At 47.6% G+C, this 286,112-nt stretch overlaps 4 protein-coding genes, 3 long non-coding RNA genes, 4 other non-coding genes and 2 pseudogenes across 17 annotated transcripts; 5 read left to right on the top strand and 8 right to left on the bottom strand.

Annotated features, from left to right (window-relative positions):
* Positions 1–42,160: 42,160 nt before the first annotated feature.
* SNAI1 (snail family transcriptional repressor 1) lies at positions 42,161–47,891 on the bottom strand. The gene is made up of 3 exons (XM_033186711.1): positions 47,715–47,891; positions 46,504–47,031; positions 42,161–43,190 (listed from the first exon to the last, which is right to left on the bottom strand). Exons 1-3 carry the CDS (start codon positions 47,794–47,796, stop codon positions 43,006–43,008), a joined length of 795 nt encoding a protein of 264 aa, XP_033042602.1. The 5' UTR covers positions 47,797–47,891; the 3' UTR covers positions 42,161–43,005.
* Positions 47,892–59,550: 11,659 nt separating this feature from the next.
* LOC117069188 lies at positions 59,551–59,657 on the bottom strand. Its single transcript, XR_004431433.1, has one exon. It is a non-coding gene; the product is annotated as a U6 spliceosomal RNA (small nuclear RNA).
* A 15,884-nt stretch (positions 59,658–75,541) lies between these two features.
* Positions 75,542–76,372, bottom strand: LOC117068907 (annotated as a pseudogene).
* A 2,493-nt stretch (positions 76,373–78,865) lies between these two features.
* RNF114 (ring finger protein 114) lies at positions 78,866–96,282 on the bottom strand. Its single transcript, XM_033186710.1, has 6 exons — positions 96,083–96,282; positions 91,246–91,396; positions 87,169–87,275; positions 86,105–86,219; positions 83,368–83,475; positions 78,866–80,676 (listed from the first exon to the last, which is right to left on the bottom strand). The coding sequence occupies exons 1-6, from the start codon at positions 96,220–96,222 to the stop codon at positions 80,611–80,613; spliced, it is 687 nt and encodes a 228-aa protein (XP_033042601.1). The 5' UTR covers positions 96,223–96,282; the 3' UTR covers positions 78,866–80,610.
* On the top strand, positions 82,450–96,991 carry LOC117068905. Its single transcript, XR_004431289.1, has 3 exons — positions 82,450–82,487; positions 82,973–82,978; positions 96,624–96,991. It is a non-coding gene; the product is annotated as an uncharacterized LOC117068905 (long non-coding RNA).
* Positions 92,241–92,345, top strand: LOC117069165. Its single transcript, XR_004431413.1, has one exon. It is a non-coding gene; the product is annotated as a small nucleolar RNA U13 (small nucleolar RNA).
* A 6,884-nt stretch (positions 96,992–103,875) lies between the features above and the next one.
* Positions 103,876–115,275, bottom strand: LOC117068906. Its single transcript, XR_004431290.1, has 4 exons — positions 115,098–115,275; positions 109,815–110,060; positions 109,194–109,405; positions 103,876–103,970 (listed from the first exon to the last, which is right to left on the bottom strand). It is a non-coding gene; the product is annotated as an uncharacterized LOC117068906 (long non-coding RNA).
* A 103-nt stretch (positions 115,276–115,378) lies between these two features.
* Positions 115,379–127,562, top strand: SPATA2 (spermatogenesis associated 2). Of its 5 annotated transcripts, XM_033186705.1 has the most exons (4): positions 115,379–115,611; positions 120,740–120,816; positions 122,435–122,872; positions 124,143–127,562. In XM_033186705.1, exons 3-4 carry the CDS (start codon positions 122,537–122,539, stop codon positions 125,367–125,369), a joined length of 1,563 nt encoding a protein of 520 aa, XP_033042596.1. In that variant the 5' UTR covers positions 115,379–115,611; positions 120,740–120,816; positions 122,435–122,536; the 3' UTR covers positions 125,370–127,562. The 5 variants fall into 5 exon arrangements, with proteins under 5 accessions (XP_033042596.1, XP_033042595.1, XP_033042598.1 ...); XM_033186704.1 differs by lacking the exon at positions 120,740–120,816; XM_033186707.1 differs by lacking the exon at positions 120,740–120,816 and having other exon boundaries at positions 115,379–115,736.
* Positions 127,563–137,864: 10,302 nt separating this feature from the next.
* Positions 137,865–218,305, bottom strand: SLC9A8 (solute carrier family 9 member A8). Its single transcript, XM_033186703.1, is given in 17 exon segments — positions 137,865–142,202; positions 143,122–143,268; positions 145,781–146,001; positions 149,105–149,216; positions 152,420–152,502; positions 155,715–155,831; positions 165,632–165,737; positions 167,410–167,548; positions 174,796–174,939; positions 179,606–179,640; positions 180,788–180,855; positions 180,858–180,888; positions 185,347–185,430; positions 192,041–192,099; positions 207,008–207,088; positions 215,824–216,005; positions 218,058–218,305. Coding segments are annotated over 17 exon segments (1,743 nt in total). The 5' UTR covers positions 218,084–218,305; the 3' UTR covers positions 137,865–142,094.
* Positions 185,380–201,131, bottom strand: LOC117068902 (annotated as a pseudogene).
* LOC117069142 lies at positions 202,461–202,522 on the top strand. Its single transcript, XR_004431393.1, has one exon. It is a non-coding gene; the product is annotated as a U7 small nuclear RNA (small nuclear RNA).
* Positions 218,306–235,471: 17,166 nt separating the features above from the next.
* Positions 235,472–235,575, bottom strand: LOC117069207. The gene has a single exon (XR_004431449.1). It is a non-coding gene; the product is annotated as a U6 spliceosomal RNA (small nuclear RNA).
* A 12,067-nt stretch (positions 235,576–247,642) lies between these two features.
* LOC117068900 lies at positions 247,643–260,864 on the top strand. Of its 3 annotated transcripts, none has more exons than XR_004431287.1 (4): positions 247,643–247,801; positions 248,722–248,862; positions 252,235–252,304; positions 260,690–260,864. It is a non-coding gene; the product is annotated as an uncharacterized LOC117068900 (long non-coding RNA). The 3 variants fall into 3 exon arrangements; XR_004431288.1 differs by lacking the exon at positions 260,690–260,864 and adding an exon at positions 254,250–254,298; XR_004431286.1 differs by lacking the exon at positions 252,235–252,304 and having other exon boundaries at positions 260,690–260,861.
* Positions 260,865–286,112: the final 25,248 nt, after the last annotated feature.

Below are 286,112 nucleotides of genomic sequence, written 5' to 3'. Positions count from 1 at the left end.
AGAACTTTGGGAGGCCAAGGCGGGTGGATCACTTGAGCTCAGGAGTTCAAGACCATCCTGGGAAACATGGCAAAACCCCATCTCTACAGAAAAATACAAAAATTAGCAGGGCATGATGGTGCACACCTACGGTCCCAGCTGCTCAAGGTGCTGAGGTGGGAGGATCACCAGAGCCCGGGGAGGTTGAGGCTGCAGTGAGCCGTGATGGCACCACTGCACTCCAGCCTGGAGAGTTTCACTGAAGAGGTGACATTTAAGCTGAAGCCTGAGATTTGAGAAAGAGCCTTGAAGTGTTCCAGGCAGAAAACACAGCCAGTGCAAAGGCCCTGAGGCTGGAACCTGGTAAACACAATCAAGAAAGAGAAGGAAGAAGCTTAGTGCAGTGTGTGTGTGTGCTGGTGGCGGGGGAGGGAGGAGTTTGCAGCCTGTAATCCAGGAAAGTGCAAGGACCCCACTCTGACACCCCAGAAGCTCTGATGAGTCCCTGGCAGGTGGCTTTCTCTCTGTCCCACCCAACAATGGTTACAACTGGAGTCTCATTCTCCCCTCCCCCTCCCTTCACCCCGCTCCCCCTTTTCCCGCCTGGCCTGGCAGAGCCGGGAAACAGTGACTCAGGAGTCTGGCCGACTCAGGCCTCCCTCCCCTTGGTGTCAGGCTGCTGGGCTGGAGCCAGCTTTGGCCTGACATCCAACCTCAGGCCTGACGTCCAGCTGGGCTCTGGCCAGGGGCGCCCTCTCCTCAGCATGGCAGACACTCCACGTGGCTTCTTACTGGCAGCAGGAATAAGAGTAACAGCCCAGATCATGTAAATATAACCTTCCCCACCATGTGCCGTGGCTATCCCCATTTTCCAGGGGAGGAAACTGAGGCTCGGTGAGGCTGTGACACTTGTTACACACCCTGGGGATGTGGTGCTGACAGTGGCGGTGCCCAATTGGCAAGTGCAGGGCAGGGGGCTGGTTGAGGCTGAGGGTTCGCCAGTGTAGACAGGCTGCAGACTTCCCCAGGTACCTCCCAGGCAGGAGGGACCCAGGGCTGCAGGCCTGGCCTTGGATCCTAACACTTCCGCAACGCCAGAGCTGGGGTCTCCCTTTCTCACAAACCCCACCCCACATACACTCACCGAGAAACAACCAGGCCAAGAGTCAGGGAAGGAAAATACCCAGCAAAGGAGACAGGGGGCACTTCCTGGGGGTCCTGGGCCCTCTCTGCATTTCTGCCATCAGTGACCTCCACCATCAGCCAGTGACCTCAGTTGAACATAGTTACTTCATTGTGCAGAACACTAAACCACATTTTTCCAGCCTTCCCTGAGAAAGACACACGTGGTTCAGAGTTTGGGCTCCAGTCAGATCCTGACTGTCTGGGTTCAAGCCCCAGCTCAGCCGCTTCTTAGCTGTTCAACTCTGGGCAATCGTCTCCAACTCTCTGGGCCTCAGTTTCCCATCTGAATAATGGGACTTCTAACAGTACAGCCTCCCAGGGTTGTTTCGTGCCTTGGCACACAGCGAGTGCTCAGAGAACGTCCCCGTTGCTCTCCACAAGCCCTGAATCTGTGCAAAGCCTCAGCAGAGAGGCTCAGAGACCCCCCACCCGTGTCCATGTTGAAAACTCACCTGTGGAATTCTCAGTAACCCCATTCCTTCTGACAGAGTTACAAATTCAGATTAGATTTTTATTCTCTGACATCTGCTTAACAGGCCACAGTTATTATTGTTTCTGGCCTAAAATACAATGTGGTTCTGGTGAGTTAATGGGTCCAGGTTACTCTCTCTCCTGAGGAGCTAAGGTCCCAGCAGTTCTGGAAAACTATGTGCTGTTTTCTGATCTGGAACATTCAGCTGTAGCATGGACATGGGACTTTGAGGTAGACGCTATTTCTACTTCTGGGTCACTCAACATTTCCAACCCTGGGGAGAAGATTCTGGGGGTCCCTGACTCCCTTGTGCCCCAGAGCTGCACCCGAAACAAGATCATGGGACTCTGGGGCTAGGGGGACCCTTGTGTAGAAAGGATAATAACAACATTGATAACCACAGCAGCAGGCCAGCCTTATTGACTTTTCTTCTTTTTTGAGACGGAGTCTTGCTTTGCTGCTCAGGCTGGAGTTCAGTGGCTGTGATCTTGGCTCACTGCACTGCAACCTCCGCCTCCAGGTTCAAGTGATTCTCCTATCTCAGCTTCCCAAGTAGCTGGGATTACAGGTGCCCGCCACCATGCCCAGCTAATTTTTGTATTTTTAGTAGGACAGGGTTTCATCATGTTGGCCAGGCTGGCCTTGAACTCCTGACCTCAAGTGATCCGCCCGCCTCGGCCTCCCAAAGTGCTGGGATTACAGGCATAAGCCACCACATCCGGCCTTATTTCCTTCTTATCCTCACCGTTTGAGGGAGTTTTTCTTCTTACCACCATTCACTGGGGAAACAGAGGCACAGAGAGGTGAACCAGCTTGCCCAACCTCACTCAGCCAGGATGGGGCAGGAGGGAGTTGGAATCCAAGCAAGTCTGATAGAGAAATTCTGGCTTGTACCTCTTTCCTCACCTTTTCCACAGATGGCAACTCAAGAGGCTAAGCGTGGACTGAAGTCACCCTTGTTATTGCTCTCACACTCTCTCTCTTTTTTCTCACACTCCCTTCCTTCTCAACTTGAGGTTCAAGCTGGTTCGGAATCTAACAGGCCTGACATCAGCATTTTTCACCAGGGTAACCTTGGCTCATGAATTCTGCTTTCTGAGCCTCAGTTTCCTTATCTGCAGAATGGGGGCAGCACAGAGCCTCCCTCATTGGCTTATTGCGAGCATTCCCCAAGATCATGAGTGTTTTAAACGGTGCTTAGGTCAGCTGAACTCAATGCTTCACACCTGTAATCCCAGCACTTTGGAGGCTGAGATGGGAGGACGATCACTTGAGCCCAGGAGTTTAAGACCAGCCTGAGCAACGTAGTGCGAGTCCCGTCTCTCAGCTTAGGTGGTAGTTCCTCAATAACTTAAACACAGAATTACAATATGAACCAATAATTCCACTCCTGGGTATATGCTCCAAAGAACTGAAGATAGATGTTCAAACACAAACTTGTACACAGGCCAGGCATGGTGGGTCACGCCTGTAATCCCGGCACTTTGGGAGGCTGAGGCGGGTGGATCACCTGAGGTCAGGAGTTCGTGACCACCCTGGCCAACATCGTGAAACCCCGTCTCTACTAAAAATACAAAAATTATTTTTTTGTATTAAAATTAGCCAGGCATGGTGGCACACACCTGTAGTCCCAGCTACTCAGGAGGGTGAGGCACAAGAATCGCTTGGACCCAGGAGGCAGAGGTTGCAGTGAGCTGAGATCCCGCCACTGCACTCCAGCCTGGGCGGCAGAGCGAGATTCCATCTCAAAAAATAAATAAATAACCCTTGTACACAGATGTTCATTGCAGCACTATTCACGATAGCCAGAAAGTGGAGGCAACCGAAACTGAAATGGCCATCAACTGATGCAGAAATAAAATGTGTACCTACATGCTACGTACCATATATGCACTACAACATGGGTGAACATGTGAAAGGCCACATAGTACAATTCCATTAATATGGAAAGGCAAATTCACGCAGATGGAGACTCAGTGAGTGGTTTCCAGGGGCTGGGATGTTGGAGGGATGGGAAGTGATGGCTCGTGAGTGCAGGGTTTCCTTTTGGGGTGGTGGAAATGTTCCGGATCTAGGCGGTGGTGGTGGTTGCACAATACTGCAGATGTACGAAATACCAGTGAATTGCACATGTTGAATAGGTTGCGTAGCAGTGCGTGCCATGCAGCAAGTACCCAGTGAAAGTTAGTCATGATTGTCATTGTGATTTTAGGGGAATCTTTTTGGGCTCAAGGCTTGGGTTCCAGAGTTGGCTTCTGAGGCTTAAGTTGAGTCAAAACTGCAATCCACAAAACACGGCACCGATTTTCCCTGCCATCCATCAATGGCACCCATGCTGGGATCCTTGCGGCCACATTTTCTGCACCACAGGGGAGTCAACAGGCAACTCATGAAAACTTTACCCAGCTGGCCTTGTAACTGTGGAGAAAGAAAGACAAGATATCCCCACACACCCAATAAACAGAGACTATGATGCCATGTACAGATAAGGGCAAGAGGTAAGGAAGGGCCTGGTTTAGCCAGGGTCATCAGGGAAGGCTCCTCAGAGGAGGTGACGCAGAGTCTGAACAAAGCGAAGGAGGAGCCAAGGGATCTCTAACTTCGACCTTCAAAGCTCTAGGTGATGCACCCACCCCCCCACCTCTCCCACCTCAGCCCCACCAGGCTTACTTTCTACGCATCCCCTGGACAGGCTCCTTCTTCTTTTTTTTTTTTTTGAGATGGAGTCTCGCTCTGTCGCCAGACTGGAGTGCAGTGGCACGATCTCAGCTCACTGCAACCTCTGCCTCCCGGGTTCAAGTGATTCTCCTGCCTCAGCCTCCTGAGTAGCTGGGATTACAGGCGCCTGCCACCATGCCCAGATAATTTTTGCATTTTTAGTAGAGACAGCGTTTCACTGTGTTGGCAGGCTGGTCTTGAACTCCTGACCTCATGATTCACCCACCTCAAGCGTGAGCCACCACACCCAGCCAGGCTCCTTCTTACCATCTGGGTCTCTGCTCAAATATCACCTCCTCAGGGATGCCCTCCCAGACTGCCTGGTCTCAGTCACACTCCATCACCTTCCCCTGCCTTGTTTCTATCTTAGCACTTTTCCCACCCACAATTATCTTCCTTATGTGTCTATGATCTGTCTGCCCCATCAGACCATCAGCTTTATGAGAGCAAGGCTTTCAGTCTGTCTCATTTTCTGGCTTGTCTTTATGCCTAGAACCTAACACATAACAGGTGCTCAAGAAATATCTATAGAAGTGAAGCACACATATATAAAGTGTGAGTAAGTGAATGAATGAATGCTTCTTTGTAGACAAGTGGAGGCTCAGGCCCTGAGAGGGGCCAAGACTCCCTCCAGAGACACACAGGTGGAAAGAGGGGTGTCTCCAGGGACCCTCTCTCTGCCCAGCCCCACCTGTGGTATCAGTGAGGCCAATTATTGACCAGGGGCTGTGGGGCAGGCAGGAAGCCATGTGGCCAAAGCAGGTTTGGGGACCACTGCCCCACCTATCTCCTTCCCTCTGATGCCCCCTCTGCCCCACAGCTTAGGAGTTCTGCCCGCTCCACTCCCTCGCCTGCATCCTGGCTACACCAGCCTCCAGCTCCGGTGACCCATAAGGACTTTCCCCAATGGGTGAGGGCTGGGGCAGGGGAAAGTGCCAGATGGCTGCCAAGACAGTTCTCTGTTCCCGAAACTGCCATCCGGGAAGTGAGCAGGGGTGACAGAGTGCCCACAATACTGGGACTCTACAGCAGCCCCCAGCTCAGCCAGAATGCCCGTCCACATAAGCCTGAGCAGGAGGACACACTTCGCTGAGCCTTCATTCCCTCACGGGCAATAACTCTCACCTCTCAGGGCTATGTGAGCAACAAATGGGGTTGCACAGGCAAAACGCCTCCCACGGACTTGCCCAAGTGTTGCATAGGGACACACTTTCACTAAGAGATAGAGTATGGGACATATCGATACCAAAAAGGTGTTTGCTGTTCATCTGAAATTCAAATTTAAGTAGGCATTCTGGGGTTTGTCGTTGTTGATCTTGCTGGGTTTTGTTTTGTTTTGACCCTGGATTTTGCTCTGTTACCCAGGCTGGAGTATAGTGGCACAATCATGGCTCATTGCAGTCTCCATCTTCTAGGCTCAAGTGATCCTCCAACCTCAGCCTCCCGAGTAGCTGGAACTACAGGTACAAATCACCATGCCTGGTTAATTTTTGTATTTTTCTTTTTCTTTTTTTTTTTTTTTTTTGTGGAGGTGGGGTTCTGTCATGTTCCCCAGGCTGGTCTTGAACTCCTGGGCTCAAGCGATCTGCCTGCCTCAGCCTCTCAAAATGCTGATATTACAGGCATGAGCCACTATGCTTTACCAGATCTTGTTGCTTTTGTTTTTGCTAAATTTTTTTTTTTTTGAGATGGAGTCTTGCTCTGTCACCCAGGCTGGTGTGCAGTGGCACCATCTCAGCTCATTGCAACCTCCACCTCCCAGGCTCATGCAATTCTCTTGCCTTAGCCTCCCGAGTAGCTGGGATTACAGGTACGTGCCACCATGCCTGGCTAATTTTTGTATTTCTAATAGAGACGGGGTCCGACATGTTGGCGAGACTAATCTCGAATTCCTGACCTCAGGTGATCCACCTGCCTCAGTCTTCCAAAGTGCCAGGATTACAGACATGAGCCATGGCACCTGGCTAATTTTTGTATTTTTAGTAGAGACGGGGTTTCACTGTGTTGGCCAGGCTGGTCTCAAACTCCTGACCTCAAATGATCTGCTCACCTCGGCCTCCCTCCCAAAAAAGTGCTGGGATTACAAGCATGAGCCACAGTGCCCAGTCTGTTTTTGCTAAATCTGACTATCCTAGTCTGGCAGGAAATAAATGTTTGATAATGTTCTCTAAATGACTGACTGAATGAATGAAACTAAAGTATATTAGCTGAAGGAATACAAAAATGAATGAGAAATTAAAGAAATCGCAGTATCTCCTTCCTTCCCTATTGTAAACTCTAATACGGTCTACTAGGTCCAAAATATTGGACACTGATACCATATAATTGAGATATGTAAGGTTTTTTACTTTGAGATAAGTAAAATTTGATAATCAGTTTTATTTTTAATGAATGAGAATTTTAGGGAAACTTACAATTTTTTTAAATGAGGGAAAACTGGTTTCTCACCCAAACCAGACAAGTGAAAGAATTCTTCACTATAAAATGAATTTTGTTTCATAAAATATGTATGAAAGCAAGTTACTAATATTCCAAACCATTTGAAAACTTCATACAAAGTTAATGCATCAATATTTTCTACAAAACAAAAGAGCATTTAATTCCAAATGGCCTAACCATACCATAGGTACAGAACTTCAGGGTCTACTCCAGGGACATAAGTCCAAATACTGTTGGAATTCAGAGATCCTGCAGACTTCAGGATGTATCAGTGACAAGTGAAAAGCTCATCCCATCCCAAATAGAGAGTGTAAGTTCAAAATTATGATACATTAAACAAAACATTTTAGTGAATGTATTACAAAATTAAACCCACATATGCCAAAGAACAGAAGCATAACAGATGAGAAAACCCAAGAATACTCTAACATATGTTTTGGTCCTCTAGCACTTTAATCAATTGAATCAACATAAATTTTAAGATTCCCAGTATTTCTCTGTGAATCTGACATCAAAAAGGCAGCTGGAGAAACAGCATCAAGTGACAATATGGAAGACATAAAAATGGACTCTTACAGGCCAGGCGCGGTGGCTCACACCTGTAATCTCGGCACTTTGGGAGGCTGAGGCAGGAGGATCACCTGAGTCAGGAGTTTGAGACCAGCCTGGCCAACACGGTGAAATCCCATCTCTACGAAAAATATAAAAACTAGCTGGGCATGGTGGCACACGCCTGTAGTCCCGGCTACTCGGGAGGCTGAGGCAGGAGAATTGCTTGAACCCAGGAGGCGGAAGTTGCAGTGAGCCGAGATTGCGCCACTGTACTCCAGCCTGTGGGGCAGAGTGAGACTCTCACAAAAACAACAACAAAAAAACAAAAACAAATGAATGAGTGATTGAAAGGCCTTTTGTACAGGCATTATTATTATGGTTATTACTCTTTTCTCACTTATGGTTCAAAAATTCCTGCTTTTGAGAACCATCTTTCTCCTTTTGTGGGCTCAAGACAGTGGGCTGGGGGAAGCCGAGGCTTGCAGAGCGAAGTGACTCACCCAAGGCCCTCCAGGCCTGTCTGCGTCTGAGGCCGAGGCCTTTTTACACTTCCAGGCAGCTCCTGCCCTCCACACAATCGTCACACCTGTCCTAGCCTCACACACAGGACTCCTTCAAATCTCACACAGCCCCACGGAACTGGAGCAGCTGCCAACCAAGAAACTGAGGCTCAGAGAAGTGACGCGACCCCTCCGAGCTCACGGTGGCATCTCCTGGATGCTGCGGTCGTCCAGGGGCCCTAGAGCTGTGGCTGGCAGAATTCCAGGTGTGGCTCTCAACCAGTGGATCCTGCAGCCCCACACCTACCTGCCCTGGCCGCTGCTGGACCAAGGCCCAGTGAGCAATTACTCAGCCCAGGCTGAACGCCATGGAGGAAAACCCTCCTTTGCAGTTGGCTCCCTTGGGCTCCACAGCCGGGAACTACCTCCCCCAAGGCCAGTTCATCTCCTGGCAGCGCTGGCAGATGTAGAAAACCAGGCTTGTCTGTGAGCTGGCAGCAGGTAGGAGGCGGATAGAGCTTGTGCCAGGCACCCCGCCAACGCAGCCAGTGCTGTGTTTCATTCAGTCACTCAACAAACATTTATAGAGGGTCTGCTGGGCCAAACACTGGGTCCTTTCCTTGTTGGCTGTTGGAAGAAGTAGATCAGATGATGAGTGTTTAAAAGGAGCCTAGCACACAGCAAGCACTCATGTAGCTATCCTTCTTCCCCGAGCACCTACTGTGTGCCTGGCACCGTGTGTGGCCCTGTTTGGCCTGAGAGGGAGACAGGATCAGACAAGGAAATCAGAGTAAAGAAGAGCCTGGGAAACTGATCAAACCTGTTATGGCTCATGGAGCGTATACTCCTGTCCTGGACGCAGCCCTGGCACTGTCTCACTTAAGTCATGACAGCCCTGAGCAGTGGCACTGCTACTATCCCTGCTACACAGAGTGGAAAGACAAGGCCAGGACTCTGCCACAGGATTAGCACTGCTCTAAGATCTGCCGGCCAGGTGCGGTGGCTCACGCCTGTAATCCCAGCACTCTGGGAGGTCGAGGCGGGAGGATCGCTTGAGGTCAGGAGTTCAAGACCAGCCAGGACAACATATTTAGGAGAGAATAAGCAATTGCAGAACACCTAATTGAGTCAATTCCCTTCATGAGCAATCTATCCATCCATCCAGTCATTCAATAAATCTGTATTAAGACCCAGCACAAGGCAGGCACTGGGGATGCAGCAGTGAATAAAATAAGCAAAACTAAAGCTTCCTACAGTACTGGTAAGAGCACAGAGTCTGGAGCCAGATGCCTGGGTTCAAGTCCCAGCTCTGCCACCCACCAGCTATGTGGTCTTGGGCAAATAGCTTGACCACTCTGAAACTCAGTTTCTTTTCTTCTTTTTTTTTTTTTTTGAGACAAAGTTTTGTTCTTGTTGCCCAGGGTGGAGTGCAGTGGCGCAATCTTGGCTCACTGCAACCTCCCCCTCCTGGGTTCAAGCAATTCTTCTGCCTCAGCCTCCCGAGTAGCTGGGATTACAGACATCCGCCACCACGCCTGGCTAATTTTTTGTATTTTTAGTAGAGATGGGGTTTTACCATGTTGGCCAGGCTGGTCTTGAACTCCTGACCTCAGGTGATCCACCTGCCTCGGCCTCCTAAAGTGCTGGGATTACGGGCGCGAGCCACCGCGCCTGGCCTGAAACTTTTATCTTCTGAAAAATTAGCAATAATAACAGTAATACCCACCTCATGGGGCTGAAAATTCAATAGATTTTTCCAAGCAAAGGGCTGAACACAGAGCCTGAGAGACAGGAAAGCTCAACATATATTGGGTGTTTTTGTGTCTTTTATTCTCCTTTTTGTAGAGAACAGGGTCTTGCTATGTTGCCCAGGCAAGTCTTGAATCCTGGGCTCAAGCAATCCTCCTGCCTCTGCCTCCCTAAGTGCTGGGATTATAGGCGTGAGCCACTACACCCGGTCAGTATTTTTCTTTTTAATCGCCATGTCTCAGAAAAGTAAAGCAAGCCTCAGAATTTATGGCACCTGCCCAAGGTAAAAAGCTAGTTGAGTTGGAACTTGAATCTAAATGTCTAAATGATTGAGAGGACCCCTCCTCGGGGCTCCCATTCTCAGCCCCTTCTAGCTCAGAGGGGCCCAGTTCCCCAGACCCCTCTACCTAAACAGAACTTTTTTTACTTTATTTCTTTTTTCTTTTCTTTCTTTCTTTTTTTTTTTTTTTGAGACAAGAGTCTTGCTCTATTGCCCAGGCTGGAGTGCAGTGACACAATCTTGGCTCACTGCAACCTCTTGCCTCCTGGGCTTAAGTGATCCTCCTGCCTCAGCCTCCTGACTAGTTGGGACTACAGGCATGTGCCACCATGCCCAGCTAATTTTTGTATTTTTTATAGAGATAGGGTTTTGCCATGTTGCTTAGGGTGGTCTCAAATTCCTTGGCTCAAGCAATCTGCCCGCCTCGACCTCCCAAAGTGCTGCGATTACAGGCATGAACCATCGTGCCTGGCCCCTAAGCACAACCTTTAACTTTGGTCTTCCAGGCCCTACAAGACCCTAGACACCCGGTGTCCCAAGAACCACCTGCATCTGAATGTCCACTGGGTGTTCATCTCCTCTGCCTTTGCCCCAAATATACAAATATGCATCTGCTGGTATGGGGCCCCAGGATCCGCATTTTACTTATTTTTTTTTTGAGACGGAGTTTCACTCTTGTCGCCCTGGCTGGAGTGCAATGGCACGATCTCGGCTCACTGCAACCTTTGCCTCCCAGATTCAAGCGATTCTCCTGCCTTAGCCTCCCAAGTAGCTGGGATCACAGGCGTGCCCCACCACGCCCAGCTAATTTTTCGTATTTTTAGGAGAGATGGGGTTTTACCACGTTGGCCTGGTTGGTCTCAAACTCCTGACCTCAAGTGATCTACCCACTTCGACCTCCCAAAGTGCTGGGATTACAGACATGTGCCACTGCGCCATGCCAGGGATCTGCATTTTAATAGGTGCCATTGGTGATGGCTGTACTGGGGCCCAACATGGAAAACTAGGCCTGGAACTGGGCAGAGATGCAAGTCATCCAGCAGAGGCAAGAGCAGGACCCAGGATGTGAGATGGGCTGGAGTAAGCTCTGGTTTATTTCAGACAGGAAGGAGAGTGAGGAAGGGGTTAGGAGGAAGGATGGAGGGAAGGAGTAGGAATGGAGGGAGGGAGGGAAGGAAGGAGGGAGAAGAGAAGGAAGAGAGAGGAAGGAAGGAATGGATGGAGGAAGAGAGGAAGGAAAGGAGGAGGTAGAGAGGGGGAGAACGAAAGAAAGAGGAGAAAGAGAGAAAGAGGAAAAATGAAAGAAGGAAAGAATTTTCATTTGTCCCAAGCTTGCCCAAACTGAGTTTGCAGCCAGACCACAGGGCTTTCATTTTCTCCCGATTTTTCTGCCAGAGGCAGAAAACATGCTCCCCTGGGAAGCTCAAAAATAGCTGAGCTCAAAAACTAGGCTGGGTGAGGATTTCAGCCTACAGGGAGGGATTTACACCAAAGGGCTCTGTAGAGTCTGGAGGTTAAGGGCACAGCCACTGGCGCCAGTCGGCCTGGGTTCAAATCCCAGTTCTGCCCCCCTCCTGGCTCTGTGACCTTGGATTTGGCCTCAGTTTCTCTCCCACAAAGCAGGAATCAACAACAGTCCCAGGCATGTTTGCATCTGGGCACCCACATTTCACTGGTGGGACTTGCCTCCTCTCCAACCTTGCAGCCTCCACTCAGCCAAGCCTTTCCCCGACAAGGCAAGATGAACCTCCACGTCCAGGCTTTCACCCAGCCCATTTAGCAACCCCAACAGAAACCAAGTGCCTCTTTCCCCATGGGTCTAGCAAAAATCCCAGGTCTGGCTCTCATTGGCTGAGAGGATGCAGTGTCCTGATTGGTCAGTACTGAGTGCATGCCCCACCCCTAACGATGGAGTCCACCCCACCCAAAACCCTCGGACTGAGGCACAGAGAAGGAGAGTCCATGCTGGGTAGGAACTTAAAACAGATGTCCCCACAAGGGCCCGCAAGGGACAAGAATAGGAGAGAGGCCATTGGCTGGGCACAGTGGCTCAGGCCTGTAATCTCAGGACTTTGGGAGGTCGAGGCGGGTGGATCGCTTGAGGTTAGGAGTTCGAGGCCAGCCTGGACAACATGGCAAAACCCCATCTCTACTAAAAATACAAAAATTAGCCAAGCATGGTGGTGGGCGCCTATAATCCCAGCTACTTGGGAGGTTGAGACAGGAGGATTGCTTGAACCAGGGAGGCAGAAGTTGCAGTGAGCTGAGATCGTGCCATTGCACTCCAGTCTGGGTGACAGTGTGAGTGAGACCCTGTCTCAGGGGAAAAAAAAAGAGAGAGAGAGAGGGAGAGAAGCCAACATATACTCCACCTTGAGTGACAGAGCGAGACTCTGTCTCCAAAAAATAAAATAAAAATACAAAAATTAGCCGGGCATGGTGGCCCATGCCTGTAATCTCAGCTACTCAGGAGACTGAGGCAGAAGGATCCCTTGAACATGTGAGGTGGGGGTTGCAGTGAGCTATGATCGCACCATTGCACTCCAACCTGGGTGACGGTGTGAGACCCTGTCTCAAAAAAAAAAAAAAAAAAGAGAGAGAGAAGCCAACATAGCACTGGTTGAGCACCTAGCATGTGCCAAGTGCTTTATTCACATGATCCTGTTAAGGTAAGCCAAGCCTCCCGACAAACCTGCCTGATGATGCTGATTTGGGAAACAGGAAAGGGAGCCTTGGAGGAGGTGAACAGACCAGGCCAAGGCCACCCAGAGCAAGCTCTGCTTCTGAGCCCTTCCCTCCACCCCAGCCCTGCCTGATCTCTACCTCCACGAGAGGGGAACTAACCGGGCCGTTCATAAGACATTCACCGCGAGAACAGTCACTGCCGTTTCCCATGGCTGAGTCCCTGCTGAGCCTGTCCCCGACATCCCTGAGGCTCTGAGCGCTCCAGCTATTTGCCCTGGGTCACACAGCAGGGAGAGGGGAGCCACGGTCTGCACCCAGAGCTGACTAAGTCTAATTAGGGCCTGAAAGGCAGGGCTGGCTCCCACCATCGGGGCCAGGGTTACAGTGGGAGGAGCCGGCCGCCTTTCCAGCGACCTCCTGGACCTTGTCTCAGCTGTAAGAGGGCCCCAGCCTCTGCTCTCATCTGGATGTGACAAGAAACAGCCCAGCAACTCGCCCTTGACAGGGCAGGGGCGGAGCTGGAGACGGTGGGAAGGGAGGCGCCAGCCATGCTCCCTAAAGAGTGGTGAGGAGAGCGGGCGCCAGGGATGGAAGGCCTGGGTTTGAACCCAGCTCTGCCCCTTAAATCCTGTGTGAACCGGCAAATACCTGACCTCTCTGGTCTCCTCTGCAAAGTATGTCCAGGCAAGGCAACCTGCTGGGGGTGTGGGAAACTCCCAGGAACTGGTGCTTGTAGCTAACATTTAGGAAGCCCCAAGCCTGGCCAAAACCCGGGATTGGCCCAGGATGAGCAAGCACTTCCTTCATCACTGCCTGCGGGGAGGGAGGTGCTCTTATTATTACCTCTACTTTACAGAGAAGGAACTGAGACACAGAGGAGGTGACTTGCTAGAGGACAGTTACACAGTCAGGAACTGTCAGAGCAGGGACTGGAACCCAGGCAGACCTGGCTCCAGAGCCCACCTCTTAGCCACTCCCCAGAGCCTGAATGCTGTCAAGTTCCAGGTTAGCAGCCCCTTACCCTGTTGCTGTTGACATTTCTAGAGTTAGGGTCTTACCCTGAATCTGGAAACGGAGGGTGGGGGGCGGGGGGGGGGGCGGGGAGGGGACTTCCCTATATTCCATCCCAAACAGCCACCCTGCTGAGGAAATGGGCCCGGAGAGGGTATGTGCGGCGCCCAAGGTTGCACAGCAGTCGGGTTAGGTGTGGCTTATCAGGGCAGCGTCTTCCCCGCCGGCATCTCCTGGATCCCCCTCATTTATACTCTCTCTCTCTCTCCCCGCTGTGGGCTGTGGGGCGGGGGCTGCCTCCGTGCCGGCTCCACGCTGACTCCACGCTGGCTGCAGGACATTTGTTACTGTGTCAGTTCTAGCTCCCACCCTGATGGGAGGCCGGCAGGCAGGGGGCTTCCTGGCGGCCCTGGGAGGGAGGAATGCGCCCCCACCCCCGGCCCCATATGGCCTCCTTCCTGGCCCATCTGCTTCCCATTGCCCTACGCGGCTGCTGCGGGGCCGCAGGAGCCCGCCCGCAGGGGTGTGAAGTTTATGTGGCTGGGCCTGGAGCCTGCGGTGACAGGGCCACACACGTTCACACAGACACACACTGGACACCCCCCACCAACCCTGCTGCATGTGTGCGCACACACACACACACACACCAGTCCACCCCCCACGTCCCCAAATACACCCACAATCTCACATTCACTCCCATCAACTAACACCAGAGACTTTCAACTCACATACACACCAGTGAACGCCATACCAAACCCTGACACACACACACATACACAACAACGCGCTCTCAGAACAGACTCCTGCTCACAAACACACACAGGCACACACAGATTCGTACACGTTGACTTACACCACCCGACACCCTTCCCAGATGTGCTTCTACACTCATACCTGCACGCACACACACACACACACACCAGTCCACCCCCACGTCCCCAAATACACCCACAATCTCACATTCACTCCCATCAACTAACACCAGAGACTTTCAACTCACATACACACCAGTGAACGCCATACCAAACCCTGACACACACACACATACACAACAACGCACTCTCAGAACAGACTCCTGCTCACAAACACACACAGGCACACACAGATTCGTACACGTTGACTTACACCACCCGACACCCTTCCCAGATGTGCTTCTACACTCATACCTGCACACACACACACACACACGTCCACCCTAACACACAAAGACACATCAGCTTACCCAGATGACACAAACACAAAACGGTGACTTCCACACAGGCCCAGACCTCGGAGAGGCCATTGGATGGGGAAGGGGCTCCCTCCAAGGCACAGGATGGCCTCTCCCCCAATTCCTCTATCAAGAGCCCAGACCCCTGTGCCAACACGGGCCACACGCTGTCCCCCCTCCTCCTTATTCAACCCTAGAGGCCGAGGAGGCCATTCCTCAGAGGAGACCTGGAGACCAGCAGCCACTGGCCGAGGTCTCTAGGGAGTGTGGGCAGAGACCGATTCCAACCCAGGCCACCTGCACTGGGCACTCAGCACTCCAGCTCAAACCCTTGAGGGAGCCCCCATCTGACTCCCCTCTGTCTAGGCACCTGCACCATCTGCAGTGAGATCCTGTCACTCACCACCACCTCCAGGGCCCTGGAGGAGAATTCAGGGATCTGTGAACTTGGACTGGGGGAAAAAAAAGGGATGTCCTGACTTTCACTAACCGCCAACTGGAATTTGGCATTTCCTTCCCTTATGAGCAGACATGGGAAACCACAGTGGCAGTAGCTGGACGGTGGCTTTGTCACTCAGAAATCCCTGGTCCATGTCTCCTTACAGTGTCACAGAAAGAGCATTCGTCCTCTTCCTCATTTCAAAATTACCATAGTTGGCTGGGCGCGGTGGCTCACGCCTGTAATCCCAGCACTTTGAGACCAGCCTGGGCAACATGGCAAAACCCCGTCTCTACCAAAAATACAAAAAATTATCCGGGTGTGGTGGTGTGGGCCTCTGGTCCCAGCTACTCAGGGAGCTGAGGTGGGAGGATTGCTTGGGCCTGGGTGGTGGAGGCTGCAGTGAGCCATAATCATGCCACTGCACTCCAGCCTGGGCAACAGAGTAAGTGCCTGTCTCAAAAATAAATAAATAAAAACAAAAAAGCACAGCTGTCACCATATCAAACATTCAGCTATTAAATATTTTAATGACTTTAGTATAATGTTTTATTTTAATGCTATACAATTTCATTTATAAAGGTAATCTAAGGCTGGGAGTGGTGGCTTATGCCTGTAATCCCAGCACTTTGGGAGGCTGAGGCAGGCGGATCATGAGATCAGGAGTTCGAGCCTAGCCTGGCCAACATGGTGAAACTTCATCTCTACTAAAAATATAAACATTAGCCAGGCATGGTGGCACCCACCTGTAGTTCCAGCTACTCAGGAGGCTGAGGCAGTAGAATCACTTGAGCGGGAGGTGGAGGTTGTGGTGAGCTGAGATTGTGCCACTGCACTCCAGCCTGGGCAACAGAGTGAGACTCTGTCTCAAAAAATAAATAAATAAATACACACACACACACACACACACACACAGATAAATCACATAAATCTAAATGTATAACAAAAACAAGATATATGGCACAGGAGCTGATCAGAGCCCTGAACTACGCCCAGGTACTATATTCTTACACACTTCTACTATTATAGCTTTTTACAGTGAGGACCACAGTACAGTTGGAATAGCTTGCCCAATTATAAATGGCTGAGCCGGGATTTGAACCCAGGCAGCTGGCTCACCCTTGAGCTCTAAGTTATTCTATCTGTGGGAACCCAGTGCCCAAGCCCTGCCCCCAGGAAGAGGATCCTGGGGTCTGGGAGGCCCCACCACATACACCATCCACCCTGGGGACCTGGGAACCTCCTGTCCAGCCCAGGGCGGGTCCACCTGGCTGCCCCAGCCAGAAGGGAGCCAGGGCGGCATTTACAATGTGTGAGAATTCTCACCACGCAGCAGTGGCAGTCAGAGCAGGCTCCCAGCTCCCAGGCCCCGGCTCTGCTGGAGGTTCTGCAGTAAGCTGAAAATGAGCTTCCTCTGTGGGGCCCCAGGAGGCAGGAACAGCTGGCGGGTCCTGGAGCCTTATCATCCCTTATCGTCGATTCACCTGACCTTCTGCTTGTCTGTAATTCAGGAAACCTGTCCTCTGCTAGCCAGAAACCAAGTCACCAGAAAGAAAGCTAAGGCTTGCTTTGTCTTCCACGGCCCGGCTTCGTCCATTCCTTCATTCACTGCTTGAGCATTTCTTTTTTTTTTTTTTTTTTTTTTTTTGAGACGGAGTCTCACTCTGTCGCCCGGGCTGGAGTGCAGTGGCTGGATCTCAGCTCACTGCAAGCTCTGCCTCCCGGGTTCCCGCCATTCTCCTGCATCAGCCTCCCGAGTAGCTGGGACTACAGGCGCCCGCCACCTCGCCTGGCTAGTTTTTTTTTTTTGTATTTTTTAGTAGAGATGGGGTTTCACCGTGTGAGCCAGGATGGTCTTGATCTCCTGACCTCGTGATCCGCCCGTCTCGGCCTCCCAAAGTGCTGGGATTACAGGCTTGAGCCACCGCGCCCTGCCTGCTTGAGCTTTTCTTGAGCACCTACTGTGTGCTGGGTTGGGGACAGAGGCTATAGCTGTGAACAAAGTCCCACCCTCACTGAGCTCACAGGCAGGTGGAGGAGACAAACAAGAAACAAGTGAACCAAAGGCATGCAAGATAATAAAAAGAAATAAGGATCTTTGCTGGGGGCAAAGAGAAGGGCCAAGGCAGCAGGGCTTAGACACATGGTCTGAGAAGGCTTCTTTAACGAGGCGATCTTCGTTGGGCGCGGTGGCTTATGCCTGTAATCCCAGCACTTTGGGAGGCCGAGGCAGGCGGATCACAAGGTCGGGAGATCAAGACCACGGTGAAACCCCGTCTCTACTAAAAATACAAAAAATTAGCCGGGCGAGGTGGTGGGCGCCTGTAGTCCCAGCTACTGGGGAGGCTGAGGCAGGAGAATGGCGTGAACCCGGGAGGCGGAGCTTGCAGTGAGCCGAGATCACGCCACTGCACTCCAGCCTGGGCGACAGAGCGAGACTCCATCTCAAAAAAAAAAAAGGCGATCTTCAAGCCCCAGCCTAGCAGAAGTGAGGGAAACAGCTGCAGAGACAACAGGGGTAAGAAACAGTGTTCCGGGAAGAGGGAACGGCAAATGCAAAGACCAACGCCTAGCTACCCTGAGCTTCACTTCTGCCTCCTCTGAGTCTGAGTCTGAAATTGGCCCTTTGGGCCAGGTGCAATGGCTCATGCCTATAATTCCAACACTTTGGGATGCCAAGGTGGGAGGATCACCTGAGATCACGAGTTCGAGATCAGCCTGGCCAAACATGGTAAAACCGCCATCTCTACTAAAAATACAAAAATTAACCGGGCATGATGGCGGGTCCTTGTAGTCCCAGCTACTTGGGAGGCTGAGACAGGAGAATCACTTGAACCCGGGAGGCCGAGGCTGCAGTGAGCCGAGATTGTGCCACTGCACTCCAGCCTGGGCAACAGACCAAGACTCCATCTAAAAAAAAAAAAAAAAAAAAAAGATAAAATAAAAAATAAAAGGAAAAAAAATAAGTTGGTCCTTTAGGGGTTTGCCCCTTCCCCAAGTCCCACATCTTGGAGGGTCACCTGCCTTCCCCTTCCTCCAGTCATCCTCTCATGCCTCCTCTCTCCTTCCAATCCAAGGCCCCAGGGTATTAATTATATACGTAATCTGTGCAGCTTTTCCCTTCCCTTCCCTGCCCTGCCCTCCCCTCCCCCACTCCCTTCCTCTCTTCTCTCTCTCTCTCTCTTTTTTTTTTTCTTTTGAGACAGTCTCGCTCTATCACCCAGGCTGGAGTGCAGTGGCACGATCTCGGCTCACTGCAACCTCTGCCTCCTGGGTTCAAGCAATTCTCCTGCCTCAGCCTCCCAAGTAGCTGGAACTACAGGCGCCTGCCACCACACCTGGCTAATTTTTGTATTTTCAGTAGAGACGGGGTTTCACCATATTGGCCAGGCTGGTCTCTAACTCCTGACCTTGTGATCTGCCCACCTCAGCCTCCCAAAGTGCTAGGATTACAGGTGTGAGCCACTGTGCCAGGCTCTTTCTTTCTTTCTTTTTTGAGACAGAATCTCGCCCAGGCTGGAGTGCAGTGGCATGATCTCGGCTCACTGCAACCTCCACCTTCCGGGTTCAAGCGATTCTCCTGTCTCAGCCTCCCAAGTCACTGGGATTACAGGCCTGAGCCACTGCACCCGGCTCTTTCTTTTTTTGAAGCAGGGGCTTGCTCTGTCTCCCAGGCTGGAATACAGTGGCATGATCACAACTCATTGCAGCCTCAATCTCCCAAACTCAAGCAATCCTCCCACTTCAGTCTCCTGAGTAGCTGGGACTACAGATGTGTACCACCATGCTCAGCTAATTTTTAAATGTCTTGTAGAGGCCGGGCGCGATGGCTCAAGCCTGTAACCCCAGCACTTTGGGAGGCCGAGACGGGCGGATCACGAGGTCAGGAGATCGAGACCATCCTGCCTAACATGGTGAAACCCCGTCTCTACTAAAAAATACAAAAAACTAGCTGGACGAGGTGGCGGGCGCCTGTAGTCCCAGCTACTCGGGAGGCTGAGGCAGGAGAATGGCGTAAACCCGGGAGGCAGAGCTTGCAGTGAGCTGAGATCCGGCCACTGCACTCCAGCCTGGGCGACAGAGCGAGACTCCGTCTCAAAAAAAAAAAAAAAAAAAAAAGTCTTGTAGAGACAGGATCTCGCTATGTTGCCCAGGCTGGTCTTGAACTCCTGGGCTCAAGCAATCCTCCTGCATCGCCTCCTAAAGTGCTGGGATTACAGGCGTGAGCCACCAGGCCTGGCTTGACTTTTTGTTTCTATGTACCTCTGCCAGGGGCATCTGTCTGTTGGGTTTCCTGGGATGGAAACCCAGGAATCAAGAAGCTGGTGGCACCTGCCCTCTGTGCTTCCTTGGGCTTCTGACACAGAGCCTGGCCCATCCCCACTTGACAGATGAGAAAACTGAGGTTCAGAGAGGTACCTCGGGGTGGCTCCAGCCCCACCATGGCAGCCCCAGGCTGGGCACCTGCAGGTCAAGGCCCTTAACTTTGATCTTATTAATGGCCTCCACTTTCAGGGGTCGCCCCAATTTCTAGTGTGGTTCAGGTATCCCCCTAGGCCATGGGGCACAGCCCTGGCATCTGAGTGTGCCACCGTCTCCTGAATGTCTCAGCCTCAACTTGTGGTCCATGGGGCGGACCATCCTGTTAATAGCATCCGTGACTGGTGTCGCCGGTTGCTCCCGCGTCCTGGGCCCCAGGCGGCGATTTAGTCCTGCAGCCCCAAAAGGGAAGGGCCAATTCAGCGGAGGGGGTCAATGAGGCCAGGGGAGCTTGGCCCTGAAGCCGTCCTCCCAGGGCGGGGACGGTGAGGGCGCCTTTTGCTCCTCCACCTGCCGGCCAGGGCGCGCGGTGGTCCCGGGAGGGCCGGGGAATGCGCGCGGGTTGCCGCCGCCCCAAGCTCTGCTCACGTTTCCGGCCCGGGCCGCACAGCTCCCGCCGCCCCCTCGCCGCCGCCGCCGCTGCTGGCGGCCCCCTCATGAAGGCGCCTCGCCTTCCACCTCCGAATTTTCCACGCAGGGTTAGCCTGGCGACGCGCTGTCTGCGGGCCCCATAAAGGCGGCCGTGTGCTGCATTCGTCTCGCTGGGGCCGCGGCCTGGAGGGGCGCCCGGGCTGCGAGGGGCCTCCGCCCGCGGCTGCAGAAAGGGCCCCCTTCTCGGCCCGGCAGGCGCAGCCTCCAGAACTCCAAGTTCAGAAACACAGTAAAGACAAAGAGCAAACATCGCAGCCGGCCTGCGCTGGGCCCCGCTAAGGGTGCAGAGGGGCTTCAGAACCCATGGCACCCTCTTACCCGACCTGGGTGGCAAAGGCTTCTCTGAGCCTTTGCAGGAGGGCAGAGGAGGCTCAGAGGTTGGAAGAAGTTGTCCAGGGTTGTGCAGGAGGAATGGGGTAATTACAATGAGTCAGGCTCCCAGCCCAGCTTCGTTGTGGAGTATTGCAGTGAACTGAGGAAACCTCCCTGCCCTCCTGGGGCTGACATTCCATCAGGGGAACCAGACATTGGCAAAGAAACCCCTGAAATAAAGTGTCAGGTGCTAGTGAGTGCGGGCGGGGCGGGGGTGGGGGATGGAAATAACGCAGGGAAGGGGGTTGGGAAGTGAGGGTGGTGGGCATGAAATGGCTCCTGGGATGGTCAGAGAAGGTCTTTTGTTTTTGTTTCTTTTATTTTTCATTTTATTTTATTTTTGGAGCCAGAGTTTTGCTCTGCTCACCAGGCTGGAGTGCAGTGGCACCATCTCAGCTCACTGCAACCTCCACCTCCCAGGCTCAAGTCATTCTCCTGTCTCAGCTTCCTGAGTAGCTGGGACTGCAGGCATGCGCCACCTGGCTAATTTTTTTTTTTTTTTTTTGGAGATGGAGTCTCACTCTGTCGCCCACGCTGAAGTGCAGTGGCGCGATCTCAGCTCACTGCAACCTCAGCCCCCTGAGTTCAAGCGATTCTCCTGCCTCAGCCTCCGGAGTAGTTGGGATTACAGGTGCCTGCCACCACGCCCAGCTAATTTTTGTATTTTTAGTAGAGACGGGGTTTCACCATCTTGGCCAGGTTGCTCTTAAACTCCTGACCTCGTGATCCACCCGCCTCAGCCTCCCAAAGTGCTGACATTACCGCTTGAGCCACAGGGCTTGGCTTTTTTTTTTTTTTTTTTTTTTTTTTTTTTTTGAGATGGAGTCTTACTCTGTCGCCCAGGCTGGAGTGCAGTGACGGGATCTCACCTCACTGCAACTCCGCCTCCTAGGTTCAAGCGATTCTCCTACCCCAGCCACCCAAGTAGCTGGGATTACAGGCACCTGCCACCATGCCCAGCTAATTTTTGTATTTTTAGTAGTGACGGGGTTTTGCCGTGTTGGCCAGGCTGGTCTGAAACTCCTAATCTCAAGTGCTCCGCCTACCTTGGCTTCCCAGAGTGCTGGGATTACAGGTGTGAGCCACTGCATCCGGCCTGTTTTTGTTTCTTTTAAATAAAGACGGGTCTCACTATGTTGCCAAGGCCGGTCTTGAACTCCTGGCCTCAAGCGATTCTCCTGCCTTGGCCTCCCAACGTGCTGGGATTACAGGCATCAGCCACCATGCCTGGCCAGAAGGTCTTTTTGAGGGATGGAGTCCTGTGGACATCTAGACCCTGCCCGCCAGGCCCTACTGTCCTGCTGCCACTGGTGATGCTGCTGGAAGTCCCCTCATTAAAGCATCTTCGTGGAAAAGTATCCCAAGAAGCAGAAATAGAATGCACAAAGGCCACCTGTGGCAAGACCATGCTTAGCTATCATTCCTTCCTCATTTACTATAGGTGCCTCTCATGCTTTCTTTCTATTCCATTCAACAACTCTGGCTGGGCGCGGTGGCTCAAGCCTGTAATCCCAGCACTTTGGGAGGCCGAGACAGGTGGATCACGAGGTCAGGAGATCGAGACCATCCTGGCTAACACGGTGAAACCCCGTCTCTACTAAAAAAATACAAAACAAACAAACAAACAAACAAACAACTCTGCCAGTCCAGGAATCTGTGGAATGTTCCTTTTCCAGCTGAGGGCACTGAGGCTCAAAGAGGTTAAGAGAGTGAACCAAGAGGTTAAGAGACCCCCTAGCAGGTCAGTAGCCAAGCTGAGAGTTGAACTAGGGTCTCTCCCACTGGTACCTTGATGTGACCAGGCAAGGTCAGATCTGATTCACCTCTGATCCCCTATCTTTTAGCACAGGGACTGTCCCGGGCAGCAAGGGAAGGACAAAAGAGAGGAGGAGTTTGAGAACAATGCCCACCTCCACACCCATTGGTAGGATTCTTCCTGGTGGCTCTTCTCTATGTGAAGATGCATGCAATAAAAATATCCTTTTCTTGGCCGGGCGTGGTGGCTTACACCTGTAATCCCAGCACTTTGGGAGGCCAAGATGGGAGGATCACTTGAGGTCAGGAGTTCAAGATCAGCCTGACTAACATGGTGAAACCTCATCTCTACTGAAAACATAAAAATCAGCCAGGCGTGGTGGCACACGCCTGTAATCCCAGCTACTTGGGAGGCTGAGGCAGGAGAAACAAAACAAAACCCTTTTCTGAGCCGTTACTCTTTACCAAGGACTTCCCATGCATTCATGTAAGTCATATATTCAAACCTCATATCTACCACATTACAGATGGGGAAACCGGGACATGGGAGGGTCTCTTGCCCAAAGTCATGCAGCCAGGGAGTGGTACAGCTGGGATTTGAGCCCTAACACTTGCACTGTAAGCCACATGTAGATACCTACAGTGGGGAAAATCACAGTAATAAAACTGCGGCCAGTGAGTGTTTCCAGCATACTCCATGCGGAAACTCACGTAAGCCGAGGCGAGTCTACTTTATTTATCCCCATTACGTGAATGAGCAAACTGAGGCTGTGTGAGGTGCAGTGAAGGGCAGAGATAGAATTTGTTCCTGGAGGCCGGGCGCGGTGGCTCAAGCCTGTAATCCCAGCACTTTGGAGGCCGAGACGGGCGGATCACGAGGTCAGGAGATCGAGACCATCCTGGCTAATACGGTGAAACCCCGTCTCTACTAAAAAATACAAAAAACTAGCCGGGCGCGTTGGCGGGCGCCTGTAGTCCCAGCTACTTGGGAGGCTGAGGCAGGAGAATGGCGGGAACCCGGGAGGCGGAGCTTGCAGTGAGCTGAGATCCGGCCACTGCACTCCAGCCTGGGCGACAGAGCGAGACTCCGTCTCAAAAAAAAAAAAAAAAAAAAAAAAAAGAATTTGTTCCTGGATTACACAATGTTTCTCTTTCCACACCCCCAACTCAACCTCCTGAGTGACGAAGGTGGAGTTCGTAGCTGGACATTGAAGATTGAAAGAAATACAGGCTGGGCGTGGTGGCTCATGCCTGTAATCCTAGCACTTTGGGAGGCCGAGGTGGGTGGATCACGAGGTCAGGAGATCAAGACCATCCCGGCTAACACGGTGAAATCCCATCTTTACTAAAAATACAAAAAAATAATTAGCCGGGCGAGGTGGTGGGCGCCTGTAGTCCCAGCTACTCGGGAGGCTGAGGCAGGAGAATGGCGTGAACCCGGGAGGCAGAGCTTGCCATGAGCCGAGATCACACCACTGCACTCCAGCCTGGGCAACAGAGCAAGACTCTTGGGAAAAAAAGAAAAAGAAAGAAGGAAGGAAGGAAGGAAGGAAGGAAGGAAGGAAGGCAGGCAGGCAGACAGACAAAGCCCTCTTAAACATCAATAAGACCGTTCAATAGCCCAATAAAAAACTAGGCAAAGGATAATCAGAAAAGCAATCCCCACAGACTAGAAATAAACCATGTGTCTGATAAGGAACCTGTAGCCGGGTGTGGTGGCTCATGCCTGTAATCCCAACCGTTTAAGAGGCTGAGGTGGGAAGATCGCTTAAGCCCAGAAGGTTAAGGCTGCAGTTAGCTATGATCTAGCCACTGCACTCCAGCCTGGGCAACCAAGTGAGATCCTGTCTCAAAAAAACAACAAAAAGAAAAACAACTTATCAAAGCCAGATGTGGTAGCACCTTGGAAGGTTGAGGTAGGATTGCTTGAACCCAAGAGTTTGATACTAGCCTGAGCAACATATCAAGATCCTGTATCTATGAAAAATAAAATAAAATAAAATAAATTAGCCAGGCATGGTGGTGTGTGCCTGTAGTCCCAGCTACACAGGAGGCTCAGGTGGGTGAATCACTTGAGCTCAGGAGTTCAAGGCTGCAATAAGCTATGATTGCACCACTGCACTCCAGCTTGGGCAAGAGAGCAAGATCCTGTCTCTAAAAAATCAAAAATCAAAATAAATAATAATAATTAAAAAGAAGCTAATTTGTGTGGGACTGAAATGTTTTGTTTCTTGATCTAGGTGCTGGTCACACAGATGGGTTCACATTGAAACAGGCATTGAGATGAACACTTCTGTTTTTTTTGTTGTTTGTTTTTTCTTTTTTTTTTTTTTTTTTTTTTTTTTTTTTGAGACGGAGTCTCGCTCTGCTGCCCAAGCTGGAGTGCAGTGGCCAGATCTCAGCTCACTGCAAGCTCCGCCTCCCGGGTTCACGCCATTCTCCTGCCTCAGCCTCCCGAGTAGCTGGGACTACAGGCGCCTGCCACCTCGCCCGGCTAGTTTTTTGTATTTTTTTAGTAGAGACGAAGTTTCACCATGTTAGCCAGGATGATCTCCATCTCCTGACCTCGTGATCCGCCCGTCTCGGCCTCCCAAAGTGCTGGGATTACAGGCTTGAGCCACCGCGCCCGACCATGTTTTTATTTTTCTAAAAAGCCTTTACTGGACACGGTGTCTCATGCCTGTAATCCCAGCACTTTGGGAGGCCGAGGTGGGTGGATCACTTGAGGTAAGGAGTTCAAGACCAGACCCCGTCTCTACCAAAAATACAAAAATTAGCCGGGTAGGGTGAGGTGCACCTGTAATCCCAGCTACTTGGGAGGCCGAGTCAGGAGAATTACCTGAATCTGGGAGGTGGAGGTTGCACTGAGCTGAGATTGTGTCACTGCACTCCAGCCTGGGTGACACAGCGAGACTCTGTCTCAAAAAAAAAAAAAAAAAAAAAGAAATGCTGCTGGACGCAGTGGTTCACACCTGTAATCCCAGCACTTTGGGAGGCTGAGGTAGGTGGATCACCTGAGGTCAAGAGTTCAAGACCAGCCTGGCCAACGTGGTGAAACCTTGTCTCTACTAAAATACAAAAATTAGCAGGTCAAGGTGGCGGGCGCCTGCAATCTCAGCTACTCTGGAGGCTGAGGCAGGAGAATCACTGGAACCCAGGAGGCAGAGGTTGCAGTGAGCTGTGATCATGCCATTGCACTCTAGCCTGGTCTACAGAGCGAGACTCCGTCTCAAAAAGAAAGAAAGAAATGCATTTCCACGTTTTCCTCCCTGTCTCTTCTCCTGGGCACCCAGTCTTGGTAGCGCCATCCCCCCCACCCCCCGGCTTTCATGAGGGCTGCAACCCTTCCCCAGCCTGATCCTTGCATTCACTCACTCTCCAACCCCACCCCGCCCATCCACAAAGACAGCTCCCACCCCTTCTTCCTCTCGCTGACCTGCCAGGGAAAGTCACAAGCTGCAGGTGCCCCCTCCTCCCTGGCCTCCCACTTCCTTCAGTCCCCACAGCCTGTTTCCCACACGCAGCCAGGGGGAAGTCGCTCCTCTGCATAAAATCCCCTGGTGTCTTCCCACAGCTTAGAATAAAATCCAAACGCCTGGCCCTTGGCTGTGGCCTATGAGGCCTGGGGGATGCCAGCCCCAGCCCCTGCCCGCCTTCCTCCTACCTCTCTCCCCCAGCCACACTGACCTCTTGCCATTTCTTGAACACCCCAAGCATTTCCCCACCCAAGGGCCTTGGCATTTGTCATGCTCTGTGCCTGCAACTTCCTCCCCCTCTTCCAGTTATCTTTGCTGGCTAACTCCTACTTCTTCCATCTCTGGGAAGGCTCTGCCTAATGTCCCCAAGTCCCTGACTAAGCTGGAACCCCCCCGTGGCTCTCCTATAGCACCCTGCACTCTTCCCGGGCAACATCACTCCCTTCCCTGAGAAATGGGTTCGAATCCCTGCTCAGCCATTATCACCTGGAAGGACCTTGGGCAAATCCCTCCTCCCTCTGGGACTCGGGCTTCCTCATCTGTCTGAATGGGGCTGTGATAGTAACAGCGCTGTGTTCTTCTCTGGAGGGCTGCAGGGAGAACCTATTCCTGGGCTCCAGAACCAGTTGCTCTGCCTCAGCCAGGACCCTGGACAGACTATGTCCTTCTCAAACAGCACAATTTTTTTTTTAAGACAGAGTCTCACTCTGTCACCCAGGCTGGAGTACAGTGGCCTGATCTCAGCTCACTACAACCTCCGCCTCCCAGGTTCAAGCGATTCTCCTGCCTCAGCCTCCCGAGTAGCTGGGACTACAGGCGTGCACCACTACGCCTGACTAATTTTTATATTTTTAGTAGAGACGGGGTTTCACCATGTTGGCCAGGCTGGTCTCGATCTCCTGACCTCATGATCTGCCCGCCTTGGCCTTCCAAAGTGCTGGGATTACAGGCGTGAGCCATGATGCCCAGCCCAAGGCTGTGTCCTTCTCAAGCCAAGGTCAATTGTCAGCATCCTGAGAACAGAGACTTGTCTGTTCCCTGTTGTGTCACTCCTGACCCGGCGACCTTAGGACTGAGTGCACATGTGGTGAATGCGGGAAGGACTGACCTATGATTGCAGGGGCTCAGAGCTGGATCCTCGAACCTTCTGCAGACTTGCCCCCTTCCCAGAGAAGAGAGTTGGGATGAGAGCCAGGGCTTAGCTTCTCCTTCCCAAGGCAGCAGACCCCACCAGCAGAAGTGATCCTGGCCCTACCACAGGACAGATCCCATTCAAATTTTGGTGCCTAAAGAGAGTTACTACGTGACCCAGAAATGCCACTCCTTTATTTCCCAAGAGAAAGAAAAAGTTATCAAATTTTGTACTTTATATATGGCACTTTACTGTTGATCAGTTACATCTTGTGAAAACTGTTATGCACACACACAGCTACTAAAATGGCTAAAAGATACAAACAGGCCGGGTGTGGTGACTCACACCTGTAATCCCAGCACTTTGGGAGGCTGAGGCGGGAGGCTCACTTGAGCCCAGGGGATTGAAACCAGCCTGGGCAGCATAGTGAGACCCTCATCTTTACAAAAAATTTAAAAATTACCCAGGCATGGCGGTGCACACCTGTGGTCCCAGCTACTCAGGAGGATGAGGTGGGAGGATCATTTGAGCCCGGGAGGTTGAGTCTGCAGTGAGCTGTGATCATACCACTGCACTTTAGCCTGGGTGACAGAATGAGACCTTGTCCCCAAAAAACAAAAACAAAACAAAACATTAAAACTGGGTCAGGTGCAGTGTCTCACACCTGTAATCCCAGCACTTTGGGAGGCTGAGGCAGGTGGATCGCCTGAGGTCAGGAGTTTGAGACCAGCTTGGCCAACATGGCGAAACTCCGTCTCTACTAAAAATACAAAAATTAGCCAGGAGTGGTGGCACACGCCTGTAATCCCAGCCACTAGGAGGTGGGAGAATCACTTGAACTCGGGAGACAGAGGTTGTAGTCAGCTGAGGTCGCACCATTGTACTCCAGCCTGAGTAACAGTCAGATTCCATCTCAAAACAAAAATAAAATAAAAATAAAACTGATAATGACAAGTGCTGACAAGGATGCAGAACAAATTCAACTCTCTCATACGTTGCTTGTAGTTCACACGCAAACCTGGACAGGAATGTTCACAGCTGCATTCTTCATAATAGCCCCAAAGTGTTTCAACTTATGAACCCAAATGTCCATCAGTTGATGAATGAACAAACAGAATGTGCTGTATTCATCCAGACACAAACATAATGAAGTTCTATTATGCACTGCAACATGGATGAACCTCAGAAACCTTATGCTACATGAGAGAAGGCAGACACTAAGGACCACGTGGTGACTTGTATGATCCATTACTATGATGCCATTTCTATGAAATGTCTAGGATAGGCAAAGCCATAGAGACAGAAAGCCGGGAGCTGAGAGGAGGAGGAAATGGGGAGTGACTGCTCATGGCTATGGGGTTTCCTCTTCAGGTGATGCAATGTTCTAGAATTAGATAGGGATGATGGTTGCACAACCTTGTGAAGATACTAAAGCCTACTGAATAGCCTTTAAGCGGTTGTAGACTTTAAGTGGATGAATTGTGTGGCATGTGAGTTATACCTCAATACAGCCATTTTTTAAAATCCTGGTGTGGGGCCGGGTGTGTTGGCTCATGCTTATAATCCCAGCATTTTGGGAGGCTGAGGCGGGCAGATCACGAGGTCAGGAGATAAGAGACCATCCTGGCTAACGCAGTGAAACCGCATCTCTACTAAAAATACAAAAAAATTAGCTGGGTGTGGTGGCAGGCGCCTGTAGTCCCAGCTACTCGGGAGGCTGAGGCAGGAGAATGGCATGAACACGGGAGGCAGAGCTTGCAGTGAGCCGAGATCACCACTGCACTCCAGCCTGGGTGACAGAGTCTCAAAAAAAAAAAAAAAAAAATCTGGGTGCCAGCCAGGCGCAGTGGCTCACGTCTGTAATCCCAGCACTTTGGGAGGCCAAGGCAGGCAGGTCACCGAGGTTGGGAGTTCAAGACCAGCCTGACCAACATGGAGAAACCCTGTCTCTTATTATTATTATTATTATTATTTATTTATTTATTTATTTATTTTTTTGAGATGGAGTCTCTCTCTTGTTGCCCAGGCTAGAGTGCAATGGCATGATCTCAGCTCACTGCAACCTCTGCTTCCTGGGTTCAAGCTATTCTCCTGCCACAGCCTCCCAAGTAGCTGGGATTACAGGCATGCGCCACCACACCTGGTTAATTTTGTATTTTTAGTAGAGACAGGGTTTCTCCATGTTGGTCAGGCTGGTCTCGAACTGCTGACCTTAAGTAATCTGCCTGTCTCAGCCTCCCAAAATGCTGGGATTACAGCTGTGAGGCACTGTGCCCAGCCTGATAAACCCTGTCTCTACTAAAAATAAAAAAATTAGCTAGGCGTGGTGGTGCGTGCCTGTAATCCTAGCTACTCGAGAGGCTGAGGCAGGAGAATCGCTTGAACCCAGGAGGTGGAGGTTGTGGTGAGGCGAGATTGCGCCACTGTACTCCAGCCTGGGCGACAAGAGCAAAACTCCATCTCAAAATAAATAAATAAATAAATAAATAAATAAATAAATAAATAAACAAACAAACAAACAAACAAACCTGGTGCCACCACTTACCTAATGGCTGTGCATTCTTGTACAAGTCCTTTGTCTTTTCTGTGCTCAGTCCCTGCCTCTCTCGAAGGGGCTGTCACCCCACCCACCTCATTCCCTGGGACGATTGAGTCACAGCAGTGAGCACCTGCAAGGTGAAGATTCGTGGTCTGGGTGAATAGCGGCCCCCAGGGTTGAAGAATGAGCTGTCCATAGATACCGAGGTGGAAGATGAGTTCAGTTCACTGGCAGTGCTCAGGGTGGGCACCACAGGGCACCCAAATGTCACTCCATGGTCCTCAAGATTGACAGGGTGGCCATGACTGCAGAGTGCCAGACCCCCTACGTCCCGGGACATTGCCAAGTGTTGCACATTTTTCTTCTGTGTGTGTGCTTCTGTTTAGAAAGAAAAATACATACTCCTTGCTATTACTATTTTTTGTAGAGGTGGGGTCCCGTTATGTTGCCTAGGCTGGCCTTGAACTCCTAGCCTTAAGGGATCCTCCTGCCTCAGCCTCCCAAAGTGCTGGAATTAAAGATGTGAGCCTGTAAAAACCCAAACCCCATGCCTGGTGCGTGCTCATTACAGAAATTCAGAGACCTATAAAAAAGAAAACTTAACCCCAGCCACCCCACTATCCAGACAGAAGCACTGTTGACCCCCAGGGCAGACAGGCACTTCCCTCTGTGTGAAGGCAAGGATGGATAAAGTTAGAGGTAAAATTTTACAGAAATGGGGCGTTGGCCAAGCACAGTGACTCATGCCTGCAATCCCAGCACTTTGGGAAGCTGAGGTATGTGGATCGTCTGAGCTCAGGAGTTCAAGACCAGCTGAGCACCATGGTGAAACCTCATCTCTACCAAACATTAGCCAGGCATAGTGGCATGCATCTGTGGTTCCAGCTACTCAGGAGACTAAGGTGGGAGAATTGCTTGAACCCAGAAGGCGGAGGTTGCAGTGAGCCAAGATCGTGCCACTGTACTCCACCCTGGGCCACGGATTGGGACTCTCTCTCTAAAAAAAAAAAAAAAAAAGAAATGGGGCCATACCATTTTTCCAGGCTACTTGGCAAACTGCTTTTCCTGCCTGTCAGCACCTTCTTAAAGCAACGCGTGACAATCAAGTTTGCCCGTGGGACTACTGACTGCTTGATTGTGAACTAAAAGATGCTCCCTACGGGGAAGCTGTCATAATACAGACGCAGAGAGGTTAAAAATTACCTCACAGGAAATGCCCTCCTCCTCGCCATTGCCTCAGCCTCCCCTCCCAGAAAATCACTGTGACTGTGGGTATAAACCTTCCAGATCCTTCCCTTTTTCCTTTCTTTTCCTCCTTTCCTTTCTGTCAACAAATATTCACTGAATACTCACCGCTCATTCGTTCAGTCATTTAATTATTCAAGAAACATTTTGCGGCTGGGCACTGTGGCTCACACCTGTAATCCCAGCACTTTGGGAGGCCAAGGCAGGCGGATCACGAGGTCAGGAGTTCAAGGCCAGCCTGGCCAACATAGTGAAACTCCATCTCTACTAAAAATACAAAAATTAGCCAGGCGTAGTGGTGCGTGCCTGTAGTCCCAGCTACTGGGGAGGCTGAGGCAAGAGAATCGCTTGAACCCAGGAGGTGGAGGTTGTGGTGAGGTCAGATTATACCATTGCACTCTAGCCTGGGCAACAGAGCAAGATTCCGTCTCAAAAAAAAGAAAAGAAAAGAAAAGAAAAAAACCCCTAGGCCGGGCGCGGTGGCTCAAGCCTGTAATCCCAGCACTTTGGGAGGCCGAGACGGGCGGATCACGAGGTCAGGAGATCGAGACCATCCTGGCTAACACGGTGAAACCCCGTCTCTACTAAAAATTACAAAAAACTAGCCGGGCGAGGTGGTGGGCGCCTGTAGTCCCAGCTACTCGGGAGGCTGAGGCGGGAGAATGGCGTAAACCGGGAGGCGGAGCTTGCAGTGAGCTGAGATCCGGCCACTGCACTCCAGCCTGGGCGACAGAGCGAGACTCCGTCTCAAAAAAAAAAAAAAAAAAAAAAAAAAAAAAGAAAAAAACCCCCAAAATTAGTTAGGTGTAGTGGTGCATGCTTGTAATCCCAGCTATTTGGGAAGCTGAAGCAGGAGATTGCTTGAACCTGGGAGGTGGAGATTGCAGTGAGCTGAGATGGCACCATTGCACTCCAGCCTGGACGACAGAGGGAGACTCCATCTCGAGAAGAAAAAAAAAGCATTTGGACTGCTAATCATGTACCAGGCTTATTCTTTCTCTGTTCATATGAGATACATATAATGGGTCGGACACGGTGGCTCACATCTGTAATTCCAGCACTTTGGGAGGCTGAGGCGGGAGGATTGCTTGAGCTCAGGAGTTTGAGACCAGCCTGGGCAACGTGGCAAGACCTCATCTCTACAAAAAATAAAAAATGTTAAAAAATAATAATAATACAAAAATTAGTCAAGCACGGTGGCAAGCACCTGTAGTCCCAGCTACTAAGGAGGTTGAGATGGGAGGGTCACTTGAGCCCGAGAGGTCAAGGTTGCAGTGAGCCGAGATCTCACCATTTCACTCCATCCTGCGTGACAGAGCAAGACCCTGTCTCCAAAAAAAAAAAATAGAGAAAAATATACATACCATGTATGTTTTAGGGATTGTATAATCATCTATAATTGCAAAGTTTTCAGAACACATCAGGACTCCAGGTAACATACACAATCCACTTGTGCTGGGCATTTAGATTGTTGATGGTGTTTGCTCTACTGAAACGTGCTGGCTAAAATGTGTGTGTTTATGTGCTTTTTATTTTGTTATTGGGTCAAAGGTTGAGCACATTTTGGTGACCTGCAAAGCGAAGCCTGGAGAAGGCAAGGACTCATCCAGGGTCACGAAGTGAGGCATTGGTGGCATTTGTACCTGCAAGCAGAAGACTGACAGCCTCGGGAAAGCCCCCTGCCTAGTGCTGGGTCTTTCCCTGGGGTAAAGATGGGTTTCTTTGAGGGATCCCCATCCCGAGGTCTCCCACGAGTGACACATCGGTTTCATTTCTCCTTGCTGCTCCCTTTTCAGCCCCATTAAAGCTTTAATTTCCGGCCATAGCTCCAGTTAAATAGAATTGAGTTTGGTGCCCTGGGTCCCCTAGCCTGAGGACCTTCCAGCTTGTACTCAGAGAGGACGTGTGCATGGCAAGTCTCCCGGCTCCTCCAGGTCCGGGCTGCCCAGTCCTGGCACTCAGGATTCCAGGGAATGACACAGGATGCCAGACCCTGGGATCTGCAGGACAGATCAGGTCCCCAGACTTTGGTAAGAGATGCAGAGTACCTGAAACAGTAGGATTATCCTCTAGATGAACTTGGAAAGCTTCGCTACTCTCCCAGAGCCCTTTCTTCATATACGTAAAATGGGTACAGTTACAGCCACTGTTCACTGAAGCTTACTCTTCCAGGCCTGAGGGGAAGCAATTTAAAGTTTTTTTTTTTTTTCTTTCTTTCTTTTTTTTTTTTTTGAGACGGAGTTTCTCTCTTGTTGCCCAGACTGGAATGCAATGGCACAATCTCAGCTCACTGCAACCTCCGCCTCCCGGTTCAAGCGATTCTCCTGCCTCAGCCTCCCGAACAGCTGAGATTACAGGCATGTGCCACCACGCCCAGCTAATTTTGTATTTTTAGTAGAGACGGGGTTTCTCCGTGTTGGTCAGGCTGGTCTTGAACTCCCGACCTCAGGTGATCCGCCCACCTCGACTTCCCCAAGTGCTGGGATTACAGATGTGAGCCACCGAGCCTGGCCAATTTACAAGTATTTACTCACTGAATCTCTACAACAACCCCAGGAAGGAGGGGCTGCTTGTCAGATAAGAGAGTGGACACTCAGAGAGGTTGAACAACTTGCTCTAGGTCACACAGCAGGTAGGCAATGGAGCAGAGACTGAACCCAGGAAGTTTGACTCTAGAGTCCCTAACCTCTTAGGACCTTCTCTTATACCCATATTGCCTCAGGCTGTGGTGAGGATTAAATTAAATAATCTGTGCAAACCCGGTAATGAACTGGCATGAAGTGTTTCTGTTACCGTCTTCGTCATTATTATTTGCCTGAGTGTTTGCTCTTTGCTTCCCTGGGTCCTTATTTCCCTCACTTGGTGAAAACTCCAGGCCCGGTATCATCCTTGTCTCCTCCCTCAGTCTGCTCATCCATGAGACGCCAAACAGTACCGCTGCCTCATCTGCCACCACCACAGGGCGGTGGCCACCTCCTCAACTGCTCTTCCTGCTGCCAGACCTGCTCCCATCACAGTGACCCCAGGGATCTTTCCAAAGAGTAAACCCACTCAGTCCCCTCCCTACCAGCCCCTCCCATGGCTCCCCAGTGCCCTCAGGATAAATCTGTAGTTCCCCCCTCCGAGGCCCGCATGGCCTGACCCTGATGCAAGCTGACCTCTCCCTCTGTGACTGTCACCCAACCCTGGGGTGCCTGCTCATGCAGTAACCTCTGCAATCCGGGCTTGGTGGAGCTTTGACCTAGGGCTCTCTCTCTCTTCCTGGAGTCACAGGCAGAATCCTACTCACCTCCCAAGTCTCCTCCTAAGGGGCCCCTCCTCCAGGCCACCTTCCTGACCCTCCTGCAGGGTTTGGTGAGTGAATAATAAGAAGTTCCTGGATCTGCTTAAGGCTAAGTGAGCTCTGATTGCACCACGGCACTTCCACCTGGGCGACAGCGTGAGACCGCCCCCCCCAACCCCACCACCTCCAAATAAATAAATAGACAAGTGCACCTGAATTCATTCCAGGCCCTGAGAAAGACTTGCCAAGCCTTTGGTTGTAGCCACCGGTACACCTGGGGTTGAACTGTAGACCCCAGAGATATGTTCAAGTCAGTTCCCAGGACTTGTGAATGTGACCTTATCTGGAAATAGGATCTTTGTGGATGCAATCAAGTAAAGATTAGGTCATCCTGGATTAGGGTGGCCCCTACATCCAATGACTGGTGTCTTAAGAGAAACAGAGACAGCCAACCAGGCGCAGTGGCTCACGCCTGTAATCCCAGCACTTTAGGAGGCTGAGGCGGGCAGATCACCTGAGGTCAGGAGTTCAAGACCAGCCTGGCCAACATGGTGAAACCCTCTCTCTACTAAAATCCAAAAATTGGCCAGGCATAGTGGCACACGCCTATAATCCCAGTTGCTCTGTAGGCTGAGGCAGGAGAATTGCTTGAACTAGGAGGCAGAGGTTGCAGTAAGCAGCCTGGGCGAGGGAGTAAGACTCCATCTCAAAAAAAAAAAAAAAAAAAAAAAAAAAAAAAAGAGAGACACAGAGACACAGAGAAGAGACAAGGAAGGAGTCTACCTAGAGTAGGTGGAGGAAGCACAGTCCCGTGGATGCCTCGATGTCCTGCTTCTGGTCTCCAGGACCACGAAGGAATAAACTTCTGCTGTTCCCACAGAGTTCATGGGAATTTGGTGTGGGTAGCCCTAGGAAACTAATATATCACCCAACTGTGGGTTTCACAGAAGAAGGAAGTCTAGCCAAACAAACTCAAAAACAAAAATTCAAAATGGGCCAGGTGCAGTGGTTCATGCCTGTAATCCCAGCACTATGGAAGGCTGAGGTGGGCAGATCACATGAGGCCAGGAGTTCGAGATCTGCCTGGCCAGCATGGTGAAACCGCGTCCTACTAAAAATACAAAAAATTAGCCGAGCTTGGTGACACATACCTGTAATCCCAGCTACCTGGGAGGCTGAGACATGAGAATCATTTGGACCCAAGAGGCAGAGATTGCAGTGAGCTGAGATCGAGCCACTGCACTCCAGCCTGGGTGACAGAGTGAGACAGCCAAAAAAAAAAAAAAAAACCTAGGTGAGGTGGCTCACGCCTGTAATCCCAGCACTTTGGGAGGCTGAGGCAGGTGGATCACCTGAGGTCAGGAGTTCGAGGTCAGCCTGGCCAGCATAGGGAAACCCTATCTCTACTAAAAAGACAAAAAAAAAAAAAAAAAAAAAAATTAGGTATGGTGGCAGGCACCTGTAATCCCAGCTACCCAGGAGGCTGAGGCAGGAGAATCGCTTGAACCCGGTAGATGGAGGTTGCAGTGAGCTGAGATCGCACTACTGTACTCCAGCCTGGACCACAGAGCGAGACTTCATCTCAAAAAAAAAAAAAGAAAAAGAAAAAAGAATGGTGACCACACAGTGTTTCTGAGAGGCACATGTAAACTCATTCATCATTCCTTTAGCAATGTTTCACTGAGCGTGTGCCTCCCACATGTGAACAGGACTCCAGGGATCACTGCACAGTGAACAAAGCAGACAAAATTTCCACCTGCATAGAGCTGACATTCTGGTAAGGGAAGACAGTCAGCAGAGAAACTCTGAACAGGGAAATGAGTGGTTGGTCACATGGAGAAAATAACAATAGGGAAAGGGGTTGGAATGAAATGGAGAGGGATGGGAGGAGAGTGGCCATGTGGCTCTCTGGGGGGCAGTGTTCCTGGCAGAGGGAGTGGCAGTGCAAAGGCCCTGAGGGGGCAGTGAGCCTGATGCACTGGAAGGAGTGAGGGGGGTGGTGAAAGGGATGAGGCAGAGGTGGTGGAGGCCCTTGTGGAACCAGGTGAGATGGAGCCGTGTATGCATGGGAATGTATTTGCTCTTTTTTTTTTTTTTGGTTGGGTGCAGTGGCTCACACCTATAATCCCAGCACTTTGTGAGACCGAGGCAGGTGGATCACCTGAGGTCAAGAGTTCAAGACCAGCCTGGTCAACATGGTGAAACCCTGTCTTTACTACAAATGCAAAAATTAGCAGGGCATGATGGGGGGCATCTGTCATCCCAGCTACTTGGAGGCTGAGGCAGGAGAATCACTTGAACCCGGGAGGCAGATGTTGCAATGAGCTGAGATCATGCCACTGCACTCCAGCCTGGGCAACAGAGCGAGACTCTGTCTCAAGAAAATAAATAAATAAAAATAAATAAATAAATAAATAAATAAAAGAAATATAGTTGCTCATTTTTTTAACTAACAAAGATGTAAACCAAGATCTCCATGGTGTCATGCTGGGACAGTAAAGGCATAAGGATAGAGAGTGTTGATCACATGCCACTTGAGCTTCACATGTCACCTTCTCACTCTTTTAAAGGAGGGAATACATTCCTGTAACATTTATGAAACTGACAATTTGGGCCAGGAGTGGTGGCTCTTGACTGTAATCCCAGCAATTTGGGAAGCTGAGGTGAGAGGATAGCTTGAGTCCAGAAGACCAGCCTGGGCAACATGACCAAACTACATCTCTGCAAGAAACACAAAAATTAGGCAGGTACTCAGGAGGCTGAACTGGGAGGATCTCTTGAGCCTAGGAGGTTAGACCTATAGTGAGCTGAGACTGAGCCACTACACTCCAGCCTGGGTGACAGAGTGAGACTCTATCTCAAAAAAAAAAAAAAAAAAAAAAAAAGAAGAAGAAGAAGAAGAATAAAGAAAAGAAAGAAAAGAAAGAAAGAAAACAGAAAAAAATAAACACTTCGAAAGCAAAGAAGAACAAGGACAGTCCTGATCCCTGTCTACCAGGAGAGGCTTGTCCCAGCTCAGGGGATATTCATAAGTAGCCACCAGGTCACTAATGCAGCCCAGATGTGCCCAGAGATGGCCTTGGCCCCAGACCTGCCTGCCTTGACACTTGCATGGAGACTGGCTTTATGGCCATTTTATTTCCTGGACTCGTTTTAAAGAAAATCCCCGGGGAGGATCTAATGGCCTGGCCAGATCCTGCTGCTCCCGGCCCCTTTTCTCCCAACCTGACAGCTCTAAGCCGCTGCCTTGACAGAGGGGAAGTCCTGCAGGAGAAAGCCAGCCAGTAAAGTAGAAGGAATGATGGGGTTAGAAAATCACCATTTGGTAACTACCATCGTAACATGTAATTGATTTAGGCAAAAAACCTGAAAGGGATGAAACTTGTGGATGGAAGTTTGAAGCACCATAGGATCACATGGTCCTTTCCATATCTTGTGAGGAGCTACTTGGAGACATCACATGGTCTCCAAGTATTTCCTCACAAGATACAGATTGAGTGCAAAGAGAAAAAGAGGAACTTCAGCAAGGAGGGACCTGGTGGGCACCACCTTAACCAAGCAGTCAAAGTTGATGTCAGTTTGGGATGAGCTGACATCAGGTGCTTCATGACACCTTGCACCAAACAAGACACGCGCTGCTGCTGTGGGTCTGCCCAAAGTGCATATCCCAAATGTAGTTATGAGAAAACATCAGGAAAAAAAACTGGAGGGCATTAAACAAAACAGCTGGCCTGTACTCTTCAAAAAACGTCAATGTTATGAAAGACAAAGAAAGGCTGAGGAGCTGCCTTGGGAAAAAAGAGATTAAAGAGTCAGGACAGGCCGCGCGGAGTGGCTCATGCCTGTAATCCCAGCACTTTGGGAGGCCAAGGCAGGCAGATCACCTGAGGTCGGGAGTTCGAGACCAGCCTGACTAACACGGAGAAACCCCATCTCTACTAAAAATACAAAATTAGCCAGGCGTGGTGGCGCATGCCTGTAATCCCAGCTACTCGGGAAGCTGAGGCAGGAGAATCACTTGAACCTGGGAGGTGGAGGGTGCGGTGAGTCGAGATCGTGCCATTGCACTCCAGCCTAGGCAACAAGAGCGAAACTCTGTCTTAAATAAATAAATAAATAAGAGTCAGGACAAATAACTGGGCATGTCTGTAATCCCAGCACTTTGGGAGACTGAGGCGGGCGGATTGCTTGAACCCACAAGAGTTTGAGACCAGCCTGGGCAACAGAGTGAGACCTTGTCTCTATTAGGAAAAAAAAAAAATTAAATTAATACATAAAAAAGTCAGGACAAGTGAATGCAGTGTGTGATCCTTGCATTGCATCCTGGTCATTTCTCCCCCAACTACACCCCACAAAATGCTGTGAAAGACATCACTAGGACACATGCAGAAATGTGATCATGACTATGGATTACAGAGTAGCATTGCACCAATGTTAAATTTCCTAATTTTGATCATGAAACTATGGGAGAATGTCCTTATCCTTAGGAAACGTAGCTTAAATATTTAGCAGTGAAGGGGCATTGTGTCTATAACTTACTCTCATATGGTTTAGGCCGGGCGTGGTGGCTCACACCTGTAATCCCAGCACTTTGGGAGGCTGAGAGGCTGAGGTGGGCGGATCACTTGAGACCGTAAGTTCGAGATCAGCCTAGCCAACATGGTGAAATCCCGTCTCTACTAAAAACACAAAAATTAGCCGGGCATGGTGGCACATGCCTGTAATTCCAGCCACTCGGGAGGCTGAGGCACAAGAATCGCTTGAACCCAGGAGGCGGAGGTTGCAGTGAGCCGAGGTTGCGCCATTGTGCTCCAGCCCGGGCGACAGAGTGAGACTCATCTGAAAAAAAAAAAAAAAATTTCAAATGGTTCAGAACTAAATAATGTGTGTATGTCTAGGGAGAGAGGCAAGATGTATACATGAGAAAATGTTAACATATTGAAGAATCTGAATGAATGATTCCAGTTTACTGTTTCTTGCAATTTCTGTCAGGTTGCAATTATTTCAAAGTAAAACGTCTTAAAAATCTTTAAAAGATGGCTCCTTTCCTCCCTCCCTCCAGTCTTTATCCACCCCAGTCCCACCTCCTGCAACCCCCTAGGGAACCACTTTTGTTAGTATATTGTCCTAACTTCCAGAGTCTCCGTATGCAAATACAAACAAGAATGAGCCACGTGTTGATGATTTTCACCCCTCTTCTGCCCACAGAAGGGAGCACATCTGCCGGTGATTTCATTTTCATTTAGTGATTTGGGGTTTGCTCTGGATCAGAATATAGAGGCTCTCCCCATTCTTTTTTCAGCTTCATAGTATCTACCCCTACTAGATCCAACATCCCCTTGGTGGTACGCTCCACCAAGCCCAGCTTTTTTTGTTGTTGTTGAGACAGAGTCTTACTCTGTAGCCCAGGCTGGAGTGCAGTGGCACGATCTCAGCTTACTGCAACCTCTGCCTCTTGAGTTCAAGCAATTCTCGTGCTCAGCCTCTCAAGTAGTTGGGATTACAGGTGTGATACCACACCCAGCTAATTTTTGTATTTTTAGTAGAGACGGGGTTTCGCCATGTTGGCCAGGCTGGTCTCAAACTCCTGGCCTCAAGTGATCTGCCCCACCTTTGCCTCCCAAAGTGCTGGGATTACAGGCGTAAGCCACCTTGCCTGGTCAATTTTTAAATTTTTTTGTAGAGACGATGTCTCACTGCATTGTCCAGGCTGGCTTTGGACTCCTGGGCTCCAGCGATCCTCACCCTTCAGCCTCTAAAGAGCTGGGACTACACACATGTGAACCACCATGCCCAGCTTCCCCAGATAATACTACTAAATAACTCTCACCCACTAGGGCTCAGGTGTGCTGGGTGGCAACAACTGCCACAAGTTTCTTAAATACAGGCTTCATCTCCAAGGCCACCAACACCCTGAGCCAGGCCACCATCCTCCCTCCCACTCCTCCCTCCCTCCCCTCTGGCCCTTTATTTTTTTTTTTGAGACAAGGTCTCGTTCTGTGGCCCAGGCTAGAGTGCAGTGGCGCGATCTCAGCTCACTGCAACCTCAGCCTCCTGACCTCAAGCGATTCTCTTGCCTCAGCTTCCCAGGTAGCTGGGACTACAGGCATATGCCAGCACACCTGGCTAATTTTTGTATTTTAGTAGAGACGTGTTTTTGCCATGTTAGCCAGGCTGGTCTCGAACTCCTAGCCTCAGATGAGGCCTGTCTCGGCCTCCCAAATTGCTGGGATTACAGGCATGAGCCAGGGTGTCTGGCCCCCTCTGGCTTTCTCATGGTCTCCCTGCCTTTGTCTTTCTTCTCCTGGACCCCTGAGATCCATTCTTCCCAGCAGCCACGGAGATCTTCGAAGGAAAGGTACAGCAGGCCTCAGCACCAGCCTGCTTTAGAGCCCCAGTGGCTGCCCTAGGGGCTTAGACAAAATTCCCACCTGCTGAGCACCACAAGTTCTGCAGAGCTGGGCCCACTCTCCTCTCCTACCCTGTCTTCCCAATCCCTCCGCCATCCTGGTCTTTCTCATGGGGGCAGCACATTCCAGCAGGCTTGCTATTCCCTCCCCCAGATCCTCCCCTGCCGGCATCTTTCTCCTTCTTCAGGTCCAGGCTGGAATTCACTTCTTTCAGGGCTCTCACCGCCTTGGCCTGGGGAGCCCCACCCCGTTGTTCTGTAGTGCCTGGCACTCTTTCATTCTGTCCTGGCACCATCGCTGTAGAAAAGCGGCTTGTTTATTTAATCGCTTGTTTGTTTTCTCTCTCCCCAACCAGAACATACGTCCCATGAGCATAGGGATGGCCTGTCTTGTTCACGGCTGTAACCCCAGGGCCTGGAACAGAGCCTGGCACACATGGTGCCCTCAAAACCCCTGAATGAATGAATGCCTCTGTACAGTCTCCGAGAGGAAGGCACTACTGTCACCCTGTTTTATAGAGGCAGAAACTGGGGCCCTCAGAGGGAGAGAGCCTTGCTCCAAGTGCCCTGAGAGTTAGGGGCGTGAGCCCAGCTTACCTAACTCCCAGGATGACCTGAGGGCTGGGCTTGATGACCTCAGGCAAGCCCACCTCTGTGCCGCATTTTCCGGAGGCCCGACCCCCAGGGATTATGTGAAGTCATGAAATCATTCACTCAGAGTCAGCACCTACTGTGGGTGGATGGAGACGACCTAGAGGGACCCGCAGGGACCCAGGACACAGTAGGCCTTCAGCTCATGGATGCCCAATCCCCATCCCCCCAACTCCCTAACTTCCCTTCAGGGAGGCAGGCCACAATTTGGCGATTGTTAGAGAAAGTTTTTTTTTTCTTTTGGGAGGAAAGCTGCAAGTCATTAAGGGCTGCTCCCGGCCTGCGGGTCACCATTTCCTGTTTAGAAGAAAGAATCATCTCTCCTTTGGAACATGAAGCTCCCCCACCCCCAGCCTGACTCTGGGGCTCCGAAGCTCTGGGACGCCTCAGCTCCTCGCAGGAAACTGGCACCTCCAGCACCTTTTGTGTTCAAAAAGGACACTCATTTTCTCCTGGCCCCAGGAGGCCCCCAGTGGTGAGGTCACCACCGTTGGCCCGGCCGGCGGGGAGTGAATTACCCTAGCCCAGGACGCAAGCTGACCGTCCCGCAGTCCTCGGAGCAGGAAGCTGAGTGACCCCTACCCTTTGGCCTGGCTTCTCACCCTCCTGGCTCCAGCCAGCCAATTTCCTTGCATCAAAGGCCATTTGGTACCCAGCAGCAAGACGGAGGTGTGGGACTGACGAGGAGGCCCGAGGGGGCCGGGAGCCCTTGGAAACAGGAAGGACATCCTCTGTCTCCTTGGTCACATTCCACTCGCATCTGGGGGAAGCGGCCCCGAAAGACCTGCAGTGCTGGGGCAGAGATGTGCAGCCTGCCTAGTTGGTAAGACCCAGGAAGCCAGCTTTGTACCCCGTGGGCCAAATTGGTTTCAAAATTCAAGAATGAGAAAGTAAACAAGAGCCACAGTGTACAGTGAAGAGCTTGTCTAGATGCTGCTGGCTCACCCAAACAGCAGCAGACAGAACACCCAGGACTCCAAAGCCCTGCGATGTTTCCAAGGACAAGATTTCAGGCTGCGTCAGAAATATCTAAGCTTCAGGAATTCCTGTCTCCTCCTCCCTTACCAAAGACCTTTTAAAATACCCACTCCTCTATTACACCAGACTCTTTTTAATATATAAATTAACTGCTTTATTGAATATCAATAAACTGTACATATAACTATACAAAACGTTTCCTTGATACAAAATGTTTGAAATATAAATACCAGTGTACCTTTAAAAATGTAAACATCTTCCTCCCGGGCCCACCTGTCGGGCCCCCAAAATAGTTCTGGGAGACACATTGGTCAGACCAGAGCACCCCACTTGGGCCCCCGACAAGTGACAGCCATTACTCACAGTCCCTTTTGAGACACTGTTAAATTGCCCGGGAAACAGGTGCCACCCCGCCAAACAGAAGGCTGAAATAGCTGCCCGGGCTGGGGCATCTCAGACTCTAGTCTGCCACCGCCTCCACAGGGCCCGGGGCTGCACCTGGGGGTGGATTATTGCATAGTTAGTCACACCTCGTGGAGGGTGGCCTGAGGGTTCCTTGTGGGGATGTTGTGTGAGGGGAGTGGGGTCCCCTGAGTGGGGTGGGAGCTTCCCAGGGAGTCTGTCAGCCTTTGTCCCGTAGCTCAAAGCAGCTGTATCCAAACAGCTCTGGATACAAAAACCCACGCAGAAAGGCCAGCTCAGGAATCCCCCGGGGGCTGGGGCTGCCAGCTGCCCTCTCTCCACAGAAAAGGCCACGGGAAGGCCTCCTCCAGAGCCCACTGAGGGACCCAGGCAGAGGAAACAGAACCAGAAAATGGTCTTCAAGGTCCTGTGGGGCTGATGCAGCCAGAAGTGGGGCACTCAGGAGGGAATTCCATGGCAGTGAGAAGGAAGTGGGGTCAGTCCTTCCTGCTGGATTGGGGGAAGGCTGTCGGGCAGGGGGCAGGTATGGAGAGGAAGAGGGAGCCTCAAGGGTCAGCGGGGACATCCTGAGCAGCCAGACTCTTGGTGCTTGTGGAGCAGGGACATTCGGGAGAAGGTCCGAGCACACGCCTGGCATTGGTACTTCTTGACATCCGAGTGGGTCTGGAGGTGAGCCCGCAGGTTGGAGCGGTCAGCGAAGGCGCGACTGCAGTGGGGACAGGAGAAGGGCTTCTCGCCTGGGGAGAGAATGCCAGAAAGGCCGAGTGAGCCGTGGGACAACAGATGGTAGTGATGGGAATCCCTCCCCGCATACCCTAAACCCTGAAAGAATCCCACGATCCCAGGAAAGCCAGGCCTCAAACACGCAGCCAGGGTCCAAAGGCGGGGACCTGACGGAGCTCTGCTGCTTCCCACTGTGCAACTCTGGGCAAGTTGTCTGGCTTCTCTGAGTCTCCATTTTTCCACCTGTAAAATGGAGCTATCCATCCCCTACTCATAGGGGTTGGTGGCAGAAGGTAGGGCACAGTACTCATCCACATCCCACAGAGACGTGCGAAGTGGTCAACGATGACCGAACATCTTTACTGATTCGTCTTACTGTCACTTGTCGGGGCCCAAAGCCAGAGTCAGCCTTAAGAGGCCTCCCCACCCCCACCTCCACGCTGGTTAGGCCACTCCTGGGGCCCGGCCAGCAGCCTGCTTTCCTCACTACCCCACCTCCCGTGCTGTAATCCCAAATCTCCTTGTCTGTTCTCCAATCAGGCTGAGTCCCATAAGGGCAGGGGCCTTCTTTGAGTCCATTCTAAGCCCCAGCCCAGGGCCTGGGCCCCTTTCTAACACCGAAGAGGCTACAGAAACCTGTGCCTCTGACACACCATCTGCCTGGCCAAGGCTGTGTCGGAAAAAGTCTTGCATATGGAGCTGGGTACCCAGTAAGTCTTCAATAAGCCCTTAGAGAATAATTAAGTCTGCTTTAAAAATTAAAAAGGCCTCAGAGGAGTCTGCCTCTCACTCATGCCTTGTAATAATCCCTGCTCCAACCAAAAGGCTACAGTTCCAAAAACACCAATAATGCTGTTTTGTTTTTTCTAGGGGATGCAGCATTTTCCACATAAAAGGTCATAACAGTAACTCATTAAACAAAAATCTATTGAAGCCGGGTGTGGTGGCTCACGCCTGTAATCCCATCACTCTGGGAGGCCGAGTGAGGCAGGAGGATTGCTTGAAGCCAGGAGTTTGAGACAAGCCTAGGCAATAAAGCAAGACCCTGTCTATAATTTTTAAAAAAATCTATTGATCTCCTACTATGTGCTAGATACTACTCTATAATACTGAATAGTTTCTTTAAAAAATATGCAATTCTCCAATCCCCTCACGCCCAGTCTGACATGCCCGCAAGGCCAGGGCCTGCCTGTGAAATCCCAGCACTGGATGGAATTTAAGAGCTGAGAGTGAATTCATTCCATCACCTCTGGGTGCCTAGGGTGCTACACTGAGCTACCAGGGTAGGAGGGAGTCCAGAGAATGATTCCAGTGGGACCCATGCATTCAATAGGGACTTATGGAGCACCTGAGAGCTGGACTCACTCTTATAGGGCAGAAATGGAAACTCGCCACTCCAAAGGGTGAGGGACATAGAGGACTGGGGGAGGGGTGCCTGAGCACTACTCCACTCTGCCATGACTCAGCAGCCTCCCCATGCCAGGCCTGAAGGGTTTGCTGATTGCATTCTAAGTCTTCATGTGAATGAGAAGGGTAAGTTCACCCTTGTGAACTAAGGGTTGACTCTGGAGATCTGGAAAAGGGGCTGGAATCCATTTGTAAGACTGGGGTTACAATGGCACCCGCGCTCACTTTCCAGGGCTGTCGGTGAAGTCCCCAGCACTACCTCCTGCACAGTAAGTGCCCTAAGTGTGATGAGACACAAATCCGAACAAAAGGGGAAGAAGACATTCTAGGACGTGATGGGCTGGAGGCGGGGGCTGCGCGCATATGCAGGGGGCACAGACCCCCACTCCTCAGATCCCTCGCCCCCCAGACGCCTTCATGGTACTCCTGGCAAGTGTGAAATCGGCACCAGGCCGGCGGGGACAAAGGGCGCCGAGGGGGGCACTGTATATGTGATACCCCCGGATTAAAGGGGCCTGCCACGCAGTGCGCCAGCAGCTGCGACTGGAACAGGTGCTGGGCACCCCTGCCCCATGCACCTGCTCCACCCCTCCCAGCCCCCACCTACTGGGCCCACCATTAAGGCACACAATGGGAGTCAATGAGGACCGCAATGATACATTTCAAGGGGATTTCTGTGCCTCAGCCATGCCTTTACATTAAAATAATGTCCGGACGGGAGGCTAGAGAGGCAGGCAGGAGAGCAGCATCCTGAGGGGTTCAAATCTCCCACAATAGAGCCCTGTGAGCTGGGCAGGCACAGGGAGGCCAGCAGTTGGATCTTTACATGTTAAAATCAGGGCTACTGGTGCAGGAAGGAAAAGAAATGGGTAGCCTTAGTCGAATAAGATGCCAATAAAGCCCGCGAAATGCCAGTCCTCCCAGTTACCTCACTGACCCTCACCGCTCAGAGGTCAGGCGCCGGGCCAAGAATGGTAGAACCTGGCCAGCTTGAACCCTGTGAAATCTTCTCCCTCAACTGTCACTCTCCAAAGAGCAGCTCCAGGCACAGTGGCTACCACTGTTCAAGTTCTAAAAAGTTCTACCTTTTCTCCATGTCCAGAAAGTTTTCTACATATTTAGTAAATTTTCGAAAGACGTGATTGTGTTTTCTGCCCCAAAATTGCTGTTTCCTGGTCTGTGTGCTAGGACTGTGTGGGGGTGGGGAAGCCGACCTGAGAACTATTCGGGTATAATAAATTACTATAAAGTGATTAGCCACCTTTACAGCCACTCTCTAAAACATATGCCATCATAATTCTCCCGAGTCTCAGAGAGGTTAAGTTGCTTGCCCAAAGTCACACAGCAGGGGAGCAGAGCAAATGCCAAGGAACCATTTCTGTGACAGTTTAGCAAGCACCCGGCACTTTGCCAGGTGACTCCCATATGCATTCCTGCATTTAGCCTGTACAGAAACCCCACAAGCTGTTCTCATGCTCATCTGAAAGATACAGAAAATGAGGCTCACAGAAGTGAAACATCAGCCTAAGCTTTGAGAAAGTTCTCAAAGGATTCAGAGCCAGGTGGGGGGTCTGACAACATCCTGTCTGGCTAGGGAGGGGCGGACCGGGAAAGGGTGGGGCTGGGTGGGTGGCCTCCACAGCAAGGTGTTGCTTGCACCCTTCCGATATCCAGCTCCAACCCATTTGGCTGAGAAACAGGCTGCAGGGATTGGGAAGGTGTCTGCTTTGCCCATCTGCTTAGCTGATAAAGGAACGTTTCTGCCAAACATTTCCAGAGAGTCAGGCCCCTGAACCTGAGCTAGAAGTTAGGAGACTTGGGGCCTCAGTGACCACAACTTTGCGAATGAGAACAGCAAGTCCAGATTCACAAAAGCTGCCACAGAAAGCGACGGTGGGGAGTGCCTGGAGGGGCACTTACCAGTGTGGGTCCGGACATGGCCTTGTAGCAGCCAGGGCCTGGAGAAGGCCTTCCCGCAGGTTCCGCAGACGCAGGGCAGCGTGTGGCTTCGGATGTGCATCTTGAGGGCACCCAGGCTGAGGTATTCCTTGTTGCAGTATTTGCAGTTGAAGGCCTTTCGAGACTGGAGATCCTTGGCCTCAGAGAGCTGGGCCAGCTGCTTGGGCACTTGGCCCAAGCCTGGGAAGGCAGCATAGGCCTCAGTCTCCAAGGAAGAGGCTGAAGTAGAGGAGAAGGACGAAGTAGCCGGTGAGGGTGGGCTGGGAGGCTGGGAGCCTTTCCCACTGTCCTCATCCGACAGGGAGGTCAGCTCTGCCACCCTGGGACTCTCCTGGGGCCGAAGGGAGGCCCAGGCAATTGGCTGGGCTTGGGGTGCCAGGACAGAGTCCCAGATGAGCATTGGTAGCGAGGCAGTGGGGTTGAGGATCTCTGGAGGTGGGATGGCTGCCAGCAGGTGGGCCTGGTCATACGGCTGCTGGAAGGTAAACTCTGAGGGAGAAAAAGCAGAGTCAGGCGTTAATTAAATCATTCTCAATCAACAAACATGAGCCCACCGCTGGCCAGGGGCTGGGTGGGGCTGATTCTCAACACATACTTAGATCAAAAAAATGATCCACAGGACAGACCAGGTTCCTGCCCTCCTCGCCCAGGTCACCCGATCTGAGTCTCTCACAGGTAGGACCCCCAGTTGAAGGGGGTCATTTCCAGATCTCCCTCTCCTAAGTCCCAAGTCCCCAGCCTGAGGCCAGAACCCCATCACCCCAGCCCTGGAGCCACCACCCTGCCCCAATCCCCCTCCTCACACACATCTCGTCTCCCCACCCCTTCCCTCAACCCTCTGGACTCCGGACTCTCCCCAGCAGCGTCCAGAGGGCCTTCCTGACACAGGCCTCCTCTCCCACTCTCGCGGAGCTCCTCCGCCTCTCGCCTGCTACAAAGGCCACCCAAGCCCAAGACCCCTGCTCTCTACACAGCACTCCCCCAACCACCCAGACCGATCCCCGGGACTGGGGACCCACCTGCCCGGTCTCCCGAGCCCCAGCCCGCAATGCTCCACAAAACACCCTGTGACTCGATCCTGGCTCAGACAGGCCGCCTCCCTCAGGTGGCCCCCACGCAGCCTTCGCGTGTCTCCCTCAAACCTCCTGTAGCCCAGCACCCCTCCAACACACCTGGATTAGAGTCCTGCAGCTCGCTGTAGTTAGGCTTCCGATTGGGGTCGGAGGGCTTCCTGACGAGGAAAGAGCGCGGCATGGTGGCCGAGGCACTGGGGGGTCGCCGAGTCGCGCAGGAGTAGCGCAGAAGTACCACTCACAAGGCCGGTCCGCGGCGCAATGAGCGCAGCCGCGCCGCCAACTCTCTTAAATACTCCAAGCTGCCGAGAGGGGAGGGGCCTCCTCTGCCACGCCCCTTTGTCACCTCCGCACCAATCGGAGGCCCGTCTCCGCCGAAGGCCACTCCCCGAGCAGGTGCGCCGGGGGCTGGCCGGGCTCGCGCCGCGTGGCGCTGGGAGCTCGGGCGGGGTCTCCTCCGAGGCGGAGTTCGCGGGCGCAGCGCGGGTCGTCCCTGATGCTGGGACTGTCCGGGGCGGGACGTCGAGCGAAGCGAGGCCCCTGCGAGGTGGGACCCCGCCACGACGCCGCGCGCCCACCCGCTCAGCGCCCCGTGGTCAGAGCGCTTCTGACGCCCCCTGGCGCTGCGCGCTGGGCTGGACACCTGCCCTTCCGACGTCCGCCCCCGCCTCGGGCTTGGGAGGGGGCGGAAATTTCCTCCGCCCGGCTGGCGCCTGGAGAGCGTGGCATTGACGAGGGAAATGCACATTGCTGGGGAGGAAGCGAGGAAACGGACACCGCACGTGGCTCCTGGCGGCGTGAAATGCTACGGCCTTTTTGCAAAGCAGCCTGGCCCAGCTAGCGAAGAGCGCCCGTTCCTTCCCTTAGCCAGTGTTTGCGGAGGCCCCAGCTGTACCTGAGGCAGGGCACAGCCCCGGACAGGACATTCAGGGCCTCTCCCGAAGGGTAGCTCCCGGTCCAGTGGGGGAGACAGACGAAGTAAACAGACAATTACAATGCAAAGGGAAGTGTGCTTTGGCGGGGGAGAGACGGGACGCGGCGACTGTTAAGAGGCGGGTCACCTGACAGGGGGTCGGGGTGACTTCCCAGAGGAAGTGAAGAATTATCAAGGGAAAAGGCCCGAGGGAAGAAGTGGCAACTACTTCAGAGTAACTCCTAGAGAGCAGCTCCCAGGGATAGCGTGGGGTGGGCAGGCCCCGAGGGGTCAGATGTGCCGTGCCCCAGGGCCTCGTAGGAGTTTGGACTTTGCCTCAAAGGCACTGGGGAGCCACCGAAGGATTTTCAGCTGAGGAGGGACCTGGTTAGAGTTTCATAGAAAAAGATCCTTGTAGGCCGGCGGGAGAAAGAAGGGATGGGCCGAGCGTGTCTCTTCAGCCCTGTGAAGATCCTCGATCCTGTGTCTAAAGACTCTAACACGGCTCCGTAGGGGCCCTGACTGAATGCATGTGGGGTGGGCCCAGGTGAGGGGCAGCTGCACCCCCACCCCAGCTTCCCTGGGAGGCATACCAGGCCCCGGGGTAGCGCTGAAATAAACCTCACAGGTCTCACCGTTCTTGTTTCCACCTGTGAAGGAAGACTAGAAAAACCTATAAGCGCCCCACACCACCACCAGCAACAACATGAAAGGCAGAACTACTGTCTGTTTTGGTCACTTGGTGCCGGATGTAACAGCCCTGAACAAAATCGTCTTCCCCTGTTTCTAGCTGGAGAGTGGGGAGTAGGGTGGAGGACAGAGGCAGGAAGCAGTTATTAGGCGGAATACTCTCCTTCCCGTGTCAATTTAGCTCCAATCAGGATCCTCTGCTCGAAGCCAGAGTGAGGCCAGAGCACCCCCTCCTCTGCTCAAACCCTCCCATGTGCCTGTCTCAGAGTAAAAGCCAAAGTCCTTTCCTCGGCCAACTCGGCCCCGCTGCTCTGACCCCGGCTGACCTTGGCTTGAGCCTCTCTCCCTCCCCCATGAACAAGGATCCCTCCCCCACCCTTCCTTCTGTTCCTCCAACATCCCAGACCTTTCCCACCTTGGCACCTGCTGCTCCTCCTCTCCCCTACGTCTTTTGCTCCTAGATCTTCACACTGGCTTCCTTTCATTCTTTGTTTCAGCAGCAACTTTACCAACTGCTCAGCCTCGTTTAGTAAAGAGAGAAATGGCAATTTCAAGCCACAGTGAGCTGCCATTTCACACCCATCAGAAGGACAACAAGGAAAAATTTGGTCACGATCAAGAGTTGATGAGGAGGTGAGAGCTGGCGAGAGTGTCGGTGGGCAGAGTCACTTTGGGAAAGTTTGGCATCAGCAACAGGTGACTCCTCTCCCTGTCTGTCCTCAAGCCAACTGCATCCCAGGGGCTGCAGTTGACAAGTCTGTCCTCAAACCAACTGCATCCCAGGGGTTCTCAGCTCTGGCAGCACATTAGATCCCCACAGGGAAGGATTAAAACACCTAAGCCTCGGCCCACCCCACCCCCACCCCCACCCACATATTGATTTAATTAGTCTGGGTGGGGCCTCTGGCATCAGCATTTTAAAAACCTCCCCTGGGGATTATAATGAGCAACCAAGCAAGGTAAAGAACTATTGTCCAGCCCAAACCCTCCCCCCAAAAAAAGGATATTCATTGCATCCTCTTTCCTAATAGCAAAAAAAGCAAAAGCAAAAACAAAACTGGATATAGCACAAATGTTTATAAACAGTAGACTGGATTAATGAACCATGGTGCGATCCTGTAATAGAATACTATACAGCAATAAAAATGAACTACAACTCCATGCAGCAACAGGGATAAATCTCAAAAACACAATGTCCAGCAGAGGTCACAAACAAATGCATAGTTATTTGGATTTATATGAGGCTCTGAAGCAGGCAAATGAAACCCTATATTATTTAGGGATGTATGTGGGGGTTGTAGAATTAGAAAGAAAAGCAAGGAAGTTTTTTTTGTTCTGTTTTTGAGACAGGGTCTTGCTCTGTCACCCACGCTGGAGTGCAGTGGCACGATCACAGCTCACTGCAGCATGGAACTCCTGGACTCAGCCTGCCAAAGTGCTGGGATTACAGAGGTGAGCCACTATGCTGGCTGCAAGGAAGTGTTTGGTACAAAAATCTGAAGAGTGGCTGGTGAGGAGGGGAGGCAAGAACAAGCTGCGCATGAAGCTTCTAGAATTTTGGTAATGATCTGTTTCCTAGCGGGGAGGGGTCTTTATTGTTAGTCTTTCTGCTGTACATAGACTTTATTTTACCATATCTTCATGACATTCAATGTACCGAGACAATTTAAACACTTTTAGGTATGAATAATACATTTAACACAAAAAATATAAGTCACTTCCTCAGGGGCGCCTTCCCTGATCACCCTAGCCAAAGTAGGACCCACCCCTGCCCCAGCACCCACCTTCTGTTTTTTTTTTTTCCCCCTTTTTTCACTGAGACGCACTACCATGCCTGGGTAATTTATTTTTTGTAGAGATGGGGTCCTGCTATGTTGCCCAGGCTGGTCTCAAACTCTGCGGCTCAATTGATCCTCCCACCTTAGCCTCCAAATTGGTGGGATTATAGGAGTGAGCCACCACGCCCAGCCCACCGTCATTGCCTTATTCCGTTTTCCTCAAAGCACATAGTGGGGGCCCAATCAAGTACTTGCAGGTAGCCACTGCCTGGGCCTCCCGCTTTCCACTTTCCTTCAGTGGTCGGGCACCTGCGCGGGGCATGGGGGTGGGAGGCAACGCAGAGGGGAGGGGCATTGCTCAGATCGGATCGAATTGTCCCCGCCGCCCCTTCCAGGCCCGCCCTTGTCCCGCTCCCTCCTGCAGGCGGCGGAGACCACGAGGTAAGAGGAGGCTTCGGGCCAGGCCTCTCGGCCGCGGATCAGCTCCCTTTGTAGGGGAAGGCGAGGTGACACTTTTGATACTGTGGTGTCAGGTCCTCCCGGAAATGGGGGACATCTGCGGCCCAGGTGGCCTCGGACCCGGCAGGGCCAGGCCCTCCCCAGCTCCCTGCACAAGGGGTCCCGCCCCAGGCCCGGGGCGCGGTCCTCTGGCGCCCTCTGCTGGCCAACGCGCCTCCCTGCAATCGTCGCGGGGTGCAGGGGGCACGTGCCTTTCACGGAGATAAAGGCTGATACGACTGCCGGGGGGGCAATCTGGGAATACCTAGTGTGCCCACGAAAGGCTTCTGGAAGGAGGATACATTTGAATAGAAGCCTCCATTTTCTGCAGGTGCCAATCTCCCACTAGAAGTAAAACCAATAGCTAAATAATGTGATTTACAATTACCCAACTAAAAGAAGAGTCTCCCTCCATTCCAGACCTCCTTTTCCCTCCCCAAAGCAACTTTTTTTTTTTTTGAGACAGAGTCTTACTCTGTCACCAGGGCTGGAGTGCAGTGGCTTGCAGTGGATCTCAGCTCACTGCAAGCTCCGCCTCCCGGGTTTATGCCGTTCTCCTGGCTCAGCCTCCCGAGTAGCTGGGACTACAGGGGCCCACCACCTCGCCCGGCTAGTTTTTTGTATTTTTTAGTAGAGACGGGGTTTCACAGTGTTAGCCAGGATGGTCTCGATCTCCTGACCTCGTGATCCGCCCATCTCGGCCTCCCAAAGTGCTGGGATTACAGGCTTGAGCCACCGCGCCCGGCCGCAACCTTTTTTTTTTTTAAACCAGTGTCTTGTATGACCTTCCGGGGATGGCCTATGTGTATATTAATATGTGCAGGGGCAGTGTGTGGTGGCTCACACCTGTAATCCCAGTGCTTTGGGAGGCCAAGGTAGGAGGATCACTTGAGCCCAGAAGTTTGAGACAAGCCTGGGCAACGTAGCAAGACCCTGTCTCAAAACAAAACAAAACAAACAAACAAAAGCAGGCAGGTTACCTGCCTGTTGTCCCAGCTACTCGGGAGGCTGAGGTGGGAGGATCGCTTGAGCCCAGGAGGTAGAGGCGGCCATGAGCCAAGAAAGCACCACTACACTCCAGCCTGGGCAACAAAGTGAGATCCTGTATTTTAAAAATATATAGCCGGGCGTGGTGGCGGGCGCCTGTAGTCCCAGATACTCGGGAGGCTGAGGCAGGAGAATGGCGTGAACCCGGGAGGCGGAGCTTGCAACGAGCCGAGATCGCTGCACTCCAGCCTGGGCCACAGAGCGAGACTCTGTCTCAACAACAACAACAAAAATTAATTAAAATAAAATAAAATAAATATATATGTACAACCCTTTATGTATTACAGATAGGAACCTCCGCACTAACTTACACCTTGCTATAATAACATTTTTTTTCTTTTGAATCGTCATTACATGGGTAATGCTATAACAATATTCATTGTTTTGAAAATCATTCCATATCATTACACGCAGCTCCCTTAATTTTCTGCAGGGGTGCAGACTATTCATTGTATGGATTATACCACAATCACAATTTACCTAATGAGAAGACTCATGATGGGCATTTAGGTTAGACTGCAATGTATTGGCTACTACCAATAATGTGGCAATTTCAATGAATGCCCTCTACACACACCATTGCACTCCAGATCAAATGCTATGTTATATAAAATGTTGATACATTTGTCTAAATGTCATCCAAAAAGATTAAACTGAATTATACTCCCACTAGCAGGGAGTTGAGGGCCCCTTTTCAAAAGTTGCCCAACACAGAGTATTGTCTTTTTGTTTTTCTTTCTTGAGACAGGGTCTCGCTGTGTTGCCCAGGCTGGAGTGCAGTGGCATGATAATAACTCACTGCAGCCTCCATCTCCTGGGCTAAAGTGATTCTCCTACTTCAGCCTCCTGAGCAGCTAGGACTACAGGCCTACAGGCATGAGCCACCACACCTGACCCTGTCTATTTTTTATTTTTTGAGACAGTCTCACTCTGTCACCCAGGCTGGAGTGCCATGGCACAATTCCTGCTCACTGCAACCACCGCCTCCTAGGCTCAAGTGATCCTCCCACCTCAGCCTCCAGGGTAGCTGGGACTACAGGTGCGAGGTATCACATCCGGCTAATTGTCTTTTGCATTTTTTTTTCTTTTTCTTTTTTTTGTAGAGCCGAGGTTTTGCCATGTTGTCTAGGCTGGTCTCAAACTCCTTGGCTTAAGTGATTCACCTGCCTCAGCCTCCCAAAGTACTGGGATTACAGTCATGAGCCACCTTGCTGGCCTTTAACTCTTTTATCTTTGCCTGTCTGATAAGGGAAAATGGGATCTCCTGTTGTCATTTGCATTTCACATGACTAGGGTGGAGCATTTTTTTTTTTCTGACAGAGTTTCACTGTTGTTGCCCAGGCTGGAGTGCAATGGTGTGATCTCAGCTCACCACAACCACCACCTCTCAGGTTCAAGAGATTCTCCTGCCTCACCCTCCCGTGTAGCTGGATTACAGGCATGTGCCACCACACCCACCTAATTTTGTATTTTTAGTAGAGATGAGGTTTCTCCATGTTGGTCAGGCTGGTCTCGAACTCCCAACCGAGGTGATCCACCTCGGCCTCCCAAAGTGCTGGGATTACAGGCGTGAGCCACCGTGCTCAGCCGTGAGCCACCATGCCCAGCAGCGTAGAGCGTTTTTTACATACTGCAAAGCCATTTCTGTTTCTCTGTGTTCTGAACTATTGCTTCACGTCCTTTGGTCACCAAATTGATGAACTTGATTTCTTTCCTTTTTTTAAATCCTGCATGTCCTTCCAGTGAATGAACTTCTTAATTTCTAAGAGCTCTTTATTAGGCTGATGGCCCCTGTTGATTAGATCATTATCAGTGAATGAATTGATCAGGAGTTGGAAAGTTAATCTTGACCAGGAGAAAGACATTGTCTACAGAAAGTTCAATGAATGAGTCAATACTCTACTGCCAACCTCATCCTGGATTTAACCTCTTCTGATGTCTCCCATTTGCCTAAAAACAGAGATTCAGCCGTGGGCCTTACCCAATAAGCCCTCTGTGAAGTCACCATTTCAGAATACAAATTGCTTCCAAGGGAAGTTTCTGGGTCAAGGTCTAAGTCTGTTGGGCATGACCCACAGTTGGAGGCTCCAATATAAGCTATACAAGTCTTTTAAAATTTGTATTTATTTTTTATAGTTTTAAAAATTAGAGACAGGGGTCTCACTATGTTCCCCGGGCTAGTCTCAAACTCCTGGGCTGAAGTGAACCTCCCACCTAATCCTCCCAAAGTACTAGGATTACAGCTAGCCTTTTCATTCCTATTACTGAACACCTGCTGGGTGCCAGGCTCGCTGTAGGAGGCTCACCTCAGGGATGTCCCCATAGCATCCCACAGTTGTATTCTAGGCTCCTGCATACAGGCTGAGGCCATGTGGGGACCAGTGAATACATTACCTATCTGCCCCGAAAAGAAGGAAAAAGCTCTGGATGTAATGAAATCATATCAAGATATTAAGTGCTAAAAAGCAAGGTGCAAGCCGCGCTCGGTGGCTCACGCCTGTAATCCCAGCACTTTGGGAGGATGAGGCAAGTTGATCACCTGAGGTCAGGCATTCAAGACCAGCCTGGGCAACATGGCAAAACCCCGTCACTACTAAAAATAGAAAAAAATTCCCCGGGCGCGGTGGTGTGCGCCTGTAATCCCAGCTACTTGGGAGGCTGAGGCAGAATGACTCAAACCTGAGAGGTGGAGGTTGCAGTAATCCGAGATTGCACCACTGCACTCCAGCCTGGGCAACGACTTTGTCTCAAAAAAAAAAAAAAAAAAAACAAGGCGCGAAACACCATTATACAGGTATTTCTTAGAGACATATAAACCATCTCTGCAGAGAGGGAAATGTGCCTGTCTCTGAGGAGTAGCTGGTAGCTGTCAGCAGGGGTGTAAGGAAGATTCTTTACTAAATATCCTTTCCCATGTCTTGATTTTATTTTTTATCATTTACAAATATTATCGGCATTATTATTATTATTATTATTATTATTTAGAGATGGGGTCTCACCATATTGCCCAGGCTGATCTTGAACTCCTAGGCTCAAGCAATCCTCCCTCCTCAACTGATCCTCCCGCCTTGGCCTCCCAAAGTGCTGGGAGTACAGGTGTGAGGCACTGGGCCCAGCCAGTTTTTTTTTGTAAGCATGAATTATTGTTATTATTATTTCAAGACAGAATCTCTGTTGTCCAGGCTGGAGTTTGATGGCACAATCACCACTCACAGCACCCTTGACCTCCTGGGCTCAAGTGATCCTCCCACCTCAGCCTCCCACGTAGTTGGGACTATAGGTGCCCAGGATTTTTCCTTTTCGGAGCAGATGGGTAATGTATTCACTGGTCCCCACATGGCCTCGGCCTGTGTGCAGGAGCCTAGAATACAAATTTGGGATGCTATAGGGACACCCCTGAGGTGAGCCTCCTGCATCGACACAGTCCTACAGGATTGGCCCCCTGTGGCCATTTGAGCTCCCCACCCTAGCCCCCATACTCACTATCGCCCACAAAGTATTGGAATTCGGGTGTGAGCCATGAATCTGGATAATTGGATTAATTTTTAATAGGGTAGCAAAAAGTTGTCCATGATAGAGGAACTGTTGAGTGTAAAACTGGTCCATCAATGGAATTTTTTACAGCTGTTAAAATGTTGATGCCCGGCCGGGCCTGGTTGCTCATACCTGTAATCCCTGCACTTTGGGAGGCTGAGGTGGGCAGATCATGAGGTCAAGAGATCAAGACCATCCTGGCTAACATGGTGAAACCCCATCTCTACTAAAAAATACAAAAAAAAAAAAAATGAGCTGGGTGCGGTGGCGGGTGCCTGTAGTCCCAACTACTCGGGAGGCTGAGGCAGGAGAATGGCATGAACCCGGGATGTGGAGCTTGCAGTGAGCCAAGATCACACCACTGCACTCCAGCCTGGGCAACAGAGTAAGACTCCGTCTCAAAAGAAAAAAGAAATGTTGATGCCTGGCCGGGCATGGTGGCTCACACCTGTAATCCCTACACTTTGGGAGGCCAAGGTGGATGGATCACCTGAGGTCGGGAATTCAAGACCAGCCTGACCAACATGGAGAAACCCCATCTCTACTAAAAATACAAAATTAGCTGGGCGTGGTTGCGCATGCCTGTAGTCCCAGTACTTTGGGAGGCCAAAGTGAATGGATCACTTGAGGTCAGGAGTTTGAGAGCAGCCTGGCCAACGTGGTGAAACCCTGTCTCCACTAAAAATACAAAAAATTAACTGGGTGTGGCAGCAGGCGCCTGTAATCCCAGTTACTTGGGAGGCTGAGACAGGAGAATTGCTTGAACCCAGGAGGTGGAGGTTACACTGAGCTGAGATTGTGCCACTGCACTCCAGCCTGGGTGACAGAGCGAGACTCCATCTCAAAAAAATTAAAAAAAAAAATAAAAAAAAGTTGATGCCCTTCTGTGGGTACATAAACCCTCCCCCATCCCGGATCTCTTGTAGGAAAAGCCAGAGCCTTCACCATGGCCCACAACAAGGTCCTACAAGATTGGCCCCCTGTGACCACTGGAGCTCCCCACCCTAGCCCCCATACTCACTACTGCCCACAAGGCTCTGACTACAGGGGAACCACATCAGCCATGCTCCTGCTTTGGGGACCTTGCATCTGGTGTTCCCTGTCTTCTCCCAGCTCTTCTCCCAGATAGCCACAGGCCTCACCCCCCATCGCAGCAAAGCCTCCCAGGCCACCATTTCATCCCCCTCTCCTCCCTTTCCCTCTGGCACTCCTTACCCTCTTGCTGCTTAGTTTTTCTCCACTTCGCTCACAATCTGGCATGGTATATGTTTCACTTATTTTGTTGATTTCCCTTTAGACCGGAGGTTGCCAAACTACAGCCCTCAGGCCAATTCTGACCAAGGTTTGTTTCTTATATGGTCCTTGAGCTAAGAGTAGCTTCTACAGATGAACACTGCAACCGATTTAATGATAGATCACACTAACTTGGAACCTCAATTAAGGCAACATGTAAACCTTCAAAATTCCATGCTTGCGGGACCTCGTGGTTCGTGCCTGTAATCCCAGCACTTTGGAAGGTGAGGCAGGCGGATTGTTTGAGCCCAGGAATTTGAGACTAGCCTGGGTAAAATGGCAAAGTCTCATCTCTACAAAAAATACGAAACTCAGCCGGGCATGGCGGCGTGCACCTGTAGTCCCAGCTACTTGGGAGGCTGAGGTGGGAGGATCACTTGAGCCCAGGAGGTCAAGGGTGCTATGAGCGGTGATCGTGCCATCGAACTCCAGCCTGGACAACAGAGATTCTGTCTTGAAATAATAATAATAATAATAATAATAATTCATGCTTACAAAAAAAAACTGGCTGGGCCCAGTGCCTCACACCTGTAATCCCAGCACTTTGGGAGGCCAAGGCGGGAGGATCAGTTGAGTCCAGGAGTTCCAGACCAGCCTGGGCAATGTATCAAGACCCTATCTCTATTATTTATATTTTAAAAACAAACAGGTTGGGCACGGTGGCTCACACCTGTAATCCCAGCACTTTGGGAGGCCAAGAAGGGTGGATCGCTTGAATTCAGAAGTTTGAGATCAGCCTGGCCAACATGGCAAAACCCCGCCTTTACCAAAAAATAAACACAAAAATTAGCCAGGTGTAGTGGTGTGTACCTATAATCCCAGCTGCTTAGGAGGCTGAGGTGGGAGGATTGCTTGAACCTGGGAAATCGAGGCTGCAGTGAGCCAATATTGCACCACTGCACTCCAGCCTGGGTGACAATGGGAGACCCTGCCTCAAAATAAAAAATTAAATTAAAAAAATGAAAAAATCATACTCAAATTTTATCATAATTTAAATATTGTCCATAAAAATTTTGTGGGAATTTGTTTTATCTTGTTATATGAGTACTGACGACATCCTTGCTATTTAAGTCTGCAAAACCTAAACATTCACTCTGTGCTCTAGACAGCTCCACACAGGCAGGAACTTTGTCTTGTCTGCTACTATGACCTGAGCACCAAGAACAGGGTCTGGTTCAGTAATTATTAGCTGAATGAAATGAATGAACTCATACACACACACACACACGTGTGTGTGTGTGTATATATATGTACACATACATATATGTATAATTTTTTTTTTTTTTTTGGAGGCAGAGTCTTGCTCTGTTGCCCAGGCTGGAGTGCAGTGGGATGATCTCGGCTCACTGCAGCCTCTGCCTCCCAGGTTCAAGTGATTCTCATGCCTCAGCCTCCCGAGTAGCTGGAATTACAGGCACCCGCCACCGCACCAGGGTAATTTTTGTATTTTTAGTAGAGATGGAGTTTCACCATGTTGGCCAGGCTGGTCTCGAACTCCAGTTCGAGAGTTATATATGCCCAGTCTGAACTCATATATTTTTAACTGAAAAAAATATCAGGTGTTGCTGAGCGTGGTGGCTCATGCCTGTAATCCCAGCACTTTTGGGAGGCCGAGGCGGGAGGATCACCTGAGGTCAGGAGTTGGAGACCAGCCTGACCAACATGGAGAAACCCTGTCTCTACTAAAAATACAAAATTAGCTGGGCATGGTGACGCATGCCTGTAATCCCTACTTGGGGGGCTGAGGCAGGAGAATCACTTGAACCCGGGAGGCGGAGGTTGCAGTGAGCCAAGATCGCGCTATTGCACTCCAGCCTGGGCAACAAGAGCAAAACTCCATCTCAAAAACAAAAAACAGGTGTTTAAAAAAAAAATCAAGCGGGCTGGGTGCAGTGGCTCATGGCTGTAATCCCAGCATTTTGAGAGGCCAAGGCAGGAGGATCCGTTGAGCCCAGGAGTTCAAGACCAGCCTGGGCAAGATGGCAGGACTGTGTCAACGACAACAAAATTAATAATTAGTTGGGTATGGTGGCACACACCTGTAGTCCCAGCTACTTGAGAGGCTGAGTTGGAAGGATCCCTTGAGCCCAGGAGTTGGAGACTGCAGCTAACTATGATCATGTCACTGCACTCCAGCCTGGGTGACAGAGAAGACTCCATCACTTTTTCTTTCTTTTTAATTAAAAATATGGAATGCTTTATGAATTTGTGTGTCATCCTTGCACAAGGGCCATGCTAATGTTCTCTGTATCATTCCAAATGTAGTGTATGTGCTGCCAAAGCGAGTGCAGGACTTCGTCTCTTAAAAGAATATATCAGGTGAACAGCATATATAATAGGCTGCCTTTTGTGCAGAAGTAAATAAGATAATATCTGTCTCTGAGAGATCCAAGAAGCTGGCTGCTTCAGAGCACGGGAGCAGGGCGGGGAAGAAAGATGGCTTCTTTCTCTACAAGCATTTTTTTTATTTTTGTTTTTTGAGATGGAGTCTCCTCTGTCACCCAGCCTGGAGTGCAGTGCCACTATCTCAGCTCACTGCAAGCTCTGCCTCCCGGGTTCATGCCATTCTCCTGCCTCAGCCTCCTGAGTATCTGGGACTATAGGTGCCCACCACCACGCCCAGCTAAATTTTTTATTTTTAGTAGAGATGGGGTTTCACGGTGTTAACCAGGATGGTCTTGATCTCCCGACCTCGTGATCCACCTGTCTCGGCCTCCCAAAGTGCTAGGATTATAGGCATGAGCCACCTCCCAGCACCTTTTTTTTTTTTTTGACATGGAGTCTGGCTCTGTTGTCCAGGCTGGAGTGCAGTGGCTCAATCTCGGCTCACTGCAACTTCCATCTCCCAAGTTCAAGTGATTCTCCTGCCTGGTCTCCTGAGGAGCAGCTGGGACTACAGACACATGCCACTGTGCCCAGCTAATTTTTGTATTTTTATTAGAAACAGGTTTTTGCCATGTTGGCCAGGGTGGTCTCGAACTCCTGACCTCAGGTGATCCGCCTGCCTTGGCCTCCAAAGTGCTGGGATTACAGGCGTGCGCCACTGTGCCTGGGCTCTAAAAATCTTTTTTTGTTTGTTTGTTTGTTTTTGTTTTGAGATGGAGTCTCCCTCTGTCACCCAGGCTGGAGCGCAGTGGTGTGATCTTGGCTCACTGCAACTTCTGCCTCCTGGGTTCAAGCGATTCTCCTGCCTCAGCCTCCCCAAGTAGCTGGGACTACAAGTGTGCACCACCACGCCCAGCTAATTTTTTTTTTTTTTAGTAGAGACGAGGTTTCACCATGTTGGCCAGGCTGCTCTTGAACTCTTGACCTCAGGTGATCCACCTGCCTCGGCCTCCCAAAGTGCTGGGATTACAGGCGTGAGCCCAGCCTAGAAGCCATTTGAAAGAATATGAATGTTTTATTTCAGATATGTATCACTATTTCAAATAAACTTTTCATGAAAAAAACTCAGCCACAAAAAATGAGACAGATACTGACAGCCTCTGAGACTCTTCTTCCTCTGTCCGACGGAGTAATATGTCTGGTGACCAACCAGCCCAGTTTGCCTGGCACTGAGGGTGTTCTGGGGCAATCCCGGACAAAGTGGGAGGAGGTGGTCACCTTGGAAAAAGGAAAGTTGTGGAAGCCTTCAAGGGTGGATGTGTGGGGACCGAGCTGGGCCCCGAAGCCAGGCCTCTCTGCACCTGCCCAGGTCCGATTACACATCTGCCAGAGCCCAGTTCCACACCTGGGAGATCGATGCCTCTGGAGCTCAAGGCCTGAGATAGGCCATTGGGATGTCCCTATAGTGCAAAGGGCACCTTCCCCGGTGAGTCTCTGGGCACTTGCAGGGTGGGCTGGCTCAGGGCCTCATACATGCACACTTGCTCCCACACTTCTCATTCAGACTGTCTCAGCCTTGGCCCCTTACCCATCAGACTGCACTGATAGAGCCCTGCTCTCTCCATCTGCCTGGCAGAAGGCTGAACCTGCCTCCAGGAAAGCCCCAGGGTCTCCTGGCTCCCCTACCGGCACCTACCTTCATACCTGTAGAGCTTTGTGCATCTTTGACCCACAGCAGGTGAGAGGTATTGGCAAGAGGAAAGTGAGAGCAAACTCTTTTGTTTTCTTTTTCTGATTTAGGGACTTGGCTGCCGCGCAGACCACAGTGACCTGGCTCTCGTGGCTGCCTGCAGTCTCTTTTTTCCCCAAGGATGCCTGGAACACCCTTCCCCAGATCCTCCCAGAGCTGGCCTCAGTTCAAATATTACCTTAGTGATGTTAATGCCATTTCCCTTTCCCATCTCTGTCACATTGGCCTTGCGTGGTAGGCAAGATTATCAGCTCCATTTTATAAATGAGGAAACTGAGGCTCAGAGAGATGCTGTACTAACATGCCCAAGGCGTAGTGAGCAAGCTGTGGCGGGTACCTGGCTGAATGGGCTAGGATACTGTGATAAACCAGCTGCGCAGACAAGGTTCCTGCACCGCGTAGCTCACAGGCAAGGGGGGAGGAGGGGTAACAGCTGGTTCAGTGTTCATGCAACTCTGAGGCACCTAAGGTGACTCAGAGGAGTGAGAGCCAGGCTGACTCCAGCTTGAGGTCACAGGCATGAGCAGGTGAGTGAGGGGGTTGGCGGAGGGTGGGGTAAGAGGACATTCCAGGTGACAGTGATAAAAAAGCCCAGGGGCAGATGAGTGTTCCAGGAAATGAAAGTGTTCAGGGAGGCCCCTTAGAGTTTCTGAGACTGCCAGTTTTTTTTTGTTGTTGTTACTTTATTTTGTTTTATTTTTGGTGAAACGGAGTCTCACTCTATCACCCAGGCTGGAGTGCAATGGCGTGATCTCGCTGCCTCCGCTGCCCAGGTTCAAGCGATTCACCTGTCTCAGCCTCCCAAGTAGCTGGGATTACAGGCGCCTGCCACTGCGTCCAGTTAATTTTTGTATTTTTAGTAGAGATGGGGTTTCACCATCTTGGCCAGGCTGGTCTTGAACTCCTGAACTTGTGATTCTCCCGCCTTGGTCTCCCAAAGTGCTGGGATTACAGGTGTGAGCCACCACACCCAGCTGAGACTGCCAGTATTTTTTTAAACCAGAAATGCTTAAATGGAGTTTAGAAAACTATGGTCTGTTTGTCATACTTTTATTGAAAACATTAACACTTTTAACACATATATACAAATCACTACAGAGCACGGAGCCTGGGGTGGAGCCTAGCCCTTCAACCTCTGCTTCTGTGACCCCGGGTCAGTCCCTTCCCTTCAATTGTAACCACACCCAGGACAGGAGCTGAAACTGACGGCCACCTCAGCAGCCCACACACACCCCCTCACCAAGAGCAACCCCTCTCCTGACCTCACCTGGCTTTTCTCACTTATCTTGGAGATTAATAGTTTCCAGATAAAATACAGATGCCCAATTACATGTGAAGTTTAGATAAACAACAAATAGGTTTTTAGTGTATAAGGCTGCATGAGACACATTCTTCATTTTAATTTCAATTTTAACTGGGCCTTCTGTGGTTTTATTTGCTATTATCTGCCAACCCTACTTGGAGATGGGCTCCTAGCAGCATTTCCAGCGCAATCTATAACCAGTCTCCTGTTGATGGGCAATTAGGTCGTTTCCCATTTTTTGCTTTCCAGGAACAATAGCCCCATGAAGATCCTTGCACAAAGGACTCTGACCTCATCTACGATTGTATCCGCTGGGTGTGTTCCTAAAAGTCGCTTAGTCACTTTCCTGACTAGATTCCTGTGGCCATGGAGACCCCATGGATCAGAAGAATTCCTTCTCAGTCTCCATCGAAAGCAACTCCCTGTCACTCTCCCAATCTCGCTCTCCATCAACCTTGCTCTTTCTCGTCTCTCTCCATCTCTTTTTTTTTTTTGAGACAGAGTCTCGCTCAGTTGGCCAGGCTAGAGTGCAGTGGCGCAATTTCGGCTCCCTGCAACCTCTGCCTCCCAGGCTCAAGAGATTCTTGTGCCTCAGCCTTCTGAGCAGCTGGGACTACAGTCGTGTGCCACCAAGCCCAGTTAATTTTTGTAATTTTAGTGGAGACAGGGTTTCGCCATGTTGGCCGGGCTGGTTTCGAACTCTAGAACTCAAGTGATCTGCCCAATTCAGCCTTCCAAAGTGCTGGGATTACAGGCGTGAGCCACTGCACCCAGCCTCTGTTTCTCTGCATCTGTCTCTTTCCCCCTCTCTCTGCTTCTATAGATCTCTCTCTCTGACTCTCAGTCTTTCTCTCACAATCTCCCCAGACTGTCAGCCTCTGTCCCTTCTCAGAGACTTTCTCCTTTTGACCCAGCAGCTCTACAAACAAAATAATCTGACAAGTTGGGGAAGATGTATTTTTAAGGATGCTCACTCTAGTACTGTCTGTAGGAGTCAAGCTAGAAACAACCTAAACACCTATTGCTAAACAAAGTATGCTCCGTCCCTATCAGGCAGCATCATGCGGCCATTGGAAATAATACCACATTAACATGGAAAGATGTTGACAGGTATCAGTGTGAAAAACACAAGTTATAGATGGACAGTAAAGCATTCGTGCATTTTTGGTTTCAATCAAAACTATAATGACCCGGGCCAGGCAAGGTGGCTCACGCCTGTAATCCTAGCACTTTGGGAGGCCGAGGCGGGCGGATTGCCTGAGCTCAGGAGTTCAAGACCAGCCAGGGCAATATCGTAAAACCCTGTCTCTACTAAAATACAAAAAATCAGCCTGGCATGGCAGCGTGTGCCTGTAGTCCCAGCTGCTTGGGAGGCTGAGACAGGAGAATCGCTTGAACCTGGGAGGCGGAGATCGCAGTGAGCCGAGATTGCGCCATGGCACTCCAGCCTGGGCAACAGAGCAAGACACTCTCTCAATAAAAATAAAAATTAAAAAAAAAATATATATATATAATGACCCAAAGACATGTAAGAGTTTCACTGCTGATTGAAATAGTCATCCTGGTTGTCTCAGGGACTGGGATGGGGGGGAGGGGGATGGGGCGGTAGGAGGAGGAGTGGCTTCCACTTCCTTCTTTATATTTGTCTTCCCTGTTATTTTTTTTAAACAAGGGGCATTATAATTTTTAACACTGTGCATTTGTGCATATTTGCTTTATTATACCCTACCTGTGTGTTCATGTGTGTGTATATGTATTTTTTTATATGCACATACACTATTATTTTCTAAACCATATCAGAGTGGATTAGAGATGTCATGCCCCTTTACCCCATACTCTTTACTGTATGTCTGCTAAGAATAAGGACATTCTGTTACATAACTGTGATATGATTATCAAAATCAGGAAATCTAACATGGATCAATTACTTATTCCTTATTCCATAGGCCATATTCAATTGGCCCAATAACATCCTTTATAGCAAGCCTCACACCCTCAAGGATTCAATTCAGGATCATGCAGCATTGCAGTTAGTTGTCAGGCATCTTGAGTTTCTGATCTTGACATTTTGAAAGATTTGTGGACTCCCCCAATTGGATTTGCCTGATGCTTCCTTATGATGACACTCAGCCTCTATGTTTTCCTTCCTGGAACGGCAGAAGTGGTGCTGCCTCTTCAGTACATCCCATTGAGTCACCTATGGTCTTTTCCATTATCTGTGATAGTAACTTTCATTGCTTAGTTAAGATGGGATCAGCTAGGTTTCGACACTAGCAGTGATTCTACAAAGTCACTAATTTTCCCTTTCTAAATAATGTATGCAATCATCTGAGACTATGTAAATAGACTAGATTTTTTTTTTTTTTTTTGAGACAGCGTATCACTCTGTTGCCCAGCCTGGAGTGCAGTGACGGGATCTCGGCTCACTGCAACCTCCACCTCCTGGACTCAAAAGATCCTCCCACCTCAGCCTCCTAACTGGAATTACAGGTGTGCGCCACCACACCTGGCTATTTTTTTTACATTTTTTTGTAGAGAGGGGGTTTCACCATGTTGCCCAGGCTGATCTCAAACTCCTGGGCTTAGGCGATCTTCCTACCTAGGCATCCCAAAGTGCTGGGATTACAGGTGTAAGCCACTGCATCCAGCCCTAGATGATTTTTATAATCAGAAAAGGTAATCATGACTTTAAATTCTTGCAACCTGTAAGGGCTGAGCTAATCCAGACTTCTAATCACCAGAAGTCTCCAACCCACCCCTGTCACAATGTGTTTAATGTAGCACTATCCCATCTTTTTTTTTTTTTTTTTGAGATGGAGTCTTGCTCTGTCACCCAGGCTGGAGTGCAGTGGCATGATCTCGGCTCACTGCACCCTCCGCCTCCTGGGTTCAAGCGATTACTCCTGCCTCAGCCTCCCGAGTAGCTGGGACTACAGGAGCCTGCCACCACACCTAGCTAATTTTTGTATTTTCAGTAGAGACTGGGTTTCTCTTGACCTCGTGATCCAACTGCCTTGGCCTCTCAAAGTGCTGGGATTACAGGCATGATCCACCACGCCCTGCCTTTCTGGTCTTACATTATATAAGGACTTTTGAAACCAGCCTACAGATGGATTTCACCTGAGGCTTTTTTAAAGATACAGATTCCCAGGACCCACCAATTAGAGTCTCTAAGGCAGGGGCCTGAGAATAGATTTTTGTAGCAAGTGCCTCCCAGGTAATTCATCTCTTCAGGCCAAATTAGGGAATCACTTCACTTCATAGTAATGTTTAGTCATCAAACATTAACAGCTAGCTGCTGGGGTGGGGTTGGGCCCTGGGAGGTCTCAGGAATGGATGAGACAAACAATAGTGACATTGGTAGCTTGCACTGATTAAGCACTTACATTGTGCAATGCTCTGGATTATTTCACTAAATTCCCACAACTCTATGAGAAAGACACTTATTAGCCCCATTTACAGATAAGCACAAACAGATTAGAATAACTTGTTCAAGGTCAAGTTAGTGAGTGGTCAGCTGACCCCTAGATTAGCTAGTGTGGATGCTGGGAATAGGAGACTCCACGCAGTCTGTGCTGGGGACTATACATCTAATCGCACCTCTGCACTGGAATATCAAGTCTCACTTCTTGTCCTGGGCAAATGACCTCAGCTTCTCTGGGCTCCATTCCCTAGTCTACAAAGGTAATGCTATTTAGTATCCCTGCACCAACGCTAGCTAAGATAATTCCATGAGATCCACTTTCCTGGAGAATCTGAATGCCTGGTTTTGATCACCTTTCAGGGCCTAAAGTGGGAAGGATTAAATCAAAATTACTGTCAGGAACCAGGGATGAAAATAATTACCATCATTGTCGCTTTTCTTTTTCTTTCTTTTTTTTTTTGAGACGGCGTCTCACTCTGTCGCCCAGGCTGGAGTGTAGTGGCCGGATCTCGGCTCACTGCAAGCTCCGCCTCCCGGGTTTATGCCATTCTCCTGCCTCAGCCTCCCGAATAGCTGGGACTACAGGCGCCTGCCACCTCGCCCGGCTAGTTTTTTGTATTTTTTTTGAGACGGAGTCTGGCTCTGTCTCCCAGGCTGGAGTGCAGTGGCCGGATCTCAGCTCACTGCAAGCTCCGCCTCCCGGGTTTACGCCATTCTCCTGCCTCAGCCTCCGGAGTAGCTGGGACTACAGGCACCCGCCACCTCGCCCCGCTAGCTTTTTGTATTTTTAGTAGAGACGGGGTTTCACCGTGTTAGCCAGAATGGTCTCGATCTTCTGACCTCGTGATCCGCCCGTCTCGGCCTCCCAAAGTGCTGGGATTACAGGCTTGAGCCACCGCGCCCGGCCGCATTGTCGCTATTCTTGTATTCATGGAGCCCAGCTGAGCCCTGCATGGGACATTCAGCAGAAGACACTGCAGAGAGCCAGGGAATAACAAGGGAGGAATAAAGGGATGACATTGAGGACCTGGGCAGGTAAGACCCCACCTGGCAGTAGCCATCTTGCCTGCCCACCTGTCTTGCCGCCTCTGCCTTCCAAGTTCCGACTTCATGTGCTTCGGTTTGAGGCCCCGCCTCCCCATGGTGATGGACAACGGGAGGCCAGAGCCAGGGGGTGACACTGCCCCCTTCAGGCTCTCCTTACCGCTGCACCAGACTCCTTCCAGGGTGGACAAGCTGCCACGGAAAGCAAGTAACCATCGGAAAAAGTCCCCCTTTTAGTTCTATTTCAATTCTAGGAACACTTATTGAAATGTCTACCCGGGGTCAGGCATGGAGGCCAGTGGTGCACAGGACAGACACAGCCATTACATTCAAGGGCTTAACTTCTTGTAATTGAACAAATAATTTAATGAGAAGGTGTCAGTCGTCTGACAGAGCTGATGTTCATTCAGAACGTTTATTCTGCAAACCTATGTTGAGTAGGGTTGCTAGAGTTAACCAATAAAAATACAGAATGCTCAGTTAACTGAATTTCAGATAAATAGCAAATAATTTTTAGTATGAATATTCCTGGCATTTACTTCCTGGCCTGCTTGTGCAAATTATTCACACTCATATGCAATATTTGGAAAATATTTATACTAATTTGGCCAGGTGCGGTGGCTTGTGCCTATAATCCCAGCACTTTGGGAGGCCAAGGCAGAAAGATCCCTTGAGCCCCAGAGGGAGAGGCTGCAGCGAGCTTGATGGTGCCACTGCACTCCAGCGTGGGAAATGAAGCAAGACCCTATCTGGAAAAAAAAGAAAAAAAAAAGGCAAATATGGGCCTGGGGCACTCAATATTTCAGAGGAAAGGAAATGTGTGTACTCCTTGAGGTGGGGAACATGACCCACTTGAGGTGCAGAAAGAAGACTTGTATGGGGCCGGGTGCAGTGGCTCACCCCTGTAATCCCAGCACTTTGGGAGGCCAAGGCAGGCGGATCACCTGAGGTTGGGAGTTCGAGACCAGCCTGACCAGCCTGAGAAACCCCATCTCTACTAAAAATACAAAATTAGCTGGGCGTGGTGGCGCATGCCTGTAATCCCAGCTACTCAGAAGGTTGAGGGAGGAGAATTGCTTGAACCTGGAAGGCAGAGGTTGAGGTGAGCCAAGGTTGCACCATTGCACTCCAGCACTCCAGCCTGGGCAACAAGAGTGAAACTGTTTTTTTTTTTTTTTTTTTTTTTTTAAAAAAGGCCCGTATGGTTGGAGTAAAAAGAGTGCAGAAGTAGATGTGAAAATATCAACCTAAGTAACAGAAAGAGGTTCTCTAAAAGAGGAAGGGTCCTCAGCCTCCTGAGTAGTTGGGACCACAGGGGTGCATCACCATGTCTGGCTAATGTTTTATAGAAGTGGAGTCTTGCTATATTGCCCAGGCTGGTTTAGAACTCCTGGACTCAAGCTATCCTCCTGCCTCCACCTCCCAAAGTGCTGGGATTACAGGTATGAGCCACTGCACCTGGCCATATACAGGATTTTAAGATAACAACCAGAATCATGACTGACAGAGTCACATAAGGAACATCAGGCATTCATAAATTGAATATAATCTGTAGAATATTCACATTAATTGGCCGGGCGCGGTGGCTCACGCCTGTAATCCCAGCACTTTGGAAGGCCAAGGTGGGTGGATCACAGGGTCAGGAGTTCGAGACCAGCCTGGCCAACATAGTGAAACCCCATGTCTCCTAAAAAATACAAAAAATAAACAAGGTGTGGTGGCGGGTGCCTGTGGTCCCATCTACTCAGGAGGCTGAGGCAGGAGAATCGCTTGAACCTGGGAGGCGTTGGTTGCAGTGAGCTGAGATTGTGCCATTGCACTCCAGCTGGGGCAATAGTGTGAGACTCTGTCTCAAAAACAAAAACAAAAAGTTCACGGCTGGGCGTGGTGGCTCATGCCCGTAATCCCAGCACTTTGGGCAGCCAAGGCGGATGTATCACGAGGTCAGGAGATCGAGAACATCCTGGTTAACACGGTGAAACCCCATCTCTACTAAACAAAATACAAAAAATTAGCTGGGCGTAGTGGTGGGCGCCTGTAGTCCCAGCTACTCAGGAGGCTGAAGCAGGAGAATGGTGTGAACCCGAGAGGCGGAGCTTCCAGTGAGCCGAGATCGCGCCACTGCACTCCAGCCTGGGCGACAGAGCAAGACTCTGTCTCATAAAAAAAAAAAAAAAAAAAAAATCACATTAATAAAATATCCATACACATTTAACTTTAGAAGAGATTAACATAATCAAAAGTATGACAGATAACGTTAGGAATCTATGGATTTATATAATTTTTGAAATATTTATACCAATAACATACCCATAAATGTAACTGAAAGATCTAGTAATAGAATCATTTATCACTTGACAATGCTTCCTGTACAACTTACCAGATAAATCTAATCATTTAATATCTCTACAAGTTGAGAAATACATCATTAGGGGCCCTCCATGGGCCCAACTGCAAAATCCCGAAGTTCATTCCAGTTCAAAAAGACTTAATTGGCTGGGCATGGTGACTCAGGCCTGTTAATCCCAGCACTTTGGGAGGCTGAGATATGAGGACTACTTGAGGCCCGGAGTTCCGGACCAGCCTGGGTAACATAGTGAGATTCCCGTCTCTACAACAACAAATAAATACAAATTTAAAAGAAAAAGAAAACCTGCCAGGCAAGGTGGCTCACGCCTGTAATCCCAGCACTTTGGGAGGCCGAGGCGGGCGGATTACCTGAGGTCAGGAGTTCGAGACCAGCCTGACTAACATGGTGAAACCCTGTCTCTACTAAAAATACAAAACTTAGCCCGTCATTGTGGCACACACCTGTAATCCCAGTTACTCAGGAGGCTAAGGCAGGAGAATGGCTTGAACCCGGGAGTCAGAGGTTGCAGTGAGCCGAGATCGTGCCACTGCACTCCAGCCTGGGCAACAGAGCAAGACTCCATCTCAACAACAACAACAACAACAACAAAATTAGCCAGGCGCGGCGGCGTGCCTGTAATCCAAGCTACTCGGGAGGCTGAGACAGGGCGAACTGCTTGAACCCGGGAGGCGGAGGTTTCAGTGAGCCGAGATTGCGACACTGCACCCTAGCCTGGGTGACAGAGTGAGACTCTGTCTCAAAAAAATAAAAAAGAAGAAGAAAACCTGGGCCGGGGGTGGGGTCTCACACCTGTAATCCCACCACTTTGGGAAGCTGAGGTGGGCGAATCACGAGGTCAGGAGATCAAGACCATCCAGGCTAACATGGTGAAACCCCATCTCCACTAAAAAATAGAAAAAATTAGCCAGGCATGGTTGTGGGGACCTGTAGTCCCAGCTACTCGGGTGGCTGAGGCAGGAGAATGGTGTGAACCCAGGAGGCAGAGCTTGCAGTGAGCCGAGATTGTGCCACTGCACTCCAGCCTGGACGACAGAGTGAGACTGTCTCAAAAAAAAAAAAAAAAAAAAGAAAAAGAAAAAGAAAACCTGGTTAACATAGGGGATATGAATTTTTTAGTTTTGTAGCAGTGTATTTTTAATATATCTTTAGAAAGACATATAAATAATTCCCTTCTAATTATAGCCAACTTGATCACACACAAAATGCTTTTCATAAATTCTCCCTTCATGAACATCATCATGACTTATTTGGACCACTGAAGATGTGCTTTGACTCTCTGCCCTGTCTTATACTTCCTCTTCGTTAAATACCAATCATTTTACTTTAGAACATAAATTTACCAAAGATTCTTCCCCATACAAAATTATTCTCTTTTCTTTCTAACCTTCCTTATTAAAAATATACTTCATATCCATAACTTTCTTCTTATCTCTCTCTCTCAGTTATTGGTTTCTTACTATCTTGTTTCTATTTCCTTCATAAGTCCATTTTTTCTTTTCTGTTTTTGAGATGGAGTCTCTCTCTGTCGCCCAGGCTGGAATGCAGTAACGCAATCTCGGCTCACTGCAAGCTCCTCCTTCTGGGTTCAAGCGATTCTCCTGCCTCAGCTTCCCATGTAGCTGGGACTACAGGCACGAGCCATCACGCCCAGCTAATTTTTGTATTTTTAGTAAAGATGGGGTTTTGACATGTTGGCCAGGCTGGTCTCAAACTCTTGACCTCAGGTGATCTGCCCACCTCAGCCTCCCAAAGTGCTGGGGTTACAGGCAAGAGCCACCACGCCCAGCCAGTCCATATTTTTTAAAAACGTACATAACCTCCAAATTAAACAAAATTATTATTTTATTTTCAATAAAGAACACATTTTTTGGTCAGGTGCGGTGGCTCATGCCTGTAATCCCAACACTTTGGGAGGCCGAGGCGGGCGGATCACGAGGTCAGGAGATCAAGACCATCCTGGCTAACACGATGAAACCCTGTCTCTACTAAAAATACAAAAAAATTAGCCAGGCGTGGTGGCCGGCGCCTGTAGTCCCAGCTACTCGGGAGGCTGAGGCAGGAGAATAGTGTGAACCAGGGAGACAGAGCTTGCAGTGAGCAGAGATGGCGCCACTGCACTCCAGCTTGGCAACAGAGCAAGACTCCATCAAAAACAAAAAAAACAAAAAAAAAAACAAAACAAAAAAAACCCAGTTTTGGCCGGGCACAGTGGCTCACGACTGTAATCCCAGCACTTTGGGAGGCCGAGGAGGGTGGATCACTTGAGGCCAGGAGTTCAAGACCAGCTTGGGCAACATAGTGAGTCCCTATCGCTACAAAAAAAAAAAAAAATACAAAATTAGGTGGGTTGTCTGGGCGCGGTGGCTCATGCCTGTAATCTCAGCACTCTGGGAGGCCGAGGCAGGCGGATCATGGGGTCAGGAGATCGAGACCATCCTGGCTAACACGGTGAAACCCTGTCTCTACAAAACATACAAAAAAAAAATTAGCTGGGCGTGGTGGCGGGCACCTGTAGTCCCAGCTACTCAGGAGGCTGAGGCAGGAGAATGGCGTGAACCCAGGAGGTGGAGCTTGCAGTGAGCCGAGATCGCGCCATTGTACTCCAGCCTGGGCAACAGAGTGAGACTCCGTCTCAAAAAAAAAAAAAAAAAAATTAGGTGAGTGTGGTGGCACATGTCTATAGTCCCAGCTACTTGGGAGGCTGAGGCAGGAGGATCACTTGAGCCCAGGAGTTCAAGGCTGCAGTGAGCTATGATTATGCCATTATACTCCAGTCTAGGGGACAGAGTGAGACCCTGTCTCTAAAACAAAACAAAACAGCCTCTACCAAAAAGAGGGAGGCTCAACCTGAGAGAAAACTCACCAGGACAGAAAAGGTGAACCATGGAAGCAGTGAGTTCAAAGGGCTCTAGTGTATACTGTACACCGGTTCCAAGAATCACTGATTTTTTCCAGTACTAATCTTTTTCAGGTCCCATTTCTGACACCATATATGTCAACCTAAATTAACAGAGAGAGGCTCTCTAGAAGAAAAAGGTATTTAGTCAGGAATAGAGCATTGCCATGGGAATACATGTCTCATAGCAAACTACTGTATATTCGGGGAGGTAAAGGAAGACAAAGGTTTTTGTTTTGTTTTTTGAAACAAGGTCCCCCTCTGTCGCCCAGGCTGGAGTGTAGTGATGCAATCATAGCTCAGGGAAGCCTTGGACTCCTGGACTCAAGTGATCTCGCCTCAACCTCCTGAGTAGCTGGGACTGCACGTGCATGCCACCACACATGGATAGACAAAGGTTGGTTCTTTTTGATGATCAAGTATCAACCAAGCTATGGAACAGACAAAGGTTTTTAAAGGATAAGGCCGGGTGCGGTGGCTCAAGCCTGTAATCCCAGCACTTTGGGAGGCCGAGACGGGCGGATCACGAGGTCAGAAGATCGAGACCATCCTGGCTAACACGGTGAAACCCCGTCTCTACTAAAAAAATACAAAAAGCTAGCGGGGCGAGGTGGCGGGCGCCTGTAGTCCCAGCTACTCGGGAGGCTGAGGCAGGAGAATGGCGTAAACCGGGAGGCGGAGCTTGCAGTGAGCTGAGATCCGGCCACTGCAGTCCAGTCTGGGCGACAGAGCGAGACTCCGTCTCAAAAAAAAATAATAATAAATAAAAAATAAAGGATAAAATGAGGGTTATGCTTTTTAAAAATTTTATTTTTTTGGCCAGGCGCGGTGGCTCACGCCTGTAATCCCAGCACTTTGGGAGGCCGAGGCGGGTGGATCACAAGGTCAGGAGATTGAGACCACGGTGAAACCCCGTCTCTACTTAAAAAAAACAAAAAAAATTAGCCAGGCGCGGTGGCGGGCACATGTAGTCCCAGCTACTCGGGAGGCTGAGGCAGGAGAATGGAGGGAACCCGGGAGGCGGAGCTTGCAGTAAGCCGAGATCGCGCCACTGCACTCCAGCCTGGGCGACAGAGCGAGACTCCATCTCAAAAAAAAAAATTTTTTTTTAAATTTTTTATCTTTGAGACAGGGTCCCGTTGTGTCATCCAGGCTGGGGTGCAGTGGTACAATCTTGGCTTATTGCAGCCTCAACCTCCTGGGCTCAAGCAATCCTCCTGCCTCAGCCTCCTGAAGAGCTGGGACCAGAGGCGGGTGTCACCACACCCAGCTAATTTTTTTTTTTTAAGAGGTGGGTCTGGCTTTGGTCTCAAACTCCTGGGCTGGAACTCCTGGGCTCCAGCGATCTTTCTATCTCTGCCTCCCAAAGTTCTGGGATTACAGGCATGAGCCACCGTGCCCAGCCCACGTAGTTGATTTTTTTTTTTCAAAGACAAGATCTCACTATGTTGGCCAGACTGGTCTCTAACTCCTGGCCTCAAGCGATCCTCCTGCCTCGGGCCTCCCAAAATGTTGGGATTATAGGTGGGAGCCATTGCGCTGGGCAGGTAATTATTTTTAAATTTATCTTTGGCTACAAAGATCATTAACAAGGGTGTCGGCAGTGTGAGGATGTACAGGCAGTTGCTGAGCAGATGTCCTTGTAGAAGTATTTTTTGTATAAAGTTGCATTCCGGGCTGGGTGCAGTGGCTCATGCCTGTAATCCAAGCACTTTAGGAGGCTGAGGCGGGAAGATCACCTGAGGTCAGGAGCTCAAGACCAGCCTGGCCAACATAGTGAAACTCTGTCTCTACTAAAAATACAAAAATTAGCCGGGCATGGTGGTACGTGCCTGTAATCTCAGCTACTAGGGAGGCTGAGGCAGAAGAATCGCTTGAACCTGGGAGGCAGAGGTTGCAGTGAGCCAAGATCACGCCATTATGCTCCAGCCTGGGCAACAAGAGTGAAACTCCGTCTCAAAAAAAAAAAAAAAAAGTTGCATTGTGATGGCCTTTGTGCAAGGTGGTTTTGTGATGTTTGTGAGTCTTTTGTGATAGTTTCTGTTATTAGGCATACAAGCATTCATTGCATAGCCTTCCCTGACTATGTGTCAGGGTTTTTTGGGGTTTTGAGAGGGAGTTTCGCTCTTGGTGTCAGGGTTGTTTTGTTTAACACTAGTGACTACGTTTTGATTCTGAAATGTAGAATCACAAGAAGCCGAGGTTGGAGAGGTAGGCAGGTGGCAGAGGTCACAGGGTCTTCAGGACCCTGTGGGGTGTGGGGCTTTGACGGTAACTGAAGCCACTGAAGGGTTTTAAAGGATATGGTCACATTTGGATTTTTGGAAGATCCTTCTGGCTGCTTGGTGGTGGGGGATTGGATGTTGGCTGGGCAGCAATGGAGAGAGGTCAAATGGAAAGTTGTGGCAATATTTCAGATGAGATCACAGTGGCTTTTAAGATGTAGGTGCCAGTGGGATGATAAGAAAACACAACTGTGTCTTTTGTTTTTTTTTACCTCTGAACTTTTTATTGACCTCCTGTTCCCCAAAGGGTACCCTGCTTCCACTGACTTAATGTCTCAGAACTTTGGTGTCATTGGTCTCAGACACCATTTTGCCATCCACTATCTGGTAGGTAGTGGTCTTTTGGATGGTTTGCATGGAGTTGTGGCTGTCCAGGGCATCACCAAGATTGAAGTCCCCGCTCTCTGCCAGCAGGCGGCAGTAGGTGGCGATCTCAGCTTCCAGCTTGACCTTATGTTCAGCAGGGCCTCCTACTCCTGGGCCTGGTGCTGTCCCTCTGCCTGGGTCTATGCCAGCTCTGACTCCAGGTGCAGCAGTATCCCGCTGAGCTGTTCCATCTGCAGGGTAGAGCAGGCCTCCACCTCCCTCAGGCTGTCCTCCAAGCTGGCCTTCAGATTTCTCATGGAGTCCAGATAGACCTCCAAGGACTGTACATCTCAGTTCTGTGTGAGTCATCTCAGCAGCTCCAACCTTGGTGGACTGCATGCTGACCACTGTGGTGCTCTCCTCAGTCTACTGAGACCAGTACTTGTCCAGCTCCTTTCGGTTCTTCTGAGTCAGCTTGTCACATTGGGCCCGGATGTCTGTCATGATCTTGCCGAGGTCCTGAGAGTTGGGGCATCTACCTCCACAGTCAACCCAGAGCTGGCAATCTGGGCTTGTAGGCCTTTTACTTCCTCTTTGTGGTTCTTCTTCTTGAAGAGCAGCTCCTCCTTGAGAGCCTCGATCTCTGTCTCCAGCTGCAACCAAGTGACATTGATGTCATCAGTGACCTTGTGGAGCCCATGGACGTTGCTCTCCACAGACTGGCACATGGCCAGCTCTGTCTCCTACTTGATTCTAAAGTCATCAGCAGCAAGACGGGCATTGTCGATCTGCAGAATGATGCAAGGATTGTCCACAGTATTTGCGAAGTTCTGAGCCCTCAGGTCCTTGATGGTTTTGAAGTAATCGCTCCAGTCTCTGACCTGGGGTCCCTTCTTCTCCAAGTGCTCCCAGATTTTGCTCTCCAGCTTCTGGTTCTTGGTCTCCAGGCTCCTCATTCTGTCCAGGTAGGAGGCCAGAAGGTCGTTCAGGCTTTGCATGGTCTCCTTCTCATTCTGGATGCCTCCCATTCCTGCTAGATCCCCAGCCATCCCCACGGACAGACCCCTGGACCCCATGCCGCCCCGGAAGCTGGTGGAGCAGGACTTGGAGATCCGGGAACCAGAGCCCCTGGCGCCTGCATAGATGCTGACTGGGCTGCTGACCAGCAAGGCGCCATAGCTGGGCATCTGGACAGAGCCCAGGGACCGGTAGGTAGTTGGTGGAGAAGGTAGAGTGAGTGGCGAAGCTCATGCTGTCCAGGGGGGAGAGTGAGAAGACAGGACTCAGGCTTTGCTGACATTATTTTTTTTATTATCTTTTTGAGACAGTGCCTCACTCTGTTGCCTAGGCTGCAGTGGTACAACTGCAGCTCACTGCAACCTCTGCATCCAGGGTTCTGTGATTCTCCTGCCTCAGCCTACCGAGTAGCTGGGACTACAGGCACCCACTACCATGCCCAGCTAATTTTTGTATTTTTAGTAGAGACGGGGTTTCATCATGTTGGCCAGGCTGGTCTCGAACCCCTGACCTCAAGTGATCTGGCCGCCTAGGCCTCCCAAAGTGCTGGGATTACAGGTGTGAGCCCCCACACCTGGCCCAAATGTGTTAAGAGCTAAAATTAACTTGAGACAACACAGCGAGACTCCTGTCTCAAAAAAATAAAAATAAATAAAATTAACTTGATTTGGTAATATGGGGCATGGTGGTGGACAAGGAATTAAAAGATGAGGTGTGGGTTAATTCTTGAACAATTACAAGGATGGTGGTTATGTCTGCTGGGAAAGAGAAGCCGAGCACACAGCGTGGGGTGGTAGGAAGGTGGTGAGTGAGTTCAGTTTGAGTCATGCAGAACTTAGAATGCCTTTATTTATTTATTTATTTATTTAGAGACAGAGTTTCGCTCTTGTTGTCCAGGCTGGACTGCAATGGCACAATCTTGGCTCACCGCAACCTCTGCCTCCCGGGTTCAAGTGATTCTCCTGTCTCAGCCTCCAGAGTAGCTGGGATTACAGGCATGTGCCACCACACCTGGCTAATTTTGTATTTTTAGTAGAGATGGGGTTTCTCCATGTTGGTCTGGTCTCGAACTCCTGCCTCGGCCTCCCAAAGTGCTGGGATTACAGGCATGAACCACCACACCCAGCCTCGGATGCCTTTAAATCACACAGCTGAGCAGGTCTACAAGGAAGCTGGCCTAGAGCTCCAGAGAGTTGTCAGGCCCAGGATCATCGTTCTGGGCGCACTGACACAAGAATGGTAATGAAGACCAAGGGCAGAGGGGTGAGTGGGTGAATCTGCCCAGGAAGGGAACATAGGGTGAGTGGGAGCAGAGCCTGAGGAACCCCACTAGCGAGGAGAAGGGAACCAGGAGGAGCAGGCTGCCGAGGAAACAGAATAGGAATATGGCAGAGAACTGAGAAGAGAAACCAGGAGAGCCTCCCAGCTGAGTAGTCAACAGAAGCAACTTCTGTGAAAAGAGGGAGGCATCAAGAGCGCCTTGAAGAGGGAGCTGGACAAGGACTAATGTCTCAGTTCAAATGTCATTTTCTTGACCTGTTTTGGCATGACACAGGATTTCATTTCCAGAGAATGTCAGACCTCAAAGAAACAGGCACAAATTGCAGTTCTCTGAGGTAACTGGAGTCCAGGACTCAACCAATACTTACAGACAAAGGCGGCCTGCATGGATATGGAGGAGGAAGAGGCCTCCCAGGTATCTGGCTTGGGTAGTTACCACTGCAAGATGGAATAATACAAAAGAGGGCATGGGTGAAGATTGGAGATGCTGGCTGTATTAAATATGAGGTTTCAGGGCCGGGTGCAGTGGCTCACACCTGTAATACCAGCACTTTGGGAGGCTGAGGCAGTTGGATCACATGAGGTCAGGAGATGAGCCTGACCAACATGATGAAACACCATCTCTACTAAAAATACAAAATTAGCTGGGTATGGTGGTGGGCGCCTATAATCCCAGCTACTCGGGAGACTGAGGCACGAAAATCACTTGAACCTGGGAGGCAGAGGTTGCAGTGAGCCAAGACTGCACCACTGCACTCCAGCCTGGGCAAAAAGAGCGGAACCCCAACTCAAAAAAGCAAAACAAAACAAACAGGTTCCAGGCCAGGCTCGGTGGCTGACACCTGTAATCCCAGCACTTTGGGAGGCCAAGGTGGACCACCTGAGCCCAGGGGTTCAAGCCCAGCCCGGGCAACATAGTGAGACCCCGTCTCTTACTAAAAAAGAAAAAAAATTAAGGTTTCTATGGGATTGGAATGAAGCTCAAGCAGCCAAACACTACAGTGGGCACCCACGATGCTGTGCAGGGAGAGCTCTGTATACTTTGCTCCTTGGATCCTAGCATCCTTAAGAGGCAGATAAAATTATCTCCACTTCATAGGAGACAGGTTCAGAAAATATTCACTAGATGCCCCACAGCTAACGGCAGAGTATGAACTTAAACACATCCAGGACCTGAAACTTGACTCTGCAGAGTCCTTTTACTACAAGCCCTCAGCACTGCTGCTGTTATGTGCACGTAGCGGAAGCCGCATGTCTAAAACCTTGCTATATGGGAGCACTGTCACTTCTCACCTCCCAGAGCCTCCCAACTGTAACAACTGTTTACAGAGGACAGGCACCATGAGGCCCAGCTGGTGGCGTCAGCTGAGATTAGATGCCAAATAGGACTCAGCAACAAGCAAGAACTTCCCTTCTAGAAAGGGTTAACAATCTCCTGGAGGTTCCCTAAGCCCATGCTGTGGAATGAAAACAAGAACCATAGCTTCCCAGTTACATTAAGTTATGAAATTTATTTATATTTGACCTTTTAAAAGCCAGAACATAACAAATCTCACTTTCTGGAAAGTCATCTTACTAGAAATACATACAAGAAGTGCACTTAAAACAAGGAAATAAGTTTCTTGGTGCCACCAGTGAGGTGGACATACACTCTTATCAGTTCCCTCAAATGAAGGTTTCGTCAGATTTCCCTCCAGACTTCTGAGATGATCTACATTCAGGAAGGTCTGAGAGAACTTTTTCCAGAAATTACAGTGAACAAGCTGACCTTAACTTTTGGGTCCTCCCGAGAAATACTAATGAAAGAACTATTTTTTCCAGTGGGCCCTGTCTTTGCTGGCTTCTCGGCATCTGCAGCTCTTCACCGGCAGGCATGGAGCCCCACAGCAGCAGTGTACAAGCACAAGGTCACTTGCAGCCCCATTAGAGACATACAACATCAAAGAACCAACCTAAACCCATATGCCTTTTGGTCAGAGGTTCTGCTCCTACAGATTAGACTGACAGCTCTTGGACTTGTATTTATTAATATTTGTGAAATATGAACTCCAAGCTTCTTGAGCTGTTACTAAAGCAAGTTTCCAGCAACAGCTTTTATTAACAACTGTTCATCATGCGATGTGCTGTGCCTTATGAACAATGTCTTGTCACAACAGACCGGGGGCGGTACTGGGTTTCCTACAGCTTCTCTCTGCATCTACAAAGCAGGTTTTCAAACACATTTTACATGTCGAAACCAGTGTCATAAGGAAAACATATGTGACAGAAAAACAATGCTCAGTTTAATCTAAGTTACCAAGCAGAAGGTAAAAGAACTAGTACCCGCTGAGTCCCCAAACTTCTTTCTTCTAATTCATCTGAGGATTCTTTTTTTGTGCTTCTAGAGTAAGAATTAGGCAGGCTCCCATATGGAGAGGTAAACACGACCGCATTGTTTGAAACTACTTCATTCATTTGTAAATCAGAACCAAAAAGCTCCGACCCTCCCACTTCTCTTCGCTGACCCTCCTCCCCACTTATGGATAAACAGACTTTAACTTTCCTAACCCGGAAACACTTCCACCAAAAATATATGGTTATACCTTATCCTAAAAAGGCACCATGCAGGCATTTAAGACTGAACCAGTGAACTCTAAGGATATGTAGTATTAGGAAAATATCACTAATCAAAACATCTAGCATCAGATGGTGCAAAACCCCAAGAGGACTGGTGACATGTACCCCAGGATGGCAACCCCAGCTTCTGGCAACCCCACAGCCCAGCGGAAGCTTCAGCTCTGGTCAGGTGCACGGCTGCCAGAGTCTGCACACCTCGGGGACAAAGAAAGGAGACATTTGCTTCATTGTGCTATTCATGACCCAGAAAAGGTCCTGGCTGGCTTGCAGGACCCGAGAGACAAACACTGGATGGGAGGAATGAGTGTGAAACAAGAGGTGGAGAAGCTAGATTCTCTTCCACAGGAGGCGGCAGAAGCTCCAGAAAGTAGCCGAGAACCAACACAAACTCAACCATGTGACAAACAAGGTTAACAGTAGGGGAAGACAGCTTTGGCAAGAGCCCAAAGGGAAGAGGAGGGCTGACCTGGGGACCCATTTCCCCTGTCAGAAGTGACCCTGTCCCAATGCCATGGCTCATTTTCAGGTCTGTTGAACAGGTAAGGTACAGGAGTCATAGGTTTCACGTTTAATATGTAATGGAAGCTCTGGCACATGAGACAAGACAGCAAGCACAGACTCTGCTCACTGGTCGATGATGGAGCGCTGCAACACCTGATTCATCATGTCCTCTTCATCAGCATCATAATCCTAAGGGCAAAAACAGACATGCAGCCTCAGCAACTCTTCCCACATGCAAAGACTGGCTTTCAGTAGAAGCAGGACAGCCTAGCAACTGGATCTGGAGCAGGCTGCCAGGGACTGGATCCCGGATTCAACTGTCTGTGATGCTAGCTATGTAACTTTGGGAAAATTAATCTGTCTCTGCTGCCTTATTCTTTTTATTTTTTTTTTTTTGATGGAGTCTTGCTCTGTTGCCAGGCCGGAGTACAGTGGCACGTCAGCTCACTGCAACCTCTGCCTCCCAGGTTCAAGCGATTCTCCTGCCTCAGCCTCCCAAGTAGCTGGGAGTACAGGCGTGCGCCACCATGCCCAGCTAATTTTTGTATTTTTAGTAGAGATAGGGTTTCACCATGTCGGCCAGGATGGTCTCAATCTCTTGATCTCGTGATCTACCCACCTCAGCCTCCCAAAGTGCTGAGATTACAGGTGTGAGCCACTGCACCTGGCCAGTCTGCTGCCTTATTCTTCAATGAAGATAAGGATGCCTCCCTTAAATGGAGATTGAGAGACCCACACAGCACATGAATGGAGCCTGGCACAGACCAAGTGCTCAGAACGTTTATAAGTTTGTTGGAACAGAGCACACAGATGCACTGAGCTGAAGAGTTGTTTCTGAGAGGTGGAATCAGTGCCCAGTACAGAATCAGTTTTTTAGAGCCATACAGTACAGCAGAAACTATAGTGCAACCAGCCCTCTTCAATGAGGCATTTTTAGGAATTACATTCATCTGTGTCACATTAACAAAAAGGGAGTTATTCTGAAGTCTGAGTTTCAGACACTGTCAGACTGAGAATAAATATTCTTTATGACAATTTAGGAAAGAGCTTTCTTTCTTAGATACTGAAATTCAGCCATTAAGACCGAACACCACTCTAAAATCCTAACCTGACATCTATATACGTAAGAGGTTTACCTGATATAGTTGGCCAAATTTACCTATTACTATAATGCCAAGACAACAGTGTGCCCCTTTGAAACCACCCAGCTCTAGGGAAAGAATATAAACCTGACAGCTGTATTTGGCTAGTGGATATATGCTATTTGACCTGAAGTACTTTTGAAGATAATTAAAACCTGTGAAACTTCCTGTGAAATTTTCCTGTCCTGCTTTGGGCACGGGGTGGGGAACGGAGAAGCTAGGCAATGCTGCGCCTGCATTTCCACAGGAAAACAAGGGGTGGAGGTGATGGCAGCATAATGAGTCAGGCACAACCCGGCTTGGAAATCCTCAGGAGGATCATTTCAATTATGGTCCCCATGGACATGTGAGCTTGAGCTTCCCAAGTCCAAATTTTTTTTTTTTTTTTTTTTGAGACAGGGTCTCATTCTGTTGCCCAGGCTGCAGTACAGTGGCATGATCTCAGCTCACTGCAACCTCTGCCTGCTGGGCTCAAGAGATCCTCCTGTCCCAGCTCCCTCAAAGTAGCTGGGACTACAGGCAGGAGCCACCACAACTGGTTAATTTTTGTATTTTTTGCAGAGACAAGGTTTTACCATGTTGCCCAGGCTGGTCTCAAACTCCCGAGCTCAAGTGATCCACCTGCCTCAGTCTCCCAAAACGCTAGGATTATAGGTATGAACCACTGCACCTGGCCCCAAACCAAGTTCTATAACAGGCAGAAGTTATATAAACCACAAGAAAAGTAGACAAAATTTTGGGGGCAGGGCTAGGAGATGGAAAGAGCAAGCATCACTGTCTCTGTCTCAAGACTGACCAAATCATCTTCTTGTTTTGTTTTGAGACAGAGTCTCGCTCTGTTGCCCAGGCTGGAGTGCAGTAGCGCAATCCTGGCTCACTGCAACCTTGCCTCCCATGTTCAAGTGATTCTCCTGCCTCAGCCTCCCAAGTAGCTAGGATTACAGGCACCCGCCACCACACCCGACTAATTTTTTGTATTTTTAGTAGAGACAGGGTTTCACTATGTTGGCCAGGCTGGTCTCGAACCCTTGACCTCATGATCCGCCCACCTTGGCTTCCCAAAGTGCCGGGATTACAGGTGTGAGCCACTGTGCTTGACCCAGATCATCTTCTTAAATGTTACTCTGGGCGGGGCGTGGTGGCTCATGCCTGTAATCCCAACACTTTGGGAGGCCAAGGTGGGCGGATCACGAGGTCAGGAGTTTGAGACCAGCCTGGCCAACATAGTGAAACCCTGTCTCTACTAAAAGTACAAAAATCAACAGGGCATGGTGGCATGCGCCTGTAGTCCCAGCTACTCAGGAGGCTGAGGCAGGAGAATCACTTGAACCCAGGAGGTGGAGGTTGCAGTGAGCTGAGATCATGCCATTGCACTTCAGCCTGGGCGATGAAGTAAGACTCCATCTCAAATAAACAAACAAATAAATAAATAAATGTCACTCTGGCCACCTGCCTGGCCCATGAATAGAAACTGTATAGTAGCTACAGTATACATACTGGAAGCCCATCTAGCTCCCCAGCTACAGCTGCCTGCTCACCTCTTTCACTCAGTCTTCTAGCATCCCAGATTTCTCTCTTGACAATCCCCTTTATCACTGTATCCAGTATACAGACTGGAAGCCCATCACAACAGTGACAAAGTTCAACACTGGGGGGGCCCCACTTCCCTTTTTGAGAAGAGTGAAGTAGCCGTGCCATTCCCCCAGGGGAGGGATCGGAGTCTAGGCTCCAGACTTACCACAAAAGTGTCGTAAGAAAACCGGTGCCGGCGTTGGATGTGCTCTCTGAAGTTGGCGCTGCGGTAGTTGGGGTCTCCCCAGGGCATCGAGGCACATATCGGACAAACCTTTCAACATAAAAGCAAGGTCTTAGGCACCCAATTTCCAAGCTTGCACCAGCCCTCTGTGGCCTGTGTCTGGCCTCCTTTCTTCCAGGACAGCTTTCCTGACATACTGTCCAGGGCCAGTAACTCCTTCCTGTGCACATCAGCAGCCCAGAAAACACTGCAAATTTCCTACTCAAGTCAAATGACACGTGGGAGTGGGTAAAGTTCAAATCATGATACCACCCTTTCTCATTCCCTACTGTAGGCAGAGAAGTGAGTCAGCCTGGTGGGGGGCCTAGACTGGCCTTCCAATCCAGCACAGAAGACAATCCAAAAGCACCAGGAAAACTAAGAAAATAGGCCAAGGAGTGATGTCCCAGGGAAGTAAAACACAGCCTTATATGCATCTTAACAAAGGAAATACTCAGGTAAGGGGGATGGGGCCAAAAACCCCTCACACAACAGGTTGATTTGGGTTTTGAAGATTGGGAGATATTTGGAAACGCAAAGAGAACATGATAGGGTGCTCCAGGCCAGGCACAGTGGCTCACACATGTAATCCCAGCACTTTGGGAGGCCAAAAGCGATAGATCACCTGAGGTCAGGAGTTTGAGACCAGCCTGGCCAACATGGTGAAACACTTTCTCTACTAAAATTACAAAAATTAGCTGGGCATGGTGGCACACACCTGTAGTCCCAGCTATTTGGGAGGCTGAGGCATAAGAATTGCTTGAACCCTGGAAGTGGAGATTGCAGTGAGCCGAGATTGTGCCACTGTACTCCAGCCTCCAGCCTGGGTGACAGAGTGAGACTCTGTCTCAAAAAAAAAAAAAAAAAAAAAAAATGGTGCTCCAGAAGAGAGGCAGCAGCACGGAGAAAAGGCCAGAAAGTGGCAGTTACTGTCAACGCATACAAACGACCAGGCCAGTGAGCATGGAAGACTCATGCCAGGGAGAGAGATGACCTAAGTGCCCCCACTTAAAGGTGCAACCCTACCCCACAGCAAAGAGGATACAGTGATAAAGGGGATTGACACGAGAGAAATCTGGGGTGGTAGAAGACTGAGTGGAAGAGGTGGACAGGCAGCTGTAGCTGCGGAGCTAGAACATAGGACGGGACTAGAGACTGAAAAGGAGATGGCTTCCAAAGGGAAGGGAGAAACGCAGAGTTAAGAACTTGCAGAGGAAGAGGAAGACAGAACAGAGGGCCAAAGGCTGAAGAGAAGGCCTCAACATAGACAACACAATCAGAGGGATTTCAGAAGCCAAAGGAGGGGAAAAAGACAGAAAATTAGGCTGCCATACCAGAAAAGTTCAGCAATAATGGTACCCAACAAAATTATGAGTGCAAGTAACATTTAACCAAGTCAATCTGTATCTAAGAATTTAGCTTATAAACATACATAGATACAGGCAAAGGTATGTTTCTCAAAATGGCCAGTTCTATCTAAAGATGAGCATTGATAGCTGCCCTAGTACTCTCACAAAAGCTCATTAAAATTCTAAAATCTCTGCACCACTGTTTACAGCAATGGAGCTGAAGGTTGCCCATACAACAGAGTATGTAGTTCAAGAGAAGCAGTATGAGATAAATGGAAAAATTAAAATAAAACTATAGAGGAAGTATACACCTAACTATAAAAAAAGACCTGGTCTGTCAATCACATTAAGAGAGAAAGGTAACACATTGCTGAGATGGAACAAATACTTTTTTTTTTTTGGGAGTTTCATTCTGCTGCCCAGGCTGGAGTGCAGTGGCACAATCTCAGTTCACTGCAACCTCTGCCTCCCGGGTTCAAGCAATTCTCATGCCTCAGCCTCCCAAGTAGCTGGGATTAAAGGCACGTACCACCATGCCTGGCTAATTTTTGTATTTTTAGTAGAGATGGGGTTTCACTATGTTAGCCAGGCTGATCTTGAACTCCTGACCTCAAGTGATCCACCCGCCTTGGCCTCCCAAAGTGCTGGGATTACAGGTGTGAGCCACCGTGCCCGGCCTATGTTTTTTTTTTTTTTTAAAGGAGACTACACATGCCAGTCAGTGATATCTAAGTAAAATGTCCAAGGATTGATAAGCCTTTTCCTAATAATTTCACCTAAATCCTCTTTCCCCACAAAGAAGTTACTTCCAAAAGCTTCATGGAGAAATCTGGTGGATACCAAGGGATCCAAGTTAATGTTACCAACAATAGACATCACATGACTTAATGCAGCACCCAGAGAACTCAGGTACCTGCCTCTGCTTTGGGGGGAGGGAAAATTGCTATGAAGGACATTACCACTGTTAATGAATTTTACGTTAGATATTAGATTGTATCAATGTTAAATTTCTTGAATATGATTAATTATACACACAAAAATATAATTTTCCAAGAAAACATTCTTGTTCTTAAGACATATACACTCCTGTATCAGGGTGCAAACTATTCAGGGTGCAAAAAGTCATGGTATCTGTAGCTTGTTCCCAAGTGGTCAGCAAAAAATGTGTATTATAGAGCATGGTTAAGCAAATACGGTAAAATGTTAACAATCTGTGAATCTAGGTGAAGGGCATACAGGAGTTCATTCTACTAATCCCGTCATTTTTCTCCAAGCTTGATCCTTTCCCATAATAAAGTTTAAGGGAAAAAAAAAAAAAAGGTTACTCTTACCACAGATTTGGTATCCGTGCTATGGAATAATTTGCAGTGTTCCACAAGTCCTTCCTGATCAAAGTTCTTCTCAGGACAGTAAGGACAAGGAAAGGTATAACGGTTTGGAACATTCCTGGAAGGTGAAAGACAGGAAAAAAGAAAATTTTTCTGTGAGTACCTTTCCATTAAACTTCAACCACAGTACACTCCCAAAAGGAGCAAAGCTCACCGAATGTGTAATGACAAGGACGCTGATGATCACTTTAGACTCAGATCAAGTGTTTTGAAGATAATAGCTCAGCTGGCCGGACATGGTGATTCACACCTGTAATCCCAACAGGCCAAGGCAGGAGGATAGCCTGAGGTTAAGAGTTCAAGACTAGCCTGGCCAACATGGCGAAACCCTGTCTCTACTAAAAAATACAAAATTCGGTGGCTCAAGCCTGTAATCCCAGCACTTTGGGAGGCCGAGATGGGCGGATCACGAGGTCAGGAGATCGAGACCATCCTGGCTAATACGGTGAAACCCCGTCTCTACTAAAAAATACAAAAAACTAGCCGGGCGACGTGGCGGGCGCCTGTAGTCCCAGCTACTCGGGAGGCTGAGACAGGAGAATGGCGTGAACCCGGGAGGCGGAGCTTGCAGTGAGCTGAGAGCCGGCCACTGCACTCCAGCCTGGGTGGCAGAGCAAGACTCCGTCTCAAAAAAAAAAAAAAAAAAAAAAATACAAAATTTAGCCAGGATTACTGGCAGGTGCCTGTAATCCCAGCTACTCGGGAGACTGAGGCAGGAGAATCTCTTGAACCCGAGAGGCAGAGGTTGCAGTGAGCTGAGATTGCGCCACTGCACTCCAGCCCAAACAGAGTGAGACTCCGTCTCAAAAAAGAAAAAAAGAATAGCTCAGCTAACATCTGAAGTGAACACCAGAGTCCTCCTTTGCATACTCCTCCCAAAATACTTGTATCAGCTTTAGCCAGCATAACAATTCATACAACTAAACCCCTGACCATGCAAGGTGTCCAACCTCTTTGTATTAATAGCAAGAGATGACCTCCACCTAAGAGGAGACTGAGTCATTTACCTTGGCTGAAGAGATACATCCTTAATGGTGGCCTTCACACCTTCCATGATGTAGTTCTGGTATTTGGAACAAGTAGCCACGTGGGACCGGATCTTGGATAGGAAGAACTCAAATAGGAAGAATCAGAGCCCACAAGTTAGTGAGGACCTTGTAACAGGCCAAATGTAGTCCCAAACAAGGGCGCAAAGAAAACTAGACCTACACTACCCTGGCAAATAATCTCACCAGACTCCTGACGATGCTGATGGGGCTGAAACCCTGATTATTGCAGATTTCCCATTAATAACAAGGCTGCTATTTTATTCAACTAAATCAGGATATCCGCTTCCACTCTAAAATAACTCTCCTAGAGGTTTGCTCCTATTCATGACAGGTTGTGTGCTTCACAGACAAGCTCCAAATCTAGGATGTTTTTAAAAGTTTTCTATACTAGCATTTAAACTAGTCTCCTTATAGCAAGCCAAAAAACCACATTCTGTTATGTGCAGCCGAGAAAAGCGATCATTTAGGTAAAACGTATAAAAGCCACCAACCCTGATTAAAGTATCAATCACCAGACTCTGAGAAATAATCTTTAAAATCTAAATTCTTGGCCGGGCGCGGTGGCTCAAGCCTGTAATCCCAGCACTTTGGGAGGCCGAGACGGGCGGATCACGAGGTCAGGGGATCGAGACCATCCTGGCTAACACGGTGAAACCCTGTCTCTACTAAAAATACAAAAAAAAAAACTAGCCGGGCGAGGTGGCGGGCGCCTGTAGTCCCAGCTACTCGGGAGGCTGAGGCAGGAGAATGGCGTAAACTCAGGAAGCGGAGCTTGCAGTGAGCTGAGATCCGGCCACTGCATTCCAGCCTGGGCGACAGAGTGAGACACCGTCTCAAAAAAAAAAAAAAAAAAAAGAAAAGGAAAAAATCCAAATTCCTTTTTTTTTTGTTTTTTTTTTGAGACGGAGTCTCACTCACTCTGTAGTCCAGACTGAAGTGCAGTGGCACCATCTTGGATCACTGCAACCTCCGCCTCCCGGGTTCAAGTGATTCTCCCACCTCAGCCTCCTGAGTAGCTGGGATTACAGGCGTGTGCCATCATGCCCAGCTAATTTCCACATTTTTAGTAGAGATGGAGTTTCACTGTGTTAGCCAGGATGGTCTTGAACTCCTGATCTCAAGTGATATGCCTGCCTTGGCCTCCCAAAGTGCTGGGCTAACAGGTATGAGCTACCATGCCCGGCCCAACCTTTCACATAAAATCTAGGCTGTGCAATAGTAAAACAGAGAAGAAAACCCAGAGAATAGTGCTTCATTACAGGTTTTCTAAAAAGAAAGAAAGTTTTAAGAATTGAAGAAAAGAGGGAAGGAAAGAAAAACATTTTTAGAGGCATGCCAACCATACAGTAACTAATCTTGAAAATGGAGAAAAGCAAAAGCACACAGTAAAACAAAAAGCCCATCATGGGCAGAGCATGGTGGCTCACACCTGTAATCCTGAGGGAGGCTGAGGTGGACTATCACTTTGCGCTCCCAAGTTTGAGATCAGCATGGGCAACATGAAAACTCTGTCTCTACTAAAAATACAAAAAAAAATTAGGTGGGCGTGGTGACACATGCCTGTAGTCCCAGCTACTTGAGAGGCTGAGGTGGGAGGATGGTTTGAGCCAGGGAGGCAGAGGTTGCAGTGAGCCGAGACCACACCATTGCACTCCAGCCCGGGCAACAAAGCCAGACTCCGTCTCAAAAAAAAAAAAAACCAAAAACCATTTATTATGCATGCATAAATAAAGATGAAGAGACCGGGTACAGTGGCTGACACCTGTAATCCCAGCACTCTGGGAGGCCGAGGCGGGCAGATCACGAGGGTCAGGAGATCGAGACCATCCTGGCTAACACGGTGAAACTCCACCTCTACTAAAAATACAAAACAAAACAAAAAACAGATATATACATATATATATGCATACAGATATATACACATATATCTGCACATGGTGGCGGGCACCTGTAGTCCCAGCTACTCCAGAGGCTGAGGCAGGAGAATGGCATGAACCCAACAGGCGGAGTTTGCAGTGAGCTGAGATCACGCCACTGCACTCCAGCCTGGGCGACAGAGCGAGACTCTGTCTCAAAAAAAAAAAAAAAAAAAAAAAAAAAGGCAGTAGGAAACTGTATTTCAGTATCTTGAGTTTCTAAAAGTAAACTTCAAAGGGGGAAAAATGCTCCAAGATTGGAGCTCCAGCTTACCATGATGATTGTCTCACCTCCAGCTAAAGAACTTGACTTTAAGCTACAAACTGAGGAATCCTCAATTTTTTTTTAAATTTTTTTGTAGAAACTGGGTCCACTATATTCCCCAGGCTGCTCTCAAACTCCTGGGCGCAAGCGATCTTCCCACCTCAGCCTCCCAAGGAGCTGGGACTACATGTAGACACCACTACACACAGCTAGTTTTGTTTGTTGGCTTGTTTTGGTATATACAGTGTCCCACTATGCTAACCAGACTGATTTCGAACTCCTGAGCTCACTCTTACCTTGGCCTCTCCAAGTGATAGGATTACAGGCATAAGCCACCATGCCCAGCCTCAATAGTGAAGCCCCCAATTAAGATATAGAAAATAGCCCTACTCAGCATTAAAATGGCCCTACTATGCATCGCTAATACTAAATCACTCTGAAAAGGAGATGGGAAGGTATATTCATACTATGGACATCCATACCGAAGTGTTAATGAAACTGACATGCAAGGCTGTCCAATACGTAAGAGAAAAAAAAAACCTGAAAGTGAAAAAAAGTTGGGAATGAATGTACATTTAAACAAGTGAAAAAAGTTGAAGAAACATATATATTATAGTGTGATCTCATTTTGCAAAAATTCTACAACTGGGTTGGTAAAAATTCTACAGTTTTTACCAACTTTTGGTAAAAGTTTGTCAAAGGGCAGAAAATGTTATGTAGCTTTCGAAACTGCATCACTTTTTTTTTTCTTGAGACAGGGTCCGGCTCTATCGCCCAGGTTGGAGTGCAGAGGTGAGAACTCAGCTCACTGAAACATCTGCCTCCTGGGCTCAGGCCATCCTCTCACCTCAGCCTCCTGAACAGCTGAGACTACAGGCACACACCACCATGCCCTGCTAGTTTTTTGTATTTTCAGTAGAGCCGAGGTTTCACCATGTTGTCCAGGTTGGTCCAGAACTCCTGGACTCAAGCAATCCACCCACCTCGACCTCCCAAAGTGTTGGGATTACAGGCATGAACTACCTTGCCAGGGCTTAAATTGAACCAGATTAAATTGAGAAATAATCTCTGGAATGAGGAACAAGTCTACATTATTGTGTATTTTTCTATGGTCTGCAATTTTAAAAATTTTAATGATTCTAAAATCAACAAGGCTGTGTATATCTCTTGGAAAATAAGACAACAGTATTTCTCCTTTCCAGTAGCAGTTACAACACGTATGAAAATATACTTGACTCTGATTATACAAGAGCATTTCAAATGTTAGCTATTGTTATTATAATCCAATGATTTCATATTGACTATTTTTAAGAGACAGGGTCTTGCTGTCAGCCAGGCTGGAGTGCAGTGGCATGATCATAGATTACTGTAATCCCAAACTCCTGGGCTTAAGTGATCCCTCCAGCCTCTGCCTCCTGAGTAGCTGGGCCTACAGGTACATACCACCACACCCGGCTACTTTTATTTTTTGTAAAGATGAGGTCTCACTATGTTGCCCAGTCTGGTCTCTTAACTCCTAGCCTCCAGCTCTTGTCTTGGACTCTCAAAGAGCTGGGGTTACAGGCATGACCCACCATGCCCAGCCAAAATTGATCTTTTATAGGAAAAAACTGGAATAACTCATTTCTATGGCTTTCAAAGCTAAAATATATACTTAACCAACTCTTAAAAAAAGTTATGAAACCAGTAGGTTATGAAAACAAACCAGCCCAGCCATCACCACAGGTAATTGGCATGCACGCGTGCTGTTAGTGACCTAGTCATGCTCTAACTTCAGAAACAACATGGTAGCTGTACGTTTTACCCCATCTTATCATGGAAAGACATGGACTCTTCCACATTACTTCCACATACATTCTTACGGCAGCCATGGCAAGAAGTCTCTGTGCTCTCAATCTGCCGCTCGAGCTCCATGGCTCGGACGCCAGGTGCCAGAGCGCTGCGACACACCCCACAGACAGGCTTCTTCGGCTTCAGACATTCCTGCAGGCATGCAGAGCAAAAGCTAGAACAAGACATACGGAGAACTTCTGTCACGCATCATGGAGACGAGAATGCAAATATGGATCCACTTTTAAAAAGACATCAATGGATAATGGAGTAAAAAACAACTTGCTCTCTCCTCCCAATTCAAATACTAAGTCCTTCCAGGCCAGAAGAACTGAGGGATAGGAGTTGACTACAAAGAACACACAACTACAGAAACAAATGCAAACTCCTGTGATACGCAGTGAAGGTGTTAAGGTTGAGGCTTCAAGCCTTAGGCCCTGCCACTGAGGGATCTCAGTGGGGTTTCTTGAATCTTCTTCTTTACTTTGTGAAATGGAGAGAGTAGTACCTACCTCTAGGATTGCTGGGAGGATACAGTTTGTATAGCAGACCCCTGGCAGAGTGTCCAGCATGTACAAAACACACCATAAAGGGGAGCTGCTATCATTAGAGGTGAAGGCAAAGCGCTACAGAAACATAAAGGGAAAAGCAACTAGTTGTGACCTGAGAAGGAAAGGGCTGGAAAGACTGCAGAGACAGCTGGGCGCGGTGGCTCATGCCTGTAATCCCAGCACTTTGGGAGGCCAAGGCGGGCAGATCACGAGGTCAGGAGTTGGAGACCAGCCTGGCCAACATGGTGAAACCCGTCTCTACTAAAACTATCAAAATTAGCCAGGCAAGGTGGCAGATGCCTATAACCCCAGCTAATTGGGAGGCTGAGGCAGAAGAATCGCTTGAACCTGGGAGGCAGAGGTGGTTGTGCACTGCAGCCTGGGCAACAGAGCGCAACTGTCTCAAGGGGGAAAAAAAAAAGACTGCAGAGACAGCATCTCTGACCAGCCTTAAAATGATTCAGCTGGATCCTTTTGTAGTTCATGGACGTGAGGACTGGGTGTTCATGCACATGTGTGAGATGTGCCACCCTCGAACCTTGTTACAGATGTTGGCCCATTACCCATCTGACATTTAAAAAAAGAGGTCAGCTAGCAGAGGAAGGGAAGACTATTCTAGGCCTAATTTAGGCTTAAAATTCATATATATCTGAGGAAATAAAAATCTAATAGACTTTTCCTCATAAGCAGTAGGGAGCCAGAAGTTTAAAGCAAGGTATTAACAAAACAAGACCAAATCCAGGTTTCAGAACAAATTTCTGTGCTATCACGGAAAACAAAGTTTTGTTGTTGTTGTTTTTGAGACAGAGTTGTGCTCTGTTGCCCAGGCTGAAGTGAAATGGTGTGATCTCGGTTCACTGCAAAATCTGCCTCCCGGGTTCCAGCGATTCTCCTGCTTCAGCCTCCCAAGTGGCTGGGGTTACAGGCACGTGCCACCACACCCAGCTATTTTGTATTTTTAGTAGAGACGGGGTTTCACCACGTTAGCCAGGCTAGTCTCGAACTCCTGACCTCTGGTGATCCACCTGTCTTGGCCTCCCAAAGTGCTGGGATTACAGGCATGAACCACTGCACCCAGTCCTTTACTTCTTTTTTTTTTTTTTTTAGGTGAGAAGGTGAGAAGAGACAACGTAGAAACCAAACAGATGGCTAAAGGCAGAGGATTGTGAGGGTCTGACTGAAGCAGTAGGGGATGAATTCAGGAAACCATTCATGGAGAGGCAGAATCAGGAGGACTTGACAACTTACTGACTTTGAAGAAAAGAAGTCAAAGATGACCGCGTTTCTATCCTAAAGCGTAGGCAGATGGTAATGCTGAGATAAGGCATACAGAAAGAATGGGGAAGACACCCTGGGCTACTTACCCAACCTGATAGATTAAGACAGTATAACCAAATCTGCCAGAAAGAACTAAGGATAGATAATGAAAGGCAATCTTCTGAACACTTGACCATTTTCTACTGCCTCTAAGAATCTCCTTCCTCCTTGTCACTAAGTTTGATGTTAATGCTGTTAGGCAAAATTCCAAACCAGGTACAGAGAAGGTAAGGGAGTCTATTCATTCACCACTAAGGGCAATGGAAACTTGACAAAGCCCTGTTCTCATGATGCTCACATTCTAGAGTGAAGGGAAACACAAATGTTAATTTCAGATAGTGATTAAATATATGAAGGAAATATGGCAAACAGACCAGCTGGGGGGGATCACAGAAAGCTGCTTCTGAGGAGTTGGCATTTGAGCTGGGTGGGCCCTGATTCCAAGGACAGCCACACAGATTTGGGTGCAGAGCTCCACACCAAGATGATGCCACACACAAATGAGGACTGGAAAGGAAGGCAGGCAGACCTTGGGGGCCACGATGCGGTAGACCATGGTGAGAAGGGCGAGCGAGCGAGAAGGCAGTAGACACAGGCAGGGCCTGTGGCCATCACTTGTGGTGCCTGTTCACAAATGCAGACGACAACAGGAACCCAAGAGAGCAGAGAGGGTCCAGTAAGTATAATGCAACCAAACCCAGCATGCAGGTAAAAGCAGCTCCAAGTCTCTTCACAAGCACACGCACACAGGTTCAGCTCATCTATCAAATGTTCACGAGTCACTTTGTGCCTGAGACATACACAAACTACCAGACTGCTTTTGAACTGCTCAAATATCCTGAGCTGGCTTTTCAGTTTCTATTTCCTATTTATGGGCCCTTTCCTAGTTCAGCCTTCTGATGCTCCACTCCGTCACAGGGCTAGGAAGAAATTCTCCTCTCTTGGGCATCCAGCCAGCTGCCTTTCTCCAGCTGTATTCTACTAGATTGGAGAACGCAGTCATTCAGGGCTTGAAATAAAGTTTTATAAAAATCCAGTGCCCCAGCCAGAGTTGCAGTGATGCTCAACTTTGCAAGCACAAAAGGTAAAAATCAAGTAGGCACAGGAGAAAGCATTCGGTTGGAGCTAAGGGCGACTCAGGCTGCCCACAGAGAGGTGCTTCCATCTGTCTTCAATTTGCACTGAACTGCTGAGCACGTGGGGCTAGGACGGTGAGGACAGAGAAGAGCCAAGGTCTGAATAACTACTTTTCCTTGCCCTCTGACCTAGGTTCACCCAGCTCAAGAAAATCTCAAATTTTGCTGCTCTTCATTTAGCAAACTGTGCTGGGTCTAGCCTTTTTACAAATGTTAATAGTAAATGAAATCCACTGAATTAATCCAAAATCAGGTAAACCTGATCCAAGGATAAGCTGATTCAATGAAAACGCTAAGGACCACTCAACTCTCGTGAAGCTTGCTTACACGACTTATTAGTTCATTACCTGATCATTCACCCCACGCACAGAGGTGTGATCCCTGAAATACCTTCCCACTTGCAGAATGAATTTTTACAATAGTTTGACAAGTCATTGGTACTTATTTATAATCAATCCACTGGACTGTAAACTCTGAAGGCAGAGTCTACCCCAAGATCTGGCACATAGAGGCCATTCCAGTCAGTTGAGGGGCAAAAAAGTTATGGCCACTCCATCATGAGCTGTAAGTTTTGCTCTATGCAAGCAAGGAGAAGGAAGTTAAGTCCCAGAAAGGAAGTGGGGGAAGTAATTTAGTTGGGGATGGTGTTTGGTGAGGTAACTTAACCAGGGACTTGAAGCCTGAAGCCTGAAAAGCGGGGGGGGGGGGGGAGTTCCAGGCTAACTGAATTGCAAAGAGGAATAGCCTAAACCTACATGATGAGGCAAAAAGCAGCCAGTCAGGTGCCAAGCACTGTTCTCTAGTCTCTAGACTATTAAAACGGTCACCTGCAGTATATCTGGGAAGAATTAGGCCACGGCGACCCTTCGACAGGCAAGCGTCGGACCCTCGGTGTATTTACCTGTAAAATGGCTGCCAACCCTCCCCCGCTGCAGGGTGGCTATAGAATAATGCCCATGAAGCGCAATGGCTACTGTGCCTGCCGACTAGTGAAGGGGTGCCAAGACCAATGCCAAAGTGATCCCACGATAAGCACTGAGAGAGACGAGAGGAAAAGCCAATTCTGAGGCAAGAAACAGGTGGCCACGTTGTCTACAATTCTTTCAACTCAGGTGTGTTTGTGCGTCTGATGGAACAAGGCTTAGATTCAAATCGACCAACCTCGAAAGCCCAGGCCACAGCCCAGGACTGGACATCTTTACACATATCTGCTTTAATCATTATAACCAGTCTATTCACAGTATTCAGGTCATGAAGGCTTAATTGAAAACTGAAAGAAACAAACCTCCTACACAGGAAGTAGAATGCTAACAATCCCATCTGCCAACTCCCACGCCCTTTCACAGCTAAGGGCAAACTGGCCAGATCCCCATAAAGACTTCCCTTTTGTTGTTTTAGTCTAGTTCAGCGTTTCTCCCAAGTTTAGTTCATATTAGAATAACTCGCTACAGCTAGACTCAATGCCAAATGTCCTATGCTTTAAGAGCGACGTGGTCTAGAAAGGAAACGTCGGCTCTCCAAGGGCGGACTTCCGAGCCTAAAGTCCCCGCAGGGCACGAGTCCACTATCACGTGTGGGAAGGAGACTGACAGGCCGCCTGGAACATCGCAGGCGCTCAACGGACAGCAGCTGCCCGGCTAAGACGGGCGGAGGGACGGGATACTTAGAAGTAAGCGGGGCGAGACAGAAGAACGCCCCGGCAGCTTTCACGGCCCTTAGGAGCCCCGGGAGACACCCCCGGGAGGCCCCTCTGGGTGGGTCCTCTGGCTCCCGCCCTGAGACGCATCTCGCTCCTCGGCTCCATTTCCTTCCCAGTCAGTTAAGTGCCTCCCGACCAGGCCCGGGATCGCCGCTTACACGTGTCCGCAGGGCACCTGTACCGGCTTCTCGTACACCTCTAAGCACACGGGACACGTGAAGCGGCCTAGGGGATCAGCCTCCGCCGCCGGCCCCGCCAGCTGCGCAGCTCCCCCACCGTCTTGCTGTTGCGCCGCCATCTTGCTGCCGCTCTGCGCCGCGCAACGGCGGCCGATGAGGAGAAGGCCGAGGGGGCGGGGCCCGCGGCCCGAGGGGGCGGGGCTCGCCGGGCGGTGAGCGGTTGGGGGCGGGGCTCGTAGGTGGGCCGCCCCTCGCGGCCCCTGGGGCCCATCTGACCCAAGCGAGCTGGAGGCCGAGGGAAATCTGGAAAACGTGGAAGCCAAATCCAAAGGCTGCCAGAATTGGGACGGGCTCTGCGCGTGGGCCGCTGTTTTCTAAATTTAAGTCGTTAGTTTGGCACCACTTGCACTTACCACTATTTATCTTAGAATCAAATTGCTTTTTCCTTAAATTTATTTATTTATTTAATCTATTTTGGGAAAAGGTCTTGTTTTGTCGCCCAGGCTGGTGTTCAGTGGAGCGATCATGGCTCCCTGCGGCCTCGACCTCCGGGGTTCAAGCGATCCTCCCACCTCAGCCTCCTGCGTAGCTGGACCACAGGCAGTCACCACTATGCCGGACTAATTTATTTATTTATTTATTTTGTAGAGATGGGGAAAGGAGGTGGGGAAGGGGCGGTGCAGAGAGCGGGTGGGTCTCACTGTTGCTGAGGCTGGCCTCGAATTCTTGGACGCAAGCGATCCGCCTGCCTCAGCAACCCGAAGTGCTGGGATTACAGCGGTGAACCACCGTACCCAGCCATTTCTTAAATTTAAGCAAATTTAATATCTAATTCCTGAGCTGCAAGATGAAAGTCAATATCATTTATTTATACAAAGGAGCTGGGCGCGGTGGCTTACGTCTGTAATCCCAGCACTTTGGGAGGCCGAGGCGGGCGGATCGCTTGAGCCTACGAATAGGAGAGCAGCCTGGCCAACAAGGTGAAACCCCGTCTTTACTAACAATACAAAAATTAGCCAGGCGTCGTTGCCCATGCCTGTAGCCTCGGCTACTCAGGAAGCTGAGGCAGGAGAAGCCTTTGACCTGTGAGGCGGAGGTTGCCGCGGGCCAAGATCGTTCACTCACTCCAACAGTCACTCAACTTCAGCCTAGGCAACAAGAACGAAACTCCGTCTGAAAAAAAAAAAAAAAAAAAACCAACAATAAAGCACATTCATTTCAAATTGTGCAATAATTACCATCAGCTATCTCTAGAATTCTGGTCGTCTTGCTAAACTGAAACTGAAACTCTGTCCCCATTAAACAATAACTTCCTGTTCCCTCCTCCCATCCCCATACCCCCAGGCCCTGGCAATTTTCTGTCTATGATTTTGAAGCACTTATAGCTATAAAATTTCCCCTGAGCACTGCTTTCACTGTGTCCAGTAAATTTTGGCATACTGAGTTTTTGTTTTCATTTGTTTCTCAATATTTTCTCTTTATTTATTTATTTATTTATTTATTATCTCACTCTGCCGCCCAGGCTGGAGTGCATTGGTGCGATCTCTGCTCACTGCAGCCTCCACCTCCTGGAGTCAAGCAATTCCCCTGCCTCAGCCTCCCAAGTAGCTGGGATTACAGGTGCCTGCCACCACTCCTGGCTAATTTTTGTATTTTTAGTAGAGACAGGGCTTCACAATGTTGGCCAGGCTGGTCTCATACGCCTGACCTCAAGTGATCCGCCAACCTCGGCCTCCTGAAGTGCTGGAATTACAGGCGTGAGCCATCGTGCCTGGCCTGTTTCTGAGTATTTTCTAATTTTCCTTGTGATTTCTTCTTTGATCCATTGGTTCTTTAAGAGTGTGTAAATTTCCACAAATTTGTGAATTTTCCAGTTTTTCTTTGATGTTTATTTTTTTTTTACCCCCCTCCCCATATTGATGTCTAGCCTTATCCAGTTGTGCTTGGAGAAGACATTTGGTATGATCTCTTTTATTTCTTCTTTCTTTCCTGTTTTTTTGTTTGTTTGTTTGAGACGGAGTCTTGCTCTGTCACCCAGGCTGGAGTACAGTGGCACGATCTCGGCCCACTGCAAGCTCCACCTCACGGGTTCACGCCATTCTCCTGCCTCAGCCTCCCGAGTAGCTGGGACTACAGGTGCCTGCCACCACGCCCGGCTAATTTCTTTTTGTATTTTTGGTAGAGACGGGGTTTCACCGTGTTAGGCAGGATGGTCTCGATCTCCTGACCTTGTGATCTGCCTGCCTCGGCCTCCCAAAATACTGGGATTACAGGTGTGAGCCATCCCCGCCCCCCGGCCCTTTCTTTCCTTCTTATCTTTCCCTCTCTCTCTTTCTTTTTTTCTTTCTCTTTTTGTAGAGATAAAGTCTTGCTGTGTTGCCTAGGCTGGTCTCAAACTCCTGGGCACAAGCAATCCTCCTGCCTTAGCCTCCCAAAGTGCTGAGATTACAGGCCTGAGCCACCACGGCTGGCTGATGTCTACCTTTTAAAATCTCTTGAGGCTTAATTTGTGGCCTAACATATGGTCCATCCTGGAGGCTATCCCATGTGCGCCTGAGAAGAATGTGTATGCTTTTGTTGGGTAGTGTCTGTATATGTGTTAGATCTGGTTGTCTTACTGTGTCGCTCAAGTCCTTTATTTCCTTACTTATCTCCTATTTGTTCTATTTATTCTTGGGAGTGGGGCATTGAAGTCTCGACCTATTATTGTGGAATTGTCTATTTCTTCCTTCAATTCTACCAATTTTTGTTTCATATGTTCTGATGGTCTGTTATTAGGTACATAAATGTTTATAATTGTTATATCTTCTGGCTGCATTGAACTTTTTATTAATATACAATGCCTTATTTATCTCTTGTAATCTTTTGGACAAGTAATTTTTCTTTTTTCTTTTTTTGAGATGGAGTCTTGCTCTATCGTCCAGACTGGAGTGCAGTGGTGTGATCTTGGCTCACTGCAACCTCTGCCTTCTGGGTTCAGGTGATTCTCCTGTCTCAGCCTCCTGTGTAGCTGAGACTACAGGCATGCACGACCACGCCTGGCTAATTTTTGTATTTTTAGTCGAGACAGGATTTTACCATATTAGTTAGGCTGGTCTCGAACTCCTGCCACCGTGCTCGGCCTGGACAAGTAATTTTTCTGATATTAGTATTGCCAGCCCTCCTGTTCTTTGGTCACTATTTGCATGAAATATCTTTTTCCATCCTTTCAGAGCCAGTCTATAAAGTGAGTTTCTTGTAGACAGCAATACAGTTGAATCATGTTCTTTAAAAAAAAAAAAAAAAAAAAGCTGGGTATGGTGGCTCATGCCTGTAATCTCAGCACTTTGGGAGGCCGAGGTGGGTGGATCACCTGAGGTCAGGAGTTTAAGACCAGCCTGACCAACATGGTGAAACCCTGTCTCTACTAAAAATACAAAAATTAACTGGGTCTGGTGGTGCACGCCTGTAGTCCCAGCTACTCAGGAGGCTGAGGCAGGAGAATCGCTTGAACCTAGGAGGCAAAGGCTGCAGTGAGTGGAGAACGAGCCACTGCACTCCAGCCTGGGCAACAAGAGTGAAACTCAGTCTCAAAAAAAAAAAAAAAATTCTTTTTTCCTTCCTTCCTTCCTTCCTTCCTTCCTTCCTTCCTTCCTTCCTTCCTTCCCTCCTTCCTTCCTTCCCTCCTTCTTTCCTTCCCGCCCTCCCTTTCTTTCTTCCTCTGTTTCTTTCTTTTTTCTTTTTTTTTGAGACAGGGTCTCTGTCACCCAGGATGGAGTGCAGTGGCGTGATCACAGCTCACTGCAACCTTGACTTCCCAGGCTCAAGTGAGCCTCCTGCCTCAGCCTCCTGAGTAGCTGAGACTACAGGCATGTGCCATTATACCTAGCTATTTTTTCTATTTTTTGTAGTGACAAGGTCTCTCTATGTAGCCTAGGCTTTTTTTTTTTTTTCTTTTTTGAGACAGGATCTGGCTCTGTTGCCCAAGCTGGAGGGCAATGGCACAGTTTTGGCTCACTGCAAACTCCGCCTCATGGGTGCAAGCCATCCTCCCACCCCATACTCCCAAGTAGCTGGGACTATAGGCGTGCACACCATAGCCAGCTAATTTTTAAATTTTTTGTAGAGACAGGGTTTCACCATGTTGCCCTGGCTGGTCTTGAACTCTTGAGCTCAAATGGTCCTCCTGTCCTGGTCTTCCAAAGTGCTGGGATTACAGGCGTCAGGCATCATTATTAAAATTTGTTTGCTTAAATTTAAGGAGAGGCTGGGCGTGGCCGCTCACGCCTGTAATCCCAGCACTTTGGGTTGCTGAGGCAGGTGGATCGCTTTTGTCCAGGGGTTTGAGACCATCCTGGGTAACATAGTGAGACACCCCACTGCCTCCAACTCCCTCCCCTGTATCTACAAAAAATACAAAAGTAAGTGGGAGGATCTCTTGAGGCCAGGAGTTCAAGATCAACCTGGGCAACGTACCAACACCCCGCTGTCTACAAACAAACAAACATAAAATTAGCCGAGTGCAGTGGCATGGATGTGCCTGTAGTCTTAGCTACTCGGAGGAGGGCTGCTTAAGCCCAGGAGTTCAAAGTGTCAGTGAGCTGTGATCTTGCCACTGCACTCCAGCCTGGGCAAGAGCAAGACCCTGTCTCAAAAAAATTAATGCCAGGTGCAGTGGCTCACACCTGTAATCCCAGCACTTTGGGAGGTCAACATGGGAGGATCACTTGAGGCCAGGAGTTCGAGACCAGCCTAATCAACATAGCAAGACCCGCCCCCCCACCATCTCTACATTAAAAAAAACTAGCTACATGTGGTGGTGCACGCTTGTGGTCCCAGCTACTCAGGAGGCTAAAGTGGGAGGATCGCTTAAGCTCTAGAGGTTGAGGCTGCAGTGAGACATGACTGTGCCACTGCATTCCAGCCTGACTGACAGAGACTCTTTCTCAAAAAAAAATAAAAAAGGCCAGGCATGGTGGCTCACACCTGTAATCCCAGCACTTTTGGAAGGCCGAGGCGGGTGGATCACAAGGTCAGGAGATCGAGACCATCCTGGCTACTAACACGGTGAAACCCCGTCTCTACTAAAAAATACAAAAAAATTAGCCAGGCGTGGTGGTGGGTGCCTGTAGTCCCAGTTACTAGGGACGCTGAGGCAGGAGAATGGCGTGAACCTGGGAGGAGGAGCTTGCAGTGAGCCAAGATGGCACCACTGCACTCCAGCCTGGGCAACATAGCGAGACTTCATCTCAAGAAAAAAAAAAAACAAAAACAAAACAAAAACAAAAAAACAAATTAAATAAAATTTAAAATTCTATTCCTCAGTCTTACCAGCCATATGTCTAGTGCTCAATAGCCACATGTGACTCGTGGCTACACATTGAAAAGAGCAGACATAGAACATTTCCATCGTTGCGGGAAGATCTATTGGACAGCGCTGCTATAGATACCCTCATGCGTGTGAGACAGCTACATGCACACAGATATTCAGGACAGTGTTGTCACAGTAGGAAGATACTGGAAGCAACCAGAATGATGATTGGGGGTTGATTAAATAAATGCAATAGATATCATTACTAGTATGTCAATTCCATGAGGTCAGAGGGTTTTGTCAATTTTGTTTACTGTTGGATCTTCAGCTTCCGAAATAATGCCTGGTGCATGCTAGGTAACTACATAAATATTTGTTAAATAAATATGAAGCTGATATTGAATCATCTCACATATACATATATATATATATATATATTTTTTTTTTTTTTTCAGACAGAGTCTCGCTGTGTCACCCAGGCTGGAGTGCAGTGGCACAATCTGGGCTCCCCGCAACCTCTGCCTCCTTTTTTCAAGCAATTCTCCTACCTCAGCCTCCCGAGTAGCTGGGATTACAGGCACCCACCACTGCTCCCGGCTAACTTTTGTATTTTTAGTAGAGATAGGGTTTTGCCATGTTGGCCAGGCTGGTCTTGAACTTCCGACCTCAGGTGATCTGCCCACCTCAGCCTCCCAAAGTGCTGGGATTACAGGCGTGAACCACCGCACCTGGCCCAAAATATATTTTTTAACTAAAACAGCACCAAGATGCCAAGTAATGCAACTAATATATGTGTATGTTTGTATATGATAAATAGATGCCTTTGGAAAGTAGGGTGACCAAGTGTCCAGGTTTGCCTGGGAGCGAGGGGTTTCCCAAGATGTGGGACTTTTTTTTCCCAGTTTTGGGACTTTCCCAAAACTGGGAAAGTCCCAGGCAAAACAGGATGAGTCAATTGCCCTACTGGAAAGATTTTTTTTTTTTGAGACAGAGTCTCACTGTGTCACCCAGGCTGGAGTACAGTGGGACCATGTTGGCTCACTGCAACCTCCATCTCCTGGGTTCAAGCAATTCTCCTGCCTCAGCCTCCTGAGTAGCTGGGATTACAGGTGCCCACTACCACGCCTGGCTAATTTTTTAGTATTTTTAGTAGAGATGGGGTTTCATCATGTTGGCCAGGCTGGTCTTGAACTCCTGACCTCTGGTGATCCACCCGTCTTGGCCTCCCAAAGTGCTGGGATTACAGGCGTGAGCCACCACATCCAGCCTCCTGGGAAGATTTCTGAGAATCTGGTACCAGTGGTTCCTATGAGAAAGGGAAACTGGCCTGGGCGTGGTGGGTCGCGCCTGTAATCCCAGCACTTTGGGAGGCTAAGGCAGGTGGATCACTTGAGCCTGGCAGTTCGAGACCAGCCTGGGCAACATGGCAAGACCCTGTCTCTATTTGATATGAAAAGAAAACAACAACAAAAGGGCATCTAGGGAACTGGGTCTTAGGTTCTGGGCCTGGAGAAAGACTCGTCCTTCTGTTTCCTTTTGTGTTGTCTGAATATTTATATCAACTTCATGTACCACTTTTTAATTAAAAATTTGGGACCAGGTGAGGTGGCTTAATCTGTAATCCCAGCACTTTGAGAGGCTAAGGCACTTGCCTGGAGCCCAGGAGTTCGAGACCAGCCTGGGCGACATAGCAATAGCCCATCTCTACAAAAAATACAAAAATTGGCCGGCCGCGGTGGCTCAAGCCTGTAATCCCAGCACTTTGGGAGGCCGAGACGGGCGGATCACGAGGTCAGGAGATCGAGACCATCCTGGCTAACACGGTGAAACCCCGTCTCTACTAAAAATACAAAAAACTAGCCGGGCGAGGTGGCGGGCGCCTGTAGTCCCAGCTACTCGGGAGGCTGAGGCAGGAGAATGGCGTAAACCCGGGAGGCGGAGCTTGCAGTGAGCTGAGATCCGGCCACTGCACTCCAGTCCGGGCGACAGAGCGAGACTCCGCCTCAAAAAAAAAAAAAAAAAAAAAATACAAAAATTATCTGGGAATGGTGGCATGCACATGTAGGCTCAGGACTTTGGGAGGCTGAGGAGGACTGCTTGATGCCAGGACGTTGAGGCTGCAATGAGCCATGATTGTGCTATTGCACTCCAGCCTGGGTGACTTTTTTTCTCTTAAAAAAAGAAAAAAATAAACAAACAATGATGCTTTAAGAACAGTTAAGATGAATCAGAAATAACTCCAGCCCTCAAATCCTGTAACTCTCAGGCGTCAGAGTTCTATCAGCCTCAGGCCACATGTAAAATTTATCGCTATACTTATCTAAGTTAGGCATAATTTACCCCATCATGTATTGCTACATATTTAAACCTGTGGGTAGATAATTTCATCTTGATTTCAGCTGATTCTTCAAGAGTGCCAAATTGCTGAGAGCCAGGAAGAATTCCTACTGACACCACCAGGGGGCGTGTGAGCATCTCACAGACTCACCTGGCTCTGCAGAGAACACCGGCTCCTTTATTCTTTCCAGTTCTCTAAGTATTTCCTGCCTCTGCCCATCATGGCTTACTGTACATTGCCTGAAAACAAAAATTAAAAAAAAAAAGACAGAGTCTCGGCCTAAAAGGAGTCTTAACAGAGGAGACACTGGCAGGTATTCATTCAACCAATAACCCTGTGTGCTAAGTGTCCTGCTAAGTGTTGGAAATATAATAGTGAATGATTCCATCTTAAACAAGAAAGCCACGCAGGAATGATCACATAAAAATGCGGCCCCTGGCAGGGGGCGGAGGCTAACGCCTGTAATCCCAACACTTTGGGGGGCAGAGGCCGGCATATCACTTGAGGTCAGGAATTTGAGACCAGCCTGGACAATATGGTGAAACCCCCGTCTCTACCAAAAAATTGCAAAAATTAGCCGAGTGTGGTGGCACATGCCTGTAATCCCAGCTACTCGGGAGGCTAAGGAAGGAGAATCGCTTGAACCCAGGAGGCAGAGGTTGCAGTGAGCCAAGACCGCTCCACTGCACTCCAGCTTGGGCGACAGAATGACAGCCTGTCTCAAACAAAACAAAACAAAACAAACTGCCTCCAGAAAATTGCATTCATTCGTGATCCCACCAGCTCATAGCATTTTACAGTTTCTATTATATCAAGGGTCAGCCACGTAATGGTAAAAACATAACGATCTCATAATATCTGACAAGAACTGCAACCAAATAATGAATACTAACAAGAAGACATTGAAATGGGGGATTTGAATCCACCTTCATTTACAGTAAACTGCACCTCATGTGTACATTGTGACTTGAGACACTGGCTGAGGATAGAACAAAGTCATCACAATTAACAAGACATTTCAAAACTAAGTATTCACATAGAAGTAGAATTTCCAGGTCATTTGGTAAATGTGTGTTTAATTTTTGTTTTGTTTTTGAGATGGAGTCTTGCTCTGTTGCCCAGGCTGGAGTGCAATGGCATGATCTCGGCTCACTGCAACCTCTGCCTCCTGCGTTCAAGTGATTCTTCCGTGCCAGCCTCCTGAGTAGCTGGGATTACAAGCACCTGCCATCATGCCCGGCTAATGTTTGTATTTTTGTAGAGATGGGGTTTCACTATGTTGTCCAGGCTGGTCTTGAACTCCTGATCTCAGGTGATCTGCCCACCTCGGCCTTCCAAAGGGCTGGGATTACAGGCGTGAGCCACTGCGCCCGGTCAATGTGTGTTTAATTTTATTAGAAACTGCCAAACTGAGCCATTTTCCAACTATTTCCCATTACCACTAACAAGGTATGAGTTGCTTCACATTCTCACCAACATTTGGTTGTCAGACACTTTTATTTTAGCCATTCTAGTGAGTGTGTAGTGGTATCATGCAGTTTTAGATTTCATAATGATGAATGCCATTGAGTACCTTTTCATTTGCTTATTGACCATTTGTATGTTTTACCTCTGTGAAGCGTCTGTCCAGATCTTTTGTTATTTATTTATTTATTTATTTATTTATTTTTCGAGATGGAGTCTCGCTTTGTCACCCAGGCCGGAGTGCAGTGGTGCTGGGATTACAGGCATGAGCCACTGTGCCCGGCCACACCATTCTTTTTTTTTTTTTTTTTTTTTTTTTGAGACAGAGTCTTGCTCTGTTGCCCAGGCTGGAGTGCACGGAGTCCAGTGATGTGATCACGGCTCACTGCAACCTCCACCTCCTGGGTTCAAGCAATTCTCCTGCCTCAGCCTCCTGAGTAGCTGAGATTTCAGGTGTGTGCCATCAGATCCAGCTATTTTTTTTTTTTTTCGCATTTTTAGTAGAGACCCGGTTACACCATGTTGACCAGGCTGGTCTCGAACTCCTGACCTCAAGTGATCCACCCGCCTCAGCCTCCCAAAGTGCTGGGATTACAGGCGTGAGCCACTGGCCTGGTCCCCCCAAAAAGTTTTTAATTGTGATAACATACATAACATAAAAATTGCCATTGTAACCACAATAAAGCATGTACTTCAGTGGCATTAATTACATTCACAATGTTGTGCAAACATCACCTCTGCTTCCAAAATTTTTTCAGCAACCTAAACAGAAACTCCAAATATTAAGAAATAGCTCTCCATTCCTCCCTCTCCAGTCACTGGTGACATCTAATCCTTTTTCTGTCTCTATGAATTTGCCTATTACAGACATCTGATATAAATGGAATCACAACAATGTTTGTCCTTTTGTGACTGGCTTCTTTCACTTAACACAACATTTTTAAGGTTTATTTATGATGTAGCATTGGAATTTCCTCTTTTTTTTTTTTTTTTTTTTTTTTTCTGAGATGGAGTCTTGCTCTTTTGCCCAGGCTGGAGTGCAGTGGCTCTATCTCGGCTCATTGCAAGCTCCGCCTCCTGAGTTCATGCCATTCTCCTGCCTCAGCCTCCCGAGTAGCTGGCACTACAGGCGCCCACCACCATGCTTGGCTAATTTTTTGTATTTTTAGTAGAAACAGGGTTTCACCGTGTTAGCCAGGATGGTCTCCATCTCCTGACCTTGTGATCCACCCACCTCAGCCTCCCAAAGAATTTCCTCCCTTTTTAAGGCTGAATAATATTCCATTGTATGGATGCACCACATTTTGTTTATCCATTCATCTGTCACCAAACACTTGGGTCGTTTCTACCTTTTGGCTAATGTGAATAATACTGCAATGAACATTGATGTACAAGTGTCTGTTTTGAGTCCTTATTTTCAATTCTTTTGGGCATATGCCTAGGAGTAGAATTTCTGAGTCATATGGTCATTTAACTTTTTGAGGAATTGCCAGACTGTTCTTTACAGCGGCTGCACCATTTTACATTCCCATCAGCAAGTACCATTCTTTACATCATTGCCAGCATTTGTTATTTTTCTTTTCAAAACATTTTATTATAGCCACCTAGAGGGTTTGAAGTAGAATCTCACTGTGGTTTTGATTTACATTTCCCTAATGATTAGTGATGACACACATCTTTTCACATGCTTATTGGCCGTCTGTGTATCTTCTTTGGAGAAATGTCTATTCAAGTCCTTTGCCCATTTTTTATTTTATTTATTTATTTATTTTGAGACAGAATCTCACTCTTTTGCCCAGGCTGGAGTGCAGTGGTGAGATCTTGGCTCACTACAAACTCCACCTCCTAGGTTCAACTGATTCTCCCACCTCAGCCTCCCCAGTAGCTGGGATTACAGGGGCCTGCCACCACACCCAGCTAATTTTTGTATTTTAATTTTTTTAAATTTTATTTTATATATATATATTTATTTATTTTTTGAGATGGAGTCTTGATCTGTTGCCCAGGCTGGAGTGCTGTGGCGCAATCTTGGCTCACTGCAAGCTCTGGTTCCCAGGTTCACACCATTCTCCTGCCTCAGCCTCCCAAGAAGCTGGGACTACAGGCACTCACCACCACGCCAGGCTAAGTTTTTGTATTTTTTAGTAGAGATGGGGTTTCACCGTGTTAGCCAGGATGGTCTCGATCTCCTGACCTCGTGATCCACCCACCTTGGCCTCCCAAAGTGCTGGGATTACAGGCGTGAGCCACTGTGCCCGGCCTTATATATGTTTTTTTGAGACGGAGTTTCACTCTTGTCACGCAGGCTAGAGTGCAATGGCGTGATCTTGGCTCACTGCAACCTCCGCCTCCTGGGTTCAAGCGATTCTCCTGCCTCAGCTTCCTGAGTAGCTGGGATTACAGGTGCCTGCCACCATGCCTGGCTAATTTTTCTTTTCTTTTCTTTTCTTTTTTTTTTTTTTAAAAGACAGAGTCTCCCAGGCTGGAGTACGATGGTGCTATCTCGGCTCACTGCAACCTCCACCTCCTGGGTTCAAGCAATTCTGCCTCAGCCTCCTGAGTAGCTGGGATTACAGGGACATGCCACCATGCCCGGCTAATTTTAGTATTTTTACTAGAGATGGTGTTTCACTATATTGGCCAGGCTGATCTTGAACTCCTGACCTCAAGTGATCCGCCCACCTTGGCCTCCCAAAGTGCTGGGATTACACGAGTGAGCCACTGTGCCCGGCCCTGAAACCCAGTACTTTAAGAGACTGTTGTAGTACACACCCGGGGTTCGTAACCTCGGGGTTACTGTTTTCAGGTGCAATTAAGAATCATAAGGAAGAAATGCTGAGTTGCCCACATCCAATCCCATGAAGTGTGTCTCCCTGGAGCTGGGCCGGGCTGGGTGGATCCCACTAACAACAGCCCTCTGCCAGCTGCCTCACTTTTGGACTCATGGATTGCTTCTGCTGCAGACATGAAGACTTTAAAGCGATTGGCAGTTGGGTTTATATTTAGGGGAAAGGGGGAAGAAAGCCGTTCTTACTGATTGTGAAGAAGCTTGACAGTGCCAGCTTTCAGTTCAAGACGTGCCATCTTTAGAATTACAAACCTCCCCCAAACCCTGCCTCCACCCGTGGGAGGCCAGAATGAATTCTGAGCTTTGGGAGCCAGACAGAATCTGTAGCACCCAGCAAATTCATGTGGGACAACAAGAATCCTAATCATGGATAACATTTGATGCAGGATCACTCCCTTCCAGGCACTGGGGGAACTTCTTTGCACATGTTATCCCATTCAATATGCAAATAACCTTATGAAGAAGATAGTATGATCAGCTCCATTTTACAGGTGGGGAAACTGAGGCTTAGAAAGATGGTGAGGCTGGGCGCAGTGGCTTATGCCTGTAATCCCAGCACTTTGGGAAGCCAAGGCGGGTGGATTGCTTGAACTCAGGAGTTTGAGACCAGCCTGGGCAACATGACCAAAGCCTGTCTCTACAAAAAGTGCAAGGGCATGGTGGTGCACGCCTGTAGTCTCAGCTACTTGGGAGGCTGAGGTAGGAGGATCGCTTGAGCCTGGGAGGTGGAGGTTGCAGTGAGCCGAGATGGCACCACTGCACTCTAGCCTGGGCGACAGAGAGAGACCCTCTCTCAAAAAAATAAATAAATAAAGATGATGTCCCAGGCAGTATGACTCCATGTCATAACCCTGAAGATAAGCTGTCTGACAACACAATTAAATTATGCTCTTAGACTAGAGTGAGGATCCTGAAAAGAAAACAGTATGGGAAGTAAGAGCTAGTAGTTAGTAAAACTGTATCATTTCATTCAATCAACAGAAATGTAATAAATGTAATAAGCAGCCACTATGGATAAAGTGTTTCTCTAAGCTTTAAAACATATAAAAGGGTTGAGTCATGATAGCTAATGCTAATTGAATAATTAACATGTTATCATATCACAAGGACTATCTCATTTAACTTGTATTTTGGTAGGTACTATTGTTACCTGTAGCACCAACCAGCTCGACTGCCTGTCGTTCCTCACCCATCCTTAGTGCAGGGTGCAGACCTGGCACTCAGGGCCAAACACAGCCTCAGACACACTCCTGTGATAACCATGGTATTAGCTGGTCCAATGGCAGTGGTGCTTACAACTAATTCATCAAAACCAGTTATAGATTTGTTTCTTCTCCATTCCCATTGCTTCACTTGACTAGCCTAAAAAGAATAAATAAATAAAACATGGTTGTTGTTGTTGTTGTTGTTGTTTTGAGACAGAGTCTCGCTCTGTCACCCAGGCTGGAGTGCGGTGGTGTGATCTCAGCTCCCTGCAACCTCCACCTTCTGGGTTCAAGTAATTCTCCCTCTTCAGCCTCCAAAGTAGCTGGGATTACAGGCACCCGCCATCATTACCGGCTAATTTTGTTTTGTATTTTTGTAGAGATGGGGTTTCACCATGTTGGCCAGGCTCCTGACCTCAGGTAATCCACCTGTCTCGGCCTCCCAAAGTGCTGGGATTACTGGCTGAATCATGATATTTTATGTTTAGCATTAGTATGGGCTCCTAACTTCTCTCCCCACAATTAAGTTATTATAATCTGCTATTATTATTTATTTTGATACTCACATTGCCCCAGATCTGGCCAATAGGGACTCTCCATCCTAGCTTTTGTGTGCTTTTAACGCGTCCCGTCATTCTTTGGGCACATCCTACTTTCTGGCTGAATAATATGTTCCAACCTTATGTTGTAGTTTCCCTGACCCATCCCTGGGAATCAGCCATTTCTCCAGGAAGCCCTGGTTCCACGGACTAAGCTCTGGTTAGTCTTAGTCTAGGCGCTTGTTGCTACAGGGGTGCCATTTCTTCTAGGCCCTGTCAACAGATAGAAATAGGAGGTATACTTACAAATGGTGTTTACAATTAAGAAATTTTATTTAAAAATCTGGATTCCAGGTCGGGCGCAGTGGCTGGTGCCTGTAATCCCAGCACTTTGGTGGGCTGAAGTGGGAGGCTCACGTGAGGCTAGGAGTTTGAGACCACCCTGGGCAACATAGTGAGATCCCATGTCTTCACAAAATAATTAACTGGGCATGATGGCATGAGCCTGTAGTCCCAGCTATGTGGGAGGCTCGGGTGGGAGTATCCCTTGAGCCCAGGAGTTTGAGGTTGCAGTGAGCTATGATCATGCCACTGTACTCCAGTCTGGATGACAGATCAAGACCTTATCTCTAAATATGTAAGTAAATAAATAAATAAACAATCTGGATCTCTAACTTGTCTCCAAAAATCAGAGTATCTGGTCATGCCTGGTGAGCGAGAAGCTTGGCCACAAGTCAACTGAAGATGGAAGGGATTCAACAATATTTGTTTTCTCACAGAAGTACTTACTGGATGCCTGCTGTGAGCCAGGTACTATGTTAGATTACATTACTAATTTCCGGTCCTACACAGTGCGAGGCTATAGTACTCTAGTACCTCGTATTTGTCCACATTATGTGCTTGCAGGTAGCTGAATTTGTGTTTTCGTTTTTGTTTTTTTGAGACAGCGTCTCCCTCTGTGTCCCAGGCTACTGTATAGTAGTGTGATCTTGGCTCACTGCCACCTCCGCCTCCCCGATTCAAGCGATTCTCTAGCCTCAGCCTTCTGAGTAGCTGGGACCACAGGCACGTGCTACTACAGGCCGGCTCATTTTTGTGGTTTTAGTAGAGATGGGGTTTCACCATATTGGTCAGGCTGGTTTTGAACTCTGGACCTCGAGAGATCTGCCTGACTCAGCCTTCCAAAGTGCTGGGATTACAGGCGTGTGCCACTGAGCTCAGTCACAGGTAGCCGAGTTTTTGACCTCAGGTCCTTATCTTTGATTGCTTCCTTTACTCCAGCTGGAAGGAAAGCTGGACATCCTCTCATGTCCAAGTCACTCAAAGCCCAGCTCAAATTCTACCTCCTACTGGAGACTATCCTTAATTTACCCTTTCAGAGGTCACTTCTCCATGCTCTAAGCTCTATACCCCTCTCATATCATTCACCATCTTCTATCCTGAATTCTAGGGTTTTATTCATCCTACTCCTATGTTATGAATATTCTATTTCTGATAAGGAGACTGGATGCTCTGTGAGGGCAGGAACTGTGTCTGTCTCACTCACAGTTATGCCCTTTAAACCTAACATCAGGCCGAGTGTGGTGACTCACGCCTCTAATCCCAGCATCTTGGGAAGCCAAGGTGGGAGGATCACTTGAGCTCAGGAGTTCGAGTGCAGCCTTGGCAAAATTGCGAGACCCTTTCTCTACACAATAGTTAACAAAATTAGCCAGATGTGGTGGTGTGCAACTGTGGTCCGCACCACTCAGGAGGCTAAGGCAGGAGGATTGCTTGAGCCTAGAAGGTTGAGGCTGCAGTCAGCTATGATCATGCCACTACACTCCAGACAGGGTGACAGAGTGAGACCCTGTCTCAATTAAAAAAAAAAAAAATCTGACATCAAACCTGGCACATGGTAGGTATTCAGTGAAAATTCTGGTCGGAAACAAATTACGTTGAACACCCTATTGTGTGCTAGGTAGTGCATATATGCCAGGTAGTAGCGATATAATTATGAACAAAACAGACATAGTTTTGTCCTCGTGGAGTTCACTGACTTCTGGGGGAGAAAGATATTAATACAGATCACATAAATGTGTGTTTGTGGAATGAAAGACAGATATCTGTATCTGTGTTCCTGTCCCCAGTTGACTTTGTTTTGTTTTTTTGAGACGGAGTCTCACCCTGTAGCCCAGGCTGGGGTCAGTGGCGCCATCTCGGCTCACTGCAACCTCCATCTCTCAGGAAGCTGGGACTTCCTGGGACTGCAGGCGCCTGCCACCAGACCCAGCTAATTTTTTTTTTTTTTTTTTAGTAGAGACAGGATTTCATCATGTTGGCCAGACTGGTCTCGAACTCCTGACCTCAGGTGATTTGCCCGCCACAACCTTCCAAAGTGCTGGGATTACAGGTGTGAGTCATCGCCCTGGCCCCTAGTTGACTATATATATACCCTTAGAAAATATAAAGTATTGGCTGGGTGCGGTGGCTCACGCCTGTAATCCCAGCACTTTGGGAGGCCGAGGTGGGCGGTTCACAAGGTCAGGAGATCAAGGCCATCCTGGCTAACACAGTGAACCCCATCTCTACTAAAAATACAAAAAATTAGCTGGGCGTGGTGGCGGGTGCCTGTAGTCCCAGTTACTTGGGAGGCTGAGGCAGGAGAATGGCATGAACCTGGGAGGCGGAGCTTACAGTCAACAGAGATCGTGCTACTGCACTCCAGCCTGGGCGACAGAGCGAGACTCCGTCTCAAAAAAAAAAAAATATATATATATATATATATAAAGTATTGGGTGATGTTTTGTTTTCCATTTCACAGTATGTCTCTCTGTTTTTTGTTTTTTTTTTTTTCTTTTTTCTTTTTTTTTGGTTTCTTTCTGTCTCTCTGTTTTTATTCCACGGTGTGTCCTGCAGAGTTCTGTAGGTTTGCATCACCCTTTTTTTATTTTTTATTTTATTATTATTTTTTTTTGAGACGAAGTCTCACTCTGTCGCCCAGGCTGGAGTACAGTGGCACAATCTTGGCTCACTGCAAACTCCGCCTCCCGGGTTCATGTCATTCTCCTGCCTCAGCCTCCCAAGTAGCTGGGACTACAGGCGCCACAACACTCGGCTAATTTTTCGTGTTTTTAGTAGAGATGGGGGTTTCACCATGTTAGCCAGGATCGTCTCGATCTCCTGACCTCGTGATCTGCCCACCTCGGCCTCCCAGAGTGCTGGGATTACAGGCGTGAGCCACTGCCCAGCCGTGCATCACCCTTTTTAAGCGATCCACAGTATTTGTTAGTATGGATATACCATTACCTCAGTGATGGAGATTTAAATATTTCCCATTATTGCTTTTGCATTAGAAACAATGATGCAAAAGGTCTCTTTGTGCACATGTGTATGTTTCTCTAGTAGATTTTGAGAAATCCAATTGCTGGGTCATGGGGTAGCTTTTCTCTTTCGCTTTTTGTTCTATACTCCTCTGTATTGTTGGAATCATGTATTACTTTGGTGATGGGGAAAAAAAACTAAAAAATAGAAAGAGGTAGGTAGATTGTTCGTGTTGTTGGCTCTTCGGAAGCAGAAGTGCCTAATCACTGTCATGTGACCCTTATATAATCTGCTAATCATTATATAATAAAGTCGGGAAAGGATGCTCCTGTCATTTCTACATCACCAAGTAGAGAAGTCACAAGCCTTCAACTCTGTTTAAAAGATGAGAAACATGGCCGAGCACAGTGGCTCCCGCCTGTAATCCCAGCACTTTGGGAGTCCAAGGTGGGCGGATAACGAGGTCAAGAGATCGAGACCATCCTGGCCACCATGGTGAAACCCCGTCTCTACTGAAAATACAAAAAATAGCTGGGCGTGGTGGCGCTTGCCGGTAATCCCAGCTATTTGGGAGGCTGAGGGAGAAGAATCACTTGAACCCAGGGGGTAGAGGTTGCAGTGAGCCGAGATTGCACCACTGCACTCCAGCCTGGCTACAGAGCAAGACTCTGTCTCAAAAAAAAAAAAAAAAAAAAAAAAGGCTGGGCGCGGTGGCTCATGACTGTAATCCCAGCACTTTGGGAGGCCAAGGCAGGTGGATCACGAGTTCAGGAGATCCAGACAATCCTGGCTAACACAGTGAAACCCCGTCTCTACTGAAAATACAAAAAATCAGCCAGGCATTGTGGCGGGCCTCTGTAGTCCCAGCTACTCGGGAGGCTGAGGCAGGAGAATGGTGTGAACCCGAGAGGCGGAGCTTGGAGCTTGCAGTGAGCTGAGATCGTGCCATTGCACTCCAGCCTGGGTGACAGAACGAGACTCCGTCTTAAAAAAAAAAAAAAAAAAAAAAAAAAGATGAGAAATGTGACTTTCTTTGGAGACTTTGGGTCTTTTCTGATAGTAGATGTCACCAAGTTTCGATGACCAGGGTTTCCTACCAGTAAAGCCCTTCTTCAAAATCTTTGTTTCTCTTTTGGCTGTCACAGACCCACAGAGCTGGAGGGGACTTTTTTTTTTAGCAGTCCCACGTGAAAATGCAATATTGTAAGAGCTACCAAACCAGAGCGTTGAGTTGTTGTAAAGGCAGACTTAAGGTGGGACAGTTTGTCTCAGATGGAATTCCTGTGAACATCATCACGTTGCAGATAACGAAGAGAGGAGGTTAAACATGAGCTGATAAAGAACACAGGGACCTTGAACGGTGCTCAGACAATGACAGGTAAACACAGTAATGCTACTGTTTGGACAGCAGATTGCTGGTTCTCCAAACGTTTCCCAGTATTAAGTCACTGACTCATCACACAAGGCCCACCGGTTTTGGCTGGGGTCACCAATACACAGAGTGAGAATCCTACAATCAATGAACATCTATTGTGTGCCTCCTCATCAGACATGTGCAGAGCTTGGGGGGAAATAGGTGAATAAGCAGCTCAGGGTCTGGTGGGGATTTATCTGAAAGTGCTGGGATTACAGGCGTGAGCCGCCGTGCCCGGCTTTTTTTTTTTTTTTTTTAAGGGACGTGGCCTTGCTATGTTGCCCAGGTTGGTCTCGAACACCTTGGATCAAGCGATCCTCCCGCCTCAGCCTCACGAGTAGCTGGGACTACAGTCGCGTGTCACCACGCCTGGCTTTATTAATTTTACAGGTTATAAAGCTGAGACTCAGAGAGGTTAGGTAACTTGTCCAAGGTCACACAGCTAGTAAGTGGCAAAGCTAAAAATGGGACCCACGCTCTTAACCGTCGCCCACAGCCCGTAACACCAACAGCCTTAGCAAGGCTGGATTCCAATCACGCGTGATTTCAGCGTCTCATTGGCTCTCTTTGAGCCTCAGTATTTCTGTTCGTACAATGGTGGCGCGGGATCCGACCGTTAGCCCCTGCTTGCTTGTGTGGAATCATGAATGCAGCTCCCGGCTCCGGAGCGGTTTCCATGACAACCCGGCCAGCCACCATCCCTAAGCCGAGTGGCTTCCGTCACGTCCGGCCTGTTTACTTCCGGGTCCCAGCCCCAGACACGACGATGGCTCGTTAGACTCCAAATTGCCGTTCCTCCGCTTTCGTTCTCGTTTTTCGGCCTTCCGCTTTGTTTTCCGCCTCTGGCTTGTAGTCTCCGTCGGCCGAGGGCATCGACTGCTTCCCGGAGCCAGCGCGCAGCCGTGGTCCACCCTTTCTTCGGACCCGCCTCCTGGCGACTTCATTTCCGGGCCGAGTGTTTCCGGGTCGCTGCTGGCCCGCGGGTACTGGTCTCAGTACCCCTGCAGCCGGCCAGAGCGGCTAGAGCCCAGCGGGGCCCGGCTCCGGCGGCAGCCGCGCCTCCCGCTTGCTTCCCTCGGCCGGGCAGCCCTCGGCGGCAGTGTCAGGGTGAGTGACGGGCGGCCGCGAGCGGAAACTGTCTCCGGGGCTTCCCCAGGTGGAGGGGGCGCCAGACAGCGGCAGGGCTCGGCTGGCCCGTGAGCGGGGTCCCCTCACGGCAGGCAGGACTACAGGTGGGCCCGTTGTTTCGGCGCTCCCGGGACCCCCAGCCTATCCTCAGGATCCCCATTCTCCCGGGAGCTGCCTTGTAAGCTCCTGGAACCGGCCAAGGGTGGCTCAGGGCCGCTCAAGAGGAACACCCTCTCTTCGGCGACTGGCCAAACAGAAGGACACCCCGATTTCGCCACGAGGCAGTTACTGCGCAGGAGTTCCCAGTTCAGACTCTGGCGGCACACCTGGGTTTGTACTCACTGTGTGACCTTGGATAAGTCACTTCATCTTAAGAGCCTCAGTTGCCTGTTTAAGTGTGATTGAACCTGGTTGCTAGGGCTGGAGTAGAGATGGAATGAGATCATGCAGGGCCCCTGGCATACAGCAGGCGTCCAGTAAGTGATAGTTCCTGTTACTTCATTCAATTCACGAACCCGTGGGGAGGGCCAGAATTTGAGACTGGGCTGTTTTTCACAACTGACGTGGCCCCCCGAGGCCGTAGGAATGACCGAGCTGGGACTTAGCAGCCGCCAGCTTCTGTCCCCTGCAGGGAGGGAAACAGCTTCCTTCAGAGGCAGCTGCCACTAGGGAAGCTTCTTCCAGCACCGCTGAGGTTATTTTCAGAGGTTTGGAAGGACTGTGTGTGAATTTCTTTGGAATCTAGTAGGAGTGTGGGGACCTTCTGGTGTTTCTCAGCCCGTGGAAGGTGCCTTGGATGTGTCTCGGAGCCTCTCGCTTGGAACGAGTGCATTGGTGTGGGTGGGGAGGTGGTGGGGGTTGAACTGCCTTCCTCGTCTCCTGTTTGGAGGCTGATGGAGCTAGACCAGGGATGTGTAAACCTGTGGACAGGGGCAGTGCACAGACCAAAATAGCTCTGCCTGTGCAGAGAGGGGGCGCCTTCAAATACTGCTTGGGGAACATTTCTGCTTGAATGGGCCAGCTGAGGTAAAGCCAAGCGAATGCTTTGCTACTCGGAATCACTTCACTTCCATGCAGTGGGAGTCTAAACAGATACAGCGTTCCTCTTAGATGTTTAGAAAATAACTAAAGAAGCCACTGCCTCCCTGACTGCAGTATCTCTTTCCGTTGACTTGCTTTTCCAGAGGGTGCCTAGATTGTGGGTTCAGGAGGTGCTGACTGGAGCTGTTGACTCTGGGCACCTGCCTGCCTCTATGTTCGGGGTATTCACAGTGCTGTTTTTTTGTCTTTTGGGTTTTTTTTTATTTTTTTTTCTCCCACCAGACTGGCACGGCTTGGCGTTCCAATCCTTGGGTTGCTTGGAGAAATTAACAGCTTCTGTCGTTGGGCTGTCTCGGTCTCCTGTAACCACGATGTTTTTGCAGAGAGCGTATTTTGTTGTTCTTGCAGAGTGCTGGGAATGAATTGCTGGCTCTGTGCTCAGAAAAAACACCAGCTATGACCAGCTACAAGGCATCTTGTATTCTCAGAAAATGTTTTCAGCAGGGATGATGTCAGCTGCTTCATCACTGGCCGATGTCTCTGGCCAGCCTCTTTCCTCGGCCCTTGAGCTTACATCATATAGAGATTAGCTCTCCTAGCCCCATTCAGTGTGGGAAGATGGGAATTTTGCTACTACAGGAATTTTTGTAACTCAACTCTGCTCGCGCCGCCATAAGGCATTCTAACTTAGCCAAACACTTTCGAGTAGAGCTGTCCAGCAGATGCAGCAGGATGGCTTTGCAAGAGTCGGAGTTTTGGCGTTAGACCTAGGTTCAGAGCTCAGATCCACTTCTTCCTAGCCTTATGACTTAGGGTAAGTGAATTGGCCTCTCCGAGCCTCAGTTTCCTCTTTAACCTTGGATCTATCCTATGGATTTCATTGTTTTTCATAGAGCAGTTAGCAGAGAGCTGCCACAGAGTAATCCCTTGGTAAATGGTACTGATGTAACAATAAATGAGTGAGATAAATTGGAGAAAGCCCAGGCATCAGGGCCTGCCAACAAGAGTTCAGATTCCAGCTCTGATCCTTTCAAACTCTGTTGGACAGTTTGTTTTGATGGGAGAGCCTGTTTTCCTTATAGAGTTGTGAGGATTAAATGGGATGATGTAGGTAAAGTGGGAAGCCCAATGCTTAGCACATAGTAGGACCTCAGTAATTGTTAGTCTTTTTCTTTCCTTTCCTTACTGACTGATTGAGACAGAATCTTGCTCTGTCACCCAGGCTGGAGTGCAGTGGTGCCATCATAGCTCACTGCAGCCTCAAACTCCTGGGCTCAGTGGATCCCGCCACCTCAGACTCCCAAGTAGCTAAGACTACAGGTGCATGTCACCACACCCACCTAATTATTATTATTATTATTATTATTTTTGTAGAGATGGAGTCTAACTATGTTGTCCAGGCTTATCTTGCCCTTAATTATCTTTTAGCTTTTACTTTCTTCCGCCTTTTCCCTCACCTACCCAGGTTGTTTTGAGATTTGTTTTAGATATTTTGGACTTCCTGTCCTTGTTGTTCAGATTTTGAACATCAGCTGGGCTGTTTGGATCCCTTTCCTTTATTTATTGTTTTTCAGCAACAAACAAGGGTGTGGACTGTGGTGCGATTATAGAGCAGCATACGCTGAGCCGAGCTTGAGACTGGCTGACTTTGTAAAAAATCAGTCTCTTTGAGTTCAAGGCTGACTTCCTTGGAAAAAAATTACAGCAGTATTCGGAAACTTAATGTCTCTGTATTTGAATGGTTCTCAGACTACCAGAAAACAAACCCTGGGGCCAGAGGCGTGATTGCAGCTTCTCTGAGATAAGTCAAGAATGGTAAATGCATGTGTGACTATCCTCTCCAGTGTTGCAAAATACATTTATTTATGTAGAGATGGAGTTTTTGCTCTGTTGTCCAGGCTGGAGTGCAATGGCACGATCTCAGGTCACTGCAGCCTCTCCCCCCGGGTTCATGTCATTCTCCTGCCTCAGCTTCCCCAGTAGCTGGGATTACAGGCGTTCGCCACCACGCCCAGCTAATTTTTGTATTTTTAGTAGAGACGGGGTATTGCTATGTTGCCTAGGCTGGTGTCAAAATCCCGACTTCAGGCGATCCACCCATCTTGGCCTCCCAGAATGCTAGGCTTACAGGCATGAGCCACCGCACCTGGCCTACATTTTTATTTTTTAAGAGAATATACATTTTAAATTGTTTATTTTTTTATGGACAGAATAGTATGAACATAGAGCACATACATACTTTGATATGTGGTATGCTTTTCCAGCTAGATTTGCAGGCTGGATGTGTCTCCTTCATTGCTGTCCTCTACCTTCCCCACCCATCCCCATTCCCACACTGGGTCCAGCTCAGGCAGAAGGTGGGAGCTGCAGAAATGCTTGTTGGACATGGGAATCGTGAGGTGGTGAGAGGAATACAGGTTCCAAGTCAGAATGCCGGCTTGGATTATTGGGTCTATCTGCTGCTAACCTTGAGCTACTTGTTGTACCTCATGCCATCTTTCTGAGCCTGTTTCTTTGCTCTCCAGCTGATCTCCCAGGATTCTTGGGAGGTACCAATGAGAAACTAAAGTTGTGGCATCATGAATGCTGACATCCTTTACAGCATCCATGCATCTATTTCTCTTTTTTCCTTTCTCTCTCTTTCTCTTTTTTTTTTTTTTTAGAGATGGAGTCTTGCTCTGTTACCCAGGCTGGAGTGCAATGGGGCAATCTCGGCTCACTGCAACCTCTGCCTCCTGGGTTCTAGCAGTTCTCCTGCCTCAGCCTCCTGAGTAGCTGTGATTACAGGTGCATGCTGCCACGCCCGGCTAATTTTTAAAAAAAATTTTAGTAGAGACGGAGTTTCACCATGTTGCCCAGGCTGGTCTCGAACTCCTGAGCTCAGGCAATCCACCTGCCTCGGCCTCCCAAAGTGCTGAGATTACAGGCGTGAACCACCATGCCCGGCTGCAGCATCCATTTCACCTACTTTATCAAGCACAGGCAGGCTCTATGTTAGGCATCGTGGTGAACAACACAGACATGGTCCTTGCCTTTATGGAGCTTACCAGGAGCTTACCAGCTTGCCAGCTTACCAGGGAGGGTGGGGGGTGGACAAAGAGAGGAAGCTAGTAAATGAATAAAGTTGATAGTTTCAGATTGTGGTTATCGTAGGAGAATGTGACAATACTGAACTGGGAAGGTGAAATAGGGTGGTACCTCTAGGGGCTGATGTTTGAACTGAGGCCTGAATGATGAGAATCTTCATGAGGCAGAATTTTATCCTAAGTGCATTTTGTTTTCTTTTGTAAAGACAGGGTATTGCTGTGTTGCCCAGGCTGGTCTCGAACTCCTGGCCTCGAGCAATCCTCCTGCATTGGCCTTCCAAAGTTCAGGGATTACAGGCGTGAGCCCCTGCGCCTGGCCCCTAAGTGGATGTGTTTGCCTCCTGTGCTCCTCAGCCTTGTTTGTCGCTGTAGCACTGGGCTCCCTCAGCAGTGCAGTGTGTTGGAGATAGTGGCCTCTCTGTGTCCCCTGAGTTTTGCTACACATCTCACCTCTCACCCCACCATTAATACCCCCAGAAGTCTCCTCCTGGGTACAAAAACCATGGAGGAGCCAGACTAGTGGCTCATGGAGATGAGGATGATTTTGTCAACGTCATGATAGTTGCCAGGCTCGTAGGACCTTCCTGGCTGAACACAGGTCTGCTAAAGGAGCCCCCCCCACACCAGGCCCAGTACTGCTGCAACTTCTCTCAGTCCCTTGCCATCTCCCACACTCAGCAGACATTTATGAAGCACACAGCTGACCTTACTGAGCAAGATGGTCACAGTCCTGTACCCACGGAGCTTCTGGGCAGGAGCAGCAGGACCAGAGCATGTGAAAATGCACATCTACGGCCCAGTCAGTGGTATCTGCCCCACTCAGAGAAGGCCTGGCTGCTTAGGGCTACAGCACCTTCAGACAACAGCAGTGGCCATCGAGGACTTCCCGGAGCCGGCTCTCTGAGCAGCTTCGTATCCCATCATGCTTAATCCTCTTGCCATCTCTGGACAGAGGCGCTATTATTAACCCCTTGTTTCAGATGAGAAAACCGCCACCCAGGGAGGTGGAGCAATTTGCCCAAGTAACCTGGAGAAGCAGCCCTGGCCTCGCTTGCAGGTACCTGCCTTGGACCCCATGTCTGTGACCCTGCGCGTGTTGTCTCCTTGGCCCTGGCAGTGTCCCTCCATTAATCTGGATTTGCTCCCAGCATTGTGGTGACAAGAATATTGCTGGATCTGTGCCTGTTCTACTAACAAGTGGCTAAGCAGATGACAAGATTGTATAAAGCCTGTGTCCCAGCTCAGAACATTCTATCCTCTCCCAACAGGGGGCTGCAAAGCGCTCTTGTGATAAAGGGGATGCAGGCTGTCAAAGGCTGGTAACAGCACTCCAGGGGCTGGCAGCCACTGTGGCCTCTTTTGAAAATTGTAAAGAAGACCATATCCCTCTCCCCTTGCTGTACACTCTTCAGTGGCTTCACGTGGCTCTTTGTATAAAATATCGAATTCTGAATGTGCTCTTGCAGCCTTGGGGCTGAGGGTCCCGCTGATGCTGACAGCTGCCTCTCCTCACGCCCCTGCCCTCGTGGCCTCGGCCTCACTGGCTGCAGTTCCGTTCCTGTGCCAGGCTTCCTGCCTCAGGAAAGCAGGGTGTGGTGGGTAAAGGCATGGACTTTGGAGCCCGATTGGGTTCTGAGCTCAGCTCCTCTGCCTCTTAAGAGTTCTGTAACCTTGGGCAGTTTCTTTTTCTTAAACAATTTTTTGTATTTTTGTAGAGATGTGGTTTTACCATGTTTCCCAGGCTGGTCTCGAGCTCCTGGACTCAAGCCATCCTCCCTTCTCAGCCTCCCAAAGTTCAGGAATTACAGGTGTGAGCCACCGTGCCTGGCCTACCTTGAGCAGTTTCTAATGTCTGTGTCTCAGTTTGCACATGGGTCCACTGGGGCTAACTGTAGCGCCTCTCTCCTAGGATTGTTTAAGAAGAGAAAGTGAGGCTGGGTGTGGGGTCTCACGCCTGTAATCCTGGCACTTTGGGAGGCCGAGGCCAGTGGATCACTTGAGGTCAGGAGTTTGAGACCAGCCTGACCAACATGGTGAAACCCCATCTTGACTAAAAATACAAAACTTAGCCAGGTGTGGTGGCGGGTGCCTGTAATCCCAGCTACTTGTGGGGCTGAGGCAGCAGAATCGCTTGAACCCGGGAGGCGGAGGTTGCAGTGAGCCAAGATCACGCCACTGCACTCCAGCCTGGGCAACCGAGCAAGACTCCATCTCAAAAAAAAAAAAAAAAAAAAAAAAGGCGAGTTAGTGTGTGTGAAGCTCGTCACGTGTCTGGAGCCTCTGGTAGTGTTAGCTCAGGGCCTTCCTCTGCTGCAGTTCCTTCCCTGGCCTCTTGACCTGGCAAACTCCTCATCCTTCAGGTCTGTTGCTGTCTCAAGAGGACTTTCCTAAACTCCCCCTTCCCCAGTGAAACCAGGACAGGAGCTCCTTCTGTACTCACCCACACTTCTCTTTCAGGAATATTAATCGTATTTTTCATTTGCGAGCACAACAAAGTCAAGGTCCGTCTCTATCTGGCCTCTGTTGTAATCCTGCTTATAGTACCTGCTCTGTAACGTGCTGCTGGGGCCCGGTGTAGCCTAGGCCAGTTCTGCTGTTCATTTTGCCTCAGCGGCCTGAAGCCGAAGCGCGGACCGTTTCGAGGAATGACATGCTTCTTGTTCCCCTCCTTCCAGAGCACTCCGCTGGTCCAGGTGGCAACATGTCCATGCTTTTAGCGATGTCCCTGCCTCTAATCCAGAAGCCATGGAGGAGATAAGGTAGCCCCCCTCGATCGGATGGGGAAGCCCAGTTCAATGGATACAAAATTCAAGGATGACTTATTTCGGAAGTATGTGCAGTTCCATGAGGGCAAGGTGGATACCACCACCAGCAGGCAGCGGCCTGGCGGCGATGAGTGTCTGCGGGTGGCAGCATCGACCCTGCTCAGCCTGCACAAGGTGGATCCCTTTTATCGATTCCGGCTGATCCAGTTCTATGAGGTGGTGGAGAGCTCCCTGCGCTCGCTCAGCTCCTCCAGCCTGCGGGCTCTGCACGGTGCCTTCAGCATGCTGGAGACAGTGGGCATCAACCTCTTCCTCTACCCGTGGAAGAAGGAATTCAGGAGCATCAAGGTGAGGTCCTGGAGCAGCCTCCATACAGGCCCTCCTCCTCTCTTCCTGCCCCTGGCAGTCCCTCCTGAGAGGCTATGCCAGTCTGATTCCATCTGTCCTCTGCTCTCAGATCCTTCCAGGCTCCACACCTTCCCCGTCTCTCCAGCATCACCTCTGAACTGTTTCTGGCCTGGCTGCCACACCTTAAGCAGAGAGATTGGGAAGGCAGGGGCAGCCAGGTTATACAGGGTCTTGTAGCCCAGGGCAAGGCTTGGATTTGTTCCGAGTAGGCGGGGAAGGAGGCAGTGTGGGATCTGGCTTGCATCTGAAGAGGGTCATTCTGGCTGTGGTATGGGAAGTAGGCTGTAGAGGGGTTGGGAGAGCAGTTAGGAAGCTTCTCAGCGGTCCCAGCAAGCTGGGGGTGTTCTGGACTAAGTGGTAATAGTAGGGGAGGAGGGGGAATTGAGAGAGGGATCCTGAATCAGACCACGCACAGGAGAGCTGTCACCTAGCCAGGCTTCTTCATTCTGCCGTGGGAGGAGCGGTAATCGAGAGAGGGGATGGCACGGGAGAGCTGTCACCTAGCCAGCCCCTTCAGTCTGCCATGTTACTCAGCCCATCATGGGAATGCCAGAGAGGAATGTTCTGATTGTCACCACATTCTGCCTCTAACCCAGCCCCTTTATTCACCCAGGCTCCCTCTTCATATGGAGCCGAGTCTTTGCGCCCCACTAGGGAGCGAGAGGTTTTGCTCCCTGTGTTTAAGAAAGGAGCTGCTGCTGGTGGCTTACGCCTATAATCGCAGCACTTTGGGAGGCCAAGGTGGGTGAATCATGAGGTCAGGAGTTGGAGACCAGCGTGACCAGCACGGTGAAACCCCGTCTCTACTAAAAATACAAAAATTAGCTGGGTGTGGTGGCAGGTGCCTGTAATCCCAGCTACTCAGGAGGCTGAGGCAGGAGAATTGCTTGAAGTTGGGAGGCGGAGCTTGCAGTGAGCTGAGATCGAGCCACTGCACTCCCGCCTGGGCGACAGAGCGAGACTCCGTCTCAAAAAAAAGAAAAAAAAAAAAAATGGAGCTGCTGGGTCATTTCCTTGTACAACTCCTGAGTGCTTAGTAAGCCCCAGCCCTGCCTCCTCTGCCTCCCGCAGGGTAAGGCTGTCAGGATCCTTCCCTGCCCTGCCCTCCCCGCCGCCCCACTTCAGAGCTGGATATCCTTTGCTTTGACATAGTCTGTCTTGTGTCTCTGAGAGAAAACCCCACGTCTCTTTTCTACTCCCTTCCTTCTAGACCTACACGGGCCCTTTTGTTTATTATGTCAAGTCGACATTACTGGAAGAGGACATCCGAGCCATCCTGAGCTGCATGGGCTACGCACCTGAGCTGGACACTGCATACAAGCTCAGAGAGCTCGTGGAGACCCTCCAGGTGAAGATGGTCTCCTTCGAGCTCTTTCTGGCCAAAGTCGAGTGTGAGCAGATGCTGGAAATCCACTCAAAAGTGAAGGACAAGGGCTACTCTGAGCTGGACATCGTGAGCGAGCGCAAGAGCAGTGCGGAGGACGTACGCGGCTGCTCAGACGCCCTGCGGCGGCGGGCAGAGGGCCGGGAGCACCTGACGGCCTCCATGTCACGAGTGGCACTCCAGAAGTCAGCCAGCGAGCGGGCGGCCAAGGACTACTACAAGCCCCGCGTGACCAAGCCCTCGAGGTCGGTGGATGCCTATGACAGCTACTGGGAGAGCCGGAAGCCACCACTGAAGGCCTCATTGAGTCTTCGGAAGGAGCCTGTGGCAGCAGATGTGGGGGATGACCTCAAGGACGAGATCATCCGCCCGTCCCCTTCGCTGCTGACCATGGCCAGCTCTCCCCATGGCAGCCCGGATGCCCTTCCACCCGCCTCCCCCAGCAACGGCCCGGGCCTGCTGCGCGGTACCTACTTCTCCACTCAGGATGACGTGGATCTGTACACAGACTCCGAGCCCAGGGCCACCTACCGTCGGCAGGATGCTCTGCGGCCGGATGTGTGGCTGGTCAGAAACGACGCCCACCCCCTCTACCACAAGCGCTCGCCCCCTGCCAAAGAGTCCGCCCTCTCCAAGTGCCAAAGCTGTGGGCTGTCCTGCAGCTCCTCCCTCTGCCAGCGCTGTGACAGCCTGCTCACCTGTCCTCCAGCTTCCAAGCCCAGCGTCTTCCCCAGCAAGGCCTCCACTCATGACAGCCTGGCCCATGGGGCATCTCTGCGGGAGAAGTACCCAGGCCAGACTCAGGGCCTTGACCGCCTCCCGCACCTTCACTCCAAATCCAAGCCCTCCTCCACGCCCACTTCCCGCTGTGGCTTCTGCAACCGCCCAGGTGCCACCAACACCTGCACCCAGTGTTCAAAAGTCTCATGTGACGCCTGCCTCAGTGCTTACCATTATGACCCCTGCTACAAAAAGAGTGAGCTGCACAAGTTCATGCCCAACAACCAGCTGAACTACAAGTCCACCCAGCTCTCCCATCTCGTGTACAGATAGACCGGCCTCGCCCCTTCCAGCTCCAAGGGCTACATCACCAACCTTTCGGGTTTCACAGTGAAGAAGTACTAATGCATTGATCTCAGAGGCGGAGGCCTGCACTTGACCTTGTAGGTGGCAGAGATCGTGGGCTGACTGTGTCCACGTGGGAGTTCACTTAGCGACTCAGATGTTTCAACCAATGGCTGCTTTGTTGTCTGACAAGGGAGAAGGTGGCACTTCCGTTCAGATTCATTTTGCTAATCTCTCCACTCCCTGTTCAGTTGGTTCTTTTTTTTGGGTTTGGTTTGGTTTTGTTGTTTTGTTTTTCCTTTAAAGAGGATTTCTATCTCTGGGACCCTCACCGCACCTACCCCTCCCATTACAAAGCCGACTTGGACTGGGAAGGGCCCTTCAGGCCACCAGACATCCATCTTTAGCGGCGAGCTAGAGGCCTGTTGGCTTGTGAAATGAGCCCTCCTGCCACACGGGGCCTCTCCCAAAGGCTCATCCCTTGGCCGCCCCCTTCCCAAACGCAAGGATCCCCAGCTGGACTTCCCACCCCCTGGCTTTCCCACCTCTCCAGGTGTCAAAGGTGAACCAAGTCCAGTATTAGCTGAATGTCATTTTGTACACCACAGCTCAGTCAGCCCATGGCCTTCGTGAACTTTGCTCCAACACATTGATGTGGGGGCTTCCCACAGCAGGACTGACTTTCCCCCTTTCTGTTGTTTGCACATGCTTCTCTTACTGTACTATCAATAGATATTTTTGAGATTTATTTTTAAATAAATATTCAACTTGCTGTGTGTTTCAACGTGGTTAAAAAAATGAATTATGTAGCTATTTATTAAATGCCCTGGGTTCTTTAGTCTTCCAAGTGAGGGCCTCGCGCCCATTCATATTGTATCTTCTACTCACTACGGCCCAAGGGGAGAGGAGAGTTTGGGGCAGGGAGGAACAGACACGAAGCCTCCTTTTCTTGAGCTGGTGGAGAGTCACTGTCTTCCCTGCAGTAACTAGCTATACACCTACCTCCAGTGTGCACTTAGCGGGTGAGTGCGGGTGTTGAGGTCTGTGTGTCCGCAGACTGCTAACCTAGGGACAATTCAGGGACCTCACCTGTCGGACCTATAGCTTGCTGAGCAGGAACCTCGCACTTCACACTTCTTGAGTCTCGTTTCAGAAGGAAAATCATTTGGGATTCCTACTGCCCCTCCATCTCAGTCCTCTTCTCTTCACCAGTTTCCAGGACTCATCTGCAACATTTGCGATCTTTTTGCACTAAAAAGTGGGCAGGAGTCGGCATGTGCCCATCAGACAGACGGCTCCTCAGATGCTCAGCTAAGCCTAAGCGCTTCCAAGCCTGAAGGCCCCTTCAGCTCCTCATGCGAATTACCAGCCCCCGGATTTTCCTTGTGGGGGTACAACAGCAGGAGTGGGGCAAGAGATTGAAAATAAAGCCGCTTCCTTGTGAACTAACATATTTTAGCCATAATTGTTTGTGATGTACACAATGTTAAGGGATTTATATGCAGTGGGTTTTTCTGGGAGAAAGTTATTCAGCTCTTGAGCAAGTTTAAGTCTGGCTGAATCCTGAGGCCACTGTGAATTTGCTGATGTTCTTCCAACTCAGTTGAGTGATTTTAAGGTTTTCCAAATCTTCTATGGCTCTTTTTTTAATATATACATATATATATATATATCTGGTAGATCACATGTAGATGTACAGTGTGTATATTAAGCTGAATTTCAACCAACTTTATTACTAAGACCAGCCTAGCGGGGTATTCATCTTTGACGTTCTTCCTTTTCACCTTTCAGAATCGGCACTGGCTGGCCCGCTCCTGAGAGCCCTAGTTTTCTAGTTTTCCATTTCCAGATTGCGTCAGCATTACAGTAACTAACTCTTTTTAACCAACCGTGATGCCACGTAACTTACCCAGTGGACAAAAGCAGGAGTGACTAACACATCATAGGAGGGAAAGTCCAGTGTACCTGTCATCACGGATGCACTGTGGTCACAGACTGGAATAGGAAATACTACAGCCCTGCTCCCTGGTGTGCATCTTACTGGATGAGGTTGCCGTGATTGAGGTAGTTAAATACATGCTAATTTAAAAATGCAGATGTTTTGCATTTGATTTCTACCAAGAGTTGAAATGTTGAGGGATGATTAAAAATAATAATAATAAAGTGTCTTCCATTGTTAAATGAAGTGTTTGGGGTTTTATGTCCTCTGTCCCCGCTTCTTTGAAGTTTGGTTACTTGGGAGTTTATTTTTCCTCAAGTGGTATTTAGTTTTTTAATGACAAGACTTAAATTTTTTCTTCCATGAAACTGACAAATAGCATTTGCGTGCTATACTGTGAGCCTGGCACTTTTTATTTTTTTAATTTTTTGTAAAAAATGTTTTGATTTTTTTTTTTCTTTTTTTTTTTGAGACGGAGTCTCACTCTGTCACCCAGGCTGGAGCACAGTGGTGCGATGTCAGCTCACTGCAAGCTCTGCCTCTCGGGTTCACGCCATTCTCCCGCCTCAGCCTCCCGAGTAGCTGGGACTACAGGCGCCTGCAACCACACCCGGCTGTTTTGTTATTTTTAGTAGAGACGGGGTTTCACCATGTTAGCCAGGATAGTCTCCATCTCCTGACCTCGTGATTTGCCCGCCTCTGCCTCCTAAAGTGCTGGGATTACAGGTGTGATCCACTGTGCCTGGCCTTGTTTTTTTTTTTTTTTTTAATTTAAGACAGGGTCTTGCTCTGTTACTTCCCAGTGTGGAGTACAGTTGTGTGATCATGGCTAGCTGTAGCCTGGACCTCTTGGACTTGAGTGATCCTCCCACCTCAGCCTCCCAAATAGCTACAGGTGCGCACCACTACGTCTGGCTAATTTTAATTTTTTGTAGAGGTGGGGTCTCACTATATTGCCCAGGCTGGTCTCAATCTCCTAGGCTCAAGTGATCCTTCTCCCAGGCATTTGTATCCTGAGACTATGTGCATGATCTTGTTTACTAGCTTCAGTCATCCTATTAAATAGGCACTGTTACGATCTCCATCTTACGAATGAGGAAATGGCGGTACAGAGTTCAGATGTTTTCCAAGGAGGGGACTGCATCATCCAGGAGAAATGCTTGTTAGTAGAGACAAAGAAGCATTAATAACATTGGAAGATTATTTATTTATTTATTTATTTTGAGACAGAGTTTCGCTCTGTTGCCCAGGCTGGAGTGCTGTGGCGCAGTCTCGGCTCGCTGCAATCTCTGCCTCCCGGGTTCAAGCAATTCTCCTGCCTCAGCCTCCTAAGTAGCTGGGATTACAGGCATGTGCCACCATGCCCAGCTAATTTTTGTATTTTTAGTAGACGGGGTTTCACCATGTTGATCAGGCTGGTCTCAAACTCCTGACCTCGTGATCCACCCGCCTCGGCCTCTCAGAGTGCTGGGATTACAGGCGTGAGCCACCACGCCCGGCCTGGAAAATGTTTTTTAAAAGTTAATTCCATTTAAATTTTTTTCCATCCCTTTAACTATCTCAAGGAGGGAGTCAGTTTGATGCTACCTTGTCTTGAACAGAGAAACCTGGCGTCAGACACAGCCTGTGGCAGGCTCTTAGCCAGGTTTTGTTACCTTCTGTCTAGGGCAGGCCATACTACTTTTCCATTATAACAGTGATAGGTTTGCTTTAAAAATAAATTTAAGGGCTGGGTGCAGTGGCTCACGCCTGTAATCCCAGCACTTTGGGAGGCCGAGGTGGGAGGATCACCTGAGGTCAGGAGGTTGACCTGCCTGGCCAACATGGTGAAACCCTGTCTCTACTAAAAATACAAAAATTAGCTGGGCGTGGTGGCGGGTGCCTGTAATCCCAGCTACTCAGGAGGCTGAGGCAGGAGAATCGCCTGAACCCGAGAGACGGAGGTTACAACGAGCCAAGATGGTGCCATTGCACTCCGGCCTCGGTGACAAGAGTGAAACTCCATCTCGGAAAAAAAAAATCAAGGTGTTTTTTTCTTAAGTGAGGATTGACTTAAAACCAAATACATGGCAGAAATGTTAAGGCAGCAGCAGCAGGCCTGTGCCCACCCACTGACCATGCTGCTGTGTGGGCTCCCACCAGGCAGCTCAGCTGTCAGGGCAGACACTGAACAGGTTTCTCCATTTCATTCGCTGGCTGAACAAATACCCAGCCAGGCCTTGGGCCAAAACCAGGCTCAGGTGCTGGATTGCTTTGAGCTATAGCATAGGAAACGGCATTGCCACCCTGGCTGTTGGGGTTAGCAGTTTCCTGGAGATGCACACCTACCCTGGGAGAGCTAAGGAAGCCAGGCGCTCGCTCCGCATCCAAAGGGGAGCAGTGACTTCAGAGCAGATTGCTTCATTTGCACATGTAAATGACAAGCATATTTAAACCTCATTGGGCCCACCAGCTGGACAGCATTAGCTCTGCTGACCAATCTGTGGTACCTGGGATGCCAGATTACCAGTCTCAGGGATGAGAGCTGTGGCAGACACCAAATTGTACCCCAGTCTCCATCCCTTCCCCCTTGGTAGTAGAAGCCCTGGTTTTCAAATCTGTGGCTACCTATAATAAAGCCTTCCTGCAGCCACATGTGGCCGGATGACTGGTCCCTGGATGGAGAGGTGCTTTGTGTGGTGTCTGGGCATGGCCTTCAAGGAAGGGAGCTTGCCCTTCCCACCCCACCCCTCTTCCTGGCTGGAATGGCTGTGATGGCTGGAGATGGAGCTGCTCTGTGAAGCTGAGGGGGCCAATTGAGGAAAGGGTGGGCAGCAGGTACAGCATCTGGCCCTGATGCTCTGGAGGCTGCCCCCAGGGCCTGCCCGTGCTGCCTGCCTCTAGTTCTGTTATATGAAAAATAAACCGTTATGTCACTTAAGTCACTTTCCCCCCAGTTTGTCTATTTTTAAAACCTTTTTGTTTACAAAAGACGTGAAGCTAATCTGGGCAACATAGTGAGACCCCATTAAAAAAAATTAGATGGGCATGGTGGCACATGCCTTTGGTCCCCAGCTACTTGGGAGGCTGAGGTGGGAGGATCACTTGAGTCCAGAAGTTCCAGGCTTCACTGAGCTGTGATGGTGCCACTGCATTCCAGCCTGGGCAGCAGAGCGAGACCCTGTCTCAAACAACAACAACAACAACGAGAAAAACAAAAACAAGCAAAAAAGTGAAACTAGTATAATGAATCCCAGCTTCAGCAATCGAACAGTTAGTTACCAACTTGAGGCCAATCTGGTTTTGTCTCTACCCTGGCCATCCACTTCCCTGCTCCTGAACTCCTCTGAAGCAAATTTGACATGTATCTCATTTGTGAATTTTTCAGTGTTTACCTAAAAGACAAGGGTTTTTAAAACATGATACCTGCTACGGACTGCCTATGTCCCCTCTCCCCCCCGCCAAAAACAATGTTGAAACCTAATCCCCCTAGTGTGCTGGTATTAGGAGGGCACTTTGGGAGGTGATGAGGTCATGTGGATGGGGCTTTCATGAATGGTGTGGGTGCCCTTACAAGGGCTGAAGAGAATGGAGTTCTCCCAGCACAAAAAGACCCGGCAAGATGACCCTCTGTGAACCAGGAATTGGGCCCTTGCCAGACACTGAATCTGCCAGTGCCTTCATCTCGGACTTCTCAGCCTCCAGAACTAAGAGAAATACATTTTTGTTGTATCAAAGCTACCCAGTCGATGGTATTTTGAAGCCTGAACAGGCTGAGACAGTATTACCATCACATCTAACTTTCTTCTTGTGACGTGTTTGTTGAGGAAACTGGATTGTTTGTCCTTTGGAGTTTGCCAGAGCCTAAATGTTGATTTCAGCCTGCTTGCTGTTTTAGCACTGGGGGTACTTCTTCTCTCTGTTCACCCCCAATTTCCTACTGTTGATTTGCACATACTGTGCAAAAGTAGAAAAATAAACACTTCTTATGGGTATGATCCCAGGCTGCAGCTTCATAAATGAGGGATAAGAGGAAATCACTGAACTAAGGCAGCGGTGAGCTTAAGGGAGGCGAGTAGGTCCAGGTTTTCAGACATGCGAATCTCCGCTGGCAACACATTTCAGGTCCTGTGTGAGGAGGAGGAGGCGGTTCAAGTGGAACTGCAGGACTATACGGCATTCTATTTTTAATGTTTTGAGGAGTCTCCATACTGTTTCCATAGCAGCTGTACCCATTTTATCATTTTTATTTTTATTTTTATTAATTTTCTTATTGTACCCCTGAACTTACATTTTTTTATTTTTTTGAGAGAGAGTCTGACTCCAATTACCCAGGCTAAAATACAGTTGGCATGATCTTGGCTCACTGCAGCCTCGACTTCCCAGGCTCAGTTGATCCTCCCACCTCAGTCTCCCCAGTAGCTGGGACGACAGAGGCACGCCACTGTGCCCGGCTAATTTTTTTGTATTTTTAGTAGAGAGGGGTTTCATCATATATACACAGGCTGGTCTCAAACTCGTGGACTCAAGTGATCCACCTGCCTCAGCTCCCCAAAGTGCTGGGATTACAGGCTTGAGCCACCACGCCCGGCCAGCGGTACCATTTTATATTCCTACCCACAGTACAAGAGTCCCCATTTCTCCACATCTTTGCTAACACTTGTTATTTTCTGGGGTTTGTTTTTATAGCAGCCTTCCTAATGGGGTGAGATGATATCTTATTGCTTTGATTCATATTTCTCTAATGATTAGTGATGTTGAGCATCTTTTCATATGCTTTTTGGCCATTTATATATCTTCTTTCGAGAAATGTCTATTCAAGTCCTTTGCTCACTTTTAATTTTTGTTATTTTAAAAATAGAGACGGGATCTCTCTCTGTTGCCCAGGCTTGTCTCAAACTCCTGGGCTCAAATTATCCTCCTATCTCGGCCTCCTAAAGTGCTGGGACTACAGGCATGAGCCACTGTGCCCAGCCCTTTGCCCACTTTAGGGTAAATTTTTTATTTTTTATTTGCAGTTCTTTATATAGTCTGGATATTGATCCCTTATCAGATACATGATTTACAAATATTTCCTCCCATTCCATAGGTTATCTTTTTCATTCTGTTGTTTCTTTTGATGTGCAAAAGTTTAAAAGTTTGATGTAGCCGGCTGGCTCACACCTGTAATCTTAGCAGTTTGGGAGGCTGAGGCTGGCAGATCACCTGAGAGCAGGAGTTTGAGGCTAGCCTGGCCAGCATGGTGAAACCCCTGTAATCCCAGCTACTCAGGAGGCTGAGGCAGAGGAATCACTTGAACCCAGAAGGCAGAGACTGCAGTGAACCAAGATTGTGCCACTGCACTCTAGCCTGGATAACAGAGCGAGACTGTCTCAAAAAAAAAAAAAAAAAGTTTGATGTAATCCCATTTGTCTATTTTTGCTTTTACTGCCTATGCTTTTGGTATAATATCTAAGAAATAATTGCCAAATCCAATGTCATGAAGTTTCCCCTTAGTTGTCTTTATAGTTTTGGGTCATACATTTAGGTCTTTAATCTATTTTGAGGTAATTTTTGTATACAGAATAGGGTAGGGGTCTAACTTCATTCTTTTCCTTATGAATGTCCAGTTTTCCCAACACTGTCTGGTGAAGAGACAGTCCTTTCTCCATTGAGTGGTTTTGGTACTTTTGTGGAACATCATTTGACCATATATGTGAGGGTTTATTTTTGGGCTCTCTATTCCATTCCATTGGTCTATGAGTGTGTATACCTGTTTTCATGCCAGTACCACACTAGTTTGATTACTGTAGCTCTGTAATATGTTTTGAAATCATGAAGTGTAAGGCTTCCAACTTTGTTCTTTTTTAAGATTGTTTTGGCTATTCAGGGTCCCTTGAGATCCCATATGAGTTTTAGGATGGTTTTATTTTTCTATTTCTGTAAAAAATGCCATTTATAGGGATTGCATTGAATCTGTAGATCCACTTTTGGCAGTATAGATTTTTTTTTTTTTTTTTTTTTGAGACAGGGTCTCGCTCTATCACCCAGGCTGGAGTACAGTGGTGCAATCATGGCTCATTGCAGCCTTGAACTCTCGGCTCAAGAGATCTTCCCACCTCAACCTCCCAAGTAACTGGCACCACAGGCATGTGCCATGCATGGCTAATTCTTAATTTTTTTTTGGTAGAAACAGGGTTTCACTGTGTTGCCCAGGCCGGTCTTGATTTCCTGGCCTCAAGTGATCCCCCTGTGTTGATCTCCCAAAGTGCTGGGATTACAGGCATGAGACACCATGCCTGGCCCTATTTGTGTCTTTTAAAATTTCTTTCAGCAATGTTTTATAATGTTCAGTGTACAAGTCTTTTTTGCTGCTTGGTTAAATTTATTCCTATTTAATTCTTTTTGATGCTATTATAAATGGGATTTTTTCCTTAATTTCCTTTTCTGATTGTTCACTGTTTATAGAAATGCAGCTGACTTTTGTGTGTTGATTTTGTATCCTGCAACTTTGCTGAATTTATTAGTTTGAACAGTTTTTTTTCTTGTGGAATCTTTAGGGTTGTCTACGTATAAGATCATGTCATCCGTGAGATAAATTTAACTTCTTCCTTACCAACTGGGGTATATTGCTTTTTCTTGCTTAATTGCTCTGGCTAGAACTTCCAGTGCTACATCGAATTGAAGTGGTGAATGCAGGCATCCTTGCCTTGTTCCTGATCTTAAGAGGATAAGCTTCCAGTCATTCACCATTGAGTATGATGTCAGGTGTTATCCTAGATGGCCTGTATTATGTTGAGGTAGTTTCCCTCTATTCCTAGCTTTCTGAGTGTTTTTATCATGAAAGGGTATTGAATGTGTGCATGCATTGCATGGTAGTTGGCTCTTGGGGTTTGCTTGGATTTGGGTTTGATCTCTGTGGTAAGAATACTTGATGCATATTCTCTCATCTGGAGGCATATGATGTTGAGTTCTCTCCCTTTGGGGAATTAGCTATTAAGGCTGTTACTTCCCACTTAGATCCATTATTTCACTGGAAGTTACAAAATAGAGATATTCCAATTCAATGATTTCTTCTTTGTTTGGCAGCTGGAATACTTCTATAAAAAAGAAACTTCCCTGTGATGGTGGTTATGCGAATCTACACAATATAAAATCGCACAGAACTAAACATACACATGCGAGTGCCTGTAAAACTAGTGAAGTTGGAACAAGATCTGTGGGCTGTGGCAATGCCAGTTTCTTGGTTGTGAAACTATTCTGTAGTTGTGCAAGATGTTACCACTGGGGGTAATGGGGTGAAGGGTACATGGGACCTTTCTGTACCTTTTTTTTTTGCAACTTCTTGTGAATCTATGATTTTTTTTTTTTTTTTCTTGAGACACGGTCTCATTCTATCACCCAGGCTACAGTGCAATGGCACGATCATAGTTCACTTTAGCCTTGACCTCCTGGGTTCAGGCGGTCCTCCTGCCTCAGCCTTCTAAGTAATTGGGACCACAGGTGTACACCAACATGCCAGTTAGTTTTTTTCAATTACATATAGAGACAGGGTCTCCCTATGTTGCCCAGGCTGGTCTCAAACTCCTGCTCAAGCAGTCTTCCCGCCTTGGCGTCCCAACGTGTTGGGATTACAGGTGTGAGCCACCACACCTGGCCTTATTCTTCTGTTTTTCCCCCCCACCTTTAAAAAATGTTAAAACCATTTTTAGCTCTTAGGTCGTACAGACACAGGTGGCAGGCTGGATTTGGGCCACAGGCAGTAATTTGCCAATCTTTGCCTCAGGGCTAGGAGAGGAATCGTGGGTGGAAGGGCCGCCACCCTCCCCATGGTGACTGCATCAGTTTGGACCCTCACCTGTTTCCCTAGGGGCCTTCACGTCACTCCATCTAATGCGCTGCTCCTCTAGTTCTGGTCAAAGAACATGTGTGTTCCTTATTATTGAATTAATATATATTCTTTATGAGAGAAATAGAAAATATATGCAAACAGCAAGATTTTAAAAGTTACCTATAATCGGCCAGATGTGGTGGCTCAAGTCTATAATCCCAGCACTTTGGGAGGCTGAGGTAGGTGGTTCACTTGAGGTCAGGAGTTCAAGACCAGCCTGGCCAACATGGTGAAACCCCATCTCTACTAAAAATACAAAATTAGCCGGGCATGGTGGCGGGGGCCTATAGTCCCAGCTACTTGGAAGGCTGAGACAGGAGAATCACTTGAACCCACGAGGCAAAGATTGCAGTGGCCGTGAGCTGAGATCGTGCCACTGCACTCCAGCCTGGGTGACAAAGCGAGACTTTGTGTGTGTGTGTGTGTGTGTGTGTTTAATCGCTTTATTCTCCTGCCAAATAAGGTCACAGACCCACACCTCAGCCAATCTCAGACAAGTAGAGGGAATGACCAGGAATAGCCTGAACTGAGAACCGGCTCTGTTTCCCCTTGAAGCATACAGTCACTCATTACACGGACCACATGGGTTCTCTTAGCAAAGACAACAGGACCCAGGAAGAAGTGGTGGTTGAAAGGAACCACCAGGTCTTCCATATTAGGGATGGATGGGCGTGTGCTGGAGTACCAGTATGTGTATTTTTATAAAAGGATGTACTAAAATTTCTACTTTCATTTTTAGTCATTTTGAAATCTTGAATAGCATTTAAGGAGAGGGTGAAATGCTTCTCTCTCTCTAAAGGTGGTAAAATGCTGGCCTGATAACATTCTAAACGTTTTCCCACATCCTTAGTATCTTGAATTGTTGGTAAATATTCTATCGTTATTTATCTCACCAATCCCCCATACATGGACAAAGAAGTTGTTTTCCATTTTTCCTCATTCAGATATTGCCAGGATGGCCATTCCTGGAGTGCAATTTTCATGCACTTTCCTTTTGCCCCATGAGTGGAATTGCTGGGCCGTTTTCAGGCTTTGGAGAGCTGTCACCACAGTGGCCTCTGGAGAGTGTCCTCTGGAGAGTGTGAGCTAGCTGCCCTCCCACCAGCAGCGAGGAGTATATGGCTCATCTTCGCCCCAAATGAACCAACTACATTTTTGTGGCCTCTTTTTTTTCTAAGCAAAGACTTATTTTCTTCCTCATTTACATCAGGGTATCAGCTGGCAGCTGCCTGTATGCGCAGAAGTTCCTTCTGTGCCCAGCACTGGACTGGTCCCGACTGATGCTAAGACCCGCAGGTCTGCCAGGCGGTCTCCCCAGGCAGGGGGAGTGTGGCTGACGCCTGCCTGCTCCCCTGCAGGTCCACAGATACTCAAAGAGGACCCCCATTTATGGCGCACTTCCTGTCACCCAGGGCCTTGAGATGACTGTACTGGCCCCTGACCCCCACTGCCCTTCGTGTCTCCCATCTGCTCTGGCTAGAGCCAGAGGGCTGTGTTGTCCCTTGCCTGGGGTGGGGGGTTGCCTCCAAGAGGCAGTGGGTCCCCACTACAGGCCAGCTTCATTCCCCTAGTGCCCTACGGAATAATAAGCAGAGGTTACAGGGCCCTCAACTTTGTGCGTGACCCTCCAGCCTCCCGCCAGCTTTCTAGCCTCTAAGGAAAATATTTCTTGCCTCGATTGCTCCCGTCTACCCTAAGAGGTTTTTCTAGGAGTTGAGAAGGTTGAAATACAAATGAAACATGCCCTGTTCCCTTCGTGGGAACGAGGTGCCCACTCAGGACCACCCCCTACCTTTGCTGCCAGCACTGCGTTCTGTCCCAGCTGACACTGCTCAGCACAGCACAGCCCCGCTTCCCAGCCGCCTTCACAGGCAGGCCTGGCCTGGAAAATTCTGCTTTCTGTCAGCCAGAGTTCTCATCATTCTCGTGGTGCCTCCCTGACACTGAGGCCAAGTGTCAGCTACCACTTGTCATCACACTTGCAGTTTTTATTATGGTGGAGAAATATTTCTCTGAATCTGGGTTTCCACCAAAAGCGGACCAAGGCGAGCCTCCTGTGGCCTTGGGAGTCTCCCCTAGGGTGGGCACAGGGTGGGAAGGAACCAGGAAACTCAGCTCTTGCCCCGTGGCCGGGGCCAGGACAGCTGCTCCTGACTGGTTTCATTTTATATCACAAGCATTTTTGGTTCGTGCCTGTTACCATCAGCAGCTTGGATGCCTTTGGAAGTACGTGGGGGTATAGAAGAATTCGTGACCCTTCTTCCCCCACTTGCCACCACCTCCGATCAGAGGCTATGGACGCCCCCACTCCTGCGGGAGGGCAGGTTCAGTGACAGAAGTTCCCCATTTCACCATCAGGCAAAGGCCTGTGGGGCACTGATCTACAAGCCCCGAGCAGGAGGTCAGGCGGCCCTGCAGCCCTGGCGGACAGCCTGTGAACCCAGGGAGGAAGGGCTCCCAGCATCGTGAGAAGCTGAGCCGGGCTGGCGGCTGAGCCTCACATGCTCCTCACTGAGGGCCAAAGGTGGGAACCAGACACAGGCTGCCCTGACCCAGCCCTGCTCCTAAACACTGCACTTCCTGGTGACATGGCTGCCACCGGCCCAGGGGCTGGATAGCTGTGTGCCACAGAGCCCAGTCTAGGAGGTGTGACCTGTGCATCTGCAAAGCCACCTGAACATGAACAGACACTGGCTCCGATTCAGCAGCATACACTTTATTTCTAAATAGGCATCCAGTGACACGACTATTCACACATCTATTCCTGACTCCCTTAAAGAGTCCGAGATGGTGCAGGGGCTCCCACATGGCAGCCACAGGCCCCCCACCTCTGACCCACTTTCCCCCCCCAGCCCGAAGCCCCATCAAGAAGAGCAGCACAGCACTGCTCAGGAAACGGGCCTAACAGGGGCCTCTTACCGCTCACTTGCGGGAGAAAAATGAGTACGTCTGGCCGTCATAATGCTTCTTACAACAAAAACCCAGCACTCTTCATTTTTACATAGGAAATGATGAAAACGAATGTAAAGATTCACATCCATCTTGACAATTCAAGCTTTGCCATCTTGAGGACAATTCAAGCTTTGCAGATCCCTACTTGGAGAAACCATCAATGCCTTTGGTATAAGCCAGGCTGTGCTCACCATCCAGATGGGAGTAGGGGGGCCTCCCCATCCCAGCCTGAGGCTCTGACTCTGAAGGGCTGGCAGGTGACTTTTGACCACGGATGCACATCTTCCTATCCAGTCACAGGCCCACTGCTCACGAGCACTTCGCATTCACCCCAAAGCCAGTGAAGCCCCCGCAGAGCAGCCAGGGAGACCAATTCAAGGGCACCAGAGAGCACAGCAAGAAAATGGCTCGGGGGAGGGGGATGGGACGGGGCAGGGTGTGTATTAGTCTTCCTCCTTCTGTTACATGCCTGCTAACAGTGAAGCCCCTCAACTGTTGGAGAACTGTCTGGGAAATGGCAGGAGCCTCAATGGAAGGGGGCTGGCTCTTCATTCTCTTGAAGCCTTTATCTGACTGAGACGGAGGGCGTTAGGCGGAGGGCCCGCAGCTCTGGAGATGCCTTCCCAAGGACACTGCTTCATGACTCTGCATCAGGAAGCTCAGGGTTTCCTACCTGCCCCCAGCAAGGGCAGCACACACTGGCACTCACTCGGCAGGGAATCTGGGGGGCAGAGGGGGACCTTTTCTCTTCTGCATGTGAAATCCTTGTCAGTGGCAGCCAATGGCCACTGAGCTTCTCCCCACACAGGAATCAGGCAGCAGTTCCGGCCCTGAGCCACCCCAGGCCACACCCACACCCCAGCCTGCACCCTCCTCAGCAGAAGAGGCCTGGCCTCGGCCACCTGCTGAGGACTCTGTAAGCATGTGCGCCCCGTGGGAACACGGACCCGAGACTTCATGAGGCCAAACCGTGCCGATGGCACCCTTGTCAAGGGTTTTAAGAAGGGTCCCCAGTCACCCATCTTTCGGCATTCCATGGCACACAAAGGAATCCTGTGGGCTAACCTGGGTGACTCTGGCGCTCAGGCCTGCCCCTTGGCCTCATGCCAGCCAGCCAGCCTGGCTGGCCCAGCCCAGTCCACCCACTGTGAAGAGGGGTGGCTGGCTTAGGGTAGGGGCCGACAGGGCTTCAGCTCTGCCTCTGGGCAGAGTGTCTGAGCTCTAGATGATGGAACTGAGCCATACTTAGCCTGGCCCTGGCCCAGCCCCCAGCAAACTTATCTCGGGAACCTAGAAGCCAGCCCCTTTCCTTGCGAGACCTCACACAAGTCACGGGGTGGTTGTTCCGAGGGGTCATAACAACTACAGGCTGAAGAAAGCATGGGATTTATTCCAAGAACTGGTTCCACACGGCAGCGCCTGTGGTGGAGGGACTGCTGGCTAAAGGCTGGTCTCCCCCAGCGCTCCCTGGCTCCAGCCTTCACTCACCCTGAAGTGTTCCTCCTACACGCCACAGTTCTCCTGTCCCACGGCCTAGACCCAGAAGAAAATAAATACACATGCAAGAAGATATAGTTAAGCTGCATATTTTTATATCTTCTGCGCATTCACTGCCCCAAATAGAATTATCGGGTGTGCTAAAGGTAGACAGCAGCAATTTGTTATTCTCAGGCAAAGACATTTGAAAAAAACTGACCCAGAAAAACAGACTTCTATGGCCTTTTGTTACCGAGGCGAGTCAAGACTGCCGAGGAACACGGGCTGCCCTTATCTCTTGGGGGCACTCTCCCAGGCTGCTGACCTCACCTGGCCACCCAGGGGCAGAGGAGGCTCACAGGAGATCAAGGCAGGTGCTGGTACCTCCTGGGAAGGGTCCCGCCACCCCCTCTGCCCCCTACAAATGCTAGGGCCCCCCCCCCAAGCCCCACATGCTCTTCCGCCACAGCATCCTTTTCAGGTCTCAGCTGAAAGCGTGAGGCCAGGTGTGGCGTGGCTGGGGCTATCAGACCTGGTGGTGAGGGGCCAGACGGAAATGGGATCTGACTCTTTTCATTGCTTTATCTGTGAATTGAAGATTAGGAAAGAAAGAAATCCTGGCAAACAACTGAGTTTGCAAAGCAACTGACATCTGGGAGATGGGACCCTAAACTTCAGGGGAGAATGAGTTCTGGCAGGGGCGCAAGAACAATCTGGTCTCAGATCCGTGCCCCCACTCGCCCAGGGGCAGGCAAAGGTCCCCACCCTCTGACTTCCTCTCTTCTCCACTAAAAGGAAATGGTGGAGACCAAAATTAAGCAAGGCAATGGCTCAAATTATGGGGTTGAGAGATTTAAAAAGATCATATTTTAGCTCTATCAAGTACACATTTACTTTTCATGCAAAAAGTAAACAGCGTGCTTCCTGCCCGGCTGGCCTGCTCTCACTTCAGGGGCAAGGCGAGGTGGCAGGATCGGGCCTGGCCTCTTGTTCCTGGCACAGGTCCTGAGGTTAGTCCCTCCTGATATCTGGAGCCACACTGGTCTGAGGTGGAAGAGATGGAGATGCGTTTGCTCCAGCCCAGGGCCCATGCTGGCCCACTGTGTCCCCAGAGAAGCAGGAATGCACATGGTGAGTTAAACCACCCCAGGGAGCCAGCTTCCAAGGCTCCCTGGGACCCAGAACCACATACGGAAGTTGGCAATGGCCCTTCGATGAGCTGAGCAGTTTGAGGCTTGTCAAAGGGGAGGTGAGGAGAGGATGCGAGTCAGTGACTCCATTCCATCTGGACATGACTGACAGCTCCTCACCCTGAGATGGCTGAGGGGGCCGGGTCCCTGGGACAGGGCTGGGGTGTGTATGCGTGGAGCATCTGCTTCTGACTCCACGTCGGGGTGGGACGGGGGAGCACTGGGTGCTGCTGCTCTGGCCCCTGCCCCAGTGCTTTGGGGACCCTAGCATGGGTGACAAATGGGATCCAATGTAGGGAACTGGGAGAGGGGAAAGAGGATGGAACCCTGATTAGCAGTGAAGATGGCAGCAGTGAGCAGACACCGCAGGGCCTCGGCACAGTGGCCTCCGGTTAGACAAAAGAACAACTGAGTATGGGAATGGTGGGGAGAGAGATCAGATGGCAGGAGGTGACTACGAGGCTCTCAGCACTTTGCTGTAAAATGCATGAATTTAAACCTAATTAAGACAGCAGTTGTGGGCCGGCAGAAACCCTGTGCCTCTAGCTTTTCCCTCTAGAGGGCGCTCTGACCCTGCAAGATAAAAGCCTTGGGTTGCAGCTTGCAGGGGACTCTAAAGAAGATACCAGAAGGTACCAGTGTAAACATTCAGAAGATGCCCAGAGAAGGGCAGCAGCCGCCTGCTGTCCAGGGAGACAGGCTGAGAAGTGCCAATCAGGTAAAGGAAAAAAGGTCATTCCGTTTCTCTCCCTCTCTCTGAGGGAGCACAAGAAGTATCACAAAGGGCAGCGGGAGGTTTTCAAGATTTCTGGGCTCTGTCACTTAGGTCAGAATTGTGGCTGCGGAGGCATCTTGATGACTCAAAGGCAGGTGGCTGACCCCTGGCTCTGCCAGTCCGGTGGGGGCAGGATGAAGGCAGTGGCTGGGGAATGGCACACCTGTAGATGGTGCTCTAGGCAGGGGGCCACAGGGGTCCTCCAGGTGGCGGGGTAGGTGCCCCAGCTTCACAGACGACTGGCACCTGGCCCCGTGCTCCCTCTCCTCTGTGGGCCGACGAGCCACACTGAGCAGAGGCTGGGTCAGGGAGGAGTGGGGAGATGACAGTTTCCCAAGAAGTCACCTGGCTCCAGAGGCCTGGCAAGTTCTGGTCTAAGGTGACTCTGCAGCCAGTACCTCGCCCCGCCCTCTATGTCCAGACTCCTGAAGGGGCTGCTGGATGCACGCACCTCTTTGAGGCCCCTGCTGAGTGTCTGTGGGCAGCAAACGCCCATCCTGGGCCTGCCTGCCTGAAGCCTTGGCACCTGGCGTCAGAGCAGCTCCTGCTCGTCGTCCTCGGAGCCGGAGGGGCCCTGGCGTACCTCCTCGTACCACTTGTTGGTGAGCGTTTTCATCTGGATGCGCCCGTGGTGCAGGTCCTGGGTCGAGAGACACAACCAAGCCGTCGGGGGCAGGGCCAAGGAAGGGAGGGAGGCTGCTGGGTGCCCTTGGGTGGGGTGTCTGGGGAGGAGGCAGGAGGTAGGGTGATGGCCGCAGGCAACTTCAGCTTCAATTGAACAAACTGAGCTGGGATTGTTCTTTGTGGGGTCGGAGATCACAGGAGGTGTCATTCAGAAAGGAGGAGGTAGCATGGCATGAGGTTGAAAATGTGGTCTCTGGAGTCAGACACACTTAGCTCTGCTCCCAGTTATGCCCGTATTGGCTGTGACCTCACGGGGTTACTGCACCCTCTTGGGCCTCCATCTCCTCAGCTGTCAGGGAGACAGCTGCATCCACTGCACGGGATGCTGAAGAAGGAAGCAGTTGTGGTCACAGTCACTGGAGCTGCCTGGCTCCGGAAGAGCGCACACACCGGCAGCTATCAGGCCTGCCCGGGAATGGAAAATGGGCCTGCACAGAAACAAAGCAGGCAGCTGCAGGAAGAGCCCCACCCCTACGCAAGGCCTCCAACTAAAGAGAGGCCAACAGTGCCCCGAGGGACAGAACCAGAGGCCTGAGCTGGGGGCAGCCTTGGGCCACAGCCTGAGGTCCTGGTGTGTCTGAAATTCCTCAGCTCTGATTCAGTAGCTGATTGATACCCCGTCTGTCATCCAGGAAAACCAAACTGTGTTAACAAATCTATTATTAACCTCGCCCTGAACGTGGCAGCGAAGGAAAAACAGCAGATGCCGAGTTCCACAAGCACGTCCAGCCTCCAGATCAGGAGGTGGCGGCCTGGCGGGCCCACGTGAGACTTTCTGCCCCCCCACTCCTTCTCCACCCCACCCTGGGCCACCGCAGGTCCTGAAGGAGGCAGGCAAGGGACCCCCAGAAAGTGTGGCCTGGCCAGTATCCCACCTCCTGCGTCAGCCTCCGAGTGAAGAAGGGGTTCAGGTACTTGGCGTCCAGCCACATGAAACCTTTGAGGTCCTGCCGCCTGATGTAGTGGGCCTCGTACTCCTCCTCCGTGAGCTCCGACAGGTGCTCCGACTCCACAGTGTTGCCCTGAGCAGGGAAGAAAGGCAGCCCGATGGCCATCAGGGGGCACCATCGGGGGCACCTCTGGAAGACCCCACACCACCCAGGCCGCCAGTGTCCCCAATCCTAACTCCACTTGACCATCAGTGCAGGGTGACGATGGGCAGCAAACGGCCTCCTGGGAGCCCGCGGGGAGGTGGGAAGGTCCCTCAGGGCACAATGGATGCCCAGGACCCCACCTAGGACAGCTAAAACAGAAGGACTGGGCTGGGGCTTGGTTTTTAAGCTTTTCAAGCTTTTTGGGTGATTCTATCATGCAACCAGGACCGGAACTGCTGTTCTGGGCTTTTCATTAGCAGCAAATCGCACAGGGAGGCTTTTTGTCTCTCTGCTTGTGGCTCTATTAGCTAGGACCCCACCGTGGACAGGCTTTTGCCAATCAAGTCAGGAGACGAGAGGGGAGAGGGACACATCCTGTAGGAGTTGGAGAGGGATGAGAAAAGGACCCCATGTGGAGGGGAGGGCCACAGGTGAAGAGGTAGGAGCAAAGCAGACAGGCTCTGAGTGCAGCGCCCGTTCTGCTGCAGGAGGCTTGGTGGGGCCACAGGTGCAGGTGGTGGCGGAGGTGTGGGGGAGATGGGTGCAGGGCAGGAGCAGGGAGGGGAGATGAGGGCAGGGGAGGGGAGGGCATTTAGATGCTGTGAAGCAGTGGTTGTCAAACACTGGTCTGTATTAGAATCTACCTGGGGGGCTTGTGAAACCACAAAATACTGAGCCCACCGGAGCCGCCCGCAGAGGTGCTAATTCAGTAGATCTGAGTGGGCTTGGGAATCTGCAGATCTAACAGGTTTCCAGTGATGCTGCTAGTCTGGGGACCCCATTTTGAGGACTGCTGATCAGTGTGGTGGTGAAGAACGCAGGCTCGGGAGACAGCCCGCAGCTGTCTGATCTGATTCTCTTGGTGCCTCAGCATTCTCGTCTGCAAAATGGGTATAATGAAAGCACCAGTTTCCAGGCAGCCTATTGGGACAATATGAAGGAAAATGCAAGCACATTGACTGCCACAGAAAACATTCCAGAAACTCAGCGGTTCATCCTCAGAGGAACTGTCCTGTTTCTGCTAGTGCTGTGCTTCGCCAAGCGTGTTCACAGGATTGGCTGCAGCAGTACTACCTGGCAACTTGTTAGAAACGCAAATTCTTAGCCTAGGCCACATGGTGAGACCCTGTCTATACTAAAAATAAGAAAACAATTAGCTGGGTGGGGTCACGCCTATCTGGAGTCCCAACTACTCCAGAGGCTGAGGTGAGAGGATTGCTTGAGCCCAAGAGGTCCACGCTGCAGTGGGCGACCATGATCGTACCACTGCACTTCAGCCTATGCAACAGAGTGAGACCCTGTCTCGGAAATAAAGAAGAAACACAAATTCTTTCGGACCCCATGCCAGACCTATGAGATGCTGGTGACAGACCCAGCAGCCTGTGTGTAGCAAGCCCCCCACCAATTCTGATACCCAGAAAGACCTAAGCTAGAACTTTTGTGAAAAACAAAAAAGTTGGTAGATAGGGGTTGGGGGCAAAGGGCCTCTTAGTGTGATGGAAGTTCTGCAGAGCCAGGCCTCACAGCCATCTGGAACTTTCCTCCCAGCAGCACTGCACTGGCTGAGGCGCCCAGTTTGGAGACTGGAGGCCATGGTCTTGCCAGCCCTGACTCCAATGTTAGCCGTGGATGGCCACGTGAGGACTCCTGAGCCTCTGATGACTGATTAAAGTTACTGAGGCCTAGCATACGGGAACTAGAAAGAGATGCATGTCCAGAAATGCATGATTGGCAGGGGATGCTCTGGGCTGGAGCCTACAGCAGCCTCTGCTTTGGTCAGAGGGCCTAGCTTTGCATAGAGGTCCTGAGGGTGAAGACAGGGCAGGAAGGCAGCTTGGTGGCAGGGGCAGTGGCTTGTAGGAAGAAGTGGGCAGGCTGCAGAGCCTCAGCTCTCCCTACAGCTGGACCCTGGGTACCTCCAACCCCACACCATATCTGTCCTTGGGGGAGTACCCCTCTCAAGGGCCTCACAGCCACTGCAAGCCGTCCTCCCCTCCTCAGGCCCGTAACAGGTGGTTTTTAGTAAAACCATACTGGGGAATGATGGGATTTTGAAACCCTCAAGCCTGGGCCCTGACAGGTGTCTCAGCTGCTGGCAAGGCAGAGGCACTGCTGGGAGGGTGGCATAGGCCCAGACTCCTGTGGTGCCCTATGGAGCTTCAGAGAGGGAGCAGATGGGGTCGCCCACAGCCTCCCTGGCTGCGGCAGGTCACAAAGTTGCCAGACACCCCCCCCACAAGAGCCATGCTTCAGAACTCAAGTTCTGTCACCTCCTTCTCAGTGGGGGACGACCGGTGTGTGTGCGAGTGTGACGTGTGTGTGGAGGTGCTGGGCATCCTCAAAGCAAGGCTCATCTCCCCATTTCCTGACAGTGGGGACCATCAGCTGTGCAGCAGGCCAGCCCCCTGCCCCACCCACCCCGCAGGTGCGTGATACTGACCATCTTCTCCGTCTTGCTGAGGTTGACGTCCTTCTTGTTCCTGCGGCGTGCCCTGGCATCCTCGATGTCCATGAGGCGAATAAGGGGCATGGTGCTGCCGCCCAGCAGCAGGATGGTGAAGAGCACAATGACGATGGTGGTGGTGCCAATGAGCTGCCGCTTCTCCATGGGCTCCAGGTCCAGGTGCAGGCTCAGGGCGTAGGGGATGGCCCCCCGCAGGCCTGGGGGACAGCAAACAGCATGAGAGGACACAGTGAGGAGGCAGCAGCTTCATGGGCTGGCTTCCCTGGAAATCCACCAGCCCAACACCGCAACCAGCCGATTACTCTTTTTTTTTTTTTTTTGAGACGGAGTCTCGCTCTGTCGCCCATGCTGGAGTGCAGTGGCCGGATCTCAGCTCACTGCAAGCTCCGCCACCCAGGTTTATGCCATTCTCCTGCCTCAGCCTCCTGAGTAGTTGGGACTACAGGCACCCGCCACCTCGCCTGGCTAGTTTTTTGTATTTTTTAGTAGAGACGGGGTTTCACCGTGTTAGCCAGGATGGTCTCGATCTTCTGACCTCGTGATCCGCCCGTCTCGGCCTCCCAAAGCGCTGGGATTACAGGCTTGAGCCACCACGCCCGGCACCAGCCGATTATGCTAATGGCCCTGCTAAAGGGCGTGTGCTCGCCCTGTGAGGCTTTGGGGTGTAAAGAGCAGGTGGCAGAGATGTCGGGACCACAGACTCACCTCCATGCCCACTTGGGCAGATCAAATGAGGTGGCCTGCCCCAGCTACAGAGCCCCAGGTGTGGGTGCGGGAGGACTTATCAAGCCTGACGCTCGTGTCCTGGAAACTGCAGGACAGCTGCTTGTGGGCTGAGCCCTTCCTGTGTGTGCGCCAGGCCTGGGCAGGTGCTCAGCGTGCAGAACATCACTGGATCTTCACAGGAATCTTCACCGAGCAGCGATACTCTTGTCCACAACACACAGATGAGGGATGAAGGCCAAGAGCAGCATGGCCCGCCCACAGCCACTCATCTAATACCCACAACAGCACAGGATGCAGTGTGTCCAGCACCCCTCCTATCTCGAGATGCTGCCGCTGAGGAGGCCCCTGGTGGCACTGATGGGGCTGTGGGCTGCTTAGGTGGTAACGAGAGGCTGGCTGGTCCCCTGTGAGGCTACTAGGAAACAACTGAGGGGCATGGACTGAGCTGGGAAACAGCACTTTCCTCTCTTAGAAGCTTCCTGGCTTCCTTGGCGCTGTACTGAGGGGACAGGCAGTCCTAGCCCCACCCTTGGGGAGCTCCTAGAGCAGCTGGGAGACACAGCAAATGAGGGTTGTGAAATGGTACCTGGAAGAGAAGGTGGGAGGGTGGGGTGTAGACAGCACCAGGACCTGCCCCAGACAGGAAGGCAGGGAGGCTCACATCACCATGGGGTAGGACAGCCAGACTGCTGCAGGCCAGACCCAGATAGGGAGACGGCAGGGCAGGAGCAAAGGGCACATAATACAGAGACATGGCAAGGACGAGGGACTCTCAGCCTCTCTAAACCTGTCACGGGCCAGAGGATTCAGTGGCATGGCACACGTCATGTGCTTTAACAGGGTATGTACCCAGCAAGTGCTTAGTACCAGTTAGCCAGGCCATGGGGCAATTCAAAGTAAGATTTCTTGGGCAAGGGAGATGCAAAGGCATAGGGATGGTGGCATCTCCAGGGCATCCAAACAGGCAGCTGGAAACAGGAGGACGGATCCCAGAGGGAGGTCTGGATTCCTGGGAACGGCTTTGGACTAGGTGGAAGTGAAGGCCAGTGGATGGGTGAGCGCACTCAGTGAAGTGCAGAACACACAAACAGAAGCGGGGGCTGGGGCCAACTCCTGAAGAAGCCGCTATTTGAGGGGTCAGTGAAGGGGGACGAGCCCAAGGAGACACCAAAGAAAAGAAAAGAGGAGCTTGCCCCAGACGCCAGGAAAGAGGGTGAAACAGTCCTCATCAGAAGGCAGGGGCGGTGGAAAGGAGGTGGGCTAGGACGGGGGCGGACCCCTCCCCTCCAGGTCTGGCTGCGGGAGGTCACTGGTGACCTGCCAAGGCCAATTCCTGCCCCATGGACAGACGGTGAAGAAGTGGGGAAAATGAGCGAGCATGGCTCACTCGCAGGGGTCTGGCCATGGCGAAAGAGGCGTGGATGCAGCGGCGGGGACGTGAGGAGGAACTCTGGCTGAAGTTCCTGGTGTTTTGTAGGAAGGAGGAGAAGCTCTGATTGCTTAAATGATGATGGAAGGGGCCGGAAGCAGATGCTTGTTCGGTGCCCCTCGTTGAAGATCCAGGAAAGCCTGGATGGAAACCCACGAAGCAAGAGCCCAGGGAGCCTGGGAGAGAACAAGAGCTGACAGCCCCCGCCATTTCAAATACACTCCAACCTTCCCTGTAACGCTCTCTTATCCTCGTGCCCCCCTTCCCAAATAGCTCACATCACTTCAAAAACCTCTGACACACTTCTGCAACCACTGTGCAAAGTAGTTTGCCTCACTGGAAAAAGAGATTAGGAAAAAAATGAGTTTTTCTCACCATATATATATGTATACATACATAGACATATACGTACATATATATGACACATACACATTTTTAAACATGGCCTTTAGAAAGAAGAGATATCTGAGACAAACTTGCAGATATGCCTTTGGATAAAGAACATTATAAAGTATGTTGCTATAACTCAACCCACACGGAAAATACTTTAATTATAATATTTAAGCAGGAAAGCATAAAGAACAGTATGTATTGCTCAAAAATAAATTTAAGGATGCCTATGGATCCAGTTCTTTAGAAGCAAAGATTTATGAAATCATTTCCATCCTTTAAAAAGCGATTAAATAACAACTGAAACATTCAAATTAAACTACCAGAACTTTGTGACTTAAAGGAAAAATATCCAAAACTAACATAAGGTATGAAACAGTTTCAACTTTCACCTTTTCTAAACCTTGAGTCCATTATTACTTCAGCCTAGAAAACCCACAGAGAGGCACTGAGCCACGCCCAGCTGCGTCCTGGACTGCACTGTCCTGTCCAGGGGAGAGTGGCAGAAATCCCAGCTCTACCTCCAGTAGTCACGTGACCCTGGGCATGTCCTTTGCCCTCTTCCAACCTAGCCTCGCCCACTTCATAGCACCATGGTGAGGGGCACCATCTTGGTTGCAGTAGGTGTCATTAGATGGGAGTATTGATTACTTGTGGCTTTGCCAAGGGCGCTAGCGGAGAACCACGGCTCTCTCTGTGTGGGGCGTGCTTTTAACAGGTATTTCTCCACCCCATTTATTCAAGATTTGACTTACCACTAAACCACATGATGAACATCATCTTCGGTGTGATTTTATGATCCCGGAAGAAATTCAGGAGGTAGGAAAGAGGGAAAATGTTTACCGCTCTGCCAAATAGTACAAGCACCTGTTGATAGCAACAAACTAAGTCTTAGGTGAAAACATCTGGCTCTTCACGCTGAAGCTTCTTGAAGCTGTTGCAGACTGTGTAACACATCCAGTACAAATGCAGCATTCCCCTCATGCCCCTCAGCCATAAAAGACACGAGCAACACCATGCTCGTGAGAGACCCAGCACGGGCGTGCTGCCGGAGCTGCTGGATTCTATGCATCAAGGAAAGGATAAAGCTTTGTACGTTACCTTTCTCAGTAGCCAGAAAAGAGAACTGATGAGGTATCAGGAAGGGCATTAGTAATGACAGCAGAACAAAACTGAATGCCAAGAGGCTGTACAGAAGTATTCACAGATTAGTTTAAGGACAACCTGACTCCAAAGGCGCTCCTCCTTGGGACAGGCCTGCATTGATCATTCCAGCCCTAAGGGGACAGACAAGGTGTTTCCGCCTCTCCCTCAGGGAAAGGAGGGCAGCTATGAAGGGCCTACCCACGCATGGAAACTGCTGTCTGAGCAAGAGGCACGCAGAGGCAGGGTCTACAAGGAGGCCATATGCCCTGGCTTAGCCGGCCAGCTGCTTGCTGTGGCTTTTGGTTCCTCTCCAACTCCAAAGGCATGTTAGTCTTGGCAAAGTACAGCTTTATGTAAAGTTCACATCTTTTGTTGTTTGTTTGTTTGGTTTTTTTGAGACAAGGTCTCGCTCTGTCTCCCATGCCGGAGTACAGTGGCACAATTGTGGCTCAATGCAACCTCAACCTCCTGGGCTCAAGTGATCCTCCCACCTTAACCTCCCAAGTAGCTAGAACTACAGGCATGCACCACCATGCCTGGCTAATTTTTTTAAACTTTTTAGTTAAAGATGAGGTCTTCCTATGTTGCCCAGGCTGGTCTCAAACTCCTGGTCTCAATCAATCCTCCTGCCTTTGCCTCCCAAAGTGCTAGGATTACAGGTGTGAGTCATTGCACCCAGCCTAAAGTTTAAATCTTATCCAAGCAGATTCTTAGGACATTTATTACTTTACTTTCATTTTCTTCATCTTGGTTCTTACCATAACTACTTGAAAAGGATGACACAGACATATACAGCACATTCTTTTTTTTTTTTTTTATACAGCACATTCTTTAGGCTTTCAGTTTATTCCTTTAACAAGCATGAATTTTACATTATTATTATTTTTTTTTTTTTTGAGATGGAGTGCTGTGGTGCGATTTTGGCTCACTGCAACATCTGCCCCCCAGGTTCAAGCAGTTGTCCTGCCTCAGTCTCCCTAGTAGCTGGGATTACAGGCGTGTGCTACCATGCCCAGCTGATTTTTGTATTTTTAGTAGAGACTGGGTTTCGCCAAGTTGGCCAGGCTGGTCTCAAACTCCTGACCTCAAGTGATCAGCCCGCCTCAGCCTCCCAAAGTGCTGGGATAATAGGCGTGAGCCACCGTGCCTGGTCAAGAGTAAATGTTTCCAATCATCAAACATTTCTCTGCCAGACAACATGCTGATCATTTTACATGCATTATCCTGCTAAATTTAAATCCTTGCAAAGGTCTTATAAAGTAGGTATTATCATCTCCAGTTTATAGGCAAGGGAACTGAGGTATAGAGAGATGAAGTAATTGGTCCAACTTGACAAGGCAGGAAGTAATGGATTCAAGCCTCAAATCTGGTTCAGACCCCAAAGCCCATGCTCTTGACCACTAAGTGGAGCTTACAGGGCAGGAACTGGAACCCATCTGAATAGCACAGGCCATCTCCACTAGCTGCAGGGCCAGCCTGGGCCTAACTGCTTAGAGAAAACTGAGTTGTCACCCCAGCGCATCCTCTCATTTTCCTCCCGACCTCACCCACTGAAATCCAATCTTCCATGCCTACACTGGTGTTTCAGGTTTGATTAAATGTGTCCCCTTTTACCCAGTGGCCACACTAAAGGCTATTATACTCTTTTCTGAGACAGAGTTTTGCTCTTTTTGCCCAGGCTGGGGTGCAAATGGCGTGATCTCGGCTCACTGCACTGCAACCTCCACCTCCCGGGTTCAAGCAATTCTCCTGCCTCAGTCCCCGGAGTAGGTGGAATTACAGGCACGGACCACCACGCCCAGTTAATTTTGCATTTTTAGTAGAGACAAGGTTTCACCATGTTGGCCAGGCTGGTCTCGAACTCCTGACCTCATGATCCACCAGCCTCGGCCTCCCAAAGTGCTGAGATTACAGGCGTGAGCCACTGCGTGCAGCCTAGGCTATTATACTTTCAGTAAAGGACTTTTGCTACTTTTGCTGCTTTTTTTTTTTGCCCTGAAACCTGAGGTTGGAGGACGAATAACGGTGACCAAGAGCAACGAGCTCTTGCTGACTGACAGGTGGAAGTACCCAGGTTGCAGGAAGACTATCTTATAAACAGACAAATATAAATAGACAAATTTGAAGAAAACTGCAGTAAGAAGTACATAATAAACTATTCAGAAAAATTAGGAAAGAAAAAGAAATCCCAGCTCTATAACCACTGTGAACATGTGGCTACATTTTCTTTACATACTTTCTTTTTTTCTGTGCATAATAGTTTTACATGGTTATGGTCAATTACATATTCAATTTTGAAATATGCTTTTACCTCCTCACACAAAAACCTACAAACCTGTACTTTTATTTAAAGACCATAATATTCAAGGCCATTAAAAATCTTAAAAAACAAGACTGGGCGCGGTGGCTCATGCCTGTAATCCCAGCACTTTGGGAGGCTGAGGCAGGTGGATCACGAGGTCAGGAGTTCAAGACCAGCCTGACCAATATGATGAAACCCCATGTCTACTAAAAATACAAAAATTAGCCGGGCATGGTGATGTGTGCCTGTAATCCCAGCTACTTGGGAGGCTGAGGCAGGAGAATCACTCGAACCTGGGAGGTGGAGGTTGCAGTGAGCTGAGATTGCACTACTGCATTCCAGTCTGGGCGACAGAGCGAGACTCCATCTCAGAAAAACAACAACAACAAAAAAAAAACCTTAAAAAAGTCCTTTCTGGGGATATTTATTCACTTAATTCTACCCCTGTCCCCTTAGTATATGTTTGTGATTTTTTTTTTTTTTTAACAAAAGAAACTTTAAACAAAAAACTCTATGTAGCTGTTGACTTTGAACAGTTAACAGTTACATAAACGAATCCGGAACATGTGTTTATTGATCTACAAATAAGTAATTAAATAAAAAAAACAAGGAAAATACTTACTATGCACCAGATGACAAAGGAAATTTCAAACTTGTGAGGAAAACTAAAAATGGACAGGCCAAGAAATGCAAACACACATGTTTCTGAAACAAACCAAAGAATGGATTATTCAACCCCAATGATTTCATTCCAATATGGTACTAAACTGTTAAGCAAGCAAACATTCACAGGCAGAATCCAATACAACACCTTATTTTCTTGAAAATCCCGCAGCCAATGTCTTGGCCAAACCTGTGCTTAAATTCTCTTATTCTTTTCTACTACATAAGCAACACGTCCCTGGTATTCAGAAATCTCTTAATGTAATGAGTCAACTGTCAAATACTTCTGCAAATAAACGCAATCCCGCCCAGGGAAGATGGAAACACATGAATCTGCCGATCTGCTGAACACTGTCACTAGCTAGGGTCCCAACTGTGGCAACATGGCCAAAATTCAGAGCAAATGACTGTGACGCCACATGACAAATGTGAAGGGTCTTTGGTTAACTTCCACATGATTAGCTTAATGTATTTAACGTTGCCACAAGGTTTAGAACACAGCTCACACCCAGCAGGATTTGCAGAGTGAGACTCATTGCTAACTCTTGGCTCCACTCTGCAAGCCAAACACAGCCCAATATTTACTCTCTGTCACACAAACTTGTATATCTTAAGAAAAAGCATCTTATAAATTTCTAACACTAGGCTCTCTGCTTAAACTGTGATGTCCCTCAGAATAGCATAATGACTAAAGAGATTAAAACTGTATATATATATATTTTAGAGACACAGTCTCACTCTCTCTCCCAGGCTGGAGTGCAGTGGCACGATCTCGGCTCACTGCAACCTCCGCCTCCCGGGTTCAAGTGATTCTCCTGCCTCAGCCTCCCGAGTAGCTGGGACTGCAGGTGCCTGCCACCACGCCCAGATAATTTTTTTTTTTTTTTTTTTTTTTAGTAGAGACAGGGTTTCACTGTGTTGGCCAGGCTGGTCTCGAACTCCTGACCTTGTCATCTGCACACCTTGGCCTCCCAAAGTGCTGGGATTACAAGCATGAGCCACTGTGCCTGGCCTAAAACTGTATTTTAAAATAGCTGATCATAAAGAGCAAGGCTGTTTTACATTCTAACAATGTTTTTCCTTTGAATGGTACCCAAGTTTAAAACAAGTCCACAAGCTAGAGAGTTTACCCACCCTCCTCTCTTTGAAATTTTTTCTTATCTAATATTTGTGTGATCTTTCCAAATGAGCACATTTAGAAGACATTCAGATCTAGTGGATGCTTTTCCCTGGCAGCATCAACTCCAGGGTCTGGATACATCATGGTTAACCAAAGCCTCTCACATTTGTCATGTGGCGTCGCAGTCATTTGCTCTGAATTTTTGCCACTTTGCCACAGTTGAGACCCTTGCTAGTGAGTGTTCAGCCAGCAGGCAGAATCGTGTTTATCACGTTCCCTGGGTGGGATCATGTTTATCTGCAGAAGTATTTGACGGTCTTTCTGTCACACTTGACAAACTGTTTCTAATGACCAATCCTCTATGGATGGATATTTAGATTATTTCTATTTCTGAGAGGTTCAGCAAACACCCCAGTACAGGCTAAATTCCACACGGTTGAACTGTTGGGCCAAAGAGTACGTGCCTTTTAAATTCAGACAGACACAGCAAATGACTCGCCAGAAAAGATTCCAGCAGGCCTGTTTTCCACACACCAAGGCCAGAAGTGGGTATTATCAAGCTTAACATTTGCGAGTCTGCTGGGTAAAAAACAGAATCATTTTGAATGGATGATTTGCTTTATGTGTCTTTAACTGGGAGGGTCAGAGTCAGAATCTGTAGTCTCGCTTTCTGAGAGAGGTGCTGTACAAATAATACCCTCTGGCCCAGGAATAGAGAGACCTGGCCCAGGAATAGAGAGACCTGGCCCAGGAATAGAGAGACCTGGCCTGCATACCCACTTCTTGGCCATGAGACCATGGGCAAGTCATGTGACTACCCCTCACCTGAGCCTCCTTATCTGCTGAAGTTTCTGCCTGGCCTGCCCCTGCCTTCCAGCATGCTAACAGTGTGGAAGTAGCAATTAAAAATGAGACAAATAACTGGGCATGGTGGCTCTTGCCTGTAATCCCAGCACTCTGGGAGGCCGAGGCGGGTGGATCACAAGGTAAGGAGATCGAGACCATCCTGGCTAACACAGTGAAACCCCGTCTATACTAAAAATGCAAAAAACAAAATTAGCCGGGTGTGGTGACGGGCACCTGTAGTCCTAGCTACTCGGGAGGCTGAGGTGAGAGAATGGCGTGAAACCGGGAGGCGGAGCTTGCAGTGAGCCGAGATCGCGCCACTGCACTCTAGCCTGGGCGACAGAGCAAGACTCCGTCTCCAAAAAAAAAAAGAGAGACACAAATCCCCCAAAATGCCAGGAGTGACTCTGATGATGACAACTAGGGCAGGAGCCACTTGGGGGCCAGCTTAGAGAGACATGGTGAGAGTTGTTCCCCAACTCCAACCACTTCCAAGTATAAAGTTGGTGGGAAGATACATGGGTATGTCTGAGTGTGGGGAGAATAAGCTCAAACAAACTGCTTAAAGACAAAGCCATCATGGTTTATCCCAGCCCAACAAATGACACCTCTACTGCAAACTGTCCCTGAGTGATGTCCCTCAGGCTGCTCTCGTGAATAAAAGATTCTGTGGACAAGTTTGGAAAATTCTGTAACTATATCCCCCATTAAGGATTTTACAATGCACATTTGCTGAAAAGTCTGGCAATTCATAAATGTTAAATTTTATTTAACCAGGATTTCCTAAACTCTTGTTTGACTACAAAATTTATATTTTTCTTTCTTTTTTTTTTTTAAGATCATAGCCCACTGCAGCCTCGAACTCCTGGGCTCAAGTGATCCTCTCAGCCTCCCAAACAATTGGGATTACAGGTGTGAGCCCCATGCCTCCTTGCTTGACTATGGAGCCATTTTCATCTAACCATCATTAATATTATTTCCAAGGACTACATTTTTGGAAATGTCACATTAATACATTAAAAATTCATGTCTCAAATGTTCATAATTGGTTCTCACTATTTTTGGTCTTTAAATCGTAGGCAGCAGATGTTCATTTATGAGGTGTTTGGTTTACTTTATGAAATTTCAAAGCCAGAGGAACAAACAAAAGATAAGCGAGTACGGGATCTGGCTCTGAGGAGCTGCTGCCCTGCTGCCAAGGAAAGTCTCAACTGACTCTAAAACAGGGTAAGGAAGAAAGATCAGCTCTGGGTGGGCCTGTGCATGGCCACACAGACGCAGAACTCACCACACAGGAAGGCCACGGTGCGGAGGGTCTGCTGCATGAGGATCTGGGTGACTGGGGAGAGGTTATGGTGCGTGTAGTGGGACATCACGATGCCTGAGAACAGGATGGCCATGATGCCTAGACAGGGAAAGAACAGAACAGAAAGCACTGCCGTGTGATCCCCAACTCAGATCTCACAATGCCTGCAAGGCCCTGGGGCCTAAAGCATTAGATGATTTAAGAAAAACGAAAAGAAAGTAATACCTGAAGCCTCCCAGAGGCTTCAGAAAAAATACCATGGGTCCCTTCCCTCTGGCAGCCTCATTACTAGCTGGGTGACCTTGAGCCACATTACTCAGAGCCTCAGTTTTCACTTCTGTACAGTTGGACTAATAGTAGCCACTCACAGAACTGTTAGGAGGGTGAGTGAAAATAAGCCACATAAAGTCCCCTTCACAGTACCAGAACTAAAAAGGTATGGACTATCACTGACATCCAGGGATAGCACTGGCAGATGTGGAACCTGTGGCTATCGAGGGCCCACTGCACGGCCCCCCACCCTTTTTTTTTTTTTTTGAGACAGAGTTTTGCTCTTGTCACCTAGGCTGGAGGGCAATAGTGCGATCTTGGCTCACTGCAACCTCTGCCTCCCAGGTTTATGTGATCCTCCTGCCTCAGCCTCCTGAGTAGCTGGGACTACTACAGGCATGCACCAACACGCCTGGCTAATTTTTTGTATTTTTAGTAGAAACAAAGTTTCACCATGTTGGCCAGGCTGGTCTCGAACTCCTGACCTCGGGTGATCTGCCCGCCTTGGCCTCCCAAAGTGCTGGGATTACAGGTGTGAGCCCACTGTGCTTGGCCAACTGCACCGTTTTGCATAAGGAACTTGAGCACCTGTGAATTTTCTATACGTGGGGAGTCCTAGAGCTGAGCCTCCACAGATGCTGAGGGATGACTATATAAGGGGTGAAAGCAAGCAAACCACTCTGGAGGGCAGAAAGGAGCCTAAGAATCTGCGTAAGGATAATGTGTGGATTCTTTTTTTTTTTTTTTTTGAGACGGAGTCTCACTCTTGTTGCCCAGGCTGGAGTGCAGTGGCGCAAACTCGACTCACTGCAACCTCCGCTTCCTGGGTTCAAGCAATTCTCCTGCTTCAGCCTCCCAAGTAGCTGGGATTACAGGCATCCACCACCAGGCCCAGCTTATTTTTATATTTTTAGTAGAGATGAGGTTTCTCCATGTTGGTCAGGCTGGTCTCGAACTCCTGACTTCAGGTGATCTACCTGCCTTAGCCTCCCAACATGCTGGGATTACAGGCATGAGCCACCGCACCCGGCCTCTTTTTTTTTTGAGACAGGGTTTCACTTTTTTTTTTTTGAGACAGACGTGATATCAGCTCACTGCAACCTCCGCCTTCTGGGCTCAAGCAATCCTCCCACCTCAGCCTCCCAAGTAGCTGGGACCACAGGCACATACCACCACGCCTGGCTAATTATTTTGTGTTTTTGTAGAGATGGGCTTCACTATGTTGCCCAGGCTGGTCTCAAACTCCTGAGCTCAAGCAATCCAACCTGCGTCATGGCCTCCCAAAGTGCTGGGATTATAGGTGTGAGCCACCTCACCTGGCCAAATGTGTGGATTTTGATGGACTTTTAAAATACTTTTCCTTAACTTTCAATTTTCCCATAATCATGAACTACTGTCATTTAAAAAGGTAATGCATCTTTTCTTCAGAGCCCTGCAGCAGGGTGTCTACAACCTTCTGTGCTTATACAGAATTTGAGCCTCGACATTTGTCCGCTGCCCTCAGTCACTCCTGAGGCACTCACAGTTCTCTTCTCAGCATCTCCCTGTGTAGGCAGCAGGAAAGGGGTGTCTATTTCATGTAAGGAAGCTGAGATTGTCTTAAAAAGTCGTCAAATAAGCTGCCAAGATATACTAATTGCAAGTCAAATTTCATAAGCAAAGTTTTAATTCACTTCTGCCATTTTGTGGAAATAGGGCTTATCTGGCAAACTTTCCATGTATAAAAGGGTGAAAATTGGCCAGGCGTGGTGGCTGATGCCTGTAATCCCAGCACTTTGGGAGGCCAAGGCGGGTGGATCATGAGGTCAGGAGTTCAAGACCAGCCTGGCCAAGATGGTGAAACCCTGTCTCTACTAAAAATACAAAAATTAACCGGGCATGGTGGAACATGCCTGTAATCCCAGCTACTCCAGAGGCTGAGGCAGAGAACTGCTTAAACTTGGCGGGGCGGAGGTTGCATGAGCCGAGATCGTGCCACTGCACTCTAGCCTGGGCGACAGAGCGAGACTCTTGTCTCAAAAAAAAAAAAAAATTGTAAAAAAGGGTGAAAATCACAGCACTGTATTACAGACATGCCAACTGCTAAGCTTACTGTAACACAATACCCTACAAAATATAGGAAACCTACTTTTTTGTATTTCCCAGCAGGTGTGGGCTGGCTGAGTGACAGCAGGAGCTGGACATTTGATCTCCTAACCCTCTTAGGAAACAGCAAATGCCTTTGCTCTTCATTTTCCCCTACAGGGAGATTCCAGCTATGCTTCCTGTAAGACACACCCGACATGGTGGGCAAAGGAAAATGAGAGGGTAGGAGACTTCTTTACCTGCTCCTTTAGGGCTCTTTGGAGCTCAAGATTGTTTTTGCTGTTGTTGTTTTTCTTTGAGATGGAGTTTCACTCTTGTTGCCCAGGCTGGAGTGCAGTGGCACAATCTCAGCTCACTTTCGCCTCCCGGGTTCAAGCAATTCTCCTGTCTCAACCTCCCAAGTAGCTGGGATTACAGGCACAGTCTTGGCTCAGCCTGGTTACAAAGGCCGACGGTAGCCCTGTGGGATTGAGGATCTAACATGGACCAGTCTTCCTTCTGTTTTTCCCTACAGGAAATCTCCATCTTTAAGGACGTCACCAAATTCAAACATTTTGGATTTTTCTATATGGATAAGTAAGCCCTGTCTGGGGGCTGAGTCTGGACTACAGCTGCCACCTATGCACTTGACCCACTGTTGGCACGGGGCCATCTGGACAATCCCAGAGGCTTTACCCTGGGCTAGTATGGGGTCAGGGCACCTTGAGTTCTAGGTGAAAGGAAAGAGGGTCAGCAGCAGGCACAAAAGCCAGAGGGATGGCTCAAGTATCTGCTTTATATGCCCTCCAGAAGCTAAGGGGACTCTCCACCACCCACACCACCCTCGTCTGCAGCCACTGGAGCAGACTATAGAAACACAAAAGGGGGGTTGGTGCAAACCAGGCTAACTTTTTAAAGTGAGGTAAAAGGCATGGTATTTTTAAAAATACACTTATGGAAGAATCTCCTTTAAGAAGGCAAAATCATTTAAGCAAGCAGATAATGCAGCACAAGCATTCAGCCTTCCTGAAGGAAGAATGGCAGAAAAGAAGAAAGGGAGAGAGGAAATCCACTTCTGTTTATGGTTGCATCCACTGTTTCAGATGTAATAAAGGAAGACAGTATGGGATTCAAGTCCAAAAGGCATTGAAAAGGTATCATGGTACAATTTCCACTGTACTGTGCCTTACTGTGTGTAAAATAGGACATACTTCTTGAGGGCTGAGTGAAACCATAATGAGTACGCTATGTTAATTACTCAATAATAAACATATTTTGCCATAAAACATTCAGACTCACTGAGGTATAGAGTAAAAGAGAATCTCTATTCACACTGCCCGCTCAGAGGTAACTACTCTTAACTACTATTAACACTTCAACATGCAGACTGCCAGTTCTTTTACCATGTGATTATAAAGTTTATCTTTCAAGTAATAGGCTGGGCACAGTGACTCATACTTGTAATCCCAGGACTTTGGGAGGCCAAGGTGGGTGGATTGCTTGAGCCCAGGACTTTGAGACCAGCCTGAGCAACAGAGTGAGGCTCTGTCTCTACAAAAATTACAAAACTAGTCGGGTGTGGTGGCACGTGCCTATAGTCCCAGCTACTCAGGAGGCTGAGGTGGAAGGATCACCTAAACCTGGGGAGGTCAAGGCTGCAGTGAGCCATGATTGCGCCACTGCACTCCAGCCTGGGCAACAGAGCATGATCCTGTCTCAAAAAATAACATTAAAATAAAATAAAAATAAAGTAATAAACAGGATCCTATCACATATATAGTGCCTATACCAGCAGAGCGATTTCTTTTCAAGGGCTTCCAACTCTTTTGTCTTGGTGCGTATACTAGAACTCCAGCTCCTTTTCAGACCTACAGAACCTGTGAGGCAGTGTCCTGGCCACACTGGTCTTCCTTCTCTTCCTGGAGCATGCCACACTCCCGCACATCTATCTTTAGACCCGTGGCTCCTGCAGTTTCTGCTGCCAAAACCCTCCTTTCCTAGAGCGTCCCTGGGCTGGTTCCTCTCATCACACAGGTCTGAGCTCCAGTGCCACCTCCAGGAGAGACCTCCCTGATTGCCTGAGCTCCCAATCCATTCTCTACCGCATGACACTCTCTGTCTTTAATTTCTCTTCTTGTAATTTCTTGCCACCTGGAATTGTCATATGGGTTTGCTTAAATTCTGGCTTTCTTCTGCAGGAAAAGGAAACTGATCTTGAGTTGTTTATAAATGTAGCCCCAACAGCAAGGATAGTTCTCAGCATAGGGTGGACATTTAATAAATATTTCTTGAATGGGTGAGAGATTGATTTTTCAACTTAAAGAATTTAACAATATGTCAAATTCTTCCCATGGCAGTACAGACAGGTCAAGTTCATTTTTTAAGAGGCTGCACAGGATTCCATAGTGCACATGAACTGGAATTTGATCTTTTCCATTACTGATGAACATATAGTTCCTTCCAATTTTTCTCTCCCTAGCAGTGCTGCAGTGGAATTCCTTAGATATCTGTGCATAAGAGCACTGCACCATACATTCTATCTTTGGCTAACTTCATGCCAGTATCTTTTTTTTTGAGATGGAGTACAATGTCACCCAGGCTGGAGTACAGTGGCAGGATCTCGGCTCACTGCAACCTCTGTTTCCCGGGTTCAAGCGATTCTCCTGCATCAGCCTCCCAAGTAGCTGGGACTACCAGCATGTGCCACCATGCCCAGTTAATTTTTGTATTTTTAGTAGAGACCGGGTTTCACCATGTTAGCCAGGATGATCTCGATCTCTTGACCATGTGATCCGCCTGCCTTGGTCTCCCAAAGTACTGAGATTATAGGTGTGAGCCACCGCGCCTGGCCCATGCCAACATTTTAAAGTGTTATGTTGGCTGGGCGTGGTGGCTCATGCCTGTAATCCCAGCACTTTGGGAGGCCGAGGGGGGTGGATCACGAGGTCAAGATTTCAAGATCAGCCTGGCCAAAATGGTGAAACCCCACCTCTACTAAAAAAAAAAAAAAAAAATTAGCCAGGCGTGGTGGTGGGCGCCTGTAATCCCAGCTACTTGGGATGCTGAGGCAGAGAGCTGCTTCAACCCAGGAGGCAGAGGTTGCAGCGAGCCAAGATGGCGCCACTGTACTCCAGCCTGGGCTACAGAGCAAAACTCCATCTCAAAAAAAGAAAGAAAGAAAGAAAGAGTTATGTCATAATTAATCTTGCAAACTCATCCTTCAAGTCCCCTCCTCTGTGACTCACCCTGACAATGTCACTCTGTCCCCTCCCCTCCAAGCCCAGTGTTTACTAACCGCTCTGCCTAAGTAGGGTCTACTCATCTTTGAATCTTTAGTGTCAGAGGCCAAAGTGGCCCTCAACACTGGCTTGACTGAACAACAAAAATAGTTAACATGGATACAATTAGAATGAATATTCTGAGAATAGCTAACGTTTGCTGAGTAATAGTTAGGGAGACTATTTGATTTGCTGTGGATACCAGGAATTTTTTAGAATAAAAGGGGATATTATTAGTTCATCATGTTGAGACAGAGGGCAAACCAGGACTTCTGGCCACCCCAGTACTGGCACTGATGCCCCGTCAGGACTCTCACTTGCATTGCTCCCTTCGTCCTCAGCAAAGGCGTCAGGCTGGCCCTTTTACTTGTCTATTTTATGATGAGGAAGTAGAGCATGGGGTGGTTAAGTCTGTAATCTGAGGTTACACAGCCAATGAGAGGTGGAGCTGGGATTCAAATCCAAGTCTGTCTGTTATCCAGCTCCAGTTCTTAACAACTGTGTTCCCTACATGTGGATTTATATAAATAATTCCCACTTCCTAGGAAGAGAATGTCCTGCTCCACAGTCTTGGGAACCACTTGAGATCAGTCCTTTGTGATAGTCAGGAAAAGGGGAGCACACAAAGGAAGGTGAAGACAGCAGAAACACCACCCTTTCCATCTGTGCTGTCACAGTGCAGTGCAGAGTATGCACACACCACACAGGACCATCCTGCCCCTCTCTGAAAACCATGTGGGACAAATACCCAAAAGGCAAAGCACAGACAGGGAAGGTTCCCTCACCCAGAGGCAGATCTGGTGTTCCTGGCTGGCACTGCTGTGTGTGGAGCAAGGTCCCTAAGGAAATGAAACCCCTCTCAACAGGAAACACTGCCACTCTGAAAAGAAGGTAAGAAAAACATTCCCTTATTTTAATCACAGATTCCAAACAGATGCATGAAACACATCTTTGCCAACAGGTACTCAGTGATCATCTCAAGGGGGTAGAGGAACAATTTAGAAAAATAGATGTAAAAATAGCTAGGCTAGAGCCGAATGACTCACAGGTAACGTTTTTGTAAGTGCCAACATTCAGTAAAGAAAGGGAACCTCATGGCAGACACCAGGATGGCATTACCCTGGTGAACTGGTTTGCGATGAAAAACAAAACCCTGAAAATGGCGAGTCCACTCTGCTTCCTCCTTGTGCTGCTCACGCAGCACCCACGTGCGACTCCAGATAGCGACTGGGTAGAAAAATTCTGTCAACTAAGTCACTAAAGACCACTGGGACTTCTGCTTTGTGTCTGAAGAAATTACTGCTACACAGAACACTGTCCTGCTCTACATAACTACAAAACTGGATACAAGATATGAAACAAAACTATTTTCTGACATGGGACAAAAGATAGGGTAGGACTGTGATTCCTGCCAGAAGGGAAACAAACAAGGTGGCCACTCTTTCCCCAGGCCCCCTGCTGAGCTGACGGTCTGAGGCTGGGGCTTTAGAGGGCTGTCCTGTTGAGCTGGGGAAGCTGCACAGAAAGAGAGCTCTTGGACATCTACTGTAAAGTCCCCTTGAGTCTTCGACTGATACTGATCAGTATATATGTGGGATGAAACAAGAGGCTGGGGAAAGAACCATTAAAAAGAAGTAGACTGAACAATTCCAGAAGCTGACATGGGGCTGGGATTTGTATTCCCGCCAGCCAGAGTGGAGTGAGCTCACAATACCTGAGACACCTTGGTTAGGGCCCTGCTACTGTGCACCAGTCCTAACAAAGTTTAAATGTAAGCCTCAAAAAGGATTAAATTGATGCCAGGAGACTTAGATACATGCCAGAAGAAAAGTCCAGAAATAACACACAAAAAACAAAAAATACATATATATTTTAAAAAGTCCAGAACTCCATAAAGGAATGCAATAAAATCTTGTACTCAACAACGTAAAGTTCACAATGACTGACATCCAATCAAAGCTTACTAGCAAGCAAAGAGCAAGAAGATGTGACCTATAAGCACGAGAAAAATCAACAAAACAGACCTAGAGTTGACAGAGACGATGCAATCAGCAAACAAGGACATTCAAACAGCAATTAGAAATGTTTCATATGCTCCAGAACATAGAAGAAAACATGAATATGAAGAGAGAAATGCAAGAAATGAAAATAACCCAAAGGGATCTTCTGTAGATGAATTATAGAATATGTAAATGAGAAATACACTGGGTAGGATTAGTAGGCGATTCCACATGGCAGAAGAAAAGATCAGTGACTTTGAAGACACAGCAACAGGAAATAACCAAAATAAAGCACATAGGGAAAAAAAGACAGAAAAAAAAAGGCAAAGCATATTGTAGGCCAATAGCATGCTACCTCTCATAACGAGTAAATTGAAGTCTCAAGGGGAAGAGGAAGGAGGAACAAAAAAATGTTTATAAAGAATAGGCAAAAGCTTACCAAATTTGATGAAAGCTATAAACTCATATAAATTATAAACCCAAGAAGCTCAATGAACCAAAGGTGAATATAAAAAGAACCACACCAAGGCACATATAAAGGCTACACACCTATCAGGACAGCTAAACTTTTTGAAATTAAAATAAGTGTGGTGGCAATATGAAGCAACTGGCACTCTCTCATACATTCTGATGGGAATGTAAAATGATACAGTCACTTCGAAAAACACTGGGCAGTTTCTAAAAAAGTAAAAATGTACTTACCATATGACCTAGCAGCCTTAATCCTAGGTATTTACCCAAGAAAAATGAAAACACACGCAAACTGTTCTTAGCCCACATCTGGAAAACCCCAAATGTCCTTCAAATGGTGAACAGACAAATAAACTGTGGTGCAGTAAGAATGATAAACTACTGCCACACGCAAAAACACGGATGTCTCTCAAAAACATGACAACTGAATGAGGGGAGACACAAAAGACTATGTACCCCATGATTTCATTTAAATGACATTCGGGAAAAGGCAAAACTACAATGACAGTGCAGATCAGTGGGTGCCAGGGCTCAGGACAGGCAGGGGGACTGACTGCAGAAGGGCACAGGGGAGCCACGTTGGGCGATAAGAATATGCCACACCTTGACTATAGGGGTAGTTATGACTCTCCACATTTGCCAAAATTCATGGAAGTATATACTTAGAACGGGTCCATGTAGTGTGAGTAAATTAACTCAACAAAGTTAATAAAAAAGAAAATCTCTGCCATCCCGTCGCACAGATCAAAACATTCCTGCAATAGTGCCTCATTTCCAGAACAAGGCCTCTGAAGGGCCTTCACTCAAAGGATGGGATCAGACTTCTGGGGCAGAGTCCTTCCCACCTGGCTGCCCCCTCACACAGGAATAGGAGTGAGTCATGTTCCATTTTCAGGTCAACACCCTTACAATATAACAACCTGGGGACACAAACTTGACTGCCACTTGTAGGCAGAAAGCCCAACTAAGCCAAGCCTTGCCAACAGGTGCTGCTGACTGATTACCAGGTGACCATTACCAAGACCATCACTCTGTAAGTGGCCACCCCTCCTCCAGCTGGTGAGTATCATCTTCTAGGGCCACACCAGAGTTGTCCCTGCTGCTGGGAGCTGTGTGCCCTCCTCCAATGGGGTGCAGGGAAAAGGCTCTGGGCCTCCGCGGTCAATCTCACTACCACCACTGCCTGTGCAGTGCAGCTCTGGGCTAATGACAACCTTAGTACTTACGCCACATGGGTGGTAGCAGCATAAAAAAACTGAATACTGGTAAAGTGTGTCCAAAAACGCCCAACATTACGTCACCGCCACACTTTGCTTGTCCCTCTAAGTAGCACTGAGTACACGGTTTCATGATGATCTGTTTTGGAGGGAGTTGTATTAGAGGAGGGTTCTAAGCACTGGTTCTTGACTCAAAGACAACTAGTCTGAATCGTCGTTCCACCAATCCCAGCTGTGACCTTGAGTAATTTACTTAATCTCACTCAACCTCAAGTTTTCTCCTCAGTAAAATAGGGACCTTCACAGTACCTCCCTCCCACAGGCTACCCTCCTCTCATAGGACTGACGGGCTAAATAAGAGAAGGCAGGTTAAGAGAAAATGTGACCGTGACACCAATGTGACTGTTTGAGCTACTGGATCCAGGCAGACCTAAATCCAGATGTGTTTCTAGGGAACCAATAGATTCCCTTTATTACTTAAGCTCTTCTGAGTTGTGACTGTCTCTTGTGACTAAAGGTGACCCAATTGACAAAAGCCTCTTTCATCAGGCAGGACAAAATGCCATCACCACAGCACTTTCAGGCTCTCCGCCACTTACCTGAGAGTGAGATTCCTTCTGCAAGCCCATAAGGCAGATACGCAAAAATAATCATCATGCCAAACTCCAAGGAAGGTGTTTTCCTCAAGTCAATATGCTTCAGCACGTAAATGACAACTGTCAAGGAAGGAGAATCGAGGGAGAGTTGATGGGAGATGTGGAGAAGTCACAAAACTGCTGCTTTCCAAATATATGAAGTAAATAGGTACAGAAGATTTTGGAACGTCCCAAGGTTACAAATGAAAATTTGTCATTATGGATTTTTTTCCTTTGTAGGGAGACTGTTGCTATAAGAAAGTGAATCTGACAAAACACTAAGAAATGTAAATTCCGGAGATAAATGGTGCTGGAAGATGAAAATCAACCTAAGTCAACTCATTTAAAAACGCTGACTTAGAGGGCTGGGGGTGTGCTGGGCCATGGCACGAAGCTGGGGCTGCAGACAAACCAAGGTCAGTTCACTCTGCCAGGTTCCTCCCAGGGCCATATCACCCCTACTCCTCCAACAACATCAGATGAGATCACTAATGCTACCCATCTTGCTTTCCCCATCAGTTTTGAGTCAAAGACAACTAGTGTGAATTGCTGTTCCAGCTGGGGTTCCAGGTCCTGTTGAAGCACCGTCTTTCCTATTCCTGGAGATTTCCAAACTCATGCCCCGTGAAAGGACAGAGCCTTCTATATATTGAAATATCCTTCTCAATGCCTGTACTGGAGCTCACAGTACCCATTTGCTCCACTTCATTTTGATAGATACTTTTTTTTTTTTTTTAAAAGAAAAAGATATAGAGGAAAATACTGAACTGGAAAAAATTTTCTTTTCCATTCTGTTTATTGGTACAATATGAGAAGCTGTCAGCCAACTCAATAGAGCCTTTAGACTTCTGGACAAAGGACTTGATGGGAAAATTCAACAGGATGGCAGAAAAATACGCCTGTAACCAGGTAAAAGAGTCTCTTCTGGCCATCTGTGAAACAAACTGCTCCTGGAGGCGGGCCAGGTGGCCATCTCCCTGAGACACAGGCTTAGGCGCGCACCAAAGTGGTCTACTGCCTGTTACTATTTTAAACATAATGAAATTTCTACAGCAATAAAGGTGTCATTGGCCTTAACAAGACTCTTTCCATCTCCAGCTAGAAAAACTTATTGGTTGTTAAATAACAAAATCAGTGCAAATAACTCAGTGGAACACATTTTGAAAGCCCCTTTTTCAATCCTTCTGGATAAACACTTTCAGTGGGATAAAAATTTTCTCTATTTAACATTTTATTTTTATTTATGTATTTTTTAGAGATGAAGTCTCACTATATTCCATTGCTCAGGCTGGTCTTGAACTCCTGGGCGAAAGCAATTCTCCAGCCTTAGCCTCTCAAAGTGCTGGGATTACAGGCGTGAGCCACTGCACCTGGTCTATTTGACATTTTCAAAGAAAATTAATTTCTAATTTTCCAAATGTGAAAAGTAAGATGGCAGAAAATGAAAATCATCTGAGTGTGGTTATCATACTCTGGGAACTGAGAGGTCCCCCAAATCATATCTGATATCTAACAGTGTACATGTTTTTTAAACTTTGAAAAGTGACATTCTAAATTTCACATGTTAAATTAAAAAATCCTTGAGTTAGAGTGTTTCTCAAACAAAAACTAAGCAAAAAATCCTCCTTTAAGCAAAACCTTCATCTAAAATTGGCCCCCTTAAAAAACAGGAGAAACTGGCTAGAGACAGAAGCCATCAGGAATAATCTCAACCCTGTATGCTCATCACATTAAAAGGATATTAATGCAGAAATTAAGCCAGTGAGAGTGCCGAGCGCTGCAGAGCCAAAGAACATTTTGAGGAAGTAGTCAAGGGCTTGTAAAAATGTTTGCCACCCACTGACATCTGACATATTTTTTCTTGTTAAACCTTCAGCTGTGCTAGGAAATGAAAGAAAACAAAAAGAAGTTAAAATGTTATACACACAAAGGTCTTAGAAATTAACTTAAAACTTATTTCTTGCTGATTCCCTCATTCATTCATTCATTCATTCATACCATCATTCATTCAGTCAACCAAACGTTTATTGTTCACCTACTTTGTCCCAGGTACTGTTACTTTCTGGGGTTCAGAGATGAGAGCAAAGTTGCTGCCCTTAAGGAGCTCCTTCCTTCAGGCTAACAAGGGAGAAAACAAGATGAACACTAAAGACAATCTGCAGGAAGGGTAGAGGGCTGTAGAAACACAGGATGGGTGGGTAACTCACTCAGACTGGCTGGGCTCAAGGAAGGTGCTTGAGAAAATGTGGGGTGATGCCGGACGTGGTGGCTCACACCTGTAATCCCAGCACTTTGGGAGGCCGAGGTGAGCAGATCACTTGAGGGCAGGAGTTCGGACCAGCCTGGCCAACATGGTGAAACCCTATCTCTGCTAAAAACACAAAAATTATCTGGGTGTGGTGGCACACGCCTGTAATCCCAGCTACTCAGGAGACTGAGGCAGGAGAATTGCTTGAACCCAGGAGGCAGAGGTTGCAGTGAGCCAAGATTGCACCACTACACTCCAGCCTGGGCAATAGAGCAAGACTCTGTCTCAAAAAAATAAACAATAAAACAGGCGGGGGAGGGGTGGGTTTAGATTTGGGATAAAAATGACTTGTCCAGGTGAAAAAATGGGGGAAGCCACCCAGTGAGGGAACAGCAACTGCAAAGGAAGGGAGCCCATGCATATGCAGCCCATTGTAGGAACTTTCAAGTACCAAGATTAATGCAGCTAAAACATGGCAGGGGGAGCGGTGGGGGAGGGGTGGCGGGGGTGGGACAGTGGCAGGAGGCAAGGTGACAGTAGTGGCAGAGGAACAGGGAACAGCCTGGGAAAGGCACTGGTATTTCAGCTTGAAAGCCTGGGAAGTCAGTGGGAAGGATTTCAGGACAGAAATCTTGTGATAAAACCTGAAATTGAGGCTACGGCAAGAAGTCAGATTAGGATGGAGCTACCCAAAGAAAAAATGTCCGAGGTTTCAGGCTGAGAGGGAAGATTTAGGAGACATTAAGGAGGAAGAAATCAAAGAACTTTCCTTTTACTGTAACAGAACAAAGTAAAATGTCGGATGTTATTAAACTTAATTGTTGGTTTTGTTCTCAAAGGTAAAACCATTACACCATTAACACGGAGTTATTCTCATTAAATATCCTCCTCCTGTCTCTCAAATCCATCCCCTTTTCTCCCTCCCCTACTGCTCTTTACTCCCAGGGATAAGTCTCACTGATCTCTCTCTCAACATCCTTGTCTTCCTACAGACCAACCCCGTTCTCCACTCAGTGGCCTAAATGATCCCCCTCTTTTTGTTTTTGAGACGGGGTCTCACTCTGTCACCTAGGCAAAGTGCAGTGGCGTGATCTCAGCTCACTGCATCCTCTGCTTCCCGAGGCTCAAGTGATCCTCCCACCTCAGCTCCAGAGTAGCTGAGACCACAGGTACACATCATCACACACAGCTAGTTTTTGTATTTTCTGTAAAGATGGGATTTCACCATGTTGCCCAGGCTGGTCTTGAACTCCTGGGCTCAAGCAATTCACTTGCCTCAGACTTTCCTGACGTCACCAGGAAGCCCAGTCTTAGTTTGACCTGGCTCCCACCTGCCATACCTCTGTGACCTTACCTCCTCCTCCCCAAATCTAAACATCTGGGCCACACTGTCACTAGCACCTCCCAGGTGGTCACCATTCACCTTTCCCTGCCCCCGCTAACTCCCTATTCATCCCTCAGAACCCAGGATCAGTGCCACTCCCTCAGGGACACCTGCCCTGATCCCTTCACGGAGGCCTGCCCATGTAAATGTTGTCATGGTGCCTGACTTCTCCTTCACAGCATGGGAAACTGTAGTGCCTCATTCCATGAGGATGAAGCCTGTGTCCATCTTGTTTGCTGCCTTATGTCCGGGGCTTAAAGCAGAGCCTCTCACACAAAAGACAGTCAATACCTTTTTAGTGACTCAGTAAATGAAACAAAGAATACTCAACAGTAATATTCAGCTTCATCAATCACCATGTCATGAATTGGTATCGTTTTATTATTATTATTGAGATGGAGTCTCGCTCTGTTGCTCAGGCTGGAGTGCAGTGGTGCGATCTCAGCTCACTGCAGCCTCTGCCTCCAGGGTTCAAGCGATTCTCCTGCATCAGCCTCCCAAGTAGCTGGGATTACAGATTCGCACCACCACGCCCAACTATTTTTTTTTTTTTTTTTTGTATTTTTAGTAGAGATGGGGTTTCACCATATTGGCCAGGCTAGTGTGGAGCTCCTAATCTCAAGTGACCCGCCTGCCTTGGCCTCTCAGAATGCTGGGATTACAGATGTGAGCCATCGTGCCAGGCCCCAGGATTGGTATCATTTTAAAGCAGAGTAGGATGAAAAGGTAGCTTGGTCAAATAACCTCAGAAAGCCTTTCGAAGAAATTTACAGCACAAAATAACATAATTAAGGTCTGAGACGTCTTGCAAAAAAGAAATCTAACTTTCTTCACGTGAAAGCTTTGCAGACTCATCTGAACACACAATCTCCTCAAACCCCCTTCTTTCTAGCAGATCACAGGTTAACATCCCCACCTTGAGGAATGTGGCAGCCAACAAGGGCTCATACTGGAAAAGTGCTTTTGAAGGCCATGATCACCCGCAGTTCCCAAAAATGGATCTGCAGGCCACACACATACAGTGCCCAGCCTCAGCCCACGTCTCTACCATGGCAGGCACCCAGGCTGGTTTTACTGCTTTCTTTTTATACAGAGTAGCCTGAGGCCCAAAGAGAGTGAGTCATTGGGTAAGGTCACACAAAGGGTTAACAGCAGATCCAGGACTGGGGCAATGGTTTCAGAACTCCAGGTAATGAAAGTAGAATTTGGACTCTTTCTGGCCTAGTAATTTTCTATGTTTTGTTTCTCAAGGTCATGTTTCTCACACCTTAAAGAATAAAAGGGAATATTACTTCAGGGTCCATTTCATGAGCTCAAACTGTAGCTGGAGAAAACAAAAGGTTTCCTCTATAGCAGTGACTTTAAGAACACACTATCATAGCAATGAATCAAAGTTGAAAATGAATTCAAGTTACTGAAGAAACAGAAGACATTTGCTTTCCGGCACTCATGAAGGTAACAACATTAAAAAGGGGGTAATTCATTCACAATGTGTCAGCTCACTTTGGAGATGATCGTTTATAAAGTATACCTCTTCAAAACCAGATGCGATTCTAGCTGATAACCAAGGAAAAGTGACAACAGCTCCCAGGAGCATATTTTTCTTTTGAACTAAAAGAAAAAAAAAAGGGCGAGGGAAGTCTGACATGCCCCTCTTCTCTCTCTTCTGTCTGAAAATGAGCCTCCCAGGTCTGGCTCACAAGACATTCCTTCTGAGAAGCCTTCCTCATATCCTTAATGGTCTGGTCATTGAGCCCCTCCGGCTTAAGGCACCATGTTCACTTCTCTATGGGCATCTTTTGCCCATCATGGACTGAGTTCATCAAATCCACCTGGCCCTCAGCAGTGTCTGGCACATAAAGGTCCCTCACCAAATGCTGATGGCAGATGACCAGCCGTGGCTGGGGAGTTCATGAGGCTGATTCTCGAGTCAGCTTGGGTCTCAGCAGTGGCAGTGCTGCTGGTGGAGGAGGCTGGAAACTATACATGCATGCTCCACAGATCCAACCGTGGGAACTGTTATCATAGGCAATCTTGGGATTCTTTTTTTTTTTTGAGACGGAGTCTCGCTCTGTTACTCTGGCTGGAGTGCAGTGGTGCGATCTCGGCTCACTGCAACCTCCACCTCCCAGGTTCAAGAGATTCTCCTGCCTCAGTCTCCCAAGTAGATGAGATTACAGGGACCCACCACCATGCCCGGCTAATTTTTGTATTATTAGTAGAGACAGGGTTTCACCATGTTGGCCAGGTTGGTCTCAAACTCCTGACCTCAGGTGATCCACAGGCCTTGGCCTTCCAAAGTGCTGGGATTACAGGCATAAGCCACCGTGCCCAGACTAATCTTGGGTTTCCAAAGCATTTTTCCAGGAAGAACCTCTGGCTACCGACAATTCCCATTTCCATCATTTCCCATCTTAAATAGAAAAAGTCTCCTAATCTTTGGCTTTTATAACAGAACTGGAAACGCTCAGAAAAGATCCTACCTCTGAAAAATTATTTTTCTTTAAAAAAATCAGAGACAAAGCAATTGAGTTTAGCTCCCAATGCATAAAAATAACTCATGATGTCACCTCCAAGTTGGACAAAATTCCTTGTCACAAATGTTCAATATGTGTAGCCAGGATACGAGATAAAAGTAAAAACCAGAACACTAAGCAGCTTTCAGAGTAGATCTTAAATAAGAAAAAATACTGCCATTGGATTTTTTAAAGGTCTTGCAGCATGCTGTTTGATAATATCCTAATAAAGCTATAGGAATTTCTGCCAAGAGAAACATGAAAAAGCCAGTAGTAGGAAATTGGTTAAGTAGATCACAGTAAACCCAGAAAAAGGAATGCTCCGTAACCAGTAAAACGATGTTCCAGAAGACTGTTTTATCAACCGTGTTCAATGGAAAACAGAATACAATATTTGGAGTATAAGCCTATTTAAATAAAATGTATATATATTTACACCAAATTGTTAACTGTATCTCTAGGTAGTAGCAATGTGTGTGATATTTCTTCCTTTTTTGCTTGTGTATTTCCTACATTTTATAAGAATATATGTACTACGTTTAGAATAACAAAAATACTTCTAAGTTTGGTTTTTTTTTTTAAGGCCTGTTGAGCACCTTTTGCCATCAGGCAGTATTTGGTAAGCTCCTCCTGCAAAGGAAGGACAAAAACAGGGCAAAAACTGAGCAAACATGGTGAAAACAGTAACTTGGGCAGGGAAAGAAAAGGAAAGGATGTCACATTACCTGATGCTGGATGATTTTCTCGTAGTATCTTTTTTGTTTTTTTGACACAGAGTCTCACTCTGACGCCCAGGCTGGAGTGCAGTGGCGTGAGTTTGGCTCACTTCAACCTCTGCCTCCCAGGTTCAAGCGATTCTCCTGCCTCAGCCTCTCGAGTAGCTGGGATTACAGGCGTGCAGCACCACGCCTGGCTAATTTTTGTATTTTTAGTAGATATGGGGTTTCACCATGTTGGCCAGGCCCATCTTGAACTCTTGGCCTCAAGTGATCTATCTGCCTCAGCCTCCCAAAGTGATGGGATTACAGGCGTGAGCCACTGTGCCCAGCCCTGTAATATCTTATTTAACTATTCAGTCCTCAATTTTAGTCCTAGGCTGAGGCATTTTATTCCAACATAAAAATTCTGAATATAGTCTATAAAAAAACTTTTAAGAAAATGCCAACTACACAGAGAGGTTATACTTTAGCAAAGGCAGTAAATCAGTATTCAGCTAAATGGAAATTCTATTATCTAACAGAACACAGACTGGCCTCTAATGTTCTCTTAGCTCATTTTTGATACACTATCCAGGGCTCTTTTCTCCACTTGCTTTGGAGTTTTTTGCAGGGAGGTGGGAGAACGGGGTCTTGCTATGTTGTCCAGACTGAGCTCAAACATCTGGGTTCAAATGATCCTCTAACCTCAGCCTTCGGAGTAGCTGGAATTACAGGCATGAGCCACCATGCCTGGCTTCCTTCAACTGCTTTGTCTGTGCCTTCTCTGTGTTTTGGCAAAATTCTTTGGGTTTCTTGCCTGCATGTTAACCACCACCATAAAATGCAGAGTTCAAGGAAATATCCCTGCATCAGAAAAATATATTTGAGATTATCTTAAATGCATTTCCTTTTCCCAATGATTTTGTTTTGTTTTGTTTTTGAGACAGGGTCTCGCTCTGTCGCCCAGGTTGGACTACAATGGCTCCATCATAGCTCAGGCATGTGATATGACACCCAGCTAAAATTTTTTTTTCTTTTTTTTTCTTTTGAGACGGAGTCTGGCTCTGTCGCCGGGCTGGAATCCAGTGGTATGATCTCAGCTCTCTGCAACCTCCGCCTCCCAGTTTCAAGTGATTCTCCTGCCTCAGCCTCTGGAGTAGCTGGGATTACAGGCACCCACCACCACGCCCAGCTAATTTTTGTATTTTTAGTAGAAACAGGGTTTCACCATGTTGGCCAGGCTGGTCTTGAACTCCTGACCTCAGAGGATCCACCCGCCTCGGCCTTCCAAAGTGCTGGGATTACAGGACTGAGCCACTGCACCTGGCCCCCAGTGACTTCTTGACATTTTATTATTCATCGTTAACTTCTCAGATCCCATCAATTACGGCAGTAATATCAACAAATATTTGAAAACAAACTGCAGTTTCCAAAGTAGCGTTTACACAATAGCATCTTAAGGCAGGGCACCTATCAGCATTCCTACTTTATTTTAAAGCTGTGAAAAGGAAGGTGACATGCAACAGCTAGTGGAGCCTCTGTCTACTGCTTTTGTCTCTAATGATGTTGCCTGAACACTGACCCCTCAACAGGCCACTTCATCATATCTGGGGAACTTATTATTAAAAACCCATGGTCTTGGGACTCACCCCAGACCAAATGAATCAGAAGGCTCTAAGGGTGGGGCCGAGGAATGTCACACTTAATAAGCACCCTCAGTGATGCTGAGAAGCTGGGCTCAGAAACTGCTACTAAAAGGTAGGTCAAAAAAGGTGGGCACAGCCAGGAGCAATGGTTCACACCTGTAATCCCAGCACCTTGGGAGGCTGAGGTGGGCAAATTGCTTGAGCCCAGGGGTTCAAGACCAGCCTGGGCAACATGGTGAAACCTTGTCTCTACAAAAACGTCTTTAAAAATTAGCTGGGCATGGTGGCAGGTGCCTCCCAGCTACTCGGGAGGCTGAGGTGGGAGGATCACTTGAACCCAGGAGGTTCAGGCTGCAGTGAGCTGTGATGGAGCCACTGCACTCAGCTTGGGTGACAGAGTGAGACCTTGTCTCAAAAAAAAAAAGGGGGACTCTGCTTTTTTAACCACCCCTGGAACCTGACCATATTAGCACATCAAGGCTTATCAGGACAGAAAGATGGAGAAAGACAGTGGGTGAACTGATCACCAAGAGGACAAGCAACTGTACACACGCTGTGTGGAAATATCTGCCCCTTCATTACAAGGATCTTTAGTTCTGTCACATGAACAAAGTCTGTTCTCTGCCCCATACTTACTTGGTCAGAACAATGGAGACTGCATCGTTGAGAATACTTTCTCCAAAGACCAGCATGTTGAGCACGGGGTCCACATGAAGTGCATTGAAAATAGCAATAGTGGCCACTGGATCAACAGCAGATATTAGGGAGCCAAACGCAAAACTGTAAGAGATAGAGGGAAGGGGAGATTCTGTAATGTGTGTCACCTGGTCCACATATTAAAGCATTAAAGTCAAAGGCCATATTTAACAGAAAGCAAAACTACACACTAGAGCTGAAGTAACTATAGAAGGTAGCATATTTTTTCCCACTTATCTGCTGTTGACATTGTGGGTGGAGTGTGAAAGGCCCACTCTAAATTGAGTTGTTAGGAATGGCCTGGTTTTCTACTGTCAACACAGAGACTTGACTTTGACCAATGACGGAAGAGAGACTTTTGCTTAGATATATTTATTATATACTGCCCAGTTCCACAGGTCAGAGCAGCTGGAGTCAAATGACCCATGAACTCCTGCATCTGACCTCTGCTCTGCCCGTTGCCACCAGCCCCTTGGAGTGCTGTCTGTGACCAACCCCAGCCTGCACTCAGATTTGCAACATCTAAGAAAGTGTCAAAAACCAGCAGCAACCCCAGTGTGCTCTGGGGGTGAGTGGCGTGGACAGCCGATAGAAACACTGAGGCCATTTCCTAACTGGGCCAGTGACCTCACTGACGGTCCCCGTGAAGAGCTTATCACCCCCAGCAGATATGTGCTGATTGTCTTAACATGTTTCAGGCATAGAGGCTACCACGGCTGGCACTGTTCTAAGCACGTCACATACGGTGACTCAACAATCCAGTCAGTGACTGTATGAGAGACTGCTACTACTGCCCTGATGACAGAGGAGAAAACTGAGGGACAACGGGATGATGAAGTAACTTGTAACAAGTGGCAGAGCCAGGCTATGTGCCCAGAGTTGGTACTCCTCCCCCCAATAGTAGATACAGCAATACCCAGAGATGAAGACAAATTCAGATAACAGCAAGTGTGACCCGGGAAATCAATTGAGGTGACATGAGAAGGTGGGGTGTGGGCGTGGGAGCCACTTAGATGGGGGGTTTTGGAGAGGCCTCTCTGAAAGGATGACACATGTAAGCAAGAACCTACATGTTAAGCAGCAGTTGGCCAGGCCAAGAGCTGCAGGCAGAGGTGACAGCAAGCGACTCCTGAGGTGAGAGAAAGCCTGCTGCCTGAAGAACAGAAGGAAGGTGCGTGTGGTGGCGGGGGTGGGGCGAGTGGCAGGAGCCATAGGAAGCTAGCAAGGGAGGCAGGACCAGCTCCCTCAAGGGGCCTCATGGGCCACATGAGCCTGGACAATTCACTCTCCCTGCCCTTTGGTGATTTTCCCACAAGCCTCTGTGCCATGCCTGGTGCAACTTTCTTTCCAGGGCAGCAGAATGGTGGGTCTGCCCCCTTCCACAACACCAGCCAAAACATGGAGCCCCAATGGCCAGTCTGCGTCAGTCACTAGCCAGAGATGACTGCCTGGGCACTATACTCCAGCCTCAGTGAAGTGCAGGCCCAGCCCAGGCTCCCAGGTTCCCAGCCTGTGTCAGTCATTAGCCAGAGATGACCTACCCTTACCAAGCCTGGGTCTAGGGGGAAGAAGATGCTCAGCCTGAGCAGCCTTCAGTGGGTGATCTTTTGGCTGCAGGGTCAGGGAGAGGAGAGCTGACTGAGGAAATGCCTGGCAGCCTTGCCAGGTACAGGTCTCTTCAGAAGTCAATAATTTGGCCTCTGGTTTCCATGGTAGCTGCCTGTGAATGTGATTCATGTGCATTAAACCACAGTGCCCCCGGATCCCAGGCTGAGGATTCAGTTCCAAGACTTTGCCTGTCCTCACAGAGGTCATCACAGGCCTGTGAGCTCCATGGACGCGGGGTTTTCATCATGGGTGAATTCCCAGGGTCTGTACTGGGCATGGCCCAGAGACAATTGCAGAAGGCAGGCGGGCGGGCGGGCGGGCGGGAAGAAGCAAGGGAAGCAGGAAAGGGAAGGTAACTCCACTCAACAACTGCCCATCTGGGAGATCCTATTTTGTTGGTAGCTGGTCCCCAGGCCCGTGCACCACAACCCAGACAGACCTTCTGGTTGCTCTTTTATTCCCACTCTCATCAACCACAGCCACATCACCAGAGGCCGTGAAGGAAGGAGGACAATGTCTAAAAAGTGTATCCTGGGCCGGGCACAGTGGCTCACGTCTGTAATCCCAACACTTTGGGAGGCTGAGGTGGGAGGATGGCTTGAGCTCAGGAGTTCAGGACCAGCCTGGGCAATATAGAGAGAACCCCACCTCCACACACATAGATTAGCTGGAAGTGGTGCCACACACCTGTAGTCCGAGCTACTCGGGAGGCGGAGGCAGCAGAATAGCTTGAGCTCAGGAGTTGGAGACTAGAGCGAGCTGTGATCATGCCACTATACTCCAGCCTCAGTGACGTGCAGGCCCAGCCCAGGCTCCCAGGTTCCCTGTCCTGTGACTCTCCTACCCCTGCAGGATATACTTTTTATTTCTTTTTTTTAAAATTTGTTTATGGGTATTCATTGCACAATGCTTCAACTTTTCTGTATGTTTAAAATGTTTCATAGTGAAAGGTTGGGGCAACATTCATCTTACATAAGTCTAATGATGTCTCATGTGTCCCTAAAATGTATAAAACCAAACTGCTCCGACCATCTTGGGTACATGTCGTCAGAACCTCCTGAGGCTGTGTCACGGGTGCGTGTCCTCAACCTTGGCAAAATAAACTTTCTAAATTAACTGAAAAAACAAAACAAACAAAAGGTTGGAGGAAATGCTTTGTATAAATCATGTTACACATTTAGTTTGCTTGGGAATCTAAATTGAGGCAGAGTATTTCTGACAGTGAAGATGAAAAGTCTGAAATACAAACTGTTGAATCACTGAGAGGTCTGTATGCAAAGAGGGTCATTTCACCTGGCTGTCAGCTGTTCCACTTCACTTCCTTAGGACCTTGCCTTTTAAATGGCAGAAGTTCAACTTAAAAATGTACTTTCTTTATTCCATAACCCCAAAAGATAGCAACATCAACAAAATGAAAAAGAAATGGACTAAGGCAGAGAAATAATTCAGGATCTCTGGGAGTGAAATCTCTCTCCAGCAAGATATCACCAGAACAAAACAAAACATGTGCAACAAAGTTACTTTTATGTTTTCTACAGTGCAGAGGTTGCAAAAGATAGTCTGTGGCTCTCATGTTTGGTCTGCATGGTGTTTGTGAAAAATTGAGCAAGTTGCCAACATTTGAAAACTGGAAAATTCCCTATAAAAATCTAGAAACCTAGCCTCTTTTTGAAAGAAAAATTATTTAAAATAGCCACCAATTCTGGGCCCAGATTTCCACATGGTAATCATGAGTTGGCACTGAGAAGTGGCTGTCCCTTCATACTGGGTGTGTTCTCCCATTGGCTGCTGCCCCACCGCTAGACTCACAGCTGGCCAGCTTCCCTCTCTTAAGTGCTCTGCCAGGCCCTGCAGCTGTGTGGGTTTGCGACCCCAGAGCAGTCCCCATCCGTGGGACTGTCACTTTCTAACAGCAAAGGAAGCTTCTGCACATGGAGAGGAAAACACTACCTGGTTCTAAGTCAGTGTGTCTATAGGGCAATTATTTTCCTGTCCTTCACCTGAACATCCCAACCACTGATTCAATTCAACTTCACAGGAAGTTATCCAGCATTGTCTGTATCTCTAACCAGCTGTCCCCAAAACAAGTGGAAGATTTGAATACTGTGATACCTTCCTTTACTGGGCATTTCTTTTTATTTGCAAAACACCTACCAGACACAGGACATCAGTTCTGCTTTATTTCCAGCTCCCATGGAATAGGACTACTTGTGTATGTATCAAAACTGTCTTACAACAAAAGCTCCAAAACTGTTGTCCTGGGCTGGGGTGGGTGGTGAGTGGAGGTGGAAATAGGATTGGACTTGTTATCAGAGACACAGTTTCCACGAAAAGGGTTCCCAGATTCTAGTCCCAAGTTGCTAAACTGCTGCTAAATCCTGAAAGCTCTGACTGGCCAGATGACAAGGATCTGGGGACGAACATGTGGCCCTGCTGCCCAGCTCCTCAGCCATGCCGCAAGACCAAACGCAGACACACTGAGCAAGGCTGTCTACTCTCAGAAGGGGGAAGCCAGACGATGCTCTGCATGGGTGCTTTTCCAGCACTAGATCTGGTACCTTCTGAGAGACAACTGCCTCAACCTAGTGAGGCTGCTTCTCACGATGCAATTCTGGGAATTCTTGGACAGGGCTCATGGGACGTGCTCACGGGAGTGGCTTCAGATAGAGGGGCCTTCCACAATATCCACAACAGAGGTCTTGGCCCTGCTTCCCCCACCGCAGGTTTGGTGGGAATCCCAGAGGAAAGTTTCTCCGTCACTCCCCGCTCTATCTCTAAACTATCAAGAAGACAACTTTTTGTTATGGCGACTGAAAAGTCTTGGAAATAAGAAGACAATGGTACAGTGTATGTGTGCACATGGGCAGGGCAGTTAGCTGAGCAGAGTTACTCCCTCCCAAGCTTAAACTATATCATTCCAATCAGCAATGCCCGACTAGGGATCTTCAAAAGTCTTTAGTATAGTTTTGATTCATTTCAGAGATACAAATTAACTCAGAGTAAGATTCTATGGCAGAAATCCTTACCAAAAATAAATATAGAGAGAGAGAATCGAACAGTACCACACCCAGGAGGCAATGTGGAGAAAAATTTCCCCTGTCTGAAAAGCAGTCGCATGGGTGTTACAGTATGAAGGATTTACCTGTCTGTCATGTTGAGTTTAGAGATTACATCAGCCTGTAAAATAAAACACACAAACACACAGACACAAAAAAAAAACCCTGGAGAACAGCCAAGAAGATTTAAATGTCCATTAGTGTTTTGTTAAAACTAATAAGGACATTAATCTTCAGTTCCCACACCACTTGAAAAATAAAGAAGGCTCCTAAGCTTTAGTTGAAACATGCATTCCATCAGCATGCAATGAAAGTATGGAAAAGAATGCTACATTCTTCAAGCCCAATTAACTGTAGTTTCCTTAAGTTTATTCTTATTTAATACTAGAAACTGAGCAACGAAGAAAGCTGCATGACAGACAGATTTACTCTGGTGCCATCAAAGCTGCAATACAGGTGAAAATTCGATGGAATGGGCTTTGGCTAGCTAGAGAAGAAAGCAGCTGACATGTGTTAAAGAAATCTGCCTGTCACCCAGACACCTGACCCTCAACTTAATTTTCAGAACCGGGACAGGCAAACTTTCTGCAACTGACAATAAAGGAAAAGAATGTGACATGCATGGACATGCATGGTACAAAACTACAGATACTACCTTCCTAGGGATGTCTGGTCTAAATTAGTTTGAATTAATTTGAAGTCTAAAGTAGAGACCATCCAACTGATGTCACTGGGAAGTGGTTTAGCAATTGTGGAAAATCCAGAGTATATAATTCTATAGGTAGACAGCTTAGAATTGAGTGAACAGATTCAGAATCACCTTTGATTTTATTATTTCTCCAATGCCAGCAGAAAAGCACATCTTTGATTTTTAAAATGCAAATTTTTATCAAAAAACAGCATTTAATCCCAATTCAGTCTACCTGACAACACAACTGTTTGAAGTTCTTGATGGCATATATTTGGCTTTATTTTTAGACTTTCTAATTTAAGACAGTATTGGTTTGCAACTAAAATCAAATACTTTGGAGGGGGACTATGGAAAAGATTTACTCAATTCCAGACACCAAAGGTCTTGCAGGACACTGTGAAACAATTTAGCATGCCTCTACTGTGCCTCATATGGAGCTAGGCTTTCCTTCCAGAAGGAATTTGCCCTAAGGGTGAAACCCAGGCCCCACGAAGTGGCCCCATTTCACCTTCCCACCTCCCTGCACTAGCTCTAACAATAGAAGACTTTCAAAGTGTTTCAAAGATGATTTTCTTACCTGACCCAGAAAATAAATTCCTCCACCTACTACAAAAGCAGATATTGCCGTCCCCAAAACAGCAAACAGGTGATGGAACCAATATTTTGAAAGAAGTTACCCTGTTTGAAAGAGCAGAAATCAGGGAAATGATTAGAAAAGCCATTCCTGTCAGTGAAGTCATGGCCCGCACACCTGGCCCTCTCGGCTGGCTTGATTCTCTATGAAAGGCACCACTGCCCATCCTGTGTGGCAAGCTGGGAGCCTGGGAGTCTTCCTGCACCCCTGCACCTACTGCAGTGTCCCGTCATTCACATCCTCTTTCATCTGGAACGCTGCAGAGCTTCACACAAGTCTCCTCAACCCCTCTGAGCCCCTTTCCCTCCACTCTCCAGTCCTTCCAGAATGATCCTCCCAAAAGACAAATCTGATTGTGCTGCCTTCACCTGGACCCCTACTTCCACTTAAAATGCAGCTAGCCCCCAGCCTGGATGACTCCACCCCTGGGGAGGCCTCTGGGCTCATCTGGCACCATGCTCGCCTTTGTTCTTTGGGTTCCAGTCCCACTGGTGGCTTCGAGCAGGTTGTGCTCCCTCTTTGCTTGTTAAGCTTTCATCATCCCAAGATCTCGGGACATTTCAACTCCTCCTGATCCCTCAGCAGCTCCCAGCTCAGATCCTAGTTTATGCTCTCAGTGCACAGTCACCCCACCTTGTAGCGGTTGACAAGACTGCAATTTTGCACTTATTTATGTAACTGATGTCTGATTTTCCCATGAGGCTGCAGGCTCATTCTGGGCAATGATCACGTCTGCTTTCGCACAACACAGTCGCTGACATAATGTCCCTCAGATGGAGGATGCCCAACAGACAGGCACTGACGGAATTAACTGTGTTTCACGTCCAAAGTCCACACAATTAGGATACCAAGATACACTATCAGATATTCCTTTTTCCTGGCCAGGTCTTTTAAACAATTTTACTTCACTCTATTAGTATCATCATTAACTATGACAGATAAAATGTTTCTATCTATACTTCACACTATTTAAGAGAAAATATTCAAGTCCAAGCAGCATGGTAACATCTTTCAAATTTCCATAAAATTAAGGAAATTAAGCTAGTTATCATAACCCTATGGACTCCACTTAGGACTTACCAAAAGGCTTTAATCACTCCCGATTGTGGGTGTGAACAAGATTCTTGTTTTCAGCTCAGAAATCGCCAAACCAGGGACATTAGGACCTGCTATTTTAAAGCCCACTCATGAAGGAGTGTCCTCAGCTGAACACTGACTGCCCCACTAAGCCTACCTCCTAGAAGCTGCAATTTTGACTTGGCTGCCTATAATCTGACATTTAATTCCTTTATTTGGCATATCAATCTTTACTGCACAAAGAATTTTAAAATAACTCAAGGCAAACACAATGATTTGGTTTTTCAAAACAAAGGCTTTCAATCTATGAGTTTCTCTTTGCAAATCGCTGTTTTCTTTTGTTATTTCAAAACAGATTAGGCTGGGCTCAGTGGCTCAAGCCTGTAATCCCAGCACTTTGGGGGGCCAAGGTGGGTGGATCACCTAAGATCAGGAGTTCAAGACCAACCTGACCAACATGGAGAAACCTCATTTCTACTAAAAATACAAAATTAGCCGGTGTGGTGATGGGCACCTGTAATCCCAGCTACTCGGGAGGCTGAGGCAGGAGGATTGCTTGAACCCGGGAGGCCAAGGTTGCAATGAGCAGAGATCACGCCATTGCACTCCAGCCTGGGTAATGAGCAAAACTCCATCTCAAACAAACAAACAAACAAACAAAAAGATTAATCAGTTTTGACCTGTTTGCAGAGTTCTAATGTTGATATAATTTATATACTTGGTTAATATTAATCTGGATTCTGAAATTTACCCAAATTAAAGTTACCACACTACAAGAACTTCCCTCTGCTAGATAAAGCAAATTTACTGTTTCTCTTTGACATAATTAACATCCTACGATTTGTGTAACATTTACAATTCAAAGAACCAGTCGCTGCCTAGCTAATGCATATCAACTGATGATAATCTTACTGAAATCTGTATTCTAAGTCCAAATTTACATTAGCAAATATCACAACATTAAAATAAAATATTTCAACTTTATTTCCTGTCATCTCTGGGGCAGGGTAGAAAGTAGACAGAAGTTTCAGAATTAGCATTTCATAATCCTATAAGTCCCTTTCATATAAATTGTCACATTATCTGCTGGAAAGTCATCTTCAACAAAATATTTTTCTAAAAAACTATTACTTTCCTCAAATTTTGAACAAGTTTCTCTCCCTTCCCTCTAAAAAAAAAATAGAAAATAAAAACTTTACATTCTCTAATATTCAAAATGTCATGTTTTTAAGTCAAAATCAAGTCAATTTCCTCAGCATGTTTTGAAATAGTGTCATAATCTGCTCACAGTTAAGATTTGTTTACAAAGTGAAAGACGGAAAGATACGGTGACCTTCAACTTATGTTTCCTTATTAAAAATTGTCTGATGTCAGTAACAGTTTCTAAAACTTGGGAACATTTTTTACATTAAACTTCCTTTTCACTTTTTCTTTGGATAGATGTACAATAAAATAATAACTTAAAAAAAATCTGGGCTGAACATCTTAATATATTTTCGTTTCAGTACAGGACAATTAAAGACTTAATTTCTATGTTTTTACCAAAAATTTCTAGACAAGTCTAATCTGTTTTTGAAAATTTGTTTATTTATTTATTTTATACCATGTCAACAACAAATTAAGTTTATTTTTATTTACTTATTTTTGAGACAAAGTCTCCCTCTATCACCCAGGCTGGAGTGCAGTGGCGTGATCTCAGCTCACTGCAAGCTCCACCTCCTGAGTTCAAACGATTCTCATGATTCTCATGCTTCAGCCTCCGGAGTAGCTGGGGTTACAGGCACGCACCACCACGACCAACTAGTTTTTGTATTTTTAGTAGAGATGGGGTTTCGTCATGTTGGCCAGGCTGGTCTTGAATCCCTGGCCTCAAGTGATCCACCCACCTCGGCCTCTCAAATTGCTGGGATTACAGGCATGAGCCACTGGGCCTGACCTATTAAGTTTAATAAATTATTATTACTACTACTGGAGGTGGTATTGTTACTAATAACAGATAACATTTTTATCATTAATAACAAGAAGCAGCACTCCATTTATTGTGGTGGGTGGTGCTTTGCCTACATTCTTTCATCTAGTGTGAATCTCAAAGCACCCTGGGAAGGGTAGGGTTTTGGGGTTTTTGGTTCTTACTTTACCAAAAAGAAACCTGTAGGGGGCAGCGCATGATTAGACCTGTATTGTGTCTCTGGCTTTCCTCTCTCCAAGGGCTGGCTTAAACTTTCCAATCTTCACAGTTTTTTTAAAAATCACATTCGCAAAATAGCTGTTGTATTATTAATACTAGTATTTTAAGTTGAATCACTTTATTTTAAAACTTAAATACATTTATGTTTAAAGAAAACTCACAGACAAGGAAAAAACCACGCACAGACACAAACAGGCTTAAAAGTGAGAAGCTCCTGCCCAGGCAGAAAGACTCACACTAGGGGCCAGGCGTGGTGGCTCACGCCTGTAATCCCAGCACTTTGGGAGGCTGAGGTGGGCGGATCACTTGAGGACAGGAGTTTTGAGAACAGCCTGGCCAACATGGTAAAACCTCGTGTCTACTAAAAACACAAAAATTAGCTGTACATGGTGGTGTGTGCCTGTAACCCCAGTTACTCAGGAGTTTGAGGCAAAAGAATTGATCGAACTCGCGAGGCGGAGATTGCAGTGAGCCAAGATCATGCCACTGCACTCCAGCCTGGGTGACACAGCGAGACTCCATCTCAAAAAACAAAAACAAAAACAAAAACAGTACCTCACACTGGGAGTTGCAAGGCAATGGCCATCAAGGCCAAGCCAAAGCAGAGAAGTGGGTAGGGGCCAGTGCCACTGCTCACCAAGGCAGGGAGGCAAGGATGGGCAGGCAACTGTGGGACTAGGAAGGGAAGGATGGGGCTCCAGCCTCGGAAGGAGAAACTGGACCAGGGAGTGGGCGAGAAGAGATAGAGGTTGAGGGATGAAGGGGAATATCAAGCTGGGGTCTGAGGCCATGGGAGGACACCGAGAGGGAGACAAGAAAGGATGGATGGGCCTGAGGAGGTTAGAAAGGCCCCAGTGGGGGAGCTGAAAGAAACAAAAGCGCTGGGGCACATGTCCCTGTCATCCCAGGACACAGTCTACCCTCTCTACATCTATCAGTCTGTGTCCAGGAAGACGAGTCAATGCATCATCTGTGAGCCACTTAACATCACTTCAGCCATCTTTTTGGGCAAAGCACCCATTTATGGCAAACACTGGCTCAGTGAATCACACTGCCTGAAACTTTCAAGCAGCCAATTGATCATGTCTGCTCCTCTCCAGAATTCAGGCACTGCAGTCCAGCTTCCACTGAGCACAACCAGGAAGAAGCAGAGCTAACATCCAAGCTTTTAAGGAACTTGCTTTACAAACATGAGAAACTGTCCAGACCAAAGCACCAATGTGGGCCTGAGTCTCACCTTGTGTAATGAATATCCAGACTCAAAGATAATAGGGGGAAGCAGGAGGAGGAAAAACATGTTTGGACGAAACATTTCTTCTTCCTGTAAATAGAAAATGGGAATCTTAAGAGGCATGGAATTTGTGTAATTAAGAAATAAATTCATCAATAAAGAGCCAAAATAATTCTTCTTTCAGAGCCTGGCCTAATGGAAACGTATAATGTTTAAATAACTACCTGATAATAAAATCAAGCAGAATGAGAGATTTCCCCATCAAAAAAAAAAAAAAAATGAAACTGCATTTTATATTATTATTATTATTATTTTTGAGACGGAGTCTTGCTCTGTCGCCCAGGCTAGAGTGCAGTGGCCGGATCTCAGCTCACTGCAAGCTCCGCCTCCCGGGTTCACGCCATTCTCCTGCCTCAGCCTCCTGAGTAGCTGGGACTACAGCCGCCCGCCACCTCGCCCGGCTAGTTTTTTGTATTTTTTTTTTAGTAGAGACTAGAGACGGGGTTTCACCGTGTTAGCCAGGATGGTCTCGATCTCCTAACCTCGTGATCTACCCGTCTCGGCCTCCCAAAGTGCTGGGATTACAGGCTTGAGCCACCATGCCCGGCCTATTATTTTTATCATTATTATTATTATTTTGAGACAGAATCTTGCTCTGTTGCCCAGGCTGAAGTGCAGTGGTACAATCACAGCTCCCTGCAGCCTCAACCTCCTGGACTCAAGTGATCCTCTCACTTCAGCCTCCTGAGTAGCTGGGACTACATGTGCGTGCTACCATGCCAGGCTATTTTTTTTTTTTTTTCTTTTTTTTTAGATACAGGATCCGCTGTGTTGCCCAGGCTGGTCTCAAAGTCCTAACCTCAAGCAATCCTCCCACCTCAGCTTCCCAAAATGCTGGGATTACAGGCATGAGCCACCGCATCTGGTTAAGACAAGGATTTTAAAGGTGACCAGCGAAAAGAAATAGCACAACAAACTGCTTCCAAACACACAGTAGTATGTTTTTTATTCCTTAGTATAGAAAGAAAATTAATCTGAATCTAGAAAATTTCAATTCTGGTTGCATACTTTCAAAAACAAGTCTACAAACTGGAATTCCTCCAGGAAAAAGGTAACGGCAAACCCTAAAACAATCCACTCAGAGGAACAGGAAACCCTACGCATGGTTAAAATAGCTCTGCCTTCTTTCTGCTTATCACAGACAACTCTGCCGTTTTCCAAAGTCTGATGTGATGAAACAGTCCCCACTGGATGCTTTTCCGACTTGAGACTTGGCTACAAAGACAGCCCCTTACCATGTGTCTTGCTATAAAAGAACACCTGAGGCTGGGTAATTTACAAAGGAAAAATATTTATTTGGCTCATGAGTCTGCTGTCTGGAAAAGTTCAAGACTGGGTATCTGATAAGAACCTTAGGCTGCTTCCACTCATGGGGGAAGAGAAGGGGAGCCAGAGTGTGCAGAGATCCATGGCAAGAGAGAAAGAAAGGGGGGGCGGGGGTGGGACCAGGCTCTTTTTAACAATCAGCTGTATAGGGAACGAACAGAGCAAGAACTCATGCACCTCCCTCCCCCAGCAAGGGCATCAGTCTATCCATGAGGGTCCACCCCCATGACCCAAACACTTCCAACACTGGAATCAAATTTCAACATGAGGTTTAGGGAGATAAACGCCCAAACCATTGCACCTTGCTTCCAGATTTGATCATTAAGTGCCATTATGAATGGTGTTTCCAGAATACAGCCAACTTTGGAGGGATGAAACAATAACAATTTCATTTTCTATATTATTAGAATATCTCTCTAGTTGTTGGTAGAATTTGGGGGAAATATATATTGGTCCTCAAGCGCAAAATGGTTATGTGTAATACATAGTCTTTTTAAAAATGCAAAATCAGGCCCTTTTTCATATGAATATTTTCCCATGTCACAATTTTGACAGTCTGATTTCTTGTCAAAATCCCTATTCCAAAGAATGCCTAAATGTATTCTTACAAATGTACAGCTGTTACCATAAAGACTAAAAAAAATTCTAAAAAGGCTCAAAATAGAAGCAAATGATGACTTCTGAAACGCCTTATTAAGTCTTAAAATAGCAGCATGTACAACAAGCTCATGATTCAGACTGGGACTGTGTGAAAAGAAATGAGCCGAGCTCTGTGTTTTGTGGGGCAACCTATTCTCAGGATCTGTGCAGCAGGACCACTATATACAGCCTTTTGGAGGTACAAAAACTACCCCTCCCAAGCTGGGAAAAAGGAAAATCTACCTACAGTGGGGTTACATAGTATCCCCCAACCCCAACCCCAATTCATGTCCACTAGGAATCTCAGAATGTGACCTTATTTGGAAATAGGGTCTCTGCAGATCTAATGAAGGTAAGGATCTAGATGACCTTACACTGGATAAGGGAAGGCCAAAGGCAGCAAACATCGCCTTGTAAGAGACAGAACGAGGCACACAGAGACGTGTAGAAGAAGCCCATGTGAGCACACAAAGACAGGAGTGATGCGGCCACAAGCCAAGGAAAACCTGGGCCACCAGAAGCTGGGAGATGCAATGAAGAATTATTTTCTAGAGTCTTTGGGAGGGAACCCGGCCCTGCTGATACCTTGACTTCTCACTTCTGGCCTCCACTTAGTTTGTGGTAATTTGTTACTGCAGCCCTCATGAACACACCGCCTTTCAGGGAAATAGTGTTATAGTTCCTTTTGGCAATGGCTCCCCCAAAATGGTCTGAGGTGATTTTAGGTGGCACTTGAGCAGTGTGTGTCAAATACCACTGACCTCACGGATTGAGACAGTCAGCCCCTTCTGATTATTTCTTCAGGCCCAAATAAATCCAAGACATCTTAGGATGGCAATACCGCCTCTAAGGGCTCTAACGTGCTGATCTCCCTCAACAGAGAGCAGACTTGACCTCTGATGCTTCAGCAGGCATCTGCACTACTTCATTTTTATCATGTTTACAAAACAATATTAGTTTCTGAATGGAAATAGTACTGTAACGTTGCCTTGAAAATAAACATGGCCAGGCGTGGGGGCCCATGCCTGTAATCCCAGCACTTTGGGAGGCCAAGGTGGATGGATCACGAGGTCAGGAGTTCGAGACCAGCCTGGCCAACTTGGTGAAATCTTGTCTCTACTAAAAATACAAAAATTAGCTGGGCGTGGTGATAGGCACCTGTAATCCTAGCTACTCAGGAGGCTAAGGCAGGAGAACTGCTTGAACCTGGGAGGTGGAGGTTGCAGTGAGCTGAGACCACGCCATTGCACTCCAGGCTGGGTAACACAGTGAGACTCTGTCCACTCCCCGACAAGCCCCTGCAAAAAAAAAAAAAAGAAAGAAAATAAGAGAATAAATATATAGGCCAGGCACAGTGGCTCAATCCTGTAATCCTAACACTTTGGGAGGCCAAGGTGGGAGGATCACATGAGCTCAGGAGTTCGAGATCAGTCTGAGCAGCATAGTGACATCGTGTCTCTATAGAAATTTTTTTAAAAAATTAGCCACACCCAGGCGCAGTGGCTCACACCTGTAATCCCAGCACTTTGGGAGGATAAGGTGGGTAGATCACTTAACGTCAGGAGTTTGAGACCAGCCTGGCTAACAAGGTGAGACCCTGTCTCTACTAAAAATACAAAAATTAGCCGGGCACGGTGGCACACACCCGTTCTCCTGCCTAGCTACTCTGAAGGCTGAGACAGGAGAATCATTTGAACCCGGGAGGCAGAGGTTGCAGTGAGCCGAGATTGCACCACTGCACTCTAGCCTGGACAATTGAGCGAGACTCTGTCAAAAAAAAGAAAGTAATAAATAAATAAATAATATACATATATATATTTAAAACAAATTGATAGAAAAATATTAAGCACATGATAATACAGGTAGAATGCAGACCCAGCAGGTCAGTTTGGAATCAGAACTTCAGGGAAAGAAACCACCAGCTCCTCTTGTTTTTCTGACTTCCGACTGCTCCCTGCACATCTGGTTTCCAGGCAGATATCCTGCTTCTCACTCTGACTCTCCACAAATGCAGGCTCCTCCAGGAAGCCTGCCCCAATTCTTTTTTTTTTAGAGACAGGGTCTTGCTCTGTTACCCAGGCTGGACTGCAGTGGTGCAATTATAACTCACTGCAGCCTCAAACTTCTGGGCTCAAGCGATCCTCCTGCCTCAGCCTTCCAAGTAGGTGGGACCACCGGTACATGCTGCCATCCCCAATCTAGCCTTCTTTTCTGAGGTCAAGCACTGGTTATCTGGATGACACTTTAGGCACTTTATCACATCCATCACCTAACTTGTTTCATGGTCTGTACTATTAAATACATGCTATTATTTAATCTTGAAAAGTAACATCTGTTGGAAAACAAAAATTCAGTAACAATGATGCATATAAAGCTAGAAGTGAAAGATCACCTCCCATTCCCTTACTCCCACTGCTTACAGCAGGGGTCACAAGCAAAGGTTTCTTGGGGCCACACTGCATGACCCGGAAGATAAGCCCCTCTGCTCAGTGTCTCTGAACACTGCTGGACTTAGTGTTAAGAGAGCTTCTGCTTTTCCAAGAGAAGCTAGAAGTTCTGAATTTTATGTAAAATTTCCAGAATTTTATATAGCCTGGTAATATTTTAAAATCTAACTTTTTTTTTTTCTTTGAGATGGAGCCTCACTCTGTCACCCAGGCTGGAGTGCGGTGGCTCAATCTCGGCTCACTGCAACCTCCACCTCCTGGGTTCAAGTGATTCTTGTGCCTCAGCCTCCCAAGTAGCTGGGACTACAGGTGCGTGCCACCACGCCCAGCTAATTTTTTGTATTTTTAGTAGAGACAAAGTTTCACCATGTTGGCCAGGCTGGTCTCAAACTCCTGACCTCAGATGATCCACATGATTTGGCCTCTCAAAGTTCTGGGATTACAGGCATGAGCCACCACACCCGGACAAAATCTAACAATTTTTAATTGTTTTACAGCCAATTCAAATTTTGATCATTTATTTTTTATTTTTTATCTTTTTGTATTTTTGTAGAGACAGAGCTTCACCATGTTGCCCAAGCTGGCCTCGAGCTCCTAGGCTCAGGCGATCCACCCACCTTGGCCTCCCAAAGTGCTGGGATTATAGGCATGAGCCACCATGCCCAGTCTTGATCAAATGATTTTATTTATTTATTTTTTTTTGAGACGGAGTCTTGCTGTGCCGCCCAGGCTGGAGTGCAGTGGCCGGATCTCAGCTCACTGCAAGCTCCGCCTCCCGGGTTCATGCCATTCTCCTGCCTCAGCCTCCCGAGTAGCTGGGACTACAGGCGCCCGCCACCTCGCCCGGCTAGTTTTTTATATTTAGTAGAGATGGGGTTTCACCGTGTGAGCCAGGATGGTCTCGATCTCCTGACCTCGTGATTCGTCCACCTCGGCCTCCCAAAGTGCTGGGATTACAGGCTTGAGCCACCGCGCCCGGCCAGATCAAATGATTTTTAAATCAGATCAAACAAAATGGGTTAGCGGGCAAAATCTACACATCAGGCTATATCTAGCCTAGGAGTAGAAAAAGGCTCTTCAGTCATGACCCACTCTTAGAGTGGTTAAATGTAACCAAGTCGCAGGAAGGCAGAGATCCCACATGGAACGTGCTCCAGTGGGGCCTCCCCAGCACAGGTGTGTCCTATCACTCTTCGCAGTTCAAGACACATTTTGAAAATTTATTTAATATATAAAATATTTCATTACTACTATTTATAACAGCTTCAAATTATGTTTTACGTTAGGCTATAAGGTTTGTCTTGCTAATTTTATACTCTACAGTTTCACAGGTCAAATAATCCTAGGACCTAGGAGCTTCATCAAAGTAGGAAGGGCTCAAATGGGATCAATTTTAGCCACATAATTCTTTACTATTTTGAAATGAATCTTATTTCTCTCCACAAAATCAATTTTGTAGCATACTTGTTAATCTCACCCTACTCAACATGGATGCTCAAGTTGATGTTGAAATTCCAGTTTCAATGAGTACGTGCAACCCAGGATGATATTCATACTCTAATAACCTCTTTAACACAAGGGTATGTATATTAGCAAACTGAGGACGGGGTGGTACAGTGGAGAAAACACTGTATATTCAGGCCAGAGAGTTTGCACACAAGACTCCACTCAGCCACTTTCTTACTAGCTCTGTGACACTGAATACATCCCAATCTCCCTGAGTGTCACCTTTTTCATGTGTAAAAATGGGGTGACGATATTACAATACCCAGACAATCCACCTCACACGACTGTCATGAGGATAATATGAGCCACAATATATGAAGTACTGTGTTTCACAGTACCAGACAAGTATGTTTTATTATCCTCAGTTGTCAGAATGGAATTGGGATCAATAAACAGTATTTAATGTTTAATGCTAATTAGAGAATTTTCCTGCCTAATAAAGTAGGTTAGCCTCGGATTACAAAAATGCAAGTATAATAACAACAACAAAAATATGACATTGGTGCTCCCACGTGCACTTGAAACAGTATGAGACTTATGCTTTTGCAAAAACTCGGCTGTAAAGGCATCAACCTGTATCTAATAAAAAAATTTTTAAATTAATGGGGTATATAATATAATAATATAAATAACTCCACTGATAGCCAAGTAATTACAAAAAAAAAAAGCCAGCATAACCATCAATGTTACTAAAATTAAGAACAACCAAAAGGCAAACCTACCTTCCAATTCGCCAGTTTTTTAAACTCTATAATTTTTATAACTGCTCCCATGAGAATACCTACAAGAGAAAATTTAACACAAATTTAAGATATGAGAAAGATTACTCAAATTTAAGATATGACACAGCCTCAGAGGTCCTGACGACATGTGCCCTAGGTGGTCGGGGCACAGCTTCGTTTTACACATTTTAGGGAGATGTGAGACATCTATCACATGAATTTCTCGCTCACATCGCAGGCAAACACACTAAAATGAAGCACAAAAGTCAGGCTGTGGGGGAGGAAAAGCATTTTAAAGCAAGACCCAAGGATACTCCGACTGGTGAAGATTTATCACCTGTCATTTTTACTATATCCACCCATTTTCAATGTGAAATGGCAGAGTTTACAAGCTAAGTTTGCCATGTACTGTTTATTTCCATCATTTTCAAAAAAGAATCCATGATCACTTTCTCAGACTCAAATAGCAGTTCCATGTTGAATATTTAGTTACAAAAACACAAATGCTGAAAATAACCTAAAGTAAAAGTCCTGTGAAATTCCTGGAAGAAAACAGACGATCTAAGTTCAGGCATGTTTCCATAAAGCTGACAGGCTCATCATTCTCATAAAGCAGCTACCAAAAATAATTCTCAAAGCAGCAGCATGGGCACAATTTATGATTGCCCTGCTACTCCCTAGATAAACGACTCTTAACCCTCTGTTGGTTCACCAGAATCACCACGGGAACTTTTTATAAAATGAAGATGCCCAAGCAGAACTTCAGACCTACTACATCACAATCTCGGGTAGGAGATGACACAAAGCAAGCCTGCAGGCCATTCCAGGGATGCTTCAAAATGAAGACTTCCTTCTCCCAGAGAGGAAGGAGCTTTCGCCACAAGAAGATGGAAGCACAGCTTACTGGGTGGGTGGGAGATAATACCAAAACACAGAATTTCAGCAGGAAAAGGATGTGCACTAACACTACCTTAGGGTAGGTAGTTTCAGGTGAAGAGGGGAGATAAGTTCATTTGCACTTTATAAACCTCCATGCTATTTGAATTGATACATAGTATTAAAAAATAATAAAATTATTTTGAAAAAGAGGAAGGACCCCAGACAAAATAAAGCTGAGCTATAAAAGGAGTCAATGGGCCAGGCGTGGTGGCTCAAGCCTGTAATCCTAGCACTTTGGGAGGCCGAAACGGGTGGATCACAAGGTCAGGAGATCGAGACCACCCTGGCTAATACGGTGAAACCCCGTCTCTACTAAAGAATACAAAAAACTAGCCGGGCGACAAGGCTGGCGCCTGTAGTCCCAGCTATTTGGGAGGCGGAGGCAGGAGAATGGCCTAAACCTGGGAGGCGGAGCTTGCAGTGAGCTGAGATCCGGCCACCGCACTCCAGCCTGGGCGACAGAGCCAGACTCTGTCTCAAAAAAAAAAAAAAAAGGAGTCAATGAATATAAATTCCTTTGCCAGGGGGCATGGAGCATAGATTCTAACCCATCTCCTGCTACAGTTCCCCAAGAGCTCCCATGTTCTTATTTTTTCAGGTTGTAATTACATTTTAAGGAGCTTTTACACTTTTGTTAGCCAAATAGTATGTGGATACTATGTAAAATGTCATAAATAAGACAAAAGCCCCTTTAGATCATACCCCACTTCCACCCCCATCTTCATTCTCTCTCTTCCTGGCCCAAGGTAACAAACTATTTTGGAAAGGTTGGGAAATACTACATCAGGCCCTTCTCTATCCTCTTACATATATACATATATATGTATATATATACGTATATATACATATATATATATATATATATATACATATATATATATATATATATACATATATATGTATGTATATATATGTATATATACATATATATGTATATATATATATATTTAACTGAACAGTAACAGCGTGTGAGAGTGTGTGTGTGTAAGTGTATGCATGGCACACCTGAGTGTTTTTATTTATATAAAATTTATGGTAGTATAATGTATCATCCTACTACTTGCTATTTTGCTTAGCATTAAGTCTCAGAGAGCTAGTCAGGGATTATTATGTACAGATTTGCTTCATTCCTTTTAACAGCTGGGCAGCATAGTATTAAAATGCCACAGAACCAACCAGGTGCGGTGGCTCACCCCTGTAATCCCAGCACAGGAGGCCGAAGCAGGTGGATCGCCTGAGCTTAGGAGTTCAAGACCAGCCTGGTCAACATAGTGAAACCCCCGTCTCTACTAAAAATACAAAAAATTAGCTGGGTGTGCTGGTGGGCACCTGTAATCTCAGCTATTAGGGAGGCTGAGGCAGGAGAATCGCTTGAACCCGGGAGGTGGAGGTTGCAGTGAGCCGAGATGGTGCCATTGCGCCCCAGCCTGGGCAACAAGAGCGAAACTCCATCTCAAACAAACAAACGAACAAAAACAACAACAAAAAATGCCACAGAACCAAGCGCAGTGGCACCTGCTTATATCCTAGCTACTCAGGAGGCTGAGGCAGGGGGATTGTTTGAGCCTAGGAGTTCAAGATTGTAATGCACCATGGTTGCACCTGTAAACAGCCACTGCACTCCAGGCTGTGCAAGACCTCATCCCTCTTAAAAAAAAAAAAAAAGAAGAGGAAGAAGAAAAGAAAAGAAGCCACAAATTGAACAGATATTTCTGACTGGGCACAGTAGCTCACATGTGTAATTCCAGCACTTTGGGAGGCTGAGGAGAGAGGATTACTTGGACCCAGGAGTTCGAGACCAGCCTAAGCATCACAGGAAAACCCCGTCTCTACAAAAAAATTTAAAAATTAGCTAGGAGCCTGGTGTGGTGGATCACACCTGTAATCCCAGCACTTTAGGTGGCCAAGACAGGTGGATTACCTGAGGTCAGGAGTTCAAGACCAGCTCGGCCAACATGGTGAAACACTGGTCTCTACTTTTGCAAAAACTCAGATGTAAAGGCATCAAGCTGGTCTCTACTAAAAATACAAAAATTAGCTGGGCGTGGTGGCAAGTGCCTGTAATCCCAGCTACTCTGAAGGCTGAGGCAGGAGAGTTGCTTGACCTGAGAGGCGGAGGTTGCAGTGAGCTGAGATTGCACCGTTGCATTCCAGCCTGGGCGACAGAACGAGACTCCGTCTCAAAAAGGAAAAAAAAATAAAAAAATAAAAAAAATTTTTAAAAAATTAGCTAGGTATGGTTGTTCATGCTTGTTAGTCCCAGCTATGTGGGAGGCTGAAGTGGGTGCACTGCTTAAGCCTTAGGAGGTGGAACCTACAGTGAGCCGTGATTGTGCCACTACATTCCAGCCTGGGTAACACAGTGAGACCTTGTCTTAAAAAAAGAAAAAACTTAGCCAGATGTGATGGTAGGCAACTGTAGTCCTATTCAGGTAGCTGAGACGGGAAGACTGCTTGAGCCCAGGGGGTGGAGGCTGCAGTGAGCTATAATGATACCAATGTACTCCAGCCTGGGTGACAGAGCAAGACTCTGGCTCTAAAAATTAAAAAAAAAATTTTTTTTAATTAAAAATAAATTGAGGCCGGGTGCGGTGGTTCACGCCTGTAATCCCAACACTTTGGGAGGCCGAGGCGGGCGGATCACCTGAGTTCAGGAGTTCGAGACCAGCCTGGCCAACAGGGTGAAATACCATCTTTACTAAAAAAATATAAAAATTAGCTGGGCGTGGTGGCGGGCATCTCTAATCCCAGCTACTCAGGAGGCTGAGGCAGGAGAATCGCTTGAACCCGAGAGGCAGAGGTTGCAGTGAGCTGGGATCATGCCACTGCACTCCAGCCTGGTGGACAGAGTAAGACTCCATCTCAAAATATCAAACAAAATAAAATAAAAATAAAAATACACATAAATAAATTGAATAGATATTTCGGAAAAGAAGATGTACAAATGGCTGAGAAACATATGAAAAGATGTTCAACATCATAAATCATTAGGGAAATGCAAATAAAAACTACAATGAGATACCACTCCACACCCACTAGGATGGTTATGTAAACCAGAGTATCTGAGACAAGTCGCAGTCAAGTTTGGAAGTTTATTTTGCCAACGTTAAGGATGCCCACCCATGACACATGCCGGACATAGCGGCAGGTACCTGTAATCCTAGCTACTCAGGAGGCTGAGGCAGGAGAATCACTTGAACCCAGGAGGCGGAGGTTGCAGTGAGCTGAGATTGTAGCACTGCATTCCAGCCTGGGCCATAGAGCAAGACTCCATCTCAAAAAAAAAAAAAAAAAAAAAGGTGAATTGTGTGGTATGTGAAGCACATCTCAATAAAGCTGTTGCCAAACAAAAAGTACCACAGATTGTATGATTCTATTTCTTTATATGAAATGTCCAGGACAGGCAAATTCAGAGACAGAAAGCAGACTGGTGGTTTCCAGGGGACGGGAGAAGGGAGAAGGGAGAAATGGGGAGGACTGCTAATGGGTATGAGTTTCTTTTTGGGGTAATGAAAATGTTCTGGAATTATTTAGGGGTGATAGTAGTACAACTCTGTGAATATACTAAAAACTGAATTATGCACTTTAAGATGGTGAAATTTATCATGTGAATTATATTGCACTTAAAAAAAAAACAACCTTTTTAACCATTCCCCCACTGATGGGTGCCTCCAACTGTTTGCTATTAATAGTGGTGCTGCATTGAACATGCTTGTACATGCCACTTTGTGTTGAGTATCTCCCTGTGGAAGACATTCACACACAAAAAAACAAGACTATTTCCCTAGGGCAGATCCAGAGAGTACAAATGGCAGGTTTACAAAGCATGAGCATTTTTAACTCTGAAAATGTTGCCAAATTATCCTCCAAAGTGGTTTTACTGACTTACACTTCCACAAGAAAGTGTCCCACATCTTCAGTCACGCTGGATAATCATCAGATGTTAACATTTCTGCCAACATGGTGGGCAATACATTGTACTTTAATGTTTCAATTTGTATTTGCATTCAATTTGCATTCAGCAATTATCCTGATTACTAGGGAAGTTAAACCTCTTTCCATGGTTTCAGGCTTCATTTTTAAAGCTTAGTGTTTTTCTGCTTTACTAAAACCTCAGCTTTCTTTTTCCCTTCTAAACATATACCAAACCTTAATGCCATGATTACCTTGTTTATAACCACACATGAAGCAGTTACATTTGAAAATCAGTAATTATTCTATTGCCCAAGCCTGTGTCTTATTATTATTTATGATGTGCTAGGAAGTTTTGTCAAATACGATGTGATATTATTATTGTTGTTATTACTTAAATAATCCTTTGTGCAGCATTAAATTGGCAAACTACTACTTTACCTCTTGAGACTGAGGTTCAAAGGTAGGTCAAATCAAACTACTCAACAGAGAAAATGAATGTATATCACACAACTCATCACCAGATATTATACATATAGTATATATACAGTGTATATATAGAACGTGTATATATGTATAGTGTGTGTGTGGAGAGAGAGAGAGAGAGAGAGAGAGAGAGAGAGAGAGAGAAAAGCTAATATTACAAGCGTGCGCCACCACGCCCAGCTAATTTTTGTATTTTTAGTAGAGACGGGGTTTCACCACATTGGCCAAGCCAGTCTTGAACTCCCAACCTCAGGTGATCTGCCTGCCTCAGCCTACCAAAGTGCTGGGATTATAGGCATGAGCCACTGCATCCAGCCAATATTTAAAAATATTCACAAAAATATAGAAATTGTAAAAGAGTGAGGTTAAAAATAAATAGAAACACAAGTTTTAACATTTACCTTTGCTCCCAGTTGATCTTTGTGCATACACCTAATTAATGACACCCCTCAATTCATTCAGAGGATCAGGAGCAATTAATGATTATTTGTTGAGCTTCTTCTTTCAGGATTTGTCACTTTCAATTACTTCTAATCCTCAAAAGAACATTGTAGGAAAGCTCAGAGAGTTTAAATAGCTTTTCTGAGAGCTTAGAGCGACCAAGGATGCTGGCCCGCTGGCTCGGGTGCATCCTACCACCTCATCATGCTAAAGACACAGGTGACTGCACTATTGCAGGCTGCCTACACTACTACAATGAACTGCCAATGCTCACTCGCTCACTCCCAGAGTGCACTGCAGGGCTACCATTATGACTGTAAAACATAAATATTCCTGGTCAGTAAGGTTACATGAAAAATGTTTCAAATGTATTAATTTTTTTTGTTACCAAGAAATGTTTTATTTTTCTTGCAGTAGTTTTGTCAATTGTGCAAAATCATGCTTTGTTTTTGCCATTTATACATCATCACACAATCCTGTTCTGAAAGACAAGTGTTCATTAAAAACAAAGCAAAAATAAAAATTCACAACCCTATTACCTAGATTTGTCATTTAAAGGTTTAAAGGGAAAAAAAAGGGAGGTGCTTTCTTACAAGCTTTTTCACAAGTGTCACATTTTCTACTTAAAAGGGAAGGATTGGCTGGGCACGGTGGCTCACGCCTGTAATCCCAGCACTTTGGGAGGCCGAGGCGGGTGGATCACAAGGTCAGGAGTTCGAGACCAGCCTGGCCAACATGAGTGAAACCCCGTTTCTGCTAAAAATACAAAAATCAGCCGAGTGTGGTGGCATGTGCCTGTAGTCCCAGCTACTTGGGAGGCTGAGGTGGGAGAATCGCTTAGACCCAGAGGGGAAGGTTGCAGTGAGCTGAGACCACACCACTGCACTCCAGTCTAGGTGACACAGTGAGACTGTATCTCCAAAAAAAGGGGAAGGATTTCAAAACAAAGGTGAAATAGCTTAACAAATATTTATAAAAAGGAACTTTACAGAATTGTCAACAATATTAAGACAACACTGACTAACCGGTTACATTACCACATCTTTCTCTACCCCCACCCTCAGAATGTGTCCTGCCAGGACTAGAACAGGCTTTGTGTTCAAACATAAATGTTTCAAAATCTCAGTGAAATGACCTGTGTTAAAAACCTGACAGGCATCTTCCCTGCCCTCCCACCTCATCTTCTGCAATTCTCTAACCCAGGTTCTAAACTGTTAAAGGGTCAAAGCCGTGAGTGGGGAGAGGGGAGAGATCCTGCCCCAGTGTGGCTGTCTTACGATTATATATTCCACCATAAGTGCTGGCCTTCTGCAAATTATGATTTTGGAAAATCCAACCCAGGCAGAGGGATAAGAAATTGACATCCCTTGGGTGACTTCCTGTTCTTATGCAACATCCCAAGCACCCTCTGGTCCCCTATCCAAGGAGAAATGTTAGGGCCTCGAGGATGTCCCAGACCCACCTCAGAGGGTCAGTCAGTTCATGTAGGTCAGGCCCAGTTCTCTTCCCCTCCGACAGACCTGGGTCCGGAAAGCACCAAAGACCATGATGCTGCTGGAGTAAAGACACTCATTTCTGTATCAAGAGCTGAGCCTAAAAAATGCGCGTTGTTGGTCAGGCTGGGTCTGAGCCAAAGAAGGGACAGACAGACAGAAAGAAAGAGATTAGAGGGCTGGGGCGGGGGGTCCGACGGTTTAGTGTATGTAGGCTTGGGACACGGCGGACATATTGTCGGACTGGTCCAGTGCCTTGGCTCTTTTGTACACCTTGCTGGCTGCAGCTGCCACGGGAGTCAGATGGCTGACCGCATTGCCCAGTGCAATGGCTAAGCAGAGATCCTTCTGCATGTATTTCAGGTAGAAATCAGGCTTAAAGTTTCCTTGCAGGATATTTTGGCACTTCTGGTCTAGCAAGATGCTGGCCAACTGTCCCTGATTGAGGATGTCCAAGAGTGTCTGCTGGGACTGATCTGTCACCTGGGCCAGGGTCAGCACCTCAGTGATCATGCCCATGAAGCTCCCTTGGACCATGCTCATGATCAGCATCATCTTGGCTGCGTTGCCAACTTCACCTAGGAAAAAGGAGGTCTTCCCCATTGCCTGGATACAGCTGCTGCAGTCCTCATATAGGCCTCTGTCTCCAGCTGCTAAGATCACCAACATCCCCTGATTAGAAAGCTGCTGATTCCCTGAGATGGAGGCTTCTGGAAAGCGCCCCCGCTCCCTGACCTGGACGCAATCACCTGGGCCAGCTCAGTGGCTATGTCAGCGTCCACTGTTGACATGTCCACGTAGCACTTTCCAGGGTGGATCCCTTGCAGCATATCACTGGGGCCCAGCACCAGGTCCTTGGCCTTGGGATCCAACACATGGGCAAAAGTGGTGTCACAGATTGAGAGGACTTCAGCAGGGGTTCTTCCCAAGCAGGCCCCCTCCTAGATGAACAAATCACATTTCTTGGCAGTGCAGTTCCAGACAGTCACCGTGTGACCCATTTTTAGCAAGCTGGAGACGATGCCACTTCCCATGAGACCAAAGCCCCCAAATCCTATCTTTTTGTTGTGATGCTGCCATTCACAGCCCTGCTGTCAGCTGCCCGGATGGAGGTGGAACCAGTTTCCTCTTTACATATTTTCAACTTCTTTGTGATTACCTGGTAACAGACAGAGATGGCTTCTGTTTGGCTTAGCAGGAAATGATGGAAATGAGGATCTGCATCTTTAACAGGCTCACTTCTGGTCGGCTCCATTTAAATGTGGCCATTGGTCCGGCCATCATCCACTTCAAGGTACTGGACTTCGGGATGGTGACATTCTTCTAATCCTTTGGGGGCTAACCCCGCTTCTGGGGATTTTGCTCTTGGGTTCTTTTCAGAGGGGATTTGGAGCCTCTCTCTGAAGAGCCCGAAGACACCCTCTTTTTTCCTTCTCCCATGATCTTTTTCACTTTCCCTTCAGACAGGCTAAGTTTGCACTTCTTATCACCTGAGTTGGGCCTACTTCTCTCCTCACTGGAATTAAGCCAATTCTTGTCATCAGCAGAATTGTGGGATGACGTCTGATCTTTCCCTTTGGGCTCTCCTGAGAAACTCTTTGGCGGCATCCCCTGCTTGCTGGAATCGTTTACCCTTGTTAATCTTTATCATTTCCTCTTTATGAGCATGATATGGCTTTAGCTGTTTCACTTTAATCCAGGCATGATCTTATGTTCCAAAAAAATTTCACAAAGAAGCATTTCTTTCCATGAGGTTCCCTTTTTTATTTTTGAGATGGACTCTCACTCTGTCTCCCAGGCTGGAGTGCAATGGCGCGATCTTGGCTCACTGCAAGCTCCACCTCCTGAGTTCATGCCATTCTCCTGCCTCAGCCTCCCGAGTAGCTGGGACTACAGGTGCCCGCCACCACGCCCGGCTCATTTTTTGTATTTTTAGTAGAGATGGGGTTTCACCGTGTTAGCCAGGATGGTCTCAATTTACTGATCTCATGATCCGCCGACCTCAGCCTCCCAAAATGCTGGGATTACAGGTGTGAGCCACTGCACCTGGCCCCATGAGGTTTCTTCAAGTCCTTCAGTGAATTAACAATCTTTTCTGGTGAAGGAAGATACCAGCTGAGTTTCCCCCACATCAAGTTGCTGAACAGCAAACTCACAGCCCCCATCTTACTACCCAACCATGCCCGACGCATGGGCCACCAAAAACATCCTCAAATGTATTAATAATCAGGTTACAAAATGTAGAATCCCAGCACAAGTTCTCTCTCTTAAAAAAAAAAAAAAAAAAAAATATATATATATATATATATATATACGCATACATACCTATGTATTTGGACTGTGTTAAAAAGAAATAAATGCGGCCGGTTGCGGTGGCTCATGCCTGTAATCCCAGCACTTTGGGAGGCCAAGGCGGGTGGACCACAAGGTCAGGAGATTGAAACCACAGTGAAACCCCGTCTCTACTAAAAATACAAAAAATTAGCCAGGCGCCGTGACGGGCACCTGTAGTGCCAGCTACTCTGGAGGCTGAGGCAAGAGAATGGCATGAACCCGAGAGGCGGAGCTTGCAGTGAGCCGAGATCCCACCACTGCACTACAGCCTGGGCGACACAGCAAGACTCCATCTCAAAAAAAAAAAAAAAAAAAGAAAGAAATGCATACGCGCGCACACACACGTCCATACTGTGTGCCACGCACTCTGCTAATGTATAAAATATATTAATACATTAATACATTATTATTATTATTATTTATTTGAGACAGTCTCACTCTGTCACCCATGCTAGAGTGCAATGGCACAATCTTGGCTCGCTGCAACCTCTGTCTACTGGATTCAAGTGATTCTCCTATCTCAGCCTTCACTTTATTTTAGAGTGAGAAAAGGCCAGATTAGGGTTATAAGTGGAGGGCTGGAAGTTTGACTTTCAGTTGCCAAAGTTTAGCCTTAATACTGCTGATCATTAGAAAAACTGTGATCTAACTTACAAACTAGATTTGATTGAATCATTGGGTAAATAGAATATACAAAAGTGCTCCTCTGTCACAACTTTTTAAACCATGTTTGTGCTATTTAATTCTATTCTATTCCTTCTTGTTTTTTACTAAAAGATTTTAATTTTTTTTGTTTTTTAAGGATAGTACTTTTGGCCAGTTACAGCTCTTTCAGAATTTGTCTAGCAGGCTTTCCAGTTTTTGTTGGAAAGCCCCCGTACCCCCACCAAAAAAAAAAATTGCTTTTTTTTGTGGATTTTTTTGAGACGGAGTTTCACTTTTGTTGCCCAGGCTGGAGTGCAATGGCATGATCTCAACTCACTGCAACCTCTGCCTCCCAGGTTCAAGTGATTCTCCTGCCTCAGCCTCCCGAGTAGCTGGGATTACAGGCACGCACCACCATGCCTGGCTAATCTTTGTTATTTTTAGTAGAGACAGGGTTTCGCCATGTTAGCCAGGCTGTTCCCAAACTCTTGACCTCAGGTGATCTGTCCACCTCGGCCTCCCAAAGTGCTGGGATTACAGTCGTGAGCCACTGAACCCAGCCTCATTTTCATTCCTTACAAATTTTAACCTAAAATACATACATGAATCAGCATTATACAGCTAGTAAAAAAATAAATATGGGCCGGGCACAGTGGCTCATGCCTGTAATCCCAGCACTTTGGGAAGCCGAGGCAGGCAGATCACTTGAGGTTAGGAGTTCGAGACCAGCCTGGCCAACATGGTGAAATCCTGTCTCTACTAAAAATACAAAAATTAGCCGGGCATGGTGGCGTGTGCCTGTAATCCCAGATACTTGGGAGGCTGAGGCAGGAGAAGCGCTTGAATCCGGGGGTGGAGGTTGCAGTGTGCCGAGATCGCGCCATTGCACTCCAGCCTGGGTGACAGAACAAGACCCTGTCTGAAAAAAAAGATAAATAAATAAATAGGTGAACTCAACTAATACATGGAAAGAACACAAAAAAATGATATAAACTCAAATTAAACTATATAAAGTCATCTAATACATATGGACATGTCTGCTCATGGACTGGAAGAGAATGAAACAAGATAAAATAATTGTCAATAAACAGGATTTTTCTTTTTTCTATGTATAGTACTTGTTTAACTGTGCAAAAGAAATTAGTTTTTAAAAGGCCCAAACTACAGAATTCCATAAAGTATAGAAAGTATCCTGAAAGCTTTGAACAAGGGCCAAGGAACTCTTTAGAACTTCAAGTTGATACTATAGTTTTATAGAGAATGAAAAGTGGCCAGATAGATGCTCCTTTAAAAATACAGTAAAGTAGAAGTGGGGGACATGTGCTTTTGGAGTGCAGATGGTCCTTTTCTATACTGACAATTTCTTAGGAACGCTGAACACCTAACTATAAAGCAAAAGACCAATAATGTCTCGAAATGACTGCAAGCTACAAAGCAACTTCTGGCAGGAGGGGAAAATTTATCCCTAAAAGAATGAAAACCCTAGTTTCTCTGGCAACTTCATCTAGATTCTTTTTTGGCACAAAAGTTGGAAATTCTTGAAATGGTAGATATCTCAATATTTTGTTAGACTTTGCTCCAGCTGGGGAAAAAAGTTTTCCTTCAATTTCTTTAGCTTTATGAAACACAGAATTACTTTGATAGCTAAGTCAGCATTTGCAAATTCTAACCAAATGTCCTCTAATATAATTTTTAAAAAGTACTTTCTGGACCTCAGCACTCTCTCTGGAAGTGCTCTTGGGTTTCCAGTGACCTCAGTTAGCAAGTAAGTATTGAAGGCAAGACTGCCTTTCCATCACTTCTCCCAAGACCTGGTTATGCAGGCTACAATTCTTTCTGCAACATTGGTGAAGAAATGAACCTTGTAGATGGAGAGCTCTGGCTGACTCCCAACACCATTCCACTCTACTCCCAATTCTGAGGTCACCAGGTGGTCAGAGTTCATCCTGCAACTTTTGGTGCCAGAAAGAAGAGGAGGTCCTCTCTTCCACTGCAGTTGCTGCTTTAAGGGCTTACCACACCAAGAGCCTGTCTGAGAGCGGATCAGAGTACCACAGCGAGAGAGCCTGCCTGACAGTGAAGCTGGGGAAAAGGGATTCACTGCTGAGGCATGGAGAAGAACTGGGTCCAGGAGACCTGATTCAGCTGTCTCAAGCTAATACTACCTGTAGTTTTGCCAGTTATATGAGTCAAGAGGTGTGCGCCCCTACCCTCACCAATTTTTTTGTTTGTTTGTTTTGAGACAGAGTCTTGCTCTGTCACCCAGGCTGGAGCGTCCTGGTGTGACCGGGGCTCAGTGCAACTTCCACCACCTCCCGAACTCAAGTGGTTCTACTGCTTCAGCCTCCAGAGTAGCTGGGATTACAAGCATCTGCCACCATGCCCAGCTAATTTTTCTATTTTTAGTGGAGACGGGGGGGTTCACCATGTTGGCCAGGCTGGTCTCAAACTCCTGGCCTCAGGCGATCCGTCCACCTCGGCCTTCCAAAATGCTGGGATTACAGGTGTGAGCCACTGTGCCTGACCAATTTCTTTTGAATTGGGTTTTGTCCCTTGAATGAAAAGAGTTCTATGTTAGTTAAGATGCTTTTAGTTGCAAGTAAAAGAATCTAGACTAAAAATGGCTTAAACAATAGATGTTGGTTTTGATTTTTTTCTTTATTCTAAGTCAACAACAGCTAATAGATGTTTATTGTCTCATATAAAAGGTAGCACTAAGATAGGAAGTTTCAGGGCTATCAACTCAACAAAGCAACAATGCTATCAATAATCTGGGATTCCCATCTGTCCCGTTGGCAATCCTTAGCACTCTGGCTTTTGTGTTTGAGCCACAGTAGTTGCAAGATGGCTACCAGTCCACTAGGCATCACACCCTCATTCAGCAGCATCAAAGAAATGAAGGGGAAATTTCTCATTACTATCGGAGAGGAAAACATTTTTCATCCAGTACCCACTACCTCATCACACTTCACCTTGGTGTCACTTGCCAGAAATGGGTTTCACACTGCCTTGCCACCTCCACCCCTCTCAACCAATCATTGGCAAAGAAGAGTGAAATTCACATGATGGCAAAGACCAATTCTGACTTGGAGGGGCCCATCTTCCTCGAGCACTGTGGTAAGATACCTGATCAAAATTGGGGTTCTATTTTCAAGGAAGAAGGGGGAAATGACTCTTTGGTAAGCAACAATGTCTGCTCTAAGTCCTAATAGAAGCACTGGTGTTCAGCAAGCTGCAGTTACCCAAACATTCAAGAAACATGAGGAGCTTGAAATTCTAAACCAAATTATAAGAATTATCATTTTAATTTTCATGTATATAATATCTAAATACACATCAACTATAATTTTCATAGCAAATTTCCTTAAGAAGCTGTAAAACTGACCATACAACTGTAAATTCCTTGGAGTAGTTCTTAAAGCCTTTACCGAATGTCCCAGAATGATGGGTATTAGTCACAGAGGTTCTTTTCAATATGCTTACTAGCAGAAAGGAATGTTAATGAGCAAGCCTCCTATTCTTGGAGCTCTAGGACTATCTTATTAGCTAAGGCTGTTAGAATCTACCAAGATATATTGCTAAAAAGCATGCTAAAAAGAGAACACGAACTTTTTGAGTAAAACTGGTTTCCAAACCTGTACTGAAGGTCAACACAATCCAGTGGTGCTCATTCCTTAAAATATGGCATCACCTGGAGCTCATACGGCATCAATGAGATGACAATGTGAAGCCTCACAAGCCGGGATCTGGCACTTAGTACTGAAGTCCAGCGAAAATACAGGAGAGTCTGAACCAGGGCAGTAGGACTGCTGGGGTGATGGGAGGATGGGGAGGCTAGCGAACAGAGTCTGAACAATCATTTCCAAAGCTAACCTTAACAATATCTATCTTGTGAAAGAATTACTACTCCACTAAAGATCTACCAGGCAATCAAAGTTAACTTCTAAACATCAGCAGTGATCAGGAAAAATTAAATACCATCAGTAGGCAAGTGGAAACTAGTAAAAGTGACAATATAATAAACTGATAAAAAGCTTTGGCTGACCTAAGACTTTATTTACTGTGCCTTACATGTCTCCACCCCATTTCAGCCTTGATCTTACACTTACTGAAATTCCCTGCCTTCTTCCTTCACTAACCACTTCAATGAACTTGTGTGTGCATTCACACCTGTTATTATACAGGTTCATTCACTGCAACTAGATCTCAACAGTTAACTGGCACAGGAAACAAAACAGAAATGTAAGTGGGATAGAGTGGAATGTTCTCTGAAGACTTTAGATCTGACTCTGGCATTAAGTGAGCCATTGAAGGTTCCTCCTAAACTGTAAAGTCAGAGTCCCTTCTGTCTATAAAATTGAATGATTCTATGAAGTGTCATTACTGAGTTGGATGTCAGCCTAGCCCAGCAGTAGAGGTCAATGTTCCCCAAGGGTAGTTCTACCAGAAGTAAAAGGCTAAGAAAGGGCCTTTGAGCTGTACAGAGCTGTATGGCCTTTGGGCTTCTACATGACCTTTAGGAGGTCACTACCCTTCTTGAGACCCAGTGTCCTCATCTGTAAAATGGGATCATAACACCCTTAGGGCAGGTTGCAGCGAGGATTAAATGAGCTCAGGGATGTGATGCATCTCTTGTGGTTCCTGGCACTAAAGAGGCACTCAGAAAATTGTAGTTACTGTTACTGCTTTCATTATGGAATCACCAATACATACTTACCTAAAGAAACAACAGCAACACTCTCTGGCAAGAAATGTAATCTGTATCGGATCAGTAGATGCACCAATATGATGCAGATAGCTGTAGAAAAAAAAAAAAAAAGACATTGTTTTAAAAAAAACACCCAATTTTGAATGACAAACACCAAGTTCCAGTCAGTGGTTATTTCTGGGGGGTCCTCACAGAAATGGACAAGTGGAATAACACAGTGAACTTCAGCTGTGCTTTTCGTGTCTCATTTCTTAATCTGGAGGTACATTTACAATGTTTATTATATTTTCTCTATACTTCGTCGTCTGCCTGAACTAGTTTGTTTTCCAGTAGTTATTGGAAGAGGAACAGAAATTTACTTTTTTTGAGACAGAGTCTCACTGTGTCACCCAGGCTGGAGTGCAGTGGTATGATCTAGGTTCACTGCAGTCTCAACTTCCCGGGCTCAGGTGATTCTCCCATCTCAGCCTCCCAAGTAGCTGGGACTATAGGCGCATGCCACCACACCCAGCTAATTTTTTTTGTATTTTTAGTAGAGACAGGGTTTCGTCACGTTGCACAGGCTGGTCTCCAACTCTTGGGCTCAAGCAATCCACCCTCCCAAAGTGCTGGGATTACAGGTGTGAGCCACAGTGCCCAGCCAGAAATCTATTTTTTTACACAAGCTATTAAACCTTATATAATCATTTAAAATTATTCAAATTTTTCTGATTCTGAGAAATGGTCTTCAACTTTTTGGAAGTGATTATCAACTAGAACAGTCTATTTGGTGAAGAGGAAGTCAATGAAATCAATCACGTTTACATAAAATGTAACTACAACAGATTGCATTGACACAAATTATTTTGCCACCATGTGACTGGCTCTTAACATGGAGGGAAGTGAGGGTTTTACAAACAGGAAAAAGTAAACACTTTGGTTTGGTGACAAGAACATCAGAGATCTGAATATGGAACACTCCTGCCCCCCAGCTGGGTGCAGCTGTGTCCTGCCATTCTCATTGGCTGAGGGCTTCCCATGAGCCATGAACTAGGCTGAACACCCCAAATACTCTCTCATTCAATCCTCCAACTCCCCTCTGAACTAGCTGTCATTACCACTATCTTCTCTGATTACAGATCAGAAAACTGAGGCTTCAAGACATCACAGCACCTGTCACACCACTGGTAGGTGCTGCAGTATTGAGTCAGATTCCAAATCTGTTGCTCTTAACCACAGTGCACCCCACCACCTCCCTCCTGGCTGGATGCCTTCACTCCTCAACCTCCAAAATAGAATAATGTCTAACTTTCCTCACACAGGTGTTGTCATGAAAGAAAATAAGAAGATGCAAAATAAAATATTTTGAAAGGGATATTTCTGCCCCCCACCCAAAAAAATAGGGTATTTCACAAAAATTATTCCTAAATGTAATTTTCTAATCCAAATGTTAGTGTGCATGTCTCTTTCTTTTATTGGGCACCTAGATAGTATACCAGCTCAACCACAGTATTTATTAACAGGACTAAAATTAATTTTGTTATTTTTTTCAAGGAAATGTTTAAACAATCCACATGGCTGTTAACTGGTCACACTCAGAGGCTGCACTGACAAATGAGGTTTCTTTAATCCCACCAAAAAGCACCAGGTGCCCAGAGTGTTGTAAATGTAGACATTTTGTCCTCTTTTCATTCTGCGCTTTAAACTATCAATCTGTGGTGTTATTTTTATATAAATATTTAACCTAGTTAGAAATCCTACATTAAATACTAAGGGCAAGAAAAAAGTTCCAGTGCATAAACATAACATGTGACTAAGGAACATGCTCAATGTCTAGACAAAACAAAAAAAAGGCAAACAAGCACATAAGTGGACAGAAAATAGACCAAGAGAGTTGAACCAGTTTCTGCTCTTCCTTTGTACCAAGCTAGATTTTTTAAAATTTAAGTTATTCTCATACACAGATCAAACAACTCTTTGCAGCTTTAAGAGCAAAGGGGGAAACTGTCTACTACAGAAAGAGCTAAATATAAGGTTCATCAATGCCAAGTAATAGCTTTCAGCCATTAAAAAGAATAAAGTCTGAAAAGACAATCCATAGAAGGGGAGAAAATATTTGCAAATCATATATCTCATAAGGGTGTAGTATCCACAATATATAAAGAACTCTTAAACTCAACAGCCAAGAGACAACCACCACAGCTTTTTTTTTTTTTTTTTGAGACGGAGTCTTGCTGTGTCGCCCAGGCTTGAGTGCAGTGGCACGATCTCGACTCACTGCAAGCTCCGCCTCCCGGGTACATGCCATTCTCCCGCCTCAGCCTCCAGAGTAGCTGGGACTACAGGCACCTGCCACCATGCCTGGCTAATTTTTTGTATTTTTTAGTAGAAACGGGGTTTCACCGTATTAGCCAGGATAGTCTTGATCTTCTGACCTTGTGATCCGCCCACTTTGGCCTCCCAAAGTGCTGGGATTACAGGTGTGAGCCACCATGCCCGGCCAAACACCACAGCTTTTAAATGAGCATAGGACATGCATAGACAAAAGATGCTCAACATCAATAGTCACTAGGGAAACTAAAATCAAAATACAATGATTCACTGGAAAGACATGTAAGATTTTTAAAAAAATACAGTGAGGGCCCGGTGCAGTGGCTCACACCTGTAATCCCAGCACTTTGGGAGGCCGAGGCAAGCAGATCACCTGAGGTCAGGAGTTCAAGACCAGCCTGGCCAACATGGTGAAATCCCATCTCTACTAAAAACACAAAAATTAGCAGGGTGCGGTAGTGCACACCTATAATCCCAGCTACATGGGAGGCTGAGATATGAGAATCACTTGAACCCAGGAGGCAGAGGCTGCAGTGAGCCAAGATCATGCCACTGCACTCTAGCCTGGGAGACAGAGCAAGACTCCATCTCAAAAAAAAAACAACAAAAAAAAACCAATTTCATATCCACTAGGATAGCTATACTTTTTTTTCCTTCCCCTGAGACAGAGTCTCGCTCTGTCTCAGGCTGGAGTGCAGTGGTGCGATCTCAGCTCCCTGCAACCTCCACCTCCCAGATTCAAATGATTCTAGTGCCTCAGCCTCCCAAATAGCTAGGATTACAGGTGTATGCCATCACGTCCACGCCCACCTAATTTTTTTGTATTTTTAGTAGAGACAGGGTTTCGCCATATTGCCAGGCGAGTCTCGAACTCTGGGCCTCAAGTGATCTGCCCACCTCAGCCTCCCAAAGTGCTGAGATTGCAGGTATGAGCCACCACCAGTCTATCTTTTTTTTTAAACCAGAAAATAAGTGTTGGCAAGAACATGGAGAAATTGTGACCCTTGTAAAATGGTGCAGCCCCTGTGGAAAACATTTGCTAGCTTCTGAGAAAGTTAAACACAGAGTAACCATTTGACTGCAATTCCACTTTTAGGTATACACCCAAAAGAAATAAAAACATTTATCCACACAAAAGCCTGTACAGAAATGTTCACTGCAGAAGTATTCACAATAGCCCAAAGGTAGCAACAATCCAAATGTTCACTGATGAATGAATAAACATCATGTGGTATATCCATACAGTGCAGTATTACTCAGCCATAAAAAAGAATGCAATTCTAACATACGCTATAACATGAATCTTGAGAATAGTATGCTAAGTAATAGAAACCAGACACAAAAGGCCACATATTATATGGTTTCATTTATATGAAGTATTCTAAATATGCAAATTCCTAGAGACAGAAAGCAGAATAGTGGTTGCCAAGGACTAGAAGAGGGAGGGATGGGAAAGGACTACTTTTAATGGTTTTCTTTTGGGGTGAAGAAAATCTTCTGAAACTAGATAGTAGTGATGGCTGCACAACATTGTGAATGTACTAGATGCTGCTGAACTGTACATTTTAAAGTGTTCAAAATTGTAAATGTATGTTATGTGCATTTTACTACAAAAAAAAAAAAAAAGAATGAGGTAGACAGAAAAAACACCAACACAATGATCTCCAAGACATTCTGTGAGATGAAAAGGCAAGTTATAAGACCCCACTTAGGTCAAAACAAATTCGCAACTCCAAACGTATTATTTGTGTTTGTGTATGTGCTTACAAATATACATCTGTATACACAAAAAAAAGCACATGTTTTCAAGTACACTTGGAAAAAAACCGAGCAAGAAAGGGCAAAAACTGTGTGGTATGGAGGGTGTGCTTCCAATTTTTCATGCCTGGAGTAATGACTATGGAAAATATATAAAAACACATATCAATTATAATAACTCCATTAAGTTTCGATGCCCATAAAATGTATGTGTCAAGTAATGTTAATTATTAATCTACTGTAAGTAAATAACAATGATTCCCCATTTTCTCTTGTGGAGTCAAAGATCAACAAGGGTTAAATGCAAGTCGACTGATTTCAAGCTTCTAAAAGTCAAAAGTAACTACAGAGTTTTGTCATCCCTTCTCAACAAAGAGGAACACACTGTAATCCTGTGATGTGCTTAGAGGACACAAAAGTTACCATTTCATTTGAATTAACTAAAAGAGTAACCAAATGTGGCAAATAAATTCCAGGTCAGGAGTTCTGAGGTCTAGAATAAACTATAGGCTAATTTACTTTAATTCATTTGAGTTCATTTATTCATGAATTAGCAAGTTACCTAATAACAGCAATTTTTAAAAACATTATCAGATTTACATTGTTTGAACTGGGTGTGGTGGCTCACACCTATAATCCTAGCACTTTGGGAGGCTGAGGCAGGTGGATCATCTGAGGTCAGGAGTTCAAGACCAGCCTGGCCAACATGGCGAAACACCATCTCTACTAAAAATACAAAAATCAGCTGGGTGTGGTTGCGGGCACTTGTAACCACAGCTACTTGGGAGCCTGAGGCAGGAAAATCACTTGAACCCAGGAGGCGGAAGTTGCAGTGAGGTGAGATCTCACCACTGTACTCTAGCTTGGGCAATAGAATAAGATTCCATCTTGAAAAAAAAAAAAAAGATTTTCAATGTTTGGATATCTAATCAGAAATAAATAATAATATGCAACAGGGAAACAATGCCTTCAAAATTACTTAAAAAGAAAGCATCATTTTATTCTGCTAATACATGCTGACCTCCATATAAGCAGAGATAGTAACTCATAAACTATCAAGAATCTGATTAGGTGAAAATGAAACCCACCTAACATTGGTGTGACTCTAGAGTCTAGGTTTATAATCCGTTTGGAGAGGACAATCCAAGAGAAATATACAGGACTATTAAATACAGTTCAGCCTTTCTGGCCCCAAAGATGTATTAACACTGGGTAGGATTTTGCCTGGTATAAAAGGTACATTATAGAAACCTGTTTTGTGGTCTTTTGTACATCTAATCTTAAATGCTCCACACCCTGGAAGTTACTTTAAAAGTCCTATTATACTTTTAAATTTCCCTTTAAAAAAAAAAGTGACTACAAAAGTTTTTTTTTTTTTTCCAGGCCCACCTTTTATATTGTCTAACATATCAAACTGACAGCAGTGTAAATAGACTAATAATACTCCTCAATCCTGAAGGAAGACTTCAGCTACTAAAGATTTCTTAATCACAAAAAGAAATGCTTTTCATCTTTGTCTTTTACTACTATCACAAAAGAAAAAAGAAAACAAAAAAGAGTCCTTCATTGTTGAAGTAATCCCCTAGAAATAGAATTCAACTACATTTACAGGGTAAAAAATTACCAGGGTGACTTTTCAGTATGGGTTTAAAAGTTTCTGAAACTATGACAGACAAGGATGAGTCCTAGGATTTCAAATAAAAAGACTATATTATTAAAATCTTTTATTTTTTATAGAGACAGAGTCTCACTACGTTGCCCAGGCTGGTCTCAAACTGCTGGCCTCAAGTGTATTATTAAAATTTTTGACCACTTACCAGAGATAAATGTAAGAGAAGTTATACTTTTTCTTCAAAAACAGTCCTAATACACATCAGAGAAATAAAAAAAAAAAACACCGGTTCCACCTTTCAACTTTCTGAAAAGATCTAATCTCATTAGGAATATGACTTTGGTATCATTAAAGAAAAGCAGCAAATGTAATGTTTGTTTCACTTTCAAATAAGAATTTGCTTTTGGTTTTTTTTGGGGGATGGGGGATGGTTTCCCTCTTGTCACTCAGGCTGGAGTGCAGTGGCGCAATCTCGGCTCACTGCAACCTCCGCCTCCCGGGGTTCAAGTGATTCTCCTGCCTCAGCCTCCCAAGAAGGTGAGATTACAGGGGCATGCCACCATGTCCGGCTAAAATTTTTTGTATTTTTAGTAGAGATGGGGTTTCACCATGTTGGCCAGGCTGGTCTCGAACTCCTGACCTTAGATGATCCACGCACCTTGGCCTCCCAAAGTGCTGGGATTACAGGCCAGGCGCAGTGGCTCACGCCTGTAATCCCAGCACTTTGGGAGGCTGAGGTAGGCAGATTATGAGGTCAGGAGATCAAGACCATCCTGGCCAACGATGTGAAACCCCATCTCTACTAAAAATACAAAAAATTAGCTGGGCGTGGTGGTGGGCACCTGTAGTCTCAGCTACTTGGGAGGCTGAGGCAGGAGAATGGTATGAACCTGGGAGGCAGAGCTTGCAGTGAGCCGAGATCGCGCCATGGCACTCCAGCCTGGGCAACAGCAAGACTCCATCTCGGCGGGCGCGGTGGCTCAAGCCTGTAATTCCAGCACTTTGGGAGGCCGAGACGGGCGGATCACGAGGTCAGGAGATCGAGACCATCCTGGCTAATACGGTGAAACCCTGTCTCTACTTAAAAATACAAAAAACTAGCCGGGCGACGAGGCGGGCGCCTGTAGTCCCAGCTACTCGGGAGGCTGAGGCAGGAGAATGGCGTAAACCCGGGAGGCGGAGCTTGCAGTGAACTGAGATCCGGCCACTGCACTCCAGCCTGGGTGGCAGAGCAAGACTCCGTCTCAAAAAAAAAAAAAAAAAAAAGACTCCATCTCAAAAAAAAAAACAAAAAAACAATTTGAACTTGGGTCAAACTCAAAGCTATTTATTCCTTAGCTAATCAAAAGTGGTTGTGTAGTTTCAACTGGATTTCTTTTTTGTTTGTTTTTTGAGATGGAGTTATAGGCACTCTGGGTGGCATTTAAGTTTTTGTCTTTTATCGAAACCTCTCGACAGCTATCTGGTAACCTGGTTATCAGTCTCTAGTCTTATACCAGCCTGGTATGACAGTCACTTGACTTCTCTATGCTGAAATTTCCTCACACACTAAAAGAGAAGGTTGAACAAAATTAGTTTTTTTTTTTTTTTTTTTTTCCCTGTTTTAAGACAGTGTCTTACTCTGTCTCCCAGGCTAGAGTACAGTGGCACGATCTTGGCTCACTGCAGCCTCCGCCTCCCAGGTTTAGGCAATTCTCCTGCCTCAGCCTCCTGAGTAGCTGGGATTACAGGCACATACCACCACAGCCGGCTAATTTTTGTAATTTCAGTAGAGACAGAGTTTCACCACGTTGGCCAGGCTGGTCTCCAACTCCTGACCTCAAGTGATCCATCCGCCTCGGCCTCCCCAAGTGTTGCTATTACCAGCATGATATACCGCACCCGGCCCAAAATGAGGTTTTCAGAAAGTGAATGCATTTAAACAAAAATAGCACATAACTAAATTAACAATACAGGTGGTGCACAGATATGGCAAAAGTCATGACCATAGTTAATGAGAATGACAGAGGTTAAGGAAAACAGGGTGCTAGGGCAAGGATCTCTGCTCTTTCAATCAGCAGCAAAACCGTTAAATAAAATTCACATGGAAGTCTAATAAATATGAACACAAAATGATGCTCTGATTGAAGCTAGGAGTAGAGGGTCAGATATTCTCCCATCTGACTCCTCCCACCTTCTGCCACCCTACCCCCTGCTCCTTCCTCCCCTGCACATACGCACACTCCTTTGAGCAGAACTTGAAATTAAACTAGATGTTCAAGATTCTTTTTTTTTTTTTTGAGACAGAGTCTCGCTCTGTCATCCAGGCTGGAGTGCAGTGACGTGATCTCGGCTAACTGCAACCTCTGCCTCCCAGGTTCAAGTGATTCTTGTGCCTCAGCCTCCTGAGTAGCTGTGATTACATGCATGTGTCGCTACGCCCAGCTAATTTTTGTATTTTTAGTAGAGACAGGGTTTCACCATGTTGGCCAGACTGGTCTTGATTTCCTTTTTTTTTTTTTTTTTTTGAGACGGAGTCTCGCTCTGTCGCCCAGGCTGGAGTGCAGTGGCCGGATCTCAGCTCACTGCAAGCTCCGCCTCCCGGGTTTACGCCATTCTCTCGCCTCAGCCTCCCGAGTAGCTGGGACTACAGGCGCCCGCCATCTCGCCCGGCTAATTTTTTGTATATTTTAGTAGAGACGGGGTTTCACCGTGTTAGCCAGGATGGTCTCGATCTCCTGATCTCGTGATCCGCCCGTCTCGGCCTCCCAAAGTGCTGGGATTACAGGCTTGAGCCACCGCGCCGGCCTGATTTCCTAACCTCAAGTGATCCACCTGAGTCTCCCAAAGTGCTGAGATGTCAGATGTGAGCCACCATGCCGGGCCTCAAGATTCTTTCTAGGCCAAAATTTTTTTAATCCTTCTTTCAAAGGCTAAAATACTACATTAAGAGCTCTTTGGAACTTGCTAAGCGCCATGATTTTATAAGGAAGAGAGTTCCCTGTTACGATGTTATAAACTGAACATGTTCCCTCAGTGTTTGATATGAAAACCAAATGGGAGGAAGACTTGACACAGTCAAGAGGAGTGACAGGGTTAAACACACAGACCGAGCACACAGACACTGGGGATGGCCGATGATGGGGATGACAGAGTCCATATTCACCTAGGACAAGGAGGCTGAAGAAAATGGTCATGCCGCTGGACTGCTCCTCTTGCTGGGCCTGCTCCCCTGTCTGCACGGGTAGGATGGGCTTGCCAGGGGTCGGGAGCACCAGTTTCGTCGTGACAACCAGGGTGGCGTGGAGGGTGACATTGAAACCCTCATGAGTTGTATTGGGGAACCTCCTGGAGGACATAAAAAGCATAATTACATAATAGAAAAGGGTCCCAGAACATCAATTCACACACCTCACACCAGAAAGAGAAGCTGTCCAAGAACTTTATGGGATTCACAAGTCTTGTAACTAACAGGCAGGTCTTGGAGAGAAACTTATTAAGAAAATCCCTGGCTGCACAGCACTACTAGTGGCCTCTGGTGTTTTTGAATGCAGCCACTTAGAGGACAGGAATGGTAGGGAATCAGAACTAGTATAGAAATGAAATGCTGCCTGCTCTTTGGCAAATACTGGGGGATTAAAACTCCAAGGCAAACTGGAGTCTCATCACTTTCCAAGGTCCAACATTGTCTACTTAGCACCTTTGTTTCTCCAATTTACATTCTTTTCCTTGCATTATTTCTGCAAGTTGAAGAAGCCACCTGAATTTGCCCAGTGGTTGATCTGGGCATGCCCTACCCTACTTTACAAATTCCTTCTCAGATTTCAAAAGGCTCAAATGTCACCTCCTATTACCCCTTCTTACCTCACCCGAATTTACCCACTCCATTGCTTATGTTCCCACAGCTCTTTCACATCGTGCTGGGATTGTGGACTAGTGCAATACTGTTATAATAACTGTAACTGTGACTATAAAAGTTAATATTTTCTGAGCACTGCTTCATTTCAGGAACTAAGTAACAATTACCTCTCATTTAATAGGTATAACATGTCTGATTGGGTATGATTACTTTCCCTTTTTTACCCATGCACAACTAAGGCTCAGGGAGGTTGCAAAGCTTCACCAACATCTCAGTTAGTGGCAGAATCAAACTGAAAACCCAAACTTGAAATCGCTGGGCTATATTGCCTCTTTCATTTTGTGCTGCTGAGGCCCTGTTTAGTGTCTGGGATGGAGCAGTTGCTCAATAAGTATCTGATTACATTAAATGACCCCCATACGGCCAAGAAATATATTTGAAAAGTTATCAGGTGAAGGAGTCCAGTATTAATGAAGGGGTTCCTTATTCATCTTCACGTACTCATTCCACAGTGATAGGGCATCTACAATCTGCAACAGACTCTGCCCTGTAGGTATGGAGATGACTTTTGGACTTGTCCAAAAGTACCTGGAGGACACAGATCGTCCTTCCCTATCTCCCCTTGTTCAGCTAATCCCCCCTCCTCTCTACACACCAGCTATGCTGCCTGTCACTCAAAAGCACTAAACCCTTTCTTCAACCAGGCCTTTTGAACCTAATGTTACTTCTCCTACCCCTCCTTCTGGTCATTCAAGTTTCTGCTGCATGTCACTTTTTCCTGAGTGGACTCCCCAACCCTAACTCTATTCTGCTTCCTTAGGAACACTTAACCCATTCACGGCAGAGTTTGCAATTTTTATGTGAGAAAAATCTGACCTTGGCGATGACCTTGAGCAGTAGGATATAAATAGCTCCCACACACTTAGTGTTCCAATAACAGAACATTAGGCACAAATAGGGTTAATCAATCACGATCTGAAACCATCGTGACTAATTATGGTCTTCTTTTCCCACTAGAATGGAAGCTCCCAGAGAGCGGCTCCTGGTCGGCCTCCTTTCCTACTATGTGCCCAGGGCCTGGAATTGAGTAGATGGCTAACAGTTAATGACTGAACGAAACTTATTGAAGGAGAAAGACATGAAAACTGATCGTTACAGAGGAGGAGACGACTGGCTACGTAGGACGTGGGTGTGGAGAACCCGGACGACTTCCTGGAGGAGGCGGAAGAGGGCTCAGTAACCACGAGATAACCGAAAACTGGGAAAGTAAATATGTGTTGCATTTTCCGCAAGGCCGCTCTCGGGGCCTGCGCTGGGCGGCAGATTCCCAACTCGAGGGACCGACCTCCAAGAGAACGCAAGGCCCACCTGGGCCCAGGCCCGCCCATACCGCCCCCCTCATAGGCACCAGCTTGGTCAGTCCTGGCCGACCAGCAAAAGAAGCTCCGCCTTCCGGAGCCTGAGGGCGGACTGAGGCGCTCGCTGTCACCCGCCGGGGCCCAGCCCCGCCGCCTCTGCCGCCCGGGAAAAAGCCCACTCACTCCTCTTCCGCCATCTTCTCCCCCATCCAGCGGAGCTTCCAGGACCACCGAGTTCGGAGCTGCGGGGCTAGCAGGACCCGCTTTTGCTTCCGGCTTCCGCTGGAGGCGCGGGCGGGCGAGCGGGAGGCGGGGCCTCGGCCGCGCGGGGGCGGCCCTCTGTCCCTGCGTCTCAGTGGCCCGAGGGTGGGAGAAAGCGCGTGGGAGGATTGTCTCTTAGTCCCTCCCCGGGCTTTCGGGACGCTTGTCCGGCCTGGGCAACATGACCACCTGAGCCCGAGAGATTCCGGCTTTTCCCCATCACAGGCCGGGGACGTTTTGGGGAAACTCCTGTGAGGTCACTGTGACTCACCCTGAGGGCAAGCAAGCACCCTCCGCCCAGTGCTCTCGACTTCGCTGTGCTAAAAGAGTTTGAGAAAGGATGCCCAGCCTGTAGCCTAAGTTGAGAGACCCCAGGGGGACACTTCCCCAACCCGAGCCTTTCCTTCGGCTGTGGAGAGGAATAACCGCCTGGACTTGACAGGACAGTGCAGCATTTCATCTGTAAACATGTATTGAGTTCAGACTATATGCCTAGCGTTAAAATGGATGCTGATGATCTAGGGGTGGACCATTCATTAAGCAGTTCATTGATTCAACACATGCTTAGTAGATGCCTTCTATGTGCCTAGCAGTGGCCGGTGGGGTGGGGATGCGGGGAGGGAACAAGGTGAGGTGGGAGGGGTAGGTGAGACCCCCATCGGGAGGACTGGGACCCTATCGTAAGGACTTTGGACTTTATTGACCGCTTCTGTTGCTACCTCCCTTCCTGATCCAAGCCACTCTATCTCATCTGGATAATTGCAACGCTCCATTCAGGGTCTTGACTCACCCCTGTTCCTTATGGATTTCCACACAGCAGCTGGAGTGATCCCTTAACTCATCACTCCTCTGCTTAAACCCTCCAATGGCTTCCAATCTCCATCAGAGAAAAAAACCTTGGGGAATGTACAGGACTCAACCCTGCCCCCTTTTCCCCTCTGAAGTGTGTGGGAGGGGGACATGGGGCTCTATATCTCCCCTCCCACACACTTTCACTTTCCACTATTGTCACAGACTCACAAGGAATACTTCCATCCTTGCACTTGTTGAGCCTTTATCTAGAATGCTCTTCTGGGTGGCTCTTTGGCTCCCACCTCTCCTACGTTTGGCCTTTTCTTTAACCCTTATCTTGTGTGTTAGACCTCCTTGACCACCCTACTTAAAATCCAAGGCCCCTCGCCTTCCCTAAACTGTTTTTCCACATGACACCTAACCTACCGTATGTTTTACTTATACACTTGTTTATTAACCATCTCTCTCCATGAGATGCAGAAATTTTTGTCTCTTTTGTTCTCCATTTTATCTTTAATGCCTACAGCAGTATCTGGCACATAATAGACACTCAATAATAAATAATCATTGAGTAAATAAATCAGTTAATTCTAGGTGTGTTAGGAAGTCACAGAAGGGTTTTGAACTGAGAAGTAACATGAGCTTTGCTGCCTGGGAGCTGACTGGGGGTTGGCGAGAGAGAGAGGATGGAAGCCCCAAGGCTAGTGAGGAGGCTTTTGCAATAATCTAGGTGACAGCTGATGGCAGTTTGGATGAAAGTAATACCGAGGAGGTGGCAGGAATGGTTGGACTCCTGGATGCATATTGAAGATAGGGTTTGCTGATGGACTATGGCGTCTGAAAGAGGATTTAAGCATGGTGTAAGGGTTTTGGCCCCGAGGAACTAGGTAGAGAAGAAATCTGGCTCTAACCTTGAGTTCTCCATCCTCTAAGGTCTCTTGAGATTGCTACAGCTAACTGAGAGAATGTCATCAGGATCCACCAATGTTTGAGTAATAATAAACTTGCTTCCTTCCTGCGGGTGTGGTGTTGGGCTATTGTTTCCTTAATTCTTTACATAGCTTTGAGATAGATACCATCATTATCCACAGACACAGAGAAATCAAGGCACTTGCCTGCAGTCCCACAGCTGGCAAATGACAAGGCTAGGATTCAGGCACAGAGTCTGTGTTTCTAACCAGTAGCCCTGCTGCTCTCCACTGCCTTAATTTCTCTGGCTCTTAAATGGGGCTAATAACCTACTCTCCTCTGTTAGCACACAGCCTGGCGGGAATGACCTGGTCTACAAAGGATTGAGAGTGGGGTTCTCTCTGGCCACACTTGTCGACTGAGGGCTTGAGGCTACTGTTTTCTACCAGTACCAATAAACCCCACATGACTGGAATTCACCAAGCTGGAAACCCCACATAGCTGGAATTCACTACTCTTCTCTATCCTATGTCTCGCCTACTGCCCTTGCCACAGATTCTGCTGTCAAGGCCAGATGAGGGCTTTGTGATGGTCATGGAGTTCCTGACCTTGGCCTCTTCTGAGCCTGCCACTAACCATGAGGCTGCAGAGAACATGCTTTCATGCCCATGGGTGAGTCCTTGGCTTTCTCACCTATTCCTGAGGATGAATCTAAAATCCCTGGTCCTTCCCCGAGGAAGATAAATAAAGCCATTCAACATGCAGTTTCTGGGCTCCTATGCTATGTCAGGCCGAGAAGGGGCCAGCATATGGCACCACAAATTCTGGTGCCAGACAGGGCTAGTTCCCAACCCTTCCTCAGGTCCTCAGGACCTACAGTCTCCGTGACCCTGAGAGGCTATAGCACCCTCAGAGCCTCAGGGCCCCCTCATTTTTTTTTTCCTTAATAACACTTTTCTTTAGAAGACTGTTACAAGATTAGAGAGAAAACTGCCTTTGCTGTCTGTTCTCTCTGCCTAGACAGCTCTGCCCGCTACCTCCAGTCTTCTTGTCATTCAGGTCTCAGCTTAAATGTCCCCCTCCTCAGGGAAGCCCTCCCTGACCAGTTTCTGTGAAGAGTTAGACAGTAAATATTGAAGGCTTTGTGGGCCTTACGATCGCTGTAGCAACAAATCAACTCTATAGTTTGTGTGCAGCATAAATAATACAAATATAAATAGGCGTAGCTGTGTTTCAACAAAACTTTATGGATACTGAAATTTGAATTTTGCATTACTTTCACATGTCATGAAATACCATTCTTCTTTGGATTTTTTTTTTTTTTTTGAGACAGAGTCTCTGTCGCCCAGGCTGGAGTGCAATGGCGCGATCTCAGCTCATTACAACCTCCACCTCCCAGTTCAAGCAATTCTCCTGCCTCAGCCTCCCAAGTAGCTGAGACTACAGGCATGTGCCAATACGCCCAGCTAATTTTTGTATTTTTAGTAGAGACAGGGTTTCACCATGTTGGCCAAGATGGTCTTGATCTCTTGACCTCATGATCCTCCTGCCTCAGCCTCCCAAAGTGCTGGGATTACAGGCGTGAGCCACCAGGCCCAGTCTGTTGTTTTTTGAGACAAAGTCTCACTCTGTCACTGAGGCTGGAGTGCAGTGGCACAATCTCGGCTCACTGCAACCTCTGCCTCCTGGGTTCAAACGATTCCTGCCTCAGCCTCCCAAGTAGCTGGAATTACAGGCGTGTGCCACCATGCCCTGCTAATTTTTGTATTTATAGTAGAGACGGGGTTTTGCCACATTGGCCAGGCTGGTCTCAAACTCCTGACCTCAAGTGATTCACCTGCCTCAGCCTCCCAAAGTGCTGGGATAACAGGCATGAGCCACTGCGCCTGGCCAATAATTTTATCCTTAATGCTTTTATTAAACAGGGAATCAAATTGGTTACCATGTGTATCAGTCAGGGTTCAATCAGAGAAGCAGAACCAAAAGGGGATATATTTTAAGAGCTTTATGGCAAAGAATTGGCTTAAGACAACACAAATGTATTATCTTATAGTTCTGTAAGTTAGAAGATAAAGATTTTCACTGGGCTAAAATCAAGGTGTTGGCAGGGTCACATTCATTCTGGAGGCCCTAGGGGAGAATAAACTTTCTTGCCTTTTCCAGCTCCTAGAGGCTGCTTGCATCCCATGGCTCATAGCCCACTCCCTGTCTTTAAAGCCAAGGACTGCATCACCCCATGCTCTACTTCTGATTCTGACTCTCTTGTCTTCCTCTTCCTCTTCCCCGCCCCCCCCTGCCTTTTTTTTTTTTTTTTTTTTTTGAGACTGAGTCTCGCTCTGTCACCCAGGCTAGAGTACAGTGGCATGATCTTGGTTCACTACAACCTCCGCCTCTGAGATTCAAGCAATTCCTTCCTCAGCCTCCCAAGTAGCTGGGGTTACAGGCGCCCGCCACCACACCAGCTAATTTTTGTGGTTTTAGTAGAGATGGGGTTTCACCATGTTGGCCGGGCTGGTCTTGAACTCCTGATCTCAGGTGATCCACCTGCCTTGACCTCCCAAAGTGCTTGGATTATAGGCATGAGCCACTGCGCCCAGCCCCTCTTTCCCTTATTAGGACCCTTCTGACTACATTGGACCCACCTACATAATCAGAATAATCTCCCCATCTCAAAGTCCGTTGATTAGCACCCTATTTCCATCTGCAAACTTAATTCATCCTTGCCCCGTAACATATTCACAGGGGCCAGCAATTGCACATGGCCATCTTTGGAGGGCCATTCTCCTACCCACCACACCGTAGGAAAAACAAGATCTGTTGGACTTCTCATCAGGTTTTTTTTTTTTTTTGAGATGGAGTTTCACTCTTGGAGCCCAGGCTGGAGTGCAATGGCACAATCTCGGCTCACTGCAACCTCCACCTCCTGGGTTCAAGCAATTCTCCTGCCTCAGCCTCCCAAGTAGCTGAGATTACAGGCATGTGCCACCACATCCGGCTAATTTTGTATTTTTAGTAGAGATGGGGTTTCTCTGTGTTGGTCAGGCTGGTCTCGAACTCCCGACCTCAGGTGATCTGCTCGCCTTGGCCTCCCATAGTGCTGGGACTACAGGCGTGAACCACCACACCCGGCCCTCTTCATATATTTTTGTTATCTATTATCATTTCATTTTGATTCATATATGGGAAAGAGTGGGACATAATTTCTTTAATACCTTTGGATGCTAACATTTTAATCTGGCCCTGACCACTTAGCATATAACAGGCACTAGAATTACTAAGCAAAAATAGAAAATCTGGGCTTGTAGAATTCAGTGGAGTCAGGTGTAATTCTCTGAGAAAGTTTGTGAAAAAATGCAGATTCCAGGTCGTGCATAGTGACTCGCAGCTGTAAACCCAGCACTTTGGGAGGCTGAGGTGGGTGGATCACCTGAGGTCAGGAGTTCAAAACCTCCTTCACCCTCACCTGCTTTGTGTCCTCCCCACTGTCCCCACCCTAAGACCTGGTGACTGATAGAAACACTTGCTTCCTTGGCTTACTTTTTTTCTTTCTCCCTTTAAAAAAAAAATCATAGTTTTGACTGGACGTAGTGGCACACACCTGTAATCTCAACCACTTGGAGGGCTGAGGCAGAAGAATCACTTGAACATGGGAGGTGGAAGTTGCACTGAACCTAGATCACACAACTGCACTCTAGCCTGGGCGACAGAGGGAGACTCCATCTCAAAAAAAAAGAAAAGAAAAATGAAAAGTTACAGAAAAGGAGAAAAGTAAAGGTCATCATAGTTTACCATGGAGCTCAGCTGTGAATGGCATTTACATAGTCACAATAATTGTAGACAGTAAATATCAATCTCACAAGAATAACCATGTAACTATATTGAGAGAATAAAGGATGGGAAGGGTCTCTGCATGTGCTGGGCAGGTGAGGGGAGGGAAAGAGGGCAGAACCCTTATTGCCCAGAGTGGGAAAGCAGATTTTACTGAAAACAGAAAAATTAAGAAGTGGTGATAGAAGCATGTTATTCCAAGACATGGAGTTAAATACCCAAAAAATCAGCTCAAAGTGGTTGTCTCTGGGGAAGCAGAAATGAGAGGAGAGAGCGAAGTGGGGATTGCTATTTTTAGAAAATTTGACTCTTCAACTTATGTGCATGTATGACCTCACTACAAATAAAATTTAAACCAAAGAATAAAAAAGGACAGGAATAACATGTTGAAATGTTGTTTTGGTAATGGTTATTTCTCAATTGTGGGTCATGGGTATTGTTTTTCCTTTTGCTTATAATTTTTTTCTGCAAATGATGTATCATTTGAAATAAGCAAAAATATGATTTAAAAAAACATAAAAATAGGCCAGGTGTAGTGGCTCACGCCTGTAATCCCAGCACTTGGGGAGGCTGAAGCAGGTGTATCATGAGGTCAAGAGATTGAGACCATCCTGGCCAACATGGTGAAACCCCGTCTCTACTAAAAATACAAAAATTAGCTGGGTGTGGTGGTGCACACCTGTAGTCCCAGCTACTCGGGAGGCTGAGGAAGGAGAATTGCTTGAATCCGGGAGGCGGAGGTTGCAGTAAGCCAAGATTGCACCACTGCACTCCAGCCTGGCAACAGAGCGAGACTCCGTCTCAAAAATAAATAAATAAATAAAAATTAAAAATAGAGACAGGGTCTCACTATGTTGCCCAGGCTGGCCTCAGACTCCTGGGTGCAAGTGATCCTCCTGCCTCGGCCTCCTAAAGTGCTGGAATGACAGGCATGAGCCACTGCACCCGGCCAAAACTATGATATTTTTTAAAGGGGAAAAGATAAAAGGTAAGCCAAGGAAGCAAGTGTTTCTATCGGTCATCAGGTCTTAGGGTGGGAACAGTGTGGCGGACACAAAGGGGTGAGGGTGGAAGAGGAAGAATCCACAGGGCTGGTGACTCAGAACAGGGAGGTGAGGCAGCATCAAGACAGAAAGATCAAAATACCCAGGGCCTTGACTTTCTGTGTTTAAATAAATATGACAAGCTGGCCTGTTTCTAGCTTATGAAAGATGGCTGGCAATTACTGAGTGTTGCAGGTCACAAGCACAGTGTCAAAGGGATTTACTTACATTTTCTGCTTCTACTCCTACCTGCCTGCCACAGTCACGCATCGCCTAATGACAGGAATCCGTTGTGAGAAATATGTCGTTTGGCGATCTCGACGTGAACATCCTAGAGCAGACTTCTTCAAACCCAGATGGTGTCACCTCTGACACACCCAGGCTTTTATGGTATGGCCTATTGCTTGTAGGCTACACACCCATAGGGCATGTTACTGTACTGGGTACTGCAGGCAATGGTAACACAATGACAAGTTTTTATGTATCTAAACATATCTAAACACAAAAAAGGCACAGTAAAAATACCATATTATAACCTCATGGGACCACCATTGTATTTGTGGTCTATCTTTGACCAAAATGTATGTCTGTAGCTGTATTTACCTTACAATGACAGTGCAAGCAGTCTTTCTTTCTTTCTTTTTTCTTTTCTTTTCTTTTTTTCTTTTTTTTTTTTGAGAGACAGGGTCTCATTCTGTTGCCCAGTCTACAGTGCAGTTGTGGGATCACAGCTCCCTGCAGCCTCAAACTCTCAGGCTCAAGCCATCCTCCTACCTAAGCCTCCTGAGTAACTGGGATTATAGGCGCACGCCACCATTCCTGGGTAATTTTTTGTTTTATTTTATTTTTTGTAGAAAAATAAAATAACTTTTTGTTTTATTTTATTTTTGCTATGTTGCCTAAGCTGATCTTGAACTCCTGGCCTCAAGTGATCCTCCTGCCTCAGCCTCCTAAAGTGCAGGGATTATAGATATGAGCCATGGTGCTTGGCCCAAGCAGTCTTTTTGAAGTATGTTTCAGATCATGTTACTCTTCTGCTCAAAATCATCCCATGGCTCCCCATTTTACTGCAAACAAAACCCAAACTCCTCTTGGCAGTCCGCAAGGCCCTGTTTGGTCAGCTCCCTTTCCCTACAGGAGTCTCTTGTCCCTTTTCCTCTGCGTCCCAACTCACTAATCTGCTCCTTGAACATGCCATGCTTGGATGAGTTCCTGAGTCCCCACCTCAGGAACTTTGCACTTACTGTTCCTTTGTCTATCACCTTTTAGATATACATAGAGCTGCCTCCTAGTCATAATTCAGATCCCATACAATGGAAGCACCCTGACTGAGGCAGTCTCCCACCTGCCCCAGCCAGCCACTGCGTCTTCCAGCATTTCACTCTCTTGTCCTCATGGTACCTATTATGTGAAGTTACCCTGTTTTGTCCTTTTTTAAAAAAACATATTTGAAATTATTATTGAAATATGGCCCGGGAATGGTGGCTCACGCCTGTGATCCCAACACTTTGGGAGGCCAAAGCAAGCGGATCACTTGAGGTCGGGAGTTCGAGACCAACCTGGCCAACATGGCAAAACCCCGTCTCTGCTACAAATACAAAAATTAGCCAGGTGTATTGGTGCACACCTGTAATCCCAGCTGCTTGGGAGTCTAAGGCACAAGAATCACTTGAACTCGGGAGGTGGAGATTGCAGTGAGCCAAGGTCATACCACCACATTCCAGTCTGGGTGACAGAGCAAGACTCTATCTCAAAAAATAAATTAATTAATTAAATTAAATTAAATTAATATTGAAATATAATTCATACAACAAAAACTTCATTTTAACATGTGCAATTCAGTGGCTTTAGTGTATTCACTATGTTATGCAACCATCACAACTATCTGATTCCCAAACATTTCCGGCACCCCAACAAGAACCTCTGCACCTATCAGCAGTCACTCCCCACTGCCCCATCCCCTGGCAATCATTGCTTTATTTTCTGTCTCTATGGATTTACCAATTCTGAGCATTTCATGTAAGTGGAATAAAATATGTGACATTTTATGACTGGCTTCTTTTACTTAGCACAATGTTGTTTCTTTTTCAAATTAAGTATGGATTAAGCACCTACTATGTGCTGTGTCCGCAGTAGCACAGAAAACCCCAAGGAAACTATCTTTTTTACTTTATGTTTTTCAGAATTTTAAATTATTTCTTATTCTAATTTTTAAATTTTATTTTATTTTATTTTATTTTATTTTTGAGACAGGGTCTCACACTGTCACCCAGGCTGGAGCACAGTGGTGCAATCACTGCTCACTTTGGCCTCAACCTCCCAGGCTCAAGTGATCCTTCCACCTCAACCTCCTGAGTAGCTGGGACTATAGGCGCACATCACTGTGCCTGGCTAATTTTTGTATTTTTTTTTTTTTTGTAGAAACGGGGTTTCACCATGTTGTTCAGGCTGGTCTTGAACTCTTTGACTCAAGGGATCTGCCAGCCTCAGCCTCCCAAAGTGCTGGGATTACAGGAGTGAGCCACTGTCCCTGGCCCTTTATTTATTTTTTATTTTTTTATTTTTGCAGACTTTTTTTTTTTTTTTGAGACGGAGTTTCGCTCTTGTTGCCCAAGCTAGAGTGCAATGGCATGATCTCAGCTCACTGCAATCTCTGCCTCCTGGGTTCAAGTGATTCTCCTTGCCTCAGCCTCCCAAGTAGCTGGGATTACAGGCACCTGCCACCATGCCCAGCTAATTTTTTGTATTTTTAGTAGAGATGGGGTTTCACCACATTGGCCAGGCTGGTCATGAAATCCTAACCTCAGGTGATCCACCTACCTCGGCCTCCCAAAATTCTGAGATTACAGGCGGGAGCCACCACACCCGGCCCAGGCATTTTCAATGAAGGGGAAACTTTCTCCATAACCTCTATTTTCCCCTCAGTAATCCTCAAGTCTTCCTGGTACACCCTCAAGACAGATGATGAGCTAAGGGTTCATAGGCTGGTTTGGGGAAGTCTCCGCTTTTCTAACTCAGCAGACGTTCAGCTGTCTCTAGAGAAAGCCGCAGTACCCCAGCAGGGAGCCCTCAACCAAAATGGAAACAAAAGAAAAGTCCCATTACGCACCTGTTGCTAAGGGGTTTTCCCGTCTCTTTGCCTCTTATTCAAGACAAATCTGTGGGACAGTTAAAATATCTGCCATAAATAAAAATATAGAAGGGTCCACAGGACAAGGAATGCAGGAAGCTTCTAGTTGCAGAGGGAACCGCAAGTAAGGAAATGGGGGCGTCAGTTCTACAACTGCAAGGAACTGAATTCTGTCAACAATCTGAAAAGCCAGTTCCTCCCAGAGCCTCCAGATGAGGACTCCAGTGAGCTGACATCTCTGCTTCAGCCATATTATGCCCTGAGCATGGAACACAGCAGAGCCTGCATGAGCTTAGGACCTACAGAACTGGGAGCTAATATATGAGTATCACTTAAAAGGAAAAATAGATATATTCACCTTGCTGCCTTCAGTCCTCAGCTGAAAGTGGATTTGCTTTGAGTACCCCAGGGCTGGCCAGCTCTCTTGGGCCAAGGGGTAGACAGAGAGGTTGATTAGGAGTTAAGAATCCAGACACTGGAGCCAAGTTTCCAGGGTTCAGATCTCAGCACTGCCACTTACCGCCTCTGTCATGTTGGGCAAGTTAACCTTCTTCTGCCTCAGTTTCCCTGGTATGTATTTCAGAGTATTATCTTTGGGTGAAGTGAGCTAATATTCAGAAGTTCTTTTTTTTTTTTTTTTTTTTGAGACGCTGTTTCACTCTTGTTGCCCAGCTGGAGTGCAGTGGTGTGATCTCAGTTCACTGCACTGCAACCTCTGCCTCCTGGGTTCAAGCAATTCTCCTGCCTCAGCCTCCCAAGTAGCTGGAATTACAGGAGCCCGCCACCACGCCCAGCTAATTTTTTGTATTTTCAGTAGAGATGGGGTTTCACCACGTTGGCCAGGCTGGTCTCGAATTCCTGACCTCATGATCAGCCCGCCTCGGCCTCCCAAAGTGTTGGGATTACAGGTGTGAGCCACCGTGCCTGGCCTATTCAGAAATTCTTGAAGCCATGTCTGGTACGTAAGTACTTCATGGATGTTTCTTAAGTAAAATAACCTCCCCCAGTCAATGTATATGTGCATAATGGGATGATTGCTTCAAAGTAGGGCTGAGCCCTTCATTGCTTCTCCTGGGTTAGAAATACCAGTTGTCAGCCTGGGCAACACAGTGAGACCCCGTGTCTACAGAAAAGAAAAATAGCCAGGCACAGTGGTGTATGCTTGTAGTCCCAACTACTCAGAAGGCTGAAGTGGGAGAACAGATTGAGGTGGGAGAATAGATTGAGTCTGGGAGGGCAAAGCTGCAGTGAGCTGTGATCGCACCACTGCACTCCAGCCTGGGTGACAGAGCAAAACCCCGTCTCAAAAAAAAAAAAAAAGTACAAGTTGTGGTGACATCTAACCACATGTTTTCTTGTCTAATCTAAAGCCCAAAAGGGAAGTTTCTCTCTATTTCCTAGTAGCGGGAAACTAGAAAAAAAAACCATTATCCAGTAATAGAAGAATAAGTGCAGGCACGAAAAAGGATGACTCCTATCTATGGGTATTAACTTGGGAGGGGCCTCTGCTCTGCCTTGGCAATGTAGTGCAGTGGTTAAGGTCATGGGCCTTGAAGCCGGATTACTTATTTCTGAATTTCAGCTTGGCCACCTACAGCTATGTGATCTTAGGTAAATCACTTAAACTCTCTGTGCCTCAGTTTCTCCATCTATAAAATGGAGTTGATAATAGTGCTTATCACACAGGACTACTGTAAATATAAAATGGATTAATACACAGAGAGCAACTAGCATATGCATTGTACATACTCAATAAATCTTACGGTTACTGTTAAATAAAAAGATAGCGCAGATTCACTTTAGAATTAAGTGCATGTGTATGCATTAAAAAAAAATCTGTGGGCTAATTTACAAAATGCTCCAAAATTATTACTGTTTTTTATTCTATTCCTCACACTTTTCTGTATTCTCTGAAAATGTTTTCTCTCTTTTTTTTTTTTTGAGACAGAGTCTCGCTCTGTCTCCCAGACTGGAGTGCAGTGGCTGGATCTCAGCTCACTGCAAGCTCCGCCTCCCGGGTTTACGCAATTCTCCTGCCTCAGCCTCCCGAGTAGCTGGGACTACAGGTGGCCGCCACCTCGCCCAGCTAGTTTTTTTTAAAATTTTTTTAGTAGAGACGGGGTTTCACCGTGTTAGCCAGGATGGTCTTGATCTCCTGACCTCGTGATCCGCCCATCTTGGCCTCCCAAAGTGCTGGGATTACAGGCTTGAGCCACCGCGCCCGGCCTGAAAATGCTTTTTCATAATGATGAGCCAATACTTTTTTTTTTTTTGAGATGGAGTCTCGCTCTTGTTGCCCAGGCTGGAACACTACTTTTATAATCAAGAAAAACATTTAAGTTCATTCCCTTTGAGGGTTGGGAGCTTATAAACAACTTTGCCCTCCAGAGTTGAGACCATCAATGAATTATTTGCCCAACCCCATCTTTATGTGTTTGAGGGCTGTTTTTGCCTTGGAAATTCTTGAACAGGAAACCAAGTCCACTCCCTGTGAATCAGGATGAGCCTGTTAAAGGCTTATTGGGGCAGGGAGGGGCGGTCCTTCTTCTTCCGCCCCTCCTCTGTGTTTTGGGGGAGGAAGGAATGACTCACCTTTCTTTTGGTTTGTTTGGCCATTTTTTCACTCCCAGTTTTTTTCACCCCCAATTTTTCAACGGAATGTGGGAAAGAAATGTGGCCCATCCAATCAATAGCTCTCCATGCATTTGTCTCAAACGTCAAAACAGATTCGTGTCTACTTCCCTACAAGTTAAAACAAACACACAAACTACAGAGTGATACTTACTCAACAAATGTGTATTGGATACTTGGCCAGTCTGTGAAAGGCACTGGCGACACAGCAATGGCAAACAGAGAAAAATGTCTGCTCTGAATAAGTTAATTTAGGCAGTGAAAAATGCTAGCATGCAAGAAAGCATGCTGGAGGTGGAGCCACTTCAGATGGGGTGGTCACTGGGGAGGTAGCGTTTGAACTGAAAATGTAGAGTGTGCTTCCATTTTTGTAAAAATATTATTCTGTGTTTGTATATGACTATTTATTATAAGCACAGAGAAGAAGTCTGGAGGGATACTCACTAGACTCTGTTTGTGTTCTTATTTTTATTTTTTTTACTTTTAGAGATGAGGTTTTGCCCAGTCACCCAGGCTAGAGTGCAGTGGCTCACTGCAGTGTCAAACTCCTGGGCTCAAGCGATCCTCCTACCTCAGCCTCCCCAGTAGCTGAGACTACAGGTGCACACCACCATGCACAGCTAGTTTTTTATTTTTGTTTTTGCAGAGATGGGGGTCTCATTATGTTGTTCAGGCTATTGTCGTTGCTCTTGAACTCCTGGGCTCAAGCAAACCTCCCACCTAGGCCTCCCAAAGTGCTGGGATTATAGGACACAAATAGGCCCAGCCTATTTATGCTTTTAACTCCTGATGCTTCTAGAGTTCCATTCTATGCATTGGCCTGGGCAAAACTCTTGGAATACCAAGCTGATTTAGGTAGGCATAATTCTGCCCTCAGAGGACCATCTCCTTTTCTAATTCCCCGTCCTGGCTGGTCTGGACTAGACTCCACACACATCACTGCAAGTGACAGAACCCCTGCCTCGAACTGGCTTATTCCAAAAAAAAAAGGAATGTATTGGCTCACATAATGAAAAGTCCGATTCAGGCATGGCTGGATCCAGGAGCTCAACAGAGTCAACAGCCGTCTGCCTCTCCATCTCTCATCTCTGCTTCCCCTATTGTTGGCTCCACTTCAAGCCAGCTCTCCCCAAGATGGTTTCCAGCAGCTCCTAGCTTCTACTGTTCCAGCCAGCAATTCTAGAGGATAGAGAGGCTCTCTTTCCCTGGCTCCCTGAACCAATCATATTGACCTGAGGGATTCAAGAATTCAAGACAGGAGAATGTGCCCACTTCTGGAACAGAACGGAGAGTCTCCCTCACCTGAACCACATCTACTGAGGGCGGGAAAAGGCCACCCAAATTCCCAATGGGAAGGCCAAAGAATGCATTATCAGCACATACGGAGCATTAACTATTGCCACACAGTAATGACAAGAGATAGGAGCACTTATCATTCCCATTTTACAGGGTGGAACTGAAGCTCAGCAACTTGCATAAAGCCGCGCAGCTAAGAAGTGGAGAAACTGGAATTTGATCAGAGGCTGCCTAAGGTCAAAGCCCCCAAAGGATGATGGTGATGTTGATAATAACCAGAATACTGTTGAAGGCTGGGTGCGGTGGCTCATGTCTGTAATCCCAGCACTTTGGGAGGCCCAGGCAGGAGGATCGCTTCAGTCCAGGAGTTCAAGACCAGCCTGGCAAACATAGTGAGACTTCTCCTCTACAAAAACTAAACAAAATTAGCCCAGTGTGGTGGCGACTGTGGTCCCAGCTAGCTTCTCGGGAGGCTGAGGCAGGAGGATCACTTCAGCCTGGGAAATTGAGGCTGCAGTGAGCCAAGATCACACTGCCGTACTCAGCCTGGGAGACACAGCAAGACCCTGCCTCAAAAAAGAAAATAGTAATAATATGGTTGGGTATCCCTAATCTGAAAATCTGAAATCTGAAATGTGCCAGAATCCCAAATTTTTTGAGCACTGATGTGATGCTCAACAGAAATGCTCACTGGAGCATTTTGGATTTCAGATTTTCAGATTAGGAATGCTCAACTGGTAAATATAATGCAAATATTCCAAAATCCAAAACATTCTGAATTCTGACACATTTCTTGTCCCAAGCATTTCGGATGAGGGATACTCAGCCTGTAATAGTAATAAAAGCTACTATTTGTTGAGCGCCTACTATGTGCTAAACTCTGCAAGCATGATCTCATTTTCTTCTCCCAGTAACCATTCGAGGCAGATAGAGAGGACAATGTTGTTGACTGACTCCTTGACAATGATCCCAGCCCAGCCACAGGCACTGGAACCAATGAGTCTAAGCTAATCATGAGACTTGCATCTTTTTGCCAGAGTTTGGTTCCAGAATGGGCCTCTGACCTACCCCGGGCTAATGAGAAGTGGAGAGAAGTTTGCCAGACATTTCTGGGAAAGTTCTTCCTCACTCTTCCAGGAAGATGGCCTGGAAATTAATCTATTTTCCTGCTGGACATGAAAGAGGATGCCCGTGGCCCTGACAGCTCCTGGCAGTCATTCTGCGATCACGAGGAGGACCAGCCTGAGGATGAAACCAACACTGTGGACGGAGACATGGAAAAAGCCTGACTCCAGGTTGAGATCACTAGGCTGCTGGATCTCCTGCTACCCAATCCTAGAAATGTCCTATGTGGGGAGCCAACGGAGCCTATGCCAGTAAAGCACGCTGGAGTTTTATTACCCGCTTCTTTCTAGCGAAGGGCATTCTAAAGAGCTCAGTAGGTATTTTTATTATCTTTATTTTACAGGGAGAGTGAGGCTCAGAGATTGAGTTGCCTGAGATCACACAGTGAGCTGGCCTTTGATCCAGAGTTTATCTGACTCCAAACTCACCATGCAGTATAGTTCTCACACAGCAATAGTCTTCCTTCGGCCAAATGTTTTTCAGCCCCATCATGCTGAATACCCGTGAAGTAGGTCTTTTATTATCCCTTTTGTTTCTGGGATGGAGTCTCATTTTGTCACCCAGGCTGGAGTGCAGTGGCACAATCCTGGCTCACTGCAACCTCCGCCTCCCAGGTTCAAGTGATTCTCCTGCCTCAGCCTTCCAAGTAGCTGGGATTACGGGTGCACGCCACCACACCAAACTAATTTTTGTATTTTTAGTAGAGATGGGTCTCCACTATATTGGCCAGGCTGGTCTCAAAGTCCTGACCTCAAGTGATCCTCCCTCCTCAGCCTCCCAAAGTGCTGGGATTACAGGCGTGAGCCACCACACCCGGCATTATTCCCATTTTGCAGATGAGAAACATCTGTAGGGAAGGGGAGGCTGATTATCAGAGTGGATTGTGGACCTACGCTTTGCTTCAGGCTTCTGATTCAGAGCCAAGAGGGACGATCGTCAGATGGAAAGGTGTGAGAGAGTGGGCAGTAAGGAAATCCCGGAGGATGCAGAATGCTAGGATCTTATCCTGACCCAGGAGGCTTGAGAAACAGAGCCCAGACACTCATTCATATTCTCTCAGAATTGGCTCTTAATTCATTTTAAATTTGAGGTCTTGGCTGAGTGTGTGGCTCACACCTGTAATCCCAGAACTTTTTGAGGCCAAGGTGGGTGGATCACCTGAGGTCAGGAGTTTGAGACCAGCCTGGCCAACGGGGAGAAACCCCGTTTCTACTTAAAACACAAAAATTAGGCAGGCGTGGTGGTGGGCACCTGTAATCCCAGCTACTCAGGAGGCTGAGGCAGAAGAATCGCTTGAACCTGGGAGGCGGAGGTTGCAGTAAGCTGAGATTGTGCCATTGCACTCTAGCCTGGGCAACAGAGTGAGACTCCATCTCAAAACAACAACAACGACAACAAAAATTGAGGTCTTTCTTTTTTGATTTTTTTGTTCGTTTTGTTTTGTTTTTGTTTTGAGACGGAGTCTCGCTCTGTCACCCAGGCTGGAGTGCAGTGGCACAATCTCGGCTCACTGCAAACTCCGCCTCCCGAGTAGCTGGGACTACAGGCACCCACCACCAAGCCCAGCTAATTTTAAAATATTTTTAGTAGAGACAGGGTTTCATTGTGTTAGCCAGGATGGTCTCGATCTCCTGACCTTGTGATCCACCCACCTTGGCCTCCCAAAGTGCTGGGATTACAGGCGTAAGCTACTGCACCCAGCCTGTTTTTTGTTTTTTTTAAAAGTCCAGTCTTGCTCTGTTGTCCTGGCTGGAGTGCAGTGGTGTGATCATAGCTCACTCCAGCCTCCAACTCTTAGCCTCAAGACATCCTCTCATCTCTGCCTCCTGAGTACCTGGTACTATAGGTGCATGCCACCACTCCTGGCTAATTTTAAAATTGTTTGTAGAGATGGAGCCTCACTATGTTGCCCAGGCTGGTCTTGAACTCCTGAGCTCAAGCAATCCTATCACCTCAGCCTCCCAAAGTGCTGGGATCACAGGCATGAGCCTCAATGCCCAGCCTGAATTTGAGTTTTAAGAAATTCACACAGGGTATACATCACCATTGTAGAAAAAATTTAGAAATATAAGCACATAATAAGGTAACATAATTCAAAATCTCACCAATAAGCCAGCTGTACAACTTTTGACAATTATGCTCAATCTCTTCATACCTCTGTTTCTTCTAAACAGAGTGACCAGGAAAGTCTCTCTGAGGAGGTGGCATTTGAGTTGAGCCTGAAGGATGAATTGGAACCACCACAGGAAGAGTGTTCCAGGCAGAGGGAACAGCACATGCAAAAGTCCTGAGGTAGAAATGAACTTGGCTACTGAAGGGACAGGAGGACAGTCAGTGGGGTTCATGAGAAACAAGGAACAAGGAGAGTCGAAGGAGGTGAGGTCAGATCATGAACTAGATTAAAGTCAGATCACACAGGAGGAAATGAGCTTGAGGCAAGGGGGCCACTGTACATGCCCAGCACAGCACAGATGTGGGCCAGTGACTTAAGCAGAAGCTTTTTAAATCAGCATTGGCCTCCTGGGAGGAAGAGAGGATGAGAGACGTGAGAGACACCACCAGTCAGTCTGGTACTTTTTTTTCTGTATATCGAACACCTCACAAATGTATATGTCATTCTCGCACAGGGGCCATGTTAATCTCTGTGTTGTTCCAATTTTAGTATATACGCTGCCAAAGTGAGCACTTTTTTTTTTTCAAAGACAAAGTCTCACCCTGTCACTCAGGCTGGAGTGCTGTGGTGCCATCATAGCTCACAGCAGCTTCAACCTCTTGGGCTCAAGCCATCCTCCTATCTCAGCAGCCTCTTGAGTAGCTGGGAGTACAAGCATGCACTACCACACCCCGCTAATTTTTAATTTTTGTTTTGTAGAGATAGGGTCTCACTACCCTGATCATTCTGGTTTTGAACTCCTGGGCTCAAGCAATCTGCCTGCTTTGGCCTTCCAAAATGCTGGGATTACAGGCATGAGCCACCATGCCTGGCTGAGTTTGGTACATTTTTACCAAGTGCCCTCACTGTGCCAGGCACTGCCCCAAGTCCTGGCCTCCAGGCATACTTGCAGAGAAGAGCAGAAACTCGGGGACAGCCAAGGCTAGAAAGAGGCATTTTTCTGAAGACGATGCTTGATTGGCCCACAAATGGATGGAAAGGTCCTCAAGGTCCCTTCTAAGCAGGCAATGCAAGTTAAAGTACTTAGAGACATTTCACAGCCATGAACTGGCAGCAACTTGAAAATCAGAAAATTCCAAGACCTACAAGAGTGATGAACAGCCCAGGCTCTGGAACCAGCCTCTCTGGGTTCATGCCATGCTCTGCTATTCCTAGCTGAGTGACCTTGGGCTAGTTATTTGACCTCTCTGTGTCTTCATTCTCCATCTGTCTAGTGGGGATGATGATAGTACCCCACCTCAAAGTCCTTTGAGAGGTTAAATGAGTTATTTCATGTTAGATGTTTAGAAAGATTCCTGGCACATAGTACGTGTCATGTGGGGTAGTGGTATTATTTTCATCTCTAAGGGAGTGCAGAAACAAGAACTCTTCATGCACTGCTGCTTGACAATTGAAACGTATGAACCCTGAGACCAGTGATCCCACTTCCTGGTATTCACCCTAGAGAAGCTCCAACATATGCAAAGTTGGGTGTGGCAGCTTTGCCTATAATGGGCCCAAAGTGCAATGGACTAAATAGGCATCCATGGGATAGTGGGCAAAGAGACCATGACGTGTTCCTGTAAAGGAATACTAGGGAGCAATTAAAATCAATGAATGGCGTGGCTCACGCCTGTAATCCCAACACTTTGGGAGGCCAAGGCAGGTAGATCACCTGAGGTCAGGAGTTTGAGACTAGCCTGGCCAACATGGCGAAACCCTGTCTCCATTAAAAATGCAAAATTTACCAGGTGTGGTGCCATGTGCCTATAGTCCCAGCTACTCAGGAGGCTGAGGCAGAAATTGCTTGAACCCAGGAGGCACAGGTTGCAGTGAGCCGAATTCACACCACTGCACTTCAGCCTGGGTGACAGAGTGAGACTCTGTCTCAAAAAAAAAAAAAGAATGAATGGCTGGGCATGGTGGCTCATGCCTGTCATCCCAACACCTTGGGAAGCCAAGGTCGGAGGATCACTTGAGCCCAGGATTTCAAGACCAGACTGGCCAACACAGTGAGACCCCATCTCTAAAAAATAAAATAAAATGAATGTACTAGATCAAAACAGATCTTAAACATACAATAATGTTGAGTGAGAAAAGGATCTTGCAGAAGTTAACATTTAGTATGATACCATTTGTGTAAGTATTAAATCTGCGCAACAATGTCATATATGTAGTAATAGCATGGGTAATAATGAAATACTTAAGAACTGGCATGACCTAGGCACTGACCAGTCAGAACAGAGGCTGGCCATGTGGGTCCCAATGGGTGGTCCACACTTCCATCACTCCTAGGATAAAGGTGTGGCTTCTCCATGCCCACCAGCACTTCCACCTTCACCACACCTGTCCTGTTCATTCTATGCCTTATTAGCATTAGTGGTGTGACCTCAGACAAACTGATTCATCTCTCTGGGCTTCAGCTTTTTCATCTATAAAATGGGATTAATAGTACCAAAAGCTAATACATACACAACATTTCCCATGTGCCGAGCCCTCATTGTAACCCTCATACTAACTCTCTGTGGTAGGTTCTATGAGTACTCCCATTGTGCATATGAGGAAACTGAGGCACAGAATGGCTGAGTAATTTGCTCATGGTCTGGAGAACCTTACTTACAGGGTTGTTGCAAATATATACTAAATGATACATGTTAACAGCTTAGAAAAAAGTCTGGCACTGAATAAGTGGTCGATAAATATCAGCAGGCAGGGCGTGGTGGCTCATGTCTGTAATCCCAGCACTTTGGCAGGCCAAGGTGAGGTGATTACCTGAGTTCAGGAGTTCAAGGCCAGACTGGCCAATGTGGTAAAACCCCATCTCTACTAAAAATACAAAAAATTAGCTGGGCGTGGTGGCGGGCTCCTATAACCCCAGCTACTCGGGAGGCTGAGGCAGGAGAATTGCTTGAACCTGGGAGGCAGAGGTTGTAGTGAGCCGAGATCACACCATTGCACTCCAGCCTGGGTAGCAAGAGTGAAACTCCGTCTCTAAATAATAAATAAACAAATATTAGCAGTTCTATTATGTCACTGCCTTGCTCATAAGCCTTCAGTGGTCACCACTGGCCTTAAGAGACAGTTTGAATTCCACAATGTGGACTACAAGGTCATGGTCTATTCCCTTACCGCCCCTCTTCCTTCCCTCTCTTCCCCTTGTTCTCTGTTCTCCAGTCAGAGAGAAGTGGCCTTCTCTCACTTCCTCCTGCACCCCTCACCTTCCCTGACACTGGACCTTTGCACATGAAATTTTCCCTTGCCCGAAATGCTGTTCCCTCCTGCCCTTCTTTTGCCTGGTTATCCTCTAAACACCTTCACACATCATGTACAATGGCACCTCTTTCAGGAGGTCCTGTTAGAATAGGTTGAGTTTTCTTGGTCTGTTTGTAACTGCCTATAATTTCCCTTTTGGAATGCTCTCCCTCCTGGAATTACTTGGTGTTGCTATCCCCTCTCAATGGTGAGCTCCTGGAAAGCAGGAGACTCTTCTGATTTTATCATTCAATTTTTTTTTAATTTTAATTTTTCTTTTTTAGAACAGGGTCTTGCCTGGTCACTCATGCTGGAGTACAGTGGTGCTATCGTAGCTCACTGTAACCTCAAACTCCTGGGCTTAAGCAATCCTCCCTCCTCAGCCTGGGACTATCGGCATGCACCACCACTTAATTTTTTTCTTTTTGGTAGAGATGGGGTGGTCTCACTCTGTTACCTAGGCTGGTCTCAAACTCCTGGCTTCGAGGGAGCCTCCCACATTGGTCTCCCAAAGTGCTGAGATTACAGGCATGAGCCACTGTGCCCAGCCCTGACTTTATCATTGTTGTGAGCCTATGGCAGGCACTACAGATTGCCTCACTCACCTATCCCAGTCCCCTGTAGTGTGACCTCCTGCACTGTAAAGGCCAGACAGAGAAAAACTACATTTCTAAGATTTCTTTGCAGCAAGAGTGCCTTATGTGATCTGGATTCCTCTAGTAAGCCTTGGAGACAGAAGCAAGCAGAAGGACGCCAAGTGGTGGAGTCTTCTGGCAAGCACAGTGGGAGAGGTATCTGGTCCTTCTGGGGAAGCATGACGCAGTTCTAGCAGCCTGTCTCTAGCTAGCTAGGTCCTGAGTTGGAGAGGGGGCAGGGGTGGGCAGCGGCAGCAGTGATATTTTGATTAGAACAGTTCAACAGTGAAGGTGAGTATTGCTCCTGGCATTGATGCTCCTGGCTGCACCATTTGTGGCTATTTAACATCTGGGGTACTTCCTACTTTTCTTTTTTTTTTTTTTGAGACGGAGTCTCGCTCTGTCACCCAGGCTGGAGTGCAGTGGCCGGATCTCGGCTCACTGCAAACTCCGCCTCCCGGGTTCACGCCATTCTCCTGCCTCAGCCTCCCGAGTAGCTGGGACTACAGGCGCCCGCCACCTCTTCCGGCTAGTTTTTTGTATTTTTTAGTAGAGATGGGGTTTCGCTGTGTTAGCCAGGATGGTTTCGATCTCCTGACCTTGTGATCCGCCCGTCTCGGCCTCCCAAAGTGCTGGGATTACAGGCTTGAGCCACCATGCCCGGCCGGTACTTCCTACTTTTCATAAATCCGTTTGTGGGCCAAGCACAGTGGCTTATGCCTATAATTCCAGCACTTCGGGAGGCCGAGGCAGGCAGATCACTTGAGGCCAGGAGTTCGAGACCAGGCTGGCTAGCATGGTGAAACCTCATCTCTACTAAAAATACAAAAAATTAGCCAGGCATGGTGGAGCATACCTGTAATTCCAGCTACTCGGGAGGCTGAGGCAGGAGAATCGCTTGAGCCCTGGAGGCGGAGGTTACAGTGAGCTGAGATTGCACCTCTGCAGCTCAGCCTGGGTGACAGAGCAAGACTCCCTCTCAAAAAAAAAAAAAAAAATCCCTTTCTGCTTAAGCTGGCTCTAGTTGGCTCTACAATTTATAATTCCTTGCCCAAGCACTCAGTAAATATTTGTTGAATGAATGAATGAATGAATGATGATCTCTTAGGAATCTCTCTCTTTCCCAGTGATTATACCCCCAAGATGGAACATCTCAGTCTGAGTCTACATCACAGACCCTGGATGCATAGGGTTCTTTGAAAGGTCAGGGACAGGAAAATGACGTTGAATACCCTTATCACTGGCCGGACAGAACACCGAGGCCTTGCAGATGAAAGTATCTGAGGAAGGAACTGGGGTTATCTCCCAGGGTGGGCGGGGGAGCTGGGTAGGAGCCTCAGGATGGAGAGGCTTGGGAAAGGGTTAGTGTGTGAGAATGAGGTAGAGAGGAGGCAGCCAGGGTGGATCACTCAGCTGTTCCAGGGTCCCTCAGGGGCCTTTCTCTCACCGAGTCTCTTTCTGCTATGCACACGGATAAGTCAATTCATGGTGCACACAATTCCTTTGAGCTGAAAAGCGGGCTGGAAAAATACAGTTATGAGGCAAATATTTTAAAAGAATGCTTGAACCATGTGTCTGCCAGAGCAGCTTTAGCTGTGTGTGACAGAAAACCAATCTTAGGAAATGTTTAGGTTGGTTTCCTACAGAAGCAGATCTGAGACAAGGATTTGTGTGCAGAGATTAAATTGTTTACTTGAGAAATGATCCCAGGAAGCTCTGATGGGGGAGGGAAGTAGGACAGGGAAAGGAAAGAAGCCAATCGAAGGTCAGTTACGGAGCAGGTTATCACTCTGGGCAGCTGGGGCTCAACCCTGCTGGGGAACTCTGGGACACGGAGTGCAATACACCTCAGAATTATCCAGGTGAAGGGCAAGGGAGTGGGGACATTTATCCACTAGCCCCTGTCACTCATTGATTAAGGGCTGCTTGTAGAGGAGGGGAATACCCAGCATTCTGAGACTGTGTGTGCAGAGCGTGCATGAGAGCAAAGTCCTCAGGCTGCAAGCATAGGTGTGGAAACTGGAAGCCATCCAGTCACTGTCTGTCAAAAGGATGAATGCCAAGGGGATTTGGACACAGAAGCCACGTCATCTGCTACAGTAACTTAAGTCCAAAGAGGAACCATATTGAGGATGGGTGCAGTGGCTCATGCCTGTAATCCCAGCACTTTGGGATTTGGATCACTTGAGGTCAGGAGTTCAAGACCAGCCTGGCCAACATGACAAAATCCTGTTGCTACCAAAAATTCAAAAAAATTAGCTGGGCATGGTGATATGTGCCTGCAGTCCCAGCTACTCAGGAGTCTGAAGTAGGAGAATTGCTTGAACCTGGGAGGTGGAGGTTGCAGTGAGGCGAGATGGTGCCACTGCACTCTAGCCTGGGTGACAGTGAGACTCCATTTCAAAAAACAACAACAACAACAACAACAGAGAGGAACCACACTGACTCATGGAGAATAACATGTTCAGGAATATGTGGCTGCCTTCAGGTACAGCTGGATTCAGGGGCTCATAAGTTATCAAGGCTCAGTCTTTCACTCTCACAATGGTGGCTACCTTTGAGCTTCAGACCCTCTTCACACTGGCCTAGCACAAGAGAAGCAAAACAATCCCAGCAAAAACCTGAGGAAGGACTCACTGATCCACTTGGGCCAGGGGCCCATTTCTGAGCCAATCCCTATGGGCAGAGAAATGAGGGGTGCTGATTGGCCAGCATGGAGCATTTGGCCTTCCTGAAGCCAAGGATAAAGTTAGTGCTGCATGCCTTTCACAATGACAAGGAGTAAAGAAGGGGGATCCCAGAGAACTTGGGGTGCTATTATGATAGGGGAATTCATAGTGAGTAGACAAAACCAAAAGGATAGATGTAATCTAAATCCCCACTCTGCAGACAAGGAACTACTACCTTAAAAGTATACAATACACTTTGGGAGGCCGAGGCGAGCAGATCATGAAGTCAGGAGATCAAGACCATCCTGGCTAACACGGTGAAACCCTGTCTCTACTAAAGACACAAAGAATTAGCCGGGTGTGGTGGTGGACGCCTGTAATCCCAGCTGCTGGGGAGGCTGAGGCAGGAGAATGGCATGAACCCAGGAGGTGGAGCTTGCAGTGAGCTGAGATTGCACCACTGCACTCCAGCCTGGGCAACAGAGCAAGACTCCGTCTCAAAAAAAAAAAAAAAAAAAAAATATATATATATATATACACACACACACTAAAATATTTTTTATTATCTATCATCAGGTAGGGGAAGGGCCTTGTCCCAGCTCATTCAGTTAGCAGCACCCAGCTTCCTGTCTTCGTGTGGTGTCTTTTCTCCTGGAGCAGGTGGTCTCCCAATAAACAGGGTTTGTTTACCCATCACAAACCCATTAGTGTCCTTCCTGTCCTAGCTTCTTCTCCCAATCCATACCCAAGGTGACTCTAATACATATCTTCCGTTTTTTGTTTTTGAGAGCCAGGGTTGTGCTCTGTTGCCCAGGCTGGAGTGCAGTGATGTGAAGAAGCTGGAACTACAGGCGTGTACCACCACACCCAGCTGATTTTTTTTTTTTTAACTTTTTGTAGAGACAGGGGTCTCACTATATTGCCCAGGCTGGTCTCAAATGCCTGGCTTCAATAAATCCTCCTGCCTTGGCCTCCCAAAGTGCTGGGATTACAGTCATGAGCCACCATGCAGGGCCTCAGAAGGTATATTTGAAAGATGCACATATATGCTGGATGCTGATATTGTTCTGAACTGGACTTTGGAATCAATAAAATAGAGTTTAAATTGTTATTTCATGCCTTCCTGGGCTGTGTCACATTGGGAAAGTTCCTTAACCTCTCTGAACCCTGCTTTCATCATCTGCTAAGCAAGGATAATGGTATATTACTCATCAAGGGCTGGGAAAATCAAATAAGACAATGGACATAAGACTGAAGTATAGTATTCAGTCTAAAGAGGGTGTTCAATACATGGTCATTTTATTGATAAGGAGTATATGCTGGGTAAGAACATGAGCTTGGAGATCAGAGAGACCTGGCTTTAAATACAGACCTTCACTTCCTGGCTGAGCAAATTATTTAACCTCTCTGTGCCTCAGCCTCTCCATCTTTCAAATGGAAGCAGTAACAGTTCCAGCCCACTGGGTGGTTGAAGCGTGAAAGAATGGATGGCACATTTATTTATTATATTATATTTTATTTTATTTTTTTGAGATGGAGTCTCCCTCTGTTGTCCAGGCTGGAGTGCAGTGGCATGATCTCTGCTCACTGCAACCTCCGCCTCCCAGGTTCAAGTGATTCTCCTGCCTCAGCCTCCCCAGTAGCTGGGATTATAAGTGCCCACCACCATGCCTGGCTAATTTTTGTATTTTTAGTAGAGATGGGGTTTTACCACGATGGCCAGGCTAGTCTCGAAATCCTGACCTCAAGTAATCCACCTGCCTTGGCCTCTAAAAATGTTGGGATTACGGGCATGAGCCACTATGCCCGGCCAGATGGTACATTTAAACCAGTCAAGCAAGTATTATTTTGCTTTATTTTATGTTATTATTAGGTTCATTTTTCTCTTTGAGGGCATGGAGGAAGAGACGGGGTCAAAAGGCTGTTGCTACAAACATATGAAGTTTGTAGCAAGTAAGTCATACACAAAAGAATTCGTGTTATGTGCTGCCATTCCATCAAGTTCAAAAACCGGCAAAAATCGTCACTGCTGTTGGAATCAGGATAAGGGTTATCGCTGAGGATGGGAAAGACTTGAAGGGAGCTTCTCCGGGGCAGGGAATGTTCTGTTCCTTGAGCTGGGGGCTGGTTACCCCGCTGTGCTGCCTTTGTGAAAATGTATCGTGCCATCGCTCCCCTGTGCACTTTCCTTATTTGTGCACTTTTCTGTATGTCTGCTATACTTCAATAAAAAAGCTTCCTCCCAAAAGTCTCTGTGGTCTGTTGGAAGCTGGCAATGGCCGAGGGGCTGAGGGGCACAGGTAGGGACCCTTCCTTGTCAGCCACCGCAGTTTCTGTTTCAGCTAGAGGTACAGCAATCAACTTCCTCCTCAGATGTGTGACTTGCTGCTGACCCCTAGAACCTTTGGCCACAGGGCTCCTCTTGCCCCTATAATGCGGCCTGATTCCATTTCTTCATCCGGGTCCAGTCTGGTGTCAGCCAGCTTGACTGTCCATTATTATCAGATGCCGGAACTGAGGGACAGACTTGTTGAGAAGGAAATTTCCATCAGTACCCTTGGACAGCAGCTTCAGATCAACCACAGATTGAACTTACAAGGAGGGTTGGTGCTGTCTTTTCTTCCTCCCTTCCTTCCTTCCTTCCTTCCTTCCTTCCTTCCTTCCTTCCTTCCTTCCCTCCCTCCCTCCCTCCCTCCCTCCTTCCTTCCTTCCCTCTTTTTTAAGACGGAGTTTCACTCTTGTTGCCCAGGCTGGAGTGCAATGGCGCAATCTCGGCTCACCGCAACCTCTGCCTCCCAGGTTCAAGCGATTCTCCTGTCTCAGCTTCCCAAGTAGCTGGGACAGGCCTGTGCCACCACGCCTGGCTAATTTTGTATTTTTAGTAGAGACAGGGTTTCTCCATGTTAGTCAGGCTGGTCTTGAACTCCCAGCCTCAGGTGATTCACCCTCCTCGGCCTCCCAAAGTGCTGGGATTGCAGGTGTGAGCCACCGCGCCTTGCCTGTTCTTTTATTCGTTAATTCAAACGACAAGTTGTAGGCACCTAACATGTACATGGCTCATGGTTTGTACAAAGATACTTCATTCATGCATGCATGGATTCATTCATTCATTCATTCATTCATGTACCCACTAGGCACTGTGCTAGGCGCTGGGAATGCATCTGTGTAGAAAACAGACAAGGTCCATGCACTCCTGGAGCTAATTTATTAGTGGAGGGAAATAGAAAATAAATAAATAAGTTGCCCAGCATGATGGTTCACTTATAATCCCCAGCACTTGGGAGGCTGGGACGGGTAGATCGCTGGAACCCAGGAGTTTGAGACCAGCCTGGCCAACATGGCGAAACTCCTTCTGTACAAAAAACACAAAAATTAGCCAGGTGTGATGATGCGCACTTGTGGTACTAGCTGCTTGGGAGGCTAAGGTGGGGGGATTGCTTGAGCCCAGGAGACAGAGGTTGCAGTGAACCATGATCACACTACTGCACTCCAGCCTGGGCAACAGAGTGAGACCCTGTCTCAAAAAGATAAAAATAAACAAGTAAATGCACAGTATGTTAGATGGTATGAGTGCTATGGAGAAAATTTAAGCAGAGACAGGGATGGTGAGTGGAAGACGTGTTTGGGGGCAGGTTGCAATTTTTAATAGAGTGTTCAGAAAATGACCTCCTGAGAAGGTGGCATTTAAGCAAAGACTTGAAGAAGCCAAGGGAGTTGGCCATTTGAATGTAGGAGGGAGGGCTGGGTGCGGTGGCTCACGCCTGTAATCCTAGCCATTTGGGAGGCTGAGGTGGAAGGAATGCTTGAGGTCAGGAATTTGAGACGAGCCTGGGCAACACAGTGAGACTCCCATCTCTACAAAACAATAAATAAATTAGCCAACCTAGTGGCACACACCTGTAATGTCAGCTACTCAGGAGGCTGAGGTGACAGAACCAAAACCTGTCTAAAAATAAAATAAGTATGTGAGGAAAGCCTGAGAAGGAGCAACCACCATTAAAACAATATTGACAGGCCGGGTGCGGCGGCTCACACCTGTAGTCCCAACACTTCGGAAGCCAAGATGGGCAGATCACTTGAGGCCAGGAGTTCAAAACCAGCCTGCCAACATGGCGAAACCCCATCTCTACTGAACATACAAACATTAGCGGCCAGGCACGGTGGCTCACACCTGTAATCCCAACACTTTTGGAGGCCGAGATGGGTGGATCACCTGAGGTCAAGAGTTCGAGACCAGCCTGACCAACATGGTGAAACCCTGTCTCTGGTAATAATACAGGCCGGGCGCAGTGGCTCAAGCCTGTAATCCCAGCACTTTGGGAGGCCGAGACGGGCGGATCACAAGGTCAGGAGATCGAGACCACCCTGGCTAATACGGTGAAACCCCGTCTCTACTAAAGAATACAAAAAACTAGCCGGGCGACGAGGCGGGCGCCTGTAGTCCCAGCTACTTGGGAGGCTGAGGCAGGAGAATGGCATAAACCCGGGAGGGGGAGCTTGCAGTGAGCTGAGATCCGGCCACTGCACTCCAGCCTGGGCGACAGAGCCAGACTCCGTCTCTCTCTCAAAAAAAAAAAAAAAAAAATAATAATAATAATAATAATAATACAAAAATTAGCTGGGCGTGGTGGACATACTTGTAATCCCAGCTACTCAGGAGGCTAAGGCAGGCGAATCACTTGAACCCGAAGCCTGAGGTTGCAGTGAGCTGAGATGGCACCATTGCACTCCAGCCTGAGTGACAAGAGCAAGACCTCGTCTCAAAAAAGAAAAAAAGGAGGAAAAAAAAAAAACAAAAACTCTGGAAGATTTGTGGTCCAATTCATGAGAATCAGCTGACATTCTGGAACCATGGTGTGGATTGGGGGGATGACATGATCTGCTGATGAATGACACGTTGGCTGAGATACAGAAACTGTGCCCAGCTTGAAGTGAGAGAGTGTGAAAACCCCATGACTGAGTCATGGCCCTAGGAGTGGGGTGAGGGTGGGGAGGTTGGCGGGAAGGGTGGAATGGGGGTGGTTAATTAGCAATTCCTTTAAGTGGGCTCCCTGCCTTTCTGCCTTTTTCTGTGACCTCACCACTTCCTCTTCCATTTCCTACAGTATTGTCTCAAACACTTGCATTTTCGGAAACAAGACATGACCTCCTGATCTTTGTACATGCTGTTCCCTTTGCCCAGAGCACCATTTCTGGGCATTTCCTCCCTGTCACCTGGCAACGTTCATCCCTGAGTTTTCAGCTTAGAGGTCAACTTCTCCAGGTAGCTGTCCAAATTGAGGATCTTCTGTCTTGCCAGTGGGGCATGTGTGTCCTCTGGATCAGAAAGCAGCATCTCTCTCTCTCTCTTTTTAATTTTTGAGACAGGCTATGGCTGAAGCTGGAGTGCGGTGGCATGATCTCGGCTCACTGCAACCTCCACCTCCTGGGTTCAAGCAATTCTCCTGCCTCAGCCTCCTGAGTAGCTGGGATTACAAGTGTGCACCACCACGCCTGGCCTGTTATTTTAAAATAATCAGATCTGTCTCCATCCTGGGATTGCTAAATAAATAAATTAGTTAATTAATTAAAAGCAAAGCTTAAAAAAAATGAAAGCAGCACATACTTGTGTAATAATGAATGTAAACAACTCAGAAATGTGTGGGTTAGAAGTGAGAGGTATTTCGCCCCTCTAATAAATATTAGCTCAATGCATGAATAAATGTCATGTCTATAAATAGATGATGAATGAATGATTGAATAAGAAAACAGTTCTGTCCAGAGAGACCTCGGTTCAAGGTGACCCCCCTCGCCACCTCCCACCCACAAGCAGGCCAGCTGATTTCTCTGAAAGTCTGGGCCCTGGGCCAACGTTTTATTTATTTCTGGGATGGGCCCCTATCTAGGAGTTTTTTTTTTCCTTGGAAACTTGGAGAATGACTCACAAGGACTTTCAATGGGCAGTAAGTGCCCTGGTGACATAGGGTCACATCCTGTTACTCGAGCAGGCAGGTCCTGAGTAGATCCCAGGGAGGTGGGTTGGTAAAGGATAAAGAGCTCCTGGGTGGTCAGCAGCTGGCTGCAGTTCCCCAGGAAACAGCTTCCGGCAGACACTCAATCTCCAGTTGTAACAGGTGGTGTGGAGTCCGCTGGCCCAGAAAGTGGGCTGAAGGCCTAGTCCTGCTAATGAACTTGCTGTATAAACTTTTCTGTCTATCAAATGAGGTGAGGTCCATGGAAAATCTAAAAGTTGCCTATTGAATACTCATCCTGTTCCTTCTTTTTTACTTACAGAACCTCAGTTGGGGGTGGGGGACATTGGACAAAAATGTGACTAAGGGGAGGCTGGGCCTCTCTCCGGCCCCAGTGTTTCTGTGTCCAAATGCATGCACAAGTGTGTGTGTGTAGCTGCAAGCACACAGGAAAATGTGTGCATCTTGTTTACCTGCGGGAATCCCAGCTCCAACACATCCTTCTGGAGGAATGGCCTAGGCACAAGATGACATTCTACATTCTTCTCATTTTCTTTTTCTGGTTTATTTTTGTTTGTTTCATTTTTTCCTTTTCTTGTTTTCTTTTGTTTGGTTTTGCATGTGTGTGTGTGTTTCTGTTTCTTATTTTTTGTTATTTTAAATTTTATTTATTTTTCTTCTCACTTTTTTGTTTTGGAGACACAGTCTCACTCTGTCACCCAGGCTGGAGGGCAGTGGTCCAATCTCGGCTCACTGTAACCTCTGCCTCCCAGGTTCAAGTGATTCTCCTGCCTCAGCCTCCTGGGTAGCTGGAACGTACAGGCATGCACCATTGCTCCTGGCTAATTTTTGTATTTTTAGTAGCGATGGGGTTTCACCATGTTGGCCAGGCTGGTCTGAAACTGCTGACCTCAGGCGATCTGCCTGCCTCAGCCTCCTAAAGTGCTGGGATTACAGGCCTAAGCCACCTTGCCTGGCCTCTTTTTTCTTTCTTTCTTTTTTTTTTTTGAGATGGTCTCGCTCTGTCACCTAGGTTCGAATGCACTGGTACAATAATGGCTTACTGCAGCCTTGACCTCCCATGCTCAAGCAATCCTCCCACCTTACCCTCCCACATAGCTGGGACTACAGGTGAGTACCATCATACCCGACTAATTTTTGTATTTTTTGTAGAGACAGAGTTTTGCCATGTTGCCCGAGCTGGTCTCCAACTCCTGGGCTCAAGTGATCCTCCCACCTCAACCTCCCAAACTGCTGGGATTACAGGCTTGAGCTACTGCACCCAGCCTATTCTCACTTTCTATATGGCTTCAGGTAAGTCACAATCTCTTTGTGCTTCAGTTTCTTCTCTGAAGTGGGAGTGGCAAGCTGAACACCCTGAGCATGTCTGTAGTCCCAGCTTCTGAGGCTAAGGCCAGGAGTTTAAGGCTGTGGTGTGCCATGATCACTCCTACGAATAGCCAGTGCACCCCAACTCTAAAAATATTTAAAAGACCAGGCACAGTGGCTCACACCTATAATCTCAGTACTTTGGGAGGCCAAGGTGAGAGGATTACTTGAGCTCAGGAGTTGGAGACCAACCTGGGCAACATAATGAGACCCTGTCTCATTTATAATAACAACAACAAAAAATAAACAGTGGGGGTTCATGTGAGAAAAGCTATGAAAACAGAGGATATTGGCTGTTAAATATTGATGCTTGCAGATTATCAGGAAATGGATCTTGTAGGGAATACACAACCCCTGGTCCATTTCCTAAAGGTTCTGATGCAGTGGGTCTGGCATGGGGCCAGGCCTCTGTTAGCAAAGGCCCCAGTGACGTTTATCTGCCAGTGAATTTGAAAATCACCGGGTTAGGCCAGGTGCGGTGGCTCATGCCTGTAACCCCAGCACTTTGGGAGGCCGAGACGGGCGGATCACAAGGTCAGGAGATCGAGACCATCCTGGCTAATACGGTGAAACCCTGTCTCTACTTAAAAATACAAAAAAAAAAAACTAGCCGGGCGACGAGGCGGGCGCCTGTAGTCCCAGCTACTCGGGAGGCTGAGGCAGGAGAATGGCGTAAACCCGGGAGGCGGAGCTTGCAGTGAGCTGAGATCCGGCCACTGCACTCCAGCCTGGGTGGCAGAGCGAGACTCCATCTCAAAAAAAAAAAAAAGAAAAAAAAAAGAAAATCACCGGGTTAGGCCAGGTGCGGTGGCTCAAGCCTGTAATCCCAGCACTTTGAGAGGCCAAGGCGGGTGGATCACCTGAGGTCAGGAGTGCCAGACACGCCTGGTCAACATAGTGAAACCCTGTCTCTACTAAAAATACAAAAAATTAGCTGGGTGTGGTGGCAGGCACCTGTAATTCCAGCTACTCGGGAGGCTGAGGCAGGAGAATTGCTTGAACCCGGGAGGCCGAGGTTACAGTGAGCCGAGATCATGCCACTGCACTCCAGCCTAGGCAACAAGAGCAAAACTCCGTCTCAAAAAAAAAAAAGAAAAGAAAAGAAAATCACTGGCATGGGAGAAATTCCAGTTCCTGACTTTGCCCCTTACACCTGAACAAGTCATCACACTTCTATAATCCTGATTTCCTCATCTCTAAAGTAATAATAATATGGTTGGACACAGTGGCTCACACCTGTAATCCTAACACTTTGGGAGGCCGAGGCAGGTGGATCACTTGAGGTCAGAATTTCGAGACCAGCCTGAGAAACATGGTGATACCCTGTCTCTACTAAAAATACAAAATAATTAGCCGGGCGTGGTGGCAGGTGTCTGTAATTCCAGCTACTCGGGAAGATGAGGCAGGAGAATCGCTTGAACCTGGCAGGTAGAAGTTGCAGTGAGTCAAGATAGTGCCACTGCAGTGCAGCCTGGATACCAGAGCAAGACTCTGTCTCAATAAATAAATAAATAAATAAAATAATAGTATTACTAACCTCAGTGGTTCCTAGTAGGAGCTGACAATGGTTCTCGACTGAGGGTGATTTTTTTTTCCCCCAGAGGATATTTGACAATGTCTGGAAAAAGTTTTGGTTACAACCAGGTGTGGTGTTGCCCCTGGCATCTGTGAGTGGAGGCCAGGGATGTTGCTAAACATCAGACAACACACAGGACAGCCCCCCAAGCAAAGAATGAGCCAGCCCAAAATGTCAGTAGCGCCAAGGTTGGGAAACTCTGGGTTAAACTTATTAATGCACCATGTGCTCTCAAGGGGGTAGAGGCCAAGAAGCATTTTCTGCTGACTTAGCACAAACAAAGTTGCCCACAACATAAAGGTCCAGGAAAATGGAGTAAAGTGCTGGGTGTGAAGGTCAGAGGCAGAGAGAATCCCATTGTTCTGCATCAGGGGGTGGGGAGAGTGGCAGCGGTGCCAGAAATCTCTGAGTGTGACCCACTGAGAGAAGCCAACTGAATGGCAGGGTTTGCCAGGGCCTTCGTTCCAAGCTGCACTTGAGTAGTGAGCTTGAGGTTTTTCCACAGAAGGTGGCACTCGATCACTCAATGAAAGGGACTTCGTTTTCTGAAGTTGCTTGTTGCTCCCCTTCCTTTTTTTTTTTTTTTTTTTTTTGAGACAGAGTCTTGCTCTGTCACCCAGGCTGGAGTATAGTGGCGTGATCTTGGCTCACTGCAAGCTCCGCCTTCCGGGTTCACACCCTTCTCCTGCCTCAGCCTCCCAAGTAGCTGGGACTACAGGTGCCCACCACCACACCCAGCTAATTTTTTGTATTTTTAGTAGAGACGGGGTTTCACCGTGTTAGCCAGGATGGTCTCGATCTCCTGACCTTGTGATCTGCCCGCCTCGGCCTCCCAAAGTGCTGGGATTACAGCACTTTGTGAGCCACTGTGCCTGGCCCCACTTTTTATATTAAGAAAATACTGACTGTCTAGATCAGTGGTTCAGGGGTGATTTTTGTCTCCCAGTGGACATTTAGCAATGTCTGGAGGCACTGACATAATTGGGGAGGAGGGTTCTCTGGGCATCTAGTGAGTGGAGGTCAGGCCTACCCCTAAACCTCCTATAGTGAACAGGACAGCCCGCACCCCCATCCCCATTCAAGAATTATTTGACCCAAAATCTAAATAGTGCTGGTGTTGTGAAACTCCAAATTATATGGCGAAATCCTGTCTCCACTAAAAGTACAAAATTAGCCCGACCCAGTGGCACATGCCTGTAGTCCCAGCTACTCAGTAAGCTGAGGCACAAAAATTGCTTGAACCTGGGAGGTGGAGGTTTCATTGAGCCGAGATCGTGCCACTGCACTCCAGCCTGGGTGACAAAGCAAGACTCTGTCTTTAAAAAAAAAGAAAGAAAGAAAGAAAAAAAATAAACTCCGAGTTATATAAAAATGTCATTATTGGGGTCCAAACCACCCCTACCGCTCAGGAGGTGGTAAGGGAACAGGTTTGAGGAGGGAAATAATCCTGAATTCTTTCTGTTTGGATAGGCCGAGTTGTCCCCAAGATCATTTGAGAGCCAGAAGGGGGTCCTAGAGGTATTTTGCAGTGTTTCTTGAGGCTCCCTGCCCTCTGACTGCAGGCATCTTGGAGGGAGGTCATCACCTCAAAGGTGGAGAAATGTCAAGCTAGTTGAATAACAGGCACCAAAGATTTTGAGGAGTGCAGAGCGAAGAGCCTTGGGCTGAGAGCTTGAGTCCTGACTGTTTCAGTGAGACCAGCAAGTACCTTCTCTCTCCAGCTTCTCCATTTCCACTTCTGCAAACTCTGGACTCTAAGGACCCAAGATGGCTGGAAACAAGATGGCGGAGGTAAGGGAGATGCTGAGAGCTGGACAGAGGCTCTGGCACCACTGAAGTTCCCAGAAGTCAGGGCAGAGTTGAGGACCAAGGAAGTCCAACCATGAGGACAGAGTGTAAGTGGATGTAGGGCATAGCAGAGGACCTGGCCACCTTTTAGTTGAAGAGGAAGTGGTGAAGAGAAAGAGAAGGTTGGCCGGGCGCGGTGGCTCAAGCCTGTAATCCCAGCACTTTGGGAGGCCAAGACGGGTGGATCACGAGGTCAGGAGATCGAGACCATCCTGGCTAACACAGTGAAACCCCGTCTCTACTAAAAATACAAAAAAAAAAAAAAAAAAAAACTAGCCGGGCGAGGTGGCGGGCGCCTGTAGTCCCAGCTACTCGGGAGGCTGAGGCAGGAGAATGGCGTAAACCCGGGGGCGGAGCTTGCAGTGAGCTGAGATCTGGCCACTGCACTCCAGTCTGGCGACAGAGCGAGACTCCGCCTCAAAAAAAAAAAAAAAAAAAAAGAGAAGAGAAGGTTGTTAGGAGGAGAAGGTGACAGAGAGGATAACATCTCTCCAACTGGAGTTGAGGTCTCAAGCCACATGGGTTATGGCTGCAGATCCTGGAGGTTGGTTTTACCACTGAAAATCCCATGTCTCCAGAATATCCTTAGTCCCAGGCAAACCAGGATCATTGATCATCCTGCGCAAACTGCCCACTCCCAATCCCCTTCCCCTTGCCTTCTTCTATTAGAGAGACCAGGAAGCTAAATACTTGGTTCTCCCGTGGAGGCAGTGAGACACGGTTCAGGATAATGAGATGTAGGTTGAAGTTCACTGGGAAGGCATTCCTTCTGAAATTTAAACACAAAGTCTTGCCAGGAAAAAACATTTGGCCCCTCCGTCCCCTTCTTTAAGTAGCAGAATCCCTGTAATTTTTTTTTTTTTTTTTTTTTTGAGACAGGGTCTCACTCTGTCACCCAGGCCAGAGTGCAGTGGCACGATTATAGTTCATTGCAGCCTTGAACTCTTGAGCCCAAGCAATTCCCTTGCCTCAGCCTCCCAAGTAGCTGGGACTACAGGCATGTGCCAACATGCACAGCTAGTTTAAACATTGTTTTTTTTTTGTAAAAGCAAGAGTCTCACTTTGCTGCGCAGGGTGGTCTCAAACCCCTAGGCTCAAGCAATCCTCCCACCTCAGCCTCTCAAAGTGCTGGGATTACAGGAGTGAGTCACCACACCCAGCCATAATCCCTGAGATTTGGCTGGACAGTCAAAAGCTACATTTCCCCACATATAGATATGGCCATTTGATCACATCCTGGCCTATGAGATGTGAACAAAAGTGACAAGTGCAGCTTCCATGCCAGTTCCTTAAAGCAACAGAATATACCCTTCCCTGCCACTGCTTGGTTAATGGACTCAGACAGTGAGTGAGCCAACCAGTTCACTCCTTGGATGAACGTATGTTTATTTGACCTGTGCAACATCAGTGCCTTCTTCTGATCCTAGCACCCCAATTTTCCTTCAGACAATGAAGCAAAGGCTATTGGTGCCCTGGCCATTGTCCTAACCTTCAATGCACCCTGGTCCAAGCTTCATCTCTTTGTCTGAGGACTTTCTCAGACCAGGAGGGACCACTTTGCTCTTCCATGCTGGAAGTTCTGGGCAAAAACACTCCTGGTAGCAACTGTCAGACAATGACTGACAGAGTTGATAGATAAATACCCCAGCTCCCTCAGCCTTAAGATGGGATAGCACTGAAGTCTATGTTTGCTATGGTTTGAATGTGTACCCCCAAGCGTGTATTGGAAACTTAATCCCCAATTCAAATGTGCTGGAGAGTGGAGCCTAATGGAGCCCTCATGAGAACAGATAAATGCCGATTGTGAAAGGTCTTGAGGCTGCAAGTTCAATCTCTTGCTCACCCTCGCCTTCTCTTACCTTTTCACCTTTCATCATGAATGATGCAGCACGAAGGCCCTTGCCAGATGCCAGCACTATGCCCTTGGACTCCCCAGCCTCCATAACCATGAGCCAAATAAAATTCTATTGTTTTAAATTGCCCAGTCTGTGGTATTCTGTTATAGCAGCACAAAATAGACTAAAACGATGCTCTACACTGGCTGGCAGAGTTCACTGATGGGATTGTGCTCCAGTTGTCCACAGTGGTAACTTGCTTGATAATACTTCCTGTTTCAGCAGGCTTCTCTTCTCTGTCTCATTCCCTCAATCCCCTAATGGTGCTTTCTGGAATCATCTTCCAAATAATCCACTTGCACCTCAAATCCTCATCTCAGAGTCTGCTTCTGAGGGAGCCCAAACAAAGGCATGAAACCTACTTTCCCATTCCCCATTCTCAGTCTATATGGTTAAAGTGGGCCTGAACTCCACTCCAGGATGTGTCAGACTCAGGTCTGGCCAATGACACCGCCATACCTCCCATAACTCTTTCAGGTACAGTGATGGTTCAGGGATGACCACCTGAACTCAAACAAGGCCAATAACAGTTTCATCCAGGATTGATGTTGAAACAATTGAGAAAGAGAAACGTTTCTGCTGTGGTTTCTAAACTGTCAGGATGTTGGCTTGTGAGCCCACAATCCTCTGAGAATGAAGCCACATCAGAGACAGAGCAGTGAGATGAAAAAGAGAAACCACATCCCAATGGCTTTAGGAGCATCTCTGGTTCACTGTGGCGTAAATAATTTTTTCATTTATTAGGCGGAGGCATGAGAACTCTCCTGTCCCCCACAGACAGGACTACTCCCTGTTGTTTCACATGTTTACTCTCCTTGCCTGGCCCCTGAAGCCACTGGGGTTTGCAGTCTCTGGATTTGGCTGCAAACCAGTTTTTGCTTGAGTGTTCTTCCTGAACACTGTTCAACCTGAATGCTTTAGCAACACGATGGGGCAAGGACAGTTACCAAAAGTTCAACGTGGTGGAATAACCTGATTGGGAAATCAACTGTATTTCATTTACTCTATTCCAGGGTCACTGGGAAAGAATGAAAGGCATTTCCCTACTCTTTGCCAAGAAGGTAGTTGGGGCTTTGTGACGGAAAGGACTGGGTCTCTTTTGTCTCCCATGCAGAATTAAGAGACCATCCTTCCCCAAAGTCTGGGTCAGAGAGTCTCAGACTATAAAGGCAGGACTACCTACTTGTTATGGGTCCTGGAGGAGCTTGTTCCAAAGGTGGAGGTTCAGGTCCCAGGACAGGTGTCTCAGTCACCTGGGAATTTGTCTTTCAAACATGTTTTCAATTTGTCTTTCAAACATATTTCTCCAAACACTGAGAAACTTGGGATTCTTTTATTTGTATGCATACTTTTTTTTTTCTTTTTTAGATAGAGATGGGGGTCCCACTATGTTGCTGGTCTCAAACTCCTGAGCTCAAACAATCCTCCCACCTTGGTCTCTCAAAGTGCTGGGATTATAGGCATGAGCCACTGTGCCCAGCCTAGCATTCTTTTATTTGTAAATGACAGAAGCCCCATTTGAAACTGATTTATATGCAAAAAGCAATTTATCGGCTTAAGTAACTGAAAAGTGCTGGAGTAAGTACCTGAAAAGTACTGGCTTCAGACCTGGCTGGATTCGGGAACTCAAATGAGGTTACCAGACACAGTCTCTCGCCATCTCTTGGCTTTGCTCTTCAGTGAGTTGGCTCCAGTCTTAGTCTCTACTTGATAGCAAGCTGGCAACCACTAGCTCCAGGCCTGCATCCTGTCAGGTATGAGTGTGGTGGGAAAGGAGGTCACTTCCTGGAAATGCTGCTGAAGTTGCAGCGTTCACTCTGATTGGACGAACACAAGTCATGGCGTGTCTCTGAACCAATCATTGTCACTCGAAGAAGGCAATGCTTTGATTGTCCAGGCCTGGTCACGTGCTTATTGGTGGAACCAAGGGGTAGAAACAGCCTCACCTGAACTGCAGGGAGTGGAAGCGAGGAAGGTGAAGTTTCCCAAAGAAATTGGTGTCACGTATAGTCTAGTCTAAGCCATAAATCTTCTTCTCATGCTTTAGTGCTCTGGGCATCTCAGCACCCTGGGAAGTCCAAGTTGCTTTTTGGTCCAGATCACAAAAACAGATCCATGGTGCCCACTCAGGAAATCATCAAAGCCATATGGCAGGGTGTGGTGGCTCATGCCTGTAATCCCAGCACTTTGGGAGGCCAAGGATGGAGGATCACTTGAGCCCAGGAATTTGTGACCAGTCTGAGCAACATGTTGAAATCTCTACAGAAAATACCAGTATTAGCCAGGCGTGGTGGCACGCGCCTGCAGTCCCAGCTACTTGGCAGGCTAAGATTGAGCCTGGGAGGTCGAGGCTGCACTGAGCTATGATCATGCCACTGCACTCTAGCTTGGGTGATGGAATGAGACCCTGTCTCAGAAAATAAATAAATAAATAGTAAGTTAGTACAAAAGTAATTGTGGTTTTGGCCATTTTTTAAAAAGAAATGGTAAAAACCACAACTACTTTTGTACCAACCTATAAATAAAGCCCTAAAAGAGACTCTGTTGATTACTTCATTCCCCTTCTCCCCTGCCAACAGAACCTAATTTTGTTGGAATGAAATGCAACATGTCAGGAGCAGGAAATTAATTCTGATTGGTCTGAGCCAGCCATGGAAATCCTGTGGACAGTCTTGGAGTAAGCATTGGAAGCAGTCCTGGCAGTTGAGGCTTTGGTGGAGGTCTGCTGAGGATTTCTGGGAAGGATGTTCCTTTCTGTTAAAAGAGAGAAACTTTCCCACCTCCCAACTTCTTTTCTCTCACACACATATTCTTCCAGCCTTTGGACATTGCTGTGCTAGAATGTGACATTTGAAGTTGCAGCAGCCATTTTGAGATCATGAGGAATCCTTCAGAAGCTTAGAGGCATTTGAACCAGAGCAACTCCATCTTGAGTAGGGGCTACATGAAATAAGGCTGAGACCTACTGGGCTGTGTTCTTAGGCAATTAGGCATTCTAAGTCACAGGATGAGACAAGAGGTCGGCACAAGATACAGGGCATAAAGACCTTTCTGATAAAACAGGTTGCAGTAAAGAAGCCGGCTAAAACCCACCAAAACCAAGATGGCGATGAGAGTGACCGCTGGTCATCCTCACTGCTACACACCCACCAGCGCCCTGACAGTTTACAAATGCCATGGCAACATCAGGAAGTTACCCTATATGGTCTAAAAGAAGAGGCATGAATAATCCACCCCTTGTTTAGCATATGATCAAGAAATAACCATAAAAACGGGCAACCAGCCATTCTCAGGACTGCTCTGTCCATGGAGTAGCCTTTCTTTATTCCCTCATTTTCCTAATAAATTTGCTTTCCCTTTACTATGCGGACTCGCCCTGAATTTGTTCTTGCACGAGATCGAAGAACCCTCTCTTGGGGTCTGGATTGGGACCCCTGTCCAGTTACAAGCTAATCCAATACCCCAGAACTGAGACGCTGAAACAGCCAACCCTGAAACAGCCCACCTATTGGTGTATTGTTACCTGAGGTGATACTAAGTGCTCTAGTCACTTAAGGCCGTCTTGACCCAGTCTAGTTACATTCAACCCAAAGCACCCTAATGAATCCACCTGCAGGTAAAGAGGGCAAAACAAAAAAGGTTGTGACTTCTTGGAGATTATTCTGCTTCAAAAGCTGGTTGAGCCTCTCCCACTTGGCTCCCTCAATGTTCTATTAAGAAGCTCTTGCTACTTCCTGCTGACCAGGTCATTTAAAAGAAGAAGAAGACAGAGCTGTTGCACACCATAAGCATTCATCACTCATTAGGACACTCCCATTATGGGCTGGGTGCTGTAAACTTCCTTGTCAGTCTGAAAGTTGCCTGAAGCCTCATGCAAGTGTTTACAACACAGAGGGTGAGAGTGAGCTGGCTGTGGAGAGTCTAGCCTCTAACATTTTTATTTATTTTTTTAAAATTTTCATTTGTTAATAATTTTAAATTTTTTAATTAAAATTTTAATTTAAATTTTAAATTTTAATTTAAAAATTTAAAAATTTTCATTTGTTAATAATTTCTGGGTTTTTTTGTTTGTTTGTTTGTCTTTTGGAGATGGAGTCTCCCTCTGCTGCCCAGGCTGGAGTGCAGTGGCATGATCTTGGCTCACTGCTTCCGCCTCCTGGGTTCAAGCAATGCTTGTGCCTTAGTCTCCTGAGTAGCTGGGATTACAGGCATGTGTAAAAGGCTAATTTTTGTATTTTTAGTAGAGACAAAGTTTCACCATGTTGGCCAGGCTGGTCTCGAACTTGTGACCTCAAGTGATCCTCCCGCCTTGGCCTCCCAAAGTGCTGGGATTACAGGCATGAGCCACTATGCCCAGCCAATAATTTCAAACTTATGGAAAAGTTGTACAAATAAAAATAGGATAAAGAATATCTATACGCCCTTTACTCAAACTCACCTATTGTAAATACTTTATTCCATGTTCTTTATCATTTCCTGCCACCCCCTGTAACATGTATATGTGTGTGTACATAATTTTTTGAACCATTTGAAGGTAAATTATATACATCACGACCCCTTACCACTATATGCTTCTGTGTGTATTTGCTAAAAATAGGGCTATTATCTTATACAACCCAAGTACAGTTACCAACATAGTGTCTTTTTTTTTTTCTTTTTTTCTGAGACACGGTCTCACTCTGTCACTCAGGCTAGAGTGCAGTGGCACAATCACGGCTCACTGCAGCTTGGATCTCCTGGACTCAAGTGATCCTCCTATCTCAGCTCTCTGAGTAGCTGAAACCACAGGTGTGCACCAACAAACCTGGTTAATTTTTTTTTCTATTTTTTTGTAAAGATGAGCTAGTGCTATGTTAGCCGGGCTGGTCTCGAACTCCTGGGTTCAGGTGATCCTCACATCTCAGCCTCCCAAAATGCTGGGATTACAGGTGTCAGCCACCACACCTGGCCAGTATCTTACTATAATTAGTTTATTTAATCTACCACTTGTATTCCAATTTTTTTTTTTTTTTTTTTTTTTTTTGAGATGGAGTCTCACTCTGTAGCCCAGGCTGCAGTGCAGTGGCGTGATCTTGGCTCACTGCAAGCTCTGCCTCCCAGGTTCACGCCATTCTCCTGCCTCAGCCTCCCAAGTGGCTGGGACTACAGGTGCCCACCACCACGCCCAGCTAAATTTTTTTGTATTTTTAGTAGAGACGGGGTTTCACTGTGTTAGCCAGGATGGTCTCTATCTCCTAACCTCGTGATCTGCCTGCCTCAGCCTCCCAACGTGCTGGGATTACAGGTGAGCCACCGTGCCCAGCCCAAGTTTGTTTTTTTGAGTGTGTGTGAGACAGATTCTCACTCTGTTGCCCAGGCTGGAGTGCAGTGGCGCTCTCAGCTCATGCAACCTCCACCTCCCAGACAGAATCTCCCGGGTTCAAGCAATTCTTGTGCCTCAGCCTCCTGAGTAGCTGGGATTACAAGTGCCTGCCACCATGCCCGGCTAATTTTTATATTTTTAGTAGAGATGGAGTTTCGCCATGTTGGCCAGGCTGGTCTCGAACTCCTAAGCTCAGGTGATCTGCCAGCCTCAGCCTCCCAAAGTGCTAAGATTACAGGTGTGAGCCACCACGCCTGGCCCCAATTTTGTTAATTGAGTCTATAATGTCATAAGGGATTTTTTTTCTCCTTCAGTACAGAATCCAGTTTAGTGTCAAGTATTGCATTCAGTTATCATGTCTCTTTAGTGTCCTTTGATCTGGAACATTTCATAGCATTTCTTCGTATTTTATGACATTTTTGAAGAATGCTCTTCCTCCATTCACCATCTTTTTTTTTTTTTTTTTAAAGAATAATGCTCCTTTTCAGCTTGTCTGATGTTTTCTTTTTTTTTTTTTTTTTTTTTTTTTTTTTGAGACTGCTTGCTCTGCCACCCAGGCTGGAGTGCAGTGGCCGGATCTCAGCTCACTGCAAGCTCCGCCTCCCGGGTTTACGCCATTTTCCTGCCTCAGCCTCCCGAGTAGCTGGGACTACAGGCGCCCGCCTTGTCGCCCGGCTAGCTTTTTGTATTTTTAAGTAGAGACAGGGTTTCGCCGTATTAGCCAGGATGGTCTCGATCTCCTGACCTTGTGATCCGCCCGTCTCGGCCTCCCAAAGTGCTGGGATTACAGGCTTGAGCCACCGCGCCCGGCCTTTTCTGATGTTTTCTTGTGATCAGATTCAGATTATGCATTCTCGTTCATCATTCATTAGGACACTCCCACTATGAACTGGGTGCTGTAAACTTCCTTGTCGGTCTGAAATTTGCCTGAAGCCTCATGCAAGCATTTACAATACAGAGGGTGAGCGTGGGCTGGCTGTGGAGTCTGGCCTCTAACATTTTTATTTGTTTTCATTTTCATTGTTAATAATTTCTTTTTCTTTCTTTTCTTCCTTTTTCTTTTTTTTTTAGATGGAGTTCCCCTCTATCGCCCAGGCTAGAGTGCAACCTGATTCTACAACTTGGCCACATGATCCTGAGCAAGTTACCCCTGTTTGAGTTTCAGTTTCCCCTCTGCAACAAAAAAAAGGGTTGGATTAAGTAACGATTAAAACCCCTTCCTAGATTTCTACTGTCATTTTTTATTTTTCACCAATCCTCTAGATTATTTTTTTATTTTCTTCTAAAAGGAAAAAAAGGCCTCTGGGTGCGGTGGCTCACGCCTGTAATCCCAGCACTTTGGGAGGCCGAGGTGGGAGGATCACCTGAGGTTAGGAGTTTGAGACGAGCCTGACCAACATGGAGAAACCCCGTCTTGACTAAAAATACAAAATTAGCTTGGTATGGTGGGGCATGCCTGTAATCCCAGCTACTCGGGAGGCTGAGGCAGGAGAATCACTTGAACCCAGAAGGCGGAGACTGCAGTGAGTCAGACCACACCACTGTACTCCAGCCTGGGTGACAGAGCAAGACTCCATCTCAAAAAAAAAAAAAAAAAAAGAAAAAAAAAAAAAAGAAAAAAAAAAAAAAAAAAGAAAAGAAAAGAAAAAAAAAGAAAAGAAAAAGAGAAAGAAAAATGCCTAGACTCAGAATTTGCAGGGGAAAGAGCAAGACTCTGTCTCAAAAAAGGATTTAGAGGATCAGAGAAGAGTCACCAGTCAGATTGAGAAACCAAACACATCCAACTGCTGGAGTAAAACTGCAAAATGGAGGTGGTGGAGAGGTCTCTGGGAAGCAGCTCTTGGTGAGTCTACAGCCAAGAACCTGGTCATGGGCCTAAGCCAACTTTTGGAAAGCAGGCCAGCAATTAGAAAAAAGAGCTGGAGGCCAGGTGCAGTGGCTCACGCCTGTTATCCCAGCACTTTGGGAGGCTGAGGCAGGTGGGTCACCTGAGGTCAAGAGTTTGAGACCAGCCTGGCCAACATGTTGAAACCCCATCTCTCCTAAAAATACAAAAATTAGCCGGCATGGTCGTGTGCGCCTGTAGTCCCAGCTACTTGGGAGGCTGAGGCAGGAGAATTGCTTGAACCTGGGAGGCGGAGGTTGCAATGAGCTGAGATAGTGCCACTGCACTCCAGCCTGGGTGACAGAGCAAGACTACATCTCAAAAAAAAAAGCTAGAGGTAGTATAGGAAAGAGCAGAGAGCAGTCCTGAAAACACACAACCATAATCCAGTTTGATAGGTGTTTCGACAGGGAAAACACAAGGTGCAATGGGAGCCCCAAGGGGTTACAGAATCCAGCCTAGAAATCAAGAAAGGTGGTGGTGGCTCATGCCTGTAATCCCAGCATTTTGGGAGGCCGAGGCGGGTGGATCACTTGAGCTCAGGAGTTTGAGACGAGCCTGGAAAACATGGTGAAACCCCGTCTCAACTAAAAATACAAAAATTATCTGGGCATGGTGGTGGGCGCCTGTAATCTCAGCTACTCAGGAGGCTGAGGCAGAAGAATTGTTTGAACCCAGGAGACGGAGGTTGCAGTGAGCCGAGATCGCACCACTGCACTCCAGCCTGGGTGACAGAGTGAGACTCCTTCTCAAAAAAAGAGAAAAGAAAAGGAAAGAAAAGAAAAGAAATCAAGGAAGGCCTCTTGGAGGAGAAAACATTTGAGCTGAGACCTGAGGATGGAGGAGATAGCCACATGAAATGGGGGAAGAGGGAGAGGAATTGGCATACGCAAATGTCTGGAGGTAATATAGGATATTATCAGAGGTGTTAGAACCAGAGTGACTCCGTCTGGAATAGGGGCTGGGTAAAATGTGGATGAGACCCGCTGGGCTGCATTCCCAGGAAGTTAGGCATTCTTAGTCACAGGTTGAGATAAGAGGCCAGCAGGATTGGTATCACAAGATATAGGTCATGAAGACCCTGCTGACAAAACAAGAGGTAGTAAAGAAGCAGGTCAAAAGCCGTCCAAACCAAGATGACAGCAAAAGTGACCTCTGCTTGTCTTCACTGCTCATTATACACTAACATGTGAAAAGACGCTCTCACCAGTGTCATGACGATGTCCAGAAGCTACCCTATATGATCTGAAAAGAGGAGAAACCCTCACTTTCAGGAGCTCCCCAACCCTGCCCTGGAAAACTCATGAAAAATTCACCCCTTGTTTAGCACATAATCAGAAAGTGTCCATAAATATACTCAGTCAAGCAGCCCATGCTGCTGCTCTGCCTATGGAATAGCCATTCTTTTATTCTTTTGCTTTCTTTTTTCTTTTTTTTTTGAGATGGAGTCTCACTCTGTCGCCCAGGCCGGAGTGCAGTGGCGCGATCTCGGCTCATTGCAACCTCGGCCTCCTTGGTTCAGGCAATTCCACTGCCTCAGCCTCCCGAGTAACTGGGATTACAGGGGCGCACCACCAGGCCCAGCTAATTTTTTGTATGTTTAGTACAGATGGGGTTTCGCCATTTTAGCCAGGTTGGTCTTGAACTCCTAACCTCAGGTGATCCCCCTGCCTCGACCTCCCAAAGTACTGGGATTACAGGCGTGAGCCACTGCGCCTGGCCTTTATTCCTTTACTTTGTTAATTAACTTGCTTTTGCTTTACTCTGTGGACTCATCCTGAATTCGTTCTTGTGAGAGAATTCTTTCATGGGGTCTGGATCAGGACCCCTTTCTAGTAATAATATTAGGTAACTAAAAGCAGTTCAGTCTGGCTAGGGAACAAGTATGAAGTGGGAAGGGTCGTAGGTAATGGCAGGGGACCAGGAGGTGCCAGATCTTGCAGATCTTTATCAGTGAGGAGTTCAAACTCTGTCTTAAGAGTACTGGGGGGCTGGCCAGGCACAGTGGCTCACGCCTGTAATCCCAGCGCTTTGGGAGGCCGAGGTGGATGGATCACCTGAGGTCAGGAGTTCAAGACCAGCCTGGCCAACATGTTGAAACCCCGTCTCTACTAAGAATACAAAAATTAGCTGGGCATGGTGGCGGGTGCCTGTAATCCCAGCTACTCGGGAGGCTGAGGTAGGAGAATCGCTTGAACCCAGCAGGTGGAGGTTGCAGTGAGCGGAGATCACACCACTACACTACAGCCTGGACAAAAAGAGCAAAACTCCGTCTCAAAAAAAAACCTAAAAAAGTACTGGGGAGCCATGGAAGGGTTTGAAGCAAGGGACAGGTAAGTATTGTTGATGAAAAAAGGTCAAACTCCATAAAATATTTGAAGAAGTTTATTCTCGACCCAAATATGAGTGATCACGGCCCGTGACACAGTCTCAGGGGGTCCTGAGGACATGTGCACATTTTGGTTTTATACATTTTAGAGAGACAGAAGTCACAAGACATAAAGCAATACATGTAATGTATACATTGGTTCAGCCTCAAAAGGCAAGACATCTCAAAGATGGAAGCAGAAGGACTTCCAGGTCATAGGTGGATTCGAAGATGTCCTGATTGGCAATTGATTGAAAGAGTGAAGCATTGCGTGAGGAGTTGAAGTCAGCATAAAGAAATGTTTGAGGCTGGGTGCGGTGGTTCAGCCTGTAATCCCAGCACTTTAGGAGGCCGAGGTGGGTGGATCGCTGGAGCCTAGGAGTTCCAGACCAGACTGGGCAACATGGAGAGACCCCTGACTCTACCCAAAATTAGCTCAGCATGGTGGTATGCACTTGTGCTCCCAGCTGTCAGGAGGTGGAGTCAGGAGGACCCCTTGAGCCTGGGAGGCAGAGGTTGCAGTTAGTTGAGATCACACCCCAGCACTCCAGCCTAGGTGACAGGGTGAGACTTCAACTCAAAAAAAAAAAAAAAGAAGAAAAGAAATGCTTGAGTTGAGATAAGAGAGTTGTGGAAGCCAAGGTTCTTGTTTATGTAGACGAAGCCTCTAAGCACCCGGCTTCAGACAGGATAGATGGTATATGTCTCTTATTGGACCTTAAAAGGTGTCAGACTCTTAGTTTAATTCTCTCCTGGATCAGGAAAAGACCTGGAACGGGAAGGGGATTCGCTACAGAAGGCAAAGAGTGGGCTTTCCAGGGTCACTCCAAAATATGCCAAATAAATACATCTTGGGGTAAAATACTTTGCCTTCCTTTAGGGCTTGTTATCTGTCACTGTGATGCTATACCAGGATCAGGTTGGAATTTGGTATTTTATCGCACAAATAGTCTATTTTGTCTGTCTGATGATCTGGGTTTTAGTTTAATTTTGTTTAGAGACAGAGTCTTGCTCTGTCACTCAAGGTATATTGCATTAGAGTGATCTCAGTTCACTGCAACCTCCACCTCCCAGGTTCAAGCAATTCTCCGCCTCAGCCTCTGGAGTAGCTGAGATTACAGGTGCCTGCCACCATGCCTGGCTAATTTTGGTATTTTTGGTAGAGAAGGGGTTTCACCATGTTGGCCAGGCTGGTCTCAAACTCCCGACCTCAAGTGATCCGCCCGCCTCGGCCTCCCAAAGTGCTGGGATTACAGGCGTGAGCCGCCATGCTTACCTTACGATGATCTGTAATTTAATGTGAATGCTGGTCAGTTGTGCCTAAACTCCAAAGGGAGGATGATATGAAGAGGTGAAGAGACACATCCGACCTTCCTTCCCATCATGGCCTGAACTAGTTTTTCAGGTTTTCTTTGGGATCCCCTTGGTGAAGATGGGGATTCAGTCAGTCAGTTGAAGGGCTTAGAATTTCATTTTTGGTTTACATTATCATAGGTGTTGGCAAGTTGGAAATGAGAGAACTGTGTGTGTGTGTGTGTGTGTGTGTGTGTGTGTGAGAGAGAGAGAGAGAGAGAGAGAGAGAGATGCAGTCTCGCTCTGTTGCCCAGGCTGGAGTGCAGTGGTGTGATCTTAGCTCACTGCAACCTCCACCTCCCGGGTTCAAGTGATTCTCCTGCCTCAGCCTCCCGAGTAGCTGGAATTTCAGGCATGCGCCACTGTGCCTGGCTAATTTTTGTAATTTTAGTAGAGACAGGATTTCACCATGTTGGCCAGGCTGGTCTTGAACTCCTGATCTCAGGTGCCCTGCCTGCTTCAGCCTACCAAAGTGCTGGGATTATAGGACTTTGTAATCCTGTGAGTCCTTAAAAGTCCTTTTGTGATCCACAGTGTGAGCCACTGTGCGCGGGGCTGAGAGGACGTTTTGAACATTTCCCTTCCAGGAAAAGTCCAAATACCTCAACAGGAATTCTGAGTCCCGTACCTTCAGGGGTTTGAAGGTAATCCGGAGAATGGAGCATGGGGAATGTGATTGCATGTGTTATATTTTCAGCGGCCAGTCACAGCACGCCTGACTCATGGTGACTTCAGCAAAGAAGAAATGCAATCTTTTTTTTATAGCAAAACATGTGGAGGTCAGCGGCTTCAGAGTCATTGCAGTGGCTCGGGGGTGTTCTCCAGGACTCAGACTCTTCTCATCTTTCTGCTCTGTCATCTTCAGCAGTTGGCTTTTGTCCTCAAACTCATTGCCCAAAACAGCTGCTGCAGTGCCTCACATCATTTGATCACAGGACACTGATCAAAATGGGAGGGAAGGGGCAGGACAGAAGGCTTTAACCACATGAAAGTCTATGTTACCAATAAAGTGAAGCCCAGATTTCCCCTGACCTCTTATTGGCTAAAAGATGGGCCAGGCACCCATCCTGGACCAATCCCTGTAGAACAGAATGGATTTACTGGGTCTACTTAAGACAGATCATGATTTATCTGCTGGGACTGGAGAGCAACCCACTCTCCAAAGATGAAGGGATTTCAATCCAGTGCTGAGCCCAAAATCAAGATTATTTGGACAGGCATATGTGGAGGTGGGGTGAGAATGGCTGCGGGGTAGTAAAGGCAGCATGTCAGTTCCAGTCCTCTGGGAAGCAGATGGTAAAATGGAGCTAGGAGGACAAGAGGGAGGAGTGGCATGCCTGTGAAAGACAAAAGTGGGTGAAAGCAGCACTGAGCAGGGGAGCCTCAGACGGCAATGCAGGGCTGACAAAGGCTTTGTCAACTCAGCTGGGAGCTCTAGAACAAAGACTATTTATTAGGGGAGTCCCATGTTGGGCAGAACTGGTCAGGTCCTAGTCCCCTCGTGCAGTTCCTTGACTGGGGCCTGCTCAGGAAGAGCTGCCTTGGCTTGAAAGTTAAGGCAGATCTCAAATGTGCTGAGGCTGAAGGCTGTTGGCTAACTGCATTCTTTGCAGGGGAACGGCAAGTTCTTTCTTGAAGCTGTACCCCTCCAGGGCCACCACACGGTACCCCGTGTCTGGCCTAGTTGTGCCCAGGGAAGTCTACTTTGAGGTGATAAATCCATTTCTGCCCAGACACAGCATCAGACCTGACAGAGTGAGAAGAGAGACTGAGAGAGGTTGAGATATTAGGCTCAACTCAGAAATTGTCTCAGTTTTTGAAAAACATTTTCCCCCACATATTTTTTTTTTTTTGAGACAGAGTCTTATTCCATCACCAGGAGTGCAGTGGCATGATCTCAGCTCATTGCAACTTCTGCCTCCCCATGCCTCAGCCTCCCAAGTAGCTAGCACTAGAGGCACGTGCCACCATGCCTGGCTAATTTTTGTATTTTTAGTAGAGATGGAGTTTTGCTATGTTGGCCAGCCTGGTCTTGAACTCCTGACCTCAAGTGATCTGCCCACCTCGGCCTCCCAAAGTGCTGGGATTACAGGCATGAGTTACCACACACAGCCTAGAATATTTTTATTATAGTAAAATTAGAAATTGTACATGGGTGCAAAGAAGATAAAAGTTAGTCAAGGCCAGACGCGGTGGCTCACACCTGTAATCCCAATACTTTGGCAGGCTGAGGCTGGAAGGATTGCTTGAGCCTAGGAGTTCAAGACCAGCCTGAGCAATATGGCAAAACCTCATCTCTACAAAGATTTTTAAAATTAACTGAGTGTGGTGGCACACACCTATAGTCTTAGCTGCTTGGGGACTGAGCTAGGAGGATTGCTTGAGCCCAAGAGATTGAGGCTGCAGTGAGCCATGATTGTACCATTGTACTCCAGCCTGGTGACAGAGCAAGATCCTGTCTGAAAAACATAAAAAATAAAAAAGATTAGTCATGATTCTCCCATAATTAATGAGGATAATAGCTAATGTTTATATGGATTGTTGATTATGTGCTAGGCATTGTGATAAACAATTCATATACATTGTCTCATTTAATCCCAGGTCTGTTGCTTGAGTGAGTTCCTTAGTCCCCCTATGCCTCAGTTTGTTCATTTGCCCGATAGGATTTACCACACTATCTGTCACGTGGGGTTGCTCTGTGGATTCAGTAAGTTAATTGATGTGAGGCACTTGGAACATTGCCCGGTTTCACAAAAATGCTCAATAGGCCGTGCACAGTTGCTCACGCCTGTAATCCCAGCACTTTGGGAGGCCGAGGTGGGTGGATTATGAGGTCAGGAGATCGAGACCATCCTGGCTAACCCGGTGAAACCCTGTCTCTACTAAAAATAGAAAAAATTAGCAGGGCATGGTGGCGGGCGCCTGCAGTCCCAGCTACTTGGGAGGCTGAGGCAGGAGAATGGCTTGACCCCGGGAGGTGGAGCTTGCAGTGAGCCGAGATTGCGCAACTGCACTCTAGCCTGGGCGACAGAGCGAGACTCTGTCTCAAAAAAAAAAAAAAAGCTCGATAAATATTAACTATTATCTTTATTATAAGTCCTCATTCCTTTATCCACAATTCTAAAATCAAAAAAGGCTATCATACTGCAGGAGGAAGATAGGCATCAGGAAAAAAAAAAACCCTATAATGACAACTAGAAACGTCTCTGAAAAACAAAACAAAACAAAAAAGCTATGAAATGAACTGTTTCTCAAAAGTCTGGTACCAACACTTAGTTGGAAGGAAATCCTGACCTGACCTGAGGTTATATATAATCTTATTGAACCCACTTAGTGTAAATGTTGAAACTCTGATATCTGATAAATGGTTGTAGCCTCGTGATACTAATCCTCATGACAACACTACGAGGTGAGTACTATTAATATCCTCACTTTACAGAAAATGAAACTGAGACTGAGTGATTTTCCCAAGGCCATCTAGCTAGGAGGTAGAAGAACAAGGATTGGAACTCAGCAAGCTGATTCCAGAGCTTCCGTTCGGGGGATTTTTTATTTATTTATTTTTTTAAATAGAGACAGGATCTCGCTCTGTCATCCAGGATGGAGTGCAGTGGAGCAGTCATACCTCGCTGTAACTCCTGGGCTCATGCTATCTACTTGCCTCGGCCTTCCAAAGTGCTGGGGTTATAGGTATGAGCCACCATACCTGACCTGGGAGGACTTTGTTTTTGTTTTTGTGACAGAGCAAGACCAGGCTGGAGTGCAGTCGTGTGATCTCAGCTCACTGCCACCTCTGCCTCCTGGGTTCAAGTGATTCTCCTGCCGTAGCCTCCCAAGTCACTGGGATTACAGGTGCGCATCACCACACCTGGCTAATTTTTTGTATTTTTAAGTAGAGATAGGGTTTCACCATGTTGGCTAGGCTGGTCTTTAACTCCTGACCTCAAGTGATCCACCCGCCTCAGCCTCCCAAAGTGCTGGGATTACAGGTGTGAGCCACCATGCCCAGCCAGGAATTTTTTTTTAAGTAGTTTTCTTTATTGCAGGACTATCCAGAACCTTTAATCTGCCAACATGCTCTGTAAATCTCCAGGAGGGTGCTATAGAATGCAACCTCCAGACTCACAGACCATGGATGTCAAGGTCATTTTTTTCCCCAAGGGATCTCCCCGTGCTATCACTTTGAGAACCAGGGAGGCCTACTGAGTGGAACAGCCTGGAAGAACTAAGAGCCCTGGGCAGAACAGGAGCAAGGAGCCTAGCTCAGTGGACACTGGAGTCCTGTCACCAATTAACTGTGTGTGTCCTTGAAAAACATCTCTCCTCCTCTCAAAAACTTAGCCTCCTGACTCATAAAACACATGACAAAACCATCTTTGAAGTCCCTTAGCTCGCCAGCAGCATTTTCTCTTCTGTCTTTTGAAGAAGCAGGCGGATGCATTTGAAGAAGACATTCACAAGAACTTCAAGGGAGTACAGCTGGCACCAGGTTCCCCTTCCTGGAAATCCTTTGAAATATCAGGCTGGGCTGGGAATTGCTCAGCAGTGGGAAGGAGGCAGGAAGAACTCCAAATGTCCCTCAAGCTCCAGGATGCTGAGTGCCAGATCACTTTCCAGCCTTTTAGCATCTGAACTTGCCAATGACATTTCTTTCTTTGTTGTTCCAATGGCCTCTCTGAGACCACTTCGGCAAGAGCCAGGCTTGCCAGATTAAATGTATTTCTTTCATGTGCTTAAAAGAAATGTAAAACCTGGCTGGGCACGGTGGTTCACGCCTATAATCCCAGCACTTTGGAAGGCCAAGGAGGATGGATCACCAGAGCTTAGGAGTTCGTGACCAGCCTGGGCAACATGGCAAAATCACATCTCTACCAAAAATACAAAAAAATTAGTCAGGTGTGGTGGCTCATGCCTGTAATCTCAGCTATTTGGGAGGCTGAGGCAGAAGAATTGCCTGAACCTGGGATGAGGAGATTGCAGTGAGCCAAGACTGTGCCACTGTACTCCAGCCTGGGCAACAGAGCAAGACTCTGTGTCAAAGAAAAAAAAAAAAGTCCCCAGGTGTTCCACTTACTTTGAAGTTTTATTGTCTAGTTTTTGAAATGGTGAAAGTTGGCCCCAGAGAAACAAAATCCAAGCACACACAAAAAAATCTGAATTAAATATGTCTCCCACTCGTCCCCCTCTGGTACCTGTCCCGCTCCCCAGAGGCATTCAGCATTACCAGTCTTGTATATCTCCTTTGTAAACTTTAGCTATGTGGAAGCGTATATTGTTGTATCTGTTGGGATGCTTTTGGCTGCAAATACAAAACAATACCCAACCCGCAAATGTGTCATTTACCTATGAGGAGTCTGGATGTAGAACAGTTTCAAAGTTGGTTCATTTAGGGAAGCAATCCTATTACCAAGGATCCAGATTCTTTCTCTCTTCCTGCTCTGGCATCCTTAGTACTGTGACTTTTGTGTCTTTTTTTAATTTTGATTTTTAAATTTGAGACAGGGCTTCTCTGTTGCCCAGGCTGGAGTGTAGTGGTGCAATCATGGCTCACTGTAGTCTTGATCTCCTGGGCTCAAGTGATCCTCCCACCTCAGCCTCCCTAATAGCTGGGACTATAGGAGCACACCATCACCACTCCAGGCTAACTAAAACAATTTTTTTTTTTTTTTGAAGAGATAGGGTTTCACTATGTTGCCCAGACTGGTCTGGAACTCCTGGGCTCAATCAATCTTCCTGCATTGGCCTCCCAAAGTGCTCAAATTACAGGTATGAGCCACTGTGCCTGACTTTTGTGTCTTGATACTGGGTGAGTCAGTAGCATGGGCAGGAGTATCCTGGAAGCCATTTCTCTGCCAGGACAACAAGCAATACTTTCCTTATTCACCGAAAAGATTGTGAGCTACAAGATTACATTCCGCTAAAGCTGGGTGCAGTGGTGCACACCTGTAGTCCCAGCTACTCAGGAGCCTGAGGTAGAAGGATCACTTGAGCCCAGGAGCTCAAGTCTAGCCTGGGCGACATAGTGAGACCCCCACCTCTATTAAAAAAAAAAAAATTACATCCACTAACCCCAAATTTAATGGATTCCCTAACTCATCTTCCCCTTAGCTGATCCCTGCCCGTAGCTCCCCCAATGCCACCCAATGCATATTCCCAGGCAGAGAATGTTGGGGAGTCGGAGAGACAGTGTCTAACCAGTTGCAGCTAAAATACTTACCTTTGCAGATGTTGCAGAAACACATGACTGTGTGAACACATTGCTAGGTTTGGAAGAGGCTGTGCAATTGAAGAGCCCTGTACTCAGCCTTGCTTCATTCACTTAATAGTGGATCTACCTCTAGATTTTCAGAAAAGCTGGACAGGACTAGGTGATGAATCAGACGTAAAAAGTGAGTGAAAGTCCAGGCGCAGTGGCTCACGCCTGTAATCCCAGCACTTTGGTAGGCCAAGGCAAGCGCATCACTTGAGGTGAGGTGTTTGAGATGGTCAACATGGTGAAACCCTGTCTCTACTAAAAAAATACCAAAAAAAAAAAAAAAAAAAAAAAAGCTAGGCATGGTGGCACACGCTTTTAACCAACTACTCCAGTGTCTGATGCACAAGAATCTCCTTGAACCCAGGAGGTGGAGGTTTCAGTGAGCTGAGGTGGCGCCACTGCACTCCAGTTCCCCCCCAAAAAAAAGTGAGTGAAAGAGAGAAAAATCCAAAAGTATTTAAATGTATTTTTGGTTTGAGTAACCAGGTATTTAGTAAGGCAGAAATAGGTTTGGAAGGTGAGGAATCAAAAGTTTCATTTTATTAGCTAGGCATGGTGTTGTGCACCTGCAGTCCCAGCTACTCAGGAGGCTGAGGTGGGAGGATTGCTTGGGCCTGGGAAACTGATGTTGCAGTGAGCCAAGATTGCACCACTGCACTCCAGGGCAGCAGAGTGAAGCTCTGTCTCAAAACAATCATAATAACAATAAAAGTTTAATCTGAACCATGTTAAATTTGAGATTCTTACTAGACATATTAATGAGCAGTTGAACACACAAATCAGGCATTTATTATCTCCACTTCTTAATAAGTAAATGTTGCATCTGTAAGTTTTTTTGTACTTAGTCAAAGCATCCCAATAGTTACAATATTTGCATATATGTGTGTATTATATTATACAGACACATATATACTTCTATTAATCTGTCTATCTACCTATAATTTACCTGGAAGATGATGCATGAAACTAGTCATGGTGCATGCCTCTGGGGAGGGGGGACTATGGGCTACAGGATGGAGGTGGGAGGGAGACAGAAAGCATACTTTTACTCTGCTTGAATAAAGAACTGAAGACTAGGAGGAAACTTACCTAAGGTCACTTAGCTGGTGGGTAGCAGGGCTGCCATTTGGACTAAGGTTGGCCTAGCCCCAAGTCCAAGCTCTTTGTTTGACAGGTTCTCTCTCCTAAATGTGTCCCTCCAGGATCAATGCTGTCTTTCTTGCTGCCTCTGCCTGGTCTGGCTCCTCTGTGTGTCTCACTGTGGCATCTCCTGTGGCTGGGCATTAATGACTGGCTAAAAGGATTCCTGCTTGTGGCCGGGAAAGGCTGGGTGCACTCTTCTTCCCCTTCATTATGGAAACCATCTATGTAGCCTGTGGCTACAGCTGCAAGTGAAAATAGTCCTGGAAGGTTCTCAGACAACACACCTGCCCCAAATGGACCAATTTCTCCTGCCTTCCTTTCCTTAAGGATTAGAGATGTTTAGAATTCTGGTCACAGGCCTGGGTTATAACTGCCACTCTTTCATGGCTAATGGTGCTGTGTGACCTTGGGAAAGTTACTTACCTTCTCTGTGCCTCGATTTCCTCATCTGCAAAATGATATTAATAGCAGTAGCTATCTCACAGGACTGTGGTAAGGGTCAGTGAGCCAGCAGGTGTAAACTGTGTGGTTCTCTGCCTCTCTGGCACACCATCAGTCAACCGGCATTGCTCCCGCCCTACACACGCCCTTCTCCCACAGTGCCTTAGCACATGCAGTTCCTTCTATCTGGAATGCCCTTCCCTTCCCCTCTTATTAGTCTAATAGTCTAATTAATGACCATTCACCCTTCAGATCCTCCAACATTTTACTGTAACATTCACAAAGACAGGACTGCTTGTGTCCCAACACCCAGCACACATGGTATTTGGTATATAGTTGGCATTCATTAATTGTTTATTTACTGAGTGAGTGAATGACTAAGTGAATTAGTAAGGTGAAAGATCAGTTAATGCTCACTCATTCAATACATGTTCTGTAAGTGAGGATAATAAATACCCACCTGACTGTATTGTTAGTCTTAAAAATGCTGTGCATTTAGGTCAGGCGCAGTGGCTCACGCCTGTAATCCCAGCACATCGGGAGGCTGAGACGGGTGGATCACTTTGAGGCCAGAAGTTCGAGACCAGCCTGACCAACATGGTGAAACTCCTGTCTCCACTAAAGATACAAAAAATTAGCTGGGCATAGTGGTACACGCTTGTAATCCCAACTACTCCGGAGGCTGAGATATGAGAATCGCTTGAACCCAGGAGGCACAGGTTGCAATGAGCCAAGATGGTGCCACTGCACTGCAGCCTGGGGGACAGAGTGAGGCTCTGTCTCAAAAACAAACAAAAAACCAAAAATGCTGTTCGTTTAAGTGTCTAGCATCATACCCGGTCAGTAGCACTGAATAAGGTTTATTATTGATGCTATTTTATAGTATTATTAGTTTTTAAATAATTTTGTCCTTTTTGTGGAGACAAGGAGTGTGGGAGAAAGGGGTTGCCAGGTTGCCCAGGCTGGTCTCAAACTCCTGGGCTCAAGTGATCCTCCTGCCTCTGCCTCCCTGAGTGCTGGGATTATAGGTGTTAGGCACCACACCCAGCTATGATCATAATTATTATTTTGCACAGGTGTTCTTGCATCTTTCTGGTGCGCTTAGGCGTTCTTGGCCCTGCGCTCATGGACAGGCCTCTTCAGAGCTTCACCTTGGCAGCTGGGTTCACTTCTCCGTCCAAGCAGCCTCAGCCTCCAGATGCAGGAATGTTCCTGTCTTGGGGAAACAAATTCTTAGCTTCAGGCCTGACTTCTGCCTGGCCTTGGCTTTGATTTCTTTGTAGATAACTTCATTCAGCTGCAAAGCATCATGGACACATTGTGTGGTTTCTGCCCAGTTCGTGGTGACCCACCTCTCTTTGAAACAGGTGCAACTACCCCAGGAAACCGTGCGTACAGGCTACTCAACCCTGCCCTCCAGCCAGAATCGACTGGACAAAGACGGGCACCTGACTGGTTGAGGTTATCAGATTCTCTGTCTTGAGAATTTGGTGAGTCTTGTGGGCTGTTGCTTAAAGGAAGGGGTTGTGCTCTCAGGTGCTATGGGGCGGTCAGGTTTGCTCATGGGCTCAGGGAAGAAGACAGAGAGAGAGAGAAAAGAGAGAAGCGGAGGTGAGGAAACCTGTGGGCAGAGTCACAGAGAGACCAGGATTTGGCTGCCACAATTCCTGGTGGCTTTTCGGGTGCTCATTTCAGAAATGTGTGAGGCCACTGCACTTCCTGCCCTTATGTTTTGTGTGATAACAGCGGTTCTCACAAAAAGTACAGCCAGGTGGCATAGTAGACACCTATCGTCTTTGCCTTTCTGGCCTCGATGCCCCTTCCGGAAACAGCACCTACATTCTCCAGGGAGCTAAGGGTCTCCTCCTTTCTGTCTATGGGGGCCAGCTCTGCCTAGCTCTAGGCCGGCCCAGTCACAGCGATTGGTTTAGAAATGGGCATGTGACCAGGCTAGACCCAATGGGACTTCCTTCTGGGACTTTTTGTTCTCATCCATACAAACACAGAATCGCCTGGCTCTGTGGATGCTGAGAGGCCATCTTGACCCAGGAGGGGGAACACAGCAAAGGCTGGAGCCAGCACTGGAATTGGAGGGAGTGTCCCTGGAGCCACATGTTAGCTGGAAGCTGGCACTTGTCCTGATGTTTTCAATTAAGTCTGCAAAAAGAAAAGTTGATTCTCCTCTTGCTTCAACCAAATTTAGTTGGATTTCTGTAACAGCGGAAACACTCCTGACTGACACTTCTTATGGTGAATTTCCCCTTTTCTTTTCATTCTTTTCTCCTTATCTTTTTTTTTTTTTTTTTAAGACAAGGTCTCATTCTGTTACCCAGGCTGGAGAACAGCGGCACAATCGGCTCACTGCAGCCTCAAACTCCCTGGGCTCAGGTGATCCTCCCGCCTCAGCCTCCCAAGTAGCTGGGATTACAGGCACTCACCACCACACCCAGCTCATTTTTTGTATTTTTTGTAGAGACAGGGTTTTGCCATGTTGCCCAGGCTGGTCTCAAACTCCTGGGCTCAAGCAATCTGCCCGCCTTGGCCTCCCAATGTGCTAGGATTATAGGCTGAGCCACCGAGCCCAGCCTCCCCCTTTTATTAGAGTTGGAGCCAGTTTTAGTGGGTTAGTTTCTACCAGATCCATAGATCTTGGACTGGGATATTGAGCCTCCATTCTATTGTCCACACTTCTGTTTCATTCCCAGTGATTTTGTAGGTTCCCAGATTTTGGCCTTGGTTCCTTTTCCTTTTGCTTTTGAGAAACTGCCTGGGAAGAAGAGAAGCGGGAACCTCCATTCATCAAGTGATTACAATTTCAATAATTGTAACTTCCGTGAGGAAGGCATTCTAATGAGCCCCGTCTTGGGACACGTTGTTTTAGAGTCAGGAGTGAGATGAGGACCAATGAAGGCAGGATTTTACAGATGAGGAAATGGAGGCTCAAATTGGTGAAGTGACCTGCCAAAGATTACCCAGCCAGTAAATACTGAGCTGGGATTTGAACTCTGCATTACAGAACTTCAAAGCCTGGCTTTTAGCCACTACCTGTCCTGCCTAGCAATAAGAGCACTCCAATGCACAACAACCTGCCTAAGTAGCATGCATTGGAGGCCCCAGGTTTATGCTTTTCCCCCTGCAAATTCCAGGTCTAGGTGTTTATCTTAAGAAACAAGCAGACAAGAATAGCTGAGCGTGTGTTTCACAGTACTGAGCCTGAAAAACTAGAGGCATTCTAAATGTCCCTGAATGGGACATTAGATAAAATATGATGGCCGGAGGTCAGGCGCAGTGGCTCACACCTGTAATCCCAACACTCTGGGAGGCTGAGGTGGGCAGATCACTTGAGAACAGGAGTTCCAGACCCACCTGGCTAACATAGCGAGACCCTGTCTCTACTAACAAATACAAAAATTAGCCAGGCATGGCGGTGCACACCTGTAAACCCAGCTACTGGGAAGGCTGAGGCAGGAGAATTACTTGAACCCGGGAAGCAGAGGTTGCAGTGAACCAAGAACGTGCCACTGCACTCCAGCCTGGGCAACAGAGCGAGACTCTATCTCAAACAAATAATTAAAAACAAGTATATAAATAAATACAAATTTAAAAGAACAAGAATATTTTGTGACACATGAAAATTATGTAAAATTCAAGTTTCAGTATCCAGAAATAAAGTTTTATTGGCACGTGGCCATACCCTTTTTTTTTTTTTTTTTTTTGCTATACAACAGCAGAGTTGAATAATTGTGACAGAGACGGTACTGCCAACAAAGCCTAAAATCTATTTATGTGGCTCTTTACCTAAAAGGTTTGTCAACTCCTGGCTTAATTTGATTCTTATAACCTTTTTATCCCCTTTCTACGAGTCTTATTTTTATCTGCTATCATATATTTATTCCCTTTCTACCAATGAGAAGACTGAGAGAGAGAGGTCTCAGAGAGGTTATGCCATGCCCAGGGTCACACAGGAGAAAAAAGCTAGGATTAGAGCCTAGGATCCTGGCTTCTGAGTTCAGGGCTTAACCCCAGGTTAGTGCCCTCCTAGTTCACAGCCTCTGTGCCTGGGACTCACCCTGGGAATCCCCCGGCCTTCAGCTCACAGCCTGTGCTGGTGGAGGCCCATCCAGGGTGAGGAACTTCTGTGTCTCCTCAGATAGCCTCACAGGGCACCTTGCCAGGCCCTTTTTTCCTCTGGAGCCTGTCCTGGCTCACACAGGCTGCTCTGTGAGGCTGTGGGCAGGAGGCCTCTCTGGCCAGCAGTGTTCGGTTACTGCAGTGACATTCAATTGTTCCTAAGAGAGGAGGCCTGTTTTTGACAGCTCCTAGACCTGGATTCCAGGAAGCTCTGCCTGACTCCCTTTCTGTTTGTTTCCCATCAGCGAATCTGCCTGTATCACTTTCCACCAGGTTACGTAAGTCAGCCTGTTGCTCTCACTCTGTCTGTCTTGCTGTTATCTCCTTATCACTCTGAGCACATCACCAGTCAGGGAGGAAGATTAAGGACTTAATATTAGAGGGATGGGACAAGATACAGGACATGTCTGTAGTTTAGTGCTTCCAAGATGAACCCAAACTTCAACTCTGCCCAGTTCCAAGGCTCCAGGGATGCATGTCTTACCCTAGACCCAGGGGCCCAGGCCTCAAACCTGGAAAGAGATCTCTGGGGTGGCAGTGCAGCTCTATGGGTGAAGGACCCAGGCCTGTGTGCACACTAGCACAGTCCCGCTGTGGGCTAGCTTGGTAAGAGCTAGGAAAACAGAAAATGGATATTCAGACTCAAGAGGTGGATATTTGGGTTCACATCTCAGCTCTGCCATTTATTGGTTATGTAATTTTGGGCAAATTTCTAAAACTGAGGCTCAGATTCTGCATCTGTACTATGGAAATAATAATAAAACCTCTCTTATTCAACATAATACATTTTTTAAAGAGGCAAGACCTTGTGGGGCACGGAGGCTCATGGCTAAATACAAAAATTAGCTGGGCATGATGGTGTGCGCCTGTGGTCCCGGCTACTTGGAAGGCTGAGGTGGGAGGATCCCTCGAGCCCAGGAGGCAGAGGGTGCAGTGAGCCAAGATCGCCCCACTGCACTCCAGTTTGGGTGACAGAGTGAGACCCTGTCTCAAAAAAGAAAAAAAAAAAAAAGAAAGAAAGACAAGGTCTTGTTTTGTTGCCCAGGCTAGAGTATGGTGGCATGATCATAGTTTATAGCTCACTGCAGCCTCCTATTTCTGGGCTTAAGCAACCTTCACACCTCAGCCTCCCTAGTAGATGGGACTATAGGCATGAGCCACTGTGCCCAGCTCGTAAAAAGAATTAAACCACTTAATACAAGCAAAGGGCTTAGCGCAATGCTTGGGCTCAAGCAATTAGGGCTCAGTAAGTACAAGCAATTCTTATAATTATTACTAAAATAAGAACTATTGTTATTGGGCCAGAGTATGGTGGCTCATGCCAGTACTTTGGGAGGCCAAGGCGGGCAGATCACTAGAGGTCAGTAATTCAAGACCAGCCTGTTCACAAACATGGTGAAACCCCATCACTACTAAAAATACAAATATTAGCCGAGTGTGGTGGCGCATGCTTGTAATCTCAACTACTTGGGAGCCTGAGGCAGGATAATTGCTTGAACCCAGAAGGAGGAGGTTGCAGTGGGCAGATTGCGCCACTGAACTCCCAACTGGGCGACAGAGCAAGATGCTAAAAAAAAAAGTCAGCCGTGGTGGCTCAAGACTGTAACCCCAGCATTTTGGGAGGCTGAGGCAGGTGGATTACCTGAGGTCAAGAGTTTGTAACCAGCTTGGCCAACATGGTGAAACCCTGTCTCTACTAATAATACAAAAAATTAGCTGGGTGTGGTGGTAGGCGTCTGTAATCCTAGCAACTTGGGAGGCTGAGGCAGAATTGCTCGAACTTGGGAAGCGGAGATTGCAGTGAGCCGAGATCACGTCACTGCACTCCAGCCTGGGTGTCAGAGTGAGACTCTGTCAAAAAAAGAAAAGAGAGAGAGAAAGAGAAAAAAAGAAAGAAAGAATGAACTATTGTTATCAGTATTCATCAGAGAGAAAAGGTCATGCATGTGCCTAAGAAGGTATGAACAGTAACATTTGTTGCAGCTCTATTTTTTTTTTTTTTTTTTTTTTTGAGACGGAGTCTTGGAGTCTCGCTCTGTCGCCCAGGCTGGAGTGCAGTGGCCGGATCTCAGCTCACTGCAAGCTCCGCCTCCCAGGTTTTACGACATTCTCCTGCCTCGGCCTCCCGAGTTGCTAGGACTACAGGCGCCCGCCACCTCACCCGGCTAGTTTTTTTGTATCTTTTTTTTTTTAGTAGAGACGGGGTTTCACAGTGTTAGCCAGGATGGTCTTAATCTCCTGACCTCGTGATCTGCCCGTCTCGGCCTCCCAAAGTGCTGGGATTACAGGCTTGAGCCACCGCGCCCAGCCTGCAGTTCTATTTTTAATAGAGACAAACTGAGAACCATCTAAATGACCCTTGAGGCCAGGTGTTCACGATGAGCTTGGGGCAACGTAGTGAGACCCCATCTCTACAAAAAATTTAAAAATCAACCAGCACAGTGGTGTGTACCTGCAGTCCTAGTTACTCAGGAGACTGAGATGGGAGGATCCCTTGAGCCCAGGAATTCAAGATTACAGTGAGCTATTATGGAGCCACTGTACTCCAGCCTGTGACAGAGTGAGACCCTATCTCTCTTGTTTTTGTTTTTTGTTTTTGAGACGGAGTTTCGCTCTTGTTGCCCAAGCTGGAGTGCAATGGCGTGATCTCAGCTCACTGCAACCTCTGCCTCCAGGGTTCAAGCAATTCTCTTGCTTCAGCCTCCCAAGTAGCTGGGATTACAGGCATGTGCCACCACGCCCAGCTAATTTTTTGTATTTTTAGTAGAAACAGGGTTTTACCATGTTAGCCAGGCTGGTGGAGAACTCCTGACCTCAGGTGATCCGCCCACCTCAGCCTCCAAAAGTGCTGAGATTACAGGCGTGAGCTACCGCGCCCAGCCCTTTTTTTTTCTTTTTTTGACATGGAGTCTCATTCTGGTGCCCAGAATGGAGTGCAGTGGCATGATCTCAGCTGACTGCAACCTCTGCCTCCCAGATTCAAGTGATTCTTCTGCCTCAGCCTCCCCAGTAGCTGGGATTACAGGCGCCCACCACCACACCCGGCTAATTTTTGTATTTTTAGTGGAGACAGGGTTTTGCCATGTTGGCCAGGCTGGTCTGGAACTCCTGACCTCAAGTGATCTGCAAGCCTTGGCCTCCCAAAGTGCTGGGACTACAGGCGTGAGCTACCACGCCCGGCCATGAGACCCTACCTCTAAAAAAAAAATTAGTAATAATAATAATATTGGCCAGGTGTGGTGGCTCACATCTGTAATCCCACCACTTTGGGAGGCCAAAGCAAGAGAATTACTTGAGGCCAAGAGTTCGAGACCAGCCTGGGCAAAAAGAGCAAGACCCCCACCCCCACCCCAAGAAATCTCTCTATTATTTAAAAAAAGAGAAAAGTAAATAAGTAAATGTCTCCTGATAGGGAATGGCTAAACAAATTATGGCACATCCATACTCTGCACTTCTGTGCAGCAGGTAAAAAGAATGAGGCAGATCTATATGGCCCGATATGAAAAGCCTTCCAAAGTGTAGTGTTGCTCAGCACAAAAAAGTAAGTAGCAGAAGGCTACATGAGGGGTGAAAATGTATGTAAAACAAAAATGCAAAATAGCCCATGATGACATACACATATGTAAATACCCAGAAAAAAATGTCGAGAACAGCTGATATACTTGTCACCAGCCATGTGTGACTGTTTACCTTTAAATGCAAACTAATTACAACTAAATAAAATGTAAAGTTCAGTTCCTCAGTGGCATCAGGCCCATTTCCAGTGTGGCTAGTGGCCGGTGGATTAGACAGTGCAGATACAGGATCTATGCACCACTGCAGAGCCTTCTATTGGATGGTACTAGTCAAGAATAGCAAAGCCAAATTGATAACAGCAATTATGTTGGTATAGGTGAGGAACAAGGATTGCAGGGCTTTATTTATTTATTTATTTTTGTGATAGACACAGGGTCTTGTTATGTTACCCAGGCTGTTCTCAAACTCTTCAGCTTAAGCAGTCCTCCCACCTCAGCCTCCCAAAGTGCTGGGATTACAGGCATGAGCCACCACGCCTGGCTGCATAATTTTTCTTTTCAACACATATTTATTGAGCATTTACTTTGCCAGGCACTGTCCTTAGCACTGAGACTCTGCATATATCCATGCCTTCTGGGAGTTCCCATTCCAGTAGCTGATATGTCAAGTGGAAATAAGTGCTTTGGCAAAAAAACAGAGCAGCAGATATGGATAGAGAATGTTGGCAGGTGGCACAGGGTGATCATTAATGACAAATTTTTTCACTTACTTGCATTTTTTTAAAGACGAGACCTCTTTACTTTTTTTTTTTTTTTTTTTTTTGAGACGGTGTCTCACTCTGTCGCCCAGGCTGGAGTGCAGTGGCGCAATCTTGGCTCACTGCAAGCTCCACCTCCCAGGTTCACACCATTCTCCTGCCTCAGCCTCCCGTGTAGCTGGGACTACAGGCGCCCGCCACCACGCCCGGCTAATTTTTTGTATTTTTAGTAGAGACGGGGTTTCACCGTGTTAGCCAGGATGGTCTTGATCTCCTGACCTCGTGATCCTCCTGTCTCGGACTCCCAAAGTGCTGGGATTACAGGCGTGAGCCACTGCACCCTGCCACTTTTTTTTTTTTTTGAGACGGAGTCTTGCTCTGTTTCCCAGGCTGGAATGCAGTGGCGTGATCTCAGCTCACTGCAACCTCTGACTCCCAGGTTCAAGTGATTCTTCTGCCTCAGCCACCTGAGTGGCTGGGACCACAGGCATGCACCACCATACCAGGCTAATTTTTTTTTTTTTTGTATTTTTAGTAGAGACGAGGTTTCTCAAACTCCTGATCTCGTGATCTGCCCGCCTTGGCCTCCCAAAGTGCTGGGATTACAGGGGTGAGCCACTGCGCCCGGCCCTCCTTACCTTACATACTTTTACTCCTTGTGTACTTTTAAACTACATTAAAGGGGTGCCAGGTTTGGTGGCTCATGCCTGTAATCCCAGCACTTTGGGAGGCTGAGGCAGAAGGATCACTTGAGGTCAGGAGTTTGAGACCAGCCTGGCCAACATGGCAAAACTCGGTGTCTACTAAAAATACAAAAATTAGCCAGGGGTGGTGGTGCATGCCTGTATTCCCAGCTACTGGGGAGGCTGAGGCAGGAGAATCATTTGAACCCAAGAGGTGAAGGTTGCAGTGAGCTGAGATGGAGCCACCTCACTCCAGCCTGGGTGACAGAGTAAGACTGTCTTTAAAAAAAGATAAAAGAGAAAAAAAGTATATAAAAGGAAACAAACATACCCCAGGACTGGAGAGAGGAAACCTGAATTCCTATGCAGTTCTGTTCTTACCTTGTATGCCTGATGCCAAGCGGCTTAACCTTTCTGGGCCGCTGTTTCCTTATCTGCAATATGCGTTAGACAAAGACTGCAAGGCCACCAGCCCTGCCCTCCTGTGCCTGGATGATTCTGTGAGTTTCCCTACCTGTCCAGGAAACCCACAGGTCATTTGCATTCTTTGGGAGTGTTAAAATGGCAAGATTCTGCAGGAAACTGTTGCAAGAATCACAACAATCCAGAGAGAAAGAGAAGGAGGAACAGAGGGAAGAGACCTAGGCAGCCAGCAGAGGCTTCGATCTCCAGCAAAACTGCCTGAGGGCTGCTTCCGTGAACCCTGCTTAAAGCCATACAGCATTCCTTAGAAAGTCATGGGGTGCGGTGGCTCACGACTGTAATCCCAGCACTTTGGGAGGCCGAGGTGGGTGGATCACCTGAGGTCAGGAGTTCAGGACCAGCCTGACCAATATGGAGAAACCCCATCTCTACTAAAAATACAAAATTAGCTGGGCGTGGTGGTATATGCCTGTAATCCCACCTACTCAGGAGGCTGAGACAGAAGAATCGCTTGAACCCAGGAGGCAGAGGTTGCAGTGAGCCGAGACTGTGCCATTGCACTCCAGCCTAGGCAACAAGAGTGAAACTCCGTCTCAAAAAAAAAAAAAGTCATGTTATAGCAGTGCAGACAGACACTTCCCAATAATGGCTAATATTCCTTGAGCACTGACAATGCTCTGGGCACCCTTTATGCAGATTAATTCATTTAATCCTTGCAACTACCCTGTGGAGGGAGTTCAGAAAGGCTGGGCTACATAGCCTTCAGTCTTAACCACTGTGCCTCAGCACCTGCTGCGTACAGGAAACTAAAACATAAGACAGAAGAAACCAATGCGTTTGCTTGTTTAAAGCAGTATATTCATGTGCCCTGGGTACACAGACTAAGTGGGGATTAATTCTGATTGAGAGTGTTAGGGTCTTCCTACTTCTTGCCAGCCGCTTCTCAGATGCCAGAAGAATTCTGAATCAGACCCAGTTTCTCTGCTGAAAATCCTCCTGGGGCTCCCACCTCACTCAGCATGAAAAGCCGAAGTCTCACTGTGATCCATTGACAAGACCTTCCATGATTGCTTGCTGTGCCGTGCCCTCCGATCTCATCCACTGTCTCATCCCACTCCTGCCGAGCTGGCCTCCTCCTTGCTCCTCTGCTCCCTTGCCAGAGCTGCAGCCTCCTCCAGGGAAGCTCCCTGGAGGAGGTGAGGTATGAGCTGAGCCCAGCAGCATGTGTAGGTATAGTTAGTCTAAGGGAGTGGGAAGGTGAGGGGAGGGAAAGATGTAACACACAGCGTTAGCAAGCATGGCTCGTTCAGCGACTCAAAGGAAACCAGTGTGGTGGTGTTCCTAAGAAAGAAACTGAGTGGGCCGGGCGCGGTGGCTCAAGCCTGTAATCCCAGCACTTTGGGAGGCCGAGACGGGCGGATCACGAGGTCAGGAGATCGAGACCATCCTGGCTAACACGGTGAAACCCCGTCTCTCCAAAAAATAGAAAAAACTAGCCGGGCGAGGTGGCGGGTGCCTGTAGTCCCAGCTACTCCGGAGGCTGAGGCAGGAGAATGGCGTAAACCTGGGAGGCGGAGCTTGCAGTGAGCTGAGATCCGGCCACTGCACTCCAGCCCGGGCGACAGAGCAAGACTCCGTCTCAAAAAAAAAAAAAAAAAAAGAAAGAAACTGAGTGGAAAATGGCAGAGGAGGAGTGGGAGAGGTGGGCAGATCCGCTTTATGCAGGGGCTGGGAGGCATGTCAGGCTGTTTGGATTTTTTCCTGAGGGCAGTGGGGAGCTATGGAAGAGATTAGTTGCTTTTCATGTTTTTTAATTTTAATTTTTTAAATTTTTTGTACAGACAGGGTCTTGCGACGTTACCTATGATGGTCTTGAATACCTAGAGCCTCAAGTGATCCTCCGGCCTCGGCCTCTCAAAGTGCTGGGATTATAGGTGGGAGCCACCACATCTGGCTGGAAGGATTTTGAACAAAGAAAGAACATGTTTGGGGCTGGGCGTGGTGGGTTATGCCTGTAATCCCAGTACCTTGGGAGGCCAAGGCAGGCAGATTGCTTGAGCCCAGGAGTTTAAGACCAGCCTGGGCAACATAGTGAAACTGTGTTACTACAAAAAAATACAAAAATTAGCCAGGCGTGTTGGTGTGCACCCATAGTCCCAGCTGCTCAGGAGGCTGAGGTGAGAGGATAATTTGAGTGTGGGAGGCTGAGGTTGCAGTGAGCTGAAATCATGCCACTGTACTCCAGCCTGGGCCATAGAGTGAAACTCTGAAGAGAGAGAGAGACAGGGAGACAGGAAGACAGGGAGAGAGGGAGGGAAGGAAAGAATAAAGGGAGGGAGGGAGAAAAGAGCTGTAGCGAGAACCCCAATCTTCTCAAAGAAGACCTAAGTGGTCATAAATGGAATGTTGGTGGAAATATGGATAAGAAAGGTCATTTTGATGAGGTCTCAGAGAGAAATGAGGAATACATTACTGGAAATGGGAAGAAAGGCAATTCTTGTTATAAAGTGGCAAAGAACTTGTCTGAATTGTGCTTATGATCCACTATTTTGTAGAAGAATTTGTGAGCAACAAAAGTAGACATGTAGCTTAAGCTATTTCTTTTTATTTTATTTTTCAAGTTGGAGACTGGCTCTGTTGCCCAAGCTGGAGTGCAGTGGCGCAGTCTCGGCTCACTGCAACCCCTGCCTCCTGGGTTCAAGCTATTCTCATGCCTCAGCCTCCTATGTAGCCAGGATTACAGGCATGTGCCATTGTGCCCCGCTAATTTTTGTATTTCTTTTTTTTTTTTTTTTTTTTGAGACGGAGTCATGCTCTGTCACCCAGGCTGGAGTGCAGTGGCCGGATCTCAGCTCACTGCAAGCTCCACCTCCCGGGTTTACACCATTCCCCTGCCTCAGCTTCCCGAGTAGCTGGGACTACAGGCGCCCACCATCTCGCCCGGCTAGTTTTTTGTATTTTTTTAGTAGAGACAGGGTTTCACCGTGTTAGCCAGGATGGTCTCGATCTCCTGACCTCATGATCCGCCCGTCTCGGCCTCCCAAAGTGCTGGGATTACAGGCTTGAGCCACCGCGCCCGGCCTGTATTTCTAGTAGAGATGAATTTTTGCTATGTTGGCCAGGCTGGTCTCAAACTCCTGACCTCAAGTGATTTATAGGCGTGAGCCACCGTGCCTGGCCTGAAGCTATTTCTAAGAGTTGAAGGTGCAGCCTGGGTTATCTTGACCACTTACGTAAAATGAAATGAGAGAGAAATGACTTAAAGATGGAATTGTTGGCCAGGCACGGTGGCTCACGTCTGTAATCCCAGCACTTTGGGAGGCTGAGGTGGGTGGATCACCTGAGGTCAGGAGTTCAAAACCAGCCTGGCCAATATTGTGAAACCCTGTCTCTACTAAAAATACAAAAAATTATCTGGGCATGGTGGCAGGCACCTGTAATCCCAGCTACGTGGGAGACCAAGGCAGAAGAATTGCTTGAACCTGAGAGGTGGAGGTTGCAGTGAGCCAAGATTGTGCCACTGCACTCCAGCCTGGGC

The sequence above is a fragment of the Trachypithecus francoisi genome, unplaced genomic scaffold (assembly GCF_009764315.1).
Source record: "Trachypithecus francoisi isolate TF-2019V2 unplaced genomic scaffold, Tfra_2.0 Lachesis_group21, whole genome shotgun sequence".
Taxonomy (NCBI): Eukaryota; Metazoa; Chordata; class Mammalia; order Primates; family Cercopithecidae; genus Trachypithecus; species Trachypithecus francoisi.
The sequence above is the reverse complement of the archived record's forward strand: the minus strand, read 5'-3'. Positions and strand labels throughout refer to the sequence as shown.

What these genes read in the sequence shown, in the direction of transcription:
- SPATA2 (XM_033186704.1), top strand. Translation starts at nt 122,537, where the DNA reads ATGGGGAAGCCCAGTTCAATGGATACAAAATTCAAGGATGACTTATTT. An exon ending in AGGAATTCAGGAGCATCAAG is followed by an intron (nt 122,873 to 124,142) that starts GTGAGGTCCTGG and finishes CCTTCCTTCTAG; the next exon opens with ACCTACACGGGCCCTTTTGT.
- SNAI1 (XM_033186711.1), bottom strand. Translation starts at nt 47,796, where the DNA reads ATGCCGCGCTCTTTCCTCGTCAGGAAGCCCTCCGACCCCAATCGGAAG. An exon ending in GCTGCAGGACTCTAATCCAG is followed by an intron (nt 47,032 to 47,714) that starts GTGTGTTGGAGG and finishes TTTCTCCCTCAG; the next exon opens with AGTTTACCTTCCAGCAGCCG. An exon ending in CCATGTCCGGACCCACACTG is followed by an intron (nt 43,191 to 46,503) that starts GTAAGTGCCCCT and finishes TTCTCTCCCCAG; the next exon opens with GCGAGAAGCCCTTCTCCTGT.
- RNF114 (XM_033186710.1), bottom strand. Translation starts at nt 96,222, where the DNA reads ATGGCGGCGCAACAGCAAGACGGTGGGGGAGCTGCGCAGCTGGCGGGG. An exon ending in CAGGTGCCCTGCGGACACGT is followed by an intron (nt 91,397 to 96,082) that starts GTAAGCGGCGAT and finishes GTCTTGTTCTAG; the next exon opens with CTTTTGCTCTGCATGCCTGC. An exon ending in GCACGGATACCAAATCTGTG is followed by an intron (nt 83,476 to 86,104) that starts GTAAGAGTAACC and finishes TTATGTTGAAAG; the next exon opens with GTTTGTCCGATATGTGCCTC.